Source organism: Peromyscus maniculatus, chromosome 4 (genome assembly GCF_049852395.1).
Source record: "Peromyscus maniculatus bairdii isolate BWxNUB_F1_BW_parent chromosome 4, HU_Pman_BW_mat_3.1, whole genome shotgun sequence".
Classification (NCBI taxonomy): domain Eukaryota; kingdom Metazoa; phylum Chordata; class Mammalia; order Rodentia; family Cricetidae; genus Peromyscus; species Peromyscus maniculatus.
Window position 1 is genome coordinate 126812140 of NC_134855.1, and position 281332 is coordinate 127093471.

The 281332-nt window shown below is 43.8% G+C and overlaps 12 protein-coding genes and 3 long non-coding RNA genes across 30 annotated transcripts in view; 10 read left to right on the plus strand and 5 right to left on the minus strand.

Annotated features, from left to right (window-relative positions):
• Positions 1-52586: 52586 nt before the first annotated feature.
• Positions 52587-56508, plus strand: Nxt1 (nuclear transport factor 2 like export factor 1). 2 transcript variants are annotated; one of them, XM_006984488.3, is made up of 2 exons: positions 52587-52796; positions 55770-56508. In XM_006984488.3, exon 2 carries the CDS (start codon positions 55828-55830, stop codon positions 56248-56250), a length of 423 nt encoding a protein of 140 aa, XP_006984550.1. In that variant the 5' UTR covers positions 52587-52796; positions 55770-55827; the 3' UTR covers positions 56251-56508. The 2 variants fall into 2 exon arrangements, with proteins under 2 accessions (XP_006984550.1, XP_042132357.1); XM_042276423.2 differs by lacking the exon at positions 52587-52796 and adding an exon at positions 52816-52970.
• Positions 56509-65484: 8976 nt separating this feature from the next.
• Positions 65485-78231, plus strand: Gzf1 (GDNF inducible zinc finger protein 1). 3 transcript variants are annotated; one of them, XM_006984489.4, is made up of 6 exons: positions 65485-65644; positions 68662-70036; positions 72075-72169; positions 73638-73805; positions 75174-75331; positions 76020-78231. In XM_006984489.4, the coding sequence occupies exons 2-6, from the start codon at positions 68673-68675 to the stop codon at positions 76359-76361; spliced, it is 2127 nt and encodes a 708-aa protein (XP_006984551.1). In that variant the 5' UTR covers positions 65485-65644; positions 68662-68672; the 3' UTR covers positions 76362-78231. The 3 variants fall into 3 exon arrangements, with proteins under 3 accessions (XP_006984551.1, XP_042132358.1, XP_076426923.1); XM_042276424.2 differs by having other exon boundaries at positions 65637-66059; XM_076570808.1 differs by lacking the exon at positions 65485-65644 and adding an exon at positions 66125-66864.
• Positions 78232-80567: 2336 nt separating this feature from the next.
• Positions 80568-122307, minus strand: Napb (NSF attachment protein beta). Of its 3 annotated transcripts, none has more exons than XM_006984490.4 (11): positions 122168-122301; positions 109716-109795; positions 105398-105514; positions 103285-103331; positions 103073-103150; positions 97561-97616; positions 97333-97417; positions 87444-87548; positions 85784-85852; positions 85061-85111; positions 80568-83692 (listed from the first exon to the last, which is right to left on the minus strand). In XM_006984490.4, exons 1-11 carry the CDS (start codon positions 122263-122265, stop codon positions 83582-83584), a joined length of 897 nt encoding a protein of 298 aa, XP_006984552.1. In that variant the 5' UTR covers positions 122266-122301; the 3' UTR covers positions 80568-83581. The 3 variants fall into 3 exon arrangements, with proteins under 3 accessions (XP_006984552.1, XP_076426924.1, XP_076426925.1); XM_076570809.1 differs by lacking the exon at positions 122168-122301 and adding an exon at positions 111327-111346; XM_076570810.1 differs by lacking the exon at positions 103285-103331 and having other exon boundaries at positions 122168-122307.
• Cstl1 (cystatin like 1) lies at positions 122198-139159 on the plus strand. Of its 5 annotated transcripts, none has more exons than XM_076570811.1 (4): positions 122198-122339; positions 134983-135327; positions 138300-138410; positions 139001-139159. In XM_076570811.1, the coding sequence occupies exons 2-4, from the start codon at positions 135106-135108 to the stop codon at positions 139094-139096; spliced, it is 429 nt and encodes a 142-aa protein (XP_076426926.1). In that variant the 5' UTR covers positions 122198-122339; positions 134983-135105; the 3' UTR covers positions 139097-139159. The 5 variants fall into 5 exon arrangements, with proteins under 5 accessions (XP_076426926.1, XP_042132363.1, XP_076426927.1 ...); XM_042276429.2 differs by having other exon boundaries at positions 122204-122339; positions 134988-135327; XM_076570812.1 differs by having other exon boundaries at positions 122223-122358; positions 134988-135327.
• A 7436-nt stretch (positions 139160-146595) lies between these two features.
• Positions 146596-149339, minus strand: Cst11 (cystatin 11). Its single transcript, XM_006984492.2, has 3 exons — positions 149072-149339; positions 148251-148355; positions 146596-146788 (listed from the first exon to the last, which is right to left on the minus strand). The coding sequence occupies exons 1-3, from the start codon at positions 149297-149299 to the stop codon at positions 146705-146707; spliced, it is 417 nt and encodes a 138-aa protein (XP_006984554.1). The 5' UTR covers positions 149300-149339; the 3' UTR covers positions 146596-146704.
• Positions 149340-163717: 14378 nt separating this feature from the next.
• LOC102917043 (cystatin domain-containing protein 1) lies at positions 163718-166599 on the plus strand. The gene is made up of 3 exons (XM_006984493.3): positions 163718-163965; positions 165142-165252; positions 166409-166599. Exons 1-3 carry the CDS (start codon positions 163750-163752, stop codon positions 166514-166516), a joined length of 435 nt encoding a protein of 144 aa, XP_006984555.1. The 5' UTR covers positions 163718-163749; the 3' UTR covers positions 166517-166599.
• Positions 166600-170389: 3790 nt separating this feature from the next.
• LOC102917343 (cystatin-12-like) lies at positions 170390-173834 on the plus strand. The gene is made up of 3 exons (XM_006984494.4): positions 170390-170756; positions 172779-172892; positions 173641-173834. The coding sequence occupies exons 1-3, from the start codon at positions 170523-170525 to the stop codon at positions 173719-173721; spliced, it is 429 nt and encodes a 142-aa protein (XP_006984556.1). The 5' UTR covers positions 170390-170522; the 3' UTR covers positions 173722-173834.
• Positions 173835-174534: 700 nt separating this feature from the next.
• Cst8 (cystatin 8) lies at positions 174535-188908 on the plus strand. 3 transcript variants are annotated; one of them, XM_076570813.1, is made up of 4 exons: positions 174535-174613; positions 179689-180009; positions 187316-187429; positions 188740-188908. In XM_076570813.1, exons 2-4 carry the CDS (start codon positions 179779-179781, stop codon positions 188821-188823), a joined length of 429 nt encoding a protein of 142 aa, XP_076426928.1. In that variant the 5' UTR covers positions 174535-174613; positions 179689-179778; the 3' UTR covers positions 188824-188908. The 3 variants fall into 3 exon arrangements, with proteins under 3 accessions (XP_076426928.1, XP_042132365.1, XP_076426929.1); XM_042276431.2 differs by lacking the exon at positions 174535-174613 and adding an exon at positions 178188-178349; XM_076570814.1 differs by lacking the exon at positions 174535-174613 and adding an exon at positions 179042-179061.
• A 2230-nt stretch (positions 188909-191138) lies between these two features.
• Positions 191139-212159, minus strand: LOC121828888 (uncharacterized). Of its 3 annotated transcripts, XR_013050842.1 has the most exons (8): positions 204650-212159; positions 203479-203976; positions 201939-202017; positions 200630-200930; positions 198705-198782; positions 197952-198088; positions 194462-196094; positions 191147-191263 (listed from the first exon to the last, which is right to left on the minus strand). It is a non-coding gene; the product is annotated as an uncharacterized LOC121828888 (long non-coding RNA). The 3 variants fall into 3 exon arrangements; XR_013050843.1 differs by lacking the exon at positions 194462-196094; XR_013050844.1 differs by lacking the exons at positions 194462-196094; positions 197952-198088 and having other exon boundaries at positions 191139-191263.
• LOC121828887 (uncharacterized) lies at positions 193856-197750 on the plus strand. The gene is made up of 3 exons (XR_006071544.2): positions 193856-194014; positions 194511-194625; positions 197564-197750. It is a non-coding gene; the product is annotated as an uncharacterized LOC121828887 (long non-coding RNA).
• LOC102917971 (cystatin-13-like) lies at positions 200648-212134 on the plus strand. Its single transcript, XM_006984496.3, has 4 exons — positions 200648-200804; positions 204084-204438; positions 209393-209506; positions 211976-212134. Exons 2-4 carry the CDS (start codon positions 204211-204213, stop codon positions 212057-212059), a joined length of 426 nt encoding a protein of 141 aa, XP_006984558.1. The 5' UTR covers positions 200648-200804; positions 204084-204210; the 3' UTR covers positions 212060-212134.
• Positions 212160-219743: 7584 nt separating the features above from the next.
• On the plus strand, positions 219744-224299 carry LOC102918489 (cystatin-9-like). The gene is made up of 3 exons (XM_006984498.4): positions 219744-220038; positions 223217-223330; positions 224011-224299. Exons 1-3 carry the CDS (start codon positions 219817-219819, stop codon positions 224086-224088), a joined length of 414 nt encoding a protein of 137 aa, XP_006984560.1. The 5' UTR covers positions 219744-219816; the 3' UTR covers positions 224089-224299.
• A 6100-nt stretch (positions 224300-230399) lies between these two features.
• LOC102923332 (cystatin-9) lies at positions 230400-233721 on the minus strand. The gene is given in 3 exon segments (XM_076568735.1): positions 230400-230493; positions 230765-230792; positions 233371-233721. Coding segments are annotated over 3 exon segments (309 nt in total). The 5' UTR covers positions 233566-233721; the 3' UTR covers positions 230400-230407.
• Positions 233722-259831: 26110 nt separating this feature from the next.
• On the minus strand, positions 259832-263424 carry LOC102919005 (cystatin-C). Its single transcript, XM_006984500.4, has 3 exons — positions 263095-263424; positions 260721-260834; positions 259832-260164 (listed from the first exon to the last, which is right to left on the minus strand). The coding sequence occupies exons 1-3, from the start codon at positions 263317-263319 to the stop codon at positions 260081-260083; spliced, it is 423 nt and encodes a 140-aa protein (XP_006984562.1). The 5' UTR covers positions 263320-263424; the 3' UTR covers positions 259832-260080.
• A 7385-nt stretch (positions 263425-270809) lies between these two features.
• LOC143273019 (uncharacterized) overlaps positions 270810-281332 on the plus strand; it is a 15577-nt gene continuing 5054 nt past the window's right edge. Inside the window, exons 1-5 of one of the 3 annotated variants that reach the window (XR_013050846.1) lie at positions 270810-271077; positions 274850-274966; positions 276055-277791; positions 277883-278047; positions 280141-280338. This is a non-coding gene — a long non-coding RNA (uncharacterized LOC143273019). Of the gene's footprint in view, positions 271078-274849; positions 274967-276054; positions 278048-280140; positions 280339-281332 lie in introns of all 3 variants that reach the window. The other 2 variants (XR_013050845.1, XR_013050847.1) reach the window with 2 other exon arrangements.

Sequence of the window (281332 nt, forward strand, 5' to 3'; positions counted from 1 at the left end):
CCTATCCCTCCCTACAGGCACTGAGCCCAACATTATATCATGGTTGTGCTTCTGTCCTTTTCTGTCCTATGGACAAAGATCATGTCCTCATCATCTTGCCTACTGTAGAGGATGACAATGCTAAATATACCACCACCACCACTACCCTGCAAACATATCTATACATGCTATCCAGACATACATACATACATCCAGTGCTGTCCCACACCTTCACATGAAAAACCAAACAAATTCTCCAAATCTGGAAGAAACAAAGCTAGTTAGAGAATTACTAAAGCAGAAAGGAAAAATTTAGCATAGCTTGTAAAATACATTCTTCTGTCCAGACAAGCATGCTTGAAATGTATAAGAAAGACACTGAATTTGGGAGACTATGAAAAAAGAAAGCAGATGTCTCCTTTATTGGCTACTTGTTGAAATAATATTATTTTATATGTATTAAGTCAGTAAAAAAAAATGTACTGTTAAAAGTAATTTAGTTGTGACATTTTGATTTATTTGATTTGAGTTTTTTGAGATTGTCTCACACTGTAGCCCAGTCTAGCTTTGGCTTTCCAAATGTTGGGATTACAAGCATGAGTCACTATGTCAGTCTTAATTTTTTGTTTGAATGTTGCTGCTAAAATTCTTAAAGTTTTTTTTAAAGATTTATTTATTATATATGCAGTGTTCTATCTGCATGCATGCCTGCATGCCAGAAGAAGGCATCAGATATTATTATAGATGGTTGTAAGCCACTATGTGGTTGCTGGGAATTGAACTTGGGTCCTCTGGAAGAACAGGCAGTGCTCTTAAACTCTGAGCCATCCCTCCAGCCCTAAAATGTTTAAAGTTAAATGTGGCTCACATGGTATGTCTCTCTAATAGTAGCAATGAAAGAAAAGCCTTTCTGGAATCCAGCTACACACACACACACACACACACACACACACACACACACACACACACACACACACACCAGCACCTTCACTCAGGATGTGCTGAGCAGATGTGACAGATACCATCTGGCTGCAAAGCCAAAAGTGCTTACTTTCTGGTGGTTTGTGAACCAGCTGGAGTTACACAATGTGCCTGAGAGGGTGAGTGTACCACTTACCATGTAAACTTCAGTTACCCATAGTCCAGAAATCTCAATGAATTCACTTCTAGTGAACAGGAAACACCCTGTTGAAAATTAGTGTAAGGTTTGCTTGAATCGCCTTTTGTAGTTCAAAAGTACATTGCCCTGATAACTGAATTGTCAAACGCAACAACGTTTCGATGAGTGGGTTACAGTTGTTAGAAAACCTGGGGTGGAGTTAGACTCCAGATCTTGGGACTATTTTTGTTGTTGTTGTTGTTTGTTGGTTCACCTTTGATCTCAGCACTTGAGAGGCAGAGGCAGGCAGATCTCTGTGAGTTCTAGGTCAGCTTGATCTTCTGAGCACGTTTCAGGCTTGCTAAAGCTACAAAGAGAAACCCTGTTTCAAAAAGACAAACAAAACCAAAAAAAATGTATTTAAGGACTAATATTTAGGAAGCTGATCTGCCTATTGCCAGGTTTGATGGTGGGTGAGTGATGAGTACAGCATCATCTGAGCGTCATGTTTTGAAGTTGAATTGTTTGGTTCAACCCAGTTTTTTGTTTTTGTTTTTGTTTTTTTTTTTTGTTTTTTTTTTTTTTGCTTAAATGAAGGAACAGAACTGTTGAATGACAGCGGCGACTCTGTGAAGTTCTAGAACCAAGTTTGAATACATGGAAGGAATTGGCAGGAGCTTTTCCTGGGCCTCTTCTCGGTTCATCCTGTTCACGCCCTACAGGTACATCCATCCTATGAGACCGGGCACCCCAGAAGCCAGAGGTTCTTCCCCATACTAACCCTCCACTTTCATACAAGCTGAGGGCAGAGAGGTTGCTGTTCACCCCGCTCCCGCTGGATGACAGGAGTGTTGCCAGGAACCTGCATGGGATGGAAGAGGGGAGCAATGGACTGGAAAGGGAGGGCCAGCAACTCAAGACCTCAAGAGTACAGGAGGTCATCCGGTTCCAGAAAGTCCTTGGCAAAAGGCCGCCAGGCTTTCGGAACCCCACTGCAGACTATTGTTTCTCTGAGGAAGCCATCTGTTCCTGAGTCGGGCCAGTACTAACATGAAAGCCACTGTCGCCTGGCCTCCAATCAGGGCCTCTGGAAGCACACTACTGAGTTTCACCAGCCACTTGACCTCCTGTCTTCTGAATGATGGGAGGAAGGCACTTGTCATGGTCTGTTACTGCATCTTCAGCACATTTCTCTTCTGTGGAACTTGTTCCCAAACCACAGATGGAATCAGCTGAGATTTAACCAAAAAGCAAGACTGTTCCTGGGCCAGCATCCAGGGAATGTGGGAGAGAGGAAGAGATGAGTGTTGAGACAAAGTAGCCTGGAGCCTGGTGCCCATGGTCCGACTCGTGGATACCTAATGCTAGATTTGAAGCCTCATTCCAAGCCCCTGCCTGGTAGGCCTAAATGCCCCTCTTTCCCCTGGCCACATTTGTCCCCATAAGAAGCTACCCTACCAGGGGACACTCTCCTTCCTCATCCCTCTTTTAATATCTAATTAAGTCCTTAGGATTTGAGTGACAGTGTAGAACCTCTGTGCCAAACAGTTAGGAAAGCAAAAGAACCATTTTATGGACCACGAGCACATGACTTGAAAAGGAAACCAAAAGCTAATACAAATGACTCTCATTACTTCAGAACATCCCCTTAGGACGCATCCAGGAACAACACAGATCTATGTCCCGATGGGAAGGTCCTCAGGCCCCTTAGCCAGGCCCTGGCCAAGAAGCCCAGCATCCTTCCAGGTTGCTCCAGTGGAGAGCCATTCAGAGTGAATCTAGACTCAGGACCCAGAGCACCAGCTTGGCACGGGATCTTTCTGCCATGGGATATTTTTTTAACTAGGGTTTACCTACTAACTTGTGATTACAAGAGAGTTCAGAAGGTCTATACTGGCTCCCAGGAAATGGTGGAGGGTCTCAGCAGCATCATGACCTGGCCTTCTCACAGTACAGACTCCACAGGATCAGAACAGTACAGCCCTCACAGCTCTCTCCAGAGTGAGGCATGGCCATTTTCCTCCATCCCAGGATGCAGGTTCCTGGAATTGGTATCTCTAGAGTTGTCAAATCAACATTGCTCTCTGAGTAAGGATGCCGCGTTATTTTTTTTCCAAACTGAGAAATGTTTGGGGAGTGATTGAGGTGCTAGTAACAACAACTGTCAGGGTCAGAATAAGAGTGAACCAATCCCTAGGATACAACATTTAACAAGGTACAAACGCATTGGGGTGGCAAGCCTTTGTATGACCCAAAGAGGTTGTGTCCTAAATAGTCTTGTGCTGATCGCTGGCATGTTAGAGGTAGAGCTGGACTGCTCTGGGCCATCCTGAGGGCAAATCCCACATCTCACACCTTTAACAGCAACAAGACCCGTTTTCTGCACCTCAAGCCCCTTCTCAGTGAGGCAGAAGCAGTTGTTGCTCTCTTCCTGTCCACCATCACTTCTTCCTGTCTCCTCCGTAGGAGGAACCCCTCCAGAAACTCAAGCTAGAAAGAATGTGGGTCACAAGTCCACCACAAATTCACCTGATACAATGGAGTAAAAGACATGGAATGTGAGAAAGAAAATACCATTCATGAAATAAATATTGATGTGAATTAGATGCCCTGTCCACTCTAGGGTTTTTGCCAACCCCAGCATAGAATACGTGGCATCTTGGATGTCTAGGACATTCATAGACAAATGAGCAAGAGGTATTGGTCCAGCCTCCATTATCCCATTCTTAACAATAAAAAAATCCCAGCACACCTGGAATTATCCATGCATAACAGGACTATGTCCTAAGCACTTAAGCCAAGCACCAGTTATTTGCAGGTGACAGAGCCAGCCCTAGCAGGGCAGAAAATCAAGGGGGAGTCCTATCCCTTCCCTTTAGGCCTCCTCTGTCTTTCTATATGTCCTCTCTCAACCAGAGCTGATGTGGTGCAGACTCAGCTGGTCACACAAAGCAAGAGAATTGTTCATGGATGAACAGTTCAGGGTCCATGGTGAGTTGGTCACCCAAGGATCAGGAAACTTTCAGGTGGATGAGGTCTCTGTGGACTGCGCTTTATTTGCGCTATAAGTGTGGGACCCCAGAGAGCAGACCACCAGGTTTTCATGTCCCAAGACCACATGGTCGCCTGGGCTAACACTCTGAAGGGTGTACTTCTTGAAGGGGGAACAAAACCCAGGCTATTCGGACTGTCCCTCCCAATCTCTTAGAACTATTGTGAGTAAATCTGTCAGGAACCACTATGTGTCATCTTTTCACAGACATACCTTTTCATTTTTCTCAAATGTTGTCTCCCAGCATGCTATTCTGTTTTTCCTGGGAGCAGGAGAGAAAGGCTAGGGAAACTGAGTGGGGCTAAGGCCACCCTTAGAACTGCCTTGTAATTCCCTCCCTCACTTTGATAAAAAGACATTAATGAAAAAAGAGGTGTCATGGTTGATTGCAAAAGGAAGCCATTTGTAAAGCCACAATACTGGACTATCACTCACCCAGCTGAGAGACACTTCCTGATTTTTCTGAAGATCAGGGGAGCTTCAGGGTTCTAAGAGCTCTTGACGGCCTGGGAATGGCTCTTTAATTCTTCTTTAATTCTCTGGCCACCCCAGAGCCCAGGATTCCTTCTACTCTCACTCTCCTCTGTGGAAGAGGCTCTGCTCTTCCATCTGGGGGACCTGCCCATCCCTCATTTCCTACTGACTCCCACTGATCTTCTTAGCTCAGTGTAAACACCTTTCCTCCAGGTGGCCTTCCTGATGATCCAAGCTGTGCAGGGACCTGTTTTCTATACCTATTCGGCTATAGCTGACTTTCTCATGTCCTTCAAACTTCTAACTTCTCGGGCTATATCAGCACACACTTGTAACCATGTTGGGGCACCAACCAGGCACAGCAAAAATGCCCACAGCAGCCAATAAGGGTTACTGCCTCTCTGTGCTCACTCAGAACACTAAGGCAAAATTTGAGTTTCTTGACATAGTGCTGTGAAGCCACACAGTGGCTCTCATAACTAGGATGCTTCTATGTGCCTAATACACAGTGTGGCGTTTTCAGCAGACAAGGTCAACCCTGGCAACATATAGTATGCTGGACAGAAGGATGATTCACATCCCCAGTGGGCCGACATAAAATTCTATCACACTTCTCAGAATGATGGACACTTTAACAATTATGAGCTATATGCTTCCAGAATTTTCTATTTAGTATTTTCTAGCTATATTTGAAGCAGTTACCTAAAAAGAAAACTATGAATAAGGCAGGATTAGTATGTCATAACCCTTTACCCATTTTCCTACTGTTGAACAAGAAGGCTATGTCCAGCTTAGAACTATTGTGAGTAAATCTGTCAGGAACCATTATGTGTCATCTTTTCACAGACATACCTTTTCATTTTTCTCAAATAAACATCTCAGGATAGAGTTGCACAGTGATAAAAGACACTTAGCGCTCGAGTTTTCAAAGGTGATGGTCGCAGCTCACCTTCCCTCCAGCAAGGTACAGGAGCTCCAGGGACCCCATATTCTTGTCAACACTCTCTGTGGTCTGTTCATACTATTCAGCGCTGTCATCCCAGTGAGTGTGCAGCAATGTTCATTTCTATGTTAATTTGCTTTTCCCTGATGCCTGTGGATACTGCAGATACTGAGAACATTGGATAGCCCTTTGTGAGCTCACGGACCGTTCCCTGGGTCTGTGGAAGTACTTTCAGAGACCTCTGGAAAGTTTGGGGGCTAAGTGCTGGTACCCTATGGTCATAACAGCTTCCACCATCTCCTCAGTTCCTCTCAATGGCCCTTCTAACAAGAACTTCTTGTTCAGAAGTCCTTGGACCATCAGACCTTGAACCTGAAGAGGAGAGGGTCAGAGGGTAGATGCAGCTTTGCTCTCAAACACTTCCTCGGCAAATAAAGTTCTCTCCCAAAGAGATTCTGAAAGCAGCTTTCCCACGCAGTGACAGGAGACTTGCCAGAGGCAGCAGAGGCGATGAGAGGTAGGAGAGAAAATCTGGTCTCTGCTGGCATCCAGGGAACTTAACACATTCGGACAAGTTACTCATGTGAACAGACAGAGAAGGCAGGCATAAGTGGTGTGTCAACAACTTCTGCTCTGGTAAATGTGCTATATTTCCAAACCTCCTTGGCTCTGGTGTTGCCAGACAAAAGAGAGTAGCCGTATAGGTTTAGCCAGAGGAAACAACAGCAATCTCGGATGCTGGAGACAGGACCAAAAAGGGATGGTAGAGGGGCAAGTCTGGGCAGACCCTCAGTGTGGGCCTTTCCCCCTTCACAGGACACGATGACAAGGCCAGGAGACCTATCTCCAGAGAAAAGTTGAGTTTCTTCTCCCCCAAGCACCTTCCCCAAAGCTGAGTGTCCACATTCAGCTCCCTGGCAACTCTATGCTCCAGTTATGGCTTTTAATCAGGTGAAACTGGGTCTCTGGCTAAAGTTGTCATGGAACTGGCTTGAAGTGTCCCTACATTCTTGGATGTGGCCATACCCATAGTGTGGCCATTCCCATGGCACAAAATCACTCAGTCTCCTGGCACGACTCCCACAGCCCCCACCTCTCTTAGAGAATCACATGGGAAGTGTCTAGGGGTAGGTGATTAGGGCAGGTGTTGGGTGTGGTGGGCAGGGACACTGGGTAGTCCTGGCAATGGAGGGAAGGGCAATCTTCCAAGAATGTGGATCCTGGAAGCAAAGAGAGTTCTCAGAGCCAAGGTGCCTCAGAGGGCAGGTGGGCCATGTTCAGACCGAGGTCTCAGCTTGCCCCAGCCAGGAGGCATTGCGTCATGCACACAGGCACAAAGGGCTGGGTTCCTGGAGCGAAGTGAGGAAGGGGTGGATCCCTGAACTGTGTAGGAAGGATCCAGATGTCAGGCCTGCAAACACACAGCTGAGCATTCTTGGCAGTAGAACAGTGTGGTGGTGACAGTACCCAGAGGTCGGCCAGGCTCTGGGGAAATAATGATTTCTTCCTTCATGAGCAGGTAACTTTTGGGAGTCATGGTGGAAAACTATATTAATAATGTGTAGTGAAACCCTGTTGGTGACTCCCTGAGGCGAAGGGTGTTTAGACACAGTACAAGAGACTTCACTTAAGAGCTGGGCAGATATGAATGGCATGGGCGGGTAGAGAGTAGTACCTCTGTGGACCACTTGAAATTATAATGAGTTTCAGTGCTAGACATCAGGTTCTGATAAGCATAAGTGAGCATGTATGTGTGCATATATTTCCACAAACATACACATCAGCATGTGTGCTGGTCAGCATTGACAAAAGTACTGAGACAAATGACTTTAAATGATTTATATTGGTTCACCATTGGAGGGTCCAGCGTATGGTTGGCTGGCTCCATTGCTTTTAGGCCCTAGTGCAGCAGGATATCGTGGCAGGGAATATGTCATGGAGTAAGTCATTTGCATCATGGCAGCTAGAAGACAGAAAGAGAGAAATGGGGTTGGCATGTCCCTCAATATCACTTCCTTCCATCAGGTCCCACTTCTTTTTTAAGATTTGTTTTATTTTGATTATTGGTTTGCTTGGGGGCTGGGTATATGCTCATGAGTGCAGGGGCCTTTGGAAGCCAAAGGCATCAGATCCCTCTGGAGCTAGAGTTACAGGCAGTTAAGAGTCACTCAGCTAGGGGTGATGGGAACTGAACTCAAGTCCTCTGGAAGAGCAGTATGCACTCATAACTGTGGATTCTTCTCTCTATTCCCAGGTCCCACTCCTTAAAGGTTCCAGCAGCTCCTGCCAGTCCCATTCGTGGGCCTTCGCTGTGCCCTGAGCTGACAGTGTGTACGTGTGCTCATGTGAACATGTACATAGGTATCTGTGTGCTTCATGAGCAGGAGTGAGCTTCCCCAGGGTGCCTCTCTGCTCACTCTGTGGAAGTCACTCAGGCTGCCGCCAGATGCTCTACTCGCTAATGACAGGTAGATACCTAGTGACAATTTTCAAGATGGGAAAGGTGTTTTATATTTTTTGAGAGGAACTGTCAGTTACATTTCTCTGAATCAAAAAAATATCTCTCAGGAGGTGGAAATGTGGCTGAGCAGTTAAGAGTACTAGCTGCTCTTGGAAAGAATCCAAATTAAGTTCTCAGCACCCACATAGAGGTCACAATTGCTTGTAACTCTAGCTCCAGGGGATCTGACACCCTCTTCTGGCCTCCTCAGGCACCAGATATCCACACAGTGCACATGCACACAAAACATATACAAGAAATAAAAATAATTAATTTTTTGTAAAAAAAAAAATCTACCAGATCATTTTTTCAAAGTTTTTGCTTCTTCAGACAGGTTTTCATGACAAGAGACTTGTCTTTTGCATACCAAGTGCTTCTCATTCAAACAATATCAAAATTATACTTTAATTATACATGATGCTTTAAAACACTTAAACATGTAACTTCCTGAGTCATAGCAGTGAGTCTTGATAATATATATATCCTGGGGTCCTGCCAGCCCATCCTTTATAAGGAGACATGTGGAAGAGACTCAGTATAGCTCTTTCTCACAACCACAGTGATGACCTCAAAACCCACCATCAAGAACTACTTCTTCAGATGCAGAGATCCACAGCTAGGCAGGGGGCTGAGCATCTAGAGTTCAGTCAAAGAGAGGGAGGAAGGACTGTATAAGTGGGGGTAGTGGAAGCAGAGTAGGATCAAGATCATGATGGGGAACCCGCAGAGACAGCCGATCCAAGCAAGCGAGAGCTCATGGGATCTAGACTGATGGCTGGGGAACCTGCAGGGGACTGAACTAGGCTTCTGAATGTGGGTGACAGTTGCATGGCTTTGTCTGTTTGTGGGGCCCTTGACAGTGGGACCAGGGTTTATCCCTGGTCCATGAACTGGCTTTTTGGAGCCTGTTCCCTATGGTGGGATACCTTTGCCTTGATGGGGAGGCAAAGGAGGAGGAGGCTTGGTCCTGCCTCAACTTGATATGCCGCGCTTTGTGGATTCCCATGGGAGGCCTTACCCTTTCTGAGAAGTGGATGGGGGTGGGGGGTAGAAAGGAGATGGGGGGAGGGAATGGGAGGAGAGGAGGGAAGGGAAACTGTGGTTGGTATGTAAAATAAAAAAAAATTAATAAAAAATTGCTGTTTGACCAGACAAAATCCCCCAGCACTAAGAAGGGAAAGTAGACAAAAAGTCTCACTCTCTACCCAAGAAGCCAAGGTGGGGGGGAGAGTTGGAAGGGGGAGGGATGGGAGGGGGATGGGGGAGGAATAGGAGGAGGGGAGGGAGGGGGAACTGTGGTTGGCTTGTAAAATGAAAAAAAAAATTAAAAAAAAGAACTGCTTCTTGAAATAAGCTGAAGGCCTGGATGGTGCCAGTGGCCAGAACCATATGGATGTGCTCACCCTCCCTGGTCTCTGGTGACATAAAAGGAAAGCAAGAGGCCACTTTCCTTCTTTGTGCTCAGGAGGGTTCCACGCTCAGTTCACACCTGCTGTTGCCATCTTGGAATCCTAGGATCACTGTAACCTACTTGTAACTTGTAACTCTTAGATTTAAATAAAATATACAATTATATCATGCTGCAGCAAGCTTGCTCCCTCAATCCCCTTCCTATGACAGGCAAACTCCTCCAAGTCTGATTTGCCATCTGCCTTTCAAAAAAACTGACTCATCATCTGGATCATCTCGGGCTTTTCTCCTGCAAGAAACTCCGAGGCACCTGTTCCACTTTGGTAGAGTTCCAAAGTTCTTTCTTACAGTATCACCAAGGCACAGGCAAAATGTTTTTTACACTGTGCATTTCATCTAGAAGAGGAAATATTCAGACATGAGGGAACAGATCTAGGATGACACAAGATCCTAGAACAGGCAGCGCCTGGGAGTGGACGGGGCAGGGCTGCCCTGTGTCACTGTGGCCCTTGATGCCAGAGCTGGTGAGGCAAGTGAAGCCACTAAGGGACAAGTGCTAAGCTAGAGAAAGAAGGGCCACACAGCCTCCCTTTCCTGCTCCTTGGCTCCTCCTACTCTTCCTGAGCCCAGCAGTGGACATCTGATACAATGGACAGAGGCTCAGAAGTGCAGAGGACAGCTGAACTGAGAAGAGTTTTATTTGTCTCACTGAGAAAGTCTTATTTAGAAGTTATCATGCACACACACACACACACACACACACACACACTCCACAAGACACTAGACACTAGGCAGACTGAAACTATTTGCCAAATCACAGCTACTGATTCCAGCAACAAGGACCTCCAAGCCCTGATTGTCTCCATGGACTATGTGTGATTAGAAGTAGGTTCACCCCTTTCCATGCAGTCCAGGAGCCCAGTCCATGGGATGGTGCTACCCACATTTAGGGTTGGTCTTCCTACCTCAATTAACCAGTCTACAAGCTCCCTCATAGAAATCCCCACATACCTGTCTCCAAGGTGATTCTGGAAGCTGCCAAATTGGCAACCGACATAAACTATTACAGAAACACACCCTAACTGACATTAGATAAGCCTCATACTTTCAAAGTCTGGGCCTGGAGGTTCACACACACACACACACACACACACACACACACACACACACACACACACACACACACACAAAGAGCATTTACCATCACCCCTCTCCCCAGAACTCTGTACTTCTCACTCACAGCTACTGATTCCAGCAGCAAGGACCTCCAGGGCCTGCCTGTTTCTATGGACTGAACTATGTGTGATTAAAAGTAGTTTTCACCCCTCCAGCCTAGTTTGTGCTTCCCCTGGAGTAGTATACTCAGCACTGCACATCCAACTCAGAGGTCTGAAGCCAGAGCTTTTCACAAGTCCATGAAAATTTGCCACCATTAAGTCATAAAATGCCAAAAAGGTGAAATGCATGAAAATCTGAAATTTCCTAACAAATCTTCACGGAGTTAATTGCTTAACTATTATATTCTCTGTGGGATGGCCATGAATGCCTAAGGCCAGGAGGATGGTCATCTGCAAAACAGTTTTACTGATACCCTGGTGCCAACTCTCTCACAGAAGAGCCATGGAAGTCCTAACAAAGGTGAAAACAAAGAACTCCTGTGCTGGCTGCACTTTGGGTCAGAAGTGCTACATCCCAGGCTGTGTGACTTAGGTGGGTGAATCAATCATGGGCTTCAAGTACCACCAAGCTTCCTGTTCTGAAAGCTGGGCCACAGTGTGAAAGTTTTAAAAAATGACAAGAAGCCTTGGTTTTGTGAGGAATTCTCTGACACTTGTTTTTCAGATATGCATCCTTCGAAAAAATGAAAGAAACTTTGAATCAGGTATCCAACACCACCCTCACAACAACATGGATTTCCCAAGAGCTGACAAGAAAGATGAGTGAAAGGCATCCAGGTCTCTCTCACTTAACTGCATCAATCCCTTATACACTCCAGATCAACTCAGAGACTTCAAGAGGCAAGAGCCCCATGCTGGCCAGTCTTTACATTAGAGTCCTTCATGCTATTAGCCCATCTGTGTTTAATGCCTGCAGCGATAGGGGACTGACTCCTGCAGATGCCACATACAGGGATGGCTGGCTCCACTACCAACACATCCTCAAATTGAGCCTTGTTCTTTGTGGGGGCAGATCAGTGCATTCCCACATGGTCTTTCTTAATAACAAAATGGTGATACTGAGCCTTACATGAGAGCTGTTATCTTGGAAAACTAGAAATGCCTCATCACCATCCCTGGTGTTCTGAGAACATTAAAAGGAACCCCATGTGACTTAGATGAGATGCTCCTTAAAAATTGGAGCTTGTTACATAGGTTAGGCTAGCTGGCCATTGAGCTCCAGGAATCTATCTCCTCCTCCCCAGCACAGGAATTACAAATGTATTCCACCATGCCTGGCTTTTTACATGAATTCTGGAGATTAAACTCAGGTTCTCAGGCTTGTAAAGGCAAGCAGTTCACCATGTGACCTATCTCTCTAGAGTCTTACAATTCTTACTGTGAATAAGTTCCTCTGCTCTCTAAAATCTGAATAACACTATTGACCACAACAATCCTCCATGGTAACCCCATACAATTGGCTCCCTAAGGGCCACTATTGACTTTCCAGTGACCACAGGATGCACATATGGGTGCCTTGTAGGCATCACACACTGAAAGGATTCATGTGTGCCTGCTTTTCTCCAGTGGTTCCAGGCAGCAGACAGACACCGTGTCTCTTTCTTTCCATCAACCTCATCAGCAACCCTTGAATACAGTCTCTAAAATGCACCTCGCCTGTAGTCTATCTTTTCCTTTCTTTGGTCCCATTATATCCCCCAACCACTGTGATCTCTTTTCCAAACCAACCACTTCAAAAGCTCCAAATTGTGCCCCCTCTCTTACACCTCCCAGTCTCTCTGATTCTCTCTAGCCCCTTTCCCACAGAACCACAAGAAGATACCCTTTATGTGTTGATAATATCACTGTTGTGCCTAAAGTTCCCACTGACCTCCTCTTGGATAAGAACATGTCTTTTGGTCTCTTGCTATATGAGGCCAGGCATGATCTATCTTCAGAGGCTCCTTGTCCCCAGCCATTTTCTCACATCAACATGGAGCACCCTCCGTTGAGGTCATCTTTTTTGCCAGGTTTGAGCACTCCCAAACCCTGCCTGTTTCAAAGCCTTTGCCCTAGTTGTTCCCTTTGCCTAACAGTGTTTTTTCTTCCTCTTATTTTAGGATTTGGTGTACATGTCTGCTCTCTGAGGGGCCTTCCCCTGATGACCTAAAACCAGGCTTCACTCTCATACTTCCTAATCATTTACTCCTTTTGATTTATTTACTTACAAATGAGCCAGGCAGGGTTCTGGGTTCTAGTCTTCTGTTGCTCTCTATACACAAGTGTGTCCCAACCTTCTTCACCCACTTCTGCATGTGTGTGTGTGTGTGTGTGTGTGTGTGTGTGTGTGTGTGTGTGTACACACGTGCACGTTGTCTGCTTTAACCACTCGAATACAAGAGTTAGGGTTCAGGTTAGATTCCTACACTTTGCTGCATCTTAAATGTAAAAAAAAAAAACAAAACAAAAAAACACATCTGGCACTAAGTTCAGTGAGTGAGTGAATGAACAAGTGTGTGAGTAAGTAAACAAGTGAGCGAATGAGTAACAGTGAACTAGTTAACAAGTGAATGAATAACTAAAAGAGTGAGAGTGTGACCATGCACCAAGGACACATGCAGGGTTTTCATTTGTAACCCTTAATCCTAGAAGATGGTGGTCTGAATAAGAATGACCCCCCCAGAGCTCATACATTTGAATTCTTAGTCACCAGAGAATGACACTATTTGAGACCAATTAGAAGAATTAGGAGGTGTGGCCTTGTTGGAAGAAATGTATTGCTAGCTTTGCAGTTTCAAAAAGCCCACACCAGACCCACTGTCTCTCTCTGCCTACTGCCTGTAGATCAAGATGTACCTCTCAGATACTGCTTCAGTGCCATGCTCCTGCCATGATGCTAACAGACTAACCCTCTGAAACTTTAAGCAAGCCCCCAATTAAATGTTTTCTTTGAAGAGTTGCCTTGGTCATGGTGCCTTTTCATGGAAAGAGATCACTGACTAAGACAGATATCCAGTGTTTTCTGAATGCCTTCTGTTGTATGTGACCTTTCAGAAACACTGACAAATGTGACAAAAATCCAGAAGCTGGTTAATGACAGGAAGGCAGCACCTTGACCCACAGACTCAAGGAAGGGGCGTTCTCATTTGTACTCCAAATAGTCACATAAAGTGCTGATACATCAGGTCAACTCGGGCTGCTGCCGAGTCTACCAGGGGTCTATGGTGACACGATTTATTTCTAGAATAGATAGTAGGGCAGAAGCTGTCAGGTTGTTCCCTACACTGGAAGCTAAGTGGCTTTGACCACTTCCAATAAACACATCCATTGTTCTGCGGCTGCCTCTGGTGTTACTGAGCTAATACTCAGCTTCTGGCTCTACTTACTAGTAATTGCCCGGGCTTGGTAAGATGTCTGGATTAAGGGGTAGGTGAGGGCAGAAAGGTAGAAGAGGAGAATGGACACCTGGAAAGACATCATTTTTGGTAGAGGTTAAGGATGTCTGGGTGGGAGGGCGATGGGATTGAGTAGACTGGTCTTTTTGTCATTGTGAGCATGATTTTGAAGGAGACAGTGGGACCCTAGCCCTTTCTTTCTGTTTTTTGTTTTTTTGGCCATGAAGCAAGCAGTTTGCTCTACCATGCCCTCTCTCCCCATCATTGCCATCCAGTATACCCACCAGGGCCTAGAAACAATGGGCCCACTCGACGAACCTTTTCTCTTCATAAGTTGATCATCTCAGGTGATGGATCTAATGATGGAAAACTGACCAGTACAATTCTCTCTAAAAAGAGAGCCAAATGTGTCCACTTCAGGATTGATTTGCTTCGTAACAAAGCAACCTAATAGTTTGTGACTTTCAATAACCATGTGCTATTTCCTACAGTGTTGTGGGCTTCCTAGGAAATTCTCTCCTACTTCTCTGAGCTCATCTGATGGCTGGGTTGAGCTGGCTGGTTTAGGACAGCCTTAACCTAATGACTAGTTGCTGACCAATACTGTCTGTTGTCTGGGAAGCCTCAGGCCCTCTGCGGTCTACTCAGACTTTCACCTACCCTAGAGGTCTCAGGCCATGAGGAAGTGGAATGGAGGTTACAGAGGCTCTTGAAGCCGTAGGATTTGAACTACTCTCCTTCCTATTCTGCTTATCACAGCAATTCACAGCCTGCCCAGATTCAAGGAACAGAGAATCAGGCTCCACCTCTTGATGAGACTGGTAGGGGCATCAACAGTGAAGGGACTGCAGAAGGTGGGACACTATGGGCCATTGTTATCATCTCTATCACAGTGTCAGCCAAAGGACATGCAGACCTCAGAAGATGCAATATGTTGAGGTCGTCTATTTTCAGGTGTAGAGGTGGGATATTGAGATAATGTCTCACTCTGTAGCTAAGGCTAGCCTGGAACATTTTGTATAACCAAGGTTGGCCCCAGCCTCTGGGAATACATGCATGAGCTAACATGCTCAGCTGATATGGTACATATCAACTTCTGCAAGCATCTCCCAGAGAGCCTCTGTTACCCAAGGACCAGGCTGTCAGATATAGAAGGGTAGCCCCAATGTCAAAACTGTCCCTTTGCACCTGTCTCACAGGATTATTAACATGTTGTCTTCAAGCTCCTCAGAAAATGGCCATCAGGAACATCTGCTGTGGCCTTTACCCGGGATGCTTCCCACACAGAAATGCCTATTGCACACACTCATCTGGGGCTATGACACAGCCAGTGCAGGTCAGCGGCTTACTCAGCAAGCACATCCATGAGGAAATGCATTTTCCTGGCCTCGCTTTGGGCCAAAGGTAAATTATTCACTCTTACTCCAAGACAGATTGGTCATCTGAGGCACCTCCAGACTCTGGCTGACCCAAGCAAACATGGGTTGCTTGTGGGCTGAATACTTCTGGTTCAGCAGTTCTATTCCCTGAGGGATGGAGCATGTCATACGTCTCCAGCCACTGAACAAACTTACTTTCAGAAGAGCTAAAGGTCTGCTCAGCACAAAACACACCCCAACTAAGGACAGGAGCTCACAGGGTGGTAGGTGAAGCTTGCTGAGAAGCAACTTCAGTCCTGTCTCCTGACATCCAACCCCATTAGCTCAGGAGTATCAGGCCAGCTTTCTAAATAGGCACACTAGTGTCCAGACAAATCGCAATGAGCAAGTACCCCCTACTTTTTATACCACCATGTCTGACAGGATTTCAATGCACTCTGACTAGCTATAGGCCCCAACCTAGCAAGATCTTCCCTATGCATCTTACTCACAGAACTAATTCTGGTGAAAATCCTAACTCCATACGTACCCTGAAAGACTACATAGAACAGCCAGCAATCTTGTTCACGAGCAACGTTATCTGAAGCTGGCTGACTTAGGAAAAAAGGATTATTGGCTGAACTGGTTAATTAGAAAGTAGGAATGAGTTATGGTATTCTATTGCTCAGTACGGTGACTCTCATTAACAATGATATATTGAGAAGAGGAAGCAGACATGGGGTCCCACCCCTAACCAAAAAGCTATCTGCAGTTGATACCAACTGTGAAAGGGAAAATCAGTTATCTCCAACGGAGTTTCATTGGGCACATCAAGCACACTCCAGGGAAGGTCCCATAAGCATGAGTAGTTGGCTAACACAAAATGAACTCAGTGGTATTTTTGCGTACTTTTTGGCTCATTTTTGCTTTGCTTTGTTTGGGCATTTTATTTTATTGGTCTTTTGCTTGTTTTGACTTTCACTTTTGTGTTTTTTAGTTTCTTGGTTTCTTTGTGTGTGTATTTTGGTTTTGTTTTTTATGGTTTTTGTTCTTAATGTTGATCCTTCTAAGAGAGAGACAGAGACAGAGACAGACAGAGACAGACAGAGACAGACAGAGATAGAGAGATCATAAAGTTGGGTAGGTAGGGAGGTGTGGACGACCTGGGAGGATTTGGAGAGAGGAAAACATGATCAAAACACATTGCATGAAAAAATTTTAATTAAAAAAAAATAATGCATTGTAGGGCTGAGGATACAGGTCAGTTGGTAGAGTGTTTTCTCAGAATGTATAAAGTCCTGGCTTTGATCCCCAGCATGTATAAAGCACAGTGACACAGCCATGTCACCTCCTTTTCAGGAGGTAGAAACCGATGAGTCAAAAGTTCAAGGTCATCTTTGATATGTATCAAGTTCAAGGCGAGTCTAAGATGCATGAAATCCTGTCTCAAAAGGAGGTGAAAAGAAAGCAAACAAAGAAAGGATAAATGTTTGAGGTTACAGATATGTTACTTACTCTGATTTGATCATTGCATATGGAAACTTCACATTGATATCCATAAGTTTGTATAATTCTTCTGAATTCATTTGAAAACATGAAGCCTAGAGATGGAGCTCAGTAAATAAATTTAATAATCTTGAGGAGGGAGGAAGGAGAGAAGGAACCTAGGAGGAAGCGGTGAGGAGCATGTGGTGTTCCTGGCCTTTTCTGTGTTCCCACCCTTCCTGACTGTCAAAAGCATGCTGTGGGAGTCACTTGCTTGAAGGAAGTTTTTGTTTTCATTTTATAACTAGGTCAGAGTGGCCATCCTTTTCACCCCTACTAGAGAGCTTAGCCTGCCCTCTCCATGTACACTGAACTCAAAAGTATTTCTCAAGAGAAAGGCGCTGAAGTAGACGATTGTATTAGAGTTTTGTGTTGGTGTGAGCACAGTACCTGACAGAAAACCTTAAAAGGAAGGACTTTTTTGGCTCATGGTCTCAGACTGTTCAGTCCACAGTTGATTGGTTGTAAGCATTTGGTGATGTAATGGCCAAAGTGTACGGTTGGAAGAAATAGCAGAGAGTACACCGGGAAGTCACAAAGGACAACGTATTCCCAAGGATACACACCCCAGTTACCTACTTCCTCTAACTACCCCCACCTCCTAAAGTCCCCACAACCTCTTGAAACAACCATCAGTTGAGACCTTATGTTCAGCACATAAGTCCGTGGGAGACATTTCACATTCAAATCGCAACAACCACAAAGCTGAACCACCCACCCATCCGTCCCTGCTGGGAAGGGTCCAGTAATTTCCTACAGTATCTCTGCTACTGTCACTACAGCTCTATGTCCACATCCACTGGAAGTCTTGGAGAGGTCTTGAGAGCAAGCACACTAGTATAAAGCTCCCACCCACACAGCCTGGCTAATGGGCTTGTTTTGTCAACAGCTTGTGTTTGAAAAAAAAAATTCAATCCTAGTCTTTTTTATTTTGTTTTAGTCTGCTCTGTTCTTCCAAATAAACAGCAATTAAGCTAACAACAGCGAGATGGTAAAACCAAAATAGCCTTCCCTGTGCGCTCCTGTTGCATCCAGATCTTGCAGGCATGGAGCAACTGTGCTTGTTCATTCTGTCCTTTACCTTTGCCAGCAGGATCTAGAATTCCCCAGAGTAAGGAGCAGATGTCATAAGTAGCCCAGAGGGTGATGCATGAAGCCCACGCACACAGCTATGTGATGGCCAGAGATGGAAACTGGTTTTCATTACATTTAGGCTCACATAGCCACATGGATGTGTTCTTCCCTGCTAATTTCAGACATTCTCATTCTTAAAATGCAATGGAGATATACTGCATTTATTATAAGTACTAGAAGAAATCAAAAGATATTAAATAGTCTATTAAAATATTCCAGTGGTAAGGTCTGAGCTGATAGTTGTACCAATAAAATGTTTGCTATGCAAGCACAAGGATCCAAGTTCAATTTCCAGCACTTACATAGAAATCTTGGTTAGTGGCATGAGCTTGCAATCCCAGTGCTTACAGATCTCTGGTTCTTTCTCACCACCAGCTTGCCTAATTGGCAATCCCCAGGTTCCACTGGGAAATGCCATCTTAAGAAATAAGTAAAATAACTCATGTCCAGGCTGTTCATGTAGATCTCATCCATTTCTCTGTCATTGGGTGATCCCCGTGTCTTTCTTGGGGTCCTATTTTACAGGTAGCCTCGCTGGTGATGTGAGTAGCAGTCCAGTCATCCTTGTTCCACATCTAGTATCCTCCTATGAGTGAGTACATGCCATATTTGTCTTTCTGAGTCTGGGTTACCTTACTCAGAATGATTTTTTCTAGATCCATCCATTTGCCTGAAAACCTCATGATGTCATTGCTTCTCTCTGCTGAGTAGTATTCCATTGTGTATATGTGTCACAATTTATTTATCCATTCTTCAGTTGAAGGGCATCTAGGTTGTTTCCAGGTTTTGGCTATTACAAACAATGCTGATAAGTGGGAGCAATGAACGGCGAGGGTCGAGGGAAAGAGAGCGGGAGATCCCACCTGGATCAAGAACAGAGAGGGAGAACAAGGAATAGGAGACCATGGTAAATGAAGACCACATGAGAAAAGGAAGAAACAAAGTGCTAAAGAGGCCCACAGAAATCCACAAAGATACCCCCACAAAAGACTGCTGGCAATGGCCGAGAGACAGCCGGGATTGACCTACTCTGGTGATGGGATGGCCAAACACCCTAATAGTTGTGCCATAAACCCCATCCAAGGACTGAGGAATCTGGATGCAGACATCCACAGCTAGGACCCCGGGTGGAGCGCTGGGAGTCTAATTAGCGAGAAAGTGGAGAGTTTATATGAGCGAGAATTGTTGAAACCAAGGTTGGATAAAGCACAGGGACAAATAGCCAAACGAATGGAAACACATGAACTATGAACCAAAGGCTGAGCGGCCCCCAGCTGGATCAGGCCCTCTGAATAGGTGAGACAGTTGATTGGCTTGATCTGTTTGGGAGGCATCTAGGCAGTGGTACCAGGTCCTGGGCTCGCTGCATGAGATAGCTGTTTGAAACCTGGGACTTATGCAGGGACGCTTGGCTCAATCTGGGAAGAGGGGACTGGACCTGCCTGGACTGAGTCTATCAGGTCGATCTCAGTCCTCGGGGGTGGCCTTGATCTGGAGGTGTTGGGAATGGGGAGTGGGCTGGGGGGAAGGGGAGGGGGGCAGGAAGGGGGAGAACAAGGGAATCTGTGGCTGTTATGTAGAACTGAATAGTATTGTAAAATAAAAGAAAAAAAAATAAAAAAACAAAAAAAATTAAATAAAAAAAAAAGAAAGAAGTAAAAATAAAAAACAAGTTGGAGGCAAACAAATTAGGGGCTAGAGAGATGGCTCTGCCATGAAGATGAGATACTATTCTGGCAGAGGACCCAAATTCAGTTCCCAGTAGCCATGTGGTTACCTCATATCTGAAGGGTCTACATTGTGGTGGTATTTTATTTGTGCAACCCAATGAAGTTTATTTGAGGATCAGAGGAAAAAGCCAGCCATTATATTAAACACAGAAGTCAGGCAATGGTAGCATACGCCTTTAGTTCTATCATTCGGGAGGCAGGGATCTGTCTGGATCTCTGTGAGATCAAGGCCACACTGGGAACAGACCCAGGCATGGTGGCACATGCCTTAAATTCCAACACTAGTTAACCATAAAGGCCTGGAGGTCTGGACAGACTGACAGGAAGTAACAGAGCTGGGTAAAAAGAGGAAGAGTTGTAGCTAGACAGAGAGAGCAAATGAGACAGCAGAACAGAAAGGCATATAGGTGTGGGTAGACAGGAAGTAGCTCCATTTTGGAAGCTGAGGGTCAGCAAGGTGAAGATGGCTTGTGGCTTTTCCTATTTCTCTGATTGCTCAGGTTTTAACCCTGATATCTGGCTCTGGTTTTTTTTATTTAATAAGACCATTTAGCAATTCATCACACTACATAGTGAGTTTCAAGCCAGCCAGAGATACATAGTAACACCCTCATTTTTTAAAAAAGTAAAAAGGTGGATGTCTCCTGACAAATGGACCCAAGGCTGACCTCTGGATGCCACATGCACATACATGAACACAGATCCAATGACTGGATTCTACAAAGAGTACAAGGAGACTGAAATTCTGGTTTACTCCTGGGATGCAGAAGAAGGTGACCCTTCAAGGAAATCCTAGGAGAGATTTGCTGTGCTGCACTGAATATCACAGGCTCTTCCCCATCATGTCCCTGCCAGTTTGCGTTTCATAACTCTCTGTTCTCATTCAAACTGAGGCCTTGTTCATCAGAACCAGAGTAGACACAATATTCAAATTGTATGACTCTGAATATTTGCTTTTAGCAGAGTCCAACCAGAAGGGAGGATGAGACCCAGGACTCATTGGATGTTTGGGTTTCCCCATAAATAAGAGAACTGAGCTCTAATTAAACAAGGTGGCATGAAGAAAAGCAACAGGGGACAGTGCTGACTCCCAAAGGCTATCTGCTAGACTCCTTCCTGCATACACTTCATTCATTCCCTCATTCATTCATTCTTTAGCCGAAGTTTCAGTGTGTATTAAGACTGAAAACCCAGTGACAAAGGACAGAAACCTTTGTCAGGATGGAAACCTACAGGAAAAAGACGTAAGAATGGAAATTAATGGAGTGTGGGACAGATGCCTCTAATCTCAGCATGCAAGAGGCTGAGGAAGAAGCATTGTGAGTTCAAAACTACCCTGTGTTAGATGTATGGTGAGACTTAGGGGAGGAAATAAAACAAAAAGATATTAGGCAGTGTACCCCGACATATGGGGAGTTGAGAGGGCCCTTGTTCAGTTACTGATCTACTTGCAGAAACACTTGTAAACAACTAAGGATCCTAAAAGCAAAGGGAGTCTTTGCTTACCCAGCTTTTATTGTTGTTACTCATTTTCTTTTTGTCTTCTTTGAAATACAATTTCATGTATCCCAGGCGGACTATGTAACTAAAGATGATCTTGAACTTGTGACCCTCCTGTGTGCTCCACCATACCTGGTTTATCTGGTGCTGGAGTACTGAGCTTAGAGATTCAAGCATGCTAGACCAGTACTCTACCAACCGAGTCACATCTCCAGTCCTGTTTTTATTTCTTTGGGACAGAGTCTCAAGTAGCCAAGGCTTGCATTAAACTCACTACATCGCTACGGATTGCCTTGAACTGATCTGTTTGCCTCTGCCTCATAAGTGCTAGGATTACAGGTGGGTGCAAGTGCACTCATCTCTAAACTTGAAGAGAGTCACAGAGTCAAGCACTCCACACCAGCCGAAGGCAAAGGGACTTGAACACAATGATATCACAGGCTGTGTTTAAGGACTGTTGACAGCTCAAGTGGGATGATCCCCTCCAGCCCCAACTGGAAGCTGGTCTGCACATTGCAGGTTCTGGTAACACTTCTGCCTCTCCTAACTCAGTGCTACTGCACCCCCCAATTCCAACGTTATCTCCAGACATTCTCTGGGAATCTCTGAAAAGTGACTTACCAGGAGGAACTAGAAGAATGTGATATTTCTTCAGAGGAAGAATCCTAAATAATCACAATTAGAAGAGCCACCCAGGTTAGTACATGAGAATAAGTAGTTCAGGTGGGTTTAGCACAGGCAGGACCAAAAAAACAAAAAACTCCTAGAGGTGTGTGTCAGAATTGCATAGAGATGGCCTGAAATGCCCCCAAAGGATGACTTTAATAAACCATTACAGAAATAAGCAAGTAGAGGGTGCCTGGTGACTCCAAATTTCTTCCCAGCTTGCTTTTGTGCCATCCTCCACTGTGCCTCAGGGTTGCACATACTGCTTCAGCTCCAACTAGCACATCTGCATTCCAGCCAGCTACTGGTCAAAACTCCAAGAGAGGCTAGCAAAGGCAGGCCTTTATTCTGGGCCACCAAGTACCTTCCCACTTCAAAAAGCTCAAGAGTTTCATTGCTAGGTGAAATAGGAAAACAGATATGGAGAGACCATGTGCCATTTCTACCTCAGAGGCTACCAGGCTACAGAAGAGATAATGGGCTTAACTTGATGTAGTAAGGCTGAGGAATACTGGGAATCAATCAAACTCTGAGAACATTCTTGAAGTGCAATTGATGCGCTTGTTGAGGGTTTAGGTGTGGGTGTGACACAGAGGAGGTGCAGAAACTTCCAAGTTTATATTATTTCCTGGGGCTTGGAACAGGTTACCAAAAACCACTGACAACTCAAGTTCGTCCTCGTATGAATCTGAAGGTGAGAGATCTGAGGGGCATCTCAGGCTGATATCAGGCACTGGAAGGTGGATGAGTATAAGAGATGGAGAAGGAGCTAGAAAAAAGGTACAGGCCTCAGGGTGTGGGCAAGCCAGCTCTATTCTTACCAACTGGCCTCTTGCTATTCTTTAGTCCTTCCCTGTGGTCCTGCTTTGCTGGGAGCTGAGGCTGCTCACACTGGTTTCCTATCTACAGTGGCCAGTATCACAAATTCCACCCCATGGGCTATTGTAAAGAGGTCTGGAAACCAGGCCACACATAGTAATCAACAGGCAATGGAAGCAGACTCCAGCAATAGTTTAGAACAAGGATTTGCTTTATAAGATAAAAGAATCTGCTGTTTGGGAGCTGCTGTCAATCATGAATCCTGATAAAAAATGAATGATACGTTTGTAGTCATTTGACACAAGTTCTTTAAAATAAAACATGTCTGATCTGATTTCCAAATTGCAGGGTTCGTTCCTAAGCAACACGCAGATGCATTTAGAAATATTGACAAGAACAAAGGGAACCAGACTTACTCATAGATGGATACTAGATGTAAAACAAAGGATGACTAGACTGCTACTCACAATTCCAGGGAGGCTACCTAGAAAAGAGGACCCTTAGAAACACACAGGGATCACCCAAGACAAGAAATGGATGAGATCTACATGAGCAAACTGGATGTGAGGGGGGTAATGAAGGGCAAGGGTTGAGGGAAAGAGAGCTTAGAGGAACGGGAGATCCCAGTTGGATCAAGAACAGAGTAGGAGAACAAGGAAAAAGAGATCATGATAAATGAAGACCCAATGGAAATAGGAAGAAGCAAAGTGCTAGAGAGGTCCCCAGAAATCCACAAAGATACCTCCACAATAGACTACTGGCAATGGTTGAAAGAAAGCCCGAAATGATCTACTCTGGTGATAGGGTGGCCAAAACCCCTAACTGTCCTGCTAGAAATCTCATCCAATGACTGATGGAAGTGGATGGAGTTCGGCCAGGCCCCAGGTGGAGCTCCAGGAGTCCAATCAGTGAGAAAGAGGAGGGATCGTATGAGCGAGAATTGTTGAGACCAAGACTGGAAAAAGCACAGGGACAAATAGCCAAACTAGTGGAAACACATGAACTATGAACCAATAGCTTGAGAGCCCCCAACTGGATCAGGCCCTCTGGATAAGTGAGACAGTTGATTAGCTTGAACTGTTTGGGAGGCACCCAGGCAGTGGGACTGGGACCTGTCCTTACTGCATGAGCTGGCTGTTTGGAACCTGAGGCCTATGCAGGGACACTTTGCTCAGCCTGGGTGAAGGGAAGAGGGGACTGGACTTGCCTGGACTCAATCTACCAGGTTGAGCTGAATCCCCAGGGGAGTCCTTGCCCTGGAGGAAATGGGAAGGGGGGGGGGGCTGAGGGGAGGGTGGGAGGAGGGAGGACAGGGGAATCCGTGGCTGATATGTAAAATTAAATCAAATTATAAAATTTAAAAAAAAAAAAGAAAAGGGGAAGTGAACACAAAGTCCCACCCAGTTTTGTTTTTTTTTTTTTTTTTAAACTAATACCTGCTGGGAAAAAAGGAAATGAGTTTTCTCCAATGGAGTAACACTGGGTAAATCAACCACACTCCAGAGTAGGCCTCATTTTCAAGAGCAGTTGACCAACACTAAAAGGACTTCCTGATTCTTTCTATGCTTCCTCTTTTGTTTTGTTTTGGTGGGTTTGTTGATGCTGGGTTTTTGTTGTTGTTGTTGCTTTTATACCTTATTGATTTTCCTCTTAGTTTGTTTGCCTGGGTTGATTTTTGTTGTTTTCTTGGGGGTTCTGTGTTTTTTGGTTTTTGGGTTTTTTTTTTTTTTTTTGGTTTTTCAAGACAGGGTTTCTCTGTGTAGCTTTGTGCCTTTCCTGGATCTCGCTCTGTAGACCAGGCTAGCTTTGAACTCACAAAGATCCACCTGCCTCTGCCTCCCGAGTGCTGGGATTAAAGGCGTGCACCACCACCGCCCGGCCTTTTTTTTTTTTTTTTTTTTTTTTTTAAGAAATAGAGAAAGAAACAACATGAAGTTGGGTAGGTAGGAGTGAAGAGGATCTGGGAAGAGTTGGGAGAAGGGAAAGAATATGAACAAAGTGCATTGTATGAAAATAAAATAAAATAAAAAATAAATATTAAAAATTTGAAAATTAAAAAAAAAAATAAAGTCCTCAGAAGCTGAAATTTACGCCTACACTCGAGTTTATCTAAAAAAAGTGAGATGCTATTCTTGGCTCATGATTCATCTTGAATTTATTCTTCATTGCCAAAACCAACGAATGAGATTGGGAGAAATTCTCCATTAAACACCATCTCTGGCACTCTGTTGCCTTTGGCACAAATGTATCCACAGCCTGTCATATACAGTTCAAGGACACAATCAAACATGACCAAGTGTGAATGTCACTTAATAGGTCAGCTTGACTAAGTCACAAGGTGCCCAGGTAGCTAGCTGCTGGAGCATTTTTCTGAGTTGTATCTGAGAGAATGTTTCTGAAAGACCTTAGCATCTGAACTGTAGACTGAGTATGGCAGGTGTTCCTCCCCAGGCTGTCACCCAATCTGCTGAGTATATTACAGAAGAAAGAGGAAAAGATTGAAGTTACTTTCCTGACTGCCTGAACCACAATGCTAATCTGTCTTTGGCACTTATGGTCCCCAAGTCTTCAGATTGGACTGGAACCTCATATCCTCACCTCCTAAGTTTCTGAATTATTCTGCTGGACTTCCTGGTTTTCCAGCTTGTAGTCTTGTCAGCCTTCATAACTAAAATAAATCTCTTCTTAGATAACATATAAAAAATTATAGCAAAAAGTGGTGGCATATGTCTGTTCCTGTCCCAGTGGAACACTATAGGAAAACATTTCTGCTAACCAGTTTGGCAATGAGAGAGAATTGCTGACTTTTGTCATTGTCCAAATAGTGAAACATGGCTAATCAAGTGTTCATTGAATTCAGATTTAGTGGTACACACTTGTAATCCTAGCACCTCATCGCTGAGGCAGGAGGACAGCAAGTTCAAGGCCTATCTGGGACCACATAGCAAGAACCTGGATTTTTAAAAAGGAAAGGAAAGAAAGAAGAAGAAGAAAGGAAAAGAAAAGAAAGCCAAACATGGTGATGTATCACTTTAATCCCAGCACTTGGGAGGTAGAGGCAGGTGGATCTCTGAGTTTGAGGCTATCCTGGTCTACATAGTGAGTTCCAGAACAGCCAAGGCCATGTAGAGAGACCCTGTTTCAAAAAAAAAAAAAAAAGACATGAAAATATTTTTAAAAGAAATAAAAAGAAAATAAATTATATATTATAAATCTGCCCCTAGACATATATCTAGATGCATGATTTTTATATAATTTGTTATATTGATACTTCATATTTTATAATTTATGCATAACATTTATAGTACATCTTATTTTAATTTATATAATTTTATACTAATATGAAATATGTATTTTTGTATATAGAACAGAAAGCATGTTTTTTTCTGGGGAGCACTAATATACCAAAGAAGATGAAGTTCGGGGTAACCACTCGCTGCCTGCTCACTGAGTCTAGCTACTTCCTCTCTTTTCTTTCTTTTTTATTAAGTGTTCATGATAGGGTTTAGCACATTCAGAGCCTTGGCCAAGCTGTGTTCCACAAAGATGAAAGGGTCACAGAGCTCAAGGACAGTTTAGAAAGGGGAATGAATATGCACATAACCGAAACATTACAGTGCAGATTCTCAGATCCTGTTCAGAGGGACTGGGTTTAAATGCCCGAGAAGGGCATTTGGGACTTTTTTTCCAGTTGCACATTTTCTATTAATTACTTTTCCTGTAGCTGTGACCAAAACCTAACAGAATCAACTTAAGAGAAATGGGGTTCATTTTGGCTCATGGTTAGAGTGTGCAGATCATTAATGCAGGGCTGCAGGAGCGAGGCAGCTGGTCACATTGCATCCACAGTCAGGAAGCAGAAAGGTAAATGGTGATGTTCACTCAGTCCACCTTGTCCTGTTTATTCAGTCTGGGGCACAAGCCCATGAAATGATACCTACTCAATGAACCCAGTCTACAAACTTCCTCAGAGACACTCCCAGAAGTTTGTCTCCTAGGTAATTCAAAAATCCTCTCAAGCTGACAAATTAAACCTGACAACACTTTAAGTTTGAGAACTACTGTGAATATTAAGACCAAGGATATACTACTGAAGCTGTGTTTTAGACAGCGTTGTCTAGCATCATATGTAATATGCACTAGGGGGATCTTAAAGATGAGAAAACTCGGGTTGCGTGGGATAACAAGGAGATAGGAGTACAGAACCAGCGTGAGGATGGGACTAAAATGCCAAAATGCCAAATTTCAGTGGTTAAGAGCATTTGCTTCTTTTTCAGAATGCTGGAGTTTGGTTCCCAGAAGTCATGTTGCGCAGCTCATACCTGCCTGTAATTCCAGCTCCAAGGGATTCTATACCCTCTTCTGGCCAAAGCAGGCACCTACACACAAATGTGCAAACACCTACAACATGCACACACATGTGAATAAAAGTAAATAAGTTTTTTAGGAAGAGCAAAAATGATGGGAGCTAGAGGGGTGACTCTGGCCGCTGCTGTTCTAGAGGAGCAGGGTTTGGGTCACAGCACCGCCATACTCTCCTCAACTCCAGTTACAGAGGGTGTGGTGCCCATAGGTACTGGGCATGCACACAGTGCATTTACATACATGCAGGTAAAGCAATCATATACAGAAAATAAAAATAAATAAACAGCAGGGCAGTGGTGGCACATGCCTTTAACCCCAGCGCTTGGGAGGCAGAGACAGGTGGATCTCTGTGAGCTTGAGGCCAGCCTGGTCTACAGAGCTAGTTCCAGAACAGCCAAGCCTACACAAAGAAATCGTGTCTCAAAAAACCTAATAAATAAATAAATATTTAAAGAAAAAGAAAAGAAAAGCAAAAAAGAGTGAAGGCAGACAAGGAGATTTAGAAGGGCTAAGCTAGCTCTCTTAGGACCAGAGCCAGAGATTTGGATATGGGTATCTGGTAGTACCATCTGGGATGGCTCTGAACAAAGAGAAAAAGGACAGAACAACAGAGGGAGGAAAGCACAATGAGCAAGGGTCTTGTTTCTGTGGTGCCAAGCCTCAATGTAACCCATAGGAGCTTGGGGACATGGACTGTAGTGTAGAGTAAGTGAGTCCCACTTTGATTTTGAGATGTTATGATGGTAGTGTTTGTTATGACCAGCCAACACACAGTCAGCACACTAGGTTGGTGAAGTGGCCAGTAAAAGAAATTGGAGCAGAGCACCTAACAAGCCCACACAGGCCCTTCAAACAAACAGGGTCTTAAGAATCACAGACAGACCTGGCTTCAACCTAAACTGTTTATGCACCCTTCTGCACACAAAGTTATTGCTGTTTGCCAAGAGGTGTCGTGGCTGTGAGAAGATGACCTCTGGGAAGACATAGCTTCTCCAAGAACTGGGGGATTTATTTTGCATGGGTCTTCTTTGGTAGTTTTTAAGGTTTATAGGAAAGTTCTCTAAGAGACTCATAGCAAGGGTTCAGGAAGAAAAGAAGGGTGAGGCAGACACTGCTGATAAGTAAGGCATGACTAACAGAAGACAAAGGTGTAGTTAGCAGATATGACCCTCAAGTATTCTGTTTGTGGAATACTCCCCAGAGCCACATCTGAGAGGCCAAGTCCTTCCCCAGGGACCTGAAGTATCAGCAAATCTTTCCCTCCCAAGAGCTCCATTAAAAGCTTTCACATCAGAATCTGGATGAATCACTCATTACTTCTCACTATAAATCTCAAAAAGCCAAGACTCAACTTCTTCATCTCCTCATAGAAACTTCCAGAGCTAAAATCTCATCTTCTTTGAGTAATTTGAGTTATTTGTTGACATTTGCACATACTTTTGCTTGGCAAAAATTGTTTTTCTTTTTAAAGATTTTATTTTATTTTTATTTATTTTGTGTGTGTAGGAGTTTGTATGTGGTAATGTGTATATGAGTGCAGGTGCCCACGGATGCCAGGAAAGTGTCACAGATTCTCAGGGTATACAGTTAAAGGAGGTTGTGAGCTAATTGATGTGGTTGCTAGAAACCAAGTGAAGGTACTCCACAAGAGCAGTACAGACTCTTACCCACTGAGCCTTCTCTCAAGCCCCAGTAAATTCTAAAAAAATTACTTAAGGAATCATTTTCTTTCTCTTTTTGTTAATGCTCTTTTCTTCTTCTCTTAAGTTTTCAAAAACAAAACAAAATAAAAAACTCCACTAGACCCAGAAGAATCATTTCTCCCATGATATCAGTAACATCTTCTTTAAGCACCCATCTACCCATGTCCAGCCACATCCTTTCTTGCTTTGAACCCAATTAGGTGTGCAATATGAAAGGTTGTTTCTGGTGATTAGGGAATAGGTACCCCAAAAGGCTCAGATCATTATCCCTGGTGAATCAAGTCTGGGACACGAGAAAGACAGTCCATCATACAACCTGCTTCTACCTAAGTTAAAGAAAATGATAGTTCATAGACATCGGGCTGTCTTTGGAACCTCACCTCCCTGCCACCCCCACCTATCACCTCCACTTCCTACCTGCAAGCAAGGTTCTCTTCAAATGTGACCTGTATTTGGCTATAGATAAGAAGATCATCAACCCCACCTACCATCTTTGAGGGCTTTCATTAAAGTTAATTGCTATTTACTTATGGTAAAACATCACTTCTTGAGTAAATGCTGTTTGTAACCCTGAACTTTTATTTTATATTTTTGTTAATTTTTTGCAAATCTGTCTATTATGGATCACAGCTCTGGAGTTACAATGAGTGAAAAGCAACCAACAGATGAATAAAGACAAATAAATAATTCAGATCCCAGATGTCATTTGCCTTTGCCTCTCTCCTCTCTCCAGAGCCAGCTGGGTCCCGTTTCTCTCTTTTTCATTCCTCTGCTAAATAAGCTTTTTCAGCTTGTTCCAGAGAGGTAAATAAAAATGAATAATTCAGTCTCCTATCTCATTTGTCCTCCCCTACAGGGAAGCAGAGTCCTCTTTTGTTTTCTGTCAATCTCTGGTTAAATAACATTAGCACCAGTCATGCATTCTTTCTCCAGTCTCCACCAACCATTCCTGGGAGGGATGTGCATTTGGGGGGGGGGGGAGTCTCAGATGTGACCAGATTGTCTTTGTACGCATACTTTCTTCATTGCTTAATGAGAAAGACTAATGATCCTACACTGAGATGTTTCAGGGTAAGGTTCTTAATACTTACCAAGGGCTGTGGGACTCCTTAGAGTGACTAAAGAGTGTCTCACCAGCCAGGAAAACTTGGGTGACTCCACCACGTTGTTCCTGAGTGCCAAGCCTGAGGCTGACCACTTAGTTGCTATAGTAACCAGCTCAGTGCCTCCTTCCTTCTCTCAAGAAGTTGCAGGCCTCCGTTCTCAGTGTGTTGGGAATCTGAATAGGAAAACATCCCAACAGCTCCCTTTTCTTGGCCTATGACTAAGTTCTACATCTTTAATCTTTTAGAACATCCCTCTGATTCCCTACAGAGATTTGTCTCTCTATGAGTCAATCACATGATTTGTACTTCCAGGTACTTAAATCATTTAAGCATCCCTGGTGACTGCATAAGCTGATTCATTACATCTTTGCAAGCTCCCTGCACTCAATTTAGTCCCGAAAATAGCTCTGATTTTTCATGTAACTTGTCATTTCCATTTCCCCCTCCTACTAGAAGTATAATAAATTCTAATATTCAACAGACAGAAGAACCTATAGAGAAAGAGAACAGCTAAGATTTTAGCAGCTATAAGCCCAAGAAACCCCCAGGAAAGCATATAATATGAAATGAATATCATGGCTACTATTTATGATGAGATGCCCTAGGCCAGATTGTTATGGTTTGGATATGAAATATTCACTGATGACTCATGTGTTGAAGTCCTAGTCACCTGTAATAGCTATTTTTCTGTTGCTGTGATAAAATACCATAACCAAAAACTACTTATGGAACAAAGAAATGATTTTAGCTTGTGGTTCCAGGGGGAGAGCCTACAATGGCATGGGAGGCATGGCAGCAGGTGGCAGGAACAGGAAGCTGAGATCACATCTTCAACGGCAAAGCAGAGAGCTAACTGGGAGAAGATTGAGGCTATAAACTCTCAAAGCCCGTCCCCAGTGACATACTTCCTCCAGAGAGCTGCACCTCTTCTAGATTCTACAGCCTCCCAAACAGTGCCACGAACTGGGGACCAAGTATTCAAATACCTAAAAGCCTATAGAGAACAAATCTCATTCAAACCAGATGGCCTCTCTCAGGCTTTCTACAGTTCTTGCTTTTCAGTACAGTTCTGTGCATTTCTTTTTTTTTTTTTTTGGTTTTTCGAGACAGGGTTTCTCTGTGTAGCTTTGCGCCTTTCCTGGGACTCACTTGGTAGCCCAGGCTGGCCTCGAACTCACCGAGATCCGCCTGCCTCTGCCTCCCGAGTGCTGGGATTAAAGGCGTGCGCCACCACCGCCCGGCTGTGCATTTCTTATTCTACTTTCTGGAGTATCTTTGAGAAAATGTGCAAGCTTTTCTTATTTATGGGGCACAGCATGGCTTAGGCTCCAACCTGATCATGTATCAATCCCTTGATGGATTCATAATATGAAAGTATTATTGGAATATGGTGGAAGTAGGAGATGAGGTCTAACGGAAGAAATGGATCACTAGGAATATATCTTCTCAGTTCCTTCCCTTTGCTTCATAGTCACCATGAGGAGACCTACTTTGCTCCCCAACATGTTCTTACTGTAGTGGTAGTCTGCTTCACCCCAGGACTACAGCAATGGTGCCATCCAATCGTGGGTGGAAACCTTTGAAACCATGAGTCAAAACAACTCTCTCCTTTCAACTTTCTTCTTAGACTTTTGTCACAGCAACAAAAATGTAATGTGCAGGTGCCTAACAAACTGGGCCCTGTCTTCTGGTGGCACCATAGGCTAAAACAGAACAATCAGGGTAGCATTAGTGTGGCTTTATCTTTCATCTGTATTCTGATCCTCAGAGATATACCTTTAACCCATGTGTCATCTGTGCTCCAGCCTGAACACCAAATGCCTTTCCACTTAATATCTGCCATGCTCTCATACCCAACCTAGTATTCCCCAATTGCATCTATCTCTTCCCGATCAGCACCATCAGTGGTGGTCTCCATTGCATCTTGCTGGATTGCAATGTGCAGAATTACCCAAGTAGGAAATCCATATCCCTCCCCCATCATTCTTTCCCCACCCCCTGCAGTCAGTCTCCATGTCTCACAGTTTTCTGCACATCCTAGTACTCTTGTGATACGGGAGGCGGCAGAGAAGAATCACCTGGAAGCTTGCACACAGAATCAAAGACCAACTCTCTTTTTTTGACATTTATTTATTCATTTTACATCCCCACCAGTTTCCCCGCTCTTCTCTTCTCCCAGTCTCTCCCCCTACCTCGCTTCTGCATCCCCCACTCCTGCCATATCCAGTCCTCTTCTGTTTCTATTCAGAAAGGAGCAGGCCTCTCATGGGTATCAACAAGACATGGCATATCGAATTGTAGTAAGACTAAGCACCTCACCTTGTATTAAGGCTGGGCAGGTAACCCAGTATGAGGGATAGGGACCCAGAAGCTAGCAAAAGAGGCAGGACAGCCCCTGCTCCCACTGTTAGGAGTCCCACAAGAAGACCAAGCTACACAACTGTCACATATATGCAGAGTGCCTAGGTCAGCCCCATGCAGGTTCCCTGGTTGTCAGTTCAGTCTCTGTGAGCTCCTATGAGTCCAGGTTAGTTGATTCTGTGGGTTTCCTTGTGCTGTCCTTGACTCCTCTGGCTCCTACAATCCTTCCTCCCTCTCTTCAGCAGGATTCCCTGAGTTGGCCCAGTATATTTGACTATGGGTGTCTGTATCTGTTTCCACCAGTTGCTGGACGAAGCCTCTCTGATAACTACTGGCCAAGCACAAATCTGAGTATAGCAGAAGATCGTTAGGCATCACTACATTGACATTTTTTTCTCCAGTCATTTTTGGTTCTATCCTATGTCTCTGGACCATCCAGACCCTGGGTCTTAGCACTCCAGGCAGTGTCAAGGATGGGTTCATTTGCATGGCATGGGTCTCAGGCTGAATCAGTCCTTGGTTGGCCACTCCCACAATCTCTGTCACCCTTCCCCCAGCACATCCCACAGGCAGGACAGACTGTAGGTCAAAGGTCATGTGGCTCAGTTGGTGTCCCAGTCCTTCCACTGGTAGTTTTGCCTGGTCACAGGAAGTGGCCAGTTCAGGCTACATATCTCCTATTGCTAGGAGTCTTAGATTGTAGATTCCTGGGAGTTTCTCTTGTACCAGGTTTCTTCCTAATCCTGAAAATGATCCCCTTTCCAGTCAGCTCTTTGAGTACTGCCCCTTCTAACCCACTAAGGATGACTTTTAAAAAAATAAATGATTCGCTGGCTATTAAGCAGTATCTCGTTATCTTGAAAAACTGGTTTTATACAGAATGGCTTTATTAATGTAAGGAGTGTGCTCTGTAGAACTCTGTAAGAAACAGCAGCATCCCAGACAGAAATGACCCTGAAGCCCTAAGAGCCAGCACAGCATCTGAGGACCATTTGCAATAAGACAATGACAACGTTCATTAAGCAAGATGGTATATAATCTTAAGTACACTGAAAACATTCAAAGATGCATCTGAAATCCGAGGCAATAGTCAAAGAAACATCTGTAGTCGTTCTCAAACTGAGGCTCATGACTCCTTGGGGGGTTGCCTATCAGATAACCTGCATATCAGATATTTACATTACAAGTCATAACAGTGGAAAAATTACCAGTCTATGGAATTGATGTCTTCTAATAAATCTCTTATAAAAAAAAAAAAGAAATAACACAAATGCTTTTCGTTTTCCTGGCTGGAAACTAACACCCAGACAATAAAACTATCATATAAGTTGGTTATTCATAAAGAGGTGAAATGTACTAACATAGAAAAACAAGACTCTCTTCATGAGTTTAGTAGATAGAATTGTGGTTCTTTGTCAAAAATTTCATCCAAAAGTAGACTTTTCCCCATTCTGCCCCAGTTTAAGGCAAACTTAATCCACGGAGGCAGATTTTTGCCTTCCTTCTTTATTCTTCCTTTCTCCTGTGTGGTACCTGTCCTGCATACACACTAAAAACTGAAATTGCTAACTGCAAGACTATCAGCTTACACCAGTAAAGTAATGAAACGGAGAAAGTATTTTATCATTTACATGTACGATGGAACTACAATAGCAATGGGATTTAGTTCATGATTATATCCACTGAACATGGATGGGCATTAAAATGTAATCTTTGACTTGGAATTAAAGCCTTTTCCCCGTGAAACATCTCAGGCATTGTGGGCTCTGTCATTCTGTGATGCTGTATTAGCTTTGATGTCAACCTGGATGAACAAACAGCAATGAAACTGTTAAGATGCTCCCTGATGCTCCAGGAAATACTGGGAATGTGCTCATGGTGTCTTTTTCCTAATAATTATTCACTGCAAACTAATATTCGTCAACCATCCTCTATAACAAGGACCAACTCTTAAAAGCTGTCTCTTACCTTCACATGTGTGCCATGGCATGCATGCACTCATACTCTTTCTTATGTGTGCGTGCACACACACACACACACACACACAGAGAGAGAGAGAGAGAGAGAGAGAGAGAGAGAGAGAGAGAGAGAGCTTAATTTTTGCTCTTTCTCTCAGAAAAAAATACAAAAATCAATTACTATATTTACTATAAAAATAAAAATTTTAAAGCAACCTGAGTACCATGCTTTCCCCGCTTAGCGGAGTACCCCCTCAAACTATGAGGCAAAATACACCTTTTTCTTTAGGTTACTTTTTGTCAACAATTAACTAAAGTAAAAAATATCCCACCAAAGGCCCATGTGTTTAGGACTTGGTCCCAGCTGGCAGCATTATTTGGGGAGGTCCTGGAAATTTTAGGATGTGGGATGTAGCTAAAGGAGGTAGGCCACTAGGGGTGTGCTGTTGCGAGTATCTTGTACCAGCTTATTCCTGCCTATCTCTGCTTCCTGAATGCAGTGAAGAGAGCCTCGTGTGTCACATCCACACTGTATGAAATTCTGACCAGGCACTCTCTGAACAGTGAGCTGAAACAAATCCTCTTCCCTTTGGGTTTTCCGTCAGGTATTTAGGGCAATGCTACACGAGTGTAACCAACACATCCACATACTCACCACAACCTTTTCTATTAGCAACCTCTAAATTTTAAATGACTTTTTATTTCAACAGTTTGATTTATTAACTCTAGTCATTCACCAGTGACTATTGTAAGGGAAAACTGACAAGAAAATCTTGGCCAGTTTCATTAGCTGAGGCAAGGCCAGCTCACCTTGTTGGGGATTCTTATGGCCCCTATAGAGATGGGACTTCCTGATGCCCTGAGCACCTACCTTCCATAGCTGGAAGGAGGAAAAGGAAACCTAGAATGTTCTATGATAACCTGCCTTCTCATGGATAGAAGTGAGGCGCCTCTGTGGAAGTAGATCCTCCTTGGGCAGCTCATTCTCAGTCAGAGGCATCTGGCCAAAAAGATGTGGCTGCCTGGAGGCCCCCAGGGCTGGTCCTCTCACTGACTGTCCCTTCTGTGTTCTACTCACCTGGAATCATGCCTGGTACAAAGTCCCAGGGGCTAGCCAGGTACCTAAAATGCTAACTAAGAAGCATTCTGAGCAAGCACTCCTGACACGCACAAGTTCGGATGCTTTGGTCAGCAGACACAAACCCAGAGCTTCTAAAGGCACTCCCTCTAGACTCCCTCAAAGGAATGAAACGACAACCAAGCCCCTGTGCACCACCACCTGTCCAGACAACGGAGACATCCTTGGGATTTTCTGGCTTGTCAAATGTTTGGGTTAGGGGCGAAGTGAATGCCTTCCACAGGATAAGACGAATTCAATGCAGCAGCTCCCTTTGCAAAGGCGAGAGCGCCCTCATGTGGCAGAAGCTTTGAATGTCAACTCAAGACTCCAAAAGCAGGCCAAATGCAGACAGCTTCAAAACCAGGGAATGAAGCTCACTCAGCCTTTGAGCCTGAATCAACAGTCGAATAGTGTAAAATTGCTTTATTGAGTGAGCTTGTAGCATTTCCGTACTCTGAGTGTTTTTGTACTATAGTCAGAGCAGAGGTCCCGCTGTGTGACCCATGACAACAGCAGTCTCTCTGGGAATTGGTTAGCAATGCAAATTGCTACTCTTTCAACACTGGGAAGTTGAGGGTCTAGCCCTCCTATCAACATGCCCTCTTTGAATTCTGAAGCTTATTCATGTGTGTTCATATGTGGTATATGTGTTCACGTGTGTGTGTGTACAGACAGGTATGGGTATGTATGCACATAAATGCATGTGTGTAGAAGGCATACATCAATATTGGATGTTTTCTTTAATGGCTCTTTATCTTATTTTTATTTATATTTCTTGTGTTTGTATATGCGTATGCACATGTGCTCCCATATGTACATGTAACTCCAGCTTTGTGTAGACTCATCTACCTTTTTTACCTTATTTTTTGAGGTAGGGTCTCTCACTGAATCTGGAGCTCAATTCAGCCAAATTGGCTAGGGATTCTGTCTCAGCCCCCAGAATGGAGACACACACACACACACACACACACACACACACACACACACACACACACACACACACACACGGAGGGAGGGAGGGAGGGAGGGAGGGAGGAGAGAGAGAGAGAGAGAGAGAGAGAGAGAGAGAGAGAGAGAGAGAGAGAGAGTCCCCTGCAGCAGCCATGACATAATCACATTAGTGTAGAAGTGCATCTGGTGGGGTTCAGGGACTGAGACAGGACAGGGTCAGCACATGAGAACAGGTAAGAGTTGGTTCTCTCTTTCTACCACATAGGTTCCAGGGACTGGACCCTGATCATCAGGCTAGGCAACAGGTGCCTTTACCTGATGAACCATCACACCCATGTCAACTTCCAACTGTACACTAGACCAATACACCAACTTGGAACTTTGTGCCAAGCATGGTTCCAGGCGGGTAGTATTTACCAGGCAGGGAGGATGAACGATGAAAAACCAGCCATGCCCCCCACCCCACCAAGACAGCCACATCTTGTTGGCCTTAGTCAGCTGACTAAGAGTGAGAAGTATCACATCCACAGAGGACCCTCAGCTTCTAGTCACGAGAAGGCAGGTTATTATAGAACATTCTAGGTTTCCTCTTCTTACTTCCAGATGTGAAGGGTAGGGTGCTTAGGGCAGCAGGAAGTCCCATAGCTACTTGGGGTCATAAAGATACCCTGTCTAGGAGAGCTGGCCATGTCCCAAGTGAGCTCTCTGCCCGAAGAAAACTCCCTTTGAAAGCTTTTAGATTCAGCATAGAAGAGCCAATACACCAATTAGGAGAGGAAAGGAAGGCAGAGACAGAGTTTGCGGAAAGGGGACCTAGTCACGTCCAGAGCTGTACCCACCACCTGGCATCAACTCATCTATCCATGTGTCAGTATTAGGAAGGGCACCAACTGTGCAGATTGGGAAGCTGAGCCCTCAGGAATCAGACAATTCACACTTGACCTTGCAGGTCTACCTGGCTCTACCCCCTTTCTTTCTGCTTCCTCTGCCTGGATTTTTTCTAATGATCCCAAAAGCCAATGAGGCTCTCTCACTGTAGTTTTAGTAGGAACTGTGAGGCATAAGTGACCCTGTGAGGCTGATGTAGTGTGGGCCTCACAGGGGGAAAGGAACATTACTCAGACTGTGGCCCTCTGCTCACAGTCAGAGGTACAGACAGGTGGCACGGGATAGAAAAAGAAATTATCAAATTCTGACAAGCCAGAGGAGGTACCAAAGAACAAGTGGCATTTGAACTGAGTCTTGAAAGAAGGGCTTTCTTCCTTCCCCTTTGTTTAATATTGGAGATAAAGAAGCAGAAGCAAGTGCATCTCTGTGAGTTCAAGGCCAACCTGGTCTACAGTGTGAGTTCCAGGACAGCCAGGACTGCTACACAGAGAAACCCTGTCTCAAAAAAATGGAAAAGAAAAAACAAAACAAAACCAAAATCCCTGAGATAAAAGTTACACAACATTAGATCATTTTAAAGTGAATAATTTAATGACAATTAGCACATTCACTCTTACTCAACTTCTATGTAGTTCCAAAGTGTTCCCTTTTCTATTGGGTTGCTTCTCCCCAACTCCTCCTTGTCCATAATCCCTAGAAAAGGCCAGTCTGTGTTCTGTTAATATGGATTTACCTAATCTGGATATTTCACATAAGTGAAAACATATTCTAGGTGACCTTTTGTGCCTGGCTTCCTTCACATGGTGTGCTTTCAAGGTTTATCCACACTGTAGCGTATAGCAATACCTCATTCATTTTTCATGGCTGAATTAAATTCCATCATATAGTCAGACCACATTTTGCTTATTCATTCAACCATAGATGGACATTTGAGTTGTTTCCTGCTTTGGGCTATTATAAATATTCATATACAAATGTTTGCTTGAGCATCTGTTTTCAATTCTTTAGAGTATATATCAAGAAGTAGACTTGCTTGGTTATATGATAAATCAGTTTAATTTGGGGCAGGGGAAGCAACTGCCATGCCACACCCCACAGTGACCATTTTGCAATCCTATAGTGTACAAGGCTTCTAATTTCTCAACCATCGCATTGGCATTCGTTATTTTCCAGTGGCACTCCACTGGGGTTTTGATTTGCACACTCAGGAAAGGCCACAGTTCCTGACTAATCTCGTAATGTACCTGCAATTCCTACTATTAGGGAAGCTGAGGCAAGACCATCAAATTCCAAAGCCAATTAGAATGTGCTCAAGGCCAGCCTAGACTCAATGAGACCCGGAATCCAGACTGAGCAATTTAGAAGGCCCAGTGTCAAAAATAAAAACTACAATGAGAGCTGGTTGAGATGGCTCTGTCAGTAAGGGCCCTTGCCACCAACCCTGACAACCTGAGTTTAATCCCTGGCACCTACAAGAAGAAAACTGATACTCAGAGTTGTCCTCTGATCTTCACATGTACACTGACAAGCAATACACACACACACACACACACACACACACACACACACACACACACGCACGCACGCACATGCACACGCACACACGCACGTATGCACCAAACATAATTCTAAAAGTACAAAGATGGCTGGAGGAATAGCTAAATGGTAGGGCAGTTAGCTTATATGCACAGGCCATGGGTTTAATGGCTAGTGCCAAAACAAACAAGACCAAGAACTGTTCCCTCAGTTCACAGGGGTCATGCCCTCAGCCCAAGACTGGCTCACTGACAGCAGAGGTCATGTCATGTCTCACTTTTTCTCTATGTCCTCAGCTCAGTGTCCCCTTGGCTTCATGTGGCACCCAGTCTCTCTCCACACAGACTGGCAGCTGATGCACATGGTTGGGTGTCTGATGGCAACAACCTCTTGAAAGGTTCTGTTCAATGTCACCAAGATGTCTACGAAGCACACAAAATGTGCTGGGTCATCCTGGGCCACTTGTGAAACTACTTACAATCCCTGCTACAATCAGCACTGTACTGTGCATTGCAGCCTGGGACTTCCCCCATCAGAGGACTCAGCTGATTTCTCAATACCTAGTGACTATTTGGAGGGACCCCTGATAGTTTCTGTAGATCTCTTGCTAGGCAGCCAAAAATACCAGTAAAGTAAGAACTTCCCAAGCAGTCTCCATGCTCAAGAGGGGTGTGTAATTTCACTTCCCACCCCAATCCACTTTCTCAGGCCCCAACCCCTCCTGCAGCACCTCCATTGAGAACTCTGAAGCCTGTGTTCAGAGTCGTCTATGCTGGGTTCCACAGTGTGATTCCAAAGTAGCAGCTGCCTAAATGCTCCTACCCTCCCCACTTGAGTTACTTGTTCTCCTACACATTCCCAATCAATACCTTGTACTGGAACCCTGTTGTGTATCTTGTTTTATTTTGTTTTGTTTTGTTTCTAAGACAAGTGTCACTACATTGCTGTAGGCTGGGCTGGACCTCCCTATGTGGAATAGGCTGGCCTCAAACTCATAGACATACAATGACTCTGTCTTCCAAGTGCTGGGATTCAAGGCCTGCACTACCATGCTCACTCAGCTCCCTGATCTAAATTATTTTTAAAGATTCATTTTTTATTATTTTTAATTATGCATATCTGAGTGTATCTGTGTTAGAGTATGTGCACACGAGTGCAGGTGCCTTTGAGGGTTGGATCCCCCAAAGCTGGGGTTACAGGCAGTATGCCCCAATGTATAAACTCATGTCCTCTAGAAATGCAGTAAATAATCTAAACCACGGAACCATTCCATCAAGGCCCTGAATGTCTTCTTAAAGAGTGCATTCTTGAGCAAGTGAGAGGGTTCAACAGGTCAAGCCACTTGCCCCCAAGCCCAAGAAACTGAGTTGAAGTCCAAGGACCCATGTGGTAGCTAGGAGAGAGCTGACTACTGAAAGTTGTCCTCTACCTCCACATATATACCACAGCACAGATGCATGTGTGTGTGGGTGCACCTTTCATGACATAGAGTAAATAATAAATAAGTGCAAATTTAATTTTTTTAAACACAAGCTAAACGTCTGGGGAATGGCTCAGCCAGTAAAGTGCTCTGCCATGTGAGCATGAAGACCCGAGTTCAGATCCCCAGCACCTATATAAAAAGCCAGGCACAGCAGGTTGCACCTGCAATCCTGGCACTGGCGAGGCACAAGCAGAATCCCTGGGGCTTGCTAGCCAGCCAGTCTAGCTAAAGGCATGAGCTCTAAGTTCAATGAAGAGACTCTGTCTCTGAATATAAGGTAGAAGAAGACACTTGATGACCTCTGGCCTCCCCATGCTCATGAACAAGTCTGAACACATATACACCACACATACACAAATAAAGACAAAAATAAAATAAAAAATAAAGGAATTGGTACTGGCAAGATGGCTAAGTAAGTAGGTCTTGTATAATATTAGAGAGACCAGCCTTAATATTATACATCCCAGGAGCTCAGGAGAGAGAACTACTAATGGCGAGGACTATTTTTGGGAAATAAAATCTGAGCACACCTAGCTCTATTGTCCACTTGCTTTAATTCCTCTGGCATAACATCCTTTATACACAGCTTCAGTTCTGTTCTCATGTCTAGCTCCTTTCTTACCTGATTTCTCTCTATACTTATCTATTGCTCCCTCTAAGTTCTATCTTAATTCTCTCATCTTAATTGTGCCTCATCTAGGTCCTTTTCAGCCTGTTCTTACTCAGCTAGTACTTTCCCATCTGGCTCTTCCTCATCTTCCATCTCATTCCTCTAGTACTCTCTTCTAGCCCTTCAATCTAGTTCTTCCCCAACTCAGTTTGTTCCTTGCAAGTTCTTACCCGTCTAGTTCTTCCATTTGCTTTTCTCTTCTCCGTCCCTTGTGCCCTGGAAGACTTGGTATATAAAGCCAGGCTTCCAGGGTCAAATGGAGGGGTAATAAGAATCACACTGAGAGGCAATAACCATTAATTATCATCTGCAACCCCAAAGGGAAGTGACCAATGGGGAAATGAATTAACTAAAGGCTAAATTCAGGTAATATCTAAGAAGAGGGAATCTTATGTGCTCAACTATAGTCTAAAACATGATTAGTAGAAAATGTTAAGAATCTATAAGTTGCTAGGTCAATGGGAGAAAATAAAACTGTCTTCTTTTTTTCTGTAGCTCCTACCTGTCCAAGCTATCTGCTGTTTTCCTGCAGGGTGGGAGAAAGTGTGCTCAGTCACTAGGCAACCTGTGTACAGCTAGATGCCTCTGGTGAGAGTTAAAGGGAAATCTGGAATTGGAGGTAAGGTTTGGGAAAGGAGGAAGTAAAGCTTAACTGGCACATCCGCCAGGCCTTCTCAAACGGGTGGCCTGGATGCTTAAGTCTGTTCTTAGAGAGTACAGAGGTCTCTGATAAGGTACTTTCCTCCATCTGGGGATTGACCTGGCCAGATGCTGCCAATGATGATAATTACAGGGAGGCTTGAACTGGGGTTCTGGCTGAGCATAGCTGTCAGCATGGAAATTATCTAAATATTTCTAGAAGTGGTTAGGTAAGGAGTTAAAGGTCTATAAAGTTAGTAAGGCTGTAAGAAAGGAGGGTCCGAGCTAAACTGTGTAAAGCTATTACTTAAGGTCCACCTGACTTAGGCGGTGTCTCCTTGTGGAATTTATCTTAAATCAGGAGACTTGCATGCGGACTGTTATTACTGCTAGTCCTTGAAAGTGGCTAAGGGAGATATCTGATTCCAGAGAAAGCCTTTCCTGAGGCTGTTCTCCAAATACCTGGAATGTGTATGTCCAGAGAGTGATCAGTCCACATTGTTAGCCCTTCTTAGGGAAAAGTCAATTGGGAAAACTATGGAGGCACACATGATTCTCATAACAGAAGACAGCTGATATATAACTAGCCAAGTAACACCAAAAGCTCCTTGAAATTTGGCTTCCTTTGGAGGAAATCCTTGATCCCTCCAGGTAGTGGCTTTGCCATAACCAGTTGAGTTCTTATGATATATTCCTGCAGCCCACAGCAAGTAAGGGCACTTGTCACCAAGCCTGATGACATGGTTCAATCCCCAGAACCCGTATCATGGAAGGGGGAATTAATTCCCTTAAGTTATCCAGACTTCTACACACACACTCACCTTTTCCTGCCCCCCCAAATAGATTTTTTTTTTTCGAGACAGGGTTTCTCTGCGTAGCTTTGCGCCTTTCCTGGAGCTCACTTGGTAGCCCAGGCTGGCCTCGAACTCACAGAGATCCGCCTGGCTCTGCCTCCCGAGTGCTGGGATTAAAGGCGTGCGCCACCACCGCCCGGCTAGATTTTTTTTTAAATTAAAGTAGGGATTGAAGAGATGGTTAAGCATCTTGCAGAAGACCTAGGTTCTATTCCCAGAACCCACATGACAGCTTACAGCAGTGGTTTTCAACCTGTGGGTTGAGACCCCATTGACAGACCTCTATTTCTAAAAATATTTACATTGTGATTTCATAACAGTAGTGGAATTATAGTTATGAAGCAGCAACTAAAGTAATGTTATGGTTGGGGGGGTCTCCACAACATGAAGAACTGTATTAAAGCATCCCAGCATTAGGAAGATTAAGAACCACTGACTTACAGCTTTCCATAACTCTAGTTCCAAGGCACTGACAACCTCTTCTGGCCTCTGTAGGCACCAGGCACATAAGGAATGTACATACACATAAAGGTAGAAAAAAAATATTCAAAGACAAAACAAATAAATCTTTTTAAAAAATTAAATAAAGGAGTTCAAACTAATCTCCAGGCACTTCACACACATTAATTAACAGAAATTTCTAAGAAACGGAGAAGCAAGAATGTCCCCAAGAGTTGTCAGCAGGACAATCATCATAGTCAAATAGCCTGACAGATCCACAGGAAGGGTCATAAGCAATGTCACCACTAAGAGAAAGGAGGTTCCTGGCCACAAATGTACGACAGAATGAAATATTTGACATCAAAGTTCAATACCTCTTCACGATAAAAGACATGAGGAACTCAGAATACAGGGAAAATACCTCCCCCTAAGGCAGGCTACATACTACAAACACACAGCCAACATTATACTCATGGGGGAAAACTAAGTCAAATCTTCTAAAGTAAGAACAGGACAAGGCCATCCACTCTGCTCATTCAGTTCAATATAATGACTGAAGTCCTAACTAAAGCAATAAGACAAGGGAAAAAAGATTATAAATAGGAAAGAAAAAAATCAAACTATCTTTGTGAAAATATATGATCCTACACTATTTTTTTTATTTTTTAATTTAGATTTAACTCTTTATGTGCTGGGTGTTTTCCCTGTGTGTACGTCTGTGCACTGTGTGAGTGTCTGGTGACTGCACAGCACAGAAGAGAGCATCAGATTCCCTGGAACCTAAGTTACAGATGGTTGTGAGCTGCCATGTGGGTACTGGGAATCAAACACTAGTCCTCTGGAAAAGCAGCTAGTGTGCTTAATCACTAAGCCATTTCATCTCTCCTTCTCCATGATGCTGTGGAATAATCCTTCTGTACACTGTGAAGATGTATTGCTCTCACTGTTAATAAAAAGCTGATTAGTCAATAGCAAGGCAGGATTTTCAGGGCAGAGAGAATGCTGGGGAGAAGAAGGGCAGAGTTAGGGAGTCATGAAAGTTGATCCCGATGTGGAAGAAGCAACATGGGAAGTTCATAGATGAGGTAAACGAGCCTTGGGGCAACACATAGATTAATAGAAATGTGTTAATTTAAGTTGTAAGAGCTGGCTAGAGACAATCCTAAGCTATCAGTCAAGCATTTATAATTAATAATAAGTCTTTGTGTGGTTATTTAGGGAGCAGCTGGAGGGACAGAAAAATTCACCTACATCATGGACCAACAAACAAAAAACTAAAGACTCTACAAGAGAACACTTTATGTATAGCAGCAGCATACAGAATCAACATACCAAAATTTATTACCAAAAACTAATATGCTGAGTAAGAAATTAAAAATAATAAACACAGAAATGAAAGATTTTTACAATGAAAACTTTAAGCATTGAAGAAAGAAAATGAAGACTCTAGAAGAAGATGCAATGTAGCTAGAGTTTTCCTGCCTGGCCCTCAGTCAGGACAAATCTCTCTCACCCAACAGTCCCACAGGCGCTCAGACCCAACCAAGTAAACACAGAGACTTACATTGCTTACAAACTGTATGGCCATGACAGGCTTCTTGCTAACTGTTCTTATAGCTTAAATTAACCCATTTCCATAAATCTATACCTTGCCATGTGGCTCGTGGCTTACCGGAATCTTCACATGCTGCTTGTCCTGGAGGCGGCTGGCAGTGACTCCTTCCGCCTTCCTGTTCTTTCTTTTCTCCTCTCTGTTAGTCCCGCCTATACTTCCTGCCTAGCCACTAGCCAATCAGTGTTTTATTTACTGACCAATCAGAGCAATTTGACATACAGACCATCCCACAGCAATGCAAAGGCCCCCATCCCATAGATCAGCAGAATTAATATTATAGACATGGCGATTTTACCAAAAATGATTTACAAGGTCTACAATATTTATCAAAATTCCAATGACATTTTTCTTTTGAGACAGGGACTCACTATGTAGCCCTGGCTAGCCAAGAACTTGATTTGTGGACCAAACTGACCTTGTAGAGAACCACCTGCCTCAGTCACCTGAGTGCTGGAATTATAGGTGTGCCACCATGCCCAGCAACAATCTTCATAGAATCAGAAAAAAAACAATCCTAAAATTCATTTGGAACTGCACGTGTGCACATACACACACACACACACACACACACACACACACACACACACACACACACAAAGTAATACTAGACAGATAGAGTCATGCTGGAGATACCACAATACCTAGTTTTACTATAGTACAGCACTATAGTTATAAAAACATACTCTTTGGTGCCAGAGAGATGGCTCAGTGATTAAGAGTACTTGTTGCTCTTCTGGATTGAACCCAAGTTCAATTCCAAGCACCCACATGGTAGCTCACCACCATCTGTAACTCCAGTTCCAGGGGATTCAATGACCTCTTCCAGCCTCCACAGGCACCAGGCATACACATGGTGTACAGAAATATATGCAGGAAAACACCCATACACATAAATGATAATTTTTAAAAAAATTATCTACCATAAAAATATGTGCAAACCAATAGAATAAAAGAAGGAACCCAGAAATAAGCCAATAAATATGACAAAAGAAGGACTGGAGAGATGAAAGGCTCAGCAGTTAAGAGCACTGGTTGCTCTTCCAGAGAACTTAGATTTGATTCCTAGCCCATATTGGTTCACAACCATCCCTAACTGCAGTTTCAGTGATTCTGATGGCTTTTGGTTTCCATGGGCACTGCACTGCATACAATGCAGACATACATGCAAGCAAAACACAGACACACACAAAATAAAAGTAAATAAATCTTTTAAAGTATATCTTTGAGAAGAGATTCAAAAAACATCCTTAGCAGTACAAGACAAGGTTCTTGGAAAGTGAGTGCAACTGAAAAATGTGTTTGTGACCAATTTTGGAAGGTATAATCTGCCACAATAAAGAATAAGAAACCCTTGTGACTGTACTGTATGTGCATTTATACAATATGGATGATGCAGCTGTGCACCACACTGTGCACATATGCAAACATGCATCTCAGTGTATGTGTGATAGTGCACAGACATCTTATTCCAGCCCTCCTTTCTCACTGCTCATGTGCTCTTTTCCTCTGCTCCTGTTTGTGCTCACAGCTACACCAAAATTCCTAAGTTTATTGGCCTCTGTTCTTTTTGCCTTCCTGAATCCCTTTCCCTATCCTTTAGGGATAGCTCCTTTATCTGTTTCTGCAAGAATTGTTCCCTCAAGTGGTTCTGGTTGGACTGCCTAGCAGGTGAAGGGAACATGGCTGGAACTGGGTCAATCTAACTCCATTTTCCAGGAATCTAACTTGAGTGGTGAATCCCAGAGGCTAGAAATTGCTCACAGATCCATTATCCTATGGTTGATATATTATGCTGTGGTGATATATTGTGTTCCCCAATAGATTGTGCATCCTAATAAATTTATCTGGGGTCAGAGAACAGAACAACCACTAGACAGACAGAGGCCAGAAAATGGTGGCACTCACACTTTTAATCCTAGCCTTCTGGAGGCAGAGATCCATCTGGATCTCTGAGTTCAAAGCCACACTGCTGTGGATATCGCTCTATATAAATAAAACACTGATGGCCAGTGACCAGACAGAAGTATAGGCGGGACAAGGAGAGAGGAGAATTGGGGAAACAGGAAGAAGGAGGGAGAGACACTGCAGCCACCACCAGGACAAGCAGCATGTAAAGACGCCAGTAAGCCACCAGCCCCGTGGCAAGGTATAGATTTATAGAAATGGGTTAATTTAAGATATAAGAACAGTTAGCAAGAAGTCTGCCACGGCCATACAGTTTGTAAGTAATATAAGCATCTGAGTGATTATTTTATATGTGGATTGTGGGACTGCGGGGCTTGGTGGAACCTGGAGAGAAGCTCTCCAGCAACATCACACTGGAAATAGCCATGCATGGTGACTCACGCTTTTAATCCCAGGAAATAATGGCAGAAAGCAGAAAGGTATATAAGGCATGAAAACCAGGAACTAGGTTGGTTAAGCTTTTAGGCTTTTGAGCAGCAGTTCAGCTGAGATTCATTTAGATGAGGACTCAAAGGCTTTCAGTCTGAGGAAACAGGATCAGCTGAGGAATAGGCAAGGTGAGGTTAGCTGGAGCTTATTCTGTTTCTCTGATCTTCCTGCATTTACCCCAATACCTGACTTCAAGTTTGTTTTTATTAATAAGACCTTCTAAGATTCCTGCTACATTATGCATCCCAATAAACTTATCTGGGGGTCAGAGAACAGAAGAGCCACTATATTAAACATAAAGGTTAGGCAGTGGTAGCACATGACTTTAATCCTAGCATTCCAGAGGCAGAGATCCATCTGGATCTCTGTGAGTTCAAGGCCACACTGGAAATAGCCAGGCATGGTGACACACACCTTTAATCCCAGCACTTGAGATCTCATGTCTTGCTTGGGAAAGAAACACGCCTTTAATCTCAGGAAGTGATGGCAGGAAGCAGAAAGGTATATAAGGACCAGGAACTTTAGCTTTTTAAGCTTTTAGGTTTTTAGCAGCAGTTCAGCTGAGATCCATTCAGATGAGGACACAGAGGCTTCCAGTTTGAGGAAACAAGATCAGCTGAGAAGTTGGCAAGGTGAGGTTGGATGTGGCTGGTTCTGTCTCTCTGATCTTTCAACATTCACCCCAATAGCTGGCTTCTGTGTATTTCATTTATAAGGCCGTTTAGCAATTCGTCTACATTATCCCATTGCATTCTATTCTAGTTTGCTTTCTATTACTGTGACAAATACCATGACTAAAAGCAATGTGGGAGACAAAAGGGTTTGTTTCATCTTACAGCTTATATAGTACATCATAAAGGGAAGTCAAGGCAGGAATTCAAGAAACAAACCTGTAGGCAGGATCAGCAGAGACCATGGGAGCACATGCTCTTTTACACAACTCAGGATCACTTGTCCAGGAGCTACACCATCCACAGCAGGCTAGGTCCTTCCATGTTAAGCCCCCCATGACTTGCTTATGAGCCAGTATATTTCTTTACATGCTATTTTGTTTTATTTCACCTTATGTGTATGAGTGTTTTGCCTGCATGTGTGTCTATGCAAGATTTGTGTGCCTGGTGCCCAGAAAAGGGTATCAGAGCTCCTGAAACTGCAGTTACAGGTGCTTGTGAGCTTTCCAAAACCAGGTCTTCAAGTGTTCTGAACCACTAAGCCATCTCTCCAGCCTCCTATGGGACAATCTTATGGAGGCATTTTCTCCCTTGAGCTTGGACCTTAGCTTATATCAAGCATCAAGCTGACAACAAAAACAAACAAAAAAACTAACTAACCAGCGCACCCAGCACCCAGCTCTTTATGCAGTTCTGTCCAGTTCTTATTCCCCGACTCCAGGAATCACCTTCCTAATGCCTGCTGTTGACTCTACTAGCAGCCTTCCCATAAAGACGTTTTGGCTTAAATTAACTAAAATCGGTTTCTTGTACTTTGCAACTACTGAGAAGTATAGATGTCCCACTTTGACCACACAGAGGCTCTGTAAGCACGTGTGACCTGTCCCACCAGTTCACATTGCTGATAGCAGAGATGGGAAAAGACACACCTGAGACTTAGTCAATAGCAATCATTACAACCTTCTTAGGCAAACAGTGACATCACAGGGAGTACTTCCATGTAATGTCTACAGAAGCCACATTCCCAGGTATTCCCACATTCCGTTCCTTGGCAATAGAGAAGGCAGAGCACGGATTTTACAAAAGACTACCTGGTTCTATTGAGTGAGCTTCTTCAGTGTTCTCCCATCGTCTCCACACAGTCCAGTCCCTAAATGAGCTCAGAGAAACACAGGCCTAGCTCACCCTGGTCCACCAGAACTCAGATGGGCCTGCCAAGGTCAAGAGTCTGGAAGAAACAGATGTGGTTCAGGTGACAGTGAAGTCAAGACACAGCTGCCCAGACACAGCTGTGCATTCACTGACTGCAAGTCACACAGCTGCCTTAGAAAACATGTTGTTCAGGTTCTGTCCTGGGGAAGAGCACAGACAATGCGGGGGAGGGACAGCAAGCCTGTGTTGATAGATTTTAAGATTCTTTTTTTTTTTTTTAAAGATTTATTTATTTATTACATATACAGAAGAGTGTGCCCGCTCTCATTACAGATGGTTGTGAGCCACCATGTGGGTGCTGGGAATTGAACTCAGGACCTCTGGAAGAGCAGTCGGTGCTCCTAACCTCTGAGCCATCACTCCAGCCCCGATTTTAAGATTCTTAAGTCAGGTCCAACTCTGTGTGTGGACCACATGTGTCCTTCTTCCTGGACTGGCTCCATGGGGCAAATGGGAACATTGGCTTCACAGCTGCTTAGGCCAGCCTCATTTACCAAAAGTGCCCCTGTGATCAGCTAACAAATCCCACCAATTTGTCCTATGCTTGCTCCAAACTGTAAAAGCCAATCATTTCATTAAAAAGGCTGTTGACAAATGAAGAATTTGCTGTTGACATAAAATATAAAATATAATTCGGTCCCATTAATGCTTCTGGATGCTAATTTGGACTCAGACCCATGTGAAGCCATTCCCAAGAATATCATTAGTGTCCCTGCTTCCCTGCTTTACAGAGAAGGCAGCTGGTCCCCAGATAGGCAAACTCACAGGCCACGACCACACTGCTGATACTCAAAGACACAATGCTGAAGCTACAAGTAGCTAAAATTATGCCCAGCTTTAAACACTGACTCTAGAAACTGAGAAATCCAAAACTGAAGACTGGGGCTGAAGTGTGGTACAGTGGCAAAGCATTTGGTTAACATATTGAGGCCCTGGGTTCAGCCGCCACCACATTCACATTCTCTCTCCTTCTCCCTCTCTCTCTCTCACACACACACATATACACACATAGACTGAAGATGATAGTCCTAACATTTACAAAAGACCTGATTTCTGATTTCTTCTCACCCTTCCTGTCTGCCTCATCACTGCTGAGACAGTTTCTCCTCTGGGGAGCAAGAAGACTGAAGCACTGCTGTGTAGCTAGAGTTTTCCTGCCTTGCCCACAGTCAGGACAAATCTTTGTCACCCGCCAGTCCCACAGCCGCTCAGACCCAACCAAGTAAACACAGAGACTTATATTGCTTACAAACTGTATGGCCGTGGCAGGCTTCTTGCTAACTGTTCTTTTAGCTTAAATTAACCATTTCCATAAATCTATACCTTGCCACGTGGCTGGTGGCTTACCGGCGTCTTCACATGCTGCTGGTCATGGCGGCGGCTGCAGTGACTCTCCGCCTCAGCCTTCTGCTTCCCAGAATTCTCCTCTCTCCTTGTCCCACCTACTTCCTGCCTGGCCACTGGCCAATCAGTGTTTTATTTATTGACCAATCAGAGCAATTTGACATACAGACCCTCCCACAGCACTGCTGTCCGTACCCATATTCAAAAAGGAAAGAAAAAAATGCTCCTTTCCCAGAATGCAAACTCCTAGCAAACTCCTTCTCCAGTCCAGTGAGAATAACTGGGCCCCAAACACCCTGTGATGGCTAGTCTTGGTTGTCATCTTGACTACATCTGGAATTCATTAAAACCCAAACGACTGGGCAAACCTGTGAGGGATTTTTTTTTTTTTTTTTTTTTTTTTGGTTTTTCGAGACAGGGTTTCTTTGTGTAGCTTTGCACCTTTCCTGGATCTAGCTCTGTAGACCAGGCTGGCCTTGAACTCATAGAGATCCACCTGGCTCTGCCTCCCGAGTGTTGGGATTAAAGGCGTGAGCCACCACCGCCCGGCTCAATTTTTTTCTTAAATTATTTGAAGTGGAAGACCCACTTTTAATCTGGATTTCTGAGGTGGGAAGATAAACCTTTAATCTGTATCTTTTGAGATGAGAAGATCCACCTTTAATATGGACCACACCTTCTGCTGGCAGCCTATGTAAGGAACATGGAAGAAGGAAACTCTTTGCTTGCTTGCTCTCACCCTTGTCAGCGGATTCTTGGGTGAGACTCCACAGCCACCACAGTGAGAGAGAGAGAGAGAGAGAGAGAGAGAGAGAGAGAGAGAGAGAGAGAGAGAGAGAGAGAGAGAGAGAAATTCATTGTATAAGTTCTGTTACTCTAGAGAATCTTGACTAATACACACCCTTAACTGTTGTTATTGGTATTTTACTCTTTTGTGGGGGCCCGCCACCCAGCTCCCAAATAAATCACACATGGAGGCTTATTCTTACTTATGAATGCATGGTCTTAGCTTGCCTTATTTCCTTAACTTTTGTACCTTTTGCCTCAGGGCTTTTCCTGTTCTTACTTCTGGAAATCTTACTCTTACTCCAAGATTTGCTGTGTAGCTGGGTGGCTGGCCCCTGGAGTCCTCCTTCTCTGGCTGCTAGATCTCCTCACTCCTCCATCTCTCTTTTTCTCCTCCTTCCAGATTTCTCCTTCTATATATCCTTTCTCCTGCCTTGCTATTAGCCATTCAGTTCTTTATTAGACCATCAGGTGTTTTACAGGCACAGTAACACAGCTTCAGAGTTAAACAAATGCAACATAAACAAAAGTAACACACCTTAAATTAATATTTTACAACACTCAACTGTGTCATTGATCTGTCCCGTGGATTCGGGTATATCTAATCTCCCCAAACTCAAGGGTACAGAAAGAATAAAAGTCAAGTTATCTCTCAAGAAAAGTCCTAGGACCTATCACTGCCTACCACCAGGTTTATAAAGCCATTTTGCTATAATCAAAGGCACTTATTCATCCTGTAAACTCAGCCTCCAACTTACTTCTTTCAATAATGCAAACTTGTCACCTACTTGACTACAGTGGGGAGTGGCCGATATTAAATAGCTGGATTCTTAAGTCTAAAAGCAAAGGTTACCTTATGAACATGAACAAAAGGGCCCACGAGTTTGCCAACAAAATACAGTACTTCATTAAAACCTAGCCACTTCCAGAGGGCTCTCTCAGCAGGACAGGTGAAGCAGAGAATCGTGTGTCTTGGGAAAATGAGCTTTTCGGGTTTTGTTTTACCTTCGGCAGTTTCTAAAGTTCTCACACTAAATGGTTCCATTTTAACGCTAAGTATCTAGACTGCTCTAGATTGACCAAACAAAAAGCCTTATATGCGGAAGAACAGTGCGCCACAGCTAGAGCCAGCTGAGAGCTCACCTTACAGCACACAGAAAATCAACTGCCACTGTTTGCTGCCTCTCCTGCAACCTCGGTCCTACCCTCAATTCTTCTCACTTGACTAAAATTGGTTCTCTCGTATAAGCACATCTGCAATGTCTACTCTAAGCGGCTTTACCTAAGAAAGGGCGCGATCGGATAAGATGCTTGACCCCACGGACCTCCACAAGGACTCTCTCACTTAGCTTTCCACTCGGGCTTCAATAGAGTGGGCGTCCTATGTGCTAGGTTCAATCCAGAGCCTTACGGCAGCCATGCTGCTATTTCCCTAGATGGCGCCAAGCCGTGAACCTTCACGACTCTCCACACGGAATCAGCCTAACAGAGGAAGGGAGCCAGATGCGCCCGTGCGGCAGGTCTCTCGAGAGCCAAGTCTTCCCCAGCTGAGCGCTTAACCCCGCCTCCTCTCACGCCCTCCAATCAGAGCTTCCTCGACCGGATCTTCTAGGTTGGTGCCTGCCCCGGAAGCCGCGCCCTCTTTGCAGCCACACCTGGGCGGAGCCAGCCTTTTTACTGGCTCCCGTAGCTGCCCGTCGCGCGGAGGCGGGAACCGTTGGGAAAAAGGGGGCCCCTGGCGCCTGCGTAGACCACAGCACGCCGCGCGCGGGAAGCCGCTACGGGCCCCCGACCGTTCCCTGCCTCGGGACGCCGGCGCCACAGGCGGAGCCTCTGGGAGGAAGAGGAGGGCAAGAGAGTATCTCCTCTGGCCCGGGACCGCGGCCGGGGCGGACCCGGGACCGAGTCGCCTTGGAGACGCTGACCGGGGCGGAGCAGGTAAGGTGGCCGCCCCTCCCTGCCTGACTGACTGCGCTGTGGCCATCGGGCAGCGCCGCGGCACCGGGAACCCCTTGCCTCCCCTCAGGCTCAATAAGACCTAGGGCTTGTCTTTTCCCCGCGTGGTGTCTTTGCAGCTGGGCATCAGGCTTTTTTCTGTGCAAAGCGGTGGCGGTGAGTTTGCCCTGCCTGGAGGAGAGCAGCAGTTTGGGGGCAGGAGGATGGCTCTGAAGAGCGTGCTGCCATCTGCCAGCGGCTCGCCCGGCTGGACCTGAGGCCCGGAGCGCGGCTGCGGTTCCTGGGTCCAGCTCCAGAAAGCTCGAGTTAGGAACCACGGCGTGGAGCCTCCTCCTGGCCTCTCACTCTACTGTGTTTCGGTCTTACTGTTTTCCCCTGATGTGAGAGAGCGGAGCAGGTTCTGTGGGTAGCTGAAGACCACAAATAGGAGTGATCATCTTTTGGGGGGGCGTGACCATTGTTGGATTGTGTTTGGAGGAAGCAGAAGAGAAAAGTGTCAACCCGGAGCATCGTGGTCTAAAGGAAGCAGCGTTTGTATAGATGAGTTAGTTGGGCAGAGAGATATGTGGTTACTTGGGAGGACTGTGGTGGTATTGTGTTCCCCAAAATATTGTGTACCTTAATAAATTTATCTGGGGTCAGAGAACAGACAGCCACTAGATACAAAGGCTAGAAAATGGTGGCACTCACACCTTTAATCCTAGCATTCCAGAGATAGAAATCCCTCTGGATCTCTGTGAGTTCAAGGCCACATTGGAAACAGCCAAGCATGGTGACACACCTTTAATCCCAGAAAGCCAGCCTTTAATCCCAGGGAGTGGTGGTAGAAAGCAAAAAGATATATAAGGCGTGAGGACGAGAAACTAGAGGCTTTTTGGCTGGTTAGGCTTTTGGCTGGTTAAGCATTTTGGCCTGGTTAAGCATTCAGGCTTTTAAGCAACACAGTTCAGCTGAGATTCATTCTGGATGAGGACTCAGAGGCCTCCAGTCTGAGGAAACAGGACCAGCTGAGGAACTGGTGAGGTGAGATTAAGATTCCTGCTACAGAGGACATTCCCAAGCCGGCATTCCTGGAGCTGTGTTCATATAGACCTACTTTTAAAAGTCTAGGAACTTAGTAAACATGGCCCTGACCCCCTCGATTTTCCTAAATCAACTTTGAATCGACCAAGAGTGTGCGAACTCCTCTTCCTCTTTAGTAAAGTTGTTATAGTGATACCCATTTGTGCAGTGATGATTGAGGGCATGTTCCTAAATTACTTAGCAAATATCACTTCAGATTGATTAGTTGAATCTTCAGTCTGAGGTCCTTGGAGAGAGTGGAAAGAGCAATATCAAACTGGCTCTGAACTGCTCATCTATAGGACCAGCTTCTTCCCAGCTCTGTGTGGAATTATTGTTCATAAGCTGATAGTTAAAAAATAAATAAAAGGTGGGTGGGGCATGGTGGTGCATACCTTTTGTCCCAGCAGAGGCAGGTGGATCTCTGAATTCTAGGCCAGACTGGTCTACATAGCAAGTTCCAGAAGTCTTAATGAAATAAAGGTACTTGAAATGAAAAAGAAGTGTTCACTACCTAAGTTCTAAGCTTACTCAGTAGAGATTGAAAATTTCTGGAAATAGACAAATAGTATAAATTACCATGTCTACTATTTTCAGTAACATTGGTCAATACTGGTTTCTTTTAAGTGGAAATTTTTAATTAGAAGAAATAAAACAAGCCAGGTGGTAGTGGCACACCCCTTTAATCCCAGCACTCGGGAGGCAGAGCCAGGCGGATCTCTGTGAGTTCAAGGCCAAGGCTGGTCTACAAAGTGAGTTCCAGGAAAGGCGCAAAACTACACAGAGAAACCCTGTCTCGAAAAACCAAAAAAGAAGAAGAAATGAAACAGTCACATCTGTTATAGGAAAAAAAAAAATGCTGTTTATGTGTTAGAACTTAAATGTTTTAAGGAGCCATGATCTTTACGATAGAAATAAAATTGTGCCCGCCCCCCTTAGAATCTGTTTGAATCCTAGGGTCTTTCTGCTATGGTTAAGGCCCCTCTGATCTTACATGGTGGGCATTAGTGCTAAAGATGTAAATTCGTGTTAATCTTGGGTTTACTTCTTTCGGGGATTGTGATCACTATCCTCCACTTTCCTGAGTAATCTGCCATTCCGTGCATCTTCTGGGTCCTTGTTCGATTAGTTCATTGCAGTCTTCCCAGACAGGCACCTGCTCTGCCTCTGGTAGCCTTTGTTGGGCCAGTAACCACTTATTTCTTCAGCATGAGCCACACCTATTCCAAGCTTCAGGAAAGTGTTGTTGTTGTTTGAAGCCAGGTTTGCTCTGTCTGTTGTTTTTGAGACCAGGCTCGCACCAGCCTCAGCTTCTTCAGTGTGCCCCATGACTCCTGGCTTAAACTTCTGGATATGTATTGTCTAGTTTAATTTTCATGTTCCTAGTGTGTGTGTGTGTGTGTGTGTGTTTTAGTGAGGAAACTGAGGATTAGTAAGATTAAACAGGCAACAATTGCTGAGCTTGGTGGTGAATGCCTTTGATCCCAGCACTTGACAGAGAGAGGTAAATGAATCTCTCAGTTCCAGGCCAGCCAGGACTACATATTGAGACCCTGCCTTTAAAATAAATCGGTAACAGTTTGAGCCTAAAGTTATCTGTTTGCAGTATGTAAATATTCTGTCACCAATAGAAAAGGAGGGTTGGGGCCAGATGGGTTAATAGGTAGAGGTGCTTGCTGTCAAGCCTAACAACCTCAGTTTGATCCCTAGGACCCACATGGGGCAGAGAAGACTCTTGCAGGTTGTCCTCTGACCTCAAATGAGCCATAGCATGTGCCAACCCTCATACACACAAATATAACTTTAAACATTAAAACTTGAAAGAAAAGTTTTATCAGAGCAGAGTAGACTTTGATATTGACATGTGTTCCTTTCATCTTTGCTGTCCTACAGTCCCTGGATCCCCACAGAAGAAGCACTCTGACGGGGGCCTCTGTCAGCAGAGCCAGAGATGGCATCAGTAGATTTCAAGACCTACGTGGACCAGGCCTGCAGGGCTGCAGAGGAATTTGTCAATGTCTACTACACTACCATGGATAAGCGGCGGCGGCTGCTATCCCGTCTGTACATGAGCACTGCCACTTTAGTTTGGAATGGAAATGCTGTTTCAGGACAAGAATCCTTGAATGAGTTTTTTGAGATGTTGCCTTCCAGTGAGTTCCAAATCAGCGTGGTAGACTGCCAACCTGTTCATGATGAAGCTACACCTAGCCAGACCACAGTCCTTGTAGTGATCTGTGGAAGCGTGAAATTTGAGGGCAACAAACAGCGGGACTTCAACCAGAACTTCATCTTAACCGCCCAGGCCTCACCCAATAACACAGTGTGGAAGATAGCAAGTGACTGCTTCCGGTTCCAGGACTGGGCCAGCTAGTAGGAGTGAGAAAGGCTTCTTGGCTTCGGCCGAGCTCTGTGGAGCAATGCCAGTCTCAGATCTCAGGATGTGGAGAACACAGTTCATTTTTGTTGTCACAGCAGCACTGCAAACTGGATGTTTGACTCCTAGAAACCCCTTTCCTGGTTATATACTGGTTTGTCATGGTTGCATTTTAAAAGTAGTAAACTTTATTTTTCTACTTAATCAGTAGAAACATTATTTCTGGAAATTGACAAATAAATAATATAAATACTGCTTCTCTGCCTTACGTTTCTAAATTTTGAGAAGGATGGAGGAGCAGAAAACATAGTAGGAAGCATCTATAGAGGTGGGAGAGTCCTGGTTGAGCTCCCACCCCAGTCTAACCTTGGGGAATCCAGGGCTATGGTTGGTAACCCTAACCACACTAGAATCCTCAAAACATTGGCAATTACCTGTCCTGGGCCATATCTCTAGCCAGTACCTTCACCACAAATAAGATATGGGCAATGGCATTTTATTTTTTCAAAAGCACCTTTGTCTTAATGTATGATTTATAAAAAAGATGATTCACCTGACAGTTGGCTTTGCCCTTAGTACCTGGGATGGGAATTATGATAAATGTGAAGTTAGCTGAGAGCAGGATGCTGCTCCTACTGGAAGCACCAAGGTTGGGAGGGAACATCAGAAGCTGTAACTACAGAGGACCCACCTAAAACTTACTTTTCAGTCTGAGTTATCACTAGATTTGACATGTGATTAGATTATGGCCAATAAAGCAGAAGCTGAAGGTTTGAACTGGGGAATTTTGTTTCAGTAAACCTTCATTTCCTCTCTGGCTGGTAGACCACTGGTCATGGCTTCATCTTGGGTGACCAAGCAGTCTGGCTTTGACCTAGAGGTAGAGTCCTCATGAAGTACTCTGGGTCTCTGGTGACCACAATTGCCAGAGTAGCCCTAGTTAACCTATGATTATACTACTTTATGTCTTGGCCGGTCATACCCATGAAATAAGAACTCCAAAGCCACATCTAGAGCAGTCAAACCAGTCCTACAGACTTGGCAACAAGATGAGACTCAAAATTCAAGCTGAGATGCTGCTAAAATGTATGAAATAGCAAAGTGAGGTTTCCACCATGAATTAACTAAGATCCATGAACACTAAACATGATCCCTTAGGAAGACACAGGAAAGAGGAGGAGAATGAGAAGTTAGTGATTTGGAGGGACATGCTGCTGAGCTTTAAGTATCACAGACTGTCACCAGAGGTGAGACCTTGATATAAATGCCCTGGAGTCAAAGAATTAAGTTCTTTAAACTCTATCATAACTGTCCAAAATAGCAAGAACAGAATAGTGTTCACTTTCCAGGCTTGGACCAGACATATTCTCAAGGTTCCCAATTTCCTGGCGCTCTGGGGATGTTTGAATCTGAATTAACATGGTTCTCAAAGACAAGCTTTGCTCAATAGCCATTTTACACACACACCCTCATTTCTTTCTGCTAGAGTCCTCCAATTCTCCCTTTTATCTCAGTTCTCCAGGTTCTTGTTCCTTACGCCCTGCCCTGTTAGGGTTTCCCCTTCATCCCTCACATCAACCCACCTTTCCTTTTGCTCTCCCTGCCCACCCTGCCCCACCAGAATGCACTTCACACATAAACGAAAGGCAAACACCCAGCTTTCACCACCAGGCTACCTGCTGTCAGACTGCAAACTAAGGAATGCACCCAGGAACCTAGAGAAAGTACTCAGTAAGAAAGAAAATACCTTCTTTGCTCTGTGACAGCCGCATTTTATTTTGGAGCATTAAAGGCAAAGTTTGCTTTAAACACAAATCCTCATTTGTAGTCTGTATTTCAGGTTCTCTGCTAGGGTGTCTGCCAAATTGAGAAGTCTAGATTCTGTTATAACCTGTATTTTGCTTTAACAAAGACAAGATGCTTTACATCTTTGGTGCTGCCTTGTTGGAAAAGTGTGAAAATAATCTTTATATTTAACAGTGAGGGCAAAATTAGTTAATTCTTTGCAAAGTTTTCTTTGCTCTCAGCTGTGATGGAGTCGTAATGACAAAACTGGACTCCTATTTTCAAGCTCCCAAGGCTCTAGGGACATCTCTCTAACTGTAATTCACACCCCCATGCCCTGGTCAGGTGGGGTCACTGTCCCTGGAAGGAACTGTGAGAAATGCTTTAGGATTGGCACTGAAGGGCAGGACTTTGGGGACCAGAGTGGACAGGCTTAGGGGCTGGAGATGGCTCATCAGGTAAGAGCACTTGCTGCTCTTCCAGAGAACCAGGTTCAATTCTTAGCATTGACATAGTGTTTCACAGCTGTTTGGAAGTCCAGTTCCAGGAGGTCTGATGCCCTTTCCAGACTCCATGGCCACTAGGCCCACAAGTGGCACGCAGACACACATGCAGGCAAAACAGCCACACAGTAAAATTTTGTTAAAAGTGGGCAAACTTGATCCTGATCCATAGACTGTGACATCTTCACACTCACTGTTAATCTTCTTCTGGTGGATCCTGGTCAGAAAAAAGCTAGTAGCATAGGTTCAGCTTCTCTGAGGCAACCAGGGTAGTGTGGGGCATGGAGTCCTTGGGGGAATCTTATGCCCAGGCATCATCTGGTCAGCCTCAGGACATACTATATTCCAAGCACTTGTGAGGCAGGATTAAGCATCCACAGCCCACTAAAATTTTTTTGTGAACAAACAGCAGAAGACCTTGTCATGTTAATGCTGGCCACAGTACAGTGAATAGAAACAGTAAATGCAGGAGGTGGCGTTTTCTGAGATGGGGGGAGGGCTTACAACATTGCTCACATGTTCCTCCTGACTCCCCATGGAATAGCCAGGACTACAGGCACATGCAGCTGCATCCATGGTCTTGGTATTAGAAAAGTGTCTTCCTGACATCAGTAATGTTTGTCTTCCCAGGGAGTTACCAATTTTACTGAGTTTTCAAAGAAACAGCTTGTGTCAGTGATTTTTCTGTTTTCAGTTTAGTTGGCCTTTGCTCTTGGTGATTTTCTTCCTCCTACTTATTTTCAGTCTTTTTAAAAAGTTCTTCCATTGAAGTGTGAGATTAGCGTGGGCCACCACACATGGCTTATGAGATAATTATCACGGGCATCCTTTGTGAAGTGAAAATGGTGGGAACTCCAAATGTCTACTAATATGATTATTTTAAATTATAATATTGCCACAAGGGAGATGATTGTGCAGTCTGAAAAAAGAAGGAGCAGACTTCTAGGTGATAAGATTCTTACGAAATATTTGAGTTTAGTAGTAAAAACGCACAAACTTTGAGGATAACAGAGCCAGAAACATCACAAACGTCCCAAGAGCCACTCAAGGTGTGTTGCACTATTTTCAGCTTATGACTGATAAGGTAATTGATTTGTGAATTTAAAATGAATTTATATATAGTAGACATGAAAATTCTAGAAACATCGATCAAAAATCAAAGCTGTTTCTCAGGCACTGGCTTCTAGTATTTTAATAATCAATTGCCGGGCCCAGCATAGTGGGAAGGAGAGAAGAGACACATGCATGTTGCTCTGATCTTCCCAACGTATGATCCTCTCCCAATGTAATTTTTTTTAAAAAATGAGTCCTCTAATGTGTTTAAAAAGCCAAAGATGAAGCGTTTGGGTTTTGGAATCTGCAAGAACAGTCCAACATGAGTAATGGAAATAGATAGCTTTACAAAAACACACCTATCTTAATTTGTGATTATCAAATACACCTGTGAGAAATGGCTTAAGTTGGGTTGTGTATTGGGGAAATAGTTTAAGTGATGATTTGAATTTGAAGCAGGCAAAGACTTGTGGCCTGTTAAAACTCAACTCTTGAATTGACACACTAGAAAGTAACACCACTGGCAGGATTTTGGAGCCTGGTAATCGCACGTCACTACACCGCTGCGTGGTTCCTCCATCAACACCCACTCTCCGTGCCACGTGGAGGCTCCAGCGGGCCGTGTTTTCGAGTGAGGGCTGTGCAACCTGGTGGGGATGTCAAAGGACTGCAGACCACCGTCACAGCCTCTCACTTGTAACCGTGATAGGATCGACATCACACACTCGACCTTTAGCACTGAGGGTGTAGCATCAACACTCAGCGACCACCCAAAGCCAATTGCAAGACTGTTCCCTGGAAAACGCAGCAGCATACCACGCGACCTGGGCCCCCAGCTGCCTGAGTCTCCCAGAGTGAGGGACGAAGCACCCACCAGGCCGCTAGGCTAGGCCTATGGAGACCCTGGATGCTCACTATAGAGGTCATGGCCCGGCTTGTTGGGTATTCCGGAACGCTACCCGCACTATCTAACCTGCTGTTCACTTGTCTCCTTAGGACTATGTAGATTGTTTCCAAAATAAGCACCTTGAAGCGAACATACATTATCATTGATTTCCATTTACTTCTTTAGGATGACTAGCAGGTAGGGAGAGTTTTATAGACACACAGAAACATGTGTCCATCTTTGCTTTAACCCCCTCACTGCTGAGATTGCACTTTTTGTACTTAGGATCAAACACTGTTGAACTCGGTCAGTTTGACTGCATGCAGTGGCTTGTATGCTGCTCCATTTCCAGGGGATTCTTCTACTCGTACTCTATGAGAATTGTATCCCAGCATTCTTTATCTGTTGTTGATTTCCAGAGGTTCTTTGAGGTCTGTCCTGCTGTCTTACCATTGCTTCCGGGTAGTGCTTTGCCACAAGGATGCTTATGGGCCAGATGCGTAGTTCTGAAATCTAAGGTAATCTTAAGAAAGAGTTTAAGCCAGCGGTGGTGGCGCTCGCCTTTAATCTCAGCACTCAGGAGGCAGAGCCAGGCGGATCTCTGTGAGTTCAAGGCCAGCCTAGTCTACAGAGCAAGATTCAGGACAGGCACCAAAACTACACAGAGAGAAACCCTGTCTCGGAAAAAAAAAACAAAAAGAGAAAAAAGTTTAAGGCAATGAATGACTTACTGAGGGGGAATGAGGTGAGGTCAGCAGAGTAAATCAGGTGTCTGAGCCAAAGTCAGGGAGACACAAAATGAAAGCAGTGACTAGGCTTTCATTCAGATTTTAATTTGATGTAGAAGAAATTCAGGTGTTATAAAGGATTTACTAAAAGATTTGCATAGGAGACATTAAGTCACACAAGTGGAATTTAGCTAAAGGAGCTGCCTCCAAAACACCCCAAAAGATAAATAGTATGCTAACTCGGCCTCTTAGAGAGACACAAAGTTTAGGATGCTAGGATGCAAATGTGTATTCACCACGATTGGCCAGCCATTAGGCCCATCCCCAAAGACATACCTCTCAGAGGCAGCTGAAGCAGGGCAGCATAAGATCACACCGCCATTAAGTCCCCGTCTGCCATCAAGTCCCCTGTGCTCTTATTGGGAAAAACATAATTCTGCCCTGTGGGCAAGATGACCCTGGGTAGCAACCGTTCAAAAACAAAACAAAACAACAAAATTGGCGTGCTTAAAATAATTCTGATGTGGTCAGGCGGTGGTGGCACTCACCTTTAATCCCAGCACGCAGGAGGCAAAGCCAGGTGGATCTCTGTGAGTTCGAGGCCAACCTAGTCTACAGAGGGAGATCCAGGACAGGAACCAAAACTACATGGAGAAACCCTGTCTCAGAAAACAAACAAACAAACAAACAAACAAACAAACAAACAAACAAAAATTCTGACAAAATGTTATATCTTTGCTGTGTAAATATCCTATCTTGCCTAAGCAGCCAAGCATGCATTCTCCTGTATCTGTTTAAATGGCTCAAAGTGTAACCTGAGGCCAGAACCCAAAAGAGATGTAAAGATGAAAGCATATGTAAAATTCGTAAGTCTAAAGTATATATATGTAAGCTAATAAAACCCTCTGCTGGGTGCCAACCCTTATTTGGGCCTCAGCCCCAGTTGGCCAGGTGCTTTAGTAAAGCGCTTTTCCTTCATTAATCTCTAAGTGTGCAGAGTGATTTCTCGCTGGGAAGGCATATTTCTAGAACAACTTTGTGGGTGTAAGTAATAGAAATTCCCACCACACCCCCACGGTCGTGCATGGTTGTGCATGCCCAGCCAGATACTTAGTCATCTCTGCCTAGTCATTTCCAGGTCATATGTCCTGCGTGACCCACGCCCCATGGTTATGCGGTCTTGTAGTCACGAGGACGTGACTGCGTGGTCTCTGTGTGTGGGCCTGTGTGCGCAGGTGCATCCTGGCCTTTATAAGGCGTCGCCATGTCCGTGTCCTCCCCCCCCCCCCCACACCTTCTCGCACATGTCTTTCCACAGGCCTGATCACATCTATCCCTTTCTCTTTGTCTTGATAAAACTCTTGTTAGTGGATTTTGTCGTGTGTGTCCTGACTTTTCCTTTGGGGCAAGAGAGTGGTAAAAAACAATAGTAAGGAGTCAGTATTTTCTAGAAAAAGTATTCTAAGATACAAATCCATTAAGAGTTTGTGAAGAGCAGGGCTGGTGGGCTGTGAGGAGCTCAGCAATTAGGATGTTCATACTGTTGGGTAATAGCATCAGGTCTTGAGAAATGGAGTCAGGCTATACTGAGTAATAGCCTCTAGCCATGAAGAATTGCCTGGCCAATGTCTGACCTTTCAGTTCCACCTGCAGAAACAATATGCCTGAGTATCAAAAAAAACCCACCCTGTGGGGCTGGAGAGATTAAGAGCACTAATGGCTCTTCCCGTTCAGTTCAATTCCCAGCAACCACATGGTGGCTCACAACCATCTGTACGAGATCCGGTGCCCTCTCCTGGCATGCAGGCAGAACACTGTGTACATAACAAAAAAAATATTTAAAAACAAAACATTCTGATCCCAATTAAACCACACACACATACACACACAGGGGACTGGCGGGGGGCACTATAGCTTCCTGGTAGCTACCCACATATATGTGTGTGTATATATTCCTGCCTGATAGTCCCTATAAATGCATTCAACTTTAATCCCAAAAAGGTTGGGGTCCCTTGGTGTTCCAATAAAGCATGAGGTAAGAGTCTAAACGCTTCTCTGCCCCATTGTTTTTTTACACATACAAGATTCACCTTTCAAATAAGCTCAGTTTATTCACACAAACATTCCTATAATACCATGCTATTATAAAGATTAAGGGGCTCACACTTTAGGGTTGGTTCACCAACATATCAAAGCCTGCTTGGTCATGGGAACTGCCTAGTGGTTGGCTCCTTAACACATCTTGCAAGTATTACATTATTCAAAGTGACAGAAAGTGGTTTCCAAGTTACACAAAATGGTTTCACTTATGTTCCCAACAGAGTTGTAAAACGAGATTTAATTCTTCTGTGTAGCAAAGCAGTTATAGCTTATTACACATATATTATACATATATATTTCAAGATACAATCTTCAAATATAATTTAATGGCATTCCCATACATAAATTAATTTCATCTTGTAATTGAACCTTTATTTCAGGTAATTGGTTTAATTCAAAGAACTAGATTGCCTCTCTGCAGCAGGGGCTAGTTTAAATAAGAGCAGGTCATTTGCAAAGTTGAAGAAGCTATCAATCCTGGTGGGCATTTCTAGTTGTAATAGGCAGCTTCCTCAATCTAGAGAAAGATGGCGTCTGTATGCAGACAGAAGTTAGTCTTCTAGAGGATTACACACATTTCAAAGAGAAGGGAAAGCACCATCTCACTAAAGTAAATGCTCAACAAAGGGAGAGAGTGACCAGAGACCATCTATTCTCAGCAGGAAGAGGTCTTGTTGGCTGGTAGCAGTACAGATGCAACTTGGTAAAGCTTTAGCAGTGGTTGGAAGCCTCAAGCATGATCACTGTTTAACAGAAACTGGAAATCTAAGGCAGTACTGTTGGGGAATTTTTTTTTTTTTTTCTTTTTCGAGACAGGGTTTCTCTATGTAGCTTTTTGCCTTTCCTGGAACTCGCTTTGTAGACCAGGCTGGCCTCGAACTCACAGAGATCTGCCTGGCTCTGCCTCCCGAGTGCTGGGATTAAAGGCATGTGCCACCACCGCCTGGCTGGGGAATATTATTTCTAAAGTGTGTTACTTTTGTTTATGCTGTATTTGTTTAATTCTGTGAAGCTGTGTTACTATGCCTGTCTACAAAACCTGATGGTCTAATAAAGAACTAGCCAATAGCAAGACAGGAGAAAGGATAGACAGGGATGGCAGGCAAAGAGTATAAATAGAAGGAGAAAACTGGGAAGAAGGATCTAAGATTTAGCAGCTAGAGGAGGAGGATGACTCCAGGGGCCAGTAATGGAGTAAGAAACAAAGAAAGGTATACAGGTATAGAACGGGAAAAGCCCAGAGGCAAAAGGTAATTAGGATAAGTTAAGGAAAGCTGGCTAGCAACTAAGCCAAGCTAAGGCCAGGCATTCATAAGCAATAATAAGCCTCCGTGTGATTTATTTGGGAGCTGAGTGGCGGGCACCCCCCAAAAAGAGCTAAAAAACCCCCAAAAAACAAAAAACAAAAAAAACCCAATAACACAGGACTTCCAAATTACCAGGTTTTAAGATCAAGGATGGAGCCGGGCGGTGGTGGCACATGCCTTTAATCCCAGCACTCGGAGGCAGAGGCAGGTGGATCTCTGTGAGTTCGAGGCCAGCCTGGGCTACAGAGTGAGTTCCAGGGCAAGGCTCCAAAGCTACACAGAGAAACCCTGTCTCGAAAAGGCAAAAAAAAAAAAAAAAAAAAAAAAAAAAAAAAAAAATCAAGGATGGGGCCGGGCAGTGGGAGCTCACACCTTTAATCCCAGCTCTCAGGACGCAGAGGCGGGCGGATCTTTGTGAGTTTGAGGCCATCCTGGTCTACAGAGCTAGTTCCAGGACAGCCTAAACAAAAACCAACACACACACACAAAAGATCAAGGGGATGGGATTTAGAGCGGAAAGATTCAAAGAATACAAGGCTGCGCCATCCTTTCCACCACACCACAGCGAGCATGGCCGCAGCCCTACGCCGAGACCTGGACTACCCCGGCACCCAGGAGGGCCTAAAAGTTCTGCTTCTAGCAACACAACGATCGGGACAAGAACGCATTTAACGTGGCGGGAGGTTGTTCCAACTTGGCCAACTAACACCGCCCACCACCACCACCCCGCCACCCCACCCCCCGCCATTGCTGTCTTCTGCGCAGGCGCGGCCTTGGCTCAATGCAGGTGACAGATCCCGGAGCTACCAGCCGGTCGCCCTGCCCCAAATCACGTAAGACCACGCAACAAAACGGCCGGAACCGCCTCTGCAGCTGGACGTGCGCGCGCAGCGCCTGTCTTGCCGGCGGGGGGCGGGGCCCATCAGGGGGCGGGGCGCGCTCGTGGCGACCAATCGGTGGACCTTTGAGGCCCGCTGTTCCTGCGGGCCTGGTCCTGGATACGGGCCCGGTGGAGGCACCGACTGCGAGGTGAGTGTGTGTGTTGTCGACCGTCTGGCTTCCAGGTTGTCCTCCGCCTGCTGCGCCTTGGAACGGCGGGCTGTGGGGACCCAGACCGAGAGGGGTAGACTGGACCCTTTTGGCTTTGGAGGCCGGAGTCGGGCACGAGGGGCTGGGTCCTGGCCGCAAGAGTTCGTTCTCCCTGAAGCTTTGGAGGATCCTTGGTCGTTGGGACTCTGGGGGATCACAGTGGGGACGGAGGTGGTGCAGTCAGAGAGGCCACAGCTACCCATACTACTTTGTACCCTGAGTGAGAGAGGCAGGGTCCCTGTAGGGTGGACAGGCTGCGGAGAGCAGCGTCTCCTGGAGGCCTAGCCTGGGAGTCCGGAGATAATTGGCGACCTTGGTGAGGATGCTTGGCCCATCCAGAGGCGGCCGAATGCCAGTAAGTTACAGTGGAACACAGCTGTCACCAGGCCAAAAATAGTCGCTGGGACTTGACCGGTGTCTGCCCTCGTGGGAGGTAAACGGGGAAATCTGCCCAGGATCTCCTTGATTGATAGTGAAGTCGCTGCCAGGTCTCCTGGAGGAACTCTCAAGTTCCTTTGAGGAGGCAAGGCAAGGTGTTAGGAAGTTAGACTGGCCATATGAGCATCAGGTAGAGGGGTCAGTAGCCTTTGTCCCCAGGCTGGGACCGGGTGTTGGGTCCTGGAATCGCGCAAGTAACGAGGAGCAGACCACCGAAGTTTATTAAGCAACTTTATTCAAGAACACCGCGGTGGGAAAACTTCTAACTAGTTAGAAAAATTATTTGGTTCTGTGACCCGGAGAAAGGGCTGTAAGCTTCTTTTTATAGTCAAAGGTTATACACAGGACAGAAAGTAAATGGGATTCACAGCATCTTGGCGTCTGAGCGTCTAGGGAGTGTTATCATCTGAGCTTGATCTCAGGAATGTTGACCTGAGCTCCAGCTACAGGATTTAAGACCTCTGATTACAGGGTGTTAGTTCAAAATGTTTACATAGTCCGTGGGTTCCTTTAAATCGCCTTTCCCTTGTCTGGGAGAGTGCAGGGCAAAGGGTTTTCAAAGCAGCTATCAGTCCTAATACAGAAATATGCATATAGGCTATAAGCATACATTTTTTCATATTCCTGGGCTCTTCACTGGGACTCTGAAGAGCATCGGCTCACCAATACTTCTTCAGGTCTCCTTCACCCCAGTGTTTCCTTTACTTAAGCTTCCTCAATAGGTAGGTAGTGTTTCCTGTGGAGTCCCCTTCAGTCCTTCCACAGGTGCTGATTTTGTAACAATTGCACTCCCTAGGAGAGTCTTCTCTGTGTTTGAGACTGGGTACTGTGGGTTGTGGTCCCTTGCATGAGATGGACAGGCAATGGTGAAGGAGATCAGCAGGAGTGCCCTGGATAGTGGAGACTTGGAAATCAAATCGAACCTGGAAAGGGAAGTTAGATTCAGGGACAGAGGTTTCTGAGAAGAGTCCACAGAGTAGAAAACATGAAATTGGGCTAGCATTTTAGAGTCCAGGAGAAGAGATCTGAGGGATGGCAACTGCAGGGAAAGCATCCTTCATTTGGTGAGGCTGGGGTGAGAGATGTGTTGAGAAACTTCAGTTAAACATAGACAGGGCCACGAGGCTTAGGTTCAAGACCCCATCAGCCAGTTAACCAATTATCTTACTAGCTTGTCACCTGTGAGATGAGGTGCCATCAGTACCTTTACAAGTATGTAGGAAGCCCTCCACAAGCCAGCAAATGTCAAGACAGCTGGACCTGTTTGGTATGCTGTGCTCCTTAAAGCCCCAGGATAACAGGGCCTTCCAAGAGGACGAAGTGAAGGTTCAGAGAGGCTCTAACCTGCTCAGGGTAACACAGTTTATAAAAGCTATGGAACTTCATTTCAGGAGAGTAACTCAATTTACCAGGTAGTTAAGGACACTGCAAATGAGGATTGGGTTTTGAACTATTTTTCCAGGAAGTACTCACAGTTTTCAGTGGTAGAAGTGATTATCAAATGACTGTTTTTTGCTCAAAGAACTAGACATAAATTTTCCTGTATCTTTGGCATATGTCTCTGAGTAGATTAGAAAATGAGCTTGGTAAGCAAATTGTTGTCTTAACAAGTTTCACTAAAGGGAAACTAATCATTTGTGCTTATCATTGGAGGAAGGTCTTGCCAGGATTGTTTTCATAAGAATATTATCTCATGAAAGGTATTTAGGAGCTTTAGAAAACTGCTAAGAATGAAGTGTAATTTGACTCTGTATGTCTATGTGTGAGGTTATTTTTTAAGATTCATTTTGTTTTTAATAATTGCATATTTCTTTGTTGGGAGTATGGGCATGTGAATACAGATGCCTGAGAAATTAAATCTCCTAGAATTAGAGTTAGAGGCAGTTATGAGTCACCCAGTGTAAGTGCTAAGAATTTAACTTGGGTCCGTTGCAAGATCAGTATGTGCTCTTAACTGCTGAGCCATCTCTCCAGCCCTGTCTGTGTACTTTGTTGGTTTGCTTGCTTTCGTTATTTTGAGATAGGTTCTCATATATAGTTCAGGCTAGCCTCAGAGTTGCTGTGTAGCTGAGATTGGTTTGAGCTGATCTTCCTGTCTCTGCCTTCTTTTTTTTTTTTTAAAAGATTTATTTACTTATTATGTATACAGTGTTCTGTTTGCGTGTATGCCTGCAGGCCAAAAGAAGGCGCCAGATCTCATTACAGATGGTTGTGAGCCACCATGTGGTAGCTGGGAATTGAACTCAGGACCTCTGGAAGAACAGCCAGTGCTCTTAACCCATTTCTTAACCCATTTCTCCAGCTCCTGTCTCTGCCTTCTAAATGCTGGATTGTACATGGGGTTAAAGATCACACTACCACATCCAGCTGCTATTTGAATCCTTCTTTTTGAGAAAAGTTAGGTTTGTTAATTACTATTTATCTTCTCAAGAACTAATGTAACCCTCATAATTTCAAGTCCTTTTTCTTCAGGGATTATTTGTACATGAGCGAATTAATTCTTGTTTTTGTTCTCCAAGCTGTTCTTGGAATGAAGATGGAAAGTAGCACAGTTTTGCTGGAATCCAAATCTTCACCGTTGAACCTTCTGCATGAGATGCATGAGCTCCGACTTCTGGGACATCTGTGTGATGTCACAGTCAGTGTAGAGTATCAGGGTGTCCATGAAGACTTCATGGCCCATAAAGCAGTGCTGGCAGCCACCAGCAAGTTTTTTAAGGAAGTGTTCCTGAATGAGAAGAGTGTAGACGGTACCAAGACTAACGTCTGTTTAAATGAAGTTCAGGTTGATGACTTTGCTTCATTTCTGGAGTTTGTCTATACTGCCAGGGTGCGTGTAGAAGAAGATCGAGTGCAGCGGATGCTAGAAGTGGCTGAAAAGCTAAAGTGTTTGGACCTGTCTGAAACATGCTTACAGCTAAAGAAGCAGATGCTGGAGTCAGTCCTTTTGGAATTGCAGACTTTCTCTGAGTCTCAGGAAGTGGAGGCCAGCAGTGGCCCCCAGGTGAGTGTGACCCCCAGCTCCAAAGCAAGTGTACCAGGAGAGGATGCTCACTCCAACGGCATTGTAGATTCCTCTGACTATCCCATAGAGAGATTGGACAATGGCCTTTTGCCAGAAACGCCATCCAGGAAGTGCAAGGAGAAACTGGACAAGAAGAAAGATGTGGCTAAGCCTCCCTACCCTAAAATCGGACGAGCTAGTGGGAGGCTGGCTGGAAGAAAGGTGTTTGTGGAAATCCCTAAAAAGAAATATACAAGAAGGCTCCGAGAACAGCAGAAACGTGCAGAGGAAGCTGCAGAGAACGACAGGGGTCCCCAGGACCAAACCCCAGACGATGAAAGGACAGAGACAGAGCCAGCTTCCAAAAGTGAGGCTTGCCCTGCTAGTGTGGAACTGGAGGAAGGCCTGCAGAGGAAGGAACAGGAGGGGATGAAGGAGGAGGAAGAAGGGAAAGATGGGGAGAAGAAGAGTAACTTCCAGTGCACAGTCTGTGATAAGTCCTTCCTGTACGAGAAGAGTTTCCTGAAACACATCAGGCTCCACTACGGTGTGACCACGGAGGTAGTGTTCCGATGCGACACTTGTGGCCAGACCTTCGCCAACAGCTGCAACCTGAAGAGCCACCAGCGCCACGTGCACAGCACGGAGCGCCACTTCCCGTGTGAGATGTGTGCAAAGAAGTTCAAGCGTAAGAAGGACGTGAAACGGCATGTGCTCCAGGTGCATGAGGGTGGCGGCGAGCGGCACCGATGTGGCCAGTGTGGCAAGGGCCTGAGCTCCAAGACTTCTCTGCGGCTGCACGAGCGCACACACACGGGTGACAGGCCCTATGGCTGCACCAATTGTGAGGCCAAGTTCTCGCAGCCCTCAGCGCTCAAGACCCACATGAGGTGCGGCTGCCTGGGAACATTGCTGTGTGGAGCAGGGCTGGCCTGGATGCAGGGATGTGGGTTCCCAAGTGCTAAGGTGCACTGGGTGTTGGAGATGGCTTTAGGACTTAGACCAGCATGTCTGTGTCTGTTGATCTCCATTTCCCCACTGGTGCCGTCTACGGCTTGGGAAATTGAGGCAACTTGGAATCCTCTTTGGAGGTGTGGAAGTCTGGGAAATGGTTCTTCAGCTTCTCCTTTGGCCCTGCCTCCCAAGTATAGAGGCCCTGGCACAGCAGAGCCATCTAGAACTCTGGGTGCTGTGTACCTCCAGGTGCTCTGTACTTGAATGAGAGCTGGGCTCTTTCTTCACTCAGTTCCAGTGAAGTTCTGTGAGGTGATATGTAGTGCTGTAGGGCACTTCTCTAGTGGTCTTTTAGTTCTTAGGGCTTGGAAAGTGCCAGTAATTGGTTGATCTAAGAATGAGGATCTAAGAATCAGACAACACTTTTTAATTTTTTTTAAAAGATGTGTTTGTTTTTATTTCATGTATATGGTGTTTTGTCTGCATGTGTAATGTAAATGCCTGGTGCCCTCAGAGGTCAGAAGGCAAATGTCAGATGCCCTGGAACTGAAGTAACCAATGGTTGTGAGCCACATGTAGGCACTGGAAACTGAGCGCTGGTCCTCTGCTATAGCAGCAAGTGCTCTTAACTGCTGAGCCATCTCTTCAGCCTCTGAACAATGCTTTCTATTTGTTTTCAGACTATAGGTGAATCGTGAGTTCTTTTAACTTTCTTTATAGGTTTTTCTTTGTTGTTGTTTTAGACCAGCAGATCTCAACCTGTGACAAGTCACAACCTCTTTGGAGGGGTGTCCAACGACTTTTTCACAGAGGTTGCATATCAGATATTTACATTAGAATTCACAAAAGTAGCAAAATTACAGTAATGAAGTAGCAATGAAAATAGTTTTATGGTTGGGGGTCACCACAACATGAGGAACTGTATTAAAGGGTCACGGCATTAGGAAGGTTAAGAACGACTGTTTTTGGCAGTTTCTCACTGTTTTGTCCTTGTTGGTCTGAACTGGGCTACATAGACTATGCTTGCTTTGAATTTTCAGAGACGGGCCTGCCTCTGCCTCCCAAGCGCTGGGATCAAAGGCGTGGGCCACTTTGTACTTCTAAGTCTATTCGTTCATACCAGTCAAGCAGTTGAATTTTCTACTATACTCTACCTTTGCCTTCCAAACTAGAACAGACTGTGGGGAGGGAACAAGGTGTCTGTCATCTTTCAGTTTGCCTGAGTTCAAAGTACTTGTGTGGAATGTGCTCAGCAGATCATGGCTGAGTGCTACACCATGCTGATTGTAACTGAAATACTCCTGTGTGGTTCTCAGCAGCTTGAGAGCAGTTTCTCTCTTTAGACTGACTGACTGGTCATGTGTTAGGAAATGGTGGTAAAATGTTCAGTCATATGGTACTTTGTCAGCAGGAGTTCCTGAGGTTATTCCAAATGAAGAAGCTTCAAATATCAAGTGATACCCTTTAATACTAAAATATGTGAAGGTACACTCTCTGCCTTCCACTGCTTCCCAGCATAAATAAGGCCCTGGAGAGATGTAGGAGCTGCTCAGTGGTTCTACCCTGGTATGTGGAACTAAGTGGAGATATCAATCATTGAATCTTGCACAGAAACTCCACTTGTGTTGGGATGTATGGTAAACTCTTCTTTTGTTTGTTTGTTTGCTTTTTTCCCCCCCCCTGAAATGGGGTTTTTCTATATAGCCCTGGCCATCCTGGAACTTGCTGTATAGACCAGGCTGGCCTCAAAATCAGAGATTCACCTGCGCCTGCCCCCCAAGTGCTGGAATTAAAGGTGTGGACCACCCCCCAGCCCCTAGCATATGGTTAACTCTTGACTTGCCCAACCAGTCATTTTTTCTCAGCTGTCTTGGAGGAAATGGTTCTTGCACAATACAGAAGAATTTGGAAATTGTATTGCAAAGTGACCTTTGAAATATGCCCTGAGTTATCATCTGAATGTTGTACTTTCAGAATTCATACAGGGGAAAGGCCTTTTGTCTGTGATGAATGTGGTGCAAGATTCACTCAGAACCACATGCTGATTTATCATAAAAGGTGCCACACAGGTAAATACCCATGCTCTTGTGATTGACTGTCTTTTCTAGCCATAGAAGAAAATTGCAGTTGCTTATTAGAAGTTGGCATCCACCACAGCAGTGCAGGGCATGAAGCTTTTCCATGTAGTAAGAGAGGATTGCAGATAGACTTGCTGCCTGTATTCTGCTGTACATGTGGCATGGTCTGTGCCATGAGGCCCTAAAACAGGCCACACAGGTCTTAGATATTTGGAGACAGTTCTTATTGTTGTAACTCTTAGTCCATTTCCAGGAGTCTGTCCTAAAGAAATTATCCAAAAACCCGAGAAAAGTTGTGTGATCAGCTCTCGTCTTGCTGTGTTTACTAACAGAACTGGGAACAACACAATGGGCCAACCTCAAGGAAATGTTTCAGTGGGCTGGAAATCCATGCCCCAGCTCATGACATGGCCTCAGAGGAAGGCCTCTTGAATTGCACAGGCACATCTGTGCTTGAATGTTGACTATAGCAATGAACAGTTAAGCATGGTCAGTGCCAACTGTTGAAAACCTGGGCAGAAACCAGGAGCAAATACTTACATGATAAATAATTATATTAAATATGAGGTTATCTCTATTTCTAAAAATCATTGTGATAGTTTACCATGAGAGGGACAGTTTCAGTTGGCTTTATTCTGGTTCAGCATTGCAGTCCTGTGGTTGAAATGTTGCTATAAACCATATAGGGCACAGAACCTAGTCTATCACTGTATACTGTATGCACTCACCCAGGTCTTCCTTTGCTTACATTATTTACATTTAAGCACTCACATAGGCGTCAGGGTCACATACAGTCCTGAGAGATGAGGTGTGGACCATGTGTTGCTGGAATGTAGACCACCAGTGGAAGCTGTGGAGAAGTCAGTCTCACATCACAGACTTAACTAGACTTGGTCATTGTATATGACTGCTAATGTGTTAAAATTTTATGAAAGCCAATGTTTTAATGTTTGTAAAGCCAGGGGCACACCAGTTGACTGTATGAGTGAGTTGGGAGAATAAACAAAGAACTTAAAAGTACAAAAAGTGAGGTGTCATTGAAATTGTCCTGTAGTCTAGTCAAGTTGACTATTGTTGCTAGCCTAGAAGCTACCTGATAATCTATTGTAAAGGACTTTTTATTCTGATAGAGCTACAGAAACACTTGTTGAAAATAATCCAACAAATCCCTAAAGTTGTAAAGTTTTCTTATTTTCAGTAACTAAATTTATTAAATTTGAGCTGTAACTAAATTTATTAAATTTGAGCTGGCTGAACTGTAATCATTGATTCTAGTCCAGTAGATTGCTGTTTGGATTTCCTAGGATATTCACCACTTTTAGCAAGTAGCAGGAGTAATATATTTGATGTTTAATTAGAAAGTGTCTGATGCTGTTTGCCAAGGTGTAGAGAGACGACTAGCTCTTCTGGGTGTTTTTAATGACTATCATTTCTACTTTTGTCTCATCTTTTCATGTAGGTGAAAAGCCTTTTATGTGTGAGACATGTGGCAAGAGTTTTGCTTCTAAGGAGTACTTAAAACACCATAATAGAATCCACACTGGATCTAAACCCTTTAAATGTGAAGTGTGTTTTCGGACCTTTGCCCAGCGGAATTCCCTTTACCAGCATGCTAAAGTCCACACAGGTACGGCTGCATAGTACCAGAGAAGAGTTCAGTCTGGCAAGGAAAACAGTTCACAAGTTTTAGATTTATTAGCAAATCACTTGGAGAGTGTCACTTTGGTGTTATTATGACTATAATAACTTCCCAGGGATGACTGATAGTGGCTCAGAGTTTCCCAGGGTTTATTCTCTCATGGTGGGAAAAGCATGGCCAGGTTCATGGCAGCAGGAGCTTATAGGGGTTCCTCACATTATGTAGACTAGAGAGAGCTAGCTGGAACCAGAGGCTAGTAGAATCCTAAAGATATGTTCCTCTTACAGCCAGCCAGGAAGTAGCCAGTTCCAGAAAGATTCCACAGCCTTCAAAATAGTGAACAACATTAAGAACATGACCCTGTGAGGCACATTTCAAATTCATTCTGAATCAGAAGTGTTAGGAAACAAAAATGGTCAAACTTTGCTATAATAGCATTTTTAAAGTGATTTTTTGAAGTTAAAGTATAATTACATGATAGTATTTTTAAACCTTTTTACCTCCTCCAGGGCTTATTATCGAACATATAGCCTTGTGCATGCTATATGAATGCTGTGCCACTACATTAATTCATGGATCCTATTTTTATGTCTTCTTTTTTGAGATAGATTTTCACATAGCCCTTGAAGTTGCTATGTAATCCAGAATGACCTTCAAATCCCGAGCCTCCTCCTGGCTTCCCACCTAGTTTTCATGCTTTTGAGTTTGTAGTTTCTGATTTTTTGTTGTTATTTTAACTAAGTTTATTTTGTACAATATGTGGTGGGTGACTAAGTGCCCTGACACATGTGGAGGTCAGAGGACAACTTGTGGGAGTTGGTTCTTGCCTTTCACCATGTGGGTCCTGCAGATTGAACTCAGAGGCTCCAGCTTGGTGGCAGGTGCCTTTACTTACTGAACCACCTGGCAGGCCCAGTGTGTGGTTTTGATAAAGTGAAAAACGAGAACACTTTAGTATGCAAATGGGGGAGAGTCTGTTGGCAGCATGGGGTGTTTATTGAAAGGGCACATAGCTTCCTGTGGTATGACAGCTTGATTATGGATGTTTGTATGGATTCGCATCCTCCAGATATGAACAGGGATAAAGAATGGATGTTAGTATACATACGTGCACACACACGTTATGTGTGTGTGTTTATTTAGGACAGTTTATTACTATGAATAGATTTGTATTTCACAGATAGTGTCAGCTGCATACACAGAATTGACCTATTTTTGGTACAATTTTAAGTTCTTGGTTATTATATTGGTATTGGGAGTGCTCAAGACTATCCAGGGAATGCAGATGTGTATCCAGAGTTAAATAAAGTGGACTGAAGAGGTCATTGAGTAGTTTCCTTCTCTTTCTGTGTTCAGGAGAGCGGCCTTATTGTTGTGACCAGTGTGGGAAGCAGTTCACCCAGGTAAATGCCCTCCAGCGCCACCATCGAATCCACACAGGAGAGAAACCATTCATGTGCAATGCGTGTGGACGGACATTTACTGACAAGTCCACTCTCCGGAGGCACACCTCAGTAAGTGATGGGTAGGCTGCTTAAAAACAAAGCCCTCTGGTCTGTAGGTTGCTAACCCTGAAAACCTGTCATTATTCTGGTCCAGAGGGTCAGAGGTGGTAGCAGGTTCTCTCCTGGGGTGTCCTGCAGTGACATCGAGGGAATAAGGTAAAGGGTTAAGGCCCCCTACTGCCAAGTCTATGCCAAACACTTCCCTAAAGTGGCTGCTGTGCCAGGCAGATATTTGGTAATTAGTGCAGGGGTGATACACTAGAAAGCAGATTTAAAAGGCAGGGAGAGCCGGGCGTTGGTGGCGCACGCCTTTAATCCCAGCACTCGGGAGGCAGAGCCAGGCGGATTTCTGTGAGTTCGAGGCCAGCCTGGGCTACCAAGTGAGCTCCAGGAAAGGCGCAAAGCTACACAGAGAAACCCTGTCTCGAAAAACCAAAAAAAAAAAAAAAAGGCAGGGAGAGCTTTTGTTTCATCTCCTTAATATTTACTTTTTGATTGATAGACAGTCTAGCTCTGTAGTCCAGGCTGACCTCAGACTCATGCATGGCCCTCCTATACACCGTGGTTTTGTTTAATGAGTGTGTGCCATGCTGCCAGGCCCTGAAGAGAGCATGTTGTTTTAAAAGATGCATGTGTTATTAATAAGTATCTGTAAATTGGGACACATGTAGTGACTTTTGTTTTGTTTTATTTGTAGATACATGATAAGAATACGCCGTGGAAGTCTTTCCTTGTCATTGTAGATGGCTCCCCCAAGAATGATGAAGGACATAAGACAGACCAACCCGATGATGAATGTGCATCACCCAAACTTTCAGATAGATTACTATCTTTTGGTGAAAATAGCCATTTTAACAACCTACTGGAAGTTCAAGGTAACGTGCCTGCCATGCAGGAGAATAGCTCTACAGACACTGCTTGCAAAGCCGTGGTGTCTCAGGATGCTCTGCTCACCACTGCCATCAGTGAGCTTAGTGAGCTGACTCCACAGACAGGCCCAATGCCTACACACCTTCCCTCGTTGACCAACATGGAGTGAGAGCTTGAAGTTGTGTGCCAAACAGTCTGTGTGATTGCTGTATTCCAGGTAATGCCAGGGGCTAAGAAAAAATGTTGTCTGTGCAAAGACACAGGCAAGACTGGCCTTGACATTTCCCCAGACTTCCATGACCTTGCATGTCTGTATCACACTTAAAGCTTTTCCATAAACATTCTGATCTGCATGATCTCAGCTACATTTCATCAACAAACATGGCAGTTAGCATAGCTCACTGAACCCTGGTGTAGCTACACATGTCAATCACACTAATGCTTGATTCTCTCGATGTCGAAACCATTGCTTGTCTTAATCACAGTACACAGCATTGACCCAACTTAGGAAAGTGCTGTTTGTGGTCTCCTGGTCTTGCCCTGCCTTATACTTCCATGTGTGTTTACTTCACTCTGATCCTTTTAGGGCATTTTTCTACAAAGTTAAAGTAAAACGGGGGCCACTTATTCCAGCTGTTTCTTCCTTACTAAAATAAAAGCAAATAAAAGGTTCTGGGGACCCTAAGATGGAACTGAAGAAGTAAATGATTGCATTTGTTCTTCCCCAACCCCATTTGTACGCACGAAAAGAGGAATGACAGATTGAACGTTTTCAGTGTAGTACCTCAGCATGTGTGCAGGTAGGGAGTCTGTCATAAAATTCAACCTGGGATGAGATGTGGCTGTTCAATTTCATTCCCTAAACCAGGTTAAGTCAAAGCTGTCCTACCAAAGAATCTAGCAAAATAGTTGTCTCGTTTGCAGAGGTGTGAGAAATGAAGAGGCGTCAGAGCATTTGACTAGTCACATTTTCACAACCAGCATGTTGAGTGACCCTGGCAAATCTCAAGTACTTCTGCTAGGCTTTTCTATAACGTTCAGAGTCCCAAAATAGCCATTTCCACAGTGGACGGTGACACAGACTAGTAACTGCTACAAATCCGCCTCTTTAGGAGGAGCATGTAAGAATCTAGAGCGGTGGTTTTCAACATATGGGTAGTGACCCCTTTTGGGGTCAAACGATCCTTTCATAAAGTTGCATATCATATTTACATTGCAATTAAGAGTAGTAGCATTAAAGGGTTGCAGCATTAGGAAGGTTGAGAATCACTGATCTAGAGGGTACTAGAAGCCTTGACATGCTCAATTCCTATGCCTTAACAAGTGGATAAAGAACGAGGAATGTTGCCTCAAATGTTCCTTTGGCTTTCTTATGCTGAATTTAATTATTGCTCAACAAACTTCACTATGAAAATTGCAGTTTGTGGCATTTGCTATTCTTGATGTGTGGTTGCAGGGCCTTGGGTATGTGGACACTTGCTACCTGTGACCCTTAAGCATTAATTTTAAGAGCGCCTTAATGGGAGAATTATTCTGCTCTAATTGATCTGTTTTTAACTTACTAAATTTGCTGTGAGAACACTCTGGTTTCTAGGACGAAGATATCTTAAGTTCAGGGTGAAGACAGAGCACTATGATAGAAACTGAAAGTTCTTTCCTAGTGCTAACTTTGTGGTAACACCTTCCAAAAGCTGTTGAAGCCACCAAAAGGTGTTCCAGAGACTTGTAATATTTCAAACTTGCTCTTGAAGGTTCAGGGCTGAATTATCTCACATTCAGTTATGACCTGGCTCTCCTAGTTGTGTTTACAGACAAAAACAAACAAAACAATAGACTAGTGACTGGCACACGACCATTTCAACTGGTTAAGAGCAAACCTGCCCAGCTGATGTACTGTGTTATGGAATAAAGTCATCTTGATGAGAAGGAATTTAAACAATAGATTATTTTGTTACCTACTGGAAGAACTGTCTTGAATTTGTTTCTTTAGAAATTCTAAATAAAATGTTTAATGTTAATAAATGTCTTTGTAAAAGTTCTGCAATTCTAAATTTATTTACATTACTATAACAGGGTCTGTAGAGAAAAAGATTAACTGAAAATAGCATGAACATTAAAACTTAAAATCAGGGTCTGTAGACTTCTAGTTATGCAATCACCACAGGTGATTGACTTACGTTCTTGAACTCCACAGTAGCAGATAGAAGGGCCCCTGCTCAGCAAGTGGCCTGTGTTGAAGTCACAGCAGGCATTGAGTGACCACTTTGCTATAAAGGTTTTTGTCTCTTCCCAAGAGAGGAAGGTGATCCCTAAGGACATAAACCTTGGAGTTATTACCACTTTGTGGTGTCTTCCTATCAATCAAAGAAGTTACTCTGTGAGAAAGCAAGACTGCCTTCAGTGAGTTGGTCCCAAATGTGTTCTGACAGCACACTACTCTCAGAGCTTCAGTTAGGCTTACTGAAGAGGCGATCTGGTGCCATTCCAACCATTTTGTGTCACAACGTAGTCCAAAGTCCAGAGGGCTCCACAGCCTTTGGTTTTTTTTTTTTTTTTTTTTTTTGGTTTTTCGAGACAGGGTTTCTCTGTGTAGCTTTGCGCCTTTCCTGGAGCTCACTTGGTAGCCCAGGCTGGCCTCGAACTCACAGAGATCCGCCTGGCTCTGCCTCCCGAGTGCTGGGATTAAAGGCGTGCGCCACCACCGCCCGGCAGCCTTTGGTTTTACTAAAGTTTTCTGTAGTAGTTTAAAAAGTGGACCAGGAAGTAGTGAGAACCTTTGGATTTCTGCTGTTAGTAATTATCTAAATGGGATTGTAGATTATAATTTAACTTTCTAAAGATTTTATGTGTACGGGTATTTTCCTGCACATTTGTATGTCTGTGTAGTGCACGCACACCTGGTACTGGAAGAGGCATCAGACACCCTGGAATGGGAATTAGACAGACAGTTGTGAGCTACCATGTGGTTGCTACGAATCCAGCCAGGGTCCTCTAGAAGAGGAGCCAGTCCTCTTAATCACCAAGCCTTGTCTCCAGTCACAAGTTTAGCTTGTTTAATGTTCACTCTGGCCGTTTGTACAAGCTAATGAAGCCAGGCTCTGACTTCCTTCCGAGTAAGGAAACCGACCAAGGAGAGACACTGGGGTGACCAGACCTGCAGCAACCAATTTCTGATGGCCAACTGCACATTCACTTTAAGTTGGGAATCTGCTTTAGCACTGGCAAAGTTCTGTGACTCAGTGGCAAGGGTCTGTACTTCCCACCTCCAAGGGCAACTATAGTTCCTATGGAGACACCTGCTTACAAAATTAAGAAGGCCACATATGACCTCTTCAGGGAAGGGGGACATTGAGCTTCCAGGACCCTCCCAGAACTCAACTGTTTCCAGCAGCCACTCTTCTGTCTGCCTTGCAAGTGACTGTGAAGCTCTAAGGATTCAAGGAAGGAAGAGATGAGCTTCGCAGCCACTGGCACTTCACTTGCAGCAAGAGAGGACACCAGGGTTTCCTTCTAACCTCAGCCAGCAGAACCATCAGGTGAGCAAGGCACAAAAAGCCTAACATTGGTAATGGTGCTGTAAACTATCTGATGGGAACAACTTCAAAGCAACTAGTTCTGGCCAGAGTCAATTTAGCTAGCAAAGACTAGTCAAACCGTTACTGATAATTTCCACTTTATTTACTGTACAAGTTCACATAAAACATTTTTTCAGCTAAGGTAGATTTATTGTTACATGGTTAGTTTTTATAATGTAATCCCTTGCCTGAGCAACTCAGGACTTCACAGGGCCTGCTACTGGTCACAGCTCACACTGCAGCAGGCAGATCACGGGCATGCTGTGCTGCCAGATCCTCCACAGTCACAAAGGTTTGTATTTGGACATTTTTAAGTGCACAACACCAGAGGGAACAATAAATGCACAAGGGCTGGTGCATATACTTTGGTTATAGTGACACCACCACACATGGTTACAACTGTGCAAAAATACTGTTTTGTGTCATTAAATAAAAAAGGAATTCACACAAGCTATAAAAATGTTGCCACAAAAGCAAAGCTTTTCGACTGACATACTATGAACTATCCCCAGATGCTCTCAAGTATGAGAACTACAACAAATGATCACTGTTTTTGTTCGTAATAATCTAGAAACCTTAAAGCCGAAGCCTAGGCATCTTGAGACAATGTACTGCCCTGTGTCCACAGGACATTTGGAGGAAGTAAGCTCGCATACTACTGTCCAGACATTTTCCTCATTCTTGTACCTTCTACCAGGTCTGTTCTTAGATGACCTTGCTATGATGTTTATTCCAGTTTATTCTGGAAATTATGCTCTTCCTGCCTCCATCTCCCATGTGCTAACTGATCTCACTCAGCCTTTCCTTTTTTTTTTTTTTTTTTTTTTGGTTTGTTTTTCAAGATAAACTCTCACATTGTTGTAGCTGGAGTTATCTCCAGTCCTGCCTGGGCCGGCAACCACTCAGACTCAAATAAACACATAGACACTTATATTATTTAAACTGTTTGGCCTAATGGTTTAGGCTTCTTGCTATCTAGTTCTTATATCTTAATTTAACCCATGTCTATTAATCTATATGTTGCCAGGTAGCTCGTGGCTTACCAGTACTTTACATCTCGCTTTTCATGGCAGCGGCTGGCAGCTTCTCACTGACTCGGCCTTCTTCCCAGAATTCTCCTCTCTCCTTGTCCTGCCTATACTTCCTGCCTGACTACTGGCCAATCAGCACTTTATTTATCAATCAATCATCCACAGCACATTGTAACCTAGGCTGGCCTGGAATTCACTGGGTAGCCCAGGCTGGCCTCAAACTCAAACCCGTTCTCTAACTTTAACCTCGTAAATACTATAGGATTACAAGTGTTCGTGATGCTTGACTGAGCACTTAACTTCAGTAAAAGCAAATAACTGCCTAAAAACATATAAACGCTACTTTAAAAACCCAACGCTTCTCTCAATAGGTATGTTAGGGAATCGTGATGAAAGCTAAACCAAAGTGTCTTACAAGATACCATGTGGTTAAACGGTCACACCAGAAGACTGAATTAGTGAGGGCAGAGTACAGAGACTGGCCAGTGTTCAGATGCTCTCCCACTGGAACTGACTTAGAGCCATGTACACACCTCACTTCCAAGGAAGGCTGCCTGTAGTTGGTTGTGAATAAAGCAATAACTCACTTTTCTATAATCCAGAGTTTTAAAAAAACTTATTTTTAAGTGTATGTGTGTTTTGTCTACATGTATGTTTGTGCACCACATGCATGCCTGGTGCCTGTGGAGGCGAGAAGAGGATGATCGATCCCTTAGGACTGGAGTTTACAGACAGCTGTGAGTCCCCATATGGTTGCTGGGACTTAAACACGGGTCCACTGGAAGAGTAGACAAGGTGTCTCTCCAGCCTCAGTCACTCACTTTTCTGTCTTTTCATAAGAGATTCTAATGGAGTCAAAAAGGATCCACGAGGCTTGAGTGCAAATGGTACCTTTGGTACAGCCAGCTTTCATTCAGAAACCCCAAAAAGCATTGAGGGGAAAAGGAATCCTCATCAGATTCTAGGGCACATTCTTTCTTTTCCCGACATACAGAGGTCTTTGAGCTTCCTGCACACACCATGACTACCATGGCAGGGCTATGGAGTCTTCACAATGCCTGACAGACACCGACCACCCGTCCTCATGGGACCAATTTCAACTTCATCTCCTAATTTTTTCTTTAATATTTAAAAGATTGATTTATGATTTTACATATGAGTGTTTTGCCTACATGTATGTATATATTCATTCACCTGTATGTGTGTATCTGTATGCATGTGCTTATTGAGGGCAGAAGAAGGTACCAGAACTCCTGGGGGAACTGGAGCTACAGGTGGTTTTGAGCCACCCAACAAGGGTGCTGGGCATCAAACTTGGGCCCCCTGGAAGAGCAGGAACCATGTCTCTAGCCCCATCCTGCTACTTCCTTTCTCTTCTGAAAGACCTGACTTGCTTATCTGTCCCCAAACTCTCCTCTTTGAGCCCTGGGCCTGGCACAGGAAGAACCACCGACCCTACTCTAGGGCCATCCAAAGATGAAAACACCATTCCAGTGCCATTTCATACCTGATTAATCAGGAGTTTCATTGTCTGTCACATGACAGCAGCACATTAGGACTATGAAGTATTTCTAGTAACACATGCTCTTCAAGCACAAATCATCTCAGCATACAAATATGCACAAGAGACTCAGGAAGCAAGGCCATGTCTACAGTACTGTATCAGCATATAAGCAGGGGGTGTCAGAATCTGAAATAACAGAGCATACATCTTATATAAATCAAATGGGACAACAGAGTGCATACACACAAGTGAAATCACACCACCAGTTAAGAAATAAACCAGGGACCATCAGACACAGGTTAGGTTCTTATTCAACCAGATATAACATAAATTCTTATGCCACACTGACCCCCACTTAACCACCATGTCCAACAAATGGACACTTAACCACACATATTCTCAAGCTTCAGCTGGAATCTTCTATCCAGCTCTGCTCAAGCTTGGCATGCCCATGGTCCAGAAGACAATGTGAGGAGTGTATAAATGGGAGAACAAAGGAAATGCCAATTATAATATTTTTATGCAAATATGAAGAAGGGATTTCCATTACGACTAAAAGTGGAAACTCTTGAGAAGGGGAAAACTCCATTTCTCATAGGTTTTGTGTGTAAGTTAAAAATATCAATGAAATCCACCCCGACATTCATCCATACAAGAAATAGGACCACACGACCTGCCAGCAAGTTCCTTCCCCTTATAATGCAAATGATGCCAACAGATCCCAGCTATTCTCAGTGTTTGCCATGTATGTGTGAGCATATGGGGCAAAATAAAAAGCAAATGTATTCTTCACTAGCACCATCAAAATAACTATAAAAGAAAGCTAGACAGTTTCTACTCAACTACCAACTTATTCCTAATAACCATCCTAAACTAAGCCACTTGTATAAAGGGTCCATCCAATACCAATACACAACGTCTTTGCAAAGCATCTATAAAACTGGGTCAAGTACCAGAGTTTAGGAAAAAAGAAAAGCACATGGCAACATTGAACGTGGGCCCTGAAAATATCAGAAGAACAGGAATAAGATTCGGCAGTACATCTCAGAAAACTATGAGGATTCTGATAAGCATTATATACTTTGGTTGTCTTAACCACCAACTGAATACAAGCCTCCCATTCTCACAGTAACACAGACATGGTGAGCTGAAACAATACATAAATTGTGTGGCTTATTTACAACAAAATAAGTCATTAAATGGGCATCCTGGAAAGACTGCCTTGCTTGAAGACAAAACTAAAAAGGAATGAGCTGCATGCCACAAAGATGTCAGCACTTCACTTGAGGTCTCCATCTCCTTCTCCATCCCCTTGGATGGACTTCTTGATTCGAAGCAACATGGTGGTCAGCCACTGATCCAAGCGTGATATTGAGTCAAACTCCTTCACCTGGTTTAAGGAATGAAGAATAGGAATTATACCCTGAAACACATTGAAAACTCAAGATGATAGTGACCTAAGCTATTCAAAGATGTTACTGAAATAACCCACTGACTTTGATTAGAAATTACTCATTCTAATTTATAGCTTTCCTCACTAAAAACAGTTTTCCTAGCTGGGTGGTAGTGGTGTATGTCTTTAATCCCAGGACTTGGGAGGCAGAGGCAGGCAGATCTCTGTGAGTTTAAGGCCAGTCTGGTCTATAGAGTGAGTTCCAGGACAGTCAGGACTGTTGCACAGAGAAAGCCAAGCCAAACAAACAAACTGCCCCCCCCCAAAAAAAAACCAGTTTTCCTTTATGCCATAAGCCTGTGCATTTAATTTTTCTCTGGATGTGAATATGTGTATGGCAAAAACCCACAAAAGCTATTATAAACAGAAAGGTGAATTCTATGTGACAGAGGTCAGCGGGCATGGCATAAGAATTAGAAAGGCATAAGAAAACTATTATCTACTGACCATGAAAACATACAATCAAATAATTAGGGGATGGGGAGCAGAATTCCCTTGATGGATTTTAGCACATGCAAAGAAAGACAGTGACATTGGGTGAAAGCAGTTAAGGGTAAAAGTGAAGATAGTCCTTTTCACTGTCACTTTAGGACTGGAGTGGAACTCATTCCAGGCCACTGAGAAATCTGCTTTGATTCTGAACACAAGACTGCAACAGATTAAACAAAAACAAAACCAAAAAAGACAAGTACAAAGAAAGTAATCTATATCACAAATACACCAAAGTCCACCAAAGGCCCAGTTTTGATATTTTAGTTTTAACCATAAGCCCTTCTTTACACTGTCAGACTGTTCTTTAATCACCAAAACAGCATGTTACGACTCTGTCACATGTTTCTGAAGAAACAGTACAGCTAAGATAGTTCTCAGTGGAAATCAAGAATCAGGGCTCAATACAATGAGAACTTCTGCATGGTGACGGGTTAATGGAACTAAATTTTTTTTAGATTTATTAACTTTATGTGTATGAATGTATGTACACAATGTGTGCGTCAGGTGCCCATAGAGGTCAGAAGAGGGTACTGGGTCCTCTGGAACTGGCGTCACAGATGGTTATGAGCTGTGGGGTGCTGGGAACCCAACTCTGGACCTCTACAAGAGAAACAAATGTTCCAAACCACAGAGCCATCTCTCCAATCCTTCCTTAATGGAAGTAGTTTGTGGGACATATAGGACATCTTAAAAAAATACAAGCAAGTTGAACCACATTTAAATAAATGTTCAGAATTTATGCAATGTAAAGAAAAAGGAATTTTTATACTGTAAACCTTTAAAAATGCAAAACTTCCTGAAGGTGTAACTTACGGCTTCAGTGTAAGCTTCACTGTTCTGTTCTTCATGAGCTTCTAGAAGTTTCTGGTGGCATTAAAAAAAATCAAGAAAGTGCTTTAAGCTAGAAAGTCCTGTTTCTGAAGGAATACTTTAAACACAAATCACCTTGGTATCTCATGAACTGAAGTTCCTAGTATCTCACAAAAGCAGGATATATCCAAATATAAGAATTACCCAAGAAAAAGGTCTAGCTTTATACTGCTATTTCAATTCTGCCTACTCCGGCACAGTGTTAAACAGTCTAACCCTCTTAACATATGAGTATCACCAATGAAAAGGCCAAGGCTGAGGTACCCAAGTGATGGCTTGTCTTCACTGTCAACTTGACCCAATTTAGAAACACATCTCTGGGGTGTTTCTAGAAAGGTTTAACTGAAGAAGGAAGAGCTAAAGAGGGAAGACCCACCACCCCGAGTCCTGGACTGAATACAAGGGAAGTGCAAGTGAGGCACCAGCATTCATTTCTCTCTGCTTACTCTTTGAAGATGCATTGTGACCAGACACGCCACCAAAATGTAGCCCAAACATACTTCCTCTTTTAAGTTGCCTGTTGTTGGGTTATTTCATTACAGCAATAAGTCCAGTAACCAATAAACCCTCAGAAGACTTACTTACTAAAACTCCACCCATCAGCAGTCTTAAGTGCTATCACCCGAGAGTAAAGGCTTCTGTCTTCAAAATGCCTTCAGTACTTACTTTCAATAATTTACATTCTCTGGAGTCAGTAAATGCTGGGAACATTTCCTCGTACTTCTCAAGAGCCAGCTGAGGAAGGAAATGACCGGTCAATGTGAAACTTAGTGAACTAGGGACGTTGTCAATGTCCTATTAATCCAAAAATTTATTTCATCCCATTTAACTGTTGGAGAAATATCATGTTAAACTCCACATCATAACACAGGGAACCTATTTATTTGGATATTCCATTTCAATTGAGAATAAAATTTCTAAGTTTTTAGATTTCAGTTGGGCTATTCAAGAGAAGAAACTGAATAAAGTCTAATTCACACCAGGATCTACATTTGTCTACTAAACAGAGACCTTCCTTCACACCTCCAAATGTCAAATACCCATAGGGTAGGAGGTACTCTAGGGTGGTTGTTCTTTGTGGCTCTTTGAACTCTAGATGGCCAGTGCCAAGGCTGCTTGGTCAGTCTTGCTTTCTAGCTGCCATCTTAATTTGCAGCCTCGACCTTCATTCTATTCTAATTCCACTTCTGGGCTTGTTTGTATACTTTTTATTGTTGTTGTTGTTTTTGAGACAGGGTTGCTCTGTGTAGTTTTGGTGCCTGTCCTAGATCTTACTCTATAGACCAGGCTGGCCTCGAACTCACAGAGATCCACTTGTCCCTGCCTCCCCAATGATGGAATTAAAGGTGTGAACCACCACCACCTGGCCATTTTTTTTTTTAAAAGAGGGCTTAGAAGCTGGGTGTGGTGGCACACACCTTTAATCTCAGCACTTGGGAGGCAGAGGCAGGTGATCTCTCTGAATTCGAGGTTATCCTGGCCCATACAGTAAGTTCCAGGACTGCCTGAGCTACATAGGGAGACCCTGTCTCAACAACAACAACAAAGGCTATTAGGCCCAGTGTGGTAGTTTAGCAGTAAAGGCATTTGCTGCCATGCCTGGATTGAGTTTGACCCATGGATCCTATATGGTGGAAGAAGACTAACTCCTAAAGGGTGTTCTCTAGCTTCCACATGCCTGCTGTGACATATTCATATGCTCTCCCTTCCCCACAAAAAATGAATAACAAACAAATGTAAAAAGAGGGACAGAGGACACTAGCTTTACTGTCCCTCTTTTAGTTCCCCATTCCATTTAAAGCAACCACTACAGGAAACTGCACCGCAGCTGTCGAAAGATTCACACTCACACATCATGGAAGAACTATTACTTTTACTTGTATGTGTTGGGGCAGAGTGAGTATGTATTCATGTGGCTGTGTGCCCAAGCATGTTAGGGAGGGCGCATATGCACGTAAGTGTGTATAAGTGGAGGCCACAGGTCAGTATCAAGTGTCTTTCTCAATTACCCTCCACCTTCTTTTTTGAGATGGGTCATCTCTTTGAACCTGAAGTTTACCACTTGGCTGGACTGGCTGGCCAGCAAGCTTCAGGGACCCACTTATTTCTGCCCTCCTCCTCCGCAGGAAAGACAGATGTGAGCCACTGCATCTGGCTTTTACATGGGTGCTGGGCATGTGAACTCGGTCTGTAGGTTTGTGAGTTCAGTGTGTTATCAACTGAGCCGTCGACACAGTTCTCAAGACCTGCATGCAAAGACATCAAGAACAACAAAGCATCTCTTCTCGAGGGTAAAGTAAGTCATCAGAATCAAGCATGCTCTCACCTTGGCATTCAGCTCATCCACTATAAAGTGACAGAGTGCTGCCTTGAAGAAGTAATCCTTTGCACTGTACTTCAACAAGGGGTTATCCATAGTGTTTGCTCCTACCTAGGCAGAGAAGACAGAAAGTCACTAGCAAAGGCAAAATAACCCACTGCCTACTCGCCTGTTTTGTTTTGTTTTAAAAAAAATACTTTTCAGTATCTTATATTGATATACTCAATACTAGATAGGACAAAATTTTACTAGATAAATAATCATTAGGCACATGAACTGTTAAAAATGCCTAGAAGACCTCTGCTTCTGAGACGATGAAAAAGTCTCAGCTTTGCACCATTCTTCCTATGAAAGACAACTAGAAGTTTGTTATTTTAAGAAAAATGTCTGTTGTATGATATCTTGATTGCACTATAACAGTAAAGTTTGCTCTGAGTCAGAAGGCGGAGCTAGCCATTAGCTGACCAAAATTAACCATAGAGGTCTTGAAGGACTGAAGACAGATAGGAGACAGGAAGTAGTAAAGTGGGGCTGGAAAAGATCTCCATCGCTTCTTTGATCATTCAGGTTCTTACCCTGATATCTGACTCCTGATTTCTATTAATAAAGAATAATTAGATAAACGCTACAAATGTCTGTGGACAGAAGGCACAGGACAGCCAACCAGTAAATCACCTGGGGACTCGGGGGCGGGGCTACTGGGTTTTATTCTTTACTACAACCCCAACATAGAAATTAAGAACCCAGCATCCAGAAGCTCCAGGAGAAGCCAATGAAAAGAGAACAGGTGCTGGGCGGTGGTGGCGCACACCTTTAATCCCAGCACTCAGGAGGCAGAGGCAGGTGGATCTCTGTGAGTTTGAGGCCAGCTTGATCTACAGAGTGAGATCCAGGACAGGCACCAAAACTACACAGAGAAACTCTGTCTTGAAAAACCAAAAATAAATAAATAAAATAAAATAAATAGAACAGGTAAAGGTCTTAAGGGGCCTAACAGGGGTGGGAACTTCCACATCATAATGGTAATATTACCTTCCTCTGCCCAGAGTCTCCTTTCTAGGTATTAGCAAAGGCCTAGAGGAGCCTGAGCTTCCACCTCTATCAATACCCCTAGTTCTCCAAATGGTGCTAAAGAGGGCCAATAAAAATCAGATGCAGCCTCAGAGCACAATCTGAAGTTCATCAATCACAGCACAATCTGAAGTTGACCACAGAGGCAGCAGACAATCAGGGAACAGAAATGTCAGACCTGTCTAAGTTTGCTTAAAGAAGTCCTCAGGAAAAAATCCTCAACAAGCTTACAAAAATGCTTGACGCTAATAAAAAAGAAAAGAAAATCAGAGCAAGTGGTAGAGCTTTGTGGAGGAGCACCACAGAGCTCAATCTCCAGAATCACAAAAGTAAAAAAGCAACAATAAAGAAACACTTGGAGCTGGGTGGTGGTGCACACCTTTAATCCCAGCATTAGGGAGGCAGAGGCAGGTAGATCTCTGTGAGTTTAAGAGCAGTCTCCTCTATACAGCAAGGTCCAAAACAGTGGAACCCAGTTTCTTGAAAATGAAACAACAAAACAAACAAAACAAAAACAAAACAAGACAAAACAAAAAAAACAAAAAGGAAAGAAAGAAACATTTGGAGCTAGAGAGACAGCTCAGCAGTTAAGAGCACTTGCTGTTCTCCCAGAGGATTCAAGTTCAGCTCCCAGAATTCATATCAGGTGGCTCACAACCATGGGTAACTCTAGTAACAGGGTATCTGATATCCTCCCCTGGCCTCCTGGACATCTGTACACACATACACATGGATACACATGTAAAGCTGCCTCTGGGGGGCCAGCCTCCAGGCAGCACCCAGGGTATGCAAAACAATTCCATGAATGCAGTGAGGGCTAGACTTTTTCTATTTGAGGGGAATAAGAAAGAAACACAGGCTTCTGATGGTAACTTTTTCTTTTACTTCATCTTGAAATATCCCTTTCTGAAAATCTGTCTCCACACAGCCACATTTTCTACATACCTCTTCTACACAGCTATACATTTCATCTACATAGCTCTCTTCTATCCATACATCTCTCAACAGCTACATCTCTTTTCTCAACACATCTCTCTTCTACACACACTTCTTTCTACCCTGCTATATTTCTTCACATACAGCTACATTTCTCTTCTCGATCACTCACACACACACTCACTCACACACTCACTCACTCACTCACTCACACACTCACTCACTCATTCACTTACTCACCTCTTCACTCACTCACTACTTACTGCTACTTACAGAACAAACTCTGGACAATAAATAAATTACATAATCAGGGTCACATAGCCTTACTTGAGCAAACAATAAGAAACAGAGCCATTCTGGTAACACATGAGAAATCACATGGCCTCCTGAAATGTCACACTGACTGTAGCTATGGCAATGCTTGGCTGTCAGCCAGGTCCCTGACAGGCAGTCTGTAAAGCAAAGCAAAAAGGCACGTAGACATCCAGAGCCTAATGTTTCCGGACGGAGAGTGACATTGAAATTCAGGACCTAAACAATAAACAGTTATTTGGCTGAACCTTGAGCCTTGAGTCATAAAACTGAGTTTTAGGAGTACGTGCAGAAAGTCAACTGTTGCAGGGAGTTATGTCTACTAAAGTTGTTTTGTGCCTGGCCTTGATTAAACAGACACCTGGGAATCTGTCTTTGTGCAATCATTTGCAGGGGCAACTAGTTTACTTTGAAATTGCTCTGAGGGCTAAAATTAGCTAAATTGGTAAAAGTCTGTCTTTGTGACTTCTGCATATGCACTAAATGGGCTCAACAGCAGGGTGGATGGGACACAGCAAAACTGAACAGGATTTCAGGCACAGGACAGAAGTTTCTCAGAGTAACAGAGAGGTAGTAGGTCTACCCTTCATGCCATTTGCTGGGAGTGCAGTGTAAAGGGCTGGAAAGTACCTGAAGAAATGACAAATCAACACTTGGCCATCTGACAAGAAATAAGCCTATAGACTGCAGTGGAGTGAAAATCAAGCAGCAGAGACCCAGACATCTGCATGCAAGCCACATTAGAGTTAAACTCATGAGCCTGAAGACAAGGAACTATCAACCCAGAGTCCTGCCTTCAGGGAAAATGTTTCTAGAATGGAAAGAAATATGAAGACATTACCAGATGGACAGAAATTAAGATAATTTGTTAGCAAAGATCTGCCATTTAAAAAATGGCACAAGTATGCACTTTAAATAGAGAGAAAACATTAAAATAATGCATCCTGGAGGAATAGGAAGGAAAAACATAGTAAGTAAAAATTCAAGTACCACAGGCTTTCCTTCTAAATTATGTTTGATGGCTGAAGCAAAAACTCCAACACTGCTGGATGAAGTCCTAATGTGTGCACAGTACATAAAGACAATTAATTGCAGAACCAGGGAGCATCAAATGAGGCGAGATTTTTTACATTTCACTGGATTAATAAAATGACGACTACTCTAGTCTTTGATGAGCCATGTCAACGTGATGACACTGGGAGGGCAACTGCTTAAGAAAATATCACGAGAAGAAATGTATCCCCCCTCCCAAGACAGAGTTTCTCTGTGGAACAGCCCTTCCTGTCATGAAACTCACTTTGTAGACCAGGCTGGCCTGGAACTTGCACAGATCTGCCTGCCTCTGCCTCCCAAATGCTGAGATTAAAGGTGTGCACCACCACACCCAGCTGGAAGAAATAAATCTTAAAGACATTACAGATAACCAAGTAACCCACAAGAGGCAGGGGAGAGAAAATGACAACAAAAACCACAGCACAGTTAGAAGGTAAAATACAAAATGGTAGAATTAAGCTCTAACATACCAACAATTAATCAAATGTGCAAGATATAATCACATCAATGAAAGGACAGATTTGAGCTGAAAATACTTCGGTTGATAAAGTGCTTTCCTTGAAAACATGGGGCCTTGAGTTCAATCATCAGCTGTTAGCAAGGAAAAAAAAAAAGACAGATTGCAGAGCGGATGAAAAAAATGTACCTCAATCATAAGAAGTTCAAAAACTTTACTTGCATTATAATGGTACAGAAAGAAGTAAAAGATGTATAAACATCACCGAAAAGGAAAACAGGAAAGAAATAGGAGAGGCTTTAAGTCTTTAGCACAAGCATAATTACCAAAGATACAGGATGTTACAGAATGATAAAAGGATAAATCTGATGAGAACCATGACCCAGACACACAGAAGCCAAGGGTGACATGGTGAGCAGAATGGTGGGTAAGGCCACAGTGACAGCTGAAGCCTTCAATATACAGCAGAAACAAACAGAAAACCATCAAGAAACCCAGTGGTTCTAATCAGCTAATAAGGTTTAATCAACACAGAGAGCAGGCCATGCAGCAAGGGCAGAACCACAAAGCACAAGCCAAGACAGACTCTGCATCCTACAATAATCTTCAACAAGTTTCTAAAAGAAATCACACAGAGTATGCTCTCCAATCACAATAGAACCAGAGAGAACGATTACAGGAAAATCAGCAAACACTTAGACATACTTTTTAAAAATTTTTCAAGACAGGGTTTCTCTGTGTAGCCCTGGTTGTCCTGGAACTTGCTCTGTAGACCAGGCTGGCCTTAAACTCCGAGATCCCCCTGCCTCTGCCTCCTGGGTGCTTAGATTGAAGGCATGTGCCATCACTACAGCCTGACTGACACTAAATACTTCTAAAGTGCCTATGAGTCTGCAAATCTCAAGGGAAAATAATAGGTACAATGAGTTGAGTTAAAATGAAAATACAACAACAAAGTAATCACGAGACACACTTAAGGCAGCCATGAAAAGACAACTGTGGTGATATTTTATTTGTGCACTCCAATAAAACTTATCTAGGGATCAGAGAACAGAGCCAGCCACCAAATTAGACATAGAGGTCAGGTGTGGTGGCACACACCTTTAATCCCAGCACTAGTTAACCATAGAGGTCTGAAGGTCTGACCAGACAGACAGGAAGTGATAGAGCTGGGCGGAAAGAGGAAAGTGATGTAGCTGGGCGGAGAGAGGAAGTAAGATAGCAGGGCACAGAAAGGTATAAAAGTGTGAGTATACAGGAAGTAGCTCTCTCTTGGCTGAGGATTTCCTAGCAGTAAGAACGTGGCTGGCCATACCACTCTTGGGCATATACCCAAGGAATGCTCAATCATACCACAAAGATATATGCTCAACTATGTTCACAGCAGCACTATTCATAATAGTCAGAACCTGGAAACAACCTAGATGCCAATCAACTGAAGAATGGATTAAGAAAATGTGATACATATACATAATGGAGTACTACACAGCAGAGAAAAACAATGACAGCATGTTTTGCAGGCAAATGGATGGAACTAGAAAATATCATCCTGAGTGAGGTAACCCAAACCCAGAAGGACAAACATGGTATATACTCACTCATAAGTGGATACTAGATATAAAACAAAGAACAATCAGACTGCAACCCACAGATCCAGGGAGGCTACAAAGCAGGGGGGACCCTAGGATGACTGTGGCTTATAATAAGTTTTGGTTTTACTCAATTACTTGGCAAGCCTCAATGAAACATTTCACTATCACTATTAGGATAAGAATTTATACTGTATCAAGCTGATAATAGTAAAATAAATAAATAGGGCTGGAGAGATGGCTCAGAGGTTAAGAGCACTGGCTGTTCTTCCTGAGGTCCTGAGTTCAATTCCCAGCAGCCACATGGTGGCTCACAACCATCAATAATGAGATCTGGTGCCCTCTTCTGGGCTGCAGGTGTACATGTAGGCAGAACATTGTATACATAATAAATAAATAAAAATGAAAAAAAAAAAAAAAAAAGAACGTGGCTGGCTTCTTTCTGCTTCTCTGATCTCTAAGTTTTCACCCCAATAGCTGGCTCCAGGTTTTTTTTTTTTTATTAATAAGACCACTTAGCAATTCATCTTACAGACAACCACTATCAGTAGAAACACAGATACCACACAGGAAAATCAGTAAGCAATTAAGCTTCCATCTCAAATGTCCCGGAAAGACAGAGACAGAGAGATCTGAAGAATACACAGAAATACATAAAAATGAAAATACAAAAGCACAAGAAAAAAAACCATTAAATTCTACCCAATGTTTAAATATTAAAATCAACCATCATAAATACTTTCAAAAAACATGGGGCTAGAGCTGTGTTGCAGTTAAGAGCTCTGGCTGCTCTTCCAGAGATCTTGGGTTTGATTTGCAGCACCCACGCAGTGGCTCACAACATCTATAGTCATTGGGTTCAGGTGAACTTCCCTGGCTGGCAAGAGCCAAGACACATTTCCATTCCTCTGGAAAAGGAAGTAGAGAAGGACAACAGGGCACTCTGACGCGGCCTCTCTCAGGCTGCCTTATGTCCAAGCATCTCCTGCTGATTTCACCTTTGTCCTCAAATGTGGTAAATGGCAGCCATGCGTGTTAGTGGGTTCTGAGTCCCTTCAGTAAATTATCAGTGCATGTTTGGAGGCCCTGAAACTTCTGATGATCAAGTAGGATTTATCCTAGAATGTATGACTGACTTAACATACACTGTATTTATGTAATAGAGGACAAAAACTGTAAGCTTTTTTTTAAACACATGCATGAAAGGATCTAACAAAATCCAACATCCTTTGATGGAACAAGCACTGAATAAAAAAGGAAGAGACAAGAGCTTCCTCAAATTGACAAAAAGCATTAAGAGCAACGCCACAGCTGGCAGCCCACTTAGTGGTGAGAGACTGAAAGCTTTTCCTCTGCAATTAGGACCAAGAAAGACGAGGATGCCTGTGTTCACCATTTCTATATTAAATACTCTAATGGAGGTTCCAATCAGAGAGTAAGTGAACTGACAAAAAAGTGATATTAAAAGACATTCAGACTGGGGAGAAAAACCTAAACATCTTGTATATAAAAGTTCTATGAAATCTACAAAATCATTAGAGCTAATAAATGGGGACAACAGTGTGGCAGCATAGAAAATATATAAAGAAGCAAAACAACAGTCTACAACCTGAGGAGGAAACTAAGGCAACCGTGTTTGCAGTAATGTTAAGAAGAACAAGATACTTAGGAACATATTTAACAACAAAATACAACTGAACAAGCAAAAATGATGTAAGTATGTGGAAAACATCCTGTATGAATAATGTGATGGTTAATACGAGTGCCAACTTGGGACTAGAACAACAGCTCAGCAGTTTAGAGCACTTGTTGCTCTTGCAGAGGACCCGAGTTCAAGTCTCAACACCCACATGGCAGCTCACAACCATCTGTAACTCCAGTTCCAGAGGATCCTATACCCTCTTCCACAGGCACCAAGTACAATACATGCATATGGTGCACATACATATAGGTGTGCAAAACATTCATATACATGAAGCAGATAAATAAATAAAATGTGATCTTCAACTTGACAGGATCCATAGTTATCTAGGAGGCAAGCCCTTGGGCTTCTTGTGATAGATTACCTAAATTGGGTTAGCCTCTGAGAATGTCCATGAGAAATTCTAAACTAAACTAGGTGAACTGAGGTGGGTATACCCATCCTAACTGTGCCACACATAAAGAGGAAGAAGGAAGCTGACTATCAATCAGCCTTCATCACTTTCTGCCTCCTGACTGTGACTGCCATGTGACCAGCTGCCTCATATTCCTGCTGCTGTGAGTTCTGACCATAAAGGACTTATTCCCTAGTAAGCCAAAATTTACCCCCCTTTTGGTTTTGGTTTTTCAAGACAGAGTTTCTCTGTGTAACCCTGGCTATTCAGGAACTCACTCTATAGACCAGGCTGGCCTCAAACTCACAGAGAGCCACCTCCCTTTGTCTCCCAAGTGCTGGGACTAAAGGCGTGTGCCACCACTGCCTGGCTAAATCTTTCTGTCTTTAAATTACTTTTGTCAGTCATTTAACTGCAGCAACACAAAAACTAAGTGTTTAGATCATATGTCTAAATATTCATAAATGGCAATATTCTCTGAGGATTAATCCTATGTGTCAACACGAGTAGATCATGGGTGCCCAGATACTGGCTAAATATCATTCTGCATGTTTCTGTGTAAGATTTGTATTTTAATCATCAGAGGAGAAAAGCAGACTTCCTTCCCCAACAGAGATGGGCCTCAGCCAACTTACTGATACATGGACCAATTACAAGTCTAGGCAAAGAGGCGAGTGAGATGGCTCAGAGAGCAAAGGTGCTCACCGTCAAGCCGGGCACCCTGTTGATTTCCTGGATTCCTGGTGAGAGAATTAACTTCTGCAAGTTGTCCTTGCATTTGGCCCCCTGCTCCAATAAACAAATAAATGTAATAAAAATATACTTTTTTTTTTAAGTTTAAGAAAAGGACAGCTGATCCTCCTCACCTGATAGTTCTAGCATTGAGACACTGCTCTTCTGCATTCAGAGCAGAGCTCATATGATCTATTTTCATGACAGATCTGTGCCATCTCAACATCTACCACTGAGAGTGAACCCCTAAAATCTTCTCTCTTTTCTTCCTGCACTCCAATCTGTTGGCTCTATTTCTCTTGACTAATATGCTCTTTGAATTGCCCTACACACCCAGTTCAAGTCCCATTAACAGTGAGGCTAGATTCACTGCAGGATGACCCACTTATCCCAAAATTTATGTTAATTCAAGGGATCCAGAAGGAGGACAACCTTGAGAAATAAGAGTCAACTGCAGGACTGACAGTTTCTGATTTCAACCTTCCCTGTAAAGATACTGTTGTCAGGACAAAGTGATACTAGCATAAAGCTAAACAGATGGATGGAGTACAAAGCCCAGAATGAGGCCCCTGTACTAGTGAGACAACTTCCGGCAGGGGCCCCAGATCATTGAAGAATGTATTTAACAAATGACAATGAGTAAAGTGATGTCTATTTGTCAGAGTGAAGGTTGATCCCTGTCTAACATGCACACAAAACTCAGAATGGATCAAAGACTTGAACCTAAGGGCAAAAATCTTAAGACTCTTAGAACAAATCACTGGCTAAAAAGGTTTTCCGTACTCTACTTTCTGCACTCACACACACAAAGTAAGTAACTGTAAAAATTTATTTTAAAGATTAAAAAAAATCTAGACCAAGGCAAATAAACAACAGAATAAAAGGAAAATCCATGCAATGGGAAAAAATATTTGTAAGTAAGTTATTACTGACCATAAAGAACCTGTATCCTAATATCTAGGATTAAAAGAACTCCTAAATCTCAAAATGAACAACGGACTCAGACATTTCACCAAAGATGGAAAATGGCCAGTGAGCACACAAAAATTAATATCACTTATCATGAGATAAAGATGAGATGATGAACCTTCACATTCATTAAGGATCACAGAGAGATGCCAGAGAGGATGTGGAGAAGCTGAGCCCTGGGCACTGTGCTCAGTGATCTAGTACTCTGTAAGAGTCTGGCAGTTTCTCAGCAAGGTAGGCTTGGGGGTACCATGGAGCCCAACAATCTCTATTCCATCCCCAAGTATGCAGCGAAGACAACTGAGAACATGCTCCCACAAAAGTTAAGTGCAAATGTCCACAGCAGTACATCTTCAATAGACCCCAAGTGGAAGCACCCCAAATCCTTATCAACAGACGAACATGTAAGCCAGAGTAAGTATTAATCAACCATGAAAAGCAATGAAACATTGACACATGTTACAATATGAAGAACCTTGAAAACACTATGACAAATGATAAAGTCAGTCCCAAAGAACAGACAGTGCAGCATTCCGTATATGTGAAAGGGTCAAGAATGGCAAATCAGGGAAATAGAAAGCAGGTTGTCTTTCCAAGCTTCTTCTGGGAGTGATGGGAATGTCTTTAGTAGGTAGTAGTGACTGTTACAAACGTTGTCAGGGTGACAACAGAGAGCTCACCTGCTCGTAGATCTCGATGGCTTTCTGATACTGCTCCAGCTGTGCAGCATAGGCTGCCACCTTCAGCAGACACTTGTTAGCAGAGCTGAAAGTGGGACAGTGCAGAGTAAGTGACAAAACTGAGGAGACATGGCCTGAGGACACTTGCTCCTGGCAGAGCTCAGACGACAAAGATGCTGTATCCTTTACCACCTATGAAAAGCCATGACTGATACAAAGAACACATACCTGTTAGACTCTTCTCCTTTGTAATAATCGGCAGATTGTTCATAATGTGCAATAGCCTGAAAGTACATACATTTACTTTACAAACAATTCATTCATGGAATTGCATTTAAAAACTACACATGGGGGCTGGTAAGATGACTCAGTAGGACTCAGTAGGTAAACACGCTTGCTGCCAAGCCTGACAATCCGAGTTTGACTCCTGGACTCTGATGGTGGTAATAGAAAAGTGATTCCTACCAGTTACCCCTGACCTCCACAAGCGTGTCATGGCACACATGTGCACACATAAAATAAATGAATAAATGTAATAAAAAAATTAAAACTACGTGTACATTGATATTTTTCCCTATAATAAAGCTTATTCCAGTGATAAATCTTTCAGAACTTGGCCTCCTCAGCAAATACAGTAAAGCATGCGACCCTGAAGCCTCCTGAAGACAAAATCCTTGTGTTTGAGGTGGAAGATCTCCTGGCTTCCTGCGTCTGCCACAATGCCTGTCGCTTGCTGTCATGCTTCCCTATCATGATGGACTCTATCCCCCTGGGACTCTAAACAAAAATAAGTTCTTTGTTCCATAAATTGCTTTTGGTCATGCTGTTTTATGTACAGCAACAGAAAAGTAACCAATAGTTTCCCTCACACATGGCAAACGGTCCAGCTTCCACTGCAGTCAGGGTGGCCCCATGACTAGTTCTCTGATAGACTGTGACTGGCCAAACATCTTACTCTGTACCTTTTTCTTCATCTTTTCCACTTCCTAAAAGCTAAGACATGGCCAGGTCGGGGGTGAGGGAAGCCACAGACTGAAGAGGGCAGGATTCTATCAACCTGCTTCCTAACTAACCGTTATCACAGCATACTCATACTCTACACCTTACTGCAACAGCTTTGACTCTTCCTACTACCACAAGTACCACCCGAGCAAAGGTGTTCCTCCCACTTAAAATATGTGACCCCAAGCAACAGTCAAAGGGAGAGAGAAGAAAGCTAGAAGCCCTCATCAGGCCGACAGAGTATTAGTGAAATCAGACCCCCCGACATTCAGAAGGTAGAACACACTACCAGAGCCCCAAAGTAATGCAAAGCAGCTACAAGAACAGCATGGTGTATACTGCTTTAATTAAGCCTGATGAGAGCCGGGTGTTGGTGACATACTCTTTTAATGCCAGCACTTGGGAGGCAGAGGCAGGTGGATCTCTATGGATCTGAGGCCATCCTGGTCTACAGAGAGAGTTCCAGGACAGCTAAAACTACACAGAGAAACCCTGTCTCAAAAAAAAAAAAAAAGCCTAATGAGGATGAATCTGGAAATAATTAGCTGCTTTTCAGGCAGTTATAGGGCAACAGGCCATGTACATGGGTAAAGGCCTGGAGAACCAATCAATGACTTCTACGGCCCAAATGGCATCAGTATGTGTGGTGATGTTTTATTTGTGTTGAAATGTGGTGATATTTTATTTGTATGTTAATAAATAAAGTTTAAGCCATTTTAAGTAAACATAAAAGTCAGGCAGTGGTAGCACATGCCCTTAATCCAATCACTTGGCAGGCAGGGTCGCTGTGTGTTCAAGGCCACACTAGGGAACAGAGCCAAGCTTGGTGACACACACGTTTAGTCTCAGTACAAACCATAGAGACCTAGAGGTCTGTACAGACAGGCAGTGACAAGGAAGTGAGGTACCTGGGCTAAGAACCAATGAGAGGGCAGAACAGCAAGGCAATAAAGGCGTGGGTAGACAGCAAGTAGCTCACTTTTGGGAGCTGCAGAGCTGGTGAGGTAAGGTTGGTTGGTGGCTCTCACTATTTCCCTGATCTCTACGGCTTTCACCCCTATATTTGGTGTTTTTTATTTAATAAGACCATTTAGAAATTCGTCTACAAGTATGTCTGTAGGAGACTATAAAACAGATCAGGTAAGCATTTTCTGCAGTGGCTTAAATCCTCCTTGGGGTCAAGGAGCTGACTGAGTTCTGCTGGCAAGTACTCAGTGATCCTGTAACAGCACAGCCACCACCAACATGGGAATAAGTGCTGTGTCTTGAGATTGACAGTAAAACTTCAGTTTTGCATGACTTAAACATGTAAGCAAGTTTATTTTGGGAGGGAGGGTCAGAGGCACATGGAAGTCAGTGGACACTGTGAAGTTGGTTTTCCCTTTCCATGCTGTCTGGGTTCTGGGGACTGGACTAGTTCCTCAGGCTTACACAAGTGCTTTACCCCCTGAGCCACCTTACTGGCCCAATTTCAAAGATTTTTATGTGCCACAAATGTTTTTGCTTCTGATGATTAAGCAGTAAAACACCTTTGTTGGCTTGTAGATGTACACAAGCAATAATAGGTTTTCAGTCCTGTGCCTTAATTTACAAGGCTTTCCCAATAAGCCCCAAATACACAGTTAGTGGCACAAGAAAGTCAGACTAAAGATGCTGGGCATAGAAATAAGAAAACAAATAGAACAAAGCAGGCTTGAGAACTGCATCGGATACCCTCTGCCTGTCTGTAGAGCGTGATTACAGCTGATGGAGCCAACACTACTGAAGTCTCTGGGCTGTGGAGCATCCCAAGAACACCCACCTTGAACAATTCTTCAATAAGACACCAACTTCACTGGTTAAACATGTGAGCTACACAGTTAAAGGTAATGGGTAAAAGTGCCAAGATAGAAAAAGGTTAGGTATACTATGACCCCCATTTAACAGATACAAAAGTCCATACAAAAAACACCAGGACAATACAATCACTTGGAATCCTTCTCAGAACTGTCATACACATGGTTCCATATCCCACAGAAGCAAATTCTGTGAGGGAAGACCCAGGACTGCTGTTCACCATAGCATCCCTGAGCCCAGGATAATGCCTACCATATGGCAGGTGCTCAGTAACCAGAAGTGAATGAATAAAAGGCCCGTACTAGACCACTATCAATATTCCAAGTAATACAAAGGACCAAAAAATTTCAGCAAATTTATGATTGGGGGGAGAAAAGCCTTTGGGCCTGGGGTGTTGCCTAGTGGTAGAGTACATGCTTGGCCTCCATGAGGCTTTGGATTTGATTGCTGGCCTCATCCTCTTGCCCCCTCTGAATCGTTCTTATTCTCTGAACTACTTAGCATTGTTTCCACTGTAACAAAGGGATCAGGGCACAAAAAAAATACCCATATCTCCTGTGAAAAACCTGGACCACAGACCCTCTTCCTAGGGAGAGGGAGGTACCCTCTTCCTAGTTTTTCACTGAGAGCAACGAACAGGGTTGAGTTGAGCCATATGGAGCTACTATCTCACACAGGAGGGTGGGCAGAAGTCCATACTTAACCATTTGGTCTAACTTAGTATTTATTAGGAAGATATCCATTATAAGTTGTAGTGGGTAGCCATTTATTTATTTTTTTCAGACAGTGTCATTGGAACCAGCCTGAAACTTGCTATAGCAACCCAGAATGATGTTTGTGCATATTACATGTCCTCCACAAGACCCACTCTACTGAGTGAAAAGATAATGTCCATCCCAACTGCTGAGAAAATTAAGCCCCAGTCACAGCAGACCTGTCCCTTCCTATCCTTTTATTAATCCTACACAAGAGATAAACTGCGGACTCTATTTATTCCCCACCCCCTGCCCCCATTAACCCCATGCAACCAACACACACACGTGGGATAGCTCTCTTCAGAATAAGACCAGAGCTTCCCCAGAAAAGAGACTAGGGAGTGGGGCAGTGTGTGTGTGTGTGTGTGTGTGTGTGTGTGTATGTGTGTGTGTGTGTGTGTGTGTGTGTGTGTGTGTGTGTGTTTGCTGGGTGGTGAACAGCATGAAGCAAATGAAAGCAATTTCTGTGTTCAGAAAACAACAATTGTGGCAGCTGGTATGATACCAGTCTCGGATGCTTCCTGAATCTTTGACTATGTCAGAGAGAGGGCACAGTATGTTTGCTTACTCATAAGTATTTGTTTAGAACCTACTACGTCCTGGGCCTTGGGGGCCTATAAGAAAAGTAGTGGCAGAACTCGGCAGTCGGGACCAGAAGTGGGAAGGAGACAGAAACAAGAGAATCGTGAACAAGCATATGCCACAGGATAAAAGGTGACACGTGGCTGTAAAATGGGGTGGGGCTGAGTAAGGAGTGCGTATTTGCGGGAGTGTCATCTGAATAAGTACTCCTGGGTCTATAATCTTAACTAGGGGGCCATGAGCTAGAAAAGGTGATAAAGGACACAAGGACTCAGCTTGTGGATGTGTGAAGAAGAGCTGGGCAGGCAGAGGGAACAGCTAGTACCCAGGTCCCAGGGCAGGAGCTCTACTGGATCAGGAAAGGAACAGCATGGAGGTCGCAGTGGCTAGAGCAAGGTGGACAGAACAAAAGAACAGGATAAATTTGAGGTCTCAGAGATACAGGAGTGGGTCATGAAGACCTAGTGCAGGTGTCCAGCTGTTCCCGAAGTGTATGTCAACAAAAGGCTGTACACAGGGGCTGGGGTGATAGGTCAGTGTCAACAGCACTGACTTCTTACACAGGACCGAGGCTTGATTCTCAGCACCCACAGGGAGGCTCAAACCATCTGTAACTTCAGTTCCAGGGGGATCCAATACTCTCTTCTGGCCTCCAAGGGCACATGTAGACAAAACACCCAAACACATAAACGATTTTTTGTTTGTTTTTTTGAGACAGGGTTTCTGTGTAGCCTTGGCTGTACTAGAACTAGCTCTGTAGACCAGGGTGGCCTCAAACTCATAGGTCTGCCTGCCTCTACCTCCAGAGTTCTGGGATTAAAGGTATGCACCACCATAGCACAGCTTAAAATGAACCTTAAAAGAGAGAAAGAGAGAGAGAGACAGCGAGAAAAGACCGTAGAGACAGACCGGCATACCAGTATCAAGGCTCACGGTGACTGCTTTGCTGTTTGAGAGTCTGGGATGAGGGAACTAGGGAGCAGACGTGAGAGACCAGCTGGGGGCTCTGATCACATGAAACTGAGGACAGGTACTGAGAAGAGCTGAGACATGGGAGTAGTGAGAACAGTACCCAAAAACCTCTTCACAAGCTAGATGGGGCTAGAGAAAGGGCAAGGAAACCTGCTGACTGGAGAACTCAGGAGTAGGGGCAGCACTTGAGAAGAGAATCTGGTCTAAAACCCACTGGCTCAGAGATGACTATGGGACCCAAGAAGAAAAGCTGGCAAGCAGGCCACAGATGAGAGCAGTGATGCTGACCGAGGATGCAGTTTGCCTTCCACCTCTCCAGAGCCTTAGAGAACTTCAGCAGACAGGTGGAAAGCCTTTCGACCATTCTGACATGACTCACAGCACCAACATCAGGGAAGCTCAGGAAACCCCTGGCACTGCAGGTAAACCGTCTCTTTACTCAGCCAGCTAGGCCCAGGTGGTCTCCTCCAGGACACCTGGAATGATTCTGGAATGGACACCACTCCAGTCAGCTGGGAAAGAGGAGGAGTGGATTCCTAAGAGGCTAAGCATCCACCTTCTGCACCAAGCTCATGGGTGTGGTCTGTGCTTACCTTCTCAATGTCCACAAGCTCAGTCTCATAGATCTCTGCAATCGTGATGTGGTGCTTGGCTGCGATTGTAAACCTTCCCTAGGGGAGAAAGCAGAGTCATGCACCTGCTTTACCTACACAATCACCAATCAGTTTGGGAATAGGAAAAAATACAACTCTAAAGCAGCTCAAGGACTCCACCCCACAGCCATTCAAGCAATGCAATGTCTTACCATGTCTGTGTAAATGTCGATGGCTGCATTTAAGCAGTTGATAGCCTCTGAAGCGTGGGCATTTAAGAAAAACAATGAAAAATTCATTCAGTGAAAGAGGGTTCAGCTGAGCCTGTTTCTTGGCTGCTACTGATGGTAAGGAGGTAAAATTTTAGGTAGCGGGTGGGCAGCCTGGTTAGTGGGAGCAGACACAATCATGCACAGTCCAGATTCATTAGCGTGGCATTGTTCCTAGCAGCTGCACTGGTATTTAAAGCAGTGTGGCTGCAGTAGTAACTGGTTCAGTAACTCTTAGGGCGGTCCATCAAGGTGGCAGATTCTATTACAAAGGAAACAAGACCACAGGGATTGCCACCCACACTGGTAAATCACACCTACTACTATACAAGGCAAATCCAGTCTTCATTAATATCATGTGTGTTTATATTCATTTTGGCAAATATCACTTCTTCACAAGGAAGACCATTTCAATAGTCTCCACTCTTCATGCAGCCAACATCAAAAGCACTTTGTAATGCTTGTTCAGTTCTTAAGCCAAATATGTAAATGTGTATACTGCTCAAAGATGCTAACATTTGGTATACTGAAAGTTATATAAAAGTTACAGTGGTATACATATCCATGAAATGAAGGGAAAACGTTACATGGCAATGCTAATAAATTATATATTCGTGCCGGGCGGTGGTGGCGCACGCCTTTAATCCCAGCACTCGGGAGGCAGAGCCAGGCGGATCTCTGTGAGTTCGAGGCCAGCCTGGGCTACCAAGTGAGCTCCAGGAAAGGCGCAAAGCTACACAGAGAAACCCTGTCTCGAAAAACCAAAAAAAATAAATAAATAAATAAAAAAATAAATTATATTCGTTTCCTAAGATGCTGAGCCAGAAAATATCCTCTCACAGAACAGTGTAGCCAACAGCACCAAGTTTGCCTTCAGTTTGAAAGGGAGCAAGGAGGCCAAGCTTGACCAGAGAAATAGAAGTGACTAGAACAACAAAAATAAAAAGCCACTTCTCCCTAAAGTGTATTTAAAATGTACACGCACCACTATACCTTACAAATTACAGGAAAACAGAGAGCGAGCCTATCCATAATGCCACTCAAGCCCGGCATTCCCATTTCAGCACTTTACAGTGTTTTGGATGTGTTTCTACACGCACAAAGGTTTTTTCAGAAATTGTGGCCACACAACACTCGGTTCCTTAATTTAATTAGCATGTGACCATTTACCAGGTCAACAAACATTCTATGAAACCCAGCACTTTGGTTTCTTTGAGGTAGGGTCTCATATCCCAGGCTGGTCTGCAACTCCCAAGTCTCCAGCCTCTGTCTCCCAAGAGCTGGGGTCATGGGTGTGTGTCACCACAACCAGCCCCAAGCCAGGGGCTTGGACGCCTGTGTGATATCCTACAGTATGGAGTCATTCTGCTCACACCCGCCGTGCCCAGCCTTTCACTGTTGGAAATAAAAACATGGCTGATCTTTACAGAAATAAGCTTGATGACATTTTTCTTTGGACTATATTCCTAGAAGTTTAGATAAAAGATGACTTAAAGATAACCATGTACATGAATGGGATTTTAATACCTTAGTTTAATCATTCTCCAAAAAGAAGTAACATTTGCAAGAATTTTACTAATTTAATGTCCAATATTCTTCCCAAAAAAATCTTTGAAAAGCAATTAGAAAAACAATGAAAAGTATTGTGTAGCTAAGACACAATACTTTTGACCACTGAATACTATATTCCTTCACTAAATGAAATACATTTAGGAGGATGGGAACACCAGGATTTCCTTCTTAGTTCAAGAACATATTTCATGAAGATGAGATAAGGTGCCTGTAATCCCAGCACATGAGAGGCAGAGGCAGGAGAGTACAGAGCTTCAAGTTTGAGGCCAGTTTTAGCTACATGATGAAAAACTGTCTCAAATGTCCCTTAACTCCTCCAAACCGATGTCTTTATGATTAGAGTAGACATTATTAAAATGACCAAAATTTCTTTTTTATCTCATAATGCAAGAATTCTTATTACCAGGACTCAGCATGGCACACCAACTTCAACAGCATAGGAAATGCCGCTGGCCAGTGACACAGAGCCACCAAGCGGCCTTACCTTGGGGGTCTGCCTTCTTGTAAGCATTTCCAGCATCGACAAAGCTCGTGGCAGAGTCATGCTTGCTCTGAAGCTGCATGTGGAGCTTGGCGGCTTGACAAAACGCATTTCCTGCAGCTGAAGAAGATGCCACAGTTAAATAGCGAGGAACAGCCTTCCCAAAGAAGACTCCAGGACCCACAGGAAAAGGTACAGGTCTCTAAAAAAGGCCTGCAGCCAGAGACCATGGGTATCAAGACAAGTGCATCTGGGTGTTGGTCACTTTCCCCTGATAGTTCCCAAGGATCTGCCAGGCATCCTGGACACCAAGCCACCTTTCTCTGGCCCCCACTTCAATGACTGACAGCCAACATTTGGGCTCTTGAGCTCTATCCCATACCATAAGATCAGCCCAACAAGGGGCAGTCAGCCTCACACAGTTAAAGGCCAAGCACTGAAGCCAAGGCTATTCATCTACTCATTTCTCAATCCCAGTACCCATGTCACTCAGGTGTCATGTCACTCCACTAGGAAAAGCATGACTTAGAATGGTATTAAAACCATAATTCAATGGTTCTCAACCTTCCTAATGCTGCGACCCTTTAATACAGTTCTTCATGCTGTAGTGACCTCTACCATAAAATTATTTTCATTGCTAATTCATAATTGTTATTTTGCTACTGTTATAAACAGTAAACATCTATGTTTTCTGATGGTCTTAGGTGACTCCTGTGAAAGGGTCATTCAGCCTCCAAGGAGTTGTGACCCACAGGTTGAGAACCACTGACTTAGAGTTTAAAATCCTTGGGGGAAGATGTGATATGGTTTGCTACGACAGGATCTTGCCTTCCCTGAAGCTCCACTCACAATCCTCTTCTGCCTCAGCCTCCCAAGTGTCAGGACTACAGACAGGCATGTGCCCAGGCTCATGGTCTGAATGCTTGCTCTCTAGCAGGCAGTGCTATTTTGGTTAGTTCTAGAAGCTTCAAGAGGTGTGACTAAGCAAAAAAAACATGGTCACTGAGGGCTGGGGCTCATTAGGGCCACCCACCTTCCTTTCCTTGCTCTCACTTCCAGTCCACAAAGGCGAAGAAGCCCCTCTACCATGGCTCCCACTCCATGACATTCTACCCAACAAGCACACACTGAGCCCCTGAACCCGTGAGCTAAGTGAGCCTCCCCTCCTTCAAGCTCTTCTGAGTATTCTGCTCACAGCTAGAGGCCGTACCAACAATCCCAAAGTCGCGCACTCTGCTAAGTAACCATTTGCTTCAAAATTTCCCTGTAAGAAACAAAACATCTAATTCTGTGAAAGCTGTCTCTCTTGTCCCAAACACCCTCTCCACAGGTATTAACCTAATTCCCATGTGGACCTCTGATCATCATCAAGGAAAGGAAGCCACACAAACCCTGTAATCTGCTCCAGTTCAATTCTTGTCCTGTGCCTCTGTTTCTGACACAAGAGTACACATGAAATTTAGGAAACATTCACTACCTAGCACAACATGGGTGCTACTGTGGTCTGAATGTTGGTGCCCCCCACTCTTCATATTTTGGAATCCAATACCCAATGTGATAGTATTACCCATTAGGGCCTTTAAGGAAGTTGTTAATATCTGAGTATTTCACACTTATGAGTGGAATTAGTACCATTATAGAAGATACTGAAAGGAGCAAGTAGCCTTGTGAGATGAAGCAAGAAGATGCCATCTTGGAAGCAGAGAGAAGTCTTCACCAGATGCTGAATCTGCTGGCACCTCGATCTTAGATCTTGGACTCTTCTGCTTCCCAAGTTGGCAGCAATATATTTCTGTATTTTATAAATTACTCAGATGAAGGTGTTTTGTTACAGCAGTAGCAAAGGACTAGGGAGACACTGACCAATGAGAACAGGCCTGACAGCTAGAGCTGGATCAGAATAATCCCTGCTGGCAACAGGAGAGCCACATAAAGAGGTAAAAGCCTGAGAAGCACCAAGGCCAAGCTAGCTGCAGGAATAAGCCAGCTGATCAGGAGCTTTGATGGGCTCTGCCTTGGAAGAATGTAGTGACCTGGACCTGACATGAAGTTTTGGGAGGACCTGGCTCCGGAAGCACCATGCTGCCACTTTCATTACTGCAGACAAATCTCTCCTGAGCGCATCCCTGTACTCCAGCACATTCCTCACTTTACAATCCCCCCAGTAACAGATTGGTTACTGTCCCAGAACCAATCATGGTCTCTCCTTTTCCTGCTGGGGGAACAGCACAACAGCCGCTCCTTCGGACTACCTCAATCTCCAAGATGATAGTCGGTGCTGGTTTTACCATTTCATGCCACCACTTTATTACTTGGAACAAAGTAATTACCTGGCCACTGCTGACAAGGGCAGGCCTCTCTCGATCTGGAAGTGTCTTTACAGAAGAATGGCATCTGGGAAGTTACCCAACTTGTCAGGCTTAGTTTGAATAGTGGCGAAAAGCATTAGCTTAATCATTATAAAAGAACTTTTAAAATTATAAAAGACAAAATGGTATCATGATCACCACTGGTGCATCACTGCTTTAATTCCAGGGCCTCGTGTTTATTTATTCAATTACTAAGTAAATATACAGAATATCTACCACATCAGAGACACGATGTGGACCCTGGAGATGCAGTCATAATGGAAACACATAAACACTCTGACCTTCAAAAGAACATGCTAGTGAGGGCCACTATGTGATGAATACATGTAAATATAAATAACTAAAACACCATGTAACGTCCTTGTTTTTTGCTAGGTGGTAATATGGCTAGTGGGGAAGAGTAGTGAGTTTCCAGGAAGTAGATTATTGCTTATAAGAGGTAGTCAAAAGAGAGCTGGCTGAGAAGGTAACATTTGAAGATGGACCTGAAGAAAGCAACCAATGAGGGCACAGTATGCAGACAGAGGTAACAGCACATGCCAAGGCTGTGGGGTGGGAGCCAGGCACATGAGCATGAGCAGAGCAGATCAGAAAAAGGACGAAGACAGTCCTGGAAGGTCAGTGTACAGACTCAATACATGACCTGACTTACTCTGCCTCAGTAAGACTGACCAGGAGCTCAGTATGGTGGCACATGCCTACTATCCTAGCACCTGGGAGATAGGGCAGGAAGACAGCTCCAAGTACAAGACCTATCTGGGCTTATAATGAGTTCCAGGACAGCCCAGGCTCCACAGTCAGTTACACTGTCAAAACAAAACTGAGAAAGGGCAGAACTTGGGGACATTGGGGACACTATCCTGGCAACAGACAGAGGCAGGGTACTTGTAAGGCCTCTACAGGTACATAGAGAACAAGGGCCTCTCCAAGTGAATTTCCTAGGATCTGACCTTCAGAAGAAACAGGTAAGCATTCCTGGGTAAGATCCCCTTTTACCTGGGATTATAGGACTTGAATAGAAAAGATGGACTGCTGGGACGATTCTGTTTGTCTTCCATTTGTTCTTCAGTAAAATACAACGTGGGCCTAAGTGCTTCTGAAACCCTTCTATCTCCCTTCTAACTAAAGCTCTACTGCAAACTAAGCTGATAAAGGAACTTCAGAGCCAGATGCTGACGTTCAGATCCACCCAGCTCAAAAGCATCTTCTCCTCTGAAACAAAGTGTGTGCCTTAAGGGCCATGGGAACAGCAGCTAGTAAAGGGCAGGAGCCATTTTGCACCTTACAGCAGCTGTTTGCTAAGCAGGAGACCCACGTTCTCTCTGGCCCAAGCCTGCCTCGGCATTCACTTGCATAAGGATCCCACCACCATCTGAGCTATAGAAGAAGTCTCTTTCTCCAAGGGAAAAAGAGGTATTTTTCTTTCCAATTTGTGTTAGCAAGGGCAATCCCCCCAGACAAGGAAAAGAAGAATCTTAGTGTGAGGACTTACTTTAAAGAATGTGTTAGTTAATGGGGGCTTATGTAAAGATCTCTCGCTGTCACTCAGTTCTCAGTGAATTCAGAGTAGAGAATTGTTTTGAAATTCTCAACTCATGCTAAGGCCATTTCTATCCATCTTGTTAGTTCTCAATGAGTTTTCCTATAATTACGGCATTGTATTTACTGGAATACAATTCTAAGAAGCACACCTACTTTTCCTAGTCTATGAAATGCTTCTTTCAGATTTCACAAGCCTACTGTACTGGTGGCTTGCAGAAACTGAGGCAGACGTTGTCCCAGTGCTCAACCTTGAAACCAGGTTAGTTACCTGAGATGATGATCCTCTCAGCATCAAAGCCTGCCTTTGGGACCAACAGTCTCACTCTCTAAAGGGAATACACAGTCCTGTCTTCCTACAGAATTATGTTCTAAAGTGTTTGCCTGAGAAGTAAACAAAATGTCGTACATACCACTCCAATTCTTGGCCATCTTGAACATATTTGCGGCTCTGGTATACATTTCACATGCTTCTTCTATTCTCGTGTTTCCTCTAAGAGAAATTTAAATATGAGGTTATACTTGTTGTTAATAACCATCCACATCTCTCCTCCCTCCCTGAAACAATAAGGGCATTATTTTATTATTTATCATGAAATTATTACTATATTATTATAACCCTGAAATACTCAATGAGCTCTCCTGTGCATGAGACAAACTACAGAATCTTAACAGCCAAATACTGTTCCTGACCCCAAATTCCGGATGAGGAGGCTGAGGAAGGCTAAAGTTACTGTCCTGGGCCACATACTCAATGCCATGAAAATGACACCTAGACAAAGACCTGGTGAATCCAGAGTCTACAACATTAACTAGAGTGTTCTAGGTATAACAAATGCAACTTTGTTCAGTGGTTAAAAACACTTGTTCTTGCAGAGGACCTGGGTTTGGTTCCTATCACTTAAATGGAGGCTCACAACCATCTGTAACTCCAGTTCCAGGAGGATCTGATACCCACTTCTGACCTCTGTGGGCAGCAAGCATGCTCATGGTATATATACATATATGTTGGCAAGGCACTCATACACACAAAAATAAATATAGTGGCTCTTGCTAGTGGCCATGTCAGAGGAGCAGCAGGTGGCAATTGAAAGGGTGTCAGCCCACTAGGAGGCAACTCCCTGAGGTGACTCTCAGATAGGCAAGGCCCTGAGACCACAGACTCCAGAATGTCTTTTGCTTCTGCTGAGCCTTTACATGTTTGCTGCTGCCATCTTTCTTTGGTATCTGGCATGGTGTGAATGAGGGTGGGGAGATCCCCACTGCCTGTAATGTAGTGTGTTTATCTCATGGAAACATCCCATTCACCTGTGGATTATTATGAAGATGATTTCTTCCTAAACTGTACTGTTTAATTGATAATAATAATGTTAGTTTAAATTGAGTTTTGATGATAAAAAATAAAACCAGTTAGTGTCACACAGCTAGAACACATGAGTTTCTACTGAGTCATATAGACTGTCACTTAGGTTAATGATTAAGGAAAACAACTGAGTCCCAGTAGCATAGCTAGTTTAAATTCTTCTAATCGTAATGCTGGGAGGTATGTTCACAGGTATCATTAGCTGAAACAATGCCTCAAAATAACTTCAGGTTAGATCAGATGTTTTGATAATAGCTTTGAGATGAAAAACCCCAGAAAATAATCTAAAGCTCACAAGGACACATAGCTGAGTTATAAATTCATTAGGTTAGGGTCAAAAATACAAAGCAGGCCCAATTGTTGCTAGCTGACGTACTTTCCTTGCTAGGTTTGGTTGATGATCAAAGGTGATAATTAATCCTTTGTGCCTATTTTTGCCCCCAATCTTCTGATATAAGAAACTATTGATGAGTGGATATGCAGCCCAAGATTTAAAGTAAAGCTGACTGATTGTTTTTCATGTATAAAAGTTTAGTTTTATGATTCCTTATAAGATTACTGTAGTATGAATCTTAAAGAGTCTTACTAATAAAATCAAACCTGAGGCCAGTTATTGGGGTGAATACTGGAATATCAGAGAAGCAGAACAAGCCACAGCTACCTTGCCTCACCAGTTCCTCAGCTGATCCTGTTTCCTCAGACTGGAAGCTTCTGAGTCCTCATCCAGAATGAATCTCAGCTGAACTGTGCTGCTCGAAAACTTCTGGTCCTCATGCTTTATATACCTTTCTGCTTTCTACCACCATTCCCTAGGATTAAAGGTGTGTGTCACCATGCCTGGCTGTTTCCAATGTAGCCTTGAACTCACAGAGAGCCAGAGAGATTTTTACCTCTGGAATGCTAGGATTAAAGGTGTGAGTGTCACCATTTTCTAGCCTTTGTATCTAGTGGCTGTTCTGTCTCTGACCCTAGATAAGTTTATTAGGGTGCACAATATTACAATATTTTGGGGAACACAATACCACCACAGATTACCTTTCAAGACAAGTAATGAAGTGTTTGGTCCTTTCTTTTTTTTTTTTTTTTTTTCCTCAGAGCTGCGGACCGAACCCAGGGCCTTGTGCTTGCTAGGCAAGCGTTCTACCACTGAGCTAAATCCCCAACCTCAATGGTCCTTTCTTTGTAACTGCAAAATGCAGCCTGCCAGTGAAAGAATACTTTGCTTGCTTACACTGTTAATCTATAACAAGTTGCTTGGGTATGAATGTACGTGGGTTCTTGGGATAACTTGTTTTTCACCTGACATACTTAAAATGTTTAATTATGTAAGGGATAAAAAACATGCTGTTAAAGAATAATCAGACTGCAACCCACAGGACCAGGGAGGCTACATAGCAGGATGACTGTGGCTGATAATAAGTTTTGGTTTTACTCAATTACTGGGCAAGCCTCAGTGAAACATTTCACTATTAGGATAAGAATTTGTACTGTAGCAAGCTGATAATAGAAAAATAAATAAATAAATTATAAAAAACATGCTGGGTTTTTTTTGTTTTTTGTTTTTTTTTTACTGTTTGTTTTGTATTCATTGTAATTATTCACTTGAAAACCAGAATGTAACCACATTATAATTCCTATATTGCCTGAAAATTTGTTGGGGTATATAAGCTGTAGGAAAAAAGTATACAGTAGAAAGAACACAGAAGAATAGAGAATAAAGAAGGAAACCATCAAGACAGAGTGTGAGTGTTGCTTTCCCCTAACTCCCTCAGATAGAAAAATCTAGTATGTGCTGACTCTATGGATTTCCCTTTGAGCCCTGTACTGTTGGGGGCTGGCCCCCCAGGCAGCAATAATATCTAAAATTTTTTAGAAATGCAAGTTTTCTATCAGGCTAGGTAAATAGACTTCTTTATATTAAAGTGTATTTCTCAAAGAAGATTGCATTTTGAAGGAAGATATCTAATCTTGCCACTCTTCAACAGTTTAGCATAAATCCTAAAAGCCAGATGTGGTGGCCCAGGCCTGTAACCCCCACATTGGAGCAGCAAAGGCAAGAGAATGGTGAGTTCCAGGCCAGCTTGAGCTCAATGGTGAGACCTTGTCTGAAAAGCAACTACCCAACCCCCAGAAAAGTCACAAAACTGCCAACTTTGGTAGGGGTCAGCCTGTCTCCAAAATGGAAGAACCTCAGAGTCCTATTCTCACCAGGTACAGAAAAGCATTGTGTAAACATCTTGAGAAGAGGACACTCCACAAGCAACAAGAATGCATGTAGTTCTAGAAAGTTCTTCATTGGGCAGCTAATTCCTACTGATGGATAGCTTAATTTGTTTATTTTTAATTACAAAAATTATTTTATATAATAATGTTATGTAATAATAATGTAAAAATTATTTTATGAGTGTTCTGTTGGCATGTATCTCAGAAAGGGCATCAGAGCTCATTGAATCTGGAGTTACAGATGGTTGGGAGCCACCATGTGGATGTTGGGACTTGAACCCAGGTCCTCTGAAAGAGCAGCCAGTGTTCTTAACCACTGAGCCATCTCTCCATCCTCTAGGGGATAGCTGTATATACTGAGCAATTTCTTCATACACAAAGCCACATTAGTCTTTGGTGATTCACCTATAGTTCTGAATTCAACTCTGCTTCTAATTAGCTCAGGCCCTTCCAAACAAGATATTTGTCTATTTTGTCTGTGTACACTGCAAAATAAAATCTCAGAGGAAGACCAAGGCCCAGGAGACTCTGACTGTGTGGCACATACGATGTGGACTTCAGAGTGCGGAAACACAGACTTGACAAGGAGTGGACGAAGGAAGACAAGCACATCTCCCATGAGCTCGGGTAGATCGTAAGTGAACTAGTACAGATAAAGCAAGGGCCGGTGGAGTAGAATCTCTCTCCTTTGCTCCATTGCCAAGTATGCAACATTCTTTCCCTACAAACAGACCTCCACCATGTGAGGACAGGAAAGGATAACGCCAGATGCCAGCACCTTGACTTTCCAGGTCTACTCTCCAGAATTGAGAAGTATGCCTCTGTTCTTCCTTTAAACTATTCTGCCTCAGGCATTCTGATGTCACAAGCCAGACTTAAGACATCAAAGCCAAGAGTGTTGGGGAGAAAGAAGCAGGAAGGCATGTCATAGGCAAAAGGTGTGTTGTTTCATTTGGGGGTGGTTACTGTCATGGTTGCACAGCTCCACTACGCAAAGATTTTTAAAAATCAGCAAACATTTCTGACAGGTAAAGTATCTGCCAGTTTATATCTCAATAAAAGGCTATGCCTGCCTGCCAAATAAAATAACCTGGGGCCATGTCACACAAAGAATGACAGGATGTCATCAAGCCATTCCAAAACCAAAGAGCCAAAACAAGCAAGGTTTTCGACCTCAGCCTTCTGGTCCCTTTTCTCTACTTCAAATCTACATTAATTTCTTTAAAGATTTACTTTCTTTATGTGTATGAGTGTTTTGCCTGCATTTATGAACGTGCACCATTTGTGTGCCTGGTGCCTATAGAAGTTAGAAAACGGTGTCAGATCCCCTTAACTGGAATTAAGGAAGATTATAAGCTGCCATGTAGGTGCTGGGAACTGAACCCAGATTGGAAGAACAGTCAGTACTCTTAAGCTCTGAGCCATCTCTCCAACCCATCCACATTTCTTTCTTTCTTTCTTTTTTTTTTTAAAGCAATGAACTAATAGGCTTCCCTAGTGGAAAATTCCTCATGAGAAGTTTCTCACTGTTAGTCACAGCTCCACAGTTAACACAAGCTAGCCTTTTCCGTGTCTTGTTTTTCTGTCAAGTACCAAAAATCTTTAACTGTAATTACAGGGTAGTGCAGTCGTTCTTATTAAGTTTCTAAATAAAACTAGCTTAATTAAAATGTACCTTATCTTACTTCCAAGTAGAAATGTGAACAACAACTGTGCTAAGTTCACACCAGATATTGCCACATCAGGTCATTTTCTTTTAATCATTATATATCATTACAATAACGGGAGGATACTACCTTCATCTCACAAAAGAGACACTGGCATCTGGAGGCCAGTGGCTCACCTTGACCACTCAGCACAGGCTAGCAATGCAGCTGAGTCCTGACTTCAAATTTAGAGATCGTTGTGAAAAGGCTGAATGAGCCAGCTGGATTAGATCACAAAACACTTACCTGTCCTGAACAGAATTACCACAAGCATTCTCAACGCTAGAGAAAGGGGCTGGAGTGATAGCTTAGTGGTTAAGAACACATACTGCTCTTGCAGAAGACCTGAATTTGGTTCCCAGCACCCACACCGGGTGGCTCACAACAGCCTGTGACTCTAGATCCAGATCCCGTGCCTCTGATCTTAAAAGGCACCTGCTCTCATGTGCACATCCCCATACACAGATACACAGAAGTACACATAAAAATCAACCTTAAAGAAAACTGAAGAATGCCAGGCATGGTAGCATATGCCTATAACCCCAAAATTTGGAAGGTAGAGGCATAATGATCAGGAATTTAAGGTCATCCTCAGCAAGTTTGAGGCCAGTCTGTCCTATATGAGAACCTGTCTCAAAACAAATAACACAAACAAATAAACAACAACAACAACAACAAAAACCTAAGGAAGACTCATTATCAAAAAAGGGGAATACAGTCTGGGGATGTGGCTCAGCTGGGAGAGTGCTTGCCTAGCATGCATAAAGCCCTGGGTTTGATCCTCACCCAATCCATATAAACTGTACACGATGGCCCGTACCTGTAATATTAGCACTTGGAAAGTAAAGGCAGGAGGATCAGAAGTTCAAGGTCATCCACCCTACAATGAGTCAGGCCAGCCCTGGGAACATGAGACTCTGTCTCCAAAGGGGTGGGGGTAGGGTCCTTTAGGAAGCCACATAAACACAAAAAGTATGCTGCTGATAGGGTAAAGATTCCTGCCACACAAGCCTGGCAACCTAAATTCAATCTCCAATCCATGTAAAGATGGAAGGAAAGTACAGACTCCACAAATAACTGTAAACATTTTGGAAAATGTCTTTCGGAAAAGTACCTCAATTACTTACTTCATGTACATGAACATTAAATATTACAGGTTTTAAAGACCACTACTCAGAATTTACAAATAATTCAACTGATGGCTACCCTGAGCTCCATAGGTAGAACAGTCTTGGAAACAACAGATTTTGAAGAGAATCTCTGCTATGAAGTAACATTATGTCAGCCAGCACACAGCACTAAGTGCCATGAAGGAAGCTGAACTGAGCTAAAGCCAGTGTCTTTTGGTATTAGAGGTTTCTGACCTTGAACAAGGAAATACCTTCTCCACCAAGAAAGGAAACACTAGCAGGCACAAGCCCTGCCTCCACCTGGAGGCCCCAGCCTGACACCCGTTCATTTCGGAGGCAGAAGCTTCTTGGTCACTTACTGAGCGAACAGCTGCTGAGGTCAGTATGTGCCACACGACACTAAGGAGGGAGGTCGAGTGCTCACAAAACCTCATGCTTTGGGAATGAAGACGCCTGAGACAGCACATCCAGCCCCAGCCTGCTCCACTGTGCTCAAAACCCCAAGGCAGCCCACCAAGGGTCAGTGAACCGCAAAGCGGTCAAAACCCAATTGATCCCCAAATCCTCCGAAGTCCTACTTTCCCCCACCCCGCAGAATCACTGTTTGGAGCACAGAGCCACACTGGCAGCTATAATACATACTATTTTAAAACTGTGGGTGGGAGGAGGGAGGTATCAAAGTAGACTTGTGGGAACTAATGGCACACACACATCATAAGATGTACCCAAAAGGAAAAGGTGACAACTGCCGAGGCAGAAATAAAGCTGGCTCTAAAATCACAAGATACTAGAGTAGAAACATCTCAAATAATGACAGTTACAGCCCTGCATCAGTGTGCAGGCACAACTAGAAAGAATTCAGGTCTATAATGAGGATACCCTGAGGGCTATCCAGCCACACCAAACTACAAAGACAAGGACCACTGTGCTAATTCCTGGGAGCATGGTGAGGTGTGTGTGGGAGGCTGTCACCCAGGACAACACTTCTTCACCAGCAGGAAGGTATTAGCTTAACTGGTAGAGAGAGGTCAGCACAGGGCCTGGCACAAAGGGTACAATGGCAATGCCAGCTGCTGTGTGGATGGAAGACTCTGTCTACATCACTGCTTTTCGTTGCTGCTGCTGCTGCTGCTGCTGGTGGTGGTGGTGGTTGTACATATATATCAAAAGTTAGAGGCCAGCCTGGTCTAGATAAATGAGTTTTAGGCCAGCTAAAGAGTAAGACCCTATATTAAAAATAAAATAAAACCAGAAGACACCAGCCAACTTTGGTTAGATGTGTTACAACCTCAAACAGCCCTGACATCTTGCAAAGGCTTCGCTTGCTCAATTCACCTGCAGGTAGGTTTGATGTTGGTTCTTTCCTAAGGGTTCTCACTCTCTACCGCAGGATATCCTCTTTATAATTTCTCAATAGAATGAAGATTCAGCAGAAGCACAGGGTGGTTCTGCATTTCCAAGGGGAAGCATATGTCTCTTCCATTGAACTTCCCCGGAGTCAGTCATGGAGCTACAACAGGCTCGTGGGGAAGGGGCACCCGGCCACTGGATGAATGTGTGATCCTTCTTATATAACACATAGTTCCAATGTAGGAAATGCACACAATAAAAAATGGACAAGGTAGAATTTGGGCTTAAAAGCACCAAATAAGATAAGCAAGTTCATTCCATAATACTAAAGATAAAGCTCACAATGGAAGTGAGTATCTTTGTATGAAAGCAGTACTTTCTTAAAGCAGAAACTACAAGAGAGCCACAGAGAGAAACACATGAAGAGAACACATTAACACACCTCTCTAAGTCAAAAGCAGATCAAATACTTTAAAAAAAAGACACAAAAGGCCTAGTCCTAATTATATAGTCAGTAGTTAGATATTATGGATCTCTATCAAACTGGGAAGCAAACATCTACCTTCTTCTGAGCTCACAAGGACCATTCAAGAGTACTGATAACATATTAGGCAGCAAAGAAAGCAAAGAAATAGCTGCTAGTTTTCTAATCATAAGGAAATAAGATGGGAATTTACCAGAAATACACAAAAAGGCTCTTTGGCCGAGAAGGATGCCCCAGAACAACTCCTGGATCAAAGGAGAAACAAAGGAAGATAAAAACCCCAAGTATCAGGTTCTACAGCACAACAATGAAAGCAGTTTAAAAATTCACACCCAAACTAGATTCATATAAGTAAAAGAGAGACAGCAAATTAATAACCCCTGCAAAAAAAAAGCCACGGAGAAAAATAAATGATAAAGAAAATCAGAAGATCAGTTTTTTGACAAAAACAAAAACAAACAAAAAAAATTAACCAGGACAGGGCAATATTATTTACAACCACTCATGAGTAATTCTCAGAAATAAGGAATATCTGAAAAAATCCAAAGTACAAAATCCTAGAATTACAGATTTTGATGGTATTTATTATTATTTCTCTTCTATATAATACATAATTATCCACATTTTAGTTATTACATTATAAGAAACATACACAAATACTCCCATCTTCTTACACAGTAACACCCGTCTGTGTAAGTAAACCTTCATGTAATCTACATTCACTGTCTTGTTTTTGAGACAGGCTGGCCTGAAGCTCAAGACCCTCCTGCTCCAGCCTCCTGATTGCTGGGATCATAGACATGGGTAATGATTTTTCTGTTGCTTTTTCTCTTTTTGTTTCTGAGACGTTTCTCTACATATTCCTGGCTGTCCTGGGACTCACTATGTAGACCAGGCTGAACTTGCTCTGTAGACCAGGCTGGCCTCGTACTCACAGAGATCCACCTGATTCTGTCTCCTTAGTGCTGGAATTAAAGGTGAGCACCACCATTAATCTAGCTGATTAATGACTTTTTAAAAAGTTGAATCTACATTTAAGTATTAATCATAACTGAGAATGATGTAAACGCTATCAAGGCTATCACATGACCATGCTAAACATGGAAACACAATCTTCACTGGAATAAAAACAAGTGAAGAATATAGATATAGCCTACAAAAACCTAAGAAATATTTGAATTTCACAAAGTAAGTAGACTCATGCTTAGTTGCAGTAACCCAAAAGGATCCATCACTAAATTTACACTGAGACCACCAAATATATAGCTCTTTAATTAGCCCCAAGATTGAGGAACATTTCAGCAAAGAAACCATCGGGGGCTGGGAATATAGCTCAGTGGCAGGATAAATGCTTGTCTAGCATGTACAAGGCCTGGGGGCTGCATCCAAACAAAATGAAAACAAACAAACACATAAAGGTAGCTCAGAAAAATTGTCCTGTCATTCCCTAAGTATAGAACGTGCACTGTGTAAGACAGCCTCAACCTGTGTTCCCCTAGCAACAAATGAAGAGATTAAGCAGGTCTTTGCAATTAGAAAATATCCTACTGTCAGTTTGGCCAAGCTTAAGATCATTCTAGCAGTTTGTTGAGATTCTAAACTAGAATTTGAAATTAACTACATATTTCCACAGCTCCTCTCTGGCAATGCACTAGGTGAAAATTCGACTTTTTCAGTGGTAGTTTTATACTGTGCTCTTCAGAAAAAGTGAGAACTAATTTGACTCTCCAGCTAAAAAGATACATCTTTCTTCAGCCGGAATTGATAGAAAACCAAACAAAAGTAACAATGGTGGCAGACATATCTGTATCCTTCCTCAATGATTCTCCTGTAGGGGAGCTGCAAGGGACTTTGCTGGGGAAAGAAAAACGCACTGATGCCCCCTCCCCACTTCAGCTTCCAGGCAGAAAAGGCCTGTAGCTTAAACCCCGAGGAACCATCCAATGGACCCACTCTTGAGAATATCCATGCATATTTCCATCTAAAGCAACAACAGAAAGTCAGAGTTATGGAGCAATACTGAGAACATAGTATTGCCACAAAAGCATTGTGCAGCATACAGATGAACTCAAGCTAGGCTTTAATCTGCAGCTGGGAGATTAACAGTCAGTGACGTGAAACATCTGCAATAACCAAATGCCTTTTCAAATGTCAGCCAAGTCCTCAAAAAACCACCTGTGCATCTCTTAAATAAGAACTCTGATGATACTTAGGTGAACCAAGACATGTGATTATTAATTCTCCTTTACCCTGAGGATATCACATGGGGATAGATGACACTACAATAAATGAAAGACAAAACCTAAGGGAGGCAGGCAGGGAAACATGTAAGGTGATGACAGATGCACGTAATGTCACAACCACAGAACTCTGATACAAAACCTTAGTCTTCCCATTAAAACTCAAAGAGAAATAGGTCTGGTTTGGGTTTCAAATACTATATACTTAGAATAAATCTCATGAAGCTCTATATATTCTTCTTCCCCTAAACTTTCCAGGACCAAATATTGCTGGAAACCTCCCAGTCTTCATAATGCAAAGGACACTTGACCTGGCCAAAACTCTTAAGGTATTTATTTACTAAAAGACTAGTGACCAAGCTTTTGGCTCCAAAATCCTGCAAAACTCAATCCATCTGCCCTTCTACTTCCTTGATAAGAGGAGTTGACATCTTTTATGAATATGTGGATAATCATTGGACAGCTGTTTACAGCACCCATAGACCTAAGTATTAAAAAAAAATTAACTCACTGATCACTAATCACGAGATAAACTGTGGATTATAGCAGAAGAAACTGAGGCCCAAAGAAGCAAAGTCAACCTGTTTCAGGTTCCAAAGCTATGACAATAACCTGACCTGCTGCTTCTACATGAGTAGGATGTAGTAACTCTATGCAAACTGAGGGTGAATGAAGGAAGATGAAAGTCTTCCTAAATGGCCTGTCACTGACAGGGCAGCAACAGTCAAAATTATGTTTCTTCAGAAATAAAGATTCCTCAAAATCCTTTTAGATGACTGCCTCAAGATTTGACCTAGTTTCCCCAAAACAATGGGCCTCTTGACCAAAAGAAATGTCCACAGCTGGCTCAAATATCCTGATTTGAAATACATTTTGCATTAAAATCACCTCCCACAGTGAGGCACTCTGCCATCAAATTTCACACAGTGAATCTCTTGTGTTTTGTGACTCATAGACAGGAATTAGTAATTGGCACCTGCATTAAATACGAAGCAATGCCCCTTGTCCCCTTTAAAGGGGAAATAGAGTATCCATACCTTACAGCTATGGTTTCAAGCCTCATATTACATGAGAAATTTTGGACCTAGTAGTGATAAATGCCCTTAGAGGTCCCCAAGGATGATCTCCTCTTTTTCTTGGCTATTATGCTACCATGCACTGTATCAAAGTGACCCTAAGCATTTCCTGGAGATTGAAACATAACAGGGTTTCACTAAACTGTTACATAATAACGAATATTATAATTAGCAGTCAAATGAATGAAGTTGGAAAAAGCAAGTCAAAGCTCATTGGGCGTGTTTTCAGAACTAAGCGTCCAAATTGAATTTGTACAGAAATAAAATTGTGTCTCATAATGCAGTAGTTAAGTGTGTACCACTAGTCCTTCCCGATAATTAAAATCTGCTCTTAGTAAAGATCTTTCGCTTTCAAATGAGGAAAAAAAAAAAAAAAAAAAGAGGCACACACGTAATTTCTGCCGCTGTCATAAACAGCTGAATCATTCGCATAACCAACAGCCCAGAATTCTTCCACAAGCTCTCAGTTCAGGTTCTGCTTTTTGAAAGCTCAGAATGCAAAGCCTTCGCTACTACAGCCTGTTAAGACGAAATCACGGGAATCCCAAAAGATACTGACTTTAAACAGAGGCAATGTTACGGCCCATCAAACAGAAGGCCTGGGCTACGAATACAAATCACTCGGGCAAAGGAAAAACACACCATCCGAGGAAATGACTGTAAGGCCCGTGGGCTGAGGCCAGCCGCCAAGTGCCCAGGATATAGGGGTGCCGACTTCGCGCTCCCTGGGAGGTGCTAACAGTTGCCAGGCGCCAGGCTGAGTTCCAGGACCTACCCGTCCTGGCTCCCCCAGATGATAAAAGGCCCGAACCAGGATAAATTAATGAATCCGGTCCGCCAGGAAGGTGGCTTTCCCAGAGGAGCAGCGGACCCTGGCACCAACACCCGACCATAGGCGACGCGAGGGGGCGGGGGGAGGTGTCACAGAAGTCTCCGGGGGCGTGTAGGCGTTCTGGGCTGTTAAAGGGTGCCTGGGGGGTGAGGGCTACCGGTTCTTCGGGCGTGGGGGGGGGGACACGGGGGGAGGCGGGGGTGCCCAAGGCCTGAGGATCCTTGAAAGGTTCTGGGTCTTGCAAGTGTGTGCAGACTAGAGCCCCCTAGGCATGGCCCACGGGATGCGATGGTCCCTAGGGGCTGCGGGACCCAAGGCAGAACGTGGGCCACTTGGATGTGTTCTGAAGGATGTGGGAATCCAGGAAACCTAAGCAGTTGCGCGGGGCACTCTGCGGTGGCAGCCGGCTGGGCAGAGGACCAGGCACCAAGAACCCTAAGGGCAAGAACTCTGGTGCTCACCCGAACAGTCCTCGGAGGAAGGAGTGGGAGGCCTTCACTCGTTTCTCGGCCTCCGCCATCAGCTGGACCGCTTCTCGCTCCTTCCCTGCGTTGTCCATGTCGCCCGCAGCCGCCAAAGCCTCCTCCACCGACTTGCGATGCTCCCGGGACGACTTAACCCTTCCTCCAGCAGGTGCCGGCACGCAGGCGCGGTGCGTGGGGCCTGTAGGGAGCTGTAGTCCTAGACTCCATTATAGTGACAGCTGTGTCAGAAGCTACAACTACAGTTCCCAGAAGGCTGCTGGGCAGGGCCGGACGGGAGCCTGTCTTGAGGACCCCGAGTTCCCCGGGCTCAGGGAGGAGGGAGAAGGGGCGTGGCCCTCTGGAGGGGTCTTGTGCCAAGGTGGACTTCAAGGTTTTAAGTAGTGCAGAATTAGAAAATGACCGGTGGCTTCCAGGAGAGATAACCTAAAATACGCAGCATCAGGAATCACTGACCATGACTGAGACCTGGCAATGGGTAGACAGTTGACCAGAGAATGTTAAAAAAAAAAAAAAAAAAAAAAAACAAAAAAAAAAAAACCTCGAATGCTCAACCCATATGCAGGTACTGCAACTGCAAAACATAATCTAATGCAGCAGTTCAGCGCAATTTCGTCAACCATGTGGTGCCCCCATCTCCCAACTCTCCCAGAAAAGGAGCAACAGCTGGCCAAAAGAGTTATTTTTAATTTCTGAGAGCAAGACGTTAAAAATGCATCATCTTCCCCAATATAAATTCAGGGTTGTTTTTAAGCGTCCCCAAACTGCAACTTTCTATTTCTATTGGTCCTCTTGTTTAGAAATGAGTTGCATATCTTCCGTGTAGGCATAATCCACTCATTTTATTGACCGAATTCTGTTAAATGGCTATGAGCCAGTGAACTCCTTTATCCTTTACATAATGCTGGCCACAGTGGGTGGATCTTGACAAAATTCCTGTCTGCCAGGAAGATTTTTAATCTACTAAATATCCATAGATAGATGCAATCCTGTGCCAATGTCTTCTAGGCCTGTCCCAGAGGGAGCTGTTTTTTAATACAATGTCTAGACCGTCTAGGCTTGGCAGTGCTAATGTAGAGGTGGTGAGGCAAGTGGAATCACTGCCAAATGAGAGTTTCTGATGATTTAGAACTCATGGATACACTATGGGGACTGGAAAGCAAAACATAGCTAAAGAAATGAAGCCTACAGTTGCCTTCAGCCTACTGGCTATGGGTGAGATAGGACCTCTGTTGGTCTTTTCTGTATCGAACACACAGATTGCAAGCCCAGTGCCACTTTGAGATCTTTGGCAGCAATTAACTATGCAGCTCACACACGATTGAGCCTGTATGATAATGAGTATTCAGAGACAGGTAATGCCCGGGGGCACTCACCAACCTAAGACAGAGCACCTGTGTGGCCTGGGCAGGCGTCTCCATGACGGGTAAGGTGACCTGCTGACGTCCCACGCAACCCAAGTCAGAAGCTCATTTTTTAATAAAAGGGGGACCTGTAGGGCCATGGCCCCCGTTTTGGGGAAAAAAAAAAAAAAGAAAAGCCTATCTTCAGAGAACAAAGCAAGACAGTTCAAAGTCCTTGCACATGCAGCCAAAAGGTGTGCAGACACAACTGGAGAGAGGGAGAGAGAGAGAGAGAGAGAGAGAGAGAGAGAGAGAGAGAGAGAGAGAGAGAGAGAGAGAGAGAGAGAATGTGTACGTGCATGTGGTTGACACTGGCTGAATGTTTCCTTAATTGTTCCCCATCTTATTTTTGAGACAAGGTCTCCCATTGAACTATAACCCACTGCTTAGGCTAGACTGTAGAACGGCCAGCCAGTGGGTGAGTGGAATCAGCCTTTCCTGTCACTCCCCAGCACCAAGGTTACAGATACCATTGTGCCTGATCTTGATGAGTGATGCAGATCCAAATTCATCTCCATGCTTGTACCACAAGCTTCTAATCCACAGAGGCATCCCCCAACCACTCTTTCACTTTTAACATATGCATTCCCATTTAATCTTCATCCATAAACTTAAAAATACATAGACATCATCAAGGTGCAGATTTGTAGTTTATGTTTTTTTGTGTGCCAAGCCTTTAGGGCATCAGCTAAGAGGGAACATTTCCAATGCAAAGCACTCAGGAGATATGACTATAATTGTTAACTGCCAATCGTTGAACACATTAGATTTATATAACTCTTTCCCGTGGAGGCATAGCTGAGTTGTATGAAATTTGGCTTCTGTGGAAATTTTCACATCTGTCCTGAAAAGGAGGGAAATTGCTCTTATCTGGAACACCCTGCCACCAGCTGACTTAAGAGAATACTAGCAATTCTTCCTGATCAGTTGGAAGAGCTGAGTTTTCTACAGACTTGCTCTGCATTGGAATAATTGGCATTGAGGATACAGCCAATCCTTATTCCTATATTCCATGTTTGTAAATTCACTTACTTTATAACACTTGTGATGTTCTTGCAACCACTGTAAACATATTCAGAGTGGTGAAAGACATGAATGGACTGACATGTGTCTTCCAGCTAAGATTGAATACAGTGGCCTCAGACTTCTGGGTCCATTTCTGTCAATAAGCATCCCTTTCATAGCCTCTGTAGTGCCATAACTTTTCATTTTAGTGATTTTTTTTAAAGATTTATTTATTTATTATGTATACAGTGTTCTGCCTGCAGGCCAGAAGAGGACACTAGATTTCATTACAGAAGGTGGTTGTGAGCCACCATATGGTTGCTGGGAATTGAACTCAGGACCTCTGGAAGAGCAGTCAGTGTTCTTAACCTCTGAGCCATCTCTCCAGCCCTAGTGATTTTTTATATTGAAGGATTTTGTGGATCTCCAACTTGCAGATGGAACATTGTTGACTTTCAGCCTCCATAACTACATGAGCCAACCTCTACAACAAATCTCTCCATATGTATATGTAAATTTGTACACACACACACACACACACACACACACACACACACACACGCGCGCGCGCGCGTTCCTACTGGTTCTGTGTCTTCCAATTCATCTACTCTCTACTACCCTTTTCCAGGGCATTGCAGGGATTCCATCAATGAGTCTTGAATTTAGCCAACCATTCATAAGGGAGAGAGAGGTCAAGGGGTGAGTGCTAATACAGCATTTGTTTCCTAGTCCCTCCACAAAGTGGCCACTTGACACTCCCTGACTCTTTTTGGATTGTCCCTTTCTCCTCATTGTTCTTGCTTAGGAGTGCTGGCATGGGTACTGCTACCCAAAGAAGACTTCCCTGTCCCCTGTGTCCCCTGGTTCATTTGCATTTTCACCGTTATGTAGAATTCTATTTAGATCAACCATCTTGAATTTTCTTCCTTCCTTTTTTCTTTTCTTTTCTTTTCTTTTCTTTTCTTTTCTTTTCTTTTCTTTTCTTTTCTTTTCTTTTCTTTCTCCCTCTCTTTCTTTCTCCATTCCTTCCCTCCTTTCTTTCTTTCTTCCTTCTTTTCTTTTCTTGACAGGGTTTGTCTGTATAGCCCTGGCTATCCTGGAACTCTCTCTGTAAACTAGGCTGGCTTTGAACTCAGAGATCTACTTGTCTCTGCCTCCTGAGTATTGAGATTAAAGGCGTGCACTAGCACTCACTTTCCTGAATTTTTCTTATTGCTATCATGCCACTGCTCACTGCAAAGATCCTCATTGACGTGTTCCCAACTCATTGTATAAGTCTAGTATACAGTATTGTATACTAGACTAGTATTGTATAAGTCTAGTATGATCCTGAACCCCAAACCAGAAGAGAACAACATGAACGGAGAAACAAAGGGCAATTTCATTCATGACTATAATAGAGTATGAACCAAGCACAACACACATACCATGCACAAAATCCAGATGGATTGCTTACATACATGGAAATGCTAAAGTTTAAAATGTTTGGGAAAACGTGGAGGAAAGTAGCATTATTAAAATGTTTAAATAGCTTTCTGACCTTGACTTCCTAAGACATCAAAAATGCAAACCAGAAGAGAGAAAATCAATACATCCACTCCATTAAGGTTAAGAATTTCTCTCCTCCAATGTACCAAAAATAAAATGAAAAGGCAAGCCACAACCCAGAAAAAGATATTTGTAATATGTATACCCAAATCAAAAGAATCATCCAGGGTAAAGAAATCTTCCAAATCAATGGACACAAACAGTCAAATAGAGAGGAGGGCAGAGGCCTTGAACTTTCAGATTTAGAGGATTTCAACACATACTTGGCATTTAGCTTTCCCTGTTGATGAGCAGGCTCCACAGCTTTTCATTTTCTTTCAGAATAGGAACTGTTGGGAACTATTGTGGACTCCATAACACATGACTGTGAGCAGCACTCACCCTTCTATATGGTTACAGAGCCTTAGAATTTACTTTTTCTACCTGTATTTTTTTTTAAAAAAAGTTTTGTTTTGTGTTTTGAGACAAAGCCAGTGTGAAGCCAGGCTATCCTTTAACTCCCAATCTTACCTCAGCCTTCTGAATTCGGGGATCAAAGATATGTGTCACCACACCTGGTTAAAAAAAAGTTTAGATTAATAATTATTATTTAATTGTACACATTTAATGCATATAGTGTGATAATTCAATACACATGGAATGATCAACTCAGGGTGATTAATTGTCCATCTCCTTATCATTGTATTAAATTCCTCAGAGTTATTTATAAAATGCATACTAGGCTACTGTGACTACAGATACCCATTGTGCTGTAGATTTACTTTTTCTAACTCCTGGTGTTTTGGTGCTTCCTCTCCAACTTCCCATTTTCCCCTATTATTATTCCACATTTAGCTTATTAAGTGTGTGTGTGTGTGTGTGTGTGTGTGTGTGTGTGTGTGTGTGTGTCTGCATGTGGGTATGTGTACAAAAATGTAGGTGCTCAAGGAGGCCAGAGACGACAGATCCCCTGCAGCTGGAGGTACAGATGGTTGTGAACTTCCTGATGTGGGTTCTGGGAACTCAACTTGGGTGTTCTGGAAGAGCAGCAAGTGCTCTTAACTGCTAAGCCACCTCTCCAAGCCTGGATAACATTTTGTTGTTTTGTTTTAAGATAGGTCCTTATTATGCATCCCACAGTGACCTTCAATTCATGAGTCTTCTACTTTTAGAGCTCATAGTGCTAGGATTACAGGCATGTCCCACTAGGCCTGACAGGATATCATGCTTTTTAATGGGTACATAATAGCCATTAATATGTTGCATTTGTTGTCTCTCTCTGTGTCTCTCTCTCCCTCTCTGTCTCTGTCTGTCTCTGTGTGTGTCTCTCTGTCTGTCTGTGTTCCTGTGTGTTCATAGGGAGGTCAGAGGACAACCTCAAGTGTCGGTCCTCATCCTTCACCTTGTTTGAAACAAGGTCTCTTGTTTTTCCGCTGTATGTGCCAGGGGAGCCGGCCCATGAGTTTCTGTGATTCTCCTGTTTCTGCATCACATCTTTGGGTAGGGATGCCCTGGGATCACAGAGGCTTTACTACTGTCTGGTATTCCCATGGGTTCCGGCAATCAGAACTCAGATCCTTAGGTTTGAGTGGCAAGTGCTTTCCTTGTTGAGTCACCTCTCTTTCCATGTTCTAGGTTCTCTCTCTCTACTCATAGTTCGGACACAGGATCACATGTTAAATGTTTGGCCCCCAACTAGAGGCACCCTTTGGGACAGCTATTGGAATAATCTCTGTAACATGCCATTTACCTATGATCTGGATATTTCTGGATTTTAGTATATGTCTCTGATGTTCTTGCTGGTTGTATTTCTTTTTGTTTATGTTATTACCTTTCCCCTCTCCTGGACAATACTTGATAATCGTTCCTAGTATATATAATTTTATATTAGGTTAGAACTTTCTTATTTAGACAGAAGGGGGAGATGTAGTGGATATCTGTTCTATCTATGACTTGAAGCACCACCTCTAGAGATGTAGCAGGTAACTGTCCAACCTACCTATGACCTTGAAGTGCCTGCCCCTGGGACATGGCCTCAGGGCTACCCTTAAGACCTGAGATGCACATATGCCTTGCTCTTGTCTCCCTCATGGGCTTGGGTGCTGGGACGAACTCAGGCAGAAGAACAGTGTGGGACTGTACCTTGACCTTCCAGGACCCTATGATAAATCTCCTGTAATGAGTCTCCCTTTCTAATAAATTCCTTTACACTTTAAGCAGACTCTGTGGATTTCTTGTAATAGGAGCCTCTAGTTTCTGTATATGGGGAAGTATGATTAGGAACTGCTAAATTATTTTTAACATGGAAAGCACCTGAAGGAAAAAAATACTTAAGTTTGGGTGAAGAGGACAGGCTGCCACCAGCTACTCCACCCTGAAGTCCTTAGCCGGCTCTGCGAGAATGCTCTTTCTTGGCCTTGTGACTTCTCAGCTTTCTTAGTCTAGAGGAGAAAATGTACTTTGGGTCAATTCCAACCTGAGCCATCTGTAACACCACCGTGTGTCTCTAACATCCTGTGTGCCTGCTGCAGGCTTGCTTCTCAGGACCAGAAGGCATCTCTAGCCAAGGTCAGCCACATCCGTCTGTGGTAGTGCCAGAGATGAGGTCCAGGGCTGCTGTGGGGACTGCTGATGGCTTCCAGGGCAGTACTGTCCCACAGTCAAGCCTGGGATACTTGAGCAGGTGGCAGACTGCTGATTGTTTCTCTCATGGCCATCTTGGAAGGGTGCCTGGCAACCGGTTGGATCTTAAATAGATTTGCTTCCTGTCTGTGTTATATCCAGGTCAGTATCCTGCCAGAGCGGACTATTTGGGGTACAGAAATATATTTTTTAAAAGCATGGTATATTCTTGGTTATCAAAATACTCATGTAATGTGGGGTTTTTAGTTGGTAAATATTCCCTAAGTGTATGTACACTTGAAGCATCTAGAAGGACACATCAAGCTGAGCTGCTTGTGACTAGGCCGGGGGCGGGGCGGGGAGGGGGGGGGCTGTTCTTGGCTTTTTGCGTTGTGTTTCCAATAATGCACATATTACAAAATAAATAAATGCTTCTTTTAAAAGCTTAAGAAGAAAAGTCCAGAAAAGAAACCAAATGATACCAGCCTTCTTGTTTGTAAGGAATTATTTTATTTATTTACCCTGTGGGAAAAGAAGGTCCAGACATCAGATATAGGTATAGGCTTTTTAAAAGAGTGCCACATTGTGACTCTTCTCCAAGTTCTGACACTGTATTTATCAGTGGAAAACAGATGTCCCTTGGTACCCATGGGGATTGCTTCCAGGGGCCTCTGCAGATACCAAAACTCTGTGGATGCTCTAGCCCTCTTACAAAACAGCATAGTGTTTGCATAAGACCTGTACATACCTCTCTATCCTTTTCACTGCCCCTGCATCTCTTAAAATACCTAATAAAACACAAAGCTCTATGTAAGTATTCCATTTTTCAGGCACAGGCTTGGTCCAGACCTAATTTTTTTAGGAGTTCTCTATTCATATTTGACTGCCTCCATAGTTACTGAATTCACAGGTAACAGATGTCCGCTGCTCAGCTAGGGTTAAGTTCACAGGAAATAGCAAGGAGCCCCGAAGCAGCTCCACTTTTAACACTCCCTAGTGGAGGGTTCCTCTTCTTATTTATTTATGTATTTATGTATTTATTCTCCTGGCATGATTGGACACTGGCCAGCCAGCTTGGAAATTGAACCCAGTTCCTCTGGAAAATCAGTCAGTGCTCTTAATCACTGAGCCACCTCTCTCCTACACATTTATTTATTTGTTTGTTTGTTTATTTATTTATTTTATTTTCTTATTGAAATAGGTGCCACACTAATGTCAATATGAGCCCTGATGTCTCTTAAGCTACAAATGCTAAGTATATGTGCAATTTATAATTTAAAATTCTCAAGCATCTATAATACTTTAGTTGTGAAATGTAACCTAGCAAAAGCTCATGCGTTAAAGACTTTGTTGCCGTCTGATGGGCTTTGAAGTCTGCAACCTCAGTGGATTATTCTATGGATGCACTAATAATTAGATGGCGTGATTAGGAGGTGATAAAAACTATGAGGTGAAGTTTAATTTGAGGAAGTAGATTAGCGAGGGAGCATACCCTAGAGGAGTATTTATTTCCCCTGGAGCACGATCTGCTGCTTTCTGTCTGTGTCCTGCCTGCCATATTAATGAAAAGCCAGCACGTCATCCTATGAGATACTTACTTTTATGATTACATGCTAGAATTCCAGCTAAAGAGAAAGTGAAGCCAAGAAGGTGAGGCAACTGGCCGAGCAGCCATGGAAAGGAGTACTTTTTTCTCAGCTGCATGCTCTTTTCAGCAGCTCTCCTGCACCTTTCAGGGTCCCCCAACTGAGACCAGGACTAACAAGTGCGAATGTCTAGACAGGGCTGCCAGGTCAGGATATGGTCTATCCTGTTGCCTAGACTGGAAAAAGCCCAGCATTCTTGATGTTTGCTAACTGACCTCATCATGGAGCAAGGGCACTCCACTTCAGGTTTCAAGTGAGAGGTGGAATACCGTGAGCAATGCCTTTGGACCAGACTGATGGGTGGTTTAGTGCAGGTCCAGGAAACCTCAGTCAAGGTCAAGGAGAAGCCTGAGTAGTTTATCTTTATGGGTGGGGTATGATGTAAAGGAAAGCAGCATCAACAAGAAGGACAGACTAGGAGAATGATGACTAAAAGCTGCAGCCAGGAAACCTCCTTGCCTGCAGACTGCTCAGTCCACACAGCAGTGCACACTGCCTGTGGTGATAAAGCACATTATTTTTCTATTTCTTGCTTGTTTTCTTCTGGGAGCTGGACTGACAAATCTCAAACCTAGATGTTCATATGCAAAATGAGGAAGTAGTGCAACTCATGCAAGTTCCTTGAGGGACCTAAACACCACTCAACCATTACAGACAGATCTCGGATGAACCCCACCTATCTGCCGGGTACCACTCATCCATCAGGGGCCAGGTTACCAAATTTTGTTCATCAGATAGAAGGCCAGATTTGCTAAGCATGTTGGAAAGATTCCTTTTTGAAAAAAGAAATAGCTACCTAGAAGCTGTCTTCCTTTAGGTGGTGTGGCAAATGCTAAGATGGCTTGGGTACAGGTAGGCAAGAGGGGCTATGGGGCAGGCTCACTGTGTTAGTCTTCTGATGGCTTTGGCCAAAGGCAATCCTTTTTCCCTCAGCCATAAGCATAGGTCATGAAAAGGAGAACAGTGGTGGCAGGAAGTGTCTTCTGACTGATTGCATATTCCGTAGGAAGTACTTTGGGTAGTGTCACATGCCTTTTATCTATCTACCTAGCCATTCACCTACCTATTCACCCCCAATCCATCCATCTGCCCATTTACCTATCATGCATCCATTTATCCCATACACTCACCCATCCATCCATCCACACCACATTATGAGTTGCAATTGACAAATAATCACATGCATTTATAGTGAACAATTTGAAGTTTTTAATACTTGTGTTCACTTGCAGAATCATCACTCACTGAAATCTACCCAATGAACGTATCTATTATCTAAGTTTCTCCTCTCTTTGACATTTCCCCAACCCCATGCTCTTTTCTTCCTCTGTGGATAAGCAGATCCCACATTTTCTGCTATTCCATGCTATCCTCTGTTAACAGGACCAGTGAAACTCTTTTCCTCTTATTCCACATATGTACTCATGTTTCTGATTTCCTTATATCCCCAGACATCTACAGTGTCTATTTTCCATGCAAACAGTCTGAGCTCACAAGTTTCCATTTCATAAACAATATAGTCTCCCTGTTTCATAAACAACATAAGGCTTAAATATTTCCTATTCATGAATTTTCCCAATAAGGCCTCATCCCATCCCATGGATTTTTCTCATGTCCTATGGACAAGACCAAGGTCCTTGTAATTGCCTCTTTACATGGATCCAGCCAAAGTTCATGTTTCTCCTTTGCTATGGGTGGAACAAGACCCCTGTAAGTTCCCCTTTAGTCCATGGAATTCTCAAGTCCCCATCTTCCCTATAGCCTGTAAAATTACGAGGCATTTTACTTCCACTTTCATAATGTGCAAAGAGCCTTATTTTTCCCTTTCCTTTGGGCGTGGCCAAGCTTAAACATTCTCCACAGCTGCTTGGACATGGCCTGTCCATGTGTTTCTTTTCATTCCTGGATGTAACGAGGCTGTCATGCTCCTCTTATTTCACAGCTATAATCAGGAATCCAGTTTCCCAATTCTGTGAACATAACAAGCTCCTTCTTTTGTCCTCATTGTATTGTATTTCACCTGGCCCCTCTTAATTCATGGTCAGGCTCCCAATATTCACCATATTTCTCATACTTATGGTTGTGACTAGGGTCTCTATTTTATATTTATTCCACAAATATAACATGATCCCCACTTCCCACATATCCACGGACATGTTGGTACTCTATATCCCCTTAGTTTCTTGACACTAAAATACTGCCCATTTATTCCATTGATACAATTAGGCCAATTATTTCTCCTTTATTCCATGGTTTTAACTAAATACCTGTTTCTCCCTCATACCGTGGATCTTCCTGGTATTGTTCAGGGAAAACTGGATCAGGAAACAAGATGCCTGAACTGATAGGGGCCAGAAAGCAGTTTAATTTGCAGTGTTGACACACACAGGGTCAGCAGAGGCCGGTTTAAAAAGCTGAGCCCCGGGGCTGAAGAGATGGCTCAGCAGTTAGGAGTACTTGTTGCTCTTGTAGAATACCTGGATTCAATTCCCAGCACCCACATTGGTGGTTCAAAACTATGCATGACTCTAGTTCCTGGGAATCTGAAGCCCTCTTCTGACTTCCTCAGACACCAAGCACACAAATGGTACAATACATACATCCAGGCAAATAGTACATTCACATACAAAAAACAAAATGTAGAAATACAAAAGAAGAACATGAGCCCCAAGTTCAGTTAAACAGATTGTTTTATGCCCATCTGTCCCCCTTCTGGGCTCCCGACATAGCAGTCCTGAGTGACATATTTTTGATTGTCTATATTTAGCTTAATTAATAGAGTTTGTTGAATTGTCCCACAAGCAGAATCTCCCCCCACCTCAAGCAGCAGAGTTTACTATAAGCCATTTATAGCACAGAGGGGAAAGGGTAGGAATTAGGCTACAGTTGAAACATCTACTCTATAGTGACCCTGGCTTATGCAACTGGAGTGTTCCAAAGCTGCCATGTCTGGAGCCGGACAGTTCTAGTACTTTATGGAGCACAGTATGGATACCATGATGTATCCTAGCAGGATTGTACACTGTCACATGGAGAGTGGCTTGGACAAGAGCTAGGAGTTCCATAGACAATAGTTCCAGCATATGAATCAGAGTCAGGGAAGGATCACACAGATGTTTATGAGAAATCACCAAAGGCAGACACAGGAGTAAGTTCTTTGCCTCCGTCCATTTTCATATTGTAGGGATGTCAGGTGTGGTGGCACATGCTTTTAACCGCAATATGGGGCATAATCAACTGGATCTCTGTGAGTTTTAGGCCAGCTTTGTCTATAAACTGAGTTCCAGGCCATCCAGGATTATGTAGAGACCTTATTTCAAAAAAGAATAATCCATATTGTAGGGAGATGAAAAATCTAGGCTCAGGGAGATTAACTAGCCCAGAATCCCCAGAATATATCTGGATAATAAAATGTGTGTGTTGTCTGCCATATGACTCTGCTTCTCACTGACTAGTATTTAGTTTTGAATATTTTAAGTTTTAATTAGAAATAATATGACTTGCAAAAAGGCTGAAAAAAATGTAAAATCTGTCCTAGGCCTTAACCTCCCCAAACAGTGGCATAATCCTAGGATAAGTGTAAAACTCAGAAGCTAATATTTGACAATACACTGAATTATATTCAGATTGTGGGGGTGCGGTGTGGGGAACTGGGGGTGTATGAAGGCCCAAGGCTGCTGTTGTGTCTTACTGCATTACTCTCCACCTTATTTTGTGAGGCAGGGTCTCTCGGTGAACCTGTAACTTAGCATTTTGGCCCCACTGATTGACTGGTGACCCCTAGGACTCACCTGTCTTTGCTCCCCAACACTAGGGTTCCAGATGTTCACAGCCAATCTGTCTTTTATGTGGGTGCTGAGGAATGAACTCAGGTGCTCACGCTGGCACTGAGCCATCTCTGTAGCCCCCAGGTTTCTTTGATTCTCTTACTATTATTCTTTTCCTGGAGCAAAATACAAGGCTCTTTAATGAGCTCCTACACACAGGCGGCCCTGGGCAGGGCTGATTTCTGAGGAAGGCTCCTGGCTGATTTCACATGGGGAGATTGGGGTTACCTCACAAAGCTCTACTGGGTCACAACAGGATTACAAGTGAGACTATGTGAACTTGCCAGCCGAGTGGGAAACAGCAGGGAGAAATCTGTGACGGGTGGGAGGCAAGTGATTAAGAGGAACCTGACCGAAGAACACAAAGAGATGTTGGTGGCTTGGTAAGATGGTTGGGATGTACTCCCAGGTTCCATGTGGTTGAGTCCCATGTCTCAGTTCAAATACGACTTTCCATAAACATTCACCCACTGCCATACATAGTGACCTCTGTCTACCACAGCAGCTTTTTATTGCAGAGCTCTGAACAGGTCTGCTCTTGGGATTTCTTGCACACTGCATGTGCGGGCAAGGGTAGGGACTCCCCTGGCTTGGCAGTGTGCAGAGACAACCCCCTTACCTGGACTGCTGAAGAACAGAATGTCATTGCACATGGGGGGAACACTGCTGGGTAGCAGGGTGTGTGGCCCCCTGGGAAGCTTTCCATGGGTAGTGTCCTTAGCACCGTGGAAAAACCAACTTGAGATCTTAATCCTTTGCTTAAGTGCAGGTGAAGCTGTCTCCCAGGAAAGCCTGTGCTGGTAAGACTGCTGTGGCAGAGCGAGGCGATAGTCCCTGCGCTCCTACCCTGGCAACACCGCAGAGAAGTGCCTTCTGAAGCTGTGGAGATGAACGCCAGAGGCTTGAGGATCCCCTTGCTGCTGTTGCTGGTGACTGTAGTTGCAATGGCCAATGTGACCTACATCCAAAGGTGGGGGGGCTTCAAGGAGAAGGCCACAAGCACGAAAAACATGAACTCTACACTCCATTTCTTCATCCAGTTCTACAACAATGCAAGCAACGACACCTACTTGTTTCGAGTTCAGAAGCTAATTCAAAGTCAGATGCAGGTTTGTGCCTTGGACATCAACGCAGCCCCCATCTTGCTTTTTCAGACATATGGGGGTTCTGACTGGGCTCCCGGGACATTGGAGAACCCATAACTCTTTGGGGAGCGTCATATGCAGTGGGTGCACTTGACGCTTCTGGGCTAAGCAGGTCCCTCCGTCACTACAGCCACATAATCTAGATGGCCCTAAGGTCTGGAGCCAATCTAACTCCCTTCCTCTTAGCCAAAAGCTGGTTTGTAGAGGTTCTCCATTGTTCCAGGGATGGGACTGCATTTCATTTTGCCTACCAGACAGCAGCAATGGGGCTGGTTTTGCTTTCTTTAATGGTTTTGTCTGGACAAAACATGAGCACTCTCTGCAGAGTCCTTATTTCTGACAGCATTTCTTTTCAGTGTCCAGGACTGTAAATTAGGACTGCATTTTCTGTTTGAGACATCTAGAATCACAAGTCTTTGGGGATAGCAGTGGGGAAGTAGCAGGGAATGAGCCAAGGGGCTTCAGTCAGGTAGTTCCACCCCTTCTGAGGCAGAGTCTCTGCATTTAGCCCTGGCTGGCCTGTTTCTCTCTACCCTCAACCTCCGGCCTTACCCTACTGAATGTGAGTGCTAGGATCACACATGTGTGTCACCGTAGCTTCTCTTTTGTTTTACACACAATTTTACACATATATTTCTTGTGAATTGTATCACTTGAAAGATGGTAGAGGGGAGGATTTGTTTGAAAACTGTTGATCCAATGTCCCCTCAAGGTCAGATAGTAAAATTTGTAAATCAGTCAGAAACGATATTACATCCTAGTTAGGTTTGGGGAGAAATAATTCACTAGGAGGAAAGACTACTGGAGATGAGATAATTGGAGGCAGATGGAACAGGAGTAAGCAGAAAGAGGGGAAGGCATGGGAGTCGGGTGGCAATATTAGTGTTATATCCAGGCCAGAGGATTCCTAAATCCTGGCACAGACATTTCCCGAGGATTCCTGGCTATTACGCACTATGACCACAAGATGGTGCTGTTCTCATCACAGACATTCCCGGGGATTCCTGGCTATTATGCACTATGACCGCAATATGGTGCTGTTCTCACCACAGACATTCCCGGGGATTCCTGGCTACTATGCACTATGACCACAAGATGGTGCTGTTCTCATTTGACTTTTTGACTCGAATCAATTTCCTTTAGGTACAGCTGAGACCAATTTAATGCGTGAAACCAACCTTTTACCACTAACAGTTAACTGGTCAAGAATAGTTTCTTAAAAGTTATAAAAAAAACCTTGATGTTACTTTAAGTGATAAATGGACAGTGCGGGCTTGCTGATGGGAAGGGGAGGATCATGGACACAGGTTTCCAGATATCTCAATATCCGGATGTGACTTTAAAAGCCTCAGTGCGGCAAAGAGTGGGTCATAGACAAGCATGGTGGGCTGGTGGGCCTGCTTTCAACTTTCAGCTGTTCCCAGCTGTGGGATCTTGGTTAGGTGTTATCTAGACTCCTTCAGGACTGCTTCTTCACCTGCAAACTGGGTCAGAACAAGCAACAATTTAGTGCAATGCTGCCACACCTAGTAGCACTTGTCAAAATATTTACTGTTATGACTGTTCATATTCTGGCTAGCACATCATCTCACACTGTCCACTTCCCCAGGAGAAAACAGATTCTGGGCACAGGGGGTATCAAGTGGAAAGCTCCTGGGAGATAAAACAAGATCTTTAGCTCATGTCATTCTTCTGTCCTTGGCTCTCCCAATGTCATAGCTGGTCCACACAGTTGGCAGAAACATTTAGTAACTTAAATATTTGAATTCTCTTAAGCTACCATTGTGTGGCTTTTCCTGGGGAGACCTGAATCAGCATCTACTTACTACAGACAGGGCGCTAACAACACACCAAAGGAATGATTCCAACTAAGTCTAGCTTAGTTTACCGGTGGGGGATGCTTAAAAAAATATGGAGGACTCAAAAGCAGCTATATCACCAAAAAGCCTATCCCAGTAAGGGTGATGGCTCAGGATGATGACAGCATCTCAGAAGTTCCTGCAGGTGGCTCAGCTAGCCCAAAAGTCTCCGCAATGACCTTGGGTAGGAGGCCTTATAATCTTGTTTCATTTGATTGCTGAATCTTATGAGCCAGCCTCCACACTCCAGACGGAATGTTTCAGTTGGGAGGAAATAGCTACACAATAGGTTGGTTTTTATGCATTAGTGGAAGTGCTTCTGTTTTGTCCACAGAATCCACAAACAGATCGAATGATTATGTGTACCTTTCAAATGAAGAAATGGAGGCTGCTATATTACTTTCTCAAGGTTTCAGAGCTAATATATGGGTAGTGAATGTCTGAAATAAATTTGACCCCCAAGCTCATTTTTAAAGATTTATAGTTTTATATGTATGAGTGTTCTGCCTTCAAGTATATGTATATAAATGTACCACATATACACAGTGCTTGCAGAGACCAGAAGAGGGCATTGGATGTCCAGAAACTGGAGTTGCAGGTGGTTATGAACTGCCATGTGGGTTCTAGGAACCAAATTTTGGTCCTCTGCAAGATCAACACATGCTTTTAAACCATCTCTCTAGTTAACATTTAGATGTGTTGCTAAATTGTCTACTTTATGATTGGCTGGGAAGGAGAGTAAGGAGTGAGAAGACTGGGAAGGAATAGGGCCAGATAGCTCAGGACATTATGAGGACCACAGTGGTCTGTTGTTACCAGGCAACCCAGCTTGTCTTATCATGACAATGGATGGGAGACAAGAAGCACTAAGTGGCTGCCACAGCAAAGTCCAGAGCAAAAGATTGTGGCTGATTAGGAACTCTAGTTACCATTGAGACTCACTCAATGGGAGGGGAAGAAGGAGCTGAGTTTTGATGGATGAGTTCTGGGAAGAGGGGTCATGCTTAGTCCTTCTGGAGAGGGTCAGACACTGGACACTCAAGTGTGGAAATTAGCAGTGCAATTGCTCCTTTACAGCTGACCACAGGAGTGGAGTATTTCATCACTGTGAAGATTGGCAGGACCAAATGCAAGAAAAACGAGACAAAGAAAGCTTCCTGTCCTCTGCAAAGCAGCAAGATGAAAAAGGTGTGTTGTGGGAGTCCTCTGAGAAAGCCTCAAGTCCAAGGATGGGGAATGAACATCTTCAAACTGAGAGTCAGGGCCAGCAAATGCCCAGCCATAAGGTTACCTGACAGTTCTTGGTGCATCCAAGAAGGAAGAAGGCTGTTGGCATGGGCAGTCTGGCCACCCAAGCAGGCACAGCCCTGGACCTAGGCTTCTGCTTCTCCCCACAGAGCTCCAGGGTACAAGCATTGTTTGTTCCTTCTCAGGGCCTTTGTTATTATCTTGCTTCCATTCTTTGGGGGCACTGAAGACTGTCCCCGTCTCCTCTGTGTCTTCTTAGTTCTATTGTCCCTTTCTATGTTGGCTGGTCCCTTGTTGGGGCCTCTTTCTGTCCCAGGGTGTAGGTGCAGGGATGGGAGGAGAGAGAGGGCCAGTACCCCTTCCTGGAATCCCAGATCCTCCTTTGCCTGGGGCTCCAGAAGCACCTGCCATGCATCTCAGAGGAGCATTTCCTTTCTGGGTTCTCCAGGGCCTGAGGAGTTAGAGCCTTCTCTTCCACCTTTGAAAACTATTTTTCCCCAAAGCTGATTATCTTCCTTTTTCTTCCACAGAGCCTGATTTGCACATCACTGATATACACTGTTCCCTGGGCAAACTACTACCAGCTCTGGAACAACTCTTGCCAGGATCACAGAGGGTCCATGTGAAGAGCTCCTACTGACACCCAGATGCCTGTGTTGTGTACTGGTTTTTACAGAGCTCTAAGAGGACTTGTGCTTCTCTCTGGGGGTGTATTCACACACACACACACACACACACACACACACACACACACACACACACACATGTTCACTCACTCTCACAACACTGACACTCAACAACATGCATAGTAGCAGCACCTTTACTGACACATGTACTTTCCACTCACATACACACAGGCATGCATACCTCTGCTCTCATACACTTACAGTCACCATGCAAACACATATACAAACACTTCCACACGTGAACCTCTGTGCTTTCCCACACTTGCAGCTCACATACACTTCGCAGATATGCAGTGGTCACCAGGGACTGCTATGCTTTGCACAGGATGCTGATATCCCTTTGGGGAGCCTCACTGTTCTGTCTGTATCAACTCCATGCTTCTTCTATCGCTGGGCCCAGGCATGGTCATTAACTCTGGCCTGGGCATGAGGAACGCTATACCCTACCACTACACACAACACTGTGACTCACACATGCCACAGTGAGCATGTCTGAAGTCCCATGACTAAACAGGGCTGAGTAACCAGTGTTGATTAAGTACACTTGTAGCAAGGCTGTGATTTACAGTGGCTATAGGTCAGCAGGCAGCAGCAGTAGCAGGGATGTCTTAGCTCAGGGCTTTGTTGCTGTGAAGAGACTCACTTACAGTTCAGAGGTTTAGTCCATTATTGTCATGGAGAGAAGCATGGCAGTATAAAGGCAGACATGGTGCTGGAGAAATATCTTAGAGTTCTACATATGGATCCTCAGGCATCAGGAAGAGAAAGTGACACTGGGCCTGGACTGAGCATTTGAAACCTCAGACCCCACCCCCGAGACACATTTCCTCTAACAAGGCCATACCTAGTAGTGTCAACTTGCTATGAGCCTATGGGGACCATTTTTATTCAGACCACCACAAAAAGGTAGAGGATAGTGTCCCAGGGGAAGACAGAAACTTCCAGAGCCCTTGCCCGTTACAGCTACAGGGTGCACTTAATCCCCAGCCACAAGCTGTGAGGATGTCTGTAGCACACCATCTTCTAGGGACTAGGGTCAGAGACGCAGTGCTCAGGTGTTGTTTGGGGTGTGTGTGGGGTGCGGACATATGGAGGCCCTTTGGTAGGACTTCCATCACTGTGCTGAATGCTTTCCCTCTAGGTCTCCAGACCACAGGCATGGTGAATTCTTACTTCCCTGCAGCTACCTTCCTCCATTGACTCATAGCTCAGTAAGAGAGGGCACAGCCTTGAGCTGAGAACATATTGAGTGTATCGTGTGATACTTGGCTTCCTCCCTGGATCTGCCACTCTTTCAGTCAGAAGGAAACTGAGAATCACTTAGGGGAGAAAAATGTAGATCCCCAAGTGAGAGCCTCAGATTAACCAAGATGCCTGGAGGAGAAGGGGCACAGAAAATGAGTGGAAGGTTACACATTAGTAGAGAGAGCCCAAAGCACCCTGCCATGCAAATTCAATGCCATTGGGGCCTCTGAGGCCCCACATGCCCCTCCACTTTCTCTATGTACCCACCGAGTCATCTCTCCCCTCCCTAAACATACCATTCTTATCCATTATTTAATAATAAACCTGTGTTTTTTAGGAGTTTTTATTTTAATTTTGATTTTTAAGGTAGTGTTTAGCTAAGTAGATCAAGTTGGCCTTGAACTTGAGATCCTTCTCCCTCAGACTCCTAAGTGCTAGTATCACAAGCATGCACTATCATACCCAAATAGTTTTCAGTTTCTAGTAATACCTTTTATCAATAAGCATGTGTGTATCTGTGTAAAAGGCAGACGTGTGTGTGTCTCTGTTGGGTATTTGCTGAGGCCACAGGGTGTGCATTTGTACAGCATAAGCTATTCTGCTCTGGACTTATTTTCACTCTCCCTAACTTACTTTGCATTTCCATTGTTTGTTACTTCACGCATTGACATGGTGGTGGGATCTCAGCATTCAAGAGGTTGAGTCAGAGGAGTTATTATGAGTTAGAGATGCCATTCAGAGCTATATAGAGAGGTACTGTCTCAAAATTAACAAATGAATAAATATTAAAGAAATAAACTGGCCAGGCAGTGCTGGCACACTCTTTTAATCCCAGAACTTGGGAGGCGGAGGCAGGTGGATCTCTGTGAGTTGGAGGCCAAACTGGTCTACAGAGTGAGTTCTAGGACAGTTAGGGCTGTTACACAGGGAAACACTGTTTCAAAAAAATCAAAAAAGAGAGAGAGAAAGAAAGAAAAAGAAAGAAGAAAGAAAGAAATCATGGTATTGGTTTGAGCTAAGTTCTTACTCATTTCATGTTGGCATGGTGAGACTAGTGTTCAATTTGTTTTTGATTTTATGTGATTTCATATGGACATGGTTCTTTTTTTAAAAAATGTATTTGTTGTGTTGTATGTGTGTGCAACATGTGAGTGTGAATGCAAGTGTGCTCTTGCCACAGTGCTCATGTGGAAGTCAAAGGAGGACTTTCAGGGTTTGCTTCTTTCTGACAGTTATGGGTTCCAGGAATCAAACTCAGACTGTCAGACTTGCATGACAAGCATTTTATCTTTGTGAGCTGTCTCACTGGCCCTCTTATTATTGTCATTTATTATATTTATTTTTATTATTGGTTTATTTATTTATTATTTATTTATTTATTTATTTGTTTATTTATTTATTGGTTTTCTGAAACAGAGTTTCTCTGTGTAACAGTACTGGCTGTCCTGCAACTCACTTTCTAGACCAGGCTGGTCTTGAACTCACAGAGATCTGCCTGCCTCTGCCTCCTGAGTGTATTATTATTAACAGTGTTGCAGTTTGCTCACAGGGCTTTCTGCACACCAGCAAGTGCTCTGCTACTGAGCTACATTCCAGTCCTGCTTTGAATTTTTAACGCTGTTCTTCTCTCTGGTTATGTGCACTCATGTGTGTCCTTATGGGAGTATGTGCATATGTGTTCAGATGCCTGTGGAAGTCAGAGGCACCCAGATCCTCCTGCATCTGGAGCCACAGGCAGTTGTGAGCGGCCCAACATGAGTCCTGAGAACTGAACTCAGATCCTCTGCAAGAGCACAGTGTGCTCTTAACTTTTGAAACATCTCCTTTGTTCATTGTTTCAAAATTTATTAAACAAGTGAACTTTCTCTTTCCCATCCAAACTATTTTGCCTTTTCAATCCACAAACAGGAAGAACTGGGTAAGCAGGCTGCATGAAGGGTAAGTAAATGGAAGTCCTGGCCCAGTAGGAATGATCCTGCATATCTCCACTATAGTGGTACTTACAGGAATCTACATGAATCATACACACACACACACACACACACACAAACACACACACACACACACACTGTACTGATCCCCACTAGGTGCTCTGTTTTCCTTAATTATGAAAATTTTGCCATCAGAGAAAACCAGGGGGAGGGGTACAGGGCACTTCTCTTTGCTGCCTTTGTAACTTCTTGTAAAAATAGGATTATTTCCAAAATACATTTCAGCCAAACATTGACTGAAAAATCCAAAAGACTAATGGCCCCAAATGTTCCATCTCTGTCTTTCTCTCAAAGGACAGTCACTGTCTGGGGGATGAAATAGCCCAAATGTGTCAATAGTATGGATGTGATTCACAGTAAATTACTACCATGGCTTCCACTGAGTTCCTGTTCTAGGCTACATGTGTTTTGATTCCTGCCTTCATCATAAGCATCATTACTTTCACATGTTGTAACAACTCCAAGAGGATATCCTGTTTTCCTCCGCTGAAGAAGAAAAATTGTAGATTAGTGTGATCCCAGATATTTGGAAGAAGGAATTCCAGCTGCCCCCCAAATATTCTAGAGTATTAATGGGATGAGTAGATGCTATAAATTCCTATCGACCCCCAACTTGGGGAGCCTTGGTAAGTCTTCTGTTCACTCAAGATGACAGTTCATACTTGTTGGTCCTCTGCTTGTGTCCTGTAGACTTACCCTTTCAGGGTATGCCAGCTCATTTCCCTTTGAGCACTCTGTGGCCTTTTCTGACCTAGAGCTACCCCAACTCATAGGGGGCAGGGAAATCTCAGTGCTTGCAGCCACCCTTGGCAAATCCTAACTGGACAAACACCTCGACTCCGCCAGCTGCTCCACTCCTGTGTGTGTGTGTGTGTGTGTGTGTGTGTGTGTGTGTGTGTGTGTGTGTGTGTATGAGAGAGAGAGAGAGAGAGAGAGAGAGAGAGAGAGAGAGAGAGAGAGAGAGAGAGAGAGAGAGAGAGAGAGAGAGAGACTCTATGATGTCAGCAGGATCTACTAACAGTATTAAGCCCTGGACTTTTGCTGAATGCGTTTGTCAATTTAAAAGAATCTTTATTTATGTGTCTGTTTGTATCTGTGTTAAATATGGATGCCAATGTCCATGGAGGCTAGAAGAGGGTGTCAGACCCCACCCCCCACCCCCAGAACTAAAGGTTAAGATGTTTGTGAGCTGGGAATTGAACTCTGGTCCTTTCCTTTGGAAGAACAGCAAGTGCTCTTAACCACCAGGCCATCTCTCCAGGCCTTTTGCTGGAGTCTTGGCATGAGATCTTTCTCTACCAGATGGGAATGAGCACATGTGAATTGCTGATAGTTCTCCTGAGACAAAATGGGGGGAGCTGTGTGAAAGGAGCCTGGGGACATTGAGTTCCTGAACTGAAGTTTTGGGGTGTCCCCATTGTTAATGTGCTGTCACGAAAGGTGCTCCTAAACTCCTGTGGAGACATACATCTACATCATGAGAAGAGGTGGGATCCACCGGGACTTTTAGGAAGTTAGTGGGTCTCTGTCCATGTAAGCGGATGAACTCACTTGTCTGATAAATCTGTGTTAATGACTTACTGAATCATCGTGAGAGCCAGTCAGTTTAGAAAGGTCTCTGCCACTCCCTGCCGCACTCACCATGTGATGTCCTGTGCTACCTCAGGTCTGGGCCTTTAAAAAGAAGGCTATCACTAGATGGTGCTATTTAACCTTAGACCAGAACCATGAGTCCACATAGCTTTCTTTATAATTTACTAGTCTATTTTATAACCTACAGAGTCCAGTCATGTTTCTGTTGTCATATACTCATGGGTGTGAGGACAATCACTGGAATGTGGTGATCCTACCAAGGGCCGCACTCTTAATGAGAACATGAAGTTGAGAGGCTTTGGGGTGGATCTGGGAGGAGTTAGAGGAAGGAGTTAGGGAGAGGAGTGACCAAAATAATTGTATGCATGTATAAAATTCCCATAGGGTTAATGAAAATATGTTTTAAAACTACACTTAAATCCTATGTAAGTGGAAAAGACCTTGGTCAGAATAGAAATTCTGGGATTCTAGTGATACTGAGGCATTTGTTTGTTTGTTTGCTTGTTTGTTTAGTTATTTTGTCATTACTTCACTTGAAGAAATTGAAGTAGAAACTCTAACAATCTCTATTTAAATGTCCTCCTTTTAGAATGTAGTGGCTGACAACATTAACTTCACCTCTTGATTCCTCCTACAAATGATATAATCTTCTGCCTTTTATTCTCTAACTTGTTAAATAAGGAGCCTAATTCATATTTTAAATGATACCTGTGAATGTTTAAGTTTTATAACAGTTTTTGGCATTTTGTAAGTTTCTTGTATATAATGAGCACAGGATAAATTGCAAACAATGTCATAAATAACTCTACAATTTTATTCATAGATTTCATCTAATGTGTGTGTGTGTGTGTGTGTGTGTGTGTGTAGGTGCCCACTGAGGTCACAGGCCTTGGATATCTCAGGAGCTGGAATTACAGGTGTTTGTGACCTGCCTGACATGGGTCCTGGGAATAGAATTCAGGTCCTTTGCAAGACAAAATGTACTTTTAACCTGTGAGCCATTTCTTCAGCTCCAGTGTGAGCTATTTTAAACAATACAAGCACATTCTGGCAAGTTATTTAAAGTCCAACTCTGTAGTTTAATGTATGCATTCATGTTTTTTTTCTTCCAGAATACTGGTAAACATTTTAAAACTTAGGATCTAAAGTTGAAATAATTTTGCAAAGAACAACTATATGCTCACCACTTACACTCTACAATTTGTATTTTGTATTGGTATTAAGCATCTCTTTCCCATTCTTATATTTACCTGACAGTCTCCTTTTTCATATGTACTTCAAATTTAGTTGAAGACATCAGTATACTTCACTCCTAAACATGTCTGATTGCAAATTAAAGAGATTTCATAATTTGTTTGTGTTTTTTCCTTTTGAGCTAAATTTCTTAATGTACAATTAGACTATTATTAAAAATAATTTACTTCATTTGTAGTATTGTGTTATTATTGGTAGGAAACAGATCAAGACAGAAAGTGCAGTCCCTGTGATATAGTGTTCCTGGCTTTTCCCTGACTATGCTCCTTTCTCTTCTAGTGGATTTAATCCCATTGGTTGATATGGAGAAAATAAAATGACATTGTGGACCATGTCCTCTTTCCCACGGGGCATATATTTTCCTTTGTCTCATAGATAAAACCTCCAGAATCCAAGATGTATTCTGCTCTGGTCCTGGCTGCTGGTGTAATGTGGTGGGAGTCTAGATCTGAGTTTAGTGTTTCCTTACAGAAACAAAGGGCATCTCAACACTGGACCTGGAGTAAGGTTCTTGTCTTTCTTAGTTCTCTGTGTTTTTCCTTCTTGTTTCATACTTTGGTGGGGGGCTCTTTGTCAGGCTCCTGAGGGATTCCACAGTGAGAGTCACTTGCTAACATCTCTGCGACTCAGTTACCCACTGTAAACATCCCTCCATCTCCTTATTGTCTTTCTCCATATCTTCTCCATCTAGTCTTAAAACCCAGAATAATTGGCCTGGTAATGTTGCTCAGTTTGTAGAGTGTTTGTTTAATCTGCAAGAAGTCTTGTGTTTGATGCTGTCTACCCGCGTCACCTCCAGCACTGTATAAAGCTGAGTGTGATGGTCTATGCCTATTTTGCCAGCATTGGGAGGTGGAGAAAGGAAGATCGTAAGTTCAAAGTCATCCTCAGCTACATAGTGAGTTCAAGGTGGCTACATAGTGAGTTCCAGGTCAGCATGAGGTTACCTGAGACCAGATCTCAAAAATAAACAGATAGACAAAAACGTCCTAAAGTCCCCTACTTGCTATGAAGCTGAGGATGAAGCTCCACTATCACGAGGGTATAAACAATGGGGCTGGAGAGATGGCTCAGAGGTTAAGAGCACTACTTGCTCTTCCAAAGGTCCCGAGTTCAATTCCCAGCAAGCACATGGTGGTTCACAACCATCTGTAATGAGATCTGGTGCCCTCTTCTGGCCTGCGGGGATATGTGCAGACAGAACACTGTATACATAATAAATACATCTTTAAAAAACAAAACAAAAAACCAATGGGTTCAGAAACCATCTTTATCCCTCACTGGTTCCCCCTAGTGGGTCTCCACATTTTGTTATTACAGCTGAAGAATTTATGGGGAAAAAATGGAGTCACAACATGAAGACCTTGAAGAGAACAGGCTACCGTCTTTATTGTGTGAATTGAGGATTACTGTTGATTGCAGGGTGACCTGAAACTTGGTGGACACAGCATGTGCTCCAAGACACTCAGCTATCAGTACAGTTTTTCTTGAGAATTTTGTATCTTTCAAACTCGGGTATGGCATACACTGAGAAGTAGCACTGGATTTGCTAAAACAAACAAACAAAAAACCAAAATGCATATTTTAAAAGATGAACAAGAGGCAGGCATGGCAGTGCTCTGCAATGGCAGGAATTGGGAATCTGAGGTCTGGACATTTACAGAGAGTTCAAGTGGGGTGCATAGTCAGATTCTATTAAAATAAAGAGCTAAAATGCGAGGTGAGAAGGAAGAGAACCTCAAACAGGAGGCCAGGGAAACAGCACCGCCTCATTGCTCCCCTCAGCCCCAATCCTGGTTTTTATGTGATTTCATTTATTCGACAAAAGCACTGTTGTGATTCTTCTGGAGACTATCCTGTCTGTGGTCAGGTTTGGAGTGGTAATAGAAGGTCCAACCCATACTCACTGTGGGAGTTACTGGTTCTATTTTCTCATCATTTTCACTCCTGTGGTGTTTATCATATTTTCTCTTCCTGGGCTTCTACTGGATCCACATCTCTCTTCTTCTCTCCATTCCTCTCTTCTTCTTTATAATATCTTTCCTCCCTCCCTCCCTCCCTTTCTTTCTCCTTTCCTTTTGTTTACTTATCTATCCACACACCCACTCACAATCTACCCTTCTAGTTCCATTCATCCACCTATTTATCATTCCATCCTCCCACCTATTCCTTCCTTTTATCTATCTATCCTTCCTTTCATTCATTCAGATTTTATGTCCATAAAATTTTATGTCCTAATATGAAGAGGGAGCCCAGGAAAGGATACATTTGTGTGTTGAGAACCTCCAAGTCCTTATTACTGGGTTTACCGTATAGTTTATGAACTGAACAAGAACATGTTATAAGCAAAAGGTGAGGCTATTAATGATTACATTAAAAACTTAGACATCAACCAGGATGATGCCAGACAAAGAGGGACATACAGCCATCCTTGCTCAAATTCATCTGGGGAAAGTTAAGAGATGGTTACAGGGCTGTTAGGAGTCATAACCAGAGTGTGTGTTGGACATACCCTGACTATGCACACAGAAGTGGTGATGATGTTGTGCAGCATCTGGCCAGCCTCCTGCCGGGTCAGAATGAATTCTGCAGGGGACTGAGGTGCCTTTGGGGCCAAAGACCACTCAGCATGTCCCTCAGCAGGCCACCCACACAGACTTGTTTTTCTTAGTCCACTGTACACCAGTTAAATTATTTTAGAATGCATTTTCCCACTTCCTGCTAAAATATGGTTAATAATTAACTGCTTCCCTTGGCCTGGGGTGTCCTTCTGTAGTTCAGCCACCAAACTGCTCCCTTTGGACCCCTTCCTCCTTCTTGTGATTCCTCCAGCACCAACAAATGATGGCTCTGCTTTTTCCATCTCTAATTTCCTCTTTGAAATAGGAAATATCACTCATGAGATTTTTTTTCAAGGAAACTTAAATAGATTCCAAATAAGTCTGCCTTCCCTTATGCTAAAACCACAGAAAAACCCATGGAAAATGGCTTTGTGTGCCATTGCCTAGCACCTTGTAAAGTTCCCCTCTCTGGACATCACAGGTGCTTGTCTCTGTCTTGAAGCAGGTGGTCCTCTGCATCTCCACTCTGATGTGTAACTCCATGTGGTCTGTTATCTGTGGGTAGTGAGGGAAGGGAAATGAAGGATGGCTTCTTCTCCCCATTGTGGCTTCTAGATGAGGGGACAGCTCTACACCATGCTCAATGGCAAGGGCCCAGTCTTGCACAATTGTAGGATCCTTGCTCTCCTTCCTGCTGGACTCCAGGCCTCTCTTAGTCACTCAGTGGGATAGCACCAAAACTACTAGGAGACATTGAAATCTCACCAAGACTGCCAGAAAACCTGTCGTTCTCTATCTTTCGGGCAGCATTGAAAAGGCTAATAGTTCCAGGCAGAACTGTGTACAAGTTTTCTGAGAATGGCTAGATAGTAAACAGGTTAATCTCTGTAGGCCATGTGTTCTGTGTTGTAACTTTACAGACTGACCTCGGCTGCATGGCAGCCCCAGATGGACACAGCACAGATGGCTCCAATAGCACTGCTTTAAAAGGCACACGACCAGGACAGTTGGACCTGGGTGTGTAATTTGTTGGTTATCATGGAAACGACAGATTCATTCACTTTAGCAAATGTACATTTCTCTTAAAGCACCCACTTTCAGTTGGGAATGGTAGCATATACCTGTAACTATAGTACTGGGGAGACGGAGGCAAAAGGCTGCGAGGTTGAGGCTGACCTAGTCTGTCTAGTGAGATCCTATCCATACACCTGGGGTTTTACCAGAGCACTGGGTCCCACTATAGAGGAGAGACAGGGATGCCACGTACTCACCTGCTTCTCAATCTTCAGGATGCGGATGATCCTGAAGTTGTACAAGTCACCACTTTCTTTGTTGTATGTTTCTGTGACATACTTCAATGTGCCTGGGACAGAAACTTCTATTGCATTTACTTCGTGGACACTTACAAATGTCTTCCTCTTTTCTTGATAGCTGAAGGCCACAAGGGCCACCAGAATGACTAACAGGAGCCATGGTGCCTTCCAAAGTCTGGCCATCATTATTCATCTGGAGAATATTGGGAAGAGCTTCCCCCTTGTCTTCATCTGTTGGGACATACTGACCACAGCTGTCCTGAGTCAGACTTAAGGGCAACATGCAGCAACACCCACAGCTCTATCTTTCTCCTCCCATCTGCCTACTCAAGGGACACTTTGCAATGACTGGCAAACTCACATCTACTCTCATTCTTTTTACATAGTTCATTTCACACACGCACGCATGCATGCATGCACGCACCCACACGCACACTTATATTTTGTGGGGGCTTCTCCTTCAGCAACATACACTTCTGTGGACTGTTATTCCCTCCGTAGAAGCTAAGCCAGAGGCCTCTTTCCACTGAGCTTATGTCATGAGAGGCCAAAGAACACTCAGGGATAGGCAATGGAGGACACATGAAGGGTATTGGGTCTCAGGAAGCATAGCCTAACCAGCAGGATGATGGGAAGGAGAAGTTCATGAGGAGAAGCTGGGTTTTGAGGAAGCCCTCTCCTTGACCTGGCTCTTGTGACACTGGTTCTAGGCAATATGTCTAAAGAGCAGAGGGACTAGGAGGAGAGAAAGAAACAAGGACCTGGGGAACCTCACTTGGGAAAGCTGGTGACATTTGAGTGGCCGACTCCATGTTTTAGAGGTGAGCAGGAAGCTGAAGGAGGGGAGTTTCCTGCCTGACAAGTTGGGTTTCAGAAAGATAAGACCCCACAGGAGCTCCAGCTTGGTATCGAAAGGCAAGGTCAAAGGCATGGAGGCTGGCAGGATGCAGCCATCTGTGTGATGCCAGCTCACGAGATGTTTGGATTAAGCCTATAGGGCAATGGTTCTCAACCTGTGGCTTGTGATCCCCTTGGCAAACCTCTATCTCCAAAAACACTTACATTGCAGTTCATAACAGTAGCAAAATTACAGTCATAAAGTGGCAACAAAAATACATTTATGATTGGAAGTCACTACAGCATGAGGAACTGTTTTTAAAAGTCACAGCATTAGAAAGGTTGAGAACCATTACTGTAGAATATTGCTCCTAAGGATACAATATCAAGACAAGTAGTGAAAGATCCTAGAACACAGGTGTGAGTGCATATACCTGCACTCATGCTGACATGCACAAACATGCAAACATATGTAGCCACACCTCTGCTCTAAGTATGCATTCAGACTGGTATATGAACCGGCATACAGACACACACACCTCCATTCCTACCCTAAGTGCATATTCCCATTGGCCATTGTGTAGCTATTTCATATGAATTGGAGCATCCTCTTCTTAATGAGAGAGGCTCATTGAGACTAAGGAAGTAATAAAATCTTTGAAGTCTCAGGAAGTTCTTGAAGGACCTTCCTGAGGTTATATAAGCAATAACTTTTGGGGAGATGATCCTCTCCAGCCTAGTTGTCTGCAAGTTTCTCAAGCAGCTCAAAGAGTTTCATGAGCCATTACCCATTCTGGAGTGGGATTTTTCAGGAACAGAGTTCCCTTTAAGTCACTCATGTGTCTATAAATAAGCTCTCACCCATATTCCTGAAGATAATTCCAATAAAGTCATTGGTTCCCAAGATGCCTTTCTCATCCTTGGGGTGCCTTTCTCAGTCACATATCACTGCTACCACATCTGAGGCCCCATTGGGTGGGAATCCTCATAGGGAAGGGTCTGAGGTCTAAGACTTGCACCATCAAATCCCCATACCTACTTGATGTCTTCACCACTAAGAGCACTTCCAAAGAAGGAGAGAACGGAAGTGGAAGGTAGGACTTCCTCCACTGCTCCTGGTGTCATTATAGCAGGTAGTGTTGCAGAAGAGATCTGTCTGGGATTTGGGTCTGCTTGCTTAATGAGCCAGAGGGATCAGTGACAAGGTTGATGTCATGCTAAGAATGCCTGGTAGAGGCGTTTGCTTATTGCATGGCACATGAGAAGCAGGGTGAGACAGACAGGAAGGGGCTGGGTTCCAATCTCCCCTTCTAGGACCTGCCTCCCGTGACCCAACTTCTACTGATTGTACCACTTAAGGGCTTTATAACTTCTTAGTAGCTCCATAGGCTGGGACCACACATAAGCCCTCAGGGGACATTTAAACTCCAAATCACACACTGTATTTCTTCCCTCTGTGGGCCTACATCTGTGGAGGTGATGGCTTCTCTTTCTTATCACAATACTACTTCTGTTCTGTGTCTCCCACCTCAGCCATGGTTTTCAAGACCTTTCTGTTTCCAGGACTAGGAGAGAAATAAGGGGGGACTAGAAAGTTGCTATTTGACCCTAGCTCTAGTAGCCCTGGCCTTGGCAGAAATGCAAATCTGACATCCTTGGGGTGCCCTCCCAGTTCTTCTCCACCTTCACTGCTAAGATACACTCCTCTGCTGTGTTCCTGGATGCTGGATGAGCTTCCTATGATGATCTATCTTTCAAGTTACCAGAAACAACAGCATACAGCAAGGTAAGTTCCATCTCCTAACAGCCAAATCTCCAACCTCGAATTCTCTCATTACTTCTCCCATGACTCTGCATCTCTCTCTCGAGGACCCTTGTGATTGCATGGTATCTACCCAGTCACTGAAGCCATCCACCATCTCAAGACCCCTTCTCTATAGCTCCAAAGTCTCTTTTACTTGGAAGCAGTGTATTCACAGGTTTGCAATCTTGGACTGAGGCAGCGTGGGTCAGGACATTGCTCTGTCACAGCAGTAGAGATGATGTCTCTTCTGCTGTTTGGGCTTACTCTTTCATTCTGAGACTCCTCTTTTTTTTTTCCTGGGATTTGTGGGCCCCTTTTGATGTCTCTCACATTCTAGGATGACTTCAACGCAGCCTATTCTTGGATGTCTGCCCATCCAAGATGTGTACTTGGATGGAAAGAAGGAGCACCAGAGACCATTTCGTGCTCACCTGCTCTCCAACCTCCGGCCCTTTCACTATCTAGACATCAGCAAGAAATGCAGGTGGCTTTTCCACCTACTATGAAAAGCTTGAGTTCTCTGGCACCCAGCTTTACACCTGTTTTCATAAATAACAAAGACTCTGTTGTTACATTCGATAGAATATTTATTTTCAAGGTTACAGGGGATTGTCTAACGTCTGAAGCTACAGCCTTGGGGTTGATCTGCTGGTTGCCTACTGTTGCTTCAGGTAGATGAATGTGTAGGGGTTCAACTAGTTGATGTGTAAAACTTCTCACACAGCCTTCAGCTCTGGTGTGTTTTTAAGTTCTCTGATTGCCAGCAAGAAAGGCAGCAGCCAGAGCAGGGCATGGCGGTACACATTTTAATTCTAGTCCTCCGGAGGCATAGCAGGTGGCTCCCTGTGAGTTCAAGGCCAGCCTGGCTACATCCCACAGCCCTCTACTCCCCTCCTTCTAAGAGAGAAGGGCAATAGTCAACAAGGCATAGTTGTGATGATCTTTTCTAAAGGGACATAGCAGATCTATGAAGGTAGTGGAAGTTCTGCTTGAAGGATAATCTTGTACAGCGCGTCTGTTCAGGCATGACTCTGTTTATAGATCTGTTTATATTTCCTGGTTTAGACTCTGTCAATAGTACACAAGAACACCCTTTCCACAAACTCTGCTGGTTGTCCCAAATTCCTCATATGTATTTATACTAATTTTGGAACAAATATACCAGAGTCTTACCTCTCAGCCTTGAAGACAGACAGATACCTTAGCAGCTGAGCCCCACCAAACACCCACACTGGCAGGAAGTCTAACTCCTTCTCCTAGAACAGCTAGGACTCCCTAGGTGCCACACTGGAGGTTAATAGGCCAGCCATGGGTGGCTGTCCTGACTGTCGTGTGGTGTTTAGAAGTGTTCCTTTTACTGTTGATACTATTTGGAAAGCATAAGCTGGAAATCTTTTTCTTTGTCTCTGTCTCACACCCTACCCCCTGTAGCTCATGTCTATCTGCTTATATTCTGCTTATTATTGGTGATCAGGCAGGTGGTCCTGCTGATCTGGGCTGGGTTACTTCTTACATTGAGGCCTGAGCTAAGTAAGGGTGATGGGTAACTTTCCTTGTTGAGTTGATTGCGGATAGAACCACTGTGGAAACACGTATATACATGAGAGTATTTCCAGAAAATTTTAACTGAGGAAGGAAAGCTCACCCTCAATGTGGATGGTACCATTGTACTGGAAACCCTGACTGAATAAAAAGGAGAAAGCCAGTGAAGCCCTGGTATTTATTTCTCTCTGTTTCTGACTGCAGAACCAGTATGACCAGCTACCCCCTGTTCCTACCACCATGCCTTTCCTGCCATATTGGATTGTTCTCTCAAACCATGAGCCCCAGTAAAGCTTTCCTACGTTAAGTGATGTTTGCTATGTATTTCATCACAGTAACAAGAAAAATAAGCAATATAGTGCATGTAAAAAAATCAAGTGTTATGGCACCATGTCCTCCATCTTCATTCAGATCCTGAGGCTAGGTTTACATGGCAAGAAGATATTTGCATATGTGAGTAAAGAACTTGGTAGAGAGAGCTCTCCTTGGGTAATCTGGGTAGAACCAACAGAGTCACAGCATTCCCTGTAGGAATGCGGAGAGGACAAACAGTCAGAGAACCACAAGAAGAACATGGAAGCACAAGAGAACTCTGCCTCTGGAACCAAGTGCCAAAAGACAAGAAGTACTGGCGGCCCTAGAAGCTGAAAAGAGAAGGACTCTCACTGGCATCTTTAGGAGGAACACAGCCCTGCTGACATTTGATTTTAGTCCAGTGAAAGCCATGTCAGACTCTGCTCTCCATTTGATACATTTGATCTGTTTTAAGGCACTAAGTATGCAGCATGTGTCCTAAGCAGCAACAGAAAACACCTTCACTCATTTCAATGGTTCTCAGAATATTTAATTTTAATATAAAGAATATGATTATGATGAGTGATTTATGTTCTTCTGTGGAAGTATAGTGTTAACAATAAGACGTTGTTTATTTCCTAGAACATTTTTCTAGTATCTGTGTTAAAATTCCAACATCTGGATTAGGAAGTTTCTAGTGACCCTCCACGCATGGGAGTTGAAATTTTCTTGCTTTTTCAAATATAAATAATTTGGAATGGCATTTTGGACATGTTGAAGATTATCCGAGGTTACAACAATATGTTTTTCAATAGGTGGTTGATCACAGCTGGATTCTGATCCCGCTCTGGGGTGAGGTGTCAGTGTTGGCTCCATGTCACAGCTTTTGCAGGGCTCTTTGGATCTGTGCCTACTGTCCTAGGGGCCAGTCCGGCTGGGTGGAGTTTATCCCTCCATTCCTTTTGAAGGCCTTGTAATGCTGCTGAAAGCCCACACAGTACAGCTCAGGGAACATGCTAAGGCCTCTTTCCTTAGCTCCTCCCATAACCAGAATCCTAGGCCTGGAATCCCAGGGGAGTCCAGCACATTGAGCTCACCCATTTGCCCTAGAAAAAGCAGACCAGAGTGATGGGAAAAGGGCAGGAAAGGATTTTAATTAAAATGGCCGTATTGGAAAGATGGAAATCAAGCCTTTCAGCTCTTCTTTAGGGTACTGACATGAACTTAAACACAGAAAAAACTTGGAGTTGGGGGAGGGGCATGAGGGACATGTAATTAAGCAGTTTAATCAAGATGAGGTCTGATTGAAGTTTATCTCAGTTTCTGGCTCTACAAGGTAGACGAGAGAAGTCCTATTGCTTGAGGGGACAGTATGATCCTCTGGAGATGATTGTTCCTGCTTGGGGAGGGGATGACTTCATTGTGGGTGAACTGTCTGTGAGGCTTAGCTGATCTCCGAAGCCAGTGACTGCTGATGTTGAGGCTCCTTTAGAGAACTGGAACAAGACTGTGTAAAAGCTGGTGTAAGATGCCCCAGTCACTCTCTGCACCTTCAGCCTTGAAGGGGGATGAGACATGTTAGGTCAATTTGAGTAATTAACATGTTCCACACCTTATGGTTTGTTTGATACTTTTTCTAATCACAGGGTAAGTTTTACTACAAATCAGATAGGCCAAAGGGGCAGACAATTTTTTTAATTAAAATTTTTTTTGAGAATTTCATACAAGAATATTCGTTTACATTGTTTATACCCTCCCCACTCCAACTCCTTACATTTCCTTCCACTTCCCCCCCTTACACACACACACACACACACACACACACACACACACACATTAATACACCTAGGGTGCATGTGAAAGCCAGGAGCCAGGGACTCAACCTAGCCTTTGTACCCTCACTGTGAGACAGGTTCCTCACGCCTTGAGCTCCCCAATGGAGTAGAATCCTAGGTATGTATAGTACACACCTGCTTATGAACACACTGAAGAAGGTGTCTCTGCTTGTCACTCTCCTGGCACCCCCAGCACCCACTGTTGACACACCATGGAGCCAGCCTTCATCTGCCTGAGTGAGGACAGCCTGGAGCTATGCCAATGCTTTCTTCTGATGACCTTGGTGTGGTGGTAATCTAATTGTATTGAAATATTATTTTGATTTGTATTGAAATATTAATTTGATTGTATGTTAATAAATAAAGTTGTCTGGGGGTCAGAGCTATTAGAGCCATAGCAAGAGTGTGGCGGTGGTGGCACACGCCTTTAATCCCATAGATATCTGTGTGTTCAGGGTCAGAGCTATTAGAGCCATAGCAAGAGTGTGGCGGTGGTGGCACACGCCTTTAATCCCATAAGATCTCTGTGTGTTCAGGGATACAGCCAGCATTGGAGACATATGCCTTTAAGACCTAGGGGGCTGTACATTCAGACAGTGACGAGGCAGTCATGTGTTTGGGTTTACAACCAATGAGAAGGCAGAACAACATACTTTAAAAATACGAACGGACAGGAAGTAGGTCTTTTTTCGTGAAGCTGGGACAGCAGGAGGAAGGGTGAGATTTTAGCTCTGAGCTCTGACCTCTCGGCTTTCTCTTTTACATTGTTTCTGTGTTTCTTATTTAATAAGACGGTTGGTTACATCTACATCTGGCGCCCAACGTGACAAGAATCCATTAAAAACTGCTTGGCTTGGCGGCAGGTCCGCTTTCCCGCAAGGGCGGCAGGCAGCCCGCGGCAGCGGCAGCACACGGCGGCCGGCGGCGATCGGCTTCTTAGTCCGAGCTGCTGGCGTCCTAGTCCGGGTAGCAACTTCTAGCCCGGGCCTAGGTCTGTGAGCAGCTTGCCTAAAGCCGGTGCTACAAACAACTCAGACCTGCCCGTAAAGCCAACGCACGTGGTCGGAGCTTAAGGAAGCCAGACCCAAGCCTTGACTCGGCACAAGAGGGAACACGTGGCTGCATTTAAGCTTTAGCCGGCTACGCTTTCTTGTGCGTTCTCTCTTTTCTCTCTCTCTCTCTCTCTCTCTCTCTCTCTCTCTCTCTCTCTCTCTCTCTCTCTCTCTCTGGATTTACACCTGGGACACTAGGTGGCTGCTTTGAAAATCCCCTCGGATTTCTACTGTTCTACGCAGATTTGGTAAGTCATAATATATCAGATATTTTAAAGGAAACTATCTAAAAGAGAATTTTTTTCCACATTAAAAAACAAATGGGTTTTATGTGTGCATTGGAAGAAAATTGGTTTTTGTTCGAAATTTTAGGCAGTCTGGCAATGGAACAACTATATAATATTAGTATTGGTGGAATTATGCACCTCATCACTATAATAATCCACATTTTAATATTTAAAAAGATAGTCCATTTAAGTGCCAGGATAACAGCGTTAGAAGAACTTGTTAAACCTGTAAAAATTCAGACAGAAGAAATTAACAGTGAAGTTGTTTCAAGTCGGGATCATAAGGTTGCAGAAAGAAAGCCTGTTTTCACACAGTCACCCTTAATTTATCCTGTAACAGTACAGCAGATGCCTGATCAAATGGCTACACAAAATACTTGGGCTCCAATTGAAATGTTGGATTTAAAAAGGTTTAAGGAGGCAATAGTATCTTATGGCATGCATTCCCCATATGTAAAGCAAATGTTAAACACTTGGTCAACATATAATAGGATAGTACCACAGGACTGGCGGGACCTCGCACAAGGTGTTCTGGAACCCAGCCAGAGACTTCAATTTCTGACTTGGTTTAAGGAGGAGGCTAAAAACATAGAAAAACAGTGGAGGGATAAAGGAGTACAAGTTTGCCAGGATCAGCTTATGGGCGAAGGCCAATATGCTTCAGCACAAGCACAATGTTTATATGATGTCCAAACCCTAATTTTATGTCGAACGGCAGCCTTGAATGCATGGGACAAAGTTGAGGAACCAGGAAAAAAATCTGAGTCATTTACAAAGGTGAAGCAAGGCCCAAAAGAGTCTTTTACAGATTTTTTACAAAGACTGGCTTCAGCAGTAAAGAGAACGGTCTCGGATTCAGAAGCTGGTAAGGCAATAATTGAATCTTTGGCCTTTGAGAATTCGAATGCAGCATGCAAAAGAATAATCAGGCCATTAAGGGCAAGATCTGCACCTATGGAAGATTGGATTAGAGAAACAATTAATGTTGAAGCTGATGAGCATGATGATACATGGGTAGGAGAAGTAATTTCAAAAGGTTTGAGGAGTGTTAGATGTTTTGGATGTGGAAAGCAAGGACATTTGAAAAGGGACTGTAGACAGGCCATAGCACTGCATCAGGGACATGTTCAACACTGCATTTACCACTCAGACAGTTCATGTGTCCCCACTTTCGTCTGTCTCTATATGCCAAATGTTCTGATATATCTTGGCATGGCCGAGGTTTTTTTAAAAAAAGTTTTATTTTTAAAAGAATTTCAAGCTGTAATGGCATTACTTTACAGTGCAAAGAGCTTTCCCCTCTGAAACATCAGAGAAAGAACTGACGATGTAATTGCCTCATCACTCCCCAACTTAGTATTAATTCCTGCAAACAGGTGTGATCTTCTCCATAACCCAGTGCAACCAGTGCATTCCCAGTGCAACCAGTGCATTCCGGGGAAGACACCAGAAGTAACCCCTCACTATCCTCAGATGTTGTCAGGAATCCAGGAGCAGTACATAGCCTTAGCTCAGCTAATTGTGGAGTCCTGAAAGTATGATTTGGGTCTTTCAGGAATGGGCACCTGGAAGGGAACTCACAGCAAGTGTTCTTTCTAAATGACAGAATCACCAGCTACACCGATCTTCTCCTATCAGAAATGATTCCTTACTCATTTCCTTGATCTTCATAACCTTAATACCATGGAAGAGTATTCTAATATGTGTTTTTCTGATTTGCATATGGGAATGGCATCAATGTATAAGAACTATGCTGTGACAGAGGCCAATTCAGGCCTCTCTGTTCCGAGTGTGTGCTTCCACACAGGCTGGAGGGTAGGCCCAGGCTCTGCTTTCCAGTGAGCCTTCAAGGACTTGATACTCCAATCTGAGTTCTAAGCAAGCCTGATAATGGGAATCTCCTTTGTTTGATAGAGACATATTGCTATCTTTATTTTTAATCTAAATAAGTTTTAAATTTAATTAATTTATTTATTTTACATCCCAACTGCAGTTCCCCCTTCCTCATCTCCTCCCACTCCCTCCTGCCATTTCTCCTCTGCCTACCTCAATCTACCCCTCTGTTTCTGTTCAAAAAGGGGCACGCCTCCCATGGGTATCAACAAGCGTGGCCTATCAAGTTGCAGTAAGTCAAAGCACTTCTCCTTATATTTAGCCTGGGCAAGGCAAACAATATGAGGAATAGGTTCCAAGAACCAGCCAAAGCATTAGGGACAGCCCCTGTTCTCATCGTTAGGAGTCTCACAAATAGACCAAGCTACACAATTGTCACATTTATGTAGAGGGCCTAGGTCAGTCCCATGCAGGCTTCCTGGTTGTTGACTCTGTGAGTTTCTATGAGTCAAGTTAGTTGTTTCTGTGTTTTTTTTTTTTTTTGTGATGTCTTTGATCCCTCTGCCTCCTATAATCCTTCCTCCCTCCATTCAGTGGGATTCCTTGAGCTTGGCCTAATGTTTGGCTGTGGGTCTCTGCATCTGTTTTCATCAGTTACTGGATGAAGGCTCTCTGATGACAATTGGGGTAGTTACCAATCTGATCACAGGAGATGGCCAGTTCAGGCTGTGTATCCACTATTGCTAGGAGCCTTAGCTGGGGTCTTCCTTGTAGATTTGTGGGAGTTTCCCTGTCATCAGGTTTCTACCTGACCCTGAAAAGCCCTCCTCTTCTTTCCAGTCATCTCTTTCAGTACTCTCTTCCTCCACCCACCCCTCAACACAATCCTTCAAGTTTCCATCCCCACCCACCCAGTTCACCCAAGGAGATTTCTTCTATTTCCTCTTCCCAGGGGGATCCATGAATCCTCCCTTGGGCCCTCCTTGTTATCTAGCCTATGCCTGTGGATTGTAGCATGGTTATTTTTTACTTTACAATTAATATCCACTTATGAGTGAGTGCATACCATATTTGTTTTTCTGGGTCTGAGTTACCTTACTCAGGATGATTTTTTTTTCTGGTTTTATCCATTTGCCTTCAAATTTCATGATGCCATTGTTTTTAACAGCTGAGTAATACTCCATTGTGTAAATGCACCACATTTTCTTTATCCATTCTTCAGCTGAGGAGCATCTAGGTTGTTTCTAGATTCTCGTTATTACAAATAAAGCTGCTATGAACATAGTTGAGCAAGAGTCCTTTGAGTTAGATTGAGCATCTTTTGTGTATATGCCCAAGAGCCATATGCCTGGGTCTTGAGGTAGAATGATAACAGTTTTCTGAGAAACCGCCCTATTGATTTCCAAAGTGACTGCACAAGTTTGCATTCCCACCAGCAATGGAGGAGTGTTCTCCTTGCTCCATATCTCTTCAGCATAAGCTGTCATTTTTATTTTTGATCTTAGCCATTTTGACAGGTGTAAGATGGAATCTCAGAGTTCCATTTCCCTGATGGCTAAGGATTTTAAACATTTCTTTTTTCTTTCCTTCTTTCTTTCTTTCTTTCTTTCTTTCTTTCTTTCTTTCTTTCTTTCTTTCTTTCTTTCTTTCTTTCTTTCTTCCTTCCTTCCTTCCTTCCTTCCTTCCTTCCTTCCTTCCTTCCTTCCTTCCTTCCTTCCTTCCTTCCTTTCTTTCTTTCTTTCTTTCTTTCTTTCTTTCTTTCTTTCTTTCTTTCTTTCTCTCTCCTTCTTCTTCTCCTTCTTCTTCTTCTTCTTCTTCTTCTTCTTCTTCTTCTTCTTCTTCTTCTTCTTCTCTCTCTCTCTCTCTCTCTCTCTCTCTCTCTCTCTCTCTCTCTCTCTCTGCTGTTTTTGAAAACAGGATTTCTCTGTGTAGTTTTGGTATCCATCCTGGATCTCACTCTGTAGACCAGGCTGGCCTCGAACTCACAGAGATCTGCCTGGCTCTGCCTCCTGAGTGCTGGCATTAAAGGCATGCATCACCACCACCTGGCTTTGAACATTTCTTTAAGTGTTTCTCTGCCATTTGAAATTCTTCTATTGAGAATTCTCTGTTTAGGTTTGTCTTAGTTAGGGTTTCTATTTTTGTGAAGAGACACCATGATCACAGCAATTCTTATGAAAAAAACATTTAATTAGAAGTGGCTCACCTACAGTTTTGGAGGTTCAATCCATTATCATCACGATGGGGAGCATGGCAGCATGCAGGCAGACATGGTGCTGGAGTAGTAGCTGAAAGTTCTACATCTTTCAGGCAACAGGAAATTGACTAAGACACTCAGCTGTATCCTGAGCATAGGAAACCTCACTCCCACAGTGACACACTTCCTCCAACAAGGCCATACCCACTTCAACAAAACCAATGAAACCTAATAGTGCCACTCCCTATGAGATTATGGGGGCAATTACATTCAAGCTACCACAAGGTTTGTACCCCATTTTTTTCATTTATTTATTTTTTTGGTGTTTAGCTTCTTGAGTTCTTTATATATTTTGGAAATTAGCCCTCTGTCAGATATGAGGTTGGTGAAGATCTTTTATTCTTTAGGCTGCCATTTTGGCCTGCTGATGGTGTTCTTTGTCTTACAGAAAGTTTTCAGTTTCATGAAGTCCCAGTTATTAATTGTCTATCCTAGTGTCTTGTTCCTGGTGTTCTATTCAGGAAGTAGTCTCCTGAGTCAATGCATTCAAGGCTATTTCCTACTTTCCTATTAGGTTCAGTGTAACAGGATCTATGTTGAAGTCTTTGATTTACTTAGACTTGTGTTTTGTGCAGGGTGATAGATATGGATCTATTTGCATTCTTCTACATGCTGACATCCAGTTATGCCAGTACTATTTGTTGAAGATGCTTTCTTTTCTCCATTGTATATTTTTGGCTTCTTTGTCAAAAATCAAATGTCCATAGGCATATGGATTTATGTCTGGGTCTTTGATTTGATTCTATTGAATCTATTTCCAAATGAAATTGAGTATTGTTATTTCAAGGTCTGTAAAGAATTGTGTTGGAATTTTGATGGGGATTTCATTGAATTTGTAGATTGCTTTTTGTAGGATGGCCAGTTTTGCTTTGTTAATCCTAAAGGTCCATGAGCATGGGAGATCTTTCCATCTTCTGTCATATTCTCTAATTTCTTTCTTCAAAGACTTGAAGTTCTTCTCCTACAGGTCTTTTGCTTGCTTAATTAAAGATACTCAAGATATTTTTATATTTTATATTGATATATTTTATATTGTTTGTGGCTATTGTAAAGGGTGCTGTTTCCCTGATTTCTTTCTCAACATGGTGCTATCTTAGTCCTTCTAGAATTCTTAAATAGAAACACTCAGACACTTTGAGACTCCCTGAATAAAACATGTCCATTGGATTGTTAGCCATTAGCCATGTCAAAGGTAACAGATGGGCAGGTAAGGAAAGGAGAGCCTCTTCAGCCTCCAAATTCATCCTTTAGTCATTCGAACTTAAGAGCAGCCTCACCTGGTGCCTATGTTTTTCTAACAGCCACTTGCCCTTTTAGCAAAGTTTCTCATGACATACAAAGGTATTTTGCCAAATACCACGAAGAAAATTCTTGCTCTCTTCCAGTGATGAATGACTGCACTGAATCTTGATCCTGAGTTTGATGAGGACATACTAATCACTTATAGATAAATGCCTGTGGGGGTCTTGATTCTGAGTCTGAGGAAATTCAGGAAAGTTGTCTCCTGTGCCAATACATTCAAGACTATTCCCCACTTTCTCTTTTTATCAGGTTCAGTGTAACTGGATTTTTGTTGAAGTCTTTGATCCACTTGGACGTAAGTGGATCATTCATCCTCATGGATGAATGACTGGGGGCGGGGCTTGAATCTGAATCTGATGAGGATAAACTAACTACTTATGGATGGATGACTGGGGGCCTTGATCCTGAGTCTGAGGATACACTAACTACTTATGGTTGGATGACTGGGTTGTAGGGAGGCATTTTCCTTTTCTATGTATATCATGGTATACAGATTATTAAAAAAGCATGAAATAGTCTAGTGGCAGGTGATAACTCTACTGTGTTCTTCTGTGTCTTAGTGAATTCAGGAGTGACTGATCTCAAATGTGGCACAAGAATTAGACACCAGGCCAGAGATTCTCTGAACCCATGATTGTTGCACAGTCCAGTGAGCAGAGGCTTACTATGTACAAATTTAACACTATGCTTACAAAATGTGCTCTTCTGAATGCACAGGAAATATTGGTTGTATTGTCAACAATAGAAACAAAAATAAATCTCAATATGTTTCAAAGAAAGGTAAGATAGAATAGATGTTCTCTGACTATGGTTGACTTGAGTTAGAAGTTGGTAAGTAAAAGGTGATTTGAAATCAGCTGTGATTAGAATTAAGCAGTTCAGTAATTACAGGCCAAAGGTCAGAAAAGATGCCAGAGAAGATAAGAGCAGGTTAGAAGCCAGGGGAACTGATAATGAGCACAGAACACCAGGAGAATGGAGCCAGATGTAGCTGCTGGCCAAAGAGGATCAGGGCACTCAGGAAGGTGGCATCTCATGGACATCCCCAAACTATTGGCCTTGAACTTGGTAGTGTGTGTGTGTGTGTGTGTGTGTGTGTGTGTGTGTGTGTGTGTGTTGTAGGCAAGGTCATGGGTCGGGCTTGGCACCAATTGATTCCATTTCCCAGGAGTGAGTTCACCAGACTTCTCAGGAGTTCCTCCCACCCTGAGAATCCTTTCTAGCATTGTTTAAGGACAAACAGGGCTGGTATGGTGCCTCTAGACTGCGGTACAAGTGGGACCTGCCCTGGCAAAGTGCAGGGACAGCCCAGAGATGTTCATAGAGAGGGTATGTCTGTGGATGCTTCTCACTTCAGGGTTTGTGTCACCACAGGGTTTGGAATGTCTCCTTCGGCTCTGCCTTCTGTTTGGGGTGGTGAGAAGGGCACAAGGCAGAGGAGTGGAGATAAGGCCTTAGACAGAAGCACAAAAGGAGGCATTCAGGAGCACAGGTCTCTGATGGGCAGGGCTACGTGGGATCCTGAGCTGAGAAGGGCGTTACCAACTGTGGCTGTTCCATCCCTTTCCCCTTGTGTCCCCAGTCCCTTGGCTGATGCAAAGGACAGCCATGTTGTGGAAGCTGTCCCTGCTTGTAGGGCTGATTGTGCTAGGCACTCATATGTGGACCATTGACAAAGGATTTGTAGACATTACTAAGGATCTAGATTATTTTGTGGCATCTGTGGAGTTTGCTGTGGCTCAGTTCAATGACAATAACCCAGAAGAGAACATATACAGGTTGCTGGAAGTTGGGAGAGCCCAGAAAAAGGTAAGTTCATGTGCAGAGCATTATTCCTTCATGAACAGACCTGGGGTGGGGGAGCATTGGCCGGGACTGATGAGAGAGTACTGGGTCTGCAGCATACTCTACAGCCATGGGTCTGGAGACCCTCCCTTACCAAGGACAGCTTTTCTTATTCCCTAAATGACTGTCTTGGGCTGTTGTTAGCCCTGGACACTGTGCCCCAGGAGTCCTTGGTATCAAACATTCTACTTCCTCTAGCTGCTGCATAGCCCCAGAGATGAAGGCTTAGCTCATCATATGGGACTGAACATGGTGTGATGTGGTGGAGCAAATATGTTCTTAGTATGTGTCAAGCATAGATGTAGGTAAAGACTTTTTTGTTGAGGTGTGTTGTGTATTTGGTGTGTGCTGGGCAAGAGTGGATATTACCTTTACCTGCGTGAATTCCGAAGTGCCCAGTTTAGTCAGCTTTTTGGGCAATTTCCATGTTAGTTCACTGAGATGAATGCTCTTCTCTGGGAGGAGTTCCTGTTGGGTGCTCTCTGAGTTTCCATGTGTTTCCATTTAAGGGTATGACAGTCATTTTCAATAACTTCTCATAACATCTTGAGAGAATTTCAAAACTGGGTAGTGTCTGTGCATTCACTTCAGTCTGTGTCTCTAAAAGGAGCACTTGTATGCTGCCAGCACTCATGTGAAAGGCAATACACCCCCCAAGCTCCTCCTACCCCAGCCAAGGTGGAATTGTGTCTGCTTTCTGTTCTAGTTAAAAGAGTTTCTTAGCAATTTAATCCAGCCCATTTCTTCATCTGGCCCAAGTAAATGTTTGGGAGATGTCACATCACCATGTATGGCTGCTCAAGTAAATGTTTGGGAGATGTCACATCACCATGTATGGCTGCAGCCTGTGCAGGTTGCATGTTCTGTAGGATTTGATTGTCATCCTCTAAATGTACCATACCCTACACATCCATGCCCCTGTAGAGTGCCAGAGTTTAGCAGGAAATACTGGAAGAAGACTGGTGTATGTTTTGTGGCTCTCATAGACACATTTCTATTGACATACAATGACAGGATGTGTCATAAAGATGCCTGTTTATAAGCACATGCATGTTCTAGGTAGTGGACTATTGTTTACTTGATTTTTTGTATTTATGTTATGAAAAAATAAGATCTATTTGCATAATTTCTTTTCTACAGACATGGACAATGATATTTTTAATGGATTTGGAGATGGGCCGCACAATTTGTAAGAAACATGATGAAAATATCCATAATTGCCCATTGCTACAAGGCTCAGGAGAGAAAAAGGTTAGAAAATAAAACCATCCTCAATTTACAACTGATCTTTTGGAAATGAAAAGATAATGAAGCAAAGCCCAAGACAGGGTTTAGGGAAGGTGTAGGGCAATCCAGGCAGAATGAGAGGGTATCTCAGGGCTCTCACTGGAAGCAGAAGGGGCTATCTTCTCCCCTTATTCATTTATTTGTGTTAATTCTTTGAGAATTTCATACAATGTATTTGGATCATATTCTCTCCTCAGTTCTCCCCTAACTCTGCTCAGATCCACCTTTATTTCCCAACTTTATGTCCTATTTTTATTAACTCACTCAGTTCAGCTTGTGCTATTCATCTATTCCTGAGTGTGGGGTCATGCACTGGAGTGTGGTTGACCTACCAGAAATCATACAAAAGGGCTCATCTTGAGCAGACAGAGCCTGGCTCCCATGCCCATGGAATCCCTCTGCTACAGATGCTCACATGGCTTCCATCTGTGACAGAGCTATCCTCATGGTCTTGGACTTGTGCCTTTAGAAGCCATCAGGATTTGAAGAGACAAAATTTCTCCTGTGGTCATCAGCCTTCCTTTGCTCATGTCTTGGGGTTAGGAACTATTTAATTTATCTGTGTACTCTGACTTCCTGATAGAGTCTGGGTGATTCTGAATGACATCATTGTTCTTCATGGCCTGTAATTCATGGGATCTGGGACCTTGAGGATAGCATTCCATTTGGGGGACTATATTAGTGTTTGGTTTCACCTTCCAACTAATGTCCTTGCAGCAGATGCATTTTGAGTGGTTTGTGCTGCTGTTCAGCTGGGAAGTGCCTGATGGGATCTTCTTTCAAGTAGTCCCTTGGTTCTTTCAGGATCCTTGGGATAGAGGAGCTCATCCATCATCATATGTTGCAGGGTGGAATGAGAGCTGTGAGGACAGGATGCCTCAGGGTGAAGACCCCAGGCAGGTGTTTTTTCAAGACCCGTTTGTCTTAGGTAGAAGGGGTCTGTGACTTGTGGCCATTGTACTAGCGGAGATTTGAGCTTTATGGTCCCCACTCCTGTAGAATGGCTGTTTTAGCTTTACTTTTGAAAAAAAAATTAATTGCATCTTGAGATCCTATGGCATTCTGTATTATCTTAATGCATTATAATGTTCTAACTTAATTATTGTGATTATTTTTTCAGGTGCACTGTGTTTTCCAAGTAGATGCCCGACCTTGGTTTTCTCGATTCTCCATCCTGAATAGTACCTGTGTACCAACTAAGTGGGAGAGGGGCTCTGGCTACATATAGTAGTATCCCTTCATGAGAGTGTGACTATCTGTAGTCCAAGGTCTACAATGCAATTAGAAGCAATCTCCACAGCATCTTCTGAACCCCTGAGCAATGCTTAGGGTCTTCTGCATTGTTTATTTTCCATGGATACCATCTTCAGTGATAAGCAATTGTCGTGTGTGTGTGTGTGTGTGTGTGTGTGTGTGTGTGTGTGTGTGTGGATGAGTGTATGTGGGTGTAGCCCTGGCTATCTCAGAACTAGCTCTGTAGACCAAGCTGGACTCGAACTCATAGAAATTCACCTGCCTCTGCCTCCCGAGTGCTGGGATTAAAAGCATGTGCCACCACCACCTGGTTGCAGTTGTCTTTTTTTATTACCTTGCCTCAGGTATGAATGTCTGAGTAAATCAGACTCCTCAGTTTATGTGAAACAGCTCATATATAGACCCTACTGATTGATTTGTCTTCTCATTCACTCATTCATTCATTCATTCATTAATTTCTCTGTGCCCCTTACCTATGCATTCATAAGGAATGCAGAAGGCAGGCTTAGTGGTGCCCACCTACAGTCCAGTACTATACAGGAGCAGAAGGAGAGGGTCTTGGAAACCCACAAGCTGGAGGCCAGCTTAGGCACCACAGCGATGTTACAATCGACGAAGGAAAAGAAAAAGAAGGAATACAAACCACTTTTCCAGGGAGTAGTCATCTGTCTCCCCACTGCTTCTGAGTCAGGAATCAGGCTCCCAGTGGTGTCCACTCTGCAGTGGGACCTGCCCCGGGCTCAGCAGTGGTGGGAAGGAGTAAATGGCAGGATAGGAGGTCTTGCCCTCCTGAATACCACAGGCTGTCCAATAGTGCTAGAAATAAACACATGATTCTAATGCAAGAGTTTCAGGTACTTTCCTCAGTAACTGGCAGATACACAGAGTAAAAATCATGAAGGATACACAAAATGTGAGAATTTATTAAACAAATTTGATTTCGTGTTACACAGAACATCATCCAAGTTCAGAACATGAACTCTGACCTTTGAACCTGTGGATAATTTATCAAGACTTAACATGTTCTGGCCCGTAATTTACATCTTCATGAACTTCAGAGAATGAATGTCACATAGATTGTGTTCTCTGATGGCAGTGAAATTTATCTAGAAACTAAGAAGGGAAATACTTGAAAATTTAGCTGTATATCTCAAGTGATACACAGGATAGTAGAGTGAACCCAAGTAGGACAGGATATTTTTAAGAATACATGATTGAAACATTCTTAATTTTAAGAAGATTATGTTTTTTATTATTTTAATTATGTATACGTGTGTCTGTGTGTGTGTGTCCGTGTGTGTGCGTGTGTGTGTCTGTATGTGGGTGTATTATATGAGTACAAGTGCCTGCAGAGCTTCCTGACACAGGTGCTGGGAACCAAACTCCGTTTTTTGGAAGAGCAGTAAATACCCCCAATCACTGAGCCATCTCTCCATTCCCTGTTCTTATTTCTTTATGAAAACAAAACAAACTTTGCACATGATGTGTGTGTGTGTGTGTGTGTGTGTGTGTGTGTGTGTGTGTGTGTGTGTGCTGATGTGTGGGTTCCATGGCTCATGTGTAGGGGTTCAAGGGCAACCTTGGGTGTTGGTTCTCACTTCGAATATTTTTTGAAATGAGCAATCTTCTGTTGTTCACTGTCGAGTGTGCCAGGTTAAGCGGCTGGTGAGCTGCAGGGGACTGTCCTTTCTCTTCTTCCCATCTTGCAATAGGAGCACGGGGATGGCTAATATAAATGACCATACCTGGATTCACGTGGCCTCTGAGGATTTGAATTCAGATTCTTATGTTGGGGTGGCAAGTACTGTAGCCATCTCCCAAGCCCCCCCAATTCATTCTTAAGTAACAAATGAGTGGATCCTGCTGCTGCTGCTACAGAACTTCAAGAGACATATTGTACATGCGGGAGTGTACAAGCCAGAGAGCAGACAAGACAGCAGATGATTACATTGGATTCTATCTCAAGATTGCTCCCTCTCTAATTCTTGTTTGAACCTGGAAAAACTGCAGGGTAAGGGTAGCAGATTATAACAAAAATACCTAAAAGAAAAACAGAAAACAAAGGTAGATAGAAATGGTTAAGAAATCCAGGGGTCAGTCCTTCAGGAGGGATAAGACAGTTGCTAACCTTTGGCAAGCTAAATCCAGATTTGGAGAAAACAGTCAAATCACAAGCTGCAATGATAAGGGGCTTCTGTGCAGATCTGGAGACGTTAGAGCCATGACAGTAAGTTATGATCGGACTGCTACTAGGAAGGGGGATTTAATAAGATATAGGAGCTTGCGTCTATTGTGGTGGGGAAGCCAAGGGGTTCAGGAATGCTTTGAAGTACTACTGGGGGGAAGGATGTCTGCATTTTTAGACCCCCTTACCATCATCATCAGTCTTGGTTGTGTGTTTTTGTCAATTTGGCACAAGCTAGAGTTATCTGGAAAGAGGAACTTCAGCTGAGAAAATGTTTCCATTAGATGGCCTGTAGGCAAGTCTGTAGGACAGTTTCTTGATTAATGATTGATGTGGGAGGGCCCAGCCCACCGTGGGTGGTGCCATCCCTGTGAGGCAGTCCTAAGTTGGATAAGAAGGCTGAGCAAGCCACGAGGAGCAAGTCAGTATGCAGCATTCACCCATGGCCTCTGTGTCAGTCCCTTTCTCCAGGTTCCTGCTTTGAGTCCCTGCCCTGACTTCTCTAGATGATGGATTACAAGCTATAAGATGAAATAAAACCCTTTCCTCCTCAAATCCATTTTTATCATGTTGCTTTATCACAGCAGTAGAAACCTAACTAAGACAGCATCCATCATCAGGCCATCTTGTGAGATCATTTTCTCCTACCTGGAAGCCACAGGAAAGCGTTTGCAACCATGTCCACAGCCCTTCCTGTCCCTTTCTGTAGGTCTGCTCCTACTCTCTCTCTCTCTCTCTCTTCTTTTTTCTTTTCTTTTTTGTTTTTTTGAGACAGGGTTTTCTCCGTGTAGTTTTGGAGCCTGTCCTGGAACTTACTCTGTAGACAAGACTGGCCTCAAACTCACAGAGATCTGCCTGCCTCTTCCTCCCGAGTGCTTGGATTAAAGGCATGCACCACCACCGGCCAGCTCTGGGTCATTTTTTGGAATCATCGAAGTTCAAGTACCCTGGTCTCCCATGGCAGGGAGGACCATTTGAGCATAAGTCCTTCCCCATGATGGCCACCTTCATATCTTTCCAGCCTACCCTTTGCCTTATTCACCTCTCATCGGTTTCTCCATAAGTGAGGCAGAATATTTCCTGAGAAGTCTGGCACAGGGCCAAGTGGCAGAGCTGGGTGTGGATATATTAGTAGGTGCCTCTTTCTGAGTCCAGCCAGCTTTTAGGCCCATGGCTGCCATTTGTGTCCATCTGTACAGACCCACTGCCTCCCATTCTGATTCTCCCTAGTACTGGTTGCAAAGTGCACACAGGGCAGATCTCAGGGAAGGAGGCAGAGGTGATGAGCTGGCCCCTATACTGCAGAGATGGTAGAGAAGATGATTTCCCAGTCCTGACTCTGACCCCTCCGACTGGGCTCCTCTGAGGCTACAAAGTCAGGGGCACTTGATTCTTAACTCCAAATATTTAAGACCTATTTTACCTCATGGGAGTTTCTGTGACTCTGCCAGTTCTGGAATTCAGAGCAGTAAGGGTAAGCCAGTTGGACTTATAATCGCAAACTTCCCATCAGTTCTTATCAGAGCATGTTGGGGCTGGGGGAGGCAGGCTTAGAAATGTGCAGGCAAAGGGTATGAATGCCCATGAGCCTGTGGCTTATGTTACCAAGGTATAGAAAAGGTAACCTCCTCTTCTGCCTTCTGCTCTCAGATGAAGGGAGGGACAAGGCGGAGGAGTAGAGATAACACTGGCTAGATGGTCTAGTCAAAATCAGGATTTTCACACCACAGGCCCTCTGTTGGGCAGGGCTGTGTGGGATGGCATCACCCTCTGCAGCTGCGCCACCTCTCCACGCATGCATCCTCAGCTCCCAGTGCTGACACGGAAGACAGACATGTTGTGGAAGGCGTTTCTGCTTGTGGGGCTCATTGTGCTGGGGATTCATGATTGCAGCTTCAAATTTATAGACATCGACAAGAATGAGGCATATTTTGCCATTTCTGTGGAGTATGTCGTGTTCCACTTCAATGAAAACCAGGATGATGATTTTGCGTACAAGTTCCTGAGAGTCCGGAGAAGTCAGTGTCATGTGAGTAACCTGCTTCCTGTGTGGTGCCTGCATTTATTCCAATACCTGGCAGGGCTGGGGGACTTCTGGGTTTGCAGTAAGTTGAAACCAAGGCTTTCATTTGGTAAATGTTAAAAAAAGAAATAGCAAATAGTGCTAGAAAAACTCAAAATTTGGGGCTTATTTTAAAGTGAGTGCAGCCTCTGAAAAGCAAGGTAGAAGGGAGGCATCAATGTCCCAATCTGAGTTCAGGATGAGGGGAATCGAATCAGGGCTGAGGGAAGCCAGGACAGCAGAGAGACAGGTGATGAGAGTCGCAGGCACAGAAATGAGAAGCAATACACCCCCCCCCCCAGTAGACAGTTGGCAGCAAGTGTGGCAGGGTGACAGGTACCCTTAGGAAGCTGGATGAGCTGGGCATTGCTCAGCAAGGTGGGGATGTATGTTGGGTACCTGGTAACATCTACATCACAGCTGAGATGATGCTCAGGCAGGCAGCCTGCTATGCTGAGTGAAAGCATAGGTAAGCTGACCCCAAATCCATGAGTAAAATAGTAGTCCAGGTGGGGTAAGTACAGTGACACAGGGGTCCTGGGAGCTGAAGAAGGAAAGAAAGTGATGGCTCTTTGGGCGGGTGGGAAGTGTAGGTTGTCACAGACAGGCCTTTGAAGGAGGATGAACCAAGTGTACTCACGAGACATGAGTCTCCTGGAAGGATGTACTGTGCTCTATGACTTGTGTCTTGGAGAAGGAAATACTGAGACGCAGGTGTGCAGAAGCAGATATGGCAGCAAGGATGTCAAGCTGGGAGCACTAGGAATCCACTGAGCGGTGCTGCTCAGGTGAACCACCAAGCTTTTCATCGAAGGATTACTGAGTGTAGTGGCCCACACTGCCACTGGACAAGAAGCTTCAGACCATCTTAGAAAGAATGGTGCCTTGATCACCACAGAGTGAGTGTTGGAGCAGATGTGGTGTGTGCTGATCTGGCTGAAAAGTGACTGGTGCCAAGGAGGGACCCTAGAAGGTTTTTTTTTTTTCTTTTTGTGATATAAATGGGCAGGAACACCATCAAATAAACAATCAAACAACAGCAAAAACAGAACAAGAGGATCTGAGGAAGGAACGAAGCAATCTGAGTAGCCACCTCTGTTTAAGGAAATACCCTGGATAGGGGTTTGATAGGTTACTGATACTATTGGGATACTTGATAACCACTTCATTTAAGTACTTTCAAGATGAGTGCTCTGTGTAGTCAGCACCTACATGAAAGATAAAACTTAAAGGGGCTCATGTGTTCTCTGTTCTGCCTGCTCATGGCAGGCTGTCTCACCAGGGTTCTATTCTAGGTCAAAGAATCATTCACTCAGCAGGTACCTCTGATGCTGCTTAGGTGAACTTAATAATTGTCATAGTGTCATGTGTGTGACATGTACAGGGTTCTTGCTGTGAGCTTGACTGTGTGGCTATGTGGCATGCCGGATACTCCCATCCTGTCAGTAGGACTGCTAGGTATTTTTCACCAGTGGAAAAAGACCGAGGGAAGACTCAGTGCTAGGCCTAGTTGTACTTCTTAGCTATTTGGCAGCTCTGGGGACCAACTTTCTTCTTTGAACATGCTAAGCACACACTTTCCAACTGAGCTATATCCCTAGGTAAATGGACATATCTCTTGTGTAGAATTAAAAGAAAATTTTGAAGAAAAAAATAGATTAAAAAGAGGCAGGCAGTGGAAGAGCATGCCTGCAAACCTGCAACCCTAGCCTTGTGAAGCCGAGGGGCAGTAAAGTTGAAAGTTGGATGTCATCTTGGGCTATATCAACCTTGTCTAAAAGAGCCAAACGACACTAACAAAGAAAAAAAAAACTTACAATAAACAACTCCCTCTCCATAAAACAACAGAGAACCAAGATTGTATGTGCTGTGTGCTATTTTTTTGCTGTTTGTTGAACTCTCACATTTTCTGCTTGCTTTTATATTGAGTTCTCTTTCACTTATTCTAATAAAATGTTTTCTAACCATTTTACACTTTCTTCTTGACAGAGCAGTAATACATTTGTATATTTAATAGACCTGGAGATGGGCCGTACAATTTGTGGGAAATATGATGAAGACATTGACAATTGCCCATTACAGGAAGGCCAAGGAGAGAAAAAGGTTTGAGATTAAATTAACCCCTTCTATCGGCAATCTTTTGGGAAAGAGTGCAGAAGGGGACCATCTTAAGCAGGCAGAGCCTATCTCCCAGTGCCGGGGCAGCCCTCTGCTCATATCCTGTTCCAGCCCTATACCTCCAGAGACCTTTGAAGGTCCAGGAAGATCATGATTTCCCTTTGGTCATCAGTCTTCAAGTGTTCATTTTTTGGTGCAGGGCGGAGGGATGAGAACTGTTTAGTTTGTCTGCTCATGCAGACTTTCCTTTTAGGGTCTTAAGGGTGATTCTCAGTGACATGCTTGTCCTATAGCTGACATGTGATCCATGGGATCTTGGACCTTGTGGATGTCCAGGTTACACATCGGGGGGACTCTATCAGGGTATCATCTCACCTTTCAACTAACAGCCTTCATTAAGCCTGATTTCCAGGGCCCTTGGGAAGACGTATAAATTCGTCTATCACCATATGTGTTAAGGAAGCTGTGAGGCTGGCTAGAATGCCTCAAGATGGGTGATGGTCCTGGCCAGGTGCTTTTTCAGGAGACTGAAGGCTCAGGCTGGGGAGATTTTTGTAACTTATGTCATTTCTCATGGTGGAGCTTTGAGCTTTATGAGTCTTTCTCTAGGTCAATGTGTTTTGGTTTCCTTTTCTTCTTTCTTACAACAGTTTTGAGCAAATTGAGCCCCTACTATCTAGATAGCCTTAATGCATTGAATTTTTCTAATTTATGCTTTCTAACTTTTTTTCAGGTACGCTGCACTTATATTTTGGAGTCTCTAGCATGGAAGACTAAGTTCATCATCTTGAACAGTACCTGTGTGCAGACTTAAGTGGGGGCAGGGGTCTCTGTGTACCTGCAGCCAAAGTCCCCTTTCCTCTGAAGGTGACTTCCTGTAGTTTAAGGTCTATTTAGAACCAACACAATTAAACTTATCACAGAACATTCTGGATCTCTGAACAGTGTTTAAGGTTTTCTGTATTGTCTATTTGCCATGGATGCCATTGTCATGGGTAAGCAATGGCGGCTTTATTGTCATTATTATCACCATACCTGCAGGTGCAGAGTGTTGAATAGATTTGGTGAAATAGTTCATTTTTTATTTCAATGTTTCATTCATTAATTTTTCTATCATTTCATGTTTGTGTGTAGTTCATTCATTCATTCTACAATTTCTCCATGTCCCTCATTCATGTGCTCAGAAGGCAGGAAGACATTCTTCTAGGAAGCAGCGCCACCTGCATTCCTCTCTATTTTAATCTCAGGGACCTGGATCACAGTGGGTGACCCTTCTGCAGAGGATCAGAGATAGGCCATGGTGTGTGTGTGTGTGTGTGTGTGTGTGTGTGTGTGTGTGTGTGTGTTGGAAACTGAAAATGACAGAGATTCTACCCTTATGGACATTGATAGCTGCTGACAAGAATATTTTCTCATGGTTGGCATGACAGCTTAAGAAACAGTAGCTTAGTCTCAATGTTCCCACTTTGTAGTGGGTAGATGTTCCAGCTTTGACCTGGAAGTGAGGCTTCTGGTAACTGTCACGCCTACCTATGGTCTACTCCTGAGGTGGCGTGAGACAGGAACCCTTAAGAGCTGAGATCAGAAGCTCTCTTGTTCCTGATAATCCCGGATGTTGGATGGTAGACTGAGCAGAGTTTTCCAGAGAACACAGCTGGACTGCACTTCACTGCTCCTGGATCCTGTAACCTATCCTTTTACTTGTTGTAAGTAAAACCCCCAAATAAACCTCCCTTTTAACTATGGGGAGTTGCCTTAATACTTCCACCAATACCACCTGCTTCTGGAAGCCCATGTTCCCACTCAGGTCCCATTTTAGCTTCTGTAACTTTCAGCACCATTGACTGTCTCAAGAGAGGCACTGTGCTGCCTCCAGGCTGAGTAACACTAAGTCTCCCTCTTCAGATTCTGGGAATGGCCTTGGAGGGACATGAGATTGGCAAGTGAGAGGGTGGGACATACAGAATAGAGAAGGCCATGGCAGTACTGTCTGGAGGAATACTCAGAATGGAAGTCTGTGTGAACTTTCCTCTACACTTTGGGTCTCTGGAAACTTCAACATCAGCCATCTATGGTAGAGTCAATTCTTTCCTGGTCTTCCTATTCGTGTGAGTTTGTCATAGTACTCATGGACAAGGGTTTTAGAAGGAGTTCTGCACCGGGCAGCGGTGGCGCACGCCTTTAATCCCAGCACTGGGGAGGCAGAGCCAGGTGGATCTCTGTGAGTTCGAGGCCAGCCTGGGCTACCAAGTGAGCTCCAGGAAAGGCGCAAAGCTACACAGAGAAACCCTGTCTTGAAAACCGCCCCCCCCCCAAAAAAAAAAGGAGTTCTGCACAATAAAACAGCTGGCTTTGGACTTCTGACATGTGTATAGGATTTGTAACACCTCAACATCTGTCATGCTTGTATTACAAAGTTGCAGCTGTGTGGTCAGCATAGCTGGATTCTTATTATTGAAGAGTGGCATTCTTGTCCATGGACCCAATGCCCTTTCTGATCAGCATTGCTCCTAGAAAGGAACACCTTCATTAGTAACTCTTATTTCACTTCAGAAAGGTTCCTGACCTGCTTAGTTTTCATGACATGCTAACTGCTTTCTGCCTTGATACACACAAAATCCTCCTTGGTTCGTTTTACATTTCTTTGAGAGATTAGACCAGACATCTGTCTCTATTACAGTACAAATTTAGAGATCCAATATCCCCAGTAGATAATACATTAGTTGATTGGCTAAAGTTGTAAGATAGCTCTCTGAAGAAACCCAGTATCTACAAACTATAGTGGTGTTTGCTTGTGGTCCCTATTTGACTGATCATAGCCCTCACAGTATGAAAAACAAGATCCTCTTGTCAACTTCACTGAGTCCATGCATGAAGCTCATTGTTAGAGTGGGTACATGCTATATTTGTCACCCTTGTCTTCAATTAAATGGTAGCTTTGTTTTAAATTTTGTTAGGTGCTTTGAAACTATTTACCACCGTAGTCATTCCTCCGGGTATGTGCCCAAAGGAGATGAAATGACTATCTTTTAAAGATTCTGTACTGCCTTGCTCATTGAAGCATTACTCATAATAGCCAAGGTGGAAATGATTGAAATGCCTGAATGAGTCAACAGATCAAGAAAATGTGGTACATGTACACAACGGAATGCTATTTAGCCTTAGAAAGAGATTCTTCCATTTGCCACAACATTGATAGACTGAAGGACCACCATCCTAAACAAAGATAAAAATGAGGTGGTAGTTACCCCATTGTGGGGTTTGGATGAGAATGGCTGCTCCAATAGGCTCATATACTTGAATGCTGGGTCCCATTTCACTTCAGGAAGGTTTCTGATCTTTGGGGGTGGCTACTGGCAGGTTGCCTATGTCCCAGTGCATGGCGTCACATCAATTAATATATGATCTGCACCAAATGGACTCAGAGGACTAATAATGATGATAATAATGATAAAAGATGGCATGAGGTTGGGAACGAGATAGATTGATGGGTCCCAGGGTAGTTTGAAGGATGTAGTGGAAGTGGATAACATCAAAATACATTTTATGCATAATGAGATCTTCCAAAATGAATTAAATTAAATATTACTTAAATATTAAAAAATTTAAGTTATAATGAGAGCCGGGCGGTGGTGGCGCACGCCTTTAATCCCAGCACTCGGGAGGCAGAGCCAGGCGGATCTCCGTGAGTTCGAGGCCAGCCTGGGCTACCAAGTGAGCTCCAGGAAAGGCGCAAAGCTACGCAGAGAAACCCTGTCTCGAAAAACCAAAAAAAAAAAAAAAAAAAAAAATTTAAGTTATAATGAAAAAAAAAATAACAAAAATAAAATACAAATAAATTCACAAGATGGAACATATGTTGGACAGCAGACTTACTCTGTATATTTAAAAACCAAACATTAATTGTTCTATTATCCGCTATGGTTCTTGACATTAATTTATAAAGGACAAAGACTGCACATAGAAAACAGCTTAAATGAATGAGACATTATCAGTGGAAGACATTCTGTGGGAAACATGCCTAACCTTGGGAATAATACAAACGGTGCAGAAGAAATCAAGTCAATCATTGTTCTTCTAGACAACTGAGGATGATAGGCTGAGGATGGTCACAACTCAGCATCTCCCTACTCAAATTGTGATCTGAAATGCAGACTCTCAGGCCTGGCTCCTGATCTATAAATTAGTGTTTGCATTTGAACAGGCTCTGCAGGACTTTTGGTTCACATTAACAGTCCCCAAATAAGGTGCACTCTACCAGTTCTCAAAGTTGACAGCACCCCCCCACCCCCCACCCTCACCCCCCATCCCCTCACCCCCCACCCCCTGGTGAAATTTAAAAATGAGTTTTTTGACTCTACTTCCAGATCCTCTGATTTTATTGGTAAAGTGTGGCCTGGGGTACCAAGACTCCCCTAAGCACTTCAATTCTTTTAGAATAATCTTACTATTTTATGTGTTTGAGTGTTTTCCCTGAATATATGCACCACATGTGTGCCTGGTGTCTAAGTAGGTCAGAAGAGGGTGTCGGATCCCTTGGGATTTGTGTTACAGTGGTGAGCCATCATGTGGGTGCTGGGAAGTGAACCTGGGTCCTCAAAAACAAGTGCTCTTAACTGCTGAGAGCTCTCTAGCCTCACATGTGATTTTTCAATGGAGTAAAATTTAAAAATGAACACATTTTTAGTGAGTAGAGATTTGGTGATGGATAGTAAATTTGTATTTCTGTGCAACTCTTGCAAACAATCCCCTTCTAGTTCTTTGCGTGATTTTTCAAAGACACTTAAGAAGCTGTCAGCACATTACTCTTGGCCACAGCAGAGAATGAGAAGCCGCCAAATAATCCAGTGGAAGAGAGTAACAGTGTTTTACAAGCTGCCTATACTACATGGTCAAAAAACTCTCAGTCTTTGCAGCCTGGGGTGCATATTCACTTTGCTGTCCCTCCAGGAATTAACTAGACATGAATTTCAGACCTTCACAGAAAAGCAGAATCTGTAAGATCACACATGTGTGGCCTGCCTCCTCCCTCTCAGGCTCAAGTTTGGTAGAACAGTGGAGGGAGAAGCTGTTGGCCCAAGCACAATGGAGCTGAGGGGCCAGGTGTCTGACAGGCTGAGGTAGGCACAAGTTGTCACATGAGTTCCCCAAGTGGAAGGTGCTTTCCTGCTTCCTCCAGCCCTCTGAGTTGCTTTGGAGCCAAAGGCTAGAGGCTGAACAGACGAAGGGTGCTGCCATGAGGCATAGTCACAGATGTTATATTGCATCATAAAGCATGGCCTCCATGTAGGACCTGGGCCTCAAGGTCAGGACTTAAAGAGCTGCCTGGCCAGGATATAAGCGTGAGCTGAGAGTGCAAGAGACCCAGAAGAACCACAAGCTGGAGTGGCCAGAGTAAAGAAGGAGTCCAGCAGGACAAGCGGGTTGGACAGTCATAGAAGGGTAGGGCCAGAGAACATTGGGGCATGCCAGCTTTCATAGTTCTAGCTTACAGGATACAGTAGGTGGTGGCAGGCATGGGGCATGTGAAAACATGTCAGGGTCTCCCTGGAGGGGATGTTTCTCTAGATGAATGGATTGTACCCAGGATGGAGGCAAAGGCCAGTGGCAGAGCCCCTTTAACTGGGGGGGGGGGTGCCATTGGTAAATTTTCTTAGACAAAGAGAGGTGGCTCTCAAGGGTGTCCAAAGAGCCATGTCTTGAATCCAGCTATACTGATACTGAGAAGATGGGTTCTTGTACCATCCTTAAACTGCAAAATATATCAGAAGCAAAATGGAGTCATTTTGTTGAACCTTAAGTAGATCCACAAATGAAACATAAAGCCAGAAGCTCTGATGGGGAGGCTGACCTTGTACTGTATGCTGATAACAGAAACAGTTCTCAGAGAATCTGCCAGGACCATAATCTTGTACAAAAGCCTTTCAACCTTCCACAGAAGATGCATGTGGAAGGACAGCTCCCCATTATTGTGTATTTAACCTTGGACTGATGCCATCTTCATTACTGATTCTTGCAACTACAACTTCATTTTCAAAGTCTGATATAATCCTCCTCATTTTGCTTTTAAACATTTTTTGTTTCAGCCTCCTTGAATATGCTCAGTGTTTCTTAAGGAACACATCTTCCCATTGCAAGACTCTGCTTACCCCAAGTAAATATGATGAAGATGTTTTGCATGCGTATAAGGGGGTCCTGTTCACACATGTGTATACTCATGACGTATGTGTGTATGTGTGTGTTACTTGTGCATCTGTGTGTTTATATGTGTGTAGGTAAGAGGTTGACATCAGATATTTTTTCATTCACTCTCCACCTTATATATTGAGGCAGGATCTCTCACTTGAAATCAGAGCTCAAGAATTTGGCTAGTTTAGCTAGCTATCTTGATTTTCTGTCTGTCTGCAGTATGCCAGACTCATAAACAGGCCATGACACCCACCCTGCATTTATGTGGATACTGGGGGGATCTGAACCTCCATCCCCAAGCTTCCACTACAAGTGCTTTCACCCATTGAGGCATCTCCCCAGACCCATAATCAATATTTTAAAAAACATTTAGTGTGTGTGTGTGTGTGAACGTGTGCATCACACATGCCACAACATGCATGTGGATGTTAGAGGAAAACTTTCAGGAGTTGCTTCTTTTCTTCCACTGTGTGGGTCCCAGGATTGAACTCAGGTCTTCAGATTCAGCAGCAAGTGCCTTAACCCTCTGAGCAATCCTCATGGCCCCACCAGTCAACAATCTTCAGAGAGCATTTCTGTCTGTGTTGTTTAGTTTGACAGACCTGCAGCGGCTTCTGCAGCTGCCCCAGGGCAGCTCAATCTCCAAGAGGACACACCTTCTGAGCCTTTTCACCGAGGGACCATGACAAAATACTTGTGGCTCTTCATGCTCATCCTCATCATTCCAGTGGCTCTGGCTGTTGGTGTGGATCAGTCCAAGAATGAAGTTAAGGAGTTGAGGTCTTTTGACTCCATCAGTACCTCGAATGCCAATGTGAAGCAGTGTGTATGGTTTGCTATGAGAGAATACAACAAAGGAAGTGGGGACAAGTACGTCTTCCTCGTGGACAAGACATTGCATGCCAAGCTTCAGGTAAGCAAGTTCTAATCAGGTAGGACACTGACATATGGTGGCACAGGTGGAGGCCAGGTTGAGAGAGTAGACCAATGAGAATAAAAGGTAGCAGCACAATCCTAAATGTGTGACTTGCTATGTACATACTTACAGTGACAGAAGCAATATACTCACATGGCACTTCCCACCCTGTAGATGAATTTCAAAAATGGTCTTATTAAATAAAAAACATGGAGCCAGATATAGGGGTGAAAGCCTGGGAGAGACCAGGGAGATAGGGAAAGCCACAGCCAACCTTATCTCACTAACTCGGCAGCTTCCAAAATGCTGCGACTTCCTGAGTACCCACACCTATATGCCTTGCTGTTTTGCCAGCTGACTTGCTCTCTCTGTTCAGTTGCATCACTTCCTCTTCCTACACAGCTCTGTCACTTCCTGTCTGTCTTTTCAGACCTCCAGACCTTCAGGGTTAACTAGTTTTAGAATTTAAGGTGGGTGCCACCACACCTGGCTCTGTTTCCACTGTGGCCTTGAACACACAAAAATCTTGCCTGCCAAGTGATAGTATTAAAGGTGTGTGCTAATGTTGTATGACTTCTGTGTTTACTTATAATGGCTGTTCCCATTCCTCTGCTCTCCAGGCAAGCTTTATTTATTAAAGCACAAATAAAATATCACCACATTTCAGCACAAATAAAATATCATCACACCACACATGCTGGACTCAGGTTCTAGTCTACTTATGTTAACTTATTAACTCTCACCTGCAAATCGAATGCTCTTGTGGTTATTGAGATTAGGAGAAAAATGAAGCACCAGGAATATTTTGCAATACTGCTGCCACAGACAAGTGCTCCATCAAAGAGAGAATATGGGTTATACAGAGGGACATGTAACTGTCTATTGGATAAATTACTGGAGTGTCCTGTACTATTTTATTTCATTTTAATTCTTAAATTTATTTTTAATTTTGTGTAAGCATGCCTATGTTTCAGGAGTGTACAATGCCAATGGTGGACAGAAGAAGACATTGGACCCCTTGGATCTGGAGTTAAGGCAGTTATGAGCCACTCATATGGGTTCTGGGAGCTGAAATCAGGTCCTCTACAAGAGTGCTATGTGCTTTGAGCTGCTAAGCTATGTGCATTAATGTTTTAACCTAATGTGCTCTTAGTAGAAGTGAAGACATTCTGATTTTATCATAAAGGTGTGTCCCTTTTCACAGAGCCATGCACTGCCCAGCTCTAAGAAACACTGTCCACATGAAATCCAATGGACACAGTGCTTCCTGGAATTTGCAACACAGTGCTTATTGCTCTCTTTAGTATAGTAAGCCTCACCCCTCCAATGTCGCAATTTAGGAATTGAAAATTGAAGCCTCGGTTGGTGGTGTGATTTTTCAACAGCTCCCCTAGTCTCAGGAAAACATGTTATCAACATTGTATTTCTAGGACGTGATGCTGATGTAGCATCCTTTATTGATGGCTCGTACTCCACAGTCCTTCTTTTACAGCCTCTCCTTCACTTTCTTTGGTGCTCAGGTAGCACATGCAGTTATTAGTAGTAAATTTCTCATAAGATCTTTTTGTCTTAGCTCCTATAGGTGGGATGGTGAGATGGACAACATTCTTCAGACTATAGGGAGCCAGAAGTCCAACTTAAAAAAAAAAAACCCTCAGCCAGAAATGAGGATTCTGTCTTTTTTGTTGTGGCACAGCATTGTGGAGCAAAATGTCAGGGGAAGTTCCCACTAGACAATGTTTTCCACATGTAGAGTGTGTAAATGCCCTACCAAACAGACAAAATCTACTAATGAAATGAGTCTCTAAGCAGTGTCCAGGTCTCAGGAGGTGTTCAACTCTTCCAGATGATGGCAGTATATAAAGTTAGCAAGAACTGTCCCTGTCTTGGGAGTGACCTTGAAGGTAGGGATTGAAGTCAGAGCAGGAGTTAATGGTGTGGGGGAGGCTGTTGGGAGGCGAGTTTCTCTAGAAGCAGAGCATCATGACAGGATTCAAGGGCAGGTGGTATATTTTTGAGGCCATCCTGGGAGGCACTGGCAAGGTAGAAGGGAAAGGAAACATGACAGTGGATGGTGACTGACCCAAGGGTGAGTTAATGAGACTGATAGAGTTGTTCTTCCTGACCTTGGAAAGACAGAATGCACTCAAGCTGGTTCACCCTGTGGGTAGTTAGGCTATTTATTTACTAGCCCCCTTTTGTCCATGGCTCTGAGCTTGTCTAGGAGTCCTTGGTTCCTGCTGGAAGCAGGAAGTCTCAGGCAAGAATCACAGGAGCTGGCACTGTTTGGGAACAATACTGATAGCATCTTTCACAAGAGAACTGCCGGAAGGACCCGGGATGCAAGGGTGGGAAAGTGCAGCCAGGCATCCTAGATTCCTTCTGTAAGGCTGCCAGCATGGCACCATGCCATGTTTGGCCTTCAGGGAGGCCCAAGATTTTCAGTTTGTTGTAGGACTACACAAATATTTAGGTTAGGAAGCACTTAGGATTCCTGTGATCAGATTTGAGTTGCAAGGTTGTCTTTTTCTTTATTGCTTCTTGTTGTTATTGTTGTTGTTGTTGTTATTGTGGTTGAACCAAGCATCTTCATGATGATCTACCCACGCCTTTTGTTATTATTGTGTTATGTCCCTAGCTCGCAAATTGGAAATTTAAAAATAGCATCCTGATCAACTTATTTATAGAAAGAGGTTGTGGGCAGTCAGGATGTCCACATGACAGCTTGGTCTAGCTTCCTGGCTTATGTTCTCATTTCTTTGTAGCCACAAGCAGAAAGGCCTCATTTTTTCTGGCTTAGCAGAGATGGCAAATGATGTGAGTCCTAGTTCTGAGAGTCTTCCACTAGAACCCTGGATCAACTGCTAGATACTTACTCAATCTTTCTCTACCTTCTGTGTACTTGAAAACAAAAAGAGAGTGACAGCCTTACTCTGGAGGACTGATGATTCACTGAGGTCTCCCTCCTCCTCGGTAGAGATTTTAAAATTACAGCCTAGCAGAGCCAGCATGACGAAAGTCTGCAAAAACCATTACAGACTGAGAAGCTCCTACCCAAAATGTTGGAGACAGGATGAATTTCAAGTCATTTTGGATTCTGTAGTATTTGAATATACATAAGGAGATAACTTAGAGATAAGTTCCAAATCTAAAGAAAAATTCCTTCATGTTCCATGTATATCTTATGCACATAGCCTGAAGGTAATTAATTACTTGTTTACTGTTTTATAACCTCATATGTATATATAATATACTTTGATCATATCCCTCCATTATCATTTTTAGCCCCTTCCATCCCAATACCCCTCTTATCTTCATTTCTTTTTGGATTTTGTGTCCCACTGCACAAATATGAGTGTGGAGTTATTTCCTGAAGCAAGGGCAACTTAACAGAGGCTACACCACTGAGGAATATGATTTCCCTCTTCCAGCAGCCATTAACTGCTCCTAGCTCTCCAGGGAGGGGTGGGGCCTCATGAGCTCCTCCTCTTCACGGTGGAATGTTGATGGGCTTAGTCTTGGGTTGGTTTTGTGTAGATAGCTACTACTGCTGTGAATTCAAGGGCATACTGGCTGTGTCACATCCAGAAGGCAATGCCTCACGGCATCCCTCCCTATCCTCTGGCTCTTACACTCTTCCTGTGCTTTCTTCTACAATGGTCCCTAAGCTTTTGCAGCGCTGATGTAGATGTCCTGTTTAGGGCTGATCACTGAAAATTCATTTGACCAGTATAGGTCTCTGTATTAACTCTCAGTCACTGTAGAAAGACCCAGGTGGTGAGCCATGCTAATCTATGGGCATAAAATAAACATTTAGAGGGTGTGTTTGTGTCTTGACTGCAACCTGTGGCAAAGGTCAGGTCCAGGATTTTCTTATGGCATCATGTTGATGCTCTAAAAGTTTCAGATTTTAGAGTATTTCTTTTTTTTTTTTTTTTTTTTTTTTGGTTTTTTTTTATTATTATTATTATTATTTTACAACACCATTCAGTTCAACATAATAGCCACAGAATCCCCTGTTCTCCCCCTCTCGCCCACCCCTCCCCCCAGCCCACCCCCCATTCCCACCTCCTCCAGATCAAGGTCTCCCCCGAGGACCGGGGTTGACCTGGTAGACTCAGTCCAGGCAGGTCCATTCCCCCCTCCCAGACCGAGCCAAGTGTCCCTGCATAAGTCCCAGGATTCAAACAGCCAACTCATGCAACGAGCCCAGGACCTGGCACCAATGCACAGCTGCCTCCCAAACAGATCAAGCCAACTGACTGTCTCACCCGTTCAGGTGGCCTGATCCAGTTGGGGGCCCCTCAGCCTTTGGTTCATAGATCCTGTGCTTCCATTCATTTGGTTATTTATCCCGGTGCTTTATCCAACCTTGGCTTCAACAATTCTCGCTCATATAAATCCTCTTCATACTCACTAATTAGACTCCCAGTGCTCCACCAGGGGCCCAGCCGTGGATGTCTGCCTTCAGATTCCTCAGTCCTTGGATGGGGTTTATGGCATCACTATTTGGGTGTCTGGCCATTCCATCACCAGAGTAGGTCAGTTCCTGCCGTCTCGCGACCATTGCCAGCAGTCTTTTGAGGGGGTATCTTTGTGGATCTCCGTGGGCCTCCCTAGCTCTCTGCTTCCTCCCCTTCTCACCTTCCCATGTGGTGTTCATTTACCATGGTCTCCTATTCCTTGTTCTCCCTCTCTTTTCTTGATCCAGCTAGGATCTCCCACTCTTTCCCTCGACTGTCGCCCTTCATTGTTCCCACTCATGACCAGGCTATTCATGTAGATCTTGTCCATTTCTGCGTGTCTTTTTTGGGGTCCCGTTTTCCAGGTAGCCTCACTGGTGATGTGAGTAGCAGTCTAGTCATCCTTGTTCCACATCTAGCATCTTCCTATGAGTGAGTACATACCATATTTGTCTTTCTGAGTCTGGGTTACCTCACTCAGGATGATTTTTTCTAGATCCATCCATTTGCCTGCAAACCGTGTGATGTCGTTGTTTTTCTCTGCTGAGTAGTATTCCATTGTGTATATGTGCCACAATTTATTTATCCATTCTTCAGTTGAAGGGCATCTAGGTTGTTTCCAGGTTTTGGCTATTACAAACAATGCTGATATGAACATAGCTGAGCAAGTGCTCTTGTGGTATGATTGAGCATTTCTTGGGTATATGCCCAGGAGTGGTATAGCTGGATCTTGGGGGAGATTGATTCCCAATTTTCTAAGAAAGCGCCATATTGATTTCCAAAGTGGTTGTACAAGCTTGCATTCCCACCAGCAGTGGAGGAGAGTTCCCCTAGTTCCACATCCTCTCCAGCATAAAGTGTCTTCAGTGTTTTTGATCTTAGCCACTCTGACAGGCGTAAGGTGGTATCTCAGAGTTGTCTTGATTTGCATTTCCCTGATGATTAGGGAAGTTGAGCAATTTCTTAAATGTCTTTCAGCCATTTGGGATTCCTCTGTTGAGAATTCTCTGTTTAGTTCTAAAGCCCATTTCTCAATTGGACTGTTGGTCCTTTTGATGTCTAATTTCTTGAGTTCCTTATATATTCTGGATATCAGTCCTCTGTCAGATGTGGGGTTGGTGAAGATCTTTTCCCATTCTGTAGGCTGTCGCTTTGCCTTGTTCACCGTATCCTTTGCTCTACAAAAGCTTCTCAGTTTCAAGAGGTCCCATTGATTGATTGTTTGTCTCAGTGTCTGCGCTACTGGTGTTATATTTAGGAAGTGATCTCCTATGCCAAGGCGTTCAAGACTATTTCCTACTTTTTCTTCTAGCAGGTTCAGAGTAGCTGGATTTATGTTGAGGTCTTTGATCCACTTGGACTTAAGTTTTGTGCACGGTGACAGATATGGATCTATTTGCAGCCTTCTACACGCTGATATCCAGTTATGCCAGCACCATTTGTTGAAGATGCTTTCTTTTTTCCATTGTACACTTTTGGCTTCTTTGTCAAAAATTATATGTCCATAGGTGTGTGGGTTAATGTCAGGGTCTTCAATTCGATTCCATTGGTCCACATGTCGGTTTTTATGCCAATACCAGGCTGTTTTTATTACTGTAGCTCTATAGTAGAGCTTGAAGTCGGGGATTGTGATGCCTCCAGAAGTTGTTTTATTGTACAGGTTTCTTTTAGCTATCCTGGGTTTTTTGTTTTTCCATATGAAGTTGAGTATTGTTCTTTCCAGATCTGTGAAGAATTGTGTTGGTATTTTGATGGGGATTGCATTGAATCTGTAAATTGCTTTTGGTAAGATTGCCATTTTTACTATGTTAACCCTGCCTATCCATGAGCATGGAAGATCTTTCCATTTTCTGAGATCTTCTTCAATTTCTTTTTTCAGGGACTTAAAGTTCTTGTCATATAGGTCCTTCACTTGCTTGGTTAGTGTTACCCCAAGGTATTTTATGTCATTTTTGGCTATTGTGAAGGGTGATGTATCTCTAATTGCCTTCTCAGCTTCTTTGTCCATTGTATATAGGAGGGCTACTGATTTTTTTGAGTTGATTTTGTATCCTGCTATGTTGCTGAAGGTGTTTATAAGCTTTATGAATTCCTGGGTGGAATCTTTGGGGTCACTCAAGTATACTATCAGATTTTAGAGTATTTCTTATTTCAGACTTTTGGATGAGGATTGCATGAATAGGATGATCTGTCCCATAGTATCCTCATCTTTCTCTATCACTAACTCCCAAATCCAATGTGTAGCTCTGCTGGTGATGATGTCCTGTGACCAGCTTCTTCCCTCTAACACAGGCCAGAGTCACTTTTGCTAATCTTTAGAGGAAGCAAAAATCAAGTTCAACCTTATTGGGGTCTGTAGACCTGATAAAGGAAGAAGGATTTGTGTGTTCACCAAAGCATTTGGGAGTTACACCAAACATTTTTTTATTTAAAAGGTTTTTATTCACTTTACATACCAACCACAGTTCCCCCTCCCTCCCTTCCTCTCCCTTACCTCTCACCTTCTCTCCACCCCACCCCAATCCACTCCTCAAAGAGGGTAAGATCTTCCATGGGAAAAGCTATACTATAGAACTAGAGTAATAAAAACAGCTTGGTATTGGCATAAAAACAGACAGGTGGATCAATGGAATCAAGCAGAAGACCCTGACATTAATCTGCACGCCTATGATTACCTGATTTTTGACAAAGAAGCCAAAACTATACAATGGAAAAAAAGAAGCATCTTCAACAAATGATACTGGCATAACTAGATTGTGGCATGTAGAAGAATGCAAATAGATCCATATCTACCACACCAAAACACTTTTAATTAAAATTGCACCATTGTTCATTGACAGATCACAGACCGAATGGAATACCACATTGACGTTCAGATCTCCCGCAGCAATTGCAAAACGCCTTTAAACAATACTGAAAACTGCGTCCCTCAAAAAAACTCCAAACTGGAAAAGGTGAGTGATGAATGAGGCATCTATGACAGCCCCAAGTGAAGTCCAACCTAGGGTTATGAAGGCTTCCAGGTAGTTGGAAAACCTTAGGGTGCCCACACTCTAGGAGGTCTGGATTGCTCCTCATTTGGAGTCCCAAATGGTCTGCCTTGCTGCCCTCAGAGTAGAAGATGCAGGATACCATTAAGGCCACTCCCACTCCAAGGCTCCATCAACTCCAGACTTTTGATGCAGGAGAAACTATTGACATATGTTCACTGAAAGTCTGTCTTCTTGGACTGAGACTAGCTTGGCCAGCTGGTGAGGTGAATCATTCAGGCCTGTGTAGGCACTGAGGTGAATCATTCAGGCCTGTGTAGGCACAAAGGAAGTCTGTTGGCACACTCATTTAAACCTATAGATTACAGGCACTATCATCTGCAGCAGGCCTATTCCAGGTGCTAGAGATTAGACAATGTCTAGACCAGACACCATCTCACCTTTTATCTCAGACTTGGGTTACCTTGTAGATGAGGAAGCTACAGTATTCATTTTACCGTTATCATTTGTGCATCAGCTGAGAGCTTCTCAGAGAGCTCTTGGCTTATAGCTTCCTGGGCTTTCGGTTGGTAAGAGCTGGGCTCAAGCCCAGGCTTCTGTGAAGGTAGGGAGTAGCCCATGCCATAATTGGCTTGGTTATGAGGCTTTTGGACACAGCCTCTACTTCTTGAACTTCAAGTTAGTGGGGAACCCTAGACTATTCATTTTACAGTGGAGCTGAGGTTGGTGAAGAGCCTGGTTCATTACAGGTGTCTTCTTTCCTTTCTTTACATGGATGGCTCTCCAACATGAAAAGACACCAGCATCACACGGAGGCTCCACCTGGAGATGGCTGGGTCCCATTTGTAGTTTCTGATTCAGCAGGGTTTTCATTCTGAGCAAGTTCCCAGGCAACATTTTGAAAGCCTCTGTTGTATTATATTGAGAAAAAAATGCCAGTAAAATGAACAGAGTGGGTCCCATTTTTTTTTTGACTGGTTGTCTCTGCATTGTGAATTTTAAAAAGGGCTATCATGTTCAGAAAACAGTTGGTATTCACCAGGACAAATATGCCAACCCTGAGCATGTCCTAATGTCATATCATGTATCTTATTTGTCATTTATTGCTGTTTGGAAGATTGTGATTTTACGTTTATATTTTCTACTGGGATTGTTGGAGTTTTAGGACAGTTGGTGACCTGTATTCCAGCATATTCCTAGGCTGATGCCTAACAACAGGGTAGTTCTTCTTCTTTTGACATACTACTGATGTTCATTGTTGCTGTCTTTTTCAGAAAGTCATCTGCAGCTTTTCGGTAGCAGCTCTTCCCTGGATTGGCGAGTTCACCCTGTTGAACCAAGAATGTAAAAATATCTAAGGGTGTCTTGAAGCATCCCTCCCATTTCTGGGTCTGCCTTTCTCTGTGATAAAAGAGAAGCATCAGTTCAAGGCTGTCACCAACACTCTCCTCATGTGTGCCTCCCTGCTTGCTTTTTTATTTATTAGTTTCATAATATAGGGAAGGGGTAAAATATGGGCTCTGCTCAGATACCCAAGATGGACCTTCACCTGTAGCCAGCTTGAGGATCCACCAGAGTGTGGACTACTTTTGTTCCCCATGGTCAATGGAAAAAGAAATATATTTTGAGGCATAATAATCCCTTAAGGAGATCTAAACCTGGTGGGTATTGTTCAAAAGATTTCTTCTAGATGCCTCAGTTGACCTGAGGCTCCTACTTGTCTGAGAGTTCCAGGTGGGACATCACCATGTCAGCAGGAGCAGCCTATCCCTGGGGGGAGGTGATTTGTGAATTGGGGGACATTTGTTTCTTCTGTCAATTTGAGAAAAGGTCAGAAAGAGAAAACAAGAGACAAAAGTGAACTGTGTTATCTGTATCTGGGTGCATACACTTATGTGTGTGCATGTATATGTGAGAAGAATACTACAGAGAAGAGAGGGAATGAAAAGAGGAGAGGTAAAGATGGAAGTGGATAAACATGGATGATGGCAAGAGGTAGAATTCCTTGGCAGAAAGACATCATATTGGGGCTGGAGAGATGGTTCAGTGGCTAAAAGCATTTGCTACTGTTTCAGAGGGCCTAAATTCAATTCTGAGAACCCACATGGCAGCTCACAAAACCATCTGAACCCCAGGCCCAGAGACTCCAACACTCTCTTCTGGCTTCTATGGGGACCAGATATGCATGTGCTGTACAGACACATATATATGCAAGCAAAACACTCATAACCACAAAATAAAAATACATCTTTAAAAAAAACCCTATGTGCCTAATGGGGAATAGAGAATTCCAGTTTTGCAACCCGAAGAAGTTAACAATGTTTCTTTGCTTGACACTGCTGAACTGCACATTTAAAATGGTTAAGGTGATAAATTTTGTGTTATATATATTTTCCCACTATTTTAAAAAAATTAAATGACTTTTTCATTTTTATTTCATTTCTGTAGTTCTGGGGTTGGAACCCCTGGGCTTTGAGTGACACATCTGTTTGAAATGTAGTGTTAGGCATGATTCAGAAGGCCAAGTGTGTATTCCATGTACCCCACATGAGCCAGGGTTTATCCGCTTTGTTGGGTTGACAAGGGATTTCAATATTTCTTCCCAGACAGAAGGAAGTCATGAATCTCAAAGACATAAGGCCTTGACCACTTAAGCCAAGCCTGTTTGCTCATCTATTACCTGTGTGAACATGAGGGCTGACTATTCTAAGAGGTTGGATGGGGCTGGAAGCAATACGTGGTCATAAATGAGCATCTGGGGAGGAACTTTCCCTTCTAAGTGGTGGGTGCCGTCAGACACATCAATTGATCTGTAGTCTGCCAACAAATCAGGGACAGATGGTCACCAAGACTGAGGGACATGTGGTAGCTCCTGAGGCTTCAGGGAGCAACCCTAGGTCCAGGGTATCCTTTTTTTGGTAATTCTTTGTGGGGCTCTGTGTGGTAGAGGCTGGGAAGGGCAAAACTCTGGGAATAACCCATGGCTCAGTGGAAGAGGTTATTGTACCACAGCCTCTTACCATATTCTGACTTCCTGACTCTTTGCAACCAAGAAGCAAAAGAAAATGCTAGCCTGAAATGTGAAAAATGCAAAGGAAGTCAGTTTGCTTTTTGAAAGTCATCTTGTTGCCATACTAATTGGACTCTGGGTTAAAAAATTAATTAAAAAGCCAGTTTTTTCCTCCAAATATCTTTTACTCTTTAACACATTAAAATCTCAGTTTGCCTGATTTTGTATTTTAAGGTAAATTTAGCACATTATTCATATACTAGATCTTTTATATTTGTGCTATATCCTCCTGAGCTCCAGGCATGCCCATGCATGTGCACACACACTCTGTGTGTGTGTGTGTGTGTGTGTGTGTGTGTGTGTGTGTGTGTGTGTGTTGGTTCACAAATGAGCCATGCCTGTCATCTGACATGTGCCTAGAATTTATTAACACTGGGGTATTGGACTGTACTGGTCCCATGGCTCTTATTGCCCAGCGGCTGTGGGTCCCAGGAATCCACCATGAATAAACTTCACTGATGGCGGCCAAACATTTGACCCATGCTACGTTTGGCCAGTGTTGCCTGTGGGGCAGCAGGGATGGACATAGGATCAATTGAAGTAAGGGTTAGCGTGTTTCTGACTGAGGAGCTCCAGATCACAGAAGCCTGTGAAGTATTACATCAGGAGAAGTATTCACAGGCTCCTGATGTTCTCTCCTAACATATATTCTCTCCCGTATCTTCTGAAATGTGAGTTGAGGAGGCAGAACAATGGCTCCAAAATGTCTATATTCCAGTCTTTGGAACCTGTGAGCAAAATAGACACCTAGTTATAGCAAGTTTAAATGGTTCTGTGAGTCCCTAGCCAGTAGGCCCTCCACATCAGGCCCTGCCAATCATGTTAGTGTTCTGAAAATGAAGATCCCAAAACAAAGCTCCATTTTCAGGTAACTAAGGACTGTAAAGTGGATTTGAATTATGATATTATTTCCCCATACTCCATACATTTTTCCCTAAATTACTTGATATTTTCTGTGACTCAACAGTCCCAGCCAAAAGAAGCCCTTGCCCCACTTCGCCAGCCTTGCTCTGGATGCACTGTATCCTGGCATGACTGCAGGGCTGCATGCACTGTACCCTTGACCTCATGAAGGGCTGGCTGGAGAGGCTCTGAGGGCCTCCCCTCATACATCTCCTTTGCTATGGATGAACATCCTCAGGAAAAGAAGGTGCCTGGACAGCCCTTTCTATGAAATCTGCTTTGTGCTACCACCCTGCCCAGATGCTCCATCTTCTTCACACAACACTTGCCATGTTTATCTTCCACCTAAATTATGGCCCACTCATCAAGAAAAGTTCCGTGTCAGGGGTAAGAATTTCCTATGCAGAGACATCACAAACACAAGCACACACGTCACTGATATGTGTCAGGGTCATTCTTCTTGCCTGCTCTGTTGCATTTCTGCAAGGACTGAAGTCCCAGGAATTTAATGGAATGGAGGGTACAGAGATTGGACACTGGGGCATGGTGGGTGGATGGAGGGAGAGCCTCCCTACTTTTGACACCTCCTCAGCCGTGTTGGATACTTCCTGATGAGACTTAGCTGACGACTGTTTTTCTCCACCATGTTAGAGCACAAAGAAAATGAGTTTTGTGTCTTGGCCAAGTGATGAAAGACAGACTGACCAGTGGAAAGTAATATCTGATACTTCTGTGGGAACCTCAAGGATACCAGCTCTGTATCTCCAGGCCTCAAACCCCCGAAAAGCCAGCCCCAAGTTAGCTCACAAGATATGGGATACTGTCCCAATTCTGTTCTTAGTTTCAATGTTTTTTACCAAGTAACTCAACACCTAGAGCTCCCCGGCATCTTCCAGGAACATCACATGTGTGTACCTCAGGTGGGGAAACGGGTTCAGGGAAGGGTGGGAGTGGGTGTACTGAGCAGTCTGGTGCCTTTCAGGAGAAGGTGGGATTCTGAGTTTGGGCTATGGGTATGTTTGTATACTTGCACCTCTGAGTTACTGATTCACTTGGTCAGGGCAATGGGGACAGATGGCAGAGGGGGCAGGAGAAGAATCTTGGTTTCTGCTACCTCCTCCTGCTGCTACAGTGGTCCTTGTCCCATCGAAAAGTTGAAATGTTAGTTCTGCAGTCATTTTTGTTCTTGGGCTGACAGTTTGTTACAATGTACAAGTAGGCCAAGGTCAAGGGCAAGACAGAGACTTGTAAAGATTCTGGCCAAAGAACAGAAGACTCTGGATGATGGGGAGGGTCCTGACCAATGAGTCCCATAGTTAGATAGCTACAGCATGTGTCCCTTCTAATTTTCTTATCAGGAATGCAAATCTGGGACCAGCATCAGAAAGGTGGTCACTGGAGGGTAATTATGCGGATCCCTTTTTTGACCCACAGCCCTGTTCTCTGCCCTACAGACCTCCTTCCAGGGACACTGCAGTGGCACAGACACCCCTTCACACCCCAAGCTTTCTGACAGATTTATGTCATCGTGTAGGGAACCAGCATGCCCTGTTTTTTAGAACCTTGCCTGTTCTTATGGCCAGAAACTTCAGAGCTCTCACAGAAGTCAGTGCTCATGTAAATTACCACATACCTACTGATGCTTACGAGGGCAGTCTGGGGGTAGGCTGGAGGGCTTCTACACATCCTCTATCAGCCTCACTTTGTCGGTGCACTAAGAGGGATACCAGCTTCTGTCCAGAGCTAAGATGAGGAACTTGACCCTGTGGAGCAAGCTTCCCCAATAACTGACCCAGTTTGCAGGTCAGAGATTGCTCTAAAGTCCTAGGGAGGGACCCCTCCTGACCCTCTTGCTTGCTTCCAATGAAGGAAATTCATGATGAAATGACAATTTCTGAGGATCTTTCCCAAGTCACCAAGCTTTGTAGCAAGACTCTGGGTCTAGCTAGAACAACGAATGAATCAGAGTCCAGTAATGCACCATATAAGGATGTTCAGGTATACAGTAGACACCACATAGGGTGGTAGTCTCATAACACTTTAACAGAGCTGAAAAATTCCTCCTGTCTAGTGATGCCATAGCCTTTCACAACCTTGTAATCATGCTCATTGTACTCATGTTTACAGTAATGCTGGGGGTGGTGACCATCAATTGTACCATTGCTGCGTGTACTTGATAATGATGGTGAATGATTGTTAGTGGTTTTGTATGTAGTAGACTTTACCATTACTTCAGTGTCCTCCTATTTGTTTAAAGGAAGTTTATGTAAAGCAGTCTGCCATGTGACATTGACAGCAGCCTCACACAACTGATTGCCTCATCTTTTACGAGTACCAAGAGGCTACATGGAATAATGGTTAGCAACACCCACATTTGTGTAAGTATATTCTAGAATGTTCACAAAACAATGAGATCACCTAAAGGTACAGTTCTCAGAATTTTCCCCATTATTAAGATGGGTCCCATGACTATACTGAACACCTAGATGGGTTTACAAATCATGTAATTTTCTCTGTAGAGACAGCTGACTTGAACGACAGCCTGATGGTCCTGAGCCCTGGTTCCTGTGCTCAGGGTGAGTCCTGAAGAGCTAGGCATTGTTTCTGGCTGCCACTTCTCTACTCTTACAGCTTAGTCCTTTATTTAAGATGTTACTGGTGCCCTGGGAATGGTGGTACACACCTTTAATTCCTGCTCTCAGAAGGCAAAGACAGGTGGATCTCTGAGTTCAAGGCCAGCCTGGTCTATAGAACAAGTTCCAGGACAGCCAGACAAACACAGAGAAACCTTGGCTCACAAAACCAAACCAAACCAAACCAAACCAAACCAAACCAAACCAAACCAAACCAAACCAAACCAAACCAAACCAAACCAAACAAAACAAAACAAAACAAAACAAAACAAAACAAAACAAAAAGTGACTGGTAAATGATAAATCTCTGGGGAATAAACAATGTGACCCTTTCCTTTCCAAGCTCAGTGGCTTTTAAAGAATGTTAATCAAAAAAGCAATGATACTGACTTTACAGCCTTAACTGGGCAAGCTTTCACGAGACCTCTTTCTCTTTAAGAAATGGCATAGCATCCTTGTCTCTGGAAGATCCCAGGCCATGCAGATGAAGAAAGGCTCAAGGTGGACTGTGGACATGTGGGATGTCATCATATGGGACAGAGCCATGTGAAGAGGTAGCAATAAACAATTCTTTTGGTGATGGTGTTTCATCACAGCAATAGAAACCCTAACTTAGACAATGGTGATGGGTCTTGATTCCTATGACAACCGCATCCCTCCCTCGGGGCAGGGCAGGGAGTGTTTGTCTTTGTCTTTGTACTGGATGGTATCAGACAGCATGTTCCCATAACCTGTTTTGGATGTGGTACCAGTCATGGCCTGACCAGCTAATCTCAAGTTTGCCCCTATCCTACCTGCTATGAAATTCCCTTCTGTAACTGCTGGGGGCATACAGTGTGAGCACCGCTGTAATGATTTAATAAACGACTTCGCAGCGCCAGGTTACACTCTCCTGGCGTGTTTTCTCTCACCCTCTTTTGAGGCACTAAGAAACTGTGCCCACCAGCTACTCACGGTGGGTTTTGTCTCTTCACCTAAACCCTGTGTCGTCAGTCCAGCTTGATCTTTGTTGACTAAGCTGGTGAAGGTACTGATGTGCTTAGTCACATGTGGGCAGGAGGTGCACAGGCTGGAGGTATGTCAGGATGTATTATGTATGCTTGCCCTTGATTGGACCTGGTAGGAAATGCAATGGATTATGGGTTTTCCTTCTTAAGCAGCTAAAAACTGTGATTCTTGGCCATTTCCCAGGAACCTGGATATGAGCCCATCCACCTGGCTAGTATTTAATTAAAGCTTGCTTCAAATTTGACCTTAAATTATGGTAGTGATCTTATTCTCAATCAGCGGAATAAACAGAACCAAGGCCTAATAATATAAATTGGATAAAACATAAAACATAAAAAACCAAATGACCAGGAGTGAATATATGTGAAGAGCTGGATGAAAATAAATCCTATTCTAGAATGGGTTAGACAATATGAGTCAAGAAAGATCTAGAAGAATCTTCATAAGAGAGATGATAAAGTATCTTTAGGTGTGTTATTGATGGGCTGCAGAACCCAAGAGATTCCTGTGAAAAGGACTGCTTAGTTAGGGGGCTCCCTGTGAACCACCTGAACAGTGAGTGCCACCACCTTCCTGCTACCCGACGGGTCCCTGACACTGTATATAGAACAGGACCAGACAAATAGAAGACTCCAGCAAATACTTATATTACTGCATATTCTGGTGTTTAATGTGTAAAGCATGATTCATTTGGGAGATGTATTAATTTTGAATCTGAATATATTTCAAATTTCATTAGTGCCTCAAAATAGCAAATGTTGGCAGAGTTGCCAGGTGACAAGAACACATCCCAAGGATATGAGTATCATCACACACACCCTCCATCACTTAGTGAGAGCTTGGGCACCCAAATCATGAAGAGCCAGAGGAGGTATGGCTCACAGTGGCACACTCATCTGAGAGTCCCTTGCAGAGTCTATTTGCCCAGACCTTGGAAGATTTGAAAGTCAGGAACCAATTCTTCAGGAGACTGGAGCTCATAACCGGGAAACGACGGTCCATGGAAGAAATCTACCTGGCAGGGAAGATGAAAATAGATGAAGGGAGTATACAGCTCAGCCTCTAGATCCCACCCAGAGAGAGAGAGAGAGAACATTTAGAGCCTTAGGAGGTGCAGGTGTGGGAGGCAGAGGAAGAGGCCCCAGTGGGCAGGTTCCTTCTGTGGTTCTCCTCAGGGAACTCATGGGGCCCACCTGGCACCTTGTCTCAGCTCAAAGCTAGCCTTTGATCTACCATCTACCCACTTACATTTTCTTCCTGTTTTTTTTTTTTTTAATTTCCTTATCTGCACCCCTCAACTCCCTTTGCTGGCTTTCATGTGGTAATGAGATCTACATGAGGCACTTTGTGTGTGTACAGCAACTTCACTTGGTTCACAGAAACTAATCACGGATTCACTTGTCTCTTTGTCTCACTCAGCCACTTTTTTTTCTTTTTGTATCTGTTTGTCAGTGTGTCTCTCTCCCCAGCCTGTATGAACTCTTTATCATGGTTGGAGATGACACTTGCAAAATTTATATGCTTAGTGACTGATTTTTCTGCAGTTTGTTCTGGGTGAGAAATTAAACTTGTATGAGGATATGTGTACAAATGGTTGTTGCACTATACATGTGAATGATGCAATGATATGTGTTAAAAACAGGGGCCAGGGTTCAATGATGGGGCATTATTCAGCCATCAGGGGTAGAAGAGCTCTTACAGGATTGGTAAGGACAGATGATATACCAATGTGCAATTACATAATAATCTAATATTCCTAAATGGAGTGTACAATGGGGTAGCAGGCTACATATTAATTGGCAAGGGTAGGTAGGTTGAGGTATAATAGTTTAACAGCAGAAGGTAACCTTAGCAGGTTGGAGCCAAGGGGCACTATAATGCCACACCATGCAATAGAGCTCACATGGGAAGTTTATTGGGGGTGTGCAGAGGTGGCCCCTGGGCAAGAGTGGAAGGAAGAGAGAGGGAGCAAGGAGGGCTTGCTTTTTATAAGGGGATATAGCACATGCACATAGGAAGAATGCTCTACTCAGTGGCTGCAATAGTCATAGTGTCACATCTTGGCTACTGCTGATGATGTGTCCTGCTAGGTCCCCGAGGGCAGGCCAGTGTAAATGTCTGAATGCCAACATGAGGACCAGCTAAGTTAGATAGATCTTGCTGGTATCTGACCTTCTACCTGCTCTAAATTCAATCCTTTATATTTTTTGCTTCTTCATTTCCAACTCCACCATAACATTATGATCTCCTGGGAATCACCTTTGACTCCAACCAAATAGCTAGGACATGGCTCTTTTTTTGTTGGTTTACATCTTAGCTGAAGTCACTGTCTCCCCTAAAATACAATATTCCCTAGGCCCAGCTCCAATTATTCTTGCCAAACTAAAACCATCACACAGAGAGCCATGGCTAAAAGTTGGAAATCCTGCCGTACCTCCAGGACCCTCATGCTTAAGTATCTGATTTTGGTTTTTAATGTTTTAGGTCATACAATTGGCAAAGCCTAATTGATCATGGAGAGGAAACACACAAGGACAACAGAGAAGACATTGACAAAGCAGAGACTCGACCTCCTTTCATCTTTATCCTGGAAAAAAAAAAGAAGTGCCACATGAGGCTTTTTGGAGCTGATAAACCAAAGGAGAAGTTTAATTAAAATTTTAGACCTGGATGTAGCAGATCACAATTGTAATTCCAGGACTTGGGAGGCTGAGGCAGGGGGGGTCAGGAATTCAAGGTCTGCCTGGGCTACACAATAAGATTGTCTGTCTGTCTATCTGTCTGTCTATCCATCCACCAAAACAGCCAAGGGAAAAAGAGAAGAATCAAGAATTATTGTGTAAACTAAGCCCCCATTTGCATTTAGGATCACCTTCTTTATGCATCCTGGGAAACGGAGCTTCACAAAGTCAGGAGTGGAGTTGGGAGTGCTTGCTTTTTATCACCATGAGGCTTCTTCTAGACATTGGAATTCTACTGTGGAGTTCTGGGCCTTTCAATAGCACAATTCTTTTCAGGAAAAGAGTCAATGTGATGTGAATAATTAACTTTGAAACTGAAATTCCCACGCACCCTGGTCCACCCCTCCCATTTTCTCTCTTTGACTTTCATAACCTGTTGTCTTCATCCTTCCCAGGCCTTCTTTGTTTAGTGTTTTTAGTCAGCTTGTAATGCTTACGTGTAACAGATCTGTTTCCTTTTAGTCCAAGCACATAGTTTAGTTGGTTCTCTTTCGTAAACATTACATATTTGATTTGATTGTCACATAACTGGGTGGTTTCTTCTTTTCTTTTTGCTATTGTAAACTGTGTTGTAGCAATTTTCTCTGACTGTGCACATCTGCCAATACTTCTTTGAGATACAGTGGTAGGTACTGATGAATAAGTAACTTTTAAATGCTCAACAGGGGTGGCTAGATAAATGACTATTCAGAAATGCCTGGAATCTGTCCTCTGACAAGAGGAATGAAGCTGGTTTGAGAATCTAGTTTATTTAACTAATCTGATGTTGTCAAGCTTACTTTTCTTCAAAGTATCAGAAATTGTAACATTTTATTGTTAGTTAATTTAAACTTTAACTGTTCTGAGGCTTAGCACAGTTTTACCTGTGTAGCACAGATACTTACGTATCTTTTCTAAAAGTTGCATGCTTATGAATTTTGTCCAGATTTTTTTAATCAGATGATTTGTCTTTTAAAAATTGCCTGTAAAAGATGTTTAAGTTTTTTGAGAATTTCATACATGCATATAATGTAGTTCGACCAAATCCACCCCTCTATTCCTTCCCCTATAACTTCTCCCCTATTCCCTCTACTTTCCCCTCCCCATTTCAACTTCATGCGCTCTCTCTCTCTCTCTCTCTCTCTCTCTCTCTCTCTCTCTCTCTCTCTCTCTCTCTCTCTCTCTCTCTCTCTCTCCTCTCCCCCCTCTCTCAACACACTGAGTCCACTTGGTACTGACTGTATGTGCATGGGTGTAAGACCATCTACTGCAGTATGGTACTCTCTGAGCGGACATATTCCTGAAGAAAATAGATTGTCTTTTAGCATCCATCAACTGCCAATAACTCCTCAGGTAGGAGTGAGGCTTCATGGGTCCTCCCCAAGACACACTGGGATTTGGGGTGGCTTTATTGTGTGGGTGTCTTGTGCATGCAGCCACAGCTCCTGTGAGCTCATATGTGCAACAGTGCCACTATATCTGGAAAATACTGGTTCACCATCATTATCTACTCCCTCTTCCCAATGATTTCTGAGCTTTAGGAGTTGGGGTATAATGCAGATGTCTCTTTAGAGTTGAGCACTCTGCGGTCTCTTTCTCTCTGTGTGTTAGCCAGTTGTAGGTCTCTATATTGATCACTGTGCTGGTTAGTTTTATGTCAGCTTGACACAAGCTAAAGTCACCTTAGAGGACATAACCTCAATTAAGAAAATGCCTCCATAAGATCAGGCTGTAGGCAAGCCTGTAGGTTATTTTCTTAATTAATGATTGATGGGGGAGGGCCTAGCTCATTGTGGATGGTGCTATCCCTGAACTGGTTATCCTGGGTTCTATAAGAAAGCAGATTGAGCAAGCCAGTAAGCAGCACCCTTCAATAACTTCTGCATCAGCTCCTGCCTCCAGGTTCCCGCCCATCTTGAGTTCTTGTACTGACTTCCTTTGATAATGAACAGTGATATGAAAGCCAAAGAAGCCCTTTCCTCTCCAACTTGCTTTTTCGTCATGGTGTTTCATCACAGCAATAGAAAGCCTAACTAAGACAATCATCATCTACCAATAAAAGAAGTTTCTCTGATGAGGGTTGAGAGATCCATTAATATGAGGGTATAAAGATGAGACTTTAGGGAGTAGTTTATTAATATGTCCATTTAGCATAAGTCTATGACCTAGACAGCCAGGAGTTTTTGACCCAATTAATGATTCCAGAAATAAGTTTCATCTTGTAGAGTGGGTTTTAAATCCAAGCAGAAAGTGTTTATTTACTCTGCAACATTTGTGCCACCATTACACTAGCAGTCATATCTTGCCAGGCCAGTCATTACCACAACTTGCAGGACTCACACCTGGGTTAGACTATTGATTACCTTTCTCCCCTGGAAGAGTGCATAGAACCTTCCAGTACTACAAAAACTAGTCAGGAGGGATGAAGCTTTTCGGTCAGTCAATAATAGCTCTTTGATATAGAAATTAAAAACTGTCACATATTTGCCAAATCTTTATCAGTTGCTTCACATCCATCTGTTAGGATAGCTATCATCAAAAAGATGAGTAACAAGAAATCTGATGCAGCTGTCTGAGTCATTTCTATTCCTGAGAGTAAGCCCTCACTTATATTTCTGCAGGTAACCCCAATCAAACTCATTGGTTCACCAACTTGACCTTTGGTGGTGTTTTCATTTAAGTCTGCTTCTGGTTTCCTATCCGGGATGAACATACATTTTTTTCATATCTCCATGGAATAGTGTCACATAACACAAGAGCAGTGAGCAAAAGGCTGATAGGACCTGTCTCAGGTATCCTGACTAGAACTGCATCAGAAAGGCTGGCTTACCTCACAAAGGGGATGCAGGTATGACTACCTGACAGGAGAGTGCAGAGGCCAGAAGCATCTGGGGCTTAAAACCACGGATGCCTAACCTGAAATAGGAACATGGCTTGAGTGTGATGGTGGTGGAGAGCAACCTGAGGATAGAGGCCATTTAATCATTTATTCACCGCAGATAAAGGTACCGTTTATGGGACAGAGCAGTTTCTTTACGGCCCAAAGACCAGCAACATCGCTGAGAACTTGGTTTAGACATGGTACAGGGTATAGAGTGTTCGGGGTAGTCTTCAAGGGCCAAGAAAGTAATCTATCGATTAGAGAACAGAAAGACTTATTGAATAGTTAGTTCAAATTGACCTGTAATACATCAAGTAAGAACCAAGGTGATTAACATACTGGTTAACATACTTAAGGCATGGGGCAAGTAGGGTGGAGGTGGAGAGGTCACATTTGGAACATGGGGTTACATCTTATGTCTCCTCCTACATCCACTTCATGGTGATGATAGGTTAATGGGACCACAGTGGAGATTTGAGCAAGTGATGTGTCAGGAAACAAGTTGCAGTTACTTGTGGGGAGAACTTCTAAGATGATCAGTCTATGCTGTTGAAGATGGGGTAGGCAAGGCCAATGGAAGCTAGTAAAAGGAACTTACCAAGGACACAAACAGAAAAATCTATTGAAATACTCTACAAGTGGGTAGCAGATGAGACCACAGAGAGGAAGTTTCTTGGCTGATAGGATGTAGAAGTCTTACAGTAGGGAGGGGTAGCTACTTGATCTTATAGAATGTTTGTATGAGGTCCAAATTTGGATAGAGAGATGGGCATCTCACTATCTTATTAATTAATAAAATTTATAGCACATGTTGTCTTTCTTGAGATTAGTCTTCTATGTCAGATGCTATAGGTCACTGGGAATTTTGCTCCAGGTGCCTGCATAAGACATCTTAAGTCACTAGGGGTCAGGGTCAAAGTGGTTGTGGCTGGGTTGCTAAAATGTGGGGATTTTGTTTTTGTTTTTGTTTTTGTTTTTTGCCTTTTTCTTTATAGTTGGTGCCTGAATTGTGAGTAGTATTAATATCATATATATTCTGTTTTTTCCTAGACATACAATGATAGTTTAATTCATAGATATATGCAAGGATGATCAATAGCTACCAACAAAATAGAGCAATTGTAGTGTTCTACAATAAAATTATTTCAAATTAACGAGTTGCTTACTTCTGGAATTTTCTATTTGGTACTTTTGGACCACAGTTCACAACCGATAACCCAAATCAGAGTGAGGTACAATGTTACACTTGATTACTCACTTATAGGATGGATTCAAGTGCACCAAGCTGGCACAGCTGTCCACTTGATAAACCTACTGCATGAGTTGATTGATATTACCTGTGGAGAGGATACACAGGGCCAGAATGATGTTATCAGAGAATGGCCGAATTAAGAACTCAGAAATACCCTGGTTATGTGTATCCATTCATACTCAGTGCCTGATACATTGTCTCTTAGTTCTGCCATCAAATTCTATGCACCATCTAAATGCAGTCTTTCCACTTCTCATAAATTCTGCAATGTCTCAGGCTGTTTGTCTGCTTGCTCACTGTCGAGACTGCACATGCTTTAACCAGTTTGTCCAGATGTTAGAAATTTCAACTCAATTTATCATCTTTGGGAAAATATGGATAACCTTAAAATCAAATGTGTATTCCAGGCTGTTGCTTAACGTGTGCATGTCTGCTAGATTGAGGTAGGTTAACAGGGTGAGGCCAACAGTGGTTAGGCCTGGAAGCCTCCATCAAGTAGCATGAGGCATTTTCTTGGCTTCTTACTAAGCCTCATTTCCCTCCCTTGTAGAGGGGCTAGCTACTCAGTATACAGCAGCCATGGAAGATGGCAGTGAGGGAGTGACGTAAGAGGCAGAGGGCCTGACAAGCCCCAGGATGGTAAGAAGATCTGAGTTCTAATCTGCTCAGTCAATGGGGAGGTTCTGGGGACACAGCCTTTCAGGCCTGTGTGCAATCTCAGGTGGGGGTTGCCACACCTGTACATGGAAAATGAAGGACTTGGAGAATATATTCTTGTTGAGGAAGTGCTTCCCATGCTGCCTGTGCACAGAGATCTGATTCAGACATCTCTGTGCATTGTGACCTTGAGAACAAAGAGATGGTATCATTCAGAAAAAAAAAAGGGGTGGGGGATGGGAGGTGAAGGGGTGGGTGAATAATGAAAGTGTAAGTCCTTCCAGGAAACAAATGGCTGAGATGGGGAAATGGGCTAAATTATAATAGTAGAGGGTTTTTTTGTTTGTTTGTTTGGTTTTTAAATTAACTTTCTTTGGAGAAGGAGAGAGAAATCCTAAGAGTTCATTGTTGCTGTGTATACATTATTTAGAATTCACAAAGTACCCCTGGAACCATATGTGTGAGGTCTCCAAGCAATGTTCCAATTCTCTCTAGGTATCCAAAGGACACCCAGTGATTCAGTTAAACTTCAACATCACCTGGCACCAGCCTAAGGCAACACAGGCTAGACTCGGTTCAATAAGATTCCCACTTTAGATGCTAATCACCAGTGGAAGGTCCCCAGGGTAGCTCACACTTTCTTTGAACCTTGCTACCAATGGAAGGTCCCCACAACCTCTGCCTCAATTTTGGTATCTTATTTAATTTTCTGTGGTTATGACTGAATATCATAAATTAAAAATAATCGGGGTTAATGTGGGTCTGAGGTTTGTGGTTCAAAGTACACAATTGAAGGACCACATCTGGTGAGGGCCTCTCCATGGTATCATAACATGGTGGAGGAACAAGTGACTAAAAGAGGTACAAAGTCACTTCTGCAAAGACTAACCTGCTTCAGCAATAACAGTACCGATCCACTCAAAGACGATGAGGGAACTGTGACCTATCTTCTGGGTAAATATTCCACATCTTAATTTTATTCTAATTACAGTCAGATTTCCACCTGTCCCTTGGAATGGACAATTATTAAGGAACAGGTGAGAAGCTCGATGCACAACAGGAAAGGCGGGTACTTGGGTACTTGGGATTTCATTTCATTTCCACCGAATCTCCACGTCTTCACCAATCTAGAAGCTCTCTGAATTCTTTTTGGACATGCTACAGAGGTTCCATTATACAGGCAAAAATAATATAATCATTACCCATTGGTGATTAACCGAATCTCCATGCATTCAAGGTCAAAGATGAACTGAAAGGTCCAATCTGTTTGGTTTTTCTGGCAATGAGCTCCGTCTTTTTTCCACCAAGAGCTAGCTTATACGTGGCTGAAAAGGGCTTGCTATGGAATGTGTATATGCTTCTTTCTCTCACTGTCACTCAGGAATCCCTTGGGTTATAATGACAGAAATGGGAGATAGAAATCAAATATATATTTCTCATTATAATGCAGTATCCTAATGATGTCAACAGAAATCCCTTCCTTTTAACCCACAGCAGTGTCAGGAGTTGAGGTTGAAAGGAGTATTGACCTGCAGAGACAGCAGGGCCCTTACTGGCTACATCTACACCAGCTCTGGAAAGAAAAAAGGAACTTAGCATGTGTCTCCTTGAATAAGGTCCCATGGCCAGATCCTTACAGGTTCTGCTGCTCCTGGTGACCACAGTGGGCCTTGTGTCTAAAAGAGTCCAAGCCTGGGGCTCACCCAAGATTGTGAGGCCATTTGAAGACATCCCCCAAACCTATGTCTATGTGCGGCAAGCAGTCTGGTATGCCATGAAGGAGTATAACAAGGACAGCAAGGACCAGTACAACTTCAAGGTGGTGGACATCCTAAAATCTCAGGAGCAGGTAGGTGCGGTGTCTGCTCCTTGCTCCCTTATCCCTTGGTCTTCTTTTGAGGACAGAGATCAGTGTCAGGGATAGGAATGGAAATGAGGTCAAAAGATGTCTGTATCTAAAATATATCATTTTACTTTAAAAGTGAAAAATACATTCAGATTTTGCTATTTATTAGTCTGAGATAGAGAAAAAGCATAAAATATCAATTAAAATTGTTTACCTTAAAAGTATAGGTGAGGGGCTGGAGAGATGGCTCAGCAGTTAAGAGCACTTGCTGCTCTTGCAGAGAGGACCCAGGTTTGGTTGCCATCACCTACATGGCAGCTCACAACTCTTTGTAACTCTGGTTCTAGGGGATCTGATGCCCCTTTCTGGCTTCTGTGGTCCCTAGGCACATACATGGTACACATATGTGCATACAGGCTAAACATTCATACACATAAAATAAAAATAAATATTTTAAAGCATCTTTGTTTAATTTATTTTGCATCCTGACTGCAGTTTCTCCTCCCCTACCTCCTTCCATTCCCTTACCCCACCTCCCCTCTGCCCTCCTCCCTCCCTGCCAATATACTCCTCTATTTATGTTCAGAAAGGGGCAGGTATCCCATGGGTATCAGCAAAGCACTAACCTGGCTCATAGGAACTCACATAATCACAACCAACAACCAGGGAGCCTGCATGAGGCTGACCTAAGCCCTCTCCATATATTTGACAGTTGTGTAGTTTGGTCTATTTGTGAGGCTCCTAACAATGGGAACAAGGGCTGTCCCTAATATTTTGACTGGCTCTTGGGAACCTATTCCTCATACTGGATTGCCTTGCCCAGCCTAAATACAAAGGGAGATGCTTAGTCTTACCACAACTTAATAATCTTTTTTTTTTTTAAGTGTAGGTCAGAGCTCAAAAGGGGCAGCTACAGATTTTGTGCAGTGTTGAGTGCTAGTCCACACAAGCTTGTACAGCAGCCTTGAACTACGGAGGCTCAACTAGAACATTTACTTCCTCTTGGTCTGCTTTGTTTTTCATGACTCACTCCTTCAGCTTGCATAGCTTCCTAGGTAGGAGTTATTCTTCTGTACTATGGTAGGAAATCAAGGCACAGAAAGTATACAGTGCTGCATAGCTGAGCAGAAGAGTCAAGACATAAGCCCAGATCCTTGTGATTTTAATCAGTATGTGACTCTGAGTGACTGGATGAGGAGAGCAGCTTCTGAATTGTGCTGGATAGTGGAAACCATGCAGCAAAAAGAAAAAGAGAGGTTCCTAGAAAATCCAAAGTCAGAGAAAAGACTCTGGAGAAGCAATGAGGGCCTGCCTCAGCATGCAAGAGCCCCTCTGTCTCCTCCCATGTGCTGAGCAACTGGGAAGGTACATTAGGCTTGTGATTGGTTGGTGGCTGAGTGAATTGACACTACTTGAAATTATTCTAACTTGAGAAGCACAGATGTTCTCCAAATTGCAATGATTTAACTTATGATTTTGTGACTTATGGCGGAGTGAAAGCAATATCTGTTCAATATAAACCTTGCTTTGGAATTTCAAATTTGGATATTTTCTTGAGCTATCAATATGTGGTATCATATTTTCTTGTGGTATTGTCACAGCTCCCAGTGGGCCCCATGGTCATGGAGAGAAAACTGACTGAGTGGGGTACTATATTGCTAACCTAAGACATTTGTGAGGCTGAATATATTAACACATTTTCCACTTACAGTATTTAAATATGTGGTTTTCTTGAAGGGGACATCTGTTTTGCTTAAATACATAGCTGTGGTTCTCAATGAAGGATAGCTTTTGCTCCCAGGGGATTCTTGGCAATGGCTGGGGTGTTTGTTGATGATGTGAATGGAAGGGCTACTTCTGGTACCTATTAAGTTGAGACTTAGAATGCTACTCACTATCTTACAACAGCCAGGCCTCCCAGACAAAGAAAGATCCAGTTTCAAGATTTCCGTGTGACTGAGGTTGAGAAACTTGATTTATCTCGATCTATATAAAAGTTCTAGGGCTCTGATTGGTAGCTGAGTTAAAAATGAAAGCCTGGCTGGGAGATGCTTCAGTTAGGAAATCGATGCAGTACAAGTATGAAGCCCTGAGTTTGATCCCCAGCAGTCATGTTTTAAAAAACTAGATGTGGTAGTGCTTCCTTTTAATGCTACTACTGAAAGAGGCAGAGACAGGGTCCCTGAGTTTTTCTGGCCAGCCAGTATTGCTTAGTAGGAGAGCTCTAGATTCAGTGAGACTTCCTGCTTAAAATAAAATTAAAAAAAAAAAAAAGGTAGAGAGGCATTGAGGAAGACTCCTGATGTTATACTTTGGCCTTCACATACATAACCACACATGTGTACCCACACTTATGCACATATACATGGATACATATACACACAATAAAAATGAAAGGAAACATGTTCTTGCTTCTCGGTATTTTCTTTCCATGTACATGCATTGTGGAAAGATTTAAGATAAAAAAAATCCCTCGTGTGTGTGTGTGTGTGTGTGTGTGTGTGTGTGTGTGTGTGTGTGTGTGTGTATGTATGTTCAAGAGAGACAGAGAAACAGAGACAGAGAAGGGGTTTGGGGAGGGAGGAAGGGAGGACATGATATCTTGTATGCTTGTATGTGTGGTCAGAGGACAATTTGTGGGAGTTAGTCCCCTTCATCATGTGGATTCTGGGTATCATACTCAGGTGGCAAGCTTGGTGGTAGGTGATTTACCCACTGAGCCATCTCACAGGTCCAGTTAAGTATATTTTGTATTCATGAAATCATCCTGCTGTCTATTTTGCCACTCAAAATGTCATAGGAATTCGCCTAAGTACTGTTAGATTTATCTCAGTTTTCATCATACCTTGGAAACTGAAATAAAGCATGGTTATTTTTTGCTCATATCCTAGCAAATAAGCAGATTTGTTAACAGAAAAAGTAGAACAATGAACATGCCATTGCATGCAGCATAGCAATATTAAGAGTTTTAATTCCTTGATTAAAGATGTATTTGTAAAATAATGGCAAATTGCCCCTGAATTCTACTAAATCTATTTATTTTTATTTACTTATTTTTTTGTGGTGCTGGACATTGAGCACAGGGCCTCAGTTAGGCTGTGAATTAAAGAGATTTAGGTTCCTGCCCATGCTGCTGGTGTGTGAGTGTCTCTTGCCATTCATCATACCAATATTAGAACTCTTTTAGATATTTGTCTGTTTAATAGATGTGAAAATACATCTCTTTGTATTTCCAGTACCATGAAAAAATGTGTCTTTTATTTAGTTTAAGGACAATGTGTTTTCTTCTATGAGTTCTTTCTTCTCTCATATTATTTAATTATCTATTAGTTGATAAATTTGTTATGCATATAAAATTAACTAAGTACGTGTGTGTGTGTGTGTGTGTGTGTGTGTGTGACTGTACTTGCCCATTCAGTGTTTGAAGTTTAATTTTGCTTATAGGGTCTTTAGATTTTTTGAAAACATAGCAACAAAGCATTTGGTTCTTTTCTTCCCATATGCTGTTTGGGTTTTGCATCTTGCTTAAGAAGCCCCCTTCCACCTAGCATGGATTTATTTATAGACTGAGCACTAGGTATAATGTTTACATTTTTCTAAAAATAGGCAATCACCAGAACTCTCCTCATAAAAAAGCCTCTAGATTTTTGAAACATGGGTATAGCAGAGGCTAAATTTTCAGATGTGGTTGAAATAACTGTAGAATTCTTTATTCTCTTCCTTGGTCTGTCAGTTCCTGAGCTTTCTCATAATTGCCTCCAAAAGCATGCTTTGGAAATGTAATCCCTTATGTGAGGGTATGGAGATGTGGTCCCAAGGGGAGGTTTTTATGCTATAAAGAGAATTCTTAACTTGGGCATCTATTTCACTTCTCTCTCACAATTGTTTTATTTTTATTGACACTATTATTGTGTGTATACACACACATGGTATGTGTATGTATTCACATGGGTAGGTGCACTCATGTGGGTGCCTGTGTGAGCATGCATTGAAAGGCCACAGGTGATCTATCATTATCTCCAAATCTGGAGCTCATTGATTTTGCTAAGCTGGCTGGCACTTAGCTTGGACACTGATCTGTTTTTAAAGGTCTTGAGGCTTCACAATCAATTTCTTGCCTTTTTTTTTCTTGTGCTCCTTCTTGTCCTTCTGCTTTCCATTGTGGTAGGATGTAACAAGAAGACTCCTGCTAGACATGGGCTTCTGGATCTGGGAATGTGTAGCCTCTAAAATCTCAAAAATTAAATATTCCATTCTTTACAGATCACCTAATCTCAAGTTACAATAAATAAACAGTTAGTTTTCACTGGAGAATGCTCTTTGTAATTTCCTTGCTTCATTCTGGGAACACTTGCTATTATTTGCTATTTAAAATTAAAAACCTTGGGGCTAAGGAGGAGGCTCAGTAAAGTGCTTTCTGCACATGCAGGAGGATCTGAATTTGATCTACAGTGTGTGCTTAAATGTTGGACGTGGCAGTACACGCCTGCAAGCCCAGCTCTTAGGGCAATGGGCAGATAAGCAGATCCCTGAACCTCTTTTGCCATCTAGCTTAGCAAAATTAATGAGCTCCAGGTTCAGTGAATGTGATCCAAGAAGACATCAACATTGACTTGTGGCCTCTCTGTGCATACTCACATAGGCACCCTCATGCACAAATATACCTACCCACATGAATACATACATATACCATATAGTATATATATATAATATATTATATATATAATAAAAACAATGTCAATAAACAAAAAATAAAACCATTGTGAGAGAGAAGTGAGACAGATGTCATGGTAAGAATTCTTTCAAATAATCTTAAAACTTCTTCCAGGAGCTGTAGAGTCAAGGAAGAGCAGGAAGATAGTCTAGCCCTACGTAGCCAATGGCATATTGACTTCTCAGAGGGGATGCTTGGTGCTGTTTGCTTCTATAAGATTTAACTTATGTGACTCATTGACAGGTCACAGACAGCCTGGAGTACTATCTTGAAGTAAATATTGCCCGAACGATGTGCAAGAAAACTATAGGAGAAAATGAAAACTGCTTGTTTCAAAATGATCCTAAAATGAAAAAGGTATGTAGCTGACATGAGAGGAAATATCCCGTCCCACCTGTGTGATAAAGAACACTGTGAGGCTAGTTTCTTATTTAAACTCTACTCTGTTTGAGGCTGTTGTAGCCAGATTCCAGAACTAAGGTGTTGTTTCTATTATCTATCATTGACAACATCCTACCCTATTCTACAAGACATACACATACATATATACATGTACATGCAACCAGGGAGACATATATACATACAAGTATACACAGAGAGACATATACATTATACACAAAAATGGCCTTAAAGCAAAGCCAATTCATTATTTCTTGCTATTTTGCATTCTGGACAGGGTTATTTTGAGCAATCCTTCTACTCCCGTGGTGTGTACTGGCAGGAATATTCCAGACTAGTGGGTCACTCACAATCACATATTAGTGCCTCACAGAGGATGGATGATAAGGCTGGAGCTACTCAAACTTCATTCCCCCTGTTTGAGGCTACTCTGGTACAAAGCCATAGAGTGAAAAATAGTGTTCTGTTCTCTTTCAGGACTGAGGGATGTCCTGGCATATGGATCTGTTCTTGCTAAAATTAGGGACATCTCAGCCAAACTAGCATAAATTCACCAGCCTGTATTTGTTCACTTCTTCATAAATAGGTGGTCCTAAGGAAATATACCATTTTAATTTCAAATATTTATTATTATATATTATTATTAATAATAATAGTAGTAGTATATGTGTACATGCTTGTGCATATGCGTGCCAGAGGTTGATGCTGGGTTATCTTCTATTGCTCTTCATCTTGCTTTTGGAGACATAGTCTTTCACTGAAGATGGAGCTTGTCATTTGGGCTAGATGGGCTGGCCAGGAAGCCCCCGGGATCTGTCTGTCTCTGTTCCCCACAGTGCTGAGGTTACAGGTGTGTGATGTTGTACCTAGCTTTTACATGGTACTGTAGTCTGAATTCAGGTCCTCGTGCTTGTTCAGCAAGCACTTTACCCACTTAGCTATCTTGGCAGCCCTTCTTTCTTAAGGAAGAGGTACGTAGACTCTGCTATCAGTCCTGAGTAGTGGCCATCTTGGTAGAGACCCTGATGCAAGTGCCATGTACTGGGTGGAGCTCAGCCAATGAAGAGCATGGCATGACAACTTCATTGAAATCCTTGAAGCAGGGAGTGTCAGGAAGAAATCATTTTGTCTGATTCTATTAGGTCTGCTGTTGTATGGAAGCCTTGGGAGGCTTGCTTAATACAGTATCCCACATTCTGTCTTTTGCTCTTTCATGTTAGAGTTGAGGGGCATCATAGCTATGCTCTAGTGTTAACCAGACCTTGTGCCCGAATGGATACTACACAGGGGCCAGTCGCTCACAATGGGACCAACACTGATGTCTGATAAGCAAAGATATTTTATATCTCAATTTATGCTGTAAAAGTGAATTATGTTGTATAAGTGTACATTAATGTTTTCTAAAACTACATGAAATTGTACTAGAGATAAAAATGGTAGTATGGGTCTTTCTGGGACCCTTGATGATTGTCTAATTTTTTTCTCCCAGGAGTTTCCTTGAACATCATCCATGTCAACCTTCATAGAAATTCATATAACTTGAAGCTTTTCTTCTCTCTGCTTTTTAAATTACTGTGCATTATTTGCATATTTTGTTGCAATTTCTTTGTCATCTTTGCTTGAGGATGTTATTCACATTTATATGGTTGCCATAGAGGTGTTTCAACTTTACATTTTTATTCCAAGTTAATGTGAATTTTTAGGGGAGAGACTAGAAAAACAAGGGTGCTCACTGTCCACTATGAGAATGGAGCTGCACTTCTGCAAGACCAGGTTACACATCTCTCTGAGATTCTCCACCTGAAGCCGATTTTGCTTGGTGTCTGGACAGATTTTTCTGCTCTCTCTAAGGAACACATGGCTCTGTTCTATTCTTGTTTTATTGGTTCCATAGAGCAGAATCCAATAAAACAAAAGGCCTCTGTGGATCACAGGAAAATGGGTTGTAGCTAGAGACAGACTTGAAAGGCTGAGCAGTTCCTGTGTTCAGAATGATTTTGTGAGGAAGGCTGACTCTTCTGCCTTAAGGATCAAGGTTGACCATGCATGCCGTGCAATGGGTATGGTTGATTCACTCTTAGTCCTCTCAAGTCGAGTAGTGGGACCTGGAAATAGGGACTTGTGTCATTTCCTTATTTCTTTCGTGTGTGTTTGTGTGTGTGTGTGATGTATATGTGTATGCACATGTACATGCAGACTATTCTCTACCTTATCTTTTGGGATAAGTTTTCTCCTCGAGCTCATTGATTGGTAGACTGGGGGGACCACTGACCTCTCTGCCTGTCTCTGCTCATCCTGTGCTTGGGTTATAGATATGTGCAACCATGACTGAATTTTTTTTACATGGGTTCTTGGGATCCAAATTCAGGTACTTTACTATGCCATCTCCATAGTTCCCTAAATAACTGTTCTTTTTCTCTTTTTTAGATGCTGTTTTGCATTTTTATTGTTAGCTCCAAACCATGGAAATTTGAACTTAAAATGCTGAAGAAACAATGCAAAGAAATTTAATCAGCAACCAGTACACCTTGACACTCTCACTTTTCTTTTAAATAATAAAGATGCTTGCAGGATAATGGACCACCACCTCTGACCCACTGACTTCGGTTTTTTTTTTTTTTTTTTGTGTGTGTGTGTGTGTGAGAGAGAGAGAGAGAGAGAGAGAGAGAGAGAGAGAGAGAGAGAGAGAGAGAGAGAGAGAGAGGAGAGAGAAGAGGAGAGGAGAGGAGAGGAGAGGAGAGGAGAGGAGAGGAGAGGAGAGGAGAGGAGAGGAGAGGAGAGGAGAGGAGAGGAGAGGAGAGGAGAGAGGAGAGAGGAGAGAGGAGAGAGGAGAGAGAGGAGAGAGGAGAGAGAGGAGAGGAGAGAGGAGAGAGAGGAGAGGAGAGAGGAGAGAGGAGAGAGGAGAGAGGAGAGAGGAGAGAGGGAGAGGGAGGGAGAGGGAGAGAGGGAGAGGGAGGGAGAGGGAGGGAGAGGGAGAGGGAGAGAGAGAGTGTGTTCTTTGGATCTTGTGCTGAGAATGAGTGAAGCTATTTTCGGGGGTTTGGCAACCTTCTCAGGGTGGTTCCTTTATCTCTGAGGAGAGACAATCTGCTGCCAAAATAAACAGTTGCTGTTTCTAGCCTAACCAAGTTCCAAGCATAAATACTTTTCCACTGTCCACAGTTGCTCCATGGGACCCCTTCTTCACTCATCAAGTCCACGCGTGTGTATGGAATTAACAAAACATTAGCAAAGCACCTGTCAGTTGCATGGCCATCCTTGAGGTCATCCATTTCCCCATATCATGTTTCTGATCATTCCCGAGAAAGTCAGTTTCCACTTAGCTCATGCATGACAGGCTTTCTTTTTATAATCCTAAGTAAGGGTTTGGGCAGATGGAGAAAGACAGTTGGAGTCTTGCATCATAACGCCCTTAGCCTCCAAGTTCTGTTCAGTTCTGAGTGGCTCAAGTCACAGTCTGGCAAAGTTCACCAAGAATTCTCCATTGGTATTCTGGTTGAGTAGTATATTCTCTAACTATAAACAAATATGGGGAGGATGGCTTTGTTGAGGTCAACCAGAAGATGCATTACACTTTACAGCCCAGCTGGATTGTAGTTCATTTGCAATGTCAGCTGATCTGGACCTACAGGTTCAGATAATCTATGTTGCCTCTAAAGTCTTTCTGGAGCTTAGGGAGATCAAGGTGACACATGGCTTCCGGAGAGCAGTACCTTCTAACACTGCCCATCTTCTGTGTGTGGTGGGTAAGGTTGCCACCCAGAGACTCCTGTTATGGTGTCAGACAGCAGGCATAATTCACCTATGCCTCCTTTGGCTTGATGCTGGGCTGTGATGAAGGGTTAAATGTAATGGCAATCTTTCTGATCCCTGGCTCTGTGGTGATTGGGAACAGGGTGTGGGACTCTAAGAAAGGAAGTCTTGCCGGGCGGTGGTGGCACACGCCTTTAATCCCAGCACTCGGGAGGCAGAGCCAGGCGGATCTCTGTGAGTTCAAGGCCAGCCTGGGCTACCAAGTGAGTTCTAGGAAAGGCGCAAAGCTACACAGAGAAACCCTGTCTCGAAAAAACCAAAAAAAAAAAAAAAAAGAAAAGAAAAGAAAGGAAGTCTTATAGAATTAGACTCCCTGCCCTGAGAGCAGGCTCTCTACTGCTCCTTATGGATTCTTCCCACTACTGTGCACATTTTCTATCTGGGAGCAGCCTGTAGGTTTCCCTATGGGAAGGGGACATGGGCCTTGGAATGCCAGCTCTTGGAATGTTTGTCAGAAAATATTGACTTCTGGTTGGTCCTAGAGAAAGGTGGGGTGATGTTCCTGCTGGCTCTCCCCAAATCAAGGCTACATATACCAGTAATACAGAGCATGGAGGGAGACCAGGGTTAATGTCCCTGTGCAGAGATGGTCACTGGCCTTTGAAAGACTCACTGCAGCATCACCCAGAATTCCCTGTGGGGGAAGCTGGGGCACTTGAGTCCAACCTGCAGGGCCCACAGATGCTGTGTGCATGGGGCTGTGGAAACTGTGCTGGAGGAGGAAAGGGCTTTGACCTTCACAGAGGGGAATTACACAGACCTGAACAGTGTTCGATGAAGTACTCGGTTCTGCACAGTAGTGACCTTAGTCCCAGAAAATGGGGTTCACTACTCTCAGCTCACTGTCTGCGACACAATGTCATCTCCATCAGGTGGTGCACTGTATTTGGGTCAGCCAAACGCAGTGCTTTTATTGTTGTATTATCCATCTTGGCTCTAATTTTTGACATGAATTCTTTTCTGTATATATTTAGGATGGTATGTGGTATATGCATATTATCATGTGAGTACACATGCATGTGTGTATGTATGTGTATGGAAGCCAGAGGCTGATGCAGGTTGTCTTCTATCACTCTCCACCTTATTTATTTATTTTTAATTATTTATTTTTATTTTATGTGCACTGGTGTTTTGCCATGGGTGTTGGGTCCCCTAGAACTAGTTACAGACAGTTGTGAGCTGCCATGTGGGCGCTGGGAATTGAGCCTGGGTCATCTGGAAGAGCAGTCAGTGCTCTTAACCACTAGGCTATCTCTCCAGCCCCATCCACCTTATTTTTTGAGATAAGGTCTCTCATTGAACCCAGAGCTCAATGAATTGACAACACTTTGCTAGCCAGTGAGCTCCAGAAATCTTCTTGTCTCCTCATGGCTGGGATCATAGGCATGTGCCATCTTGCCTGACTGGGGGTACAAATTTGGATCCTCATGCTTAGAAGGAAAGCTGTTTACCAATTGATCCATCTCCCCAGGCCCTTCATGCCTATTCTTATGCAAAATAAATGGCCTATTTTCAAAGATGAGTCATTTTCAGCGTATTTAACCAACTAACGGCACATATGTGCTGGCAAAATGCCTCACTCTGACCTTGATCAAAAGATCATCTGGTCTGTAACCATATGGATCATGGGACCAAGGAGGAGTCCTGTTTCATGTCATTGGGACTAAAATACATATCCTCCCCAGGGGAGTGCTATTCAAATATCCTTTTAAATTTGTCCTCGGTGTTGTTCTAAGTCTTGGGTAAATGTGTCTTGTGGACTGGGGAAGAATAGCAGATAGAAAAGGCTGTGGACCTGAAAGGGCCAGTTCCAGGTCGGGGGAGCTGTTAGCAAGAGGAGATGAGTGAACCCTTTAGGCTACATGCTTTTAGTTTATTTTAAAAATTACTCATTCTGAAGGCCATGTGGCTGTGCAATATATTACTGGTTTTTACAGGCTTTTTTAGAAAAGACACATCTGACTGAAGCCACCTGAAAACTGAAGACTATTCTTCAGAGAACGTCTCCCTTTGTCCTGTCTCCCACGGAAAGTTCCTTCTGTCTTCTCTGTCCACCCTGAAGGAGTAGCTTTTCATTATCTGTCTCCTAGAAAAGTAGCTGTTTGCTATCTTCCCTCTTCTCCACGGAAAAGAGGCCTTTTCTTTCCGAACAATTAACCACAGAATCAACCATTCCTGGGAAAGGAACTGAAAAGATATGAGTCCTCATGACTTTCTAATCAGCATTTGTTCCCGTGAGATTCACAGAACCCAGAATATCCTGCAGATAACACCCCTGCCTCAGCATCGGGAGAGTAGACCTCCAGAAGCCTCTAACCACTCTGCTGCCAGCCAGCCTATCTGACACGCCTTTTAGACTCCATGTATGTTTGCTTATTTGTTTATTGTGCATATGTGTGTGAGCATGTGTACTTGAGTATGCCTCAAAGTTCTGAGGGTTCTGAGGATCAAACTCAGGTCCTCAGGGTTGGCAGCAAGTACCTTTACCTGCTGAGCCATCTTACCAGTTTCCTATGCAAGTCTTGTACCCACAACGTCCAGGCAAGTGGTCTTTGTTGGTCACAGGCTCCATCTTTTTGGTTTGTCAGCTTTCTAAAAAGTCTTTCTCCTTGCCCTAACAATTTGTCTAGGCTGGCTAGGGCACGCTCAGTCTAAGCCTCAGAACTTGGAGCTCTGTCTTTCATGCATGTTCCCCACTATAGGCAACAAGGCTGGAAAAGTTTGTCAGTTTTCACCATTTAGTTCTCTTAACATAGAAAGAGTCTATCTTCTGAGATACTAGCGAAGAAAGAGCACGGTTCTTTTTCTGAACAGTGGAACACCACTCTCTTCTGGGTAGAGGCAGAGATATGAGTCAAAATGTTCCCAGGTCTGCCTTCTGTGAAGAGCAAGGTACACGAAAGAGCCTGCATGCTCATGCTCGCAGATGCCCAGAGGATGCAGCTACCATGAACAACTGAGGCACTCTGATATATCAGAGGCTACAAAGATCATACTGAACAACATACTGATCATACTGATCAACACCGATCCAGTGTTACACACACTATTTATGGAAGAAAAAACTAAAAAGGTAAACTATTGTTTACCAAAGTGGTGTTTGGAGGTCACAAGATCTCCTTCACAATAACTCAGTACTACTCCTGTGTCTTGAGAATAGCTATGAGCAATGTGTAAGCAAAAGAGGATAATTGTAGTTCAATATACCACATTACAGATGTTGGCCTGGAAATGGCTCTTGGGACACAGTTGACAACATCTGACAGTAAAAGACAAAGGTAGGAAAAAACCATGTACAGCCATTGCAGAGCAGGGAGGAAATGGGCCCCACTTCCAGGAAGGAGACAGGCAAAGGCTGTGTGTGGCCATAGCATGGGGTCACTCAACATAAAGGTGTGTGAAGACAGCAAAGTTTATATAAACAACTTGTTACCGAGACACCCGAGAGTCCACTAGTAAAGAGATGATTGCTGAGAATACTGAAAGGATGAGGAGGAAAAAAATCAGAGGCCAGAGGCCAGAACAAAGCTCAAGGGACAGAAATCAAAGTGACAGAGAGACAAAGTGCAGACCAGGAACAGAGGAGCAGTGCAGGGAAATGAGAGGTGAACACTGGAGGAGGCAGATGGAGTTGTAAGGCCTTTCCTTCCCTTCTAGGGTGGTTCTGAGTGCTTAGCTGAGCTTCTGACTCTGGAGAGACAACGCAGCATGACAGCATGTGGTACTGTGACATCAACAGGTGCCTGGACCTTGGATCTGAGGGAGTCTTGCCAGATAAGATACATAAGGCAGGACAGGATGGGCTGGTGCATGCAGCCTGTGGGGAGGGTAGAGGTGGGCTGGGCACAGACATTGATTGCAGGGATGACCATAGTAAGGATGACAAAATGAAGGGACCCAATCCATCAATTGTTAATGGCCTGTTGTCAGTACTAAGTTGGGGGATCGAAGGGGAGGAAGACCGAAGCAGGGGTAATGTTAATTCCTGACCTCATTTGCATGGATGACATTTAGGGAAGCAGAGCTAATGCTTTGTGAGCATTGTTTATGCAATGAGTTCCATGAATGAAGAAGGGACTTCATGGGCAATCAAAGGCCCAGGAACTGGGATGAGTCATACTCCCTGGGAATGTTTCCAGGGCTGCCCCCAAAAGGGTCCAGTACTTGTTCCCAGCCCTTAGCCCTTGGCCCTAAGCACAGCCATGTATGCCACATGGTCTCCTAGAACCTGGTGAGCTCCATCCTTCCTGGTTCTGATGCCCTCATCATCTTCTCCTTACTCTGCTAGGCTCGGGAGTGACTAGCTTCTTCTGTACCATCCCCTCCTTCCTGCTGGATTTTGGATAAGCTTTTCTATTTCTGACCAAATGCTTGTTAGTCTGAGCCAGTGAGTAGCCTCCTATACTTGTCCCTTGTCCTGGTCTAAGAAATACACACAGGTTCATGTGGGTGCATGGGACAGTTTCCGACTCTTGTGACTAGTTGTCTACTTAAGGTTAGAGTTCCCTCTTTGTTAGGAGAGAACAGATGATGCTGCAAATGGAATAAACCCTCCCACCTCAGCTCAGCACAGAAAGGCTTTCTTGGCCCCATGTACATACAGCTCAGCCCAGGTAGCTCTCCTTGGTGGTCCCTTTAGAGCTGCTCTGTGTACACCTATGGGCTTCCTTCTTCCAAGTCCTGCCCTAGAACAGGAGAAAGGTAGGGATGGGAAGGGAAAAGCATGAAGCACCAAACTTCTAAATATATATAGATATATATTCAAAGAGCTAAAAACATGGGGATGGTTAAAAATTTTGTATTATTTTGCAAAAGATAAAAAGTACTCTATACTCCCATTGAGCGGGGTAATTCACAGTCTGTAAAACCACTTACAGGTCAGCTGACTGCACCTGCTCAGTCCTCTCTGGCTTCTGTCCTACTCAGTCTTCTTGCTCTCAGTGTTAGAGAAATAAAGGATGTATTAGACTCTCCCAACATGGCTGAGCCTTGCTCTTTTCTCTGTAGCACCATCATGGGTTCTATTTTATATTCCAACTCATTGGTAGGTACATGTGGGATGATGACTATGGTAACTTCTTTCCCTGCATCTTTGATTTTGCTGTTACTGGTTTTTGTTTGTTTGTTTATTTTGAGAACAGAGTCTCAGTACACTGCACAGGCTAGCCATAGACTCATAATTCTGTCTCCTCTCCCATGGTACTGAGATTACAGGTTATGCACCATACTATAATATGCACCATACTATAAGTTACTATAACTTCCCGACTATTTCTCCTAATTTCAATCTCTGTTGTCTTCCTTGGATGCCCTCCCCACAAGACGTGATCAGGCACCATTACTATGGTTGAGGATGTCTATTTCATTGCCTTTTCACTAGGGGTGTTTGGAAGATTTGTGGTCAGCAATAAAAAAATGGTGTGTGTGTGTGTGTGTGTGTGTGTGTGTGTGTATGTGTGTGTGTGTATGTGTGTGTGTGTATGTGTGTGTGTGTGTGTGTGTATGTGTGTGTGTGTATGTGTGTGTGTGGGTGTGTATATGTGTGTATGATTGTGCACATGCACACAGAGGCCATAGTCAATGCCAGGTGTCTCTCTATCACTTACTTTTATTTTCTTGTGACAGGGTCTCTCACGGAAGCTCCTGTCCTTTGTCTCCACTTCACCAACTGCTCTGCCAGTAGTTGGAGCAAAGCTATGAAGCAACAAGGAAGTAGTTTGGGACAGTGAGTGGTCTTCATTCTCAGCCTAATCCCATAGGCCCCAGGCCAGTGGTGCTCAGGCAGGCTTTGAGCATGTCCCATGAGCCTCTAGCAGCTGTGCCTCCTCAGCCACAAAGCTTACTCGTCTCTCGGATTCTTTGCATCTCAGTTGCTCCTTGGTTCACTGTCTCCCACTAACATGTGTGGGGTTGGGCTTTCAATTTAGCATGGGAATCTGGAACATTCTGATGACTGCTCCTCTGTCTCATTGAAGATCAGGAGCAGACATGACTGGCCCACATAAGAGGATGATCTTCCCCATGGGTTGATTCTCTCCAGTACATTCTGTTTGGTGTCCTGTTCCTCTTTCCAGGACTAGGGGTGATTTAAAAACCTTTGCTGACGATGGGTGTGGTGGCACACGCCTTTAATCCTAGCACTCGGGAGGCAGAGGCAGGCAGATCTCTGAATTCAAGGTGAGCCTGGTCTGCGTAGTCAGTCATAGGCACATAGGACAGTCGGGGCACACAGAGAAACCTCATCTCAAAAACAAACAAAGGAACAAAGAAAATCAAAAAAAAATTAAAAAGAAAAACCTTTGTTGGAGCAAGCAAGAATAGGAGAGGGTGTAAATCAGAGAGGCAACTGAGAAGGTGGAGCCTGTGTCCGAGCTGAAGAGATTAGGGACTTGATAAACTCTTGTGGGGCTGACAGGCTGAGACAGGCAAAGCAGTGGTTGTGGAGTTCTGGTACCATGTCCTGGCCCCAGGGAAGGAAAACTCGGCCTTGTGCCATGCTGCTACTTTTCCTAAGCCTCCAGTTCCTCATCACTCCCATTTCAAAGGCCACGGAGGAAAATGATTATTCTACTTACTTCCTTCCCACAGTGGAGTTTGCCGTGGAAACATTCAACCAGAAAAGTCAGGATGAATACGCCTTCAGGCTGGAACGTATCCTGAGTTCCCGGGAGGAGAAGGTAAGTGACCACATCCTCGACATCTGCCATGCCAGAATGTACCTGCTACTCACTGAGGGACATGAGAGGGCAATCTACCTCTCTTGAAAGTTACACATAACCTAATTCATTCAGTTTCCTTACAAGTTCTTTTAAAATTAGATCATTTTCTATCACATACAATATACATATGTCATTCTTATTGCTTTGAAACATTTTAAATGAGTAATTTTAGAGTGAGCGTTTCTTTTTAAAGATTTTTTATTATATTTTATTCATTCATTCATTCATTCACTCAGTGTGTGTGTGTGTGTGTGTGTGTGTGTGTGTGTGTGTGTGTGTGTGTGTTGGCACACGCAGAGATCAGAGAACCAGTTGGGGAGGCAGTTCTGTTCTTCCACCATGGAGATACTAGATATCGAGCTTAGGCTACCAGGATTGGTGGCAAGTGCCTTTACCTGATGAGCCATCTCACTGGCCCCAGAACAGACATTTCCAAGCAGATAAAACCATATGGTAAGTAAAAGATTCACACACGAAAAGGTGCCGATAGATGAAGCTGAAAAATATGTCAGACACAAAGTTTCAAACAAACAAAATGAAGTAGTAATTGGTAAAAAAAAAAATGGGTAGAGTAAAACAAAGATAAACAGAAAAGATGCTGAGGATTCATGGAGCATAGAGAGTGGCCACTACCTCTCTTGAGAGCACCAGACAGCTCCTCCTCTCTATTCCCTCCTGCCTTGGGCCTCTGGCTGCCCCACTCCGCCCCACTGACCACATCAGACCCTCTTCATCATCCTATAATGCCCCTACAGAATGTAGTCAGTATAGCAATGCTCATCTCCAATGTTGAACTTCTGGTCGTTGGGGAGGGGCACTCAGTTCCTCCTTCCCTGGCAAAGGAAAGGCAGAGGGACTCTAGCTCTGCCTAGTGCTGAGGACTCTGAGATCCCTGCACAGCACCCAGCTGATGTCCAGAAGCACACACTGTAAAAGGAGCAAGGCCTCTCCTGAAACACCGCTCTGGCCTGTGCTTGGACTTCAGTTGTTTTCCTAGTAGCTCAGTTGAGGAAGTATCTGGAGATCTGGCTCCAGGTCTTAGGGCTGACTTTCCCCGCCAACACTGGCAGAGCCACCTCCCTCCCAGAACATGTCCTGTGTTCTCTGGGAATGCAGGTGTGGCTTCCGATCTGCTGAGGGTGATGTTTGGGTTTTCCTGTGGTCAAATGTGCGCTACAAGGACTGGCAGGAATGGACTCAGCCTTGCCCTCCCTGCTTTCCAGCAGGTCCCCACTCTTGGTTCTTAACTCTCTAATCTAGAGATGACTTCCCTGGCTTCTGTCTTCACAGAGCTGACGCCAGGCCTTGAAGAACTCCAAATGGAAGAGAATCTGGATCTCTTCACACACTGAGCACTGTAGCTAGAGTTTTCCTGCTTTGCCCACAGTCAGGACAAATCTTTGTCACCCGCCAGTCCCACAGCCGCTCAGACCCAGCCAAGTAAACACAGAGACTTATATTGCTTACAAACTGTATGGCCGTGGCAGGCTTCTTGCTAACTGTTTTTTTATCTTAAATTAACCATTTCCATAAATCTATACCTTGCCACGTGGCTGGTGGCTTACCGGCGTCTTCACATGCTGCTGGTCATGGTGGCGGCTGCAGTGTCTCTCTGCCTCAGCCTTCTGCTTCCCAGAATTCTCCTCTCTCCTTGTCCCACCTACTTCCTGCCTGGCCACTGGCCAACCAGTGTTTTATTTATTGACCAATGAGAGCAATTTGACATACAGACCATCCCACAGCACTTCCCCTTTCTTTTTTTTTTTTTTAAAAGGAAGGTTTTAACTTTTACACATCTCCAAAGTCAGCTTGGTATATTTGGGAATTTGGGCGTAGCTTCTCTTACTACTTCCTGCTGGAGGGGGGCGCTGTATCTTATGGGGACACAAAGAAAATTTTAGGATCATGGAGTAGTCCGTGAGACTGTATCGTCTGAGCCAGTTGCCTTGAAACGATTCTGGATGTTGGATCATCTGGGCCATGGTGTCATCGGAGACCTTTCAGGTGGTCTTGGCTGGTCAAACCTGATGTATCTTAATCTGGAACAGATCCACAGCCTCTGGCTTTCTGTGGAAACAAAAGCAGAGCCTCCTTTCCAAAGCAACAAATCCTTACATCCAAATTTTGAAGTTAAGGTACCTTTAAAACACACATTTTGGCATAACTCAACAGCTTTTGCAATCAAATGTTTCTCTTCAGTTACGAATATCAAAGAGAACATAATCCAGATTCTCTGTGTGGTAGCCATCTTCATGTGGCTTATTTTTTATATTACCTTGAGCCTATTGCTTTAAGCTGCAGCCTTTTAAGCCTGAAACAGCGCTGTGGCTGCTGGCTCCGCCCACTTCAGCTTCCCAACATGGCGGTGTTACGTTTTTTGCCAGCTCTGGGAGCCATCGTGGGTCTGTGCTTTTATCCAAGCAGCGTGTAGCCCAGAAACCTCTTTTTGTTTTGTACTAGCAAAGGCTAAATCCACCACACAGCTTAATGTGCCACTTGTAGAGGCCTCATTCCCGCCATACTGCAAGTCAAGCGCACACGCCAGGAACCCGCCAGTAGCTCAAACCGGCAGGCTGCCGCTCATTTGAGAGAGACAATTAGGAAGCTGTTTTTAGTTCCGTTTTAGAATCTTTTCTCAGGTTTTAGGTGGAAACTCTTGCCAACACGTTGGGCGCCATTTGTAGCTAGAGTTTTCCTGCTTTGCCCACAGTCAGGACAAATCTTTGTCACCCGCCAGTCCCACAGCCGCTCAGACCCAGCCAAGTAAACACAGAGACTTATATTGCTTACAAACTGTATGGCCGTGGCAGGCTTCTTGCTAACTGTTTTTTTATCTTAAATTAACCATTTCCATAAATCTATACCTTGCCACGTGGCTGGTGGCTTACCGGCGTCTTCACATGCTGCTGGTCATGGTGGCGGCTGCAGTGTCTCTCTGCCTCAGCCTTCTGCTTCCCAGAATTCTCCTCTCTCCTTGTCCCACCTACTTCCTGCCTGGCCACTGGCCAACCAGTGTTTTATTTATTGACCAATGAGAGCAATTTGACATACAGACCATCCCACAGCAGAGCACAGTCGCAGAGCTCCTTAAGAAGCAAGAAGTCTCTGTTCACTTTCATCTTTTTTCTTTCTGCAGGTGGTTTTTCCAGCTGTTTACTCCATGACGCTTCAGCTGCGTAGAACCATATGCAAGAAGTTTGAGGATGGCCTTGACATTTGCCCCTTTCAGGATGGCAACAGTGCAAATAATGTAAGGCAGGACCCCAGTCTCCATAGTTTTTACAGCTGTGGGTGATGTAGGGACAGGGGTGAGGCAGTAGGAACTGGGTCAGCTAGTCATGCCGCTTCCATCGTCACAAGTAGAGAAAAATGAATGCATGCAAGTTTCTAGTACTTGCCTCACTTTTCTCACTCTAACACAGTTCAGGTTCCAAACCCAGGGAATGGTGCTACCCACAGCAGGCTGGGTCTTCCTGTAATGAATGGAATCAAGACAATCCCCCCCACTGATATTCTCACAGGCCAACCTGATCTAGCTCATCTCGCAAAGAAATGTTCTTCCCAGATGATCCTCGATTGTGTTAGGTTGACAGTTAAAATTAACTGCCACAGTAGGTAATCCTGACAGGGTGCTTTCTACCCCCACTGCTAGGTATGTGAATCACACAGGGATATCCTAAATATTTCTCTAGAGGGTCTGTCTGCTGAGGGTGGGGTTGAAACAAGTACCCTGGGTTACCTCAAAGCTTCGAATCAAGACACAGCTCAAGACTTGCCCAGGGTTCACTGGGTAGTCATGTCTGAAGGCCCTTGCTTGTCTCCTTCTGCTACCTATTGGTCTATGGAAGAGAAAAGGTGAAGTTTGGAGCACAAGCCACAAGCTTCCTGCACCTTCTCCTTTCACCGTCCTCTCTTATTCTCTTCCCTCAGACCTACACCTGCCTGTTCAGTATTGGTACCTTTACCTGGGCAACAGTATTCAAGCTCTACAAGCATGAGTGCTCATAATTCCTCTGACTGGAGTCATCCATGGACTGGCCCTGCACTTCTCTCTGCATCCATGAAGTGGTTACCCTTGGCAGGGTCTCTATGCGCTCATGTTCCTTGTTTTACAACATTGTGTAGTGTCAAGCCTGGGTATGTGGATAATAACCAGGAAAAATTCATATTGCTCTTGTTTCATCATTTAGAATAGCTCATTAAATATTGCATTTCTGAACACTTGTCATGTATATTTTTAGAGGAAGTGCCACGGGCTGGTGGTGGGGACAGTTTGAGTTTCTAAGACACTTACCTTGAAGTTCCTGAGGTGGCGGGGGTGGGGGTGGGTGGGGGGAGGGCAACAGAAGAGACATAAATAAGTAAGATGTATGAGAATTGTTGTCACACAAGTCCAGAAGCACAATGGCTGTGGTCCCCTAGGGTATCAAATATCCAAGACAGGGCCCAGGTAGAGCGTCTGCCTCTCTTACCCCAGCATATGTGTGCAGCCTCCGATCTCCAGAGAGTGACTTTCTTGCTTCCCTGGTGACAAAAGGAACCAGTAGGGCTTAGATTTGTTAAAGAATTGCTGATTCCTTAATTTCTTAATCTGTCAAGGTGTTCATAAAATAGTTAAGAATATAACATTTGAACAACTCAGTTGCCAAGATTAGTAACAAGGTCATTTAAATGCTTACTAAAAATCATTGTGCTGTGGGTTGGAGCCAGGGCCCCCTTCTGGATTCTGTGGGCACCTGTACCCACATCTGCACATACCTCCTATACACACCATTAAAAATAAAATGAATCTTAAAATAATGTCTGCATGACATCAGCTAGCTGGTGGGAGAGGACTTGATAGTATTGATCTATATAAACCTCAATTTGAGCAAGTATTTACACATGAACATATCCTCACAAACTCTCAAAAATCAAGTGAGGTTTCAATACCTAGGGTAAACACAGAAATAAAAGAAGACACACTGACCAGGAAGGACAGTTTTACATCACCTTTTTCAACTGCCCCCATGTTCAGGAAACAGACATTCTCTCCAGTGATTAAAAAAAAAGACTAGAGTCTGTTTGGGATGCCAATACTAGATTTGTCTTGGTGACTCCCAAGTACAGCCAGGATATACTACACACCAACCTCAGTACCAAACTGGTTCACAGTCTGGAACTCTAACCCCACTCTGAGTAAGGATGGTTTTTATTGGCTATAGAGTCTAGGACAACCCACGAAGAATCTAGCCAATCATGTCAACCAGGTTGGCCCTAGTGATCTTGGTTACAAATCTTTCTCAATTTCTAGGCTGTTGCTCATGATCTAAGCTTTACTCTGGCCCTAGAAGAACCAGAATCATAGGTCTAATCATGTTCCAGCAGATAGGGGCTGGGCCTACCCTAGTAGATTCCATTGTCCAACCATATCAGTGGGTTTGATTCCAGAATGACCATATGGACACAGACTAGGCCCAGCTTTTCAGGCCAGTAATCAGACCATCACCTGTTCTACCTTGCTCGTCCCAAGCTTAGGTGAGGAGGTGGTAGAACCTTTAAGAGGTGAAACCTACTGATGAAAGCTAAGTCATAGGAATACTTACTTTTAAGAGCTATCTGGGCATCAACTTTTTGTTTTCTTTTTGTGTTCTAACTTCCTTTTAATTTAGAGGCATTGTTTAGACACAAACTCCTGTTTAGACACAAGTACTGTGATGTACTACCTTATCAAAATCCCACAAATACAAAAAACAAAAACAAAACTGTGGACCCAAACCTTCAAAACTCTAAGTTCAAATAATTTTTTTCTCTTTGAAGTTGACTTGCTTAGTTATTGTGTCAAAGCAACAACAAGCTGGCTAATCTTTGTGTATCTTCATCACCTGTGAGTCAGAAATAGTGCTCCACCAGGCCAGCTGTGTCACCAAAACATCTTCAGTCATAGCCAATAAACTCCTCACCATTACCAGGACCTCAGGCCAAGAGAACACCACATATGCCTCAAGGACAGCATGTTCCTTTATTGTTGTTTTTGTTTTGCTACATTTATTTTTATATGTATGGGTTTTACCTGCATGTATATCTGTATAACATTCTGTGTGCCTGGTGCCTGGGCAGGCCAGAAAAGGGCTTTGGATCTCACAGGACTAGAGTTACAAATGACTGTGAGACACCATGTGGATGTTGAGAATAGAACCCAGTTCCTCTAGAGGAGTAGCCAGTACTCTTAACCACTGAGCCACCTCTCTAGCCCTAACAACACGATTCCTGAATTGTCACCAGTTGCTTAGGGTCCTTGTGGTTCTGTGATGAAGAAAAAGCTTTCTACAGCCACAGGAACTTTGAGAGTGTCCAAGGCAGCACCAAGGACAACAGACCTCAGCAGCAAGATCTAGTACTGTCATGCATCTGTGATCACCCAGACTTAAGAATATGCAAGATAAGCCCAGAAAGGACCCCCACAGCACAGAGTCCATATTTGCTTGCAGTATGAACTGTGGTACTTTCCAACAACTAGTAAACTAGTGACCCGGCCCCACCTCAGACTATGGCTTAGCAAAGTTTGTCAACATTTGGTGTCCCTCTCATCTCCCTAAGCTGACCTCATATGTAGAATGCAGTTATAGATCATGATCAAGGAAGAGTGGCTGTGTTTCAACAAGATGTGTTATTGACATGAGGATGCTGTGGCTTAGGTAACTCTTAATCATGGTTGCCAAAACCTTCATAAGAGCCCTCTGGGTGGCTCTGGGACTTGCTCAAATGCCAGCTCATTGCCAGTTCTCACTATAATTACCAGTGATGCACTGTCTCAGTTCAGGGATTCCTGACTCTTGGTAGTCCTGGGCAATTCTGTTACTTAAAATAATTCCTGCAAGATAATTCAAAACTGACAAAAACTAAGACAAAGAAAACGTTTAGACAAAAATAAATGCATAGCCTTCGTTTGGGCAAGGAAGAATATATGTATATGCATCAGGTAATGTTCAATGACAAAGCTGTGGTCCAGCATTGTCTTGATTAGGGTTACTATTGCTGAGATGAAATGTCATGACCAAAAGCAACTTGGAGAGGAAATGGTTTATTTGGATTACATATCCAATGTCACAGTCCATTAAAGTTTCTGTCAAGGCAGGAACTCTAACAGGGAAGGAACCAGAAAGAGGAGCTGTAGAGGCCGTGGATGGGTGCTGCATATTGGCTTGCTCATCCTGCTTTTTTTTTTTTTTTTTGGTTTTTCAAGACAGGGTTTCTCTGTGTAGCTTTGCGCCTTTTTCCTGGAACTCACTTGGTAGCCCAGGCTGGCCTCGAACTCACAGAGATCCGCCTGCCTCTGCCTCCCAAGTGCTGGGATTAAAGGCGTGCTCCACCACCGCCCGGCTTTATGCTGCTTTCTTATAAAACCCAAGACCACCAGCCCAGTGATGGCATCATTCACAATGAGTTGAATCCTCCCCCATCAATCATTAATTTAGAAAATGCCTTACAGCTGGATCTTATGGGAACATTTTCTAAACTAAGGTCCCCTCATTTCAAATGACTCTAGCTTCTGTCAAGTTAACAAAAAACTAGCTAGCATAATCATCATGACCAACAAGATTTTACAGACTGAAAGGGGAAGAAAGCTGAAGATATACTGAATTTGCAATGACTAAGTATTTGATTATATGTCCACTATGTGTAAGGTGGGCCTAAGTGTTTGTTAGGGTGTAATAGAAGGTTCTAGGCAATTGCAGTATTTAGACTTGGTATGGCATGATGTGCTAGGCATTTACTTATTTATTTATTTATTTATTTATTTATTTATTTATTTATTTATTCATTTGTTTGTTTATTTAATCTCTGAAAAGCTTTATTTTCAAGGTGGTTTAACCTCATTGAATGTATTGAGGTAATTTCTGGTTTTTATTTTGTTGATAGAGTAGATTACAATATTTTTCCTTTTTATTGATTTTGTTATTTGGAAATTTTTATACATGTGTTTGGTGTATTCTGATTTCTTTGTCCTTTTCTTCCTCTCATCCCTGTCAACCCTCCACCTTTCCACTATCCCCACCTTTTTATCAGATTCATGACTTCTGGTTTCATTTTGTGACCCATCTAGTTTAACCAGGGACATTTGTATGACAATTGGGTTGCAACTATCTATTGGAGTCTAATAAGGTCATCAGTAGGTACACAACTAAAGGCAATTATTCTTCATCTCCTAATAGTTCATCAGTGAGGAGTAGGACCTCTGAGTCCTTCTGTCCATGCCTGGGGCTGATGGGCTTGCACCTGTGTAGACCCAGGGAAGGCATCTATAGCTGCTGTATTTGTCATTGAAATGATTATATCTTCCCCCAAAGATATTATTTCATGTCTCAGGTACAGGTGCTTTACATGGGATCAGCACTTGCAAACAGGCACAGCTATGGCCAAAGGCCAAACCAGTCACCACTTCTCAACAGTCTTATTGGAACACGGCCACTTTCATCAGTTTTCACATAGCCTATGATTCCCAAGAAACAAAAGTAACATGAAGATAGTTGGCAAGGATATCAGCTACTTCAAAAGGTCAGAATTCTATAGCTCCTTTGGAATGCATGCTGGGCCCTTACTCAAGTGGTCCAGATCAGATGTAGTGGTCTCAGGTTCATCAGTGTTACTCAAATATTAAGTATAATGTGTCCCCTGAAGATTATGAGATGTGGCTCCTTTTCCAAGGGCAGATGTTCCTAGGGTTGTCCTCATTTTTAAGTGGTGCCAGGAAGATTCTGCTGCTGTTTTTCGTGGGGGGACCTCCTTCTGGACAGTGAGACTACAATCTTCCCTTCATCTATCAACTTTAGAGAACTGGGGAAAGCTATGTGAGGAAATCTCCTAAAGAGCAAAGACCATCTGTGCTGACAAGGGCTTGGGGTTGGCCTTTCTCTATGGTGTACGTGGGATGCCTTGGTAGAGGTAGATGCTAACAATCATTTTATCTCTGGCCACATGGGTCAGGTCATAAGACCACAGCTCAGATGGGTCTAGTTATGCTATCTGGGACATCTCTTAAGGTCTATAAAAATGAAGGGTCCCCAGGCTATCCTGCTGAGATAACTCCTTTAAGTGCTTAACTTCCACCCTCATGCCCATAGCCCACAAAGGTTATTACATGCTGGTGTTTAATGATCTATTCTATATGATGAATATGTACAAAGAGAATTTTCTAAAATGCCAGGACATGACACTTGCAAGAATCACAGAGCTTCTTAAGCCAGTAATTGCTGCTTCCTATGAGTGACAGGCATCCTCATAAAAAGGAGCAGGCCTGTGGGTAGATCTTTGGGGTGGATCCCAGTCAGAGAAGTCCCATAGAACAAGTCATTCTTGAACTGTTTTGAGAGTGGGATGCTGATGGTGAAAGAGTAGATAAAGGTCTAAGGGAACAATCAAAATGAGACAGGGGATGAAAGAGGCTCAGGAAGCCTGTGGTTTATGGTCAGGACAATGTCTAATCAACCTTATCCCTTTCTTGGCCAGCAGTTGGAAGACTTTGGTCTTTGGTCTAGAGGTGTAACCACTAACTCTGCTTGAGTGGTGAGCTGTCTTTATCTGGGCTTCCTCTTGATCCAGAGGCATTTGTGTTTTTGTCCTTACCCAATAAATGTCCCCTAGAAGAACATTTGGACTGTCACTGTGTGATGCAAGCTCCCAGGAATAGCAGGGGATGTCTGTTCCAGAAGGAGTTGATTACTGTCAGACTTAAGTCATTAGTTAAGTTATTAATTATTCTTTATAGGGGTCTACTAGCCCTGGGGGATTGTCCCAAGAATTAGGCTGCCCTTTTTCTTGTTCCTCAGAAAATATACTGGAGCTTCTGCAGGACATAGTTCCAGTAGTGAAGACAGTAGGGCCCCTTCTCTCACTCCCTTTTCGAGCTGTGTATCTGTGAAGGGTCTCTAACATATAACATCAGAATTCACTAGGCTCTTCACCCAGATTCAAGGGGAAGAGGAGGATGACCAATGAGCAGTTGCTACTCAGGTCCAGGATTCAGGATCAAAGAAGACATGGGATTTATGAGGTCATGACACTCAAGGAGCAGGCAGCTGCTATTGGGAGTGGACAGATTTGGGGGCACAGGTTGACCAGGTCTCTGTAGCTTGCAGTTAGGCTGCCTGCCTTTTGGGACTCTTTCCCCATTAAGGCTTAGGAAGGAATTCTGGGAAGTTTGCCACTGGTACCTCCTTTGGTCTCTAAGCATAGCTCTGTCACCTGCTCTTGTACCCCCCCCCCCCCGCATCCTCTGTCAGCACCCACAACTGTGAAAAAGGTGGATGCTGGTGTCCTGCCTTACATTTTTCAGTTCAAGATTGTCCTAAAAGGGGCAAATGTCTAGACTTTCCTCGAATTTCTTAAAGATGGTCCTTCTCAGCCTCAGCTTCATGAAGAATGTTGCTGGTAGTTTTTACTGAAGACAGAAAAAGACTGAAGTGAGCAGACTCTTCTTGCTGCCTGTTCACAGATGGGCCTCATCATGTCTGTGGTCAATATGGGGAGGGACTCAAACTCTCTCCTGAGTTTGGAGCTTCTCCAAGGCCTGGCATCTCTTTCTTGGAGGTGAAAGTTAAAAGGATGGTCTCTAGTTTGGAGAGTTAAGAGTTAGGAGGTGGCAGTCTGGTAGAGGAAGTCTGCTAGAGGAAGCCACAGACTGAGTCATAAACCACTAGTACATCATCTACCTCAAGTCTCCATATTCTGCTCTACCAAGTCAGGCCTAGGCTTTACTCTCAATAGCTGCTTTCACCAACACCTGCATTTCTAGAGGGCAGGCTCTGGGAGGGTTGTGGTTCTGCTCATGGGACTCTTAATTCCAGGGTGTGGGTTTGTACCCCAAAAGTTAGATGCTGGATTTTGCATGAAATCTAAATGGTCTTATAATAAAAACCTGGAGCCAGATATTGGGGTAAATATTGAAAGATTAGAGAGACAAAGGAACAAGCCACTAGAGAAACTTCTTGCTTCACCAACTCCACTAATCCTCTGACTGAAAGGGAGCCAAGATTCTATCTCCATGAATCCTCTCACTGAAAGCCTTTGAGTCCTCAGCTGAAAGCTGCCTACTTCCTGTCTCCTCATGCCTTATATGCCTTTCTCCGCCAAGTCATTACACGCCCTTCATAGTGCCGGGAGTAATGGTGTGTGTGCTTCCTAAATACTGTTAGCAAAGGCCATGAGATCTCAAGTGTTGAGATTAAAGGTGTGTGGCTCCCAAGACTGGGATTAAAGGTGTGTGCCACCACTGCCTAGCTCTGTTTCTCTCCTAGACTGAATCAATCTCATGTAGTCCTGGGTGGCTTTGAACTCACAGAGATCCAGATGGATTTCTGTCTCCTGAATGCTAGGACTAGGAGTAAAGGTGTGTGCCACTATTGCCAGGCTTCTGTGTTTAATCTTGTAGTTTGCTCTGTCCTCTGATCCTCAGGCAAGTTTTATTTGATACACAATATATCACCACACTCAATCCAAAGAGATGAAGCCAGATCTGCAGTATACTGTCACAATTGTCACCTGACCTACATCAAGAAGATACTTCAGTCACTGTGCACCAGCACACAGGATTGGAATGGTGGCTTTATGGATAAGTTTTTATAGTGTGTGCTCTGAAATCTTCCTCCTGCTTTCTTCCACTTTCTTTCCCTCATTCTTCTCATAGTCTCATCCTTTCTCAACCTTTCTTCCCACAAGGCCAACCCTGGCTCTAGCAAAACCATAGCCATAGCTCACAGGTGAGACTCTAGCCCCCAAAATAAGCTCAGACAACAGGGTCAACTAGTGCTCTGCAGAGATCCCCAGAGGTCCCAGCACTGTGCAGGGCTGAAACCCTTCTGCCTTTCCTCTGCTGAGAAAAGAGGAACAAAGTATTCCTCACCCATGATTACAGGGTGATATTAGGAGATAGGTATTGACATCTTGAAGACATTCTGTAGGTATCCCATTACCAGGGAGCATTTTAGGATGAAGAAGATGGTTTGATGTGATCAATGAGCTGAGTGAAGTCTGCCAGGGGTCCAGAGTAGGAGGAAACTAAGATATGGAGCTGAGTTGGTAGGTCACTCTCAGGACAATCAGCTTGTCTCTGGCCACAAGACAGTTGGCAAGTCCTCAATGCCTACTCTTCTGTTTCTCTTCCATCCACTCTCTCAGGGTTTCCAGTTGCTTGTTTGCGTGCATGTGAGTGCATGGAGCCTAGAGTAACACCAGGAGTTTTCCTCAGCAGCTCCTGTCTTTACTTTTTGACACAGGATATCTTACTGAAACCGAAGCTCAGATTAGGCTGGTCAAAAGCATGCTCTCTCCAGACCTTCCTGTTTCTGCCTTCTCAGCACCAGGATTTACAGGTCTGCATCCCAGAGTCGGGCTTTTTGCATGGGTGATGGGGGTCCAAACTCTGGTCCTCATGTTTGTGTGGCAAGCACGTTACTGGCCGAGCCATCTCCCCAGAGCTCCTATTGCTTTAATATTTGAACGTCATTGTAAGTTGCCCATGCGCCTCTAAATAAAACCTGGCGGCCATGTTCCTGTAAGTAACTCTAATTAATTAAACTCATATGATTAACAATGAAAAGAGATAGACAAGTAGAAAGGTATGAGTTGGAAAGAGGAAAGAAATAAGCAAGAGTGGGAGGGGGACAAGAGGGACAGAGAGAGTAATGGGAGGGGAAGCCTATGAAAATGCACTATATGCATTTATGAACTGTCATAAAAAGCCTATTATTGTGCATAATAAATATACACTAGCAAAAACTTTAAAATGTGTTTTTGACATATTTTCAGTCTTTGTCTGTGGAATTTTTATATAAATATTTTTTTTGCTCAGTAGAAATATCTCCCTAGAAATATCTATTCTAAAGTGATTATTCGGGGTTGGGGATTTAGCTCAGTGGTAGAGGGCTTGCCTAGCAAGCGCAAGGCCCTGGGTTCAGTCCTCAGCTCTGGAAAAACAAAAACAAAACTAAAGTGATTATTATTATTAATTATTATTATTATTTTGACATATAAATCCAGATCCTCCTGTCCCAGCTTCCAAACTGCTAAAACCACAGTTGTATACCACCACGACCTACCTAAAGTTCATTCCTTAGTTAATTAAGTACTATAATAAAACATAATGTTGAGTAGTAATTTTTATGTAAGTAGACATAATTTAAATGACAGTAAAAGTTAAAAAGCATTCTAACCACTGAAACCAACTGATTTATTATATGTAACTCAACCCCAGACTACAGATGTCTAACCTAGACTAACTTAGCTGTCTTGCCTGCTTCATCAGGAAACAACACAAGTGTCGTGAACCACTCTGTAGGCATACTCGTCCTTGCTCTGATTGTTGAATGTACTCAAAGCAAACTTCACTATGTCAGGGTCACTGACTGGCTTATCAACGTAGGGTTCATTCTTTTCAGAACACTATGTATGAGCTCCCTGGGCTTGGAAACCCCAGAGAACCAGCAATACTGCCCAAGGAGGAGTCATTTTCCCAGCTAGGCACAGGATGCTGCAGGTTCTGCCTCCTACCTTAGTCCTTACAGCCCTACTTGCTTAGGTCTAACCCTAAAGTGCATTTCCTGGGCTCCAAACTCCTCCCTCTGGGTCTCCTCTCTATCATCACAAGGAGTTCCTTCCACACTTGGTACCACCTCCCCCAGTCAAAACTGTCCATTCACCTCCTGTCCTGGATGGAGCAAAAGGACCCTGACAGGCGATTTGGGGAGAACAAGCAAGCAGGGAGGCAGAGGGGGCCCTGATCCGAGTCTAGCCACGCTTGTTTCCCGTGCCTCAGTGTACAGATGAGCCTTCATAGGGTTGTTCCACAGTCAGATGCTGAAAGATTTATACTGGCTCTAGGTTTTAGTGTAAGGTAGTTTCTGGACAGGACACTAGAGGAGACAATAACTCAGAAAAAGACAAATTAAAGATGTGTGGGAAGAATGAGCATTTTGATAAGGGAGTGATGGACCCCAAGATTTAGGGTCTCAAGTGGGCGCCCCAAGAACCCAGACTCCAGTCCAGTTGATGAAACAGCATGAGGATTTTATTAAGCTTCTATATGGAAGGGCAAACTCTGCTCCTAAGAGCAAGAGCCACATCTTACTGCAGCCCCATGAAGGCTTTTAAAGGAAAACCCCCACAAAACCCACAAGATTACAATTCCCATACAATTTCATTTCACAAGATCATGGTCTGATCACAGAGTGATCACAGAGGGGGTACAGTTACATCAGCAGGTACATTCTTCCTGAAACCTCAAGGGGGGGTATCAGAGCAGGAGTGGAGTTTACACACAGGTCACGGTGGTCCTTCCTGGAACACCTGCAACTATCCCAGTCACAGTTGAACACATCTCTTAAGAGAAATCTTTTTACATTGTTATATGGTTGCAGGGGAGATTGAACAATGGCTAAGTCAGGTTGCCCTTGGAACTAGATTTTTAGTTTCTCATTTCCTGGTGCTTGAAGTTTCTCTTTTCCTGAGGCTTGGGGGTGTAAGCCTTAAGGGCTAGGGTCTTTCAGGAGAATTGGAGCCGCTTGATTTGGTGTCTATTTATTCTAGAGCTGCAGCGCCGCATGGAGGAAGGCAGTTGTCTCTGCTCTGGGCTTGTTGTTCCCGAGGAATGTTTAATTGCGCCTCAGCATTGCACCTATCTCACAGCAGGAACAGGCATTCTGGTGTAGGCCTCTGGAAGATGGTGCCGACCTTGAAAGTGTGCAGACTTGAGGCATCCAACCTCGAGCGCACTCCTTAAGTCCAGCTTCTTAGCCCCAGCAGTGTGCCGCCCCACACTGCACTCTGCTGGCATCCTAACTGGTCATGTCAGAGCAATCCCCTCATGGGGTTCTACAGAGGGGCGGGCATTTGCACCCTAGAGTACAGGGACTAGCGAATCTGAAAAGGTGAGGGAGAAAAGGAAGTGCCTCAGGGCCATAAGGGATGTGCCTGTTCGGTGGCCATTGGTGCCCTCTTGTGGCCTGGATCATTACAGCTCAGAAAGTTTGGTTTCTACGTGGGGCTCTGGAGAGATGGTCACAGCCTCCAATCCTAGCAGCAAATTGGACTGGCATATCTGAACCACACTCTTCTTTTGAATAAGACTGAGGCCTTGTCCCCATGGTGAAGTGTGCCTTTAGCCTGCATCTGAATCCACAGGTAATGCTTGGAGATTGTGTTAGGTACTTCTGATTCTAACCAGCATATGTCCACATTCCTGCTGTTAGCCTGGACCTGTATCTACGTGTAATGCTTGGGGACTGACTGTGCTGGGTACTTCTGACTCTAACCAGCACGTGTCCACATTTTGCTGTATCTGTAAAGGTCTGAGATTGCCGGGCGGTGGTGGCACACACCTTTAATCCCAGGACTCGAGAGGCAGAGGCAGGTGGATGTCTGTGAGTTCGAGGCCAGCCTGGTCTACAAAGCGAGTTCCAGGAAAGGCATGAAGCTACACAGAGAAACCCTGTCTCAAAAAACCAAAAAAAAAAAAAAAAAAAAAAAAAAAAAAAAGAGGTCTGGGATGGCCTCCTTTCTTTGGCTGGACTCAGGTCTCTCAAGACATAAGTAAAGAAAGAACATCACCTCTTTTCAAAAGTTCCTATGACTCACATTGTAAGAGTTCTGGCTCACTAAGTTATATCCTGGCAGGTGTTGACTTTCCCTCTGGGGCAGGCAGTACTTTTTTTGGCACTGAATATTCCATATGGGTCTCATAGTAAAGTTTCAGTACCTTCTCAGGACTTCTAGAACCAAAGTTCTGTTTTTGGAAGCATCAATAACAAAAAGGATTAGCAATGACAAAGAACAAATTGCCAGACCTTCTCTATGAAATGGGGCATTTTCAGCCATCATTTGTAGATATGTGCAATTCCCAAGTGTCAGAACCTCTTTAGAGCTAGCTCTCTTGGCTTTTGGGAACCTATTCCCCACACTGGGTTGCCTTACCCAGCCTCGATGCAGGAGGAGTTACCTCAGTTTGATGTACCATGCTTTGTTGACACCCATGGGACATTTGTCCCTTTCTGAATGGAGATGGAGGAGAGGATGGGGTTGGGAGTAGGTGGGAGATGGGGGAGTGTAGCTAGAGTTTTCCTGCCATGCCCACAGTCAGGACAAATCTTTGTCACTCACCAGTCTTACAGCTGCTCAGACCCAACCAAGTAAACACAGAGACCTATATTGCTTACAAACTGTATGGCCGTGGCAGGCTTCTTGCTAACTGTTCTTATAGCTTAAATTAATCCATTTCCATAAATCTATACCTTGCCTCGTGGCTTGTGGCTTACCGGTGTCTTCACATGCTGCTTGTCATGGTGGCAGCTGGCAGTTTCTCCCTGCCTCAGCCTTCCGCTTCCCAGAATTCTCCTCTCTCCTTGTCCCACCTACTTCCTGCCTGGCCACTGACCAATCAGTGTTTTATTTATTGACCAATCAGAGCAATTTGACATACAGACCATCCCACAGCAGGGGAGAGGGAACAAGAGGAGAGGAGAGAGGGGAAACTGGTCAGTATGTAAAATAAATGAAGACATTTAATTAAAAAAAAATAAAAGAATGCTAGCTCTCCATCTCAGGAGGGAAAAAGCTCCTCTCATGGGTTCCAGTGGGATGGCAGAGTGCCTGGTTCTGAGCACATCCCTGGCCCAGTCTTACCAGCCTGGCTTGTGTTGCCACATCCTCTTAGCATCCCACTCCAGCTTTCCCACACCTGCTCCTGGTTCTGTGGGTCCTGCTAGGTCTCAGGATCGCCTTCTTGGTTTCCAGGCCACTTCTTCAGGGCCTTGTACTTTCTGCTTTGCCTTCCCTTAGAGAATTCTCAAACAGCCCTATCAAATAGCCTCTCCGGGTCTCCCACAAGCTGAAACACAAGATGGTGTGCAGCATCCATGAATGTAAAAGAAGAAAAGAGGTATGTCTGGAGCTGAGGGGTCTCTGACACAGATGCAAAAGATGCTCTGGGATTCTAGGATTCTTTGCTTTGTATTTGCGTGTGCGTGTGCGTGTGCGTGTGCGTGTGCTTGTGCTTGTGTGTGTGTGTGTGTGTGTGTGTGTGTGTGTGTGTGTGTGTGTGTGGTCTATGTAGGGGATAGAGAACAACTTTGAGGAGCTAATTATTTGGGTTCCAGTGATTGAACTCAGGTCACCAGGCTTGTGCAGCAAGCACTTTTACCCACTTAGCCTTCTCTCTGGCCCAGATTCCCAGATTCTGGAGTTTTCTGCATGCACACCCTTGCCTCAGCTCTTCCATCTGTGGCCTTCTTACCTCAGGCTTCAGGTGGCTTCGGGTTTTGATAATTTAAACGATGAATCCTACATAGACTTTCAGTAAATTTGAACTAAAAAGAGGGTAATGTGTAGCATGAATCTTAAAGGTACTTATTAATAAAATCAAACCTGAGGCCAGTTATTAGGGTGAATGGTGGAAGATCAGAGGAGCAGAACAAGCCACAGCTTCCTCACCTTGTCAATTCCTTAGTGGATCCTGTTTCCTCAGACTGGAAGCCTTCAATCCTCATCCCGAATGAATTTCAGCTGAACAAAAACCTGAAAGCTTAACCAGCCTTGTTCCTGGTTGTAGCTAGAGTTTTCCTTCCTTGCCCACAGTCAGGACAAATCTCTGTCACCTGCCAGTCCCACAGCTACTTAGACCCAACCAAGTAAACACAGAGACTTATATTGCTTACAAACTGTATGGCCGTGGCAGGCTTCTTGCTAACTGTTCTTATAGCTTAAATTAATCCATTTCCATAAACCTATACCCTGCCACTTGGCTCGTGGCTTACCAGTGTCTTCACATGCTGCTTGTCATAGTGGCGGCTGGCAGTGACTCCTTCCGCCTTCCTGTTCTTTCTTTTCTCCTCTCTGTTAGTCCTGCCTATACTTCCTGCCTAGCCACTGGCCAATGAGTGTTTTATTTATTGACCAATCAGAGCAATTTGACATACAGACCATCCCATAGCACCTGGTTTCACGCCTTATATACTTTTCTGCTTTCTGTCATTACTTCCTGGGATTAAAGTTGTGAGTCACCATGCTTGGCTGTACCCTTGAACACATGGATTTCTGCCTCTGGAATGCTAGGATTAAAGGCATGTGCTACCACTGCCTAACCTCTATGCTTAATATTGTGGCTATTCTGTTCTCTGACCCCAGACAAGTTTATTAGAGTGCACAATATTTTGGGGAACACAATACCACCACATTCCCCACCCCTTTTTTGTAATGGTTGCATGTAATGATGGCAAGAGGGAGTTATACTACATAGTCAAAGGCATGTGAACCCTCAGCTGGGGGCCAATCATCATTCAGACAAATCACAAGTCCTGGAGATCCCGTTCTTGCTCCCCTGCCACATTTTCCTCACCCCTGACTTGTAAATGGGGTGTCCATGCCTCAGCTCCCTTCCAAATGGAAGAGTGGTGCATTTTGGGGACACTGTTCCTTTCTGTCCAATTGCTCAGAACTGACAATTCCATCTCTTGGGTGTTCGTTTACACAGAAACCAAGATTTCTATTTAACTTTTGCTCTGTGTGGACAAGGTGGATTTGAGGATGGTTAGAAGGAGGAGAGAGTAAAAACTATTTTCTGATATAAACATGATGTTCCTCTTTTAAATGTGTTTGTTGCTGCTTGTAGATTTCTCCTAAAATGACATTTGCCAAGTGGTGGCATGTACTTGCAATCCCAGCATTCAGGAGGATGAGGCAGAAGATTTGGGAGCTCAAAGCCAGCCTGAGCTTCATAGGAAGCTCAGTCTCAAAGAACTAAGGCTAAGGGTATAGCTCCATGGTCAGCTGCTTGCTGTGGGCATCAGCCCAAGTCCCTGAATTCAATCTCTAGTACTGCACGAAAGGATAAAATATCTTTTCCTCCTTTCCAGAAGTCAAAAGTCTGGTGGCCTTTCTGTACACAGGCCACTTGTTTACTGTGTGGATCACGAAGCATTGCCAGACCAAATTCTCTCCTCATGTCGAATATGGTTTTCTTTTCTCAGCACTTGGGTACTAAATAACAACAACCCCAAACCTCTGTTTTAAACAAACAATTCCAAAGTGTTACAGCACCACGTTTCTAGATAAAATATAGGTTTCACTATAATAGAAAATCTAAATTACAGAGGCCTCATCCAGCCAGGGAATTGTGTCTTATTCTGAGGGTAAAGCCATCTCTTGCTTAGCTTTGTTAGGGTCCACTATGCTGATGATGTTTCTAGGCAGAGAGCCAAAAGAAACATCTCCCTTAGGCCTTACTTCTCTGCCAGGCACTGTGGCTAAGCACTCCACATCCATCAGCTTCCTGAAGCCTTGAGACAGTCAACCAATGTTTCAGACAGGCAGCATAAGGTATCTGAAAGTCTAAAGTCTGCAATTTTTCAAAACCTGAAACTTTCAGTGTCATTATGATGCCACAGTGGAAAATTCCAGCTCTGACTCATGTGATGGCCGTGGCCAAAATACAGGGGCACTAGTACTTGATATCAAGTTACTCTTGGGGAATGAATATTAGGTATTTATGAAGTATAAATGATTTTCAATTTTAGACTTGGTTTCTGTTAGGTCTGAAGGAAATCTCCAAGCACCAGGACAGGTCCACTGACTATGTCCAAGATGGCAGCCTGGGTTCAGCTCAGACTGGACATTGGCAGGAAAAACAGAAGAATTGCAGGAGAATGCTTCAGCATTCCTCAGGTTGTTTCTGTTTCTAGGCTTCTGTTTGCTAGGAAGAGACACTTCCCTACCTCTCCTTCATCTGGTAGATGAAGCATGTGGCTGCCTGTTGGCGTGTGTATCAAAAACAATGCTAGCCTCCAGACTCCCCTGGTCCCTCTTCACATGTGCTTGTTAAGCATCCCAAAGTCCACACTAGCCTCTTGACTCTTCTCACCTTCTCCACTCCTCCTGTGCTATGCTAGCTCCTAGACTGTTCCAGATTACAGCTCATTTCCTGTGGTGGTATTGTGTTCCCCAAAATATTGTGCACACTAATAAACTTATCTGGGGTCAGAGAGCAGAACAGCCACTAGATACTCAGGCTAGAAAATGTTGGCACTCACGCCTTTAATCCTAGCATTCCAGAGGCAGAAATCCATCTGGGATCTCTGTGAGTTCAAGGCCACTTGGGAAACAGCCAGGCATGGTGACACACGCCTTTAATCCCGAGAAGTGAGCCTTTAATCCCAGGGAGTGATGGCAAAAACAGAAAGATATATAAGGTGTAGAGACTAGAAACTAGAAGCATTTGACTGTTTAAGCTTTTGGCTGGTTAAGCTTTTAGGTTTTGAGCAGCACAGTTCAGCTGAGAGCCATTGGGATATGAGGACACAGAGGCTTCCAGTCTGAGGAAACAAGATCAGCTGAGAAGTTGGCCAGGTGAGGTTAGCTGTGGCTTGTTCTGTTTTTCTGATCTTCCAGTGTACACCCCAATACTTGGCCTCAGGTTTGATTTTATTAATAAGAACTGTTAAGATTCCTGCTACAATTTCCTGCTCCCTTATTATGATAAGATCCGGTCCAACCTGTCCCCACTATTCTCTCTCTTACTATCCTCACTTTTTTCTCCGATAGCCCTGACCATGTCCAGTCAGCTTTTTTTCTTTTTACTCTGAACACTTCTAGCTGTCTCTAGATGTTCTCTCTTTCTTAATTACCAAAAACAAACAAACAAACAAACAAACAAATTCTTCCCCTCAAATCATGGAGTAACCATTTTGGTGGTTTCTTTACTGTGACCTAGCTTACAGATTCCATATCTAAGATACCTTAGTGCTTATAAATTTTCCAAAATCCACAACAGCCCCAAATCCAAAAGACTTTTGGTCCCAAGCATTGGAGATAAGTAATACTTAGGGTGTTCATAATTAAGTTTTATGCCTTTAACATTTGCATAAATAATCATGCTGAGTTTCCTACAGCTTGGATGCTTTACTCAACTCATGACTGAGTCACCGTGCTGGCATCTGTAGATAGAACTCCTTCATTATCCTTGCTCTGCTTGTTCCCTAGGACTTCATCCTAGCAGGTTAGCCATTTGCCTCATTCCCTCTTGCCTGGATTCTACTACTTTCTTCTTAGAGTTGAATACAGAGCACCCTGGCCCACTATCCATGTGCATGCATGTGTTTCTTCATGGCAGGCATAGGGGAGCTTTAAGGATGTGGATGGCCCTCTTTTTTAGCTTTATTAGGGACCACTGTGTTAATGATGTTTCTTTCTGGGCAGACTCACAGATCAAATACAGTTCAACATTTCAATAATTTGTTTAGAGCTTTTAAAAAATCCTTTTCTTCGTTTTCCAAATTTTCTTCTAAATACTTTCTTTTCTTTTTATTTACTTATTTTTAAAAGCAAGTTTATAAAATATATCATACAATATATTTTGATATTATTTCCACTCCTATAACTCATCACCAATTCTCCCTACCCACCTAAGTTAACGTTCTTTCTCTCTAAAACAAACAAACCACAACAAAAACTACAAAAACACACACACTTCATGGAGTCTGTGTCATGTTGGCTAACCGCTCCCAAGGACAAGCCCTGTCTTAGAATGTGGTTGATACACCCAGTGTCAATCCACTGAAGAAAACTTGTTTTCCTTCTCGAAGCAACTATCATTTGCAAATAGCTTCTCGATTGGTATTGGAACTTGATGTCCACTTTCCCTTACCCATGCTGGAGTATTGTTTGTCTTGAACTTATGCAGGTCTTATGCATATTGTGATAGTGTCTGTAAGTTCATAAGTACACCAGCTCTATTGTGTCTAGAAAACAGTTTCCTTGCGTCATCTACCATGTCTGGCCCTTACAGTCCTTCTGCCTCCTCTCCTGCATAGATCTGTGAGCTGGGAGGGGTCAGGTGTGATGACATCCCACTTTGGGATGAGTGTACATTGTCCAGTTGTGACTTTCTGTGTTAATTACCATCTAGCATCTACTGCAAGAAGAAGCTTCTCTGGTGAGGGTTGAGCCATGCACTGATTTCTGGATATAACAATATGTCATTAGGAGTTGTTTTGCTTTATTGCTGTGTGTGTGTGTGTGTGTGTGTGTGTGTGTGTGTGTGTGTGTGTACACGTGTGTGTTCCATGTGGAGTCTGAATGCATGTGTGTTGGGAGGGAGGCAACTGTGGGAGATGGATGCCCACCTTCAGAGGTAGACCTTACTTTTCTGGATTGTTTATGGAATCACTTTTGTTAGCTTCTGATTCTGAAATGTTTGAATATGGCTTGTCCCTGCCAAAGCATATGCTGAAATTAAATCCATATTCTGAGATATTAAGAGGTAGAATTTAGGCAAGCAATGTAGGTCAGTGGTAGATGACTGCCTAGCTTATGATAAATCCTGAATTCAAAATGAGAGAGAGAGAGAGAGAGAGAGAGAGAGAGAGAGAGAGAGAGAGAGAGAGACACCAGGTGGGGCCTTTAAAGGAATTCAGATTTTGCTATTGTGGATGGACTAAATGTTTATGTGATTGATAGGTCAATGGATGATTTTGAGAGTGGATCTGCCATGAAAGCCACCTTGCTTGCCTGGTCTCTGGAGCACATCTGTCCATCCATATGTACGGCTTTAGGCCTCTGCCATCAGTACGTGTCCTCCCCTCCACCTTGGACCACAACTGCAGAGTAAAATAAACCTCTTACTTTTACAACACCCTCTGTCTGTGGTGCTGTTACCATCAAGAGAAAATGGAAAAAGGTAAATTCCACTAGGATTTCTAATGTATTTCAGTTTCCTAAAAGCATGTTGGTTGCTTCGCCAGGGGAATGAAGGAGCTTATAATTTTCCCTTCCACTCAAAAAGAGAAATGCCAGGGAAAAAAATGCAGGCTTGGGCCTCCTTGCCAGTGACGCCTGTTCCCTGGTGCCACCCTGACTCCTGACCATACCCTCTCATGCGTGGATCTCTGTGCCATGTCCTCTCTTTGAGGTTTGAATTTGGATCTCAGGCTTTAGGCAGTATGTCATGCATTGGTCATTGGAATTGACGCTGTAAGAATTATTTCAAGTTCCCCAATTGTCGATAGACCTCAGTCTTTCATTATTTGGAAACACAACTTTGTGTTAGTCGTTTTCTGTTGCTACAACAAAATATACAAGGCTAGGTAAGTTTCAAAGGAAATTCAGTTTTGGAAGTGCAAAAAATGTGACATTAGCATTCTGTTCAACTTCTAGCAGGGATTTCACAGCAGCCAGCCATTATGCTCATAGGGAAGTAGACACATGGAGAAGGAGAGACAGAATGGTAGATGGGTTGGTCTCCTTTATAACCAGCCCTTTTTGTGGTAACCAGCCTGTTGAACTTGTTCTCACTGGAACTCCATTCCTCCGTGGTGGTGAAGCCCCATGACCTAATCACCCCATAAAAGTCCCATTACTTCCCAATATTTGTAAACTGAGTCTCAATGTGAGTCATGCTGGGGACAAGCCATATGCACATTATAGCCCATGAGGTTTCGTCTTTTAGCCTTTTATGAACCTGTGTTTTGTTTTTTTTTCAGGGCATTTGTCTTCTTGGAAAGTTGAAATTACAAGAAAGTCATTCACTCTGGAGTGTGAGGTGAGATATTGGGGTGCCTCTTATGAGCAGGTAGGAGGAGTGTCGACCTGGGAACTGGTGAGAGAGATTTGTGTTGACAGTGAAGAAAACTGTTATATCTATCACTGCATCCATTTGTAGAGACTGGAGTTTTTAGGTGATTTTTCTGGTCAATATATTGCAGTTTCTGGAGGCCATAGCAGGAGGCACAGTAGACAATGAGGAGTTCTTTGGAGTTAGAGGCACTGGAGTTCAAGCCTCACTCCTATCTCTCGAGTCTTTTACTTCATGTTAACTTCAGTTTCCACTGCCATAAAATTAGAATTATCTCCCTTGGGGAATTGTGAAAATGAAGATGCTGTGGTGAGCATGGCACTAATAGAATGCCAGACATCAGGACAGACACTCCATAAACAGCACCTGTCATTCCTATCCCCACTGTTGATTACGGGGAAATTGTCCTTAGTGTAATCAAGCAAGGCTATTATAATCCTCATCAGGTAAATGGCAAATGAGTTGATCATGGCTCCAAAGCATCTAAGCTGCAAGATGGGTGTGCAGGAAGGTGCAGGAGTTGGGGGGTTCTTATGGCTCAGTCATAAACCATTTATTTACCAGGTTTCCCAGGATGCTCTGAGTACAGGTAAAGAAATAGACTTACACACTGTCATGTGGTTTTGAGTTCAGACTGTTGGCCTAACTCAGGTTGAGATCAGTGCTCAATAAAACTGACTCTGGATAATTAAACATGACAGTTCCCTTTGAAAGGCTCTGTGTTGGCCATCTGTCTGTTTTGACAAAACACTCGAGATACACACCTTAGAAAGAAGGAAGATTGGTTTAGCTTACAGTTTCAGAATTTTCAGTCAGTGGCTGCTTGGCCTCACTGCTTTCATTGGTTGGGGACGCCTGGGGTAAAGCTGCAGAGAAAGGAGAGAGGCACAGGAGAGAGAGAGAGAGAGAGAGAGAGAGAGAGAGAGAGAGGGAGAGGGAGAGGGAGAGGGAGAGGGAGAGGGAGAGGGAGAGGGAGAGGGAGAGGGAGAGGGAGAGGGAGAGGGAGAGGGAGAGGGAGAGGGAGAGGGAGAGGGAGAGGGAGAGGGAGAGGGAGAGGGAGAGGGAGAGGGAGAGGGAGAGGGAGAGGGAGAGAGGAGATTGGTTTTTTGAAAAGTTTGCGTATTGAAAAGGTCTAAGCTTTTCCTTTCCTATGACATGGTTTGATGCCATGTTTAAACACTGTGTGATCTTTCACAGCACTTTGTAACTTTTGGCTAATAAAACATCCCCACCCTCTCCAGTGTCAGAACAGGTTCTGGGTTCTTTCTTTATTGCAAACAACTTTAGTTTCATTTGAAATAAGGCGCAAGCAACAGCTGAGACCCCCAAAGGTTTTTTCCCCCAGTCACTCCTCTGGCCCTTACAATGGTGCTCTATCCTGAGAACTTTCTCTGTAGATTTGCTTTTTGGCATCTTCCTGCCTCGAACCACAATATGTCCACAGTACACAATGTTCTCGAAATTTTCTGACAGTTTTGGGCAGTGTTTACTGCTCCTGGTTCCAAAACACTCTCTTTAGACTTGGCCAATGTGGCCATTGTGGTCCTTGCCCCTTTCTTAATGGCTCTCCCGGCCTGGACAATGGCTGCTTTCTCCTGGAAATGATTCCATTCAGAGCCCTTTTTGGATCTCCTGAAGCAGTTTCCATCAGCTCAGCCAAATTTCCACTTCCTTGGCTAGTGTTATTTAGAGACCGACCTCAAGTGTCCAGCAGTGGCGCTTGTTTGGGAAACATCAGACAGTAAACCATGATGGGGCTCACACTTCCTTTTGAGGGACCAAACTGATTTCCCATTTTCCACTTTCTTTAATTTTCTAGGCTTATCAGCTACCCTTAACCAAGCTAATATCTTTCTCAAGTGCCGCCACAGTTCAGGTGAATTCTGGCCAAAGGTTTAGTTTGGAACCTATTTCTCCAATGCCATGAGCAGTGGTTCCAGTGAAGAGATAACTGGGAGACTTAATAAAATAGAAATATCACATATTGGGGTGGGTTTATGCCCAGACTGATCATTCATTGTTTTTAATGCCAGAGTTGGACAGATTTGGTCTCAAATCAGCAGGCATATTTGTGGTGATTCAGGCCATTGATCTAGACAAGGTGTAAGGAAAAGTCCCCAAATAACATCAAGAAGGCAACCTGGCTCTTGCGGTTTGTGTCAGAGGCTTGGCACAGGTAGAGAGTTTTCATTTTATCATAAGTTTGGTTGTATTTTCTAACTTGGGCAGATATTATTTCGTCAAAAATAAAATAATGCTTCTTTACTTTTTTGAACTCAAAGAGTAGCTGTTAGAGCCCAATAGGGTGATTTAAGTTGAGGGTCAAGACAGGAGAATAAGTGAGTGCTAGAGGCCCTCTTTCTTGGGGAATGCCTCCCCTGGGACACCTAGGTGAGGAATGGATGTCAAGAAAAAGGAAACTTGGAACACACAGTGAGTCGTGTGGACAGCAGTCTGTGGCACTTTAGATTTCTAGGCTAAACGGCCTGAGATAACCATGGCAAATGTTTCATTTACTACAGTGAAGTTTGAGTTTAAGGCCTGCGTCTCACAGTTAAACAATGAGGGATCAGAATTTGCATACAGAGCTCCCATACAGGGCTCCTACCCTGTATCCCATCTCTGTGCTCCCTTATGTTTCAAGACATTCTTTATTTCAGGCTGCAACTCCCTAGTCTCAGACCACTATAGTATTGTTTTGAAAGGGCTGAATTTTCAGCAGCATTTGCCCACTATGGTACTTTAGACAGCAATAACTCCCCGACAGGAAAACAGAAAAAACAGGACTTTGTCTCTGCTAGTGGTCCATTGGTATGAGGAGCCACCATGACCAAAACAACTCTTATGAAAGAAAGCATTTAATTGGGGTTTGTTTACAGTTTCAGAGGGTTAGTCAGTTATCAGCATAGCAGGAATCAGGTGGCACACAGGTAGATATGGTTCTGGAGAAGTAGCTGAGAGTTCTACATCCTTATCTAAATGGGCCTGGCATGGACTTTTGAAATCTCAAAGCCTGCCCTCAGTGCCACACTTCCTCCAACAAGACCATACCTTCTAATCCTTTAAAATAGTTCCACTTCCTGGGTGGCTAAGCATTCAAATATTTGTGCCTATGAGGGCATTCTCATCCAATTCACCACCCAAGTGAAAACTCAGAACACTGCGGTGGTGGGCTATGCCTTGTTTGAGCATGTCCTCAGAGGTGTCCTAGTATTTTGGCCTAAACCTGTACTTGGGTCTGGAAGGGACTGCCCAGGAATATTTGGTCCAAACTTCTCTATGGATCAGGGAGACCACTGGGCCCCATAACTCATATCCAAACTGTCCAGTTTCATATTAGAGTCACCTCAGGTGGCTGGCGCACCTTTCTTCTGGTGTTAGCAATCCTCACAACTGACTTTCACTAAAAGTATTTGGGGACTTTAAAAACACATGTGGTAGGTAGTGTGGGGGAGCACATATATCTTTAATCCCAGCAGCTGGGAGGCAGAGGCAGTAGGGTCCCTATGAGTTCAAGGCCTGTCTGCTCTACATAGCCAGTTTTATGCTGTAGTGAGATCCTACCTCTTTCAAACAACAACAACAACAACAAAACCAAGACGTGGATTCTACAACACACATGACAATAGGGACATGGGTACTTAATTATGTGCATTTTCCTGTATGTATGTCTGGAGCTCCTGGAACTTGGGTTACAGGATGATTGTCAGCTACTATGTGGGTACTGGGAATTGAACCTGGGTCCTCTGGAAGAACAGGCAATGTTCTTAACTACTAATCCATCTCTCTAGCTCTGAGAATCTAACTTTTAATAAAATTTTAGAATCTCCCATTTAACCTAACACCCCTCCATGAGGTCATTGCTTCTCTTCCCAGGCCAGAATAGGCATCCTTTCAATGGAAGCCAGCAGTGTTTGGAGCATGATGCATTCCCTGTGAGACTTTCTCCCTCTGTCTGTCCATCTCACTAGACTGGGATCCTACAGTGTACCAGAGATGGGTAGGACCAATAGAGTAGTTTGAGAACTGCCAAAGCAGTCACGATTGGAAGGTGAAAGCTGCAGGCAGGAGGTGCCTCTGGATGGCTGAACGTACAGTAAGTGATTTAGTAGGCTGTGAGGTGTTGGTAGCCCCTAAATGACCCTCAGGATCTTGCTCCTGCTGTCTCATTGGTCTGAACTAAGCATGTGTTCATTAAATAAAAGGATCACAGGCCAAGAGAGCTCAGAGGGATCATCAGCCCAAGGGTCATCAAAGGCCAGACTGCAGATAGTTCCCTGCCTGTGCATCACAACCTGGGAACCCAGGTTAAAACCCAGGTATTCAAGAATGTTGTTAGGACTGCCAGGAGAGTAATACTAAGAGTTAGAGTATACGCCTTAGCTAGGACACCCATAAACCAAACCTCTAAGATTGAATAGATTAAAAAGTCAGATAAGGAGTCTATCTTTTTCATCCAAATAAGCTGTTGGTTACTTTTGGCAACTAAGGTCTAACCATACCTAATGAATTTATCTGCATGAGTAAGAACACTCAACCATGGCACAAGGTCTGCCCTTTTCAGCTACCAGGCAGCAATTCTATTGCCTAGAATCCTGGGATGGAAGCAGGGAGCACTGCCTTGTGAAAGATGCTCCCATTAGTGCTAATCTGAGTAAATGGTTGTATTAAGGGTGTTGCTGAAGTTACACCACTAAGTATCTCTGGGGATCTTGTGTTTGAGAGATCCAACTCTCCTTTGGGTGACCCATTCAAGTTCCTAATGACTACTGAGAGAGAGACAGACACAGAGACAGAGACAGACAAAGACAGACACAGAGAAAGAGAATTACAAAGGTGGTCCTTTAGAGTGGGGAGGAGCTAGGCCATCTAATGGAATTTCCCAGCTACCAAGATAGGCTGATGGAGCATGATGTACTGGACCAGAATAGACCCCCAGACTTTCCCAGGGCAAGGATCAACTCTGCTCCTCTTGGAGTGAACTGCCCCCTTTGTAGAGAAAGGTTCAGTGGAGGTTGATCTCTATGAAACTCTATTAAAGAGGCCCATGTGTTCTCTTTGTAATGGAACACTGCTGTGGGACGGTCTGTATGTCAAATTGCTCTGATTGGTCAATAAATAAAACACTGATTGGCCAGTGGCCAGGAAGGAAGTAGGTGGGACAAGGAGAGAGGAGAATTGTGGGAAGCAGAAGGCTGAGGCGGAGAGACACTGCAGCTGCCACCATGACCAGCAGCATGTGAAGACGCCGGTAAGCCACCAGCCACGTGGCAAGGTATAGATTTATGGAAATGGACTAATTTAAGCTATAAGCACAGTTAGCAAGAAGCCTGCCACGGCCATACAGTTTATAAGCGATATAAGTCTCTGTGTTTACTTGGTTGGGTCTGAGCGGCTGTGGGACTGGCGGGTGACAAAGATTTGTCCTGACTGTGGGCAAGGCGGAAAACTCTAGCTACAGAACACAGTTGAAAATATTGACTTTGATCAGAATATCATGTTTAATAGTGTGCATGGAATGTCTGGCTTCCTTTCTGTGGTTTGTAACCTTGAGGGTTTTTTTTTTTTGTCTAATCTGTCAAAATTTCCAACAGAACAGATTTTTTAAAGACTGTGTGGTTATTTTGGCTACGTTTATTTATGTAAATAACCAGGAGACTAGATCTATTTTCAGATAAATTGGTCTTATTCTGATTATTTTTGGTAAAAATGAAGGTTATTATGGAGAGAAGAATTAAGTTTGGGTATCAGAAGAATGCAAAGCCACACTCTTTTTCAACTCCATATTATACAACCTGGTCAATAAAAAATACGTGTCTTGCACATATATTAGAGAGAATTTTAATTCTTAGCAATTTTGAAAAGCATTCTGTAGACAAGTACCATTTCATACACAGAAGTGTGTGTGTGTGTGTGTGTGTGTGTGTGTGTGTGTGTGTGTGTGTGTGTGTGTATGATGTATATATACATGGTCATGTGGGTATATGTATGCATGGATGCAGTGTACATGCACATGTATGAATGGCAGATAGAACTAGAGGTTGTCATTGGATGTCTTCCTTTATGGCTCTCCATCCTATTCTTTGAGGACAGGGTCTTTCACTGAACGTGGAGCTCACCAGTTCAGCCAGATTCACTAGCCAATGAGCTCTAGGGATCCTCGTCATTCCATTCCTCGCTCCCAGCACAGAGGTTACAGCCATGCAACAGCAAGCCTGGCTTTTACATCAGTGCTAAGGGAGCCCAACTCATGTCTTCATGCTCACACAGTAGGCACTTTACTGAATGAGCCATCTCCCAGCCCAGTTTTTCATATTCATTAACACACAGACCCCAATATATTTGCTTCTTTACACCATACAAAAACAAGATATCAAAGCATATAAACTCTCAACTTGTGCTCAATAACTGATGTTTCAACACTCTGGAAGGCAGCACTAGTAAGACTTAATGAGTTACAAAACACGTAGAGGACATGAAGGAGGTGGAGGAACAAGTTCAGGACACCTGGGTATAGGTAGGGGGAAGGTACGAGTGGATATACTCATGATATGTTGGTAACATATATGAAATTGTCAAAGAATAAATAAAAAGATATTCTATTAAAATTGATTTTTTAATATTTTACTTTATTTAGAAATGACCCATACAAATAATGCATATTTATGAACTTTAATACAATATAATATTAAGATTTTATAATACTGAAAAATATTTTTTTTCCTTTTTGAGGTATTGTCTCTATGAAGTCCTGGCTGGATTAGATATTGCTATGGGGACCAGGCTGGCCTTGGACACACAGAGATTCACCTGCTTTTGTTGTTGGGATCAAAGACATGTGTCACCATACCTGTCCCCTCCCCTCTAAAAAAAGATTTTTGAAACAATGAACAGTACATGTATAAATGTTTTCCAATGTACATTCATCTAATTTACTTGTGATTAACAATTATATCTAAATTGCTCATGAAAATGTTATATTAGTGGGATTTGAGCTAGAGATGTAGAATTTGGCTTCATCTGAAAACACAGGAGGGAGAAAGCAACATCATTGCCAGCACTACCACTACCTCCCACCCACTGCCTCACACAAATATACACAGGACCAAAGATACTTGGAGCAGGAAGAGGAAAGGATGGGGGAAGGAGATAATGGAGCACTTATGAAGGATTAGCTTATGGGATGTGTTAATTTTATAGGTCAAGGAATTGTCTACCCAAACATTTGAAAACTTCCTTAAGAATGTCATAGGTGGGTCATCTAGATCATACCTTCTCCACTAAGGATCAGGAACCATTGAGGAAGAGGGGTCAGAAAGATTGTAAGAATCAGAGGTCAAGGAGGGCCAGAGTGGAAGTGTCTTCTGGATATGACAGGACAGCTGCATTCATGAACTCACAACAGCTGTAGCTGCATGCCCAAGACCAGACCAGTCAACATTCTGGATTTGGGAGGTGCTCTAGCTGAGGAGGTACTGGCAATTGATGGCTATCAGGGAAGAAGAGTCAGTTTTCTTTAAGAGTGTGGCCCCTGATAGGTCAACCATGCTCCAGTGGATGTCCCCATACTCATGGGTATACGAGAGAACAAACTGGACCCATTGGGTTACAAAAACAAACAAGAAGAACAAAGGATGTGAAATTGGGAGGAGGGGTGGAGTGGATCAGGAAGGAGTAAGGGATGAATATAATCAGAAAATACTGAATGTATGTATTCAATTCTCAAAGAATTAGTAAAAGAATATTGTATTTAAAAAAATAACATTAAGCTGGGCGGTGGTGGCACATGCCTTTAATCCCAGCACTCAGGAGGCAGAGGCAGGCGGATCTCTGAGTTCGAGGCCAGCCTGGTCTACAGAGCGAGATCCAGGAAAGGCACAAAACTACACAGAGAAACGTTGTCTTGAAAAAAACAAAATAAATAAATAATGTTAAAAGGAAAGATAAAGGAAATTTGGAAGAAATGTGGTGGTCAGTGATGGTTTGTCCCATGGGAGCAGAACATAATATGCTGGCCTTTGTGTTCTTTTCACAGCAAGAGAGTGTTGTGGGTAAACAATAAGACACCTGTGATGACTTGGAATTTCAGCTAACCTGAAAGTCAAGGGGGAATTTTGTATTTGGAATAAGGCAAATGCATTTACAAGTTTGCTACACATCTGGCCTGCATGCTGGCAATTTGTGCTTGGCTAGCACTGACAACTCTCCTCTATGTGCTGACTCATATCTAAAAACTTGGAAAGTAATCCCATTCTCCCTACTTCCATTTTTCCCCTCATGTCATGTCCCTCACCCTTCAGGTCAGGTGAGAAGTCTAGCCCGCCTGAGAACGACTCTGGGTACTGACCAAGAATGAAGTGTCTGCAAAGGTACTGTGCAGTCCCAGTTGCTGTGTGTTTGTAGAGAAGGCCTTTTGTAGTTGGCCACCTGAGTCTTTTCCCTGTGGGATGGAATGTTCCACCAGATAGAGCAGCAGGTACTGTGGCTGCAGGTCTCCATCTTGAAGGCTAGCCTATCTGCAGATCCTGAAGTTAGAGACAAGCAGTTCTGACCTCCAAAGTGTTCCACGGACCAGGAATTAAAAGCTTATGCCACTAACTAAATTGAAAAGTTCACATATTGTTGCACTCTGCTGTTTACCAGAAGCAACATTTGTCTATTGGTTAGCTAATAGCCCCATGGTATTAATATTATGCCTTCCTGTAATTGATCAGTTCAGATTCTCTCTCTCTCTCTCTCTCTCTCTCTCTCTCTCTCTCTCTCTCTCTCTCTCTCCCTCTCCTCCCCCTCCTACACACACACACACACACACACACACACACACACACACACACACACAAAATGTAACAGATGCGTGAAGGGGGTAATACAATGGTAGCACTATATATTTTGCTCAGATGTGACACATAAATCTGAATTCTGAAGACATCTTGGGTGAGTTTTGTGACTACATTCCTTAGTTATTAGTCACCGTCTTCCTTTGCTCCACAGTCCCTCTCCTAACATCTGCTCTGGGAGTGTTGGCCTTGGAATCTTCCTGAAAGTTGTTTCCTCTTGGGTTCCACTGACAATAACTGTGCTGGTTAATTTTTCTTTGTCAACTTGACAGAATCTAGAGTCACCTGGGAAGATGGAACCTCAGTTGAAGAATTGCCTCCATCAGATTGGTTTGCAGTCCTGTCTGTAGGGTGTTTTCTTAATTGCTAATTAATACAGGAGAGTCCAGCACAGTGTGGGCAGTGCATTCTTTAGGCAGGTGGGTCTCAGCTATATACAAAAGTGGCTGAGTGGGCATGGGTGTAGGCCTTTAATCCCAATATTCAGGAAGCAGAGGCAGATAGATCTTTCTGAGTTCCAGGTTAGCCTGTTCTGCATACCACATTCCAGGCCAGCCAAAGTTACATGGTGAGACCTGTCTCAAAAAGAAAAAGAAAAAAAGTAACTGAGCCAGCCAGAGGGAGTGAGTTGGTAAGCAGTGTTCTTCCATGGTCTCTGCTTTAGTTCCTGCTTCTAGGTTCCTGGACTGGCTTTCCTCAATGATGAGCTATGAGCTTATAGCCTGTAAGCTAAAATAAACACTTTCATACTCAAGTTGTTTTGGGTCATGGTATTTTATCACAGCAACAGAAAAGCAAACTAGAAGAGTGCCAGTGAGGGCTAGGAAGAGGCATTTAAAGAGAGACTCCTCCAGAGAAACAGGAAATGAAGTCCAAATTTCCATACTTGCAGATGACCTGATCTTATGTTTTTTTTTGTTTTTGTTTTTGTTTTTGTTTTTCTTGAGACAGGATTTCTCTGTTTTGGAACTCTCTCTCTGTAGACAAGGATGGTCTTGAACTTATAGAGATCCACCTGTCTCTGCCTCCTGAGTGCTAGGATTAAAGGCGTGTGTCACCACCGCAGGGCATGCTCTTATAGTTTAAGGGCTCTGAAGATTCTACCAGAATACTCCAGTTTGATTAACATTTTCAGCAAAATATAAAATCAATATACAAAATCTGTGTATTCATAACTGATACAATGAGAAAGAAACCAGGAAAACAATATTCACAATAGTCTCAAAACCAAGACAATGGAGACATAAATTTAACTATAGAGGTGAAAGTCCTTTTAAATGAAAGCATTAGAACCAAAAAAGAAATTGAAAGACTGCCCTACTAACAGGTCAGTAGAACTAGCAAGTGATCAATAGAAGCAACAGAATCCTTATTAAAATTCCAATGGTATTCTTCACTGAACTAGTTTTAAAAAATTCACATGGGAGCACAAAAGATCCTGAGTAGAAAAAAAAGTACTGGAGGAATCACACCTGATTTCAAGACATACTGTACTGTTTTAAAAATAAAAACATGATACTGACACAAACAGACCTGTGTATCAATGGAATATGGATGGATGGGAGAGGGAGGCACAGAGAGTAGTCAGACTTTTCTTTGGGCTGCCAGTTCACAAATAACAACATGGAGACTTATTACTAATTATGAAAACTTGGCCTTAGCTTAGGCTTTTTCCCAACTAGCTCTTATAACTTAAATTAATCTGTTTTTATTAATCTACATTCTGCCTCGTGACTTGGTTACCTCTCCTCTGTACCGTATGACTGACTACTTCAGTGTCTTGCTGGCATCTCTTGTGATGCCTAAGTTCATCTCCAGTTCCTCTCTCAGACCAGAAGTTCTACCTATTCTCTCTTGCCTAGCTATTGGCCATTCAGCTCTTTATTAAACCAATCAGAAGGAGCTTTGGCAAAGACACATCCAGAGAGAGGGAGAGAGAGAGAGAGAGAGAGAGAGAGAGAGAGAGAGAGAGAGAGAGAGAGAGAGAGAGAGAGAGAGAGAGAGAGGATAGTCCCTCAAACAAGACAGCACATTCCAAGGACACCAACCCAGGGAGCAAGAAGCAAGAGATTCCACCCTTGATTCTAAAACCGCACATGATGGTGCAGCTTGCACTCACCTGAGCACTGTCCTGTTTAATTTTGTGGGTGGTGAAGAACAGCTAAAGAATCTAGGAAGCAGAGACTCTCGTATATAACACCTGCCCCCATCACCACCAAGGGCAGACTGGTTCCCAGCCCTCAGCAGCTAGGTCAGGTCCAGTTAGGAACGTTTATCTGGAGAGATGTGAGCAGAGCAAGTGGGCCACTGAGGCCTTGGCACCCGGTACGTGCCTTGATGTCATCAAGATGAGAATTTGTTCTCCTCTAATAGTCACCGCACAGCTAACAGCCAGGAGGGCAACTGGAAGGGTTGAGTTTGGAACATGCTGTTCCTAAGAAACATATTCCTTCAGAAAATGAAGCAGAAACAGCAGTTTTGGAAAACACTTTCCAGTTTAAAAAGAGTTGAAGAGAAAAAAAATAATAAAAAATTAAAAGGAAGAAGCCTTGCTCTGAGAGTTTTAACTTTTCCTGCGTCGGTTTGGCTTGGCTGTGGTGCCTAGGCTTCCTTTCACTCAACATTCTCGGGTTTGCTGTGGAGGACATTGGGGATATAGTTAATAGGCACACCCAGTAGCTTTAAATAAAGAGGGTGGTCCTTGATAATATGTAGGACCTCATCCAATTAACCAAAAGCCTGAAGAGCAAACCCTGGGCCTCACAAGGGAAAACGGTCTTCAGCCTCAGGCTGTAACATACAAATTCCATCCCCTGATAGGTCTCATAGTCATGTGAACTGACTCTTGGAAACCAGATTTTCTCTTTCCCAAAGCATGTGGTGGAAACTCCACCCTTACTTTACCCTTTGTCTTATAACAGGGTATAAAGAAACTCTGCCAGGCATAGTGATGGATGTCCATAATTGAGGTACTCAGGAGGCTCAGGCAGAGAGCCATGAGTTTGAGAACAGGAAATTTAGTGAGATCCTAAAGAAATGTTCTCTGACTTACCTCATCCTAACACATCATAGGACTCTCATTTCAGAAAGTGTCCTGCCCCCTGCACTGAGAGCAGGGCTGCCGAACAGAGAGACCAAGAGCCTGGGCAAGCCTTCCTCTTCTTGGGTTCTTCACTCCGTCTATTAGCATAGTAGCATGATCAAATTCTCCTTTCCCAGTTACATGTCTCCACATAGCTAGCTAGTTTTCATGTCAACTCGACATAGGCTAGAGTCATTTTGGAGGAAGGGACTTCAATTGAGAAAATGCCTCCACCAGATTGGTCTGTGGGCAATCCTGTGGTGTATTTTCTTAGTTAAAGATTGCGATAGTTTGGATGAAAAGGACACCTTGGCCTCATAGGGAGCGGTACTATTTGAAAGGATTAGGAGGTTTAGCCTTATTAGAGGAAGTGTGTCACTTGAGGTGGGCTTTGTTGTTTCAAGGGCCCAAGCCAGGCCCAGAGGCTCTTTCTCTTCCTGCTGCCTGTGGATCCAGGTGTAGAACTTGTAATTTCTCTTCCTGTGTGCTGCCATGCTCTCTGCCACAATGATAATGGACTAAACTGTGGAATCTGTAATCAAGTCCAATTAAATGCTTTCTTTTCCAAGAGTTGCCATGGTCATGGTATCTCTTCACAGCAATAGAGCATTGACTAAAATGATGATTGATGTACATGAGCCTGTCCTCCTGGGTGAGTGGTCCTGGATGGTGTAAAAAAGGAGGCTGAGGAAGTCATGAGGAGCAAACCAGTAAACAGCACCCATCCATGGCTTCTGCATTGGTTCCTGACTCTAGGTTCCAGCACTGAGTACCTGCTCTGACTTCCCTTGGATGATGGAGTAAAACTGTAAGCCTGAAATAAAATCTTTCATCCTTAAGTTGATTATGGTCATGGTGCTTTATCACAGCAATAGAAACCTTAACTAATCATGGTTGACTGTGTTTTAATCATGCACGTGCTATGGGTCTTCAAAAATACCCCCTGAAAAAGAGGGCCATAGCATTTCCAGATGTGTGAAGTACAGTTGGGGTGGAAGGATGGAAAGGACATGGTAGCTCATATCTGAACGAAAAAAGAAAAGAAATAAAAAGGAAAGGGCATGACTAGTTCTGCAGTTTGTCACCAGATGAATGAAAAAAAATAAAGAAGGAAGGGAAAGGAACATGATTGCTCCTAGATATGGTGGAGGAGAAAGTTTTTTTTTTTTTTAATCGATAAATGGGAAAGCATAGCCAGAGGCAGGGACATCTGGGAAAGTCAGAATGGACATGACCCTGAGCCGTGTGAGGAGAGGAGGGAGGGAAAAGGAGAGGGGACAGCAGGGGAGTCAGGTGTAGCAGTCAGGAGGCCCAAAAGAGAGGCGGGGGTAACCGAAATGTCTGGATTATATAGGGAAGGGCAGCTTTGCCCAGGCCCATCTATGCAGTTTTCATCTGTCTCTTGCTGTGTTGCCATTCACAAATATTGCATGTTTCTTTCAAATCAAAGGCTTGAGGCAACTGTGCACTGAGCACATCTATGGGGGTCACTTGTGTTATGTGCTCACTTTCGGTCATTGTGTCTGTGATTTTCATAGTATTTCCAACTTTTCCATTACTTACGGTGCTCTGTGATCTATGACCTTAGATGTTACTACTGTAATTGTTTTGATGTTTAGTTCTAATTGTCAACTAGATGATGTAGGATCACCGGGGAATGCCGTCTCAATGAGGGACTGTCTAAATCAGGTTGACCCATAATATTTTATCACAAAAGAAATGAAGCTAGTACAGTATGGTGTGATGCTGTGATCTTCTTGTGTGTATGTGATACTGCGGTGGAACTCAGGCCACGTACGTGCTATACAAGAACTACCACTCCAATACATCTCCAGTCAGGCCACGTACATGCTATACAGGAACTACCACTCAGATACATCTCCAGCCATTTCTAAGTGTTTATTTCGAGGCAGGTTCTCAATGAGTTGCCTAGGCTAGCCTTGATCTTGGACTTCTCCAGCCTAAGCTTTCCAAATAACAGACTACAGCTCTGTGGCACCAGGCCCAACTTGACGATGGGTGTCAACGCAGCTCCACAGGTTGTCTCCTTACCCACCTTGTTGGATCTCCTCAGGCCTCTGTGTCTCTCTGGGACGTGATGACACTGAAAATGGGCCAGTGTGCCATCCTACAATTGGTCCTAAGTTTCAAGTAGGAGAGCAGCTTGTGCTCTCACCATTGAGCCATCTTTCCAGCCCCAGGTGATGAATACTTAGTTCGTTTCTCTTTCTTTCTGACAGGTATGGACAAGCATGGCAGTGCTGTCACTTTATACCACTTATCTTGGCTATAGAAACAGGGGTAGGACTGCCAGGCTTATGGGGTGCTGTATTTAACACTTGGAAGATACACCAGGCAGTTTTCCAAATCCTTTTCACCACCCTCACCAGCTGAGTTGGGTTACCTGTTTGTTAATTTCTCTCTTTTCATTGATACCCATGTCACAAGCATGAGGTGGGAACTGATGCTGCTAACTTACCTTAAGATTTATGAAAAAATTAATCCTTTGCCGGGCGGTGGTGGTGCACGCCTTTAATCCCAGCACTTGGGAGGCAGAGGCAGGCGGATCTCTGTGAGTTCGAGGCCAGCCTGGGCTACCTAGTGAGTTCCAGGAAAGGCGCAAAGCTACACAGAGAAACCCTGTCTCGAAAAACCAAAAAAAAAAAAAAAAAAAAAGATTTATGTTTAGGCATTCATATATGTGTTAATATCTGTTTTGCATTTCTTCTTTAGAGATATGCCGATTGAGACTTTTTACAATTTTTAATTGGGTTGTAGTTTTTAAAAAATTAACTTATGAAATTGTCTTTACTTTCTAATTTCAACATCTTCCTGAAAGGAAATTTGCTTAGGTGGCTTTCTTACTGGGTTTTAATAGCTCTTTATGTATTCTGGATATGAATTATGTACCAGATATAGGAATTGTGTGTGTGTGTGTGTGTGTGTGTGTGTGTGTGTGTGTGAGAGAGAGAGAGAGAGAGAGAGAGAGAGAGAGAGAGAGAGAGAGAGTAGGCTATCTTTTCACTTTTTGAATTTAACTGGTGGGTTGTTATGGCTCACTGGAACAGTTTCAGAGTTTCTCAGTCACTGAGATATGCAAACAATACACAAAACTGACATGAGGATGTGTGATCTTGATTCCTGCGCCAAGTCAGTGCTCCAGACACAAGGGCAGGGCAAGACAGGAGGGTAGACCTGTTCCGTACACAGCTTGTCATACAGGGTGGGGCCTTGGTGACTGTGAGGCAGCCTCTTTGGTGTAGTGATGGTGCCTCTGTTATGATTACCATGGCAGTCCTAGCTCAGAGCCATGGGAACACTCTTCAGCATCACTGCCTGCTGGTGTCAATCCAGGAAGTGTGGCCAGTTCCCTTAATTAGCTCATCAGTGGCCTGGATTTGGGCCAAAGACAAACAAATGCTACTGCTTAGGATCAAAGGACTCGTAAAAGGACAGATGTTCTAGGAAGCACTGTGATCTGAGCATCCTAGTGACCCCAAGACAGTTTCCTAATGCAGCTCTGATTGTTTTGGAGATTTGAATACAGGCCCAGTAGCTGGGCTACTCCCCTCTGCATTGAGTGGCAGGTGGATGGACAGTGAGAACTTGTATTTTAATACTGTGGTCTCCCATACTGGGATGCTGAGATGCCCCTGATCTATGCAACTGAGGTGGTGTTATTAACTGAAACTGCTTGGAAGCTGGAGTCTTTATGTCAGTCCTTTCGTGTTAAGTTGCATAAAAAGACTTGTGTTGTCAGGGAAGAGAAGGGCTGGAAGCATCCATCTTTCATCCCCATAGGCTGTAGTGGCCCAGGGTGTATAGGGCCAGTGCTGCCTGGGCTCTGTGTTGTCACTCTGACTAGGTGCTGGCTATTGTTTTCCTCATCAGTGCACGTGTGCGCGCGCGCGCGCGCGCGCGCGCACACACACACACACACACACACACAGAGTTTCTACAGTGTACAGAGTAGATGGACTCATCATGCACTGAGTCTCTTAGTGAGGGCAGTTCCCTCCATCAGGTCAGAAGCTGATGAGGTTGGGCCCAGCTATGGTACCTTCCACCAGCCTCACTGTCTGACTCCCTTCCAAAGGCAGAGGCAAAGCTTTGATGTGGCAGCTTAGGTGACTCCTGGCACTTGTGAAGGGCTCATCCTGATATACATGTGGTTGTACGCCTTCAGCTCCTATTTTCTCTTTCCTTGCTGCATATCCTGAGACAGACAAAAGCAACTCAGAAGGAGCCAAAGGAAATCTTTATTTATTGATTTTTATTGAGCAAGGCATGAGAGGTGCTTCAAGGAGAGGAGTGGAACCAGGGGACAGCTGTTCAGATGTGCAGAACCTGTCTGCAGCAGCTTCTCCACCGTCTCCTGGTGCTGACATACTGGAGATGTCCTCCAGAGCTGGAGCACCCTCCCAAGGGATGGGGCACTACAGGGAAGGAGTACAGGGAAGGAGCAGTCTGCATCACTGGACTCAACCCTTAGGCATCTTTGCAGCTGGATTTTGTCAGGGAGTGTGTGCCTTGCCAGGGCACGGAATAGATCTGGAAGGTGCAGAGCGCCTTCTGCAAAAGGGAACAGAGAGGAACAATCAGCACGATGATGCAGCGAAAAACGAGAAGTACCCATCCCAGGATGATGAAGCAGGTGTGCAATGATGGAAGTGAAACCCTTTCCCGCTCCTGAGTCCCAGGACACTCAGCAGGGTCTGTTCATCTTCTTTGGCTCTAGCACAGCTTGTTAAGGAGTAGCCTGTGTAAGGCGTGGGAGCCCTCTGTTAGGATTAAGTAGAACTTTTCTCTCTAGTAAAAATCCTTGTAGCTGCCTCTAGTGCAGCAGGGATAATTGTCCCCTTAGCACCCCAATTCCCAGGAGAAATTCATTCAGTAATTAAATTAATCATGTGGGCATACATCCCTACATGTGGGCACAGGTCTGTATTGACAGGATCATATATGTGCCAAACATCCACCTGTAGTCACTCACAAATCATTATTCCCTACACATGCACTTCTCCACTTGGGCGCACAAACTCTCCAAATATACCCATTCCCACCCAAAATCGAATTCATCAATCCCTTTCCCTGTGTGATTGCTCTTAGGCCCATATCAGATACATACCCTCATCAGATGGGGCTGGTCATGGAAAGGACAGTCAGCCAAGTTTGGCTGGGACTTGGTACATGTGGTTCGGCCTACCTCCACGTCCAAATAGTAGTTTACTCCAGCCACGATCTACAGTGAAAAGACAACAATCCCGTCAAGTCACTTATAAGCAGTCACCTCACATCACAGAACTAAAGTGTTTACCTAGGCTTATGCCTGCATTGCTGAGCGGCCAGAACTCTCACTCACAAGGAACACAAGCCAACTCTTCCAGACAAGTGACCTCAGGCAGGTAATTCTTTTATTCTGAACAACCCTGACAAAGTGTCATATGTAGCTGAGTAAGAGGAGAAGCTGGACACAAAAGGCAGAAGACAGGACTAACAAACCCTTCAGTGAGTCAGGAAGGAAAGGACAGGGTCTGGGGAGACAGCCAGGGTGCTCTAGGAGTCCCGGGTTGTGTGGATCATAAGCAAAGGCTCTGGGCTGTAGTATGGGATTAGCTCCAACCTGCTGACTGTGGCTCCTCAGGCTGAGACACTGAACCACTGGAGGAAAGCCAGACCTTCCCTGTTCACAGTTATGGAACCTAGAGAGAACCCATTCCTTTTATTTACCCAGGCTCCCTCCTGCCAGGGACCAGAGGACGTGGGATGCTTCACACGCAGGGATGTTTCAAACCAGAGGAAAGACTGCCCTTAAATGCTTCCTCCTTCACTGAGATTGTCCAGGGAGAATTTCCTCAAGTGTGTCCTGTCATTTGCAATTTAAGAATAGAACTTATCCCTCTCCCTGTACAGGGCACCCCAGACCAACTTGTCAGAAATGTGAAGCACAGGCTGAGGGACCTGGGCCAGGGTGCAGGGCTCTATATATTGCCCTGTGGGACCAGGAACAAAGCTCTTGATTTCTAGGGGTCCTGGTTTTCCCCCAGCTAACTGAGACCCACAGACCAAATTACCTATAACTCCCTATGCTTTGCTCCATCTAGTGCCACAATTGAGAGGTGCACTGGCCATCAAGAACCATGACAGCTGGGAAGTGCATGGCTTTTCTGAAGGTTGGTCACAGCAGCAGGAGAAATGGAGCAGGATTTAACTTGTTTATGCTTTCAAGAGAAGGCAGAAATGAGCTCTGCACACTGATGTACAACCCTTTTGGTCTAAAACCTGGCCCTCTTTTGGGTCAACCTTGGGGCTAGTGGTCCTTGATGCTGGCTCCTCTGTCAGAATCTAAGTCTACGGCTATTGGCTAAGACTGCTGTCTTGGGGGGCAATTACCAATTCCTGAGGCTGCTCCCAAAAATGTTCTAGGGCCATAAGTAGAGGGAAGCAAGGGTCCCCAGAACAGCCAGGTGGCACCTTCTGAGAAGACCCAAGAGGGGGCTTGCCTAGTGACCTGCATCAACATTATGGCCAAGAGACCCTGCACCAAACTACACAGTCATGTGTCCCTTAAGGATGGGGGCCTCTTCTGAGAACTGTGGAGAATCAAAACACTCATGTCTAAGCTAAAATGGCTACAGCATCACGGGGTTATTTACCTTAGGGGACCACCCCATCACACACCACCGAATCATGGCTGAAGGGAACCTCATCAGGTGGCATAGGACTGATCATCCCAGCTGGCTGGACCATTCCACATTGCCAAGGAAAGCAAGGCTGAGCAGGCACTGCTCAGAGAAAGGCAGACTGCCAGACTGGATGGATTAAAGCCTGTGCTGGGAGAGTCTATGGACTCCATGGAGACCAGCTAACTAAGTGAGATTTTGAGAGAAGGAACTGAGTATCTGTTTGGTATGTAGAGAATGCCCTTGTTTTCAGGAAGTGTTTATTCCGAAAGCATTCACAAAAAGAAATGCCCATAAACACACACACTCAGGCACACATGCGCCTGAGTAGAGCAGGGGCAAACGTGGCCAAGTGTTTACGGGAGGGACGGGATAAAATCTGCGCGTCTGTCAGAATAAGAAGTTCCTAAGTAAGAAGGGCGCTTACTTAGAGAGGGCAGCTGTCAAGCCTACTTATCCTTCTCCCAGGTCATTAGCACTTGACACTAACCCTAGGCGGCTGGTGGCGCCTAGCTCAGCGCTGGAGGCTCTGACCTACATCTTTGGTGCCTCTGCTCAGCACCAAAGTGAACTTTTGGAAACAGAGCTAGGGGGGTTGAGCGCCGACCCGCAGTGCTCTTCTGGGTTCCAGGATAAACCGGAGGGGGAATAACCCTGGAAACACATCGAGGAGGACTGAGAAGCAGGGCAGGAGGAGGACTGTTCCCGTGAGAAGCACTGGCGTTGGTCAAGTTCCTGCAGACGCGAACCGCGCCCTGGCCAGGGAGGGGCGCCTAGTTAGGAGCGGCCCGAGAGCAGGGGGACAGCGGGGACACGCACCTGCTTACGGGCTCTCACCACCTGTATGGCGCGGCTGTGGTACGCGTCGTTGCTGCCCTTGTTGTACTCGCTGATGGCGAAGTCCAGAGCTCGCTGAACGCCCTCTTCGTGGACATCGGCCTCCTGCAGGCCTCCCAACAGGCGCCGACCTTGCTTGGGGGCGGTGGCCGAGGCCACGGCCAGGAGGGCCAGCAGGAGCAGCGGGACGCGCAGCGAGCTGGCCATGGTTGGCTGGGACGAAGGGATGGAGCTCCAACAGCACTCGGAGTTGCGGCAGAACTGAAGATGCTAACACCGTGCGGCTTTTACCCAATTGAGACTTGGGGCCAGCCCTCCTCTCCCGGCTCCTCCTTTTCCGGCTGCCGCCCTCCCCTCTTCTTCCGTCCCGCCCCTTCTCCCTACTCCCGGCCACGCCTCCTCCGTACCGTCCCGCCCTCTTCTCCAGTCCCGCCCTGCTTCTAGTCTCTTCTTACCCAGCTGAGGCAGATCCCGCCTCTAGAGCTGGCCAACTTCTGCTGCCCCTCCCCTCCCCCACTCAGCCGCACCCTTCCTGCCTCTCCCTAACTTCTTCACTTCTTGCTCTCTGTTTTTTCCCAGTTCCTCTTCTCCAGGGCCCTCTTCCTCAGCTTCCCCTTTCACTCTTAAGTTCCCAGTTTGTTGAAGTCTGGTTTCAACAGAGAAGCCATTGCTCTCTGAACCCTAAAATGCCTGTGACGTCTGAACTCTGTTCCTCCAGAAAGGTAAAGGGTAACCAATCTTGAACTTCCTGGGTCTTCAGAGTTCAGCCTTGATCTGTGAGTTGCCAGGTCACTCTCTGGAAATGCTCTGAACAGGGCTGTTATTTCAGGCTCCTGCAGGCCCTGTCCTAAGACACTTCCTTGTCAAAAAAAGATGAATTGACCCCGAGGAAGTGGGGAATGGAGAAGATTATGGCATTGTGTAGCTACTCAGTATCTTTAAGAAACCACTCCAGGAATCTTCCTGAGCCAGGCCACACTACAGGGGACAGCCCAGGTGGCCAAGCCCTGGGCAGACATTGCAGCAGGCTGCCCAGTAGTGACTAACATGAACCCATGTGTCTTTTAAGCGTTCTAATGGACAGGTTAAAAACTACTGATGTGAAAGGCTGCATGTGATGTCTCATGTTTTTAATTCCAACACTTACACGGTAGAAGCAGGTGGATCTCTATTACTTCAAGGCCAGCTTGGTCTGCATCTATAGTAACCAGGCAAGCCAGGGCTACATAGTGAGATCCTGTTGGAAAAACAAAGCAAAACAAAACAATTTAAAAAAGTACAACACTGAATATTTAAATATGTTTTATTTAACCTATCAAATGTAATTTCAACATATGATAATAATTCTTAAGGAAATAGCTTATATTCTTTAGGTTCTATGGGTATTTGTAACATTTAGGACAGATCTTCTCTGAGTCTGGCCCCATTTCCCACATCTATTCGCTACCTATGCTGGTAACAATAATACCACATAGGCAAGCTTTAAGGTTTGTGCTGGTGGTAATATGGAGGGGGTGATTAATAATCAAGATCAGTCATCAGTGGATTATAATGCTCTGTAGAAAGAGATAAGGAGAGGGAGAGATGGGTGCCACTTGATGTTAGTTGAGAGGTCCCTTTAGGATTTAAACAAAGAGTTCTACCTAGATCAGGAAAACAACACCAGGTAGGGGGAATGGCCACGGCTCAGTGATGAGATTCAACAGGGCTTTCCTGTTTAGAAACAAGGAACACTGGGAAGGGGTAAGTCTAACCAGGGAAGCAGTAGGACCAGGACTCCTGCTCTAGCAGATGTGTGGATGCTGTATGTGGGGCCTAAGAACCAAGCCAGGGAGAGGGCAGACAGCTGAGGATCAACATCAAAACACATGGGCTGTGCTGGCTGCTCCCCTCTGTGTCTCTGGTCCTTTGTCCTCTGCTTGGGAAGATTACCTGGTTTCCACCAACTCACCAGGAGTGAGGTATTGTTAACATATGATAAAAAAAATAAAGACTTACTTTTTACATACAAAAATAGTTTTAGTGAATACACACAAGATCTAAGATGTGTCTGACCTCAGAAAGTTCCCCGGTGCTTCTGCGGTCCCTGTTGGTGCCGACTGGACCTTTGCCCAGCCCATCAGTTCCTAGAGACTCATCTTCTATCTACTCTTGGACTTCCTGTAAACACATGGAATTAGCTATGTCTGTCCCCTTGGAGCAACATCATCATGAGGCTCCTTTGCACTACTTTCTTAACCTGATTGTTAGTTTTCCTTTTCCTCAGGCAGAGGATATTTTCAAGTGAGTACTGTGTAGGCAGATGTATCCTCCAGCTCAGGACAAAGCAAGCCTGGGCTCACCATGGACCCCAGGAGTTGACAGGGTAGAGCTGAATTCTGTGTAGATAGCTGACATTATTTCTTCTTTCAACCTCACTCTAACTCTGTGCTTGAAAATGGCCCCGTGCCAGATGAGCTGGTAGTGAGGGTGTCTGGATTTGATGGAAACACTGGAAGGCCCTGGGCCCTTAAAGAGATTATGTTGGGGGTGGTAGGTACTGGTCACTCAATGTCGCCCCTGCTCTGACCTGGGGTCTGAGCTCTGGATGGGGCCCTATCAGCAGGAATCTAACAGGTAGTGACAGTATTGTTAATGAGTATTCATGTTCAGGGTTAGGATAGAGGACCTTGAGGCATGGCTATCACCTAACCCTACTATGAGTTCTAGAGAAATAATGTTCATGTTGCCCTATTAGGTAAAGCAGCTGTAGTAAGGTTGCCACTTGTCATTTGTGAAACAGAAATCTTCAAACAGCTGTATGAATGTTTTCCTTGATAAATAGGAAAGAGGAGGCAGACACAAAGCCAGGAAAGAGGGCCACCTCTGGCCAGGTCTCTCTGAGCAGAATGCTGGACAGACATCGGATTCTTCTGGGGCTCCACTCTCAGGAGCATTGTTGTACATAGGGTGAGTTGAAACAGGGGGAACCCTCCTTATCTCATCATTTGTCACTAGGAAGAAGGTCCAGGGTAGACTAGTGTGGGTGAGGGCATGTTGGAGAGAAATGGTGTTCATGTTGACATCTGTGATCACACTGCCTGTCATCTCCCTTTTATAAGGCTGACCCAGACTCATATGGGAGAGTAGGTGACCTGAATGGCACCTCTCATCCCCAAGGGACAGACACTACTGCAGGGCACTTTCAGGAACTGTAAAGATCACTTACAGTCAGGTGCAGGAAGAGGTGGAAGGCGAGGCAACTCTTGGGTGAAGGGTCTGCCCACTGTTCATCTAACTCTCTTGGAGGCAGGACTGTAAGTGCCAAGAGAGGTGACAGGCTTCAGTGGTCACAGCTCAGCATGAAAGAGCAGTTTGTGTCCTGGAGCCTGCGGCTTCAAGATAAGCTACAGACACCCAGAGAGAAAGAGGAAACCAAGAGCTGAGCCATGAGGCTGTGTGCAATAGGAAGGAGTTTACCTGTCCAGGAGACAAAGAACTCCCTTCTGATAGAGACGACTCAGGGAGCCCTGTTCTCTGCTTGTGTGGCTGTTGGTTTCTTGATCTGAATTAGAGAGAATATGAAGGGGTAATAGAAAGTTTCTATAATAATAAGTAAATATTCCATGGGCCTGGTGGGGTAGACCTGTAATTCCAGCTACTGAGGAGGCTGAAGCAGGATGATACTAACTTCAGGGTTAGCCGGGACTACATAGTGAGAATCTATCTCAAAACATAAAATAAAAAGAGGGCTGGAGATGTAACTCAGTCATAGAGTGCTTGCTTAGCATGTGTGAGGTCCTAGGTTTAATTCCAAGTACCACACATAAACAAACAAGTAAATGTGAATGTAAAATAATGCTATTTTTAGGTAAGTGGCCAAACAGATAAAACATTACATCGTGTTGCAGGAGACAAGATCAGGTGCTTGCCATCTGACTGTTTCACACTTCGCAGGAAGGTAGAGACCCCTGTACTTTCCACTCTGGTAGTCTTGACTTCAGCTTGCCTCTAATTCTCAGACTATTTACAGATGCAGTGATGGATGTGTCACAGCCTAGTAAAGGGGCACAGGGAAAGGACTTCTGAGGACACAGTTGGCTGGGCCAGCAGGCTGCTCCACCCATCTCCCTGGGCCTCAGCTCACAGGCTCCCACCACAAGGAAAACAGGGTGGATGGCTTGGGTTGAGCAATCCCCTTGTAGGATTGATTCCCGGGTGACCAGAAGTTCTGGCTGGTGGTCTGCCTCTCAGTGTTGTGTAACTGAATCTTAGCTCCTTTTTACACGGTGTCACAGAAAGTGACTCCTGCCCTGCCTGCTCAATGGATTCCTGAATGTTGGGGCTAGAGTTCAGAGGTCACTAACATAGCCACGTCTTCTCTTCAGTGCCCTGGCCTCCTTTCTTATCTTCACAAGTTGGCTCGATCCCGTGTCCAAGACGCTTCTTTCCCATGATTTGATTCCCTGTCTTGTCCTTACCAGACCTGGATTGCTCAGGCTCAGCAGAGAATCCTGCTAAGTCAGTTCAGAGAGCCTCCACCCTTCGTATCTGACCACCACTATCTGGTTCCTCATCCTCTCTCAATGTCCCTGTACTGTTTTCACTCATAATCTTGGTGAGTTCCTTTAGCTGGAAACCCCTACCATGGATGTCTTCCCTAATTTTCCATCCCTCAAGGCCTCCCTCTCAGCCCCTTGCCTGCCTGTCATTCATGGCTGCGTTTAGAGTTGAGGTGCCACCCTCCTTTCTCCCCTACAACTACTGTGCTGGCCTCCTTCATTTCAGCCAGGAAACAAGTCCTTCTGAAGTCTGAACACATCTTGTTCTGCCAACCCAAGTCTTGCCTAGCCCATGGTGAAAATGTACTTTCCACTTGAGGACAAGGGAAGGGAAGAGGGCAGATGGAGAGGGAAGAGGGAAGGGGCAGGCTGCAGTGGGAGGCAGGATCTGGGGGCATTTTCCCTTGAACATTTAATTATGAAATATTTCAAAATTACAGCAAGGTCGTAAGAATTCTATGCATCTATGTCCACCAGTCTGTCATTCATTCATAGTAGACTGTATTTACTTCTGTTTGTCGGTCCTTCTGTCTAGCTCTTTCTATCCTGAAATGCATCTTTCACTGGACGCATTTTGTAGTTGCATACACTAACATAGTCCACCCCTAAACACTGAGTATGCTCACCCCTAACTAGAGCTGGGTATTTATTTGCAGTACTTTCATTTGTTGTAAGCCTGTTGTGAAATGTGCAGCTCTTAAGTGCACTTTCACTGAATTTTGCAGGTGTGTGCCCGTATGCCACTCAAACCCATGGGATGCTGGGCCCTGCACTATCTCCCCAGTCAATTTGGATATTCACCTGACATCCCAACAACTGATGCCATTTCCTCTATAGTTGATTTTGCCCCATGTTCTCGTAACTGAAATTGTATGGTATGCTGGCATTCTTGTCTGGCCATTTTCACTGCAGTGTGATGTTTTTAGGAGTGCCGTGTTGACAAACTACACATGCCTCCATATTTGATTTCCATGGTGAGCCTCTCTTCTCAAAGACTCTTGGGATGGCTCAGGCCTTGGGCTCCTGGAGAGTCTGGCTGTCCTGTCTTCTCTGCTGCCTGTTTTCCTTCTTTTTATTTCACCTGGAATCACATCCTCTCCACTTCCTTATCTTAATTCATGTTGAATCTAGAAGAAAAAAAAAGACATCTAAAAATGGAGCAAAACCTAATTTTACGCAACACTGAGCAGCTTTTCCCAACTCTTCCCCATATTTGAAAATAAAATTATGTGTTTAAAAATTAAAGTATGTTCATTATAAAAACAAATGAAAAAATGAAAAAGTAAAGGGAAACATACAGGAAGTAAGTTACATGCATGCATGTAAATTTGTATGTGGGTGTGTATGTACATGTGCCTTCATGTGCACGCATTTGCATTTGTCTGTGGGAACACATGCATTTTAACCACTCTGAGATCATGTGGGGGTTATAATTTGTGGTGGCTTCTTTTTCTCTGTCTATTTCCTGAACATTTGTTCATATGTCAGGTGGTCTGTTTTGTTCCTTCGGTGAGTCTTTTCACAGTGTAGAGGTTTCTCTAATGTTAACCTTTCAGATTGTTCCTAGTTTGGAATTTTATAATGAATCATGTTGTGACACTCATTCTTAAAGTTTTATTTCAAAGACTTTACTTCCTGAAAACTTTGTAGGTGTATACAATCCATCTTAACTGCCCACATCCACCCTGACTCCCTCTCCAACTTTCCCTACTCCCTGATATATCTCCCTTCCAACTTCATGTCCTCCCTCTTTTTAAAAGCATAACCCACTGACTTCACTTAGTGCTGTCTGTGTGCATATGGATTTGGGTCATCTGCTAGGGCGTGGCCAACCTACCAGTGGGCACTCCCAAAGAAAGTGACTCTCTCTTACCCACCACCTATCAACCAACACTCACAATAGGGAAAAAAACTTAGTTCAATCTAGATTGTTCTTTCAATATCTGAAATTTTAAGTCAGAAGATCTTGTATGCTTGAGTGTGTGTGTGAGTGTGTGTGTGTGTGTGTGTGTGTGTGTGTGTGTGTGTGTGTGTAGTAGTAGTAGTAGTAGTAGTAGTAGTAGTGGTTATGTGTACATGTACATGCACATGTAGAGGCCAGAGGTTGACATCAGATATCTTCCTCAATCACTCTATCTGTAAATTACTCTATCAGTTATTTACACACACACACACTCTCTCTCTCTCTTTCTCTCTCTCTCTGTGTGTATGAAGTGCAGGCATATGTGTACCAGAGCACGCCTGTGGAAATCAGAGGACAAATTACGGGAGTTGGAGAGCAATGTTTGGGAGTCAGCTCTTACCTTCTTCCTTGTTGAAGGGCCTTTCATGTTTTCGTTGCTGTTACTCCAGGTTTGTTAGCCTGTACACATAAGAGAGATTTTCCTGTTTCAACCCCCAATCTCCCCATAGGAGTACTAGGGTGCAGTACAGATTACAGATGCGTGTCACCCCATCGTCAGGGTATTACTTATTTATTTAGCTTATGTGGGATCTAGGGGTCAAACTCAATTTGAGGCTTACGAAGCAAGCACTTTTACACACAGAGCCATTTCTTTAACCCTTAGCTTTTGAGATGGGGTTCTCACAGACCCTGGATCTCCTGAGTCAGTTACAGTGGCTAGACAGTGAAGCGCACTCCCTGCACTGGGATTCCAGATACCACTGCTATACCTGCCTCTTACGTGGGTGCTGGGGATCCAAATAGAGTTCCTAGAACTTTTCTGACCTTTTGTACTGGGGACTGGACTCTTATGTAGGCTAAAGCAAGAGCTTTTCCAATGACTGTATCCCTAGGCCCCTGACCTGACATTTAAAATCTCCTTTTTCGTCTGCTTATCCGATCCTGTTCTCTTACTTTTCCCTTGCACCTTCTTTTTTCAATGTATTAATTTCCCCTATTTCTCGTCTCCACCACTGTAAAGTTAATTGGTTACTTTGCTGTTTACTGCCGTTCTCAGTGTCTGACCTATGAGAGACCCAGGTATTTGCTGAATGAATTAGTGCCCTTAACTCCAAACTCCTTCTGTTTGTTTTGAAGAAATCACGTTGACATTCCTCTTACTACAGCTGCAGTTTTCCACGTGATTTGAGTAAATGGTTTTGGTAAGAAAGGGAAGGGAGAGCCAGGCAGTGCCTTTAACCCCTGCACTTGGGAGGCAGAGGCAGGCGCATCCCTGTGAGTTTGAGGCCAGCCTGATCTACAGATCAAGTTCTGGGACAGATAGGACTGTTATACAGAGAAACCCTATCTTGAAAAATCAAAAAAAAAAAAAAAGGGAGAATTATCAAAGGACTCAAAAATGAGAGAGAGAGAGAGAGAGAGAGAGAGAGAGAGAGAGAGAGAGAGAGAGAGAGAGAGAGAGAGAGAGAAAACAGAATTGAAAACATGGAATGACGTTATCAGAAGAAAGTCACACCCCTGGTAAGTATTCTGCAAGGCTGATTAGCTGATTTGATATATGGTTGTAGAGAATCGGAAGGCCTAGGTCAATAACCAGATTATCTCGGGGTATCTTTAACTCTGTTAAAACCATTCATGTCTACTTTTGTGTCTGACTTAACATCCTGTGACTAGCACATGAGATCTTCCGGGATGTATTAACTTAAGAGACCACTAGCTTATACTGTCCAAAAAGCTAAGAATGGAATCAAGCAGCAGCAGAAACCTGTAGCAAAGACAGCCTCATCCAATGTTGCCACCGGTGTATTTGAACTGTGACAAGTTCATGAAACTGTTGCCATGTTGAAACATTATGTTTGAGGTAACCTCAGTCTGTGTTCCTGGGACATGGTCACTCATATTTGACTCGAGAATAAAATGTCTCTTATGTCCTTTGAGGTGAAAGCTGTTTTATGTCCACAAACTAGTGTGTTTCACAGTTTGTTGTTTTTGTTTTTGAGACAGTGTTTGCCTGGATAACCTTGAACTCTTCCTGCCACCCACAGCTTCCCAATGGTGCATTTGTTATTTATTTATTTATTTACTTATTTAGTTTTGAGACAGGGGTTTTACCACGTATCCTTGGGTGACCTGGAATTCATTATGAAGACCAGGTTGGCTTGGAATTAGGAGAGATTCTGCCTGTGTTTGCCTTCTGCCTGCTAGAATTAAAGGCATGTACCACCATGCATGGCTATGTGCACTTGTTTTTAATGTCACCAAAATTAAGACAGAAAATACAAACACACACACACACACACACACACACACACACACACATTCACACACGCCAAACGAACTCCCCCCAAACCAAATAATCCAAACCAAACACCACTATCCCATCAAACAACAGCATCAACAAAACATCAAAAAAAACCCCAAAAGCTGGGCGGTGATGGTGCACGCATTTAATCCCAGCACTCGGGAGGCAGAGGCAGGTGGATCTCTGTGAGTTCGAGGCCAGCCTGGGCTACAGAGTAAATTTATATTCATGAAGCTAAAGAGGCTGGCACAGTAACAGCGCTTGTAATCCCAGAGCCCTGGATGTGAGGACAAGAGAATAAAGAATTTGAAGCTAGTCTGGACTACATAGCAAAATCTTGTCTCAAAATCCAAGGACTGGGGATATAATTGAGAAGTAATTGCTAAGTACCCACAGGCCATGGTTCAATTCCACCACCAGAGAGAAACAGGGAGGAGGGGTTAAACAAGTTTCCCAGGTAAGTCAAGGTCTGAGCCACTGGTTTGGAAATAGTTGGTAATTAAGGTGTCAGCAATTAAGAGATGAAATCCTGTTCTTCTCCACTTCTTGTCCTTCCTTCCTCTAGAAGCATTCTCTCCTGAGGGACTTCACCAAAACAAAACTGCTTCTCCCTGAGCTCATCTTGTGAAGGGCAAAGAGGAAGTCAGAACACCTTAGGCAAAAGACAGCAGGTCCAAGCCCCTTCCTTACCACTGCACCCAGGCTGCGCCGCGGGAGGAGGGAGGAGGTGGGATCTGTGGGTGGTATATGGAGTGAGTAGAACATTTCTTAATAAAGAAAAATGGAAATGGATGGAACTAGAAAAAATCATCCTGAGTGAGGTAACCCAAACCCAGAAAGACAGTCATGGTATGTACTCACTCATAAGTGGATTCTAGATATAAAATAAAGAACGATCAGACCACAACCCATAGAACCATAGAGGCTATATATATAGCATGAAGGTCCCTAGGATGACTGTGGTTTATAATAAATTTCGGTTTTACTCAATTATTGAAAAAAATAGCCAAATGAATGGAAACACATGAACTATGAACCAAAGGCTGAGGGGCCCCCAGCTGGATCAGGCCCTCTGAACAGGTGAGACAGTTGATTGGCTTGATCAGTTTGGGAGGCAACTAGGCAGTGGGACCAAGTCCTGTGCTCATTGCATGAGTTGGCTGTTTGAAACCTGGGACTTATGCAGGGACGCTTGGCTCAGTCTGGGAGGAGGGGACTGGACCTGCCTGGACTGAGTCTACCAGGTTGATTGCAGTCCTCGGGGGAGGATTTGCCCTGGAGGAGGTGGGAATGGGGGGTAGGCTGGGGGTAAGAGGAGGGGGTGGGAGGGGGGAGAATAGGGGAACCCGTGGCTGATATGTAGAACTGAATGGTATTGTAAAATAAAATAAAATTTAAAAAAAAGAAAAATGGAAAAAAAAGACAGCAAGTAGAGATACGGACAAGAACCGGGCATTGCAGTCTTAGGTGAAGTGCCAGTCATTTCCAATTGTGCCAGGTGACTATTGATGGATATCTAATTTATCCCAATAGAAGGGGTTTTTGCAAAGAAAAATGGGTATCACAGTGATCCTTCCTCAGACAGAATCCATTTTGTCTGTGAGGGGATCCCATGTGAGACTAAGTGGCCTTTGCCATAGCTGTATGGCACCTCAATGCTTACCATACCCAGTGTGTTCTCATGGTAGAATGTAAAATACTCCATGCTTTTTAGGGTGAAGGACAGATACAGTGAAAAGATATATTTGTGAAGACTAGGGGCCGGGTCCAAGGAAAGTAGGAAATTGAAACATGGGGCTGTTTTATTTTGGACAGAAGAATATACCATCCTTACATGCTGTTTCTGGTTATCTTAAGGGAGCTGAAAGAGAAATAAGATTCATATTTTACCTTATTTTATTCCTCCTATGCTTTGTTGCTTTCTTTATGTGGATGTTATCTTTGCAGCTACCTTGTTTATTAACTAGTGCTTGAGAAACACTGTGCCCTGTGACTGAGGCTTGCTCCAGGTGGTCAAGAGCAGGAGGTCTGGTCCTTATAGGGGTAAAGGATTTCTAGCCCTCTACTTAGCACATCTTTGCACTGAGTCAGTGCACATATGCTCTGGTACGTGCTTAAGGTCAGAAGACAACTTCTAAGAGTTGGGTCTCTCCTTCCACCCTGTGGATCCCAGGGACTGAACTCAACACATCAGTCTTGGCAGTAGGTGCTTTTGCCTTCTCAGCCATTTTATTGGCCCCAGACCCTTTTGTTTACTGCCTTTCACTAACTGAAGCTCCGGGAAAGAATGTGGTAGCTGAGTAGCTTGAGCGGTTTTATTCTGAAAAATTTCTGATTGATAGAGACATGTCAAAAAATAGTTTGTCATTTTAAGTACTCTCCTATCCCGAGCTATGGAATTTAACATGATTACCAGCACTGCTGTGAAGTTATTTTGCTATATGATTGAAGTTTACAATGAGTTAACCTCAGGGGAGGGAGCTAAGCCTAGCCGACCTGGTAAGGGTCCGTGTAGTCGGTTGAAGAGCCTTGTGGAACAGAGCTTTTTTGTTCTGAGGACGTGACTGTGGACAGCAGCTGTACCTTGTGTCCATAAGTTAAAGTCCCCAAGGCCTGCCTTTGGGCCTGGTCAACCTCTGCTACACATGCTGATACCTGCAGTGAGGTTCCTCATATGTATCTATTGTTAGTGTTGGTTATCTGGTTGAATTGAGCGGTAAACCAACTGTTGGCATTACTTATCTCTCTTCTATATACAGTTTATATCTTATAAACACATATTTACACACTAATGCCTTACAAAGTCTTTTCACAGTATGTTGTACACATTCCTCTAAGCATTTCTACTGGAGAAAGAAGCTCTTTTAAGAACCTAATCATTGATTTCAGGAGATTCACCATTGAGAGACAATGATTGCCATGTAGTTCTTTTAAAGAGTCCCCCCCATGTTCACAGAATGCCCATCACAGCACTTCCCCCTTCTGTTCCAGGATCTAGTCCAGAATCTCACCGTGCCTTTTGTGCTGATGTCTTCTCATTTTTGTGAACCAGAAACAGCTGCTCTACCCTTGTCTTTCATGCCACCTACACTTTTGAATGTTACAAAGGTATTTTCATAATATTTTATATATTAATTTTCCAGTTTCAAATGTGTATTATTTAGTTTCATGTTGCTACAGTGAAATGCCCAAAACAGGCTACTTACAAAGTAAAGAGAGACATATTTTTGTTCATGGTTTTTAGATTTAATCTTAGGTTGGGCATAAGAGAGCATGCTCACACATCAAGTTAGGAAACAGAGAGAAATGCAGGGTTCTTCATTTATTCTCAGTGGCCTGTTCATAGGACCTAAGACCCTCGAGTTAGGCCCCACCTCCTAGAGGTCCACACTACTCAGCAACAGCACCACCTGAGGACCAAGCCTTTAGCACATGGATCTCTGGGGAACATTACTTATATTTAAACCATGGCTTGATGGTTACTGGTGATTATGTTCACGTTTATTTTGCACACTTGTCTCACAGGTGGTAATTCTTGCTTAATGCACCCTGTCAGGAGACCATGATGTGGATTTATCTTTACTTTTGACTGTAACACTGAATGTTTGTTTAAGGTAGCGCCTTCCAGCTATTCTCTATGCTTTCTCCTTTGGTCACCAACAAGTACTCTGTGTAGTGAGACTTTGTACTATCCTCTGGATGCCGTCTGAGTGTATCCACCCAAGTTTCCTGTGTTAGAAGGCTGCACCCAGTGTGATGATGCTGAGGAATGGAGAAATCTTTAAGAGACAGGGCCTGTTGGGAAGCAATTGGTCAGGGCCATCCTCAGAAGGGATTGCTTTTGGCTTCCTGCAGTGATTCACTCCGCAAGAATTGAGTGAACTTGGCTCCTCCCCAGCACCTGGCTTCTCATCTCATCATGTGATCTTCACTTTTAGCATACATCCCCATCATGATGTCATCTGTCATGCTACACAGTAGCAAAAAGTCCCTAGGAATTCCCAATCTTAGACTTTCGGTCTCCCAAATTGTCAGGTAAATAAGCCTCTTTCTGGAAAGTGCCCTGCCTCAGGTCCTTGTTATAGCAACCCAAACCTGACTGTCCTAAAAATATACTCTCCAGTCACCTTCCTTAGCTGCTTTGGCATCTTAGATGTTTCTGCTGTGAACTTGATACCATGTGGTTCACCTCCCAGGTTTCATGCAGTCTTCACAGAATTCTACTTGCGACAGTCTGTCAAATAAGGCTGTCAGTCAGCCTTTGAGTAGTTCAGATGACCAGACCACTGGACTTCAAGAGGGGTTGTAGCTGGTCCAAGGCACCAAACTGGGTATGTCCACTTTCCTTTGAGTGAGTTTTGACTTTTAAAGACTCAAAATTCCTCCAGAAAATGCTAACTTGATTTTAATCATAATTTCTATAGGCTTTAAATATGGATTTAAATACTTTAAATGCTGGTGGCTGGCGGGTATGCAAAAACAGTCCTTTAAATTCAGAAACTTGATGCATTCCAGTGTATTGATTTTAATCTGTGTGAGGAACAGGGACAGTTGCTCGCTTGTGCCAACACAGCTCAGTCCCTGAAGAGGGGTCGGGAAGAGCTCCAGTTGGCTTTGAAATGAAAGGGTCAGGTAGCTGACTCCATGAGACAGCCCAAGACATCCACCATCCACCCAGGCTGAGGAACAATCCAGCCTGCTGTGTGTCATTCTATGAGGGGTGGGGGAGAACTTGAACTTTTCATCACTGTAATGTGTACCCATTTCCTGTCTCTCCCCAGATCCCCTCAGTCTCTGTCATCTGTGATGTCTATACACTGAACTAATAGCACAAACAGTAAATCTAACTCCACTCTGGGGCCAGGGTCATCTTGTTCTGCCCTTTTGGCATCAGGACAGTGGAGGAGTAACTCCAAACCCACTTAAGGCCAAGTATTCCCTAACGTGTGTCTCATGAGTCACCGCCAAGTAGTTCTTAACCTGTCAAGAGCAGATTGCAGGTGCTATTGGAGGCCAGTCCAGATTATAGGTTTCTAGTTTACCTCCTTGTTAGTAGGACTCAAGTATCCACTCACCAAGGTGACTTTGGGGGCAAGAGATGACAGATTGGGCCACTGGTTAGAAGTCACAGCTCTGAGCCAGCAGGCTGACAAACTGAATTTCAAGTCAAACTTTTAGTTGTCAAGGTTGGGGGAATCTGTGGCATATTTATTTTGATCCCCTGACTTGGTGGACTTCAAGGTTCTGTCTGGGATCCTGCCCCGATTTTCAGCTAAGTCAGGAACTAAGACCCAGGTGAGAGCCATTCTAGTAATCATTGAGCAAATCTGAGGCCCCTCCCCCTCTTTTGACCTCAAATGCCGCATTGAACTTTTCAAATTTCCATTACAGTAGATTTGTTTTTCAGGTTTCAAGAACAGAAAAAATACTGTAAAATATTCTCAGTGGGCATTACGGTTTCTTACACTTTCATTTTCACGAGGAAAACATAGACCAGCTGACTGCAGGAGTGCCCCAACACTGATTCATCATTGTCTGATGACTTATCTCCACATAGAAGCTGAACATCCAGTAAGCCTTACCTGTGACTTTCAAGGCAGAAGTCTTCATTCGCTTCCATTGATTGAGCAGACTCATTTTCCCTGGGCTACATAACATTCAAGGGCCTATGGGGTTGTGCAGCTAAGAGATCTTTGGCAAGAAGGGTTATCCAATGCACATGCAGGTCTTTCCTAAAATCAGCAGCCAGGTGCCGAGGAAACCTCATTCCCCATTTTCCTGCGGCTGTGAGAAGCAATGAGAAAATGATTCAAGGTGGAGAAGAGGACAAGTAAAGGAAGGAGGTGGGGAGATAGGGTGGCCAGAAGATGAGTCACAGCAATCAACCCTTTTGGTGTTACCAACTTCGAAAGCTGAGCTGCAGGTCCTGTTAGGTATGCTTCCTCTTTTGATCCTTAAATAGTCCCAAGGTTGGGGTGACATAAGGTATGGAAACAAAAAGCCCCCCTCATACATTTCTGACAGAAAAGGGAAGCAGATGCTATGTTCTTTTTCTGTGGAAATGAGAAGTGAGCCAGGTCCAGACACAGTGGCTTCTGCAGAACCAAGGGCCTACTCAGGGAGCCCAGAAGGTGAGGAACCGTTGTGACACCAAGACTCTCAGGCATGGTGACTCAGCAAGTGAGTGAGGTTAAGGCCTAATGTTTGCTTTTTCCAACATGGGCAGAGAGGTGCCAGAGAAACACCCTAGCCTATCCCCATTGCACCCAAACATTCTCAAAAACTGTTTGTGAGACCTTCAGCTTACATGTGCTTCTCTGGATGTTAAGCAATTCTAATCCCAAACAGCTTCAGAAGAGCCAGCAAGGAAAATAATGAAATACCACAGGCTCAAGTTTTGTGTTCCTGTAACTGGCCAGGCAGAAATGAAGACATTCTGAAGAGACTGTCTCTTGAAACAGTGGACACCGAAGAAATGGGAATTTTCTCCAGGAATCTCATACTGGAGAAGGAAAACGCCCCAGAGAGATTATACACTTGTTTTCAGGAAAGCTTTAACAGAGTTCTACGTCTTGTCAGACCACCCTCGAGGATGAGACTAAAGAACAAACTAGGATGGGTCAATGGAGGGTGGACCACACCTTGACCAGGACTGTGGAGATAAGCATATCCTTGGCTCTCTGTTTAACTTTAATCTCATTCAGGACCTTGAAGATGGAGCAGCGTTGGGGGTGGGGGCTGAAGGGTTGGGGATAAGGAGTGGTACTCAATGGATCTCTTTGTCCTTCTTGCCTGTGGCCAACCTGAAGAAATCTCCCTTTTCTGCTTTCGACTATGCATTTGACTTCCAAGAACAAGGAGCAAGTGCAGTGAACACATTTTTGACAAGAAGATGTGCAGTGGGAATGGAGATTGCATCCGACAGAGTTTATTAAGTCAAAACGATCAAGCTAAGTCTGAACACACTCTCCCTGGCTCATCGGAGAAGACTTCCAAGACTCAGCAAGTTGCTTGAAAGCATTCTGAATTCTTAACATTTAATTAGACCAAGTCCTCATTAACTGGCAAGGATGAATGAAAGCTTTGTCCCTTTCTGAATCTTAATTTTTCCTCTCAGGAACAAGAGAGGGTAGAATAAAGGATATCACAGGCAGCCAACTCTCGTGTACTTCAGAGGCAGGAGCAGCAATCCCAGACTAATTGGCTTTGCTTCTTGGCTAAACATAGAAGCAGCAGTCTCTATAATGATCACAAATGGCCTTCCCGGGGTTGCAGAAGCTGAGCTATGGACTGGTCTGGGAATCTGTCAGGAACTGGCTGCATGTCTGGCTTTCTTACACAGTTGCTCAGGACACAGGTTTTGTTTCTCTTCTGCTTCCAGTCCCACACATGTTGCAGTGAGCTCTCATATCCCTCGAGGCTCTGTACATCCCCTCTAACCAGCATGGACATGAGTCCTTCTTGAGAGAGGGAGCCTGGAGCTGTCAGGCAAGGGCCCCACTGAGGAGGGGCAAGGTCCGGCACTGCTGCCCCCTCTCTGTTGAATAATCATGGTCCCCATCCAGGTCTTTCCCTTCTTCCGTTAGGAACTGGGAAAGGGGCCAGACTTCCTTCTCCACCCTACTGGCACCCTTCCTCTTTTGGTTCTGGCCGCACAGGGCTGATCTGAGGTTGGACTGGTTCCTCACCCAGTACTTTTCCAGTCGACACATAATAACATTTTAATTTTGTGCAATGTGATAATTTTATACATGTATGTGATGTATTGTGATCAGATCATGGTAACTGGCTTTTTTTTATCTCCTTAGTTATTGTGTTGAATGTGACATGTTTGGAAGCTTAAAACTCTTCTACATTTTTTAAAATGCCATATGTATATATGTACATATATATCACACATATATAAACATAGACATGTATGTTTAAATGCAATCACCCTATTGTGCTGTAGAACATCAGAGCTTATTCCTGGTATTCAACTGTATTTCCACCCACTGTGTAACCCATCTTGACCCTTTGCTGTTCACTCTTTTAGTCCACCTAAGTTCTGAGGGTGTTTGTCAGGTAGGCCTGAGCATCTGTGTTTCTCCTTATGACGGTGACACTTTTATTGCTGGCCTCTGGACCACTCTGTGCCACAATAATGGTAGTAAGTGCTGGCAAAAAGCAGCAAGCATTCTATTTGTGACAATAAGTATATCCCTGTCTGAGTGGTCTGGCAGGCTTCCTGTAGAGGATTGCTGATTTTGTTGTTTTCTAACTTTTTTTTTTTTTAATTAAAGGTCAGTAGGAGCCTTTGGCTGGATTATGGACCAAACATGTGGCTGGTACCCTTAAGAAGCACCCGTGGAACTGTTGAACTGTTCTACGGCACACAGCGCAGCCCTGCATGTCACGAGATAGCACGAAAGCCGTGCATTGGAATCGGCCATTAATGTCAATTGTGAAGATTGCAGTTGTTGGCAGTGGCAGCAATCCTGGTATCTTTTAGAACTGTGCTGTGGAAAACAGTTCAGAACAGCCCTATAAATGTTTTGCCAGAATACCAGTGAAGTAATCTCAATTGCACGGATCCTCAGCCAAGGCTTGTGATTCAGTTTAAATCTCCGTACCAATTATTTGTGGCTTTGGTGTTTACTTTTAGAGGATGCTTTGTCCCATCTGCACTGTCTTCCTCTTTGAGACAGCCTTCCACTTCTGCTTTGTCTTTATTTTCAGAAATGCTGGGCATAGAACCCAGTGCCCTGAGCATGCTAAGCATGTTCTCTCCCACTGAAGCACACTCCAAGGCCCTGCTGTTGGTGTGCTCTGAGAGGATTCACTCCTCTTCTGAAGAAGCTGAGGAAGCCAGACACCTTCCCTAACTGCTTCCTCTAAGGTCTGACATAAGCGACCACTTGTCTTTTGGTCAGTCAGAGGTCTTGGTTTTGAATCTGATGTCTGGACAGGTGAAAGAAAGTGATGAGGAGAGTCCAAAAATCAGAGTGACACCATGTCCATTTGTATCATGGTGGTGTTAGTAGGCTTGCCTGATGTCCACATCATGGTGGCCATCTGTGCTCCACCGTGCAGAACTGGCAGAGCTGCAGTATGCCGAGCAGCCACAGTGTGAGGACTGAACTTGGCCATCCCAGGTTGCCTGATCCTTATCTTGTACTCATTTCCCAAACCTGGTTATACAGGCGTCCCCTGGGTTCTTCATTGTGATTCAGTAGAACCCTTTCTCTTGTAAGTCAACTAGGCTTAGGTTTAGTTCCCTGTCGGCAAGCACATTGCTCTGGATTCTGCTTCTTGGCTTTAAGGAAGTTGTAGACAATTCTGGCTACTTTCTTCACCTTCCCCACTGGTTTAGGAGCTTCTGAAATTTTTGGTAATTTTCAGTAAAATAATACTACAGCCATCACAAATGTAAATAGAAGGCAGCTTTGTCCCATTTGCTGTGTGACTTCTAGTGAATGGTTTAGTTCACTATGA

What these genes read in the sequence shown, in the direction of transcription:
- Nxt1 (XM_006984488.3), top strand. Translation starts at nt 55,828, where the DNA reads ATGGCATCAGTAGATTTCAAGACCTACGTGGACCAGGCCTGCAGGGCT.
- Gzf1 (XM_006984489.4), top strand. Translation starts at nt 68,673, where the DNA reads ATGAAGATGGAAAGTAGCACAGTTTTGCTGGAATCCAAATCTTCACCG. An exon ending in GCGCTCAAGACCCACATGAG is followed by an intron (nt 70,037 to 72,074) that starts GTGCGGCTGCCT and finishes TTGTACTTTCAG; the next exon opens with AATTCATACAGGGGAAAGGC. An exon ending in TCATAAAAGGTGCCACACAG is followed by an intron (nt 72,170 to 73,637) that starts GTAAATACCCAT and finishes CTTTTCATGTAG; the next exon opens with GTGAAAAGCCTTTTATGTGT.
- Napb (XM_006984490.4), bottom strand. Translation starts at nt 122,265, where the DNA reads ATGGACAACGCAGGGAAGGAGCGAGAAGCGGTCCAGCTGATGGCGGAG. An exon ending in CAAGAAGGCAGACCCCCAAG is followed by an intron (nt 103,332 to 105,397) that starts GTAAGGCCGCTT and finishes CCCACGCTTCAG; the next exon opens with AGGCTATCAACTGCTTAAAT. An exon ending in AGCTTGTGGACATTGAGAAG is followed by an intron (nt 97,617 to 103,072) that starts GTAAGCACAGAC and finishes ATGTACTTTCAG; the next exon opens with GCTATTGCACATTATGAACA.
- Cstl1 (XM_076570811.1), top strand. Translation starts at nt 135,106, where the DNA reads ATGAACGCCAGAGGCTTGAGGATCCCCTTGCTGCTGTTGCTGGTGACT. An exon ending in TAATTCAAAGTCAGATGCAG is followed by an intron (nt 135,328 to 138,299) that starts GTTTGTGCCTTG and finishes GCTCCTTTACAG; the next exon opens with CTGACCACAGGAGTGGAGTA. An exon ending in AAAGCAGCAAGATGAAAAAG is followed by an intron (nt 138,411 to 139,000) that starts GTGTGTTGTGGG and finishes TTTCTTCCACAG; the next exon opens with AGCCTGATTTGCACATCACT.
- Cst11 (XM_006984492.2), bottom strand. Translation starts at nt 149,299, where the DNA reads ATGATGGCCAGACTTTGGAAGGCACCATGGCTCCTGTTAGTCATTCTG. An exon ending in TCCTGAAGATTGAGAAGCAG is followed by an intron (nt 148,356 to 149,071) that starts GTGAGTACGTGG and finishes CACTACCCACAG; the next exon opens with ATAACAGACCACATGGAGTT. An exon ending in AGAGAGGGGAACTTTACAAG is followed by an intron (nt 146,789 to 148,250) that starts GTGCTAGGCAAT and finishes TGTTTGTTTTAG; the next exon opens with CAAATCCAGTGCTACTTCTC.
- LOC102917043 (XM_006984493.3), top strand. Translation starts at nt 163,750, where the DNA reads ATGCAAAGGACAGCCATGTTGTGGAAGCTGTCCCTGCTTGTAGGGCTG. An exon ending in TTGGGAGAGCCCAGAAAAAG is followed by an intron (nt 163,966 to 165,141) that starts GTAAGTTCATGT and finishes TCTTTTCTACAG; the next exon opens with ACATGGACAATGATATTTTT. An exon ending in AAGGCTCAGGAGAGAAAAAG is followed by an intron (nt 165,253 to 166,408) that starts GTTAGAAAATAA and finishes TTATTTTTTCAG; the next exon opens with GTGCACTGTGTTTTCCAAGT.
- LOC102917343 (XM_006984494.4), top strand. Translation starts at nt 170,523, where the DNA reads ATGCATCCTCAGCTCCCAGTGCTGACACGGAAGACAGACATGTTGTGG. An exon ending in TCCGGAGAAGTCAGTGTCAT is followed by an intron (nt 170,757 to 172,778) that starts GTGAGTAACCTG and finishes TCTTCTTGACAG; the next exon opens with AGCAGTAATACATTTGTATA. An exon ending in AAGGCCAAGGAGAGAAAAAG is followed by an intron (nt 172,893 to 173,640) that starts GTTTGAGATTAA and finishes ACTTTTTTTCAG; the next exon opens with GTACGCTGCACTTATATTTT.
- Cst8 (XM_076570813.1), top strand. Translation starts at nt 179,779, where the DNA reads ATGACAAAATACTTGTGGCTCTTCATGCTCATCCTCATCATTCCAGTG. An exon ending in CATTGCATGCCAAGCTTCAG is followed by an intron (nt 180,010 to 187,315) that starts GTAAGCAAGTTC and finishes GTTCATTGACAG; the next exon opens with ATCACAGACCGAATGGAATA. An exon ending in AAAACTCCAAACTGGAAAAG is followed by an intron (nt 187,430 to 188,739) that starts GTGAGTGATGAA and finishes TGTCTTTTTCAG; the next exon opens with AAAGTCATCTGCAGCTTTTC.
- LOC102917971 (XM_006984496.3), top strand. Translation starts at nt 204,211, where the DNA reads ATGGCCAGATCCTTACAGGTTCTGCTGCTCCTGGTGACCACAGTGGGC. An exon ending in TCCTAAAATCTCAGGAGCAG is followed by an intron (nt 204,439 to 209,392) that starts GTAGGTGCGGTG and finishes ACTCATTGACAG; the next exon opens with GTCACAGACAGCCTGGAGTA. An exon ending in ATGATCCTAAAATGAAAAAG is followed by an intron (nt 209,507 to 211,975) that starts GTATGTAGCTGA and finishes TCTCTTTTTTAG; the next exon opens with ATGCTGTTTTGCATTTTTAT.
- LOC102918489 (XM_006984498.4), top strand. Translation starts at nt 219,817, where the DNA reads ATGTCCTGGCCCCAGGGAAGGAAAACTCGGCCTTGTGCCATGCTGCTA. An exon ending in TGAGTTCCCGGGAGGAGAAG is followed by an intron (nt 220,039 to 223,216) that starts GTAAGTGACCAC and finishes TTCTTTCTGCAG; the next exon opens with GTGGTTTTTCCAGCTGTTTA. An exon ending in ATGGCAACAGTGCAAATAAT is followed by an intron (nt 223,331 to 224,010) that starts GTAAGGCAGGAC and finishes CTCTTCCCTCAG; the next exon opens with ACCTACACCTGCCTGTTCAG.
- LOC102919005 (XM_006984500.4), bottom strand. Translation starts at nt 263,319, where the DNA reads ATGGCCAGCTCGCTGCGCGTCCCGCTGCTCCTGCTGGCCCTCCTGGCC. An exon ending in TGGTGAGAGCCCGTAAGCAG is followed by an intron (nt 260,835 to 263,094) that starts GTGCGTGTCCCC and finishes TTTTCACTGTAG; the next exon opens with ATCGTGGCTGGAGTAAACTA. An exon ending in ACCAGCCCCATCTGATGAGG is followed by an intron (nt 260,165 to 260,720) that starts GTATGTATCTGA and finishes TCCCTTTTGCAG; the next exon opens with AAGGCGCTCTGCACCTTCCA.